General features: G+C 40.1%; 11 protein-coding genes and 3 long non-coding RNA genes across 30 annotated transcripts; 8 read left to right on the top strand and 6 right to left on the bottom strand.

The window, feature by feature from the left end:
* The first annotated feature begins 3,353 nt into the window (after positions 1-3,353).
* On the top strand, positions 3,354-8,997 carry LOC137184739 (dual specificity protein phosphatase 7-like). Its single transcript, XM_067592703.1, has 3 exons — positions 3,354-4,094; positions 4,782-5,210; positions 7,381-8,997. The coding sequence occupies exons 1-3, from the start codon at positions 3,725-3,727 to the stop codon at positions 7,689-7,691; spliced, it is 1,110 nt and encodes a 369-aa protein (XP_067448804.1). The 5' UTR covers positions 3,354-3,724; the 3' UTR covers positions 7,692-8,997.
* Positions 8,998-17,212: 8,215 nt separating this feature from the next.
* On the bottom strand, positions 17,213-21,233 carry tnnc1a (troponin C type 1a (slow)). Its single transcript, XM_067592702.1, has 6 exons — positions 21,079-21,233; positions 19,667-19,697; positions 19,336-19,482; positions 18,761-18,875; positions 18,102-18,238; positions 17,213-17,862 (listed from the first exon to the last, which is right to left on the bottom strand). The coding sequence occupies exons 1-6, from the start codon at positions 21,100-21,102 to the stop codon at positions 17,831-17,833; spliced, it is 486 nt and encodes a 161-aa protein (XP_067448803.1). The 5' UTR covers positions 21,103-21,233; the 3' UTR covers positions 17,213-17,830.
* Positions 21,234-31,159: 9,926 nt separating this feature from the next.
* On the top strand, positions 31,160-31,755 carry LOC137185361 (uncharacterized). The gene is made up of 2 exons (XR_010928841.1): positions 31,160-31,430; positions 31,516-31,755. It is a non-coding gene; the product is annotated as an uncharacterized lncRNA (long non-coding RNA).
* Positions 31,756-42,072: 10,317 nt separating this feature from the next.
* slc6a1a (solute carrier family 6 member 1a) lies at positions 42,073-51,557 on the top strand. Its single transcript, XM_067592701.1, has 15 exons — positions 42,073-42,397; positions 43,440-43,824; positions 44,068-44,199; positions 44,405-44,505; positions 44,687-44,796; positions 44,956-45,088; positions 45,779-45,913; positions 46,013-46,116; positions 46,773-46,897; positions 47,088-47,200; positions 47,857-47,988; positions 48,257-48,359; positions 48,665-48,765; positions 48,929-49,096; positions 49,252-51,557. The coding sequence occupies exons 2-15, from the start codon at positions 43,593-43,595 to the stop codon at positions 49,711-49,713; spliced, it is 2,151 nt and encodes a 716-aa protein (XP_067448802.1). The 5' UTR covers positions 42,073-42,397; positions 43,440-43,592; the 3' UTR covers positions 49,714-51,557.
* Positions 51,558-64,954: 13,397 nt separating this feature from the next.
* On the bottom strand, positions 64,955-72,427 carry vgll4a (vestigial-like family member 4a). Its single transcript, XM_067592700.1, has 6 exons — positions 72,171-72,427; positions 71,491-71,659; positions 69,584-69,746; positions 68,454-68,679; positions 67,795-67,909; positions 64,955-67,489 (listed from the first exon to the last, which is right to left on the bottom strand). The coding sequence occupies exons 2-6, from the start codon at positions 71,570-71,572 to the stop codon at positions 67,290-67,292; spliced, it is 786 nt and encodes a 261-aa protein (XP_067448801.1). The 5' UTR covers positions 71,573-71,659; positions 72,171-72,427; the 3' UTR covers positions 64,955-67,289.
* A 535-nt stretch (positions 72,428-72,962) lies between these two features.
* syn2a (synapsin IIa) lies at positions 72,963-89,005 on the top strand. Of its 3 annotated transcripts, none has more exons than XM_067592698.1 (12): positions 72,963-74,111; positions 76,920-77,268; positions 83,215-83,272; positions 83,388-83,479; positions 83,641-83,797; positions 83,949-84,038; positions 84,208-84,270; positions 84,485-84,627; positions 84,713-84,787; positions 85,005-85,107; positions 85,366-85,512; positions 85,718-87,953. In XM_067592698.1, the coding sequence occupies exons 2-12, from the start codon at positions 76,928-76,930 to the stop codon at positions 85,850-85,852; spliced, it is 1,404 nt and encodes a 467-aa protein (XP_067448799.1). In that variant the 5' UTR covers positions 72,963-74,111; positions 76,920-76,927; the 3' UTR covers positions 85,853-87,953. The 3 variants fall into 3 exon arrangements, with proteins under 3 accessions (XP_067448799.1, XP_067448800.1, XP_067448798.1); XM_067592699.1 differs by lacking the exon at positions 72,963-74,111 and adding an exon at positions 88,860-89,005 and having other exon boundaries at positions 76,584-77,268; positions 85,718-85,784; XM_067592697.1 differs by lacking the exon at positions 72,963-74,111 and having other exon boundaries at positions 76,585-77,268.
* A 4,451-nt stretch (positions 89,006-93,456) lies between these two features.
* On the bottom strand, positions 93,457-108,435 carry raf1a (Raf-1 proto-oncogene, serine/threonine kinase a). Of its 3 annotated transcripts, XM_067592688.1 has the most exons (19): positions 108,302-108,435; positions 105,637-105,741; positions 102,461-102,687; positions 102,137-102,249; positions 101,895-101,997; positions 101,649-101,806; positions 101,053-101,142; positions 99,040-99,193; positions 98,460-98,579; positions 98,271-98,295; positions 97,471-97,586; positions 97,182-97,299; positions 96,939-97,023; positions 96,586-96,762; positions 96,455-96,501; positions 96,198-96,316; positions 95,950-96,081; positions 94,836-94,970; positions 93,457-94,733 (listed from the first exon to the last, which is right to left on the bottom strand). In XM_067592688.1, exons 3-19 carry the CDS (start codon positions 102,659-102,661, stop codon positions 94,593-94,595), a joined length of 2,034 nt encoding a protein of 677 aa, XP_067448789.1. In that variant the 5' UTR covers positions 102,662-102,687; positions 105,637-105,741; positions 108,302-108,435; the 3' UTR covers positions 93,457-94,592. The 3 variants fall into 3 exon arrangements, with proteins under 3 accessions (XP_067448789.1, XP_067448788.1, XP_067448790.1); XM_067592687.1 differs by lacking the exons at positions 105,637-105,741; positions 108,302-108,435 and adding an exon at positions 104,432-104,921; XM_067592689.1 differs by lacking the exons at positions 98,460-98,579; positions 105,637-105,741; positions 108,302-108,435 and adding an exon at positions 104,432-104,920.
* Positions 107,857-112,210, top strand: cnbpa (CCHC-type zinc finger, nucleic acid binding protein a). Of its 2 annotated transcripts, none has more exons than XM_067592695.1 (5): positions 107,857-107,971; positions 110,173-110,287; positions 110,551-110,616; positions 110,822-111,020; positions 111,196-112,210. In XM_067592695.1, exons 2-5 carry the CDS (start codon positions 110,176-110,178, stop codon positions 111,311-111,313), a joined length of 495 nt encoding a protein of 164 aa, XP_067448796.1. In that variant the 5' UTR covers positions 107,857-107,971; positions 110,173-110,175; the 3' UTR covers positions 111,314-112,210. The 2 variants fall into 2 exon arrangements, with proteins under 2 accessions (XP_067448796.1, XP_067448795.1); XM_067592694.1 differs by having other exon boundaries at positions 110,173-110,293.
* Positions 112,211-112,361: 151 nt separating this feature from the next.
* On the top strand, positions 112,362-117,542 carry LOC137184730 (haloacid dehalogenase-like hydrolase domain-containing 5). Of its 2 annotated transcripts, XM_067592692.1 has the most exons (9): positions 113,232-113,370; positions 113,661-113,730; positions 114,259-114,462; positions 114,603-114,715; positions 114,826-114,919; positions 115,029-115,062; positions 115,201-115,375; positions 115,505-115,693; positions 116,284-117,542. In XM_067592692.1, the coding sequence occupies exons 3-9, from the start codon at positions 114,316-114,318 to the stop codon at positions 116,678-116,680; spliced, it is 1,149 nt and encodes a 382-aa protein (XP_067448793.1). In that variant the 5' UTR covers positions 113,232-113,370; positions 113,661-113,730; positions 114,259-114,315; the 3' UTR covers positions 116,681-117,542. The 2 variants fall into 2 exon arrangements, with proteins under 2 accessions (XP_067448792.1, XP_067448793.1); XM_067592691.1 differs by lacking the exon at positions 113,661-113,730 and having other exon boundaries at positions 112,362-113,370.
* gp9 (glycoprotein IX platelet) lies at positions 117,321-119,262 on the bottom strand. The gene is made up of 2 exons (XM_067592693.1): positions 119,109-119,262; positions 117,321-118,762 (listed from the first exon to the last, which is right to left on the bottom strand). The coding sequence occupies exon 2, from the start codon at positions 118,759-118,761 to the stop codon at positions 118,039-118,041; it is 723 nt and encodes a 240-aa protein (XP_067448794.1). The 5' UTR covers position 118,762; positions 119,109-119,262; the 3' UTR covers positions 117,321-118,038.
* A 181-nt stretch (positions 119,263-119,443) lies between these two features.
* On the top strand, positions 119,444-120,615 carry LOC137184733 (uncharacterized). Of its 2 annotated transcripts, XR_010928711.1 has the most exons (3): positions 119,452-119,693; positions 119,829-119,901; positions 120,393-120,615. It is a non-coding gene; the product is annotated as an uncharacterized lncRNA (long non-coding RNA). The 2 variants fall into 2 exon arrangements; XR_010928710.1 differs by lacking the exon at positions 119,829-119,901 and having other exon boundaries at positions 119,444-119,693.
* LOC137184728 (IQ motif and SEC7 domain-containing protein 1-like) lies at positions 120,185-214,032 on the bottom strand. 10 transcript variants are annotated; one of them, XM_067592676.1, is made up of 16 exons: positions 213,378-214,030; positions 196,229-196,258; positions 189,928-190,035; positions 135,732-136,011; positions 134,121-135,400; positions 133,218-133,379; positions 132,621-132,743; positions 132,017-132,183; positions 131,116-131,255; positions 129,979-130,008; positions 128,141-128,266; positions 127,951-128,050; positions 127,542-127,703; positions 126,820-126,996; positions 125,114-125,163; positions 120,185-123,828 (listed from the first exon to the last, which is right to left on the bottom strand). In XM_067592676.1, exons 1-16 carry the CDS (start codon positions 213,638-213,640, stop codon positions 123,292-123,294), a joined length of 3,735 nt encoding a protein of 1,244 aa, XP_067448777.1. In that variant the 5' UTR covers positions 213,641-214,030; the 3' UTR covers positions 120,185-123,291. The 10 variants fall into 10 exon arrangements, with proteins under 10 accessions (XP_067448777.1, XP_067448778.1, XP_067448781.1 ...); XM_067592677.1 differs by lacking the exon at positions 196,229-196,258; XM_067592686.1 differs by lacking the exon at positions 125,114-125,163 and having other exon boundaries at positions 123,680-123,828; positions 213,378-214,032.
* LOC137184734 (uncharacterized) lies at positions 131,168-133,211 on the top strand. The gene is made up of 3 exons (XR_010928712.1): positions 131,168-131,295; positions 132,607-132,746; positions 133,040-133,211. It is a non-coding gene; the product is annotated as an uncharacterized lncRNA (long non-coding RNA).
* Positions 214,033-218,739: 4,707 nt separating the features above from the next.
* On the bottom strand, positions 218,740-246,272 carry nup210 (nucleoporin 210). The gene is made up of 40 exons (XM_067592675.1): positions 245,640-246,272; positions 245,185-245,324; positions 243,786-243,917; positions 243,063-243,159; positions 242,637-242,787; positions 242,012-242,144; positions 241,598-241,756; positions 241,289-241,357; positions 241,084-241,190; positions 240,528-240,668; positions 240,260-240,397; positions 239,853-240,008; positions 237,460-237,658; positions 236,916-237,061; positions 235,643-235,861; positions 235,267-235,440; positions 234,716-234,908; positions 234,299-234,405; positions 233,718-233,822; positions 233,103-233,204; positions 231,396-231,524; positions 231,009-231,136; positions 230,788-230,923; positions 230,617-230,679; positions 229,952-230,131; positions 229,773-229,853; positions 229,494-229,625; positions 229,054-229,212; positions 228,565-228,656; positions 228,197-228,371; positions 227,385-227,560; positions 225,528-225,748; positions 225,050-225,186; positions 224,105-224,219; positions 223,770-223,916; positions 222,393-222,643; positions 222,049-222,253; positions 221,042-221,161; positions 220,639-220,713; positions 218,740-220,022 (listed from the first exon to the last, which is right to left on the bottom strand). Exons 1-40 carry the CDS (start codon positions 245,801-245,803, stop codon positions 219,919-219,921), a joined length of 5,658 nt encoding a protein of 1,885 aa, XP_067448776.1. The 5' UTR covers positions 245,804-246,272; the 3' UTR covers positions 218,740-219,918.
* Positions 246,273-246,496: the final 224 nt, after the last annotated feature.

Here is a 246,496-nt window from a genome sequence, read left to right as displayed (position 1 = left end):
CTGAAAAAAAGGATTTCCTCTCATGTGACAGAAACGATTTGAACTGAATATAACTGAACTGGAAGCTATTATAAGTCTATATACCCACTTATAACAATTTATAGATGTATGTGCATATTATGTGTTGCGCAATACCAGATTTAATCTGAATAAGCCATCAGAACATTTCATACTAGAACAATCTTCAAGTATGAAGTAGATGAGATAACAGATGGGATGAAATATCACACATTCACTCCAACAGTAAGCACACAGTATCTCAAATCTCTCATATAGTGAAACCATGCCTTCATACGGTTTTATCCTCATACTGTACGTGTATCATGACACGCAGGATATTTGCTGCATTACATTACATGATACATTTATATGTGAGCTATTAATATTACCATTACAGGCAGTGCTCCTGCCAGGAAGATTATCTCTCAAATCTGCTGTAGAATATTATATTACTTCCTTCTGTAGACTGATCCCTCAAAAGTCACTTACAAGGTGATTGAGAAGCTTACGGCTTAAGGTCTCTGGTGGTGTAGGATGTCATTTAGTCTTGCTACTATAATACAAAAAGTAAGTAGGGGTGATTAATAGAAGTAATTCTATCATAAACAATGTGACAGGCATTTTATGTAAACGCCACAATAAATTCTACTGCAATGATTTTTCATTGAGAAACTCTGATGTTGCAAAAAGGCAGTGATGTATAAAGTAGTGCCGTTCATGTATAATCAGCTTAAAGGGCAGATTTGTGGTCATCTAGTCATTCATTCATGAAATGCACCTCATGGCCGTTCTCGGTTTCACCACACGGAGGCATGCTGGGTCTCCTGTTTGCAGCTGTGAGGCTGTGACGTCAGGCGCTTCCTCCCTCCTCCCTTTGCAGATGACTCATAGCTGGTGCAGCAACTCTCATGATGAACCACTAGATGGTATCAATAGAGAACAGGATATTGTGTTTCCTATCTAGATAAGGTGGTAGATCATAAAATGCAGCAAATACATCTCCATGTTCCTCACAGCATGTGTAGCAGACATGCAAAATCAGATGTTAGAGAGTATTTTAATTTCATTTTCAGATTAACCTGCCATTGATGTAAATCAGTATGGCGCTAATGCACTCTGGTTATTTTCTATAGCTTTTTCATGCAAATAGTGTTCAGATCCTTATTAAATGTATAAAGCCCCTTTACTCCCACATGCATAGAAACATCAATGGGAAGGAAGCTCTCCTCCCATCTGTCTCATCTCTGAATGCTTCCCACTGTACATCTGCACATGACAGGAGTGTGTTTGTGTGCCCGCCGGGTATGCGTGAAAGCCCTCAAAGCAGCACTTGACACGCAAAACCTGGGATTCTGTACACCAAAGACGTTTCATCTCTTTCCTCTGAGAGAACAAGCACAAGCTCACGTTTGGAGTACATTATGTAACCAGTGTAAGTGGAGCAGTCAGGTGACCACCACTATCATGCAAGTCAAGCCCGCTAACATCAATCATTGATTTTTTTTTTCTTCGTATTTTAATATAATGATCTAGTCACATGCTGTGTTGATTTAGGTCATGTGGATTTCAGATTTTGAGGCGTATTAGTTATACAGAGGGTCATACACGACAGCTCCATGTCATTCTTAGATTTGATTAATAAACAAGGTCATCCTTCCCCCTTAACTAACTGCCTCATGCGCAGTGAATCTAGAAAGTCCACAAAATGCCATAAAAGTGCTGCTGATAGGAGAGACTTCTTTGCGCATTGTCTGACCTCATTGTCATACATTATTTCCCTCATCTATCACTGTCTGTTGTAGATGCAGGCTGTTCACTTCCTTATTGAATGAAGTCTGAGGGCAGGTCCAACACCTCTATACTTCCTGGAGGACAGTTCAACTGGAACAGCAATCATGTGGGTATGAGGGGCCACAGATGGTGTGTGTGTGTGTGTTTGTGTGTGTGTGTGTGTGTGTGTGTGTATGTGTGTGTGTGTGGTGGTTGGCTGTTGGAGGCAGGTGTTGAAATGGTGGTGTAGTGTAGTGCGGCAGTGTTATGGTGCCTGTTGTTGTGTGTCGGATCAGCGCATGGTCGGAGGCATTTGTGTGCAGGTTTAGCTCTATGCCTCATTCTGTGTTAATCCCGATGCTCTGCACATCTGTGTCTCCCCCACTCACGTGTGCAGACAGATGAGCTGCATGGCTGGATTCCCACTGCACGCATCTAGCTCTCTCTCTCTCTCTCTCTCTCTCTCTTATTCCTTCTCATTCACCATTCCCTCGTATTAATATACACATCAGTAGTGAACTATGGGAAACGTTGTGGTTGCTTTCTAAGACAAGCACAGCAACATGCTTGTGAATTTCATATTGCGGTCACCATGTAATATAGCAGGGAAGGGAGAAAAAAAAAGGGCTTCCTTGATACACTTCACTTCAGAAATAAAATGAAAATTGAGGAAGGGAGCACTTTCAGGGGTGTGTCCAATCTGATAATAGAAGTTATCAACATACTTTTTAAGTGAAATTTTCTGCCGATCTCCTGCAGCACCAATTCAAAATACAGACTAAATGAAGGACAGTGGAGATTGACCCCTCCTGGGATAAAACGTATGGCTTCAGCCCATTTGTTAGTCTTTGTGTTCTAAATTGAGGGTGATTTCACTGTAAATACCGCATTGCACTTGTCATACTGTGTAATAGGACAATAAAATAAGAGTTGTTGTAATATAACTACTATGGTTATATGAGGGTACATACAACATTTGGTGACATCTAAAATATATAAAAGGATTTGTGTAGTTCTCTATCCAAAGGGTACTGAAAAATCCAATAGGTCGGGGAATTTGGTTATGAATGAGAAACAATAAGACAATCTAAACTCACTTGTCACTTTACATCTAAGAGTTTACACCCTCAAAAGTTGTAAGTCGTCATGCAAGCTGCAACTGTGTAAATATTATGCAAGATTATTATTAGAATAACTCACACACACACACACACACACACACACACACACACACACACACGATATCCTGATGCTCTAGGAAATGATAAAAGTAACATAAGGTCACAACAAGGTCATGGGGTAACCCAGAACAGACCCAAATTAGTCCTTAGGTGAAATGTGGTTATCACATTACAGTGATTTTTAGTGATAACAATTCCCTTTATGTCACTATAAACTTGATATAACATCCCAAACACTTGATAACAAATGTGATGATAATTTTATAGTGATTGACAAAATAGTGATTGACAAAATGATTCCACCAGGACCCATTGATAGCAAACTTTGTGATATTTCTGCTATGACTTTAAATCATAAGCAATAAACTCCTCCCTCTTGAGTTGCTCTACTGTCAACTAAAAAAAAAAAACCTCCCATGCATCGGAATGGTAAAACGAGAATGTGCATGGAGGACCCTGGCACGATGTGGAGTAGCTCAAGTTGATGAAGAGATTATTGGCTATAAAACATTCACATTTAAACTTGTACCTCGTAAATCAAAGTGCAGATAGGTCTCCATTAACGCCTGGGGCAGGTCAGACTCACTGACTGATGGAAATAGAGAAGAGGAAAAAGGGGGAAATCTCTTCGCTCAAGCAGAAGCGCCATGCACTGGCGGGGTAACATTTAAACGCCTCTTTTTCTCGGGTAAAAAAAAAATGTAGTTTATCGTCGTGCGGTGGACCATGTAGAAAGTGTTTGCGGTTGCATGTAGTATGATATTGAGTCCGATATGTCTAATGTGACGCCGAGCAAAAGCGTGGAATGGCTGCAACTCCAGTTAGAGTCCGGAGGCACTTCTCTGCTCCTGCTGGACTGCCGTTCACATGAGCTTTATGAATCATCCCATATAGAGACCGCCATAAACCTTGCCATACCAGGATTGATGCTCCGGAGGTTCAAAAAGGGCAACATACCTATCCGGACTATCATCCCCAACCATGAGGATAAAGAGAAGTTCATAAGACGGTGCAAGACGGACACGGTCGTCCTGTACGATGAGTGCACAGTGGACTGGCAGGACAGCGGAGCTCCAGCGTCCGTTTTGGGTCTGCTTCTTCAGAAACTCTGGGAAGACGGCTGTAAAGCGTATTACCTGGAAGGTAAAGAAGTTGTCTATCGAACTAACCCAAATAAGCAATGAAATTAAACTGTAATATAACACATACATTAGTTAGTTAAGTTATAGTGTGGCTGCGATAACGTTAAGTTAGCTAGAAAAACGTCAAACAGGACGTTACAACGTTACAATTAGCTTAAATGTTATCAACGGCAAATATTAAGCTAGTATTGTCACAAGCAAGCATCCTTATAAACTGTATTCAAGGCTTTTCGGAAAAGACGTTGTCAAATACAGTTGTGGAGCAGAAGTTTTTTTCTTTTTCTTTTTGGTTTTAACTTTCAAATGCAGACTTTTTTTTATTTTAAGACTCAGCCTGTAACGTTTTCCTGATTATACGTTATGTTTTTGCGAGTACTTCTGCGCCAGCGTTCATCCAGTGTTGTGGGTTTGTAGGCTGTTCAAAAGTTTGTGTGTCACTGAGATTCTCAATTAAAATTCCAAAATGGCTGCGCCATGTTTTGCTGGAGCAGGCATGCATTTCATGAATGGTCTTTTTGGGGGGAACTTGATCTACTTCTTTACAGCCATGCTACAACATCTAAAAGCCTTTTTGGTGTGTGTGTGTCATTTAAAATGAGATTTAAATGTATAGTTTATATGAGATGTCCAAGAATTATTGAAACATATAGATGATACATTGTTATTTTGTGTTTTGGCTCTTGTCCAGGTGGATTTGTAAAGTTCCACACAGAGTACCCAGAACACTGTGAGACGCTTCTCGACAGCTCCTGTCCGAGCTCCTCTCCTCCACTGTCTGTTCTCGGTTTTGGAAATCTTCGGATCAGCTCCGATTGTTCCGACGGGGAGTCCGATCGAGAGCCGAGCAGTGCCACGGAGTCCGAGGAGAGCCCCATCCCCAGCAATCAGCCTGCCTTCCCTGTCCAGATCTTGCCCTACCTTTACCTGGGCTGCGCCAAAGACTCCACTAACCTAGACGTGCTGGGCCAGTACAACATCAAGTACATCCTGAATGTCACGCCCAATCTACCCAACATGTTTGAACACGACGGTCACTTCAGGTACAAACAGATCCCCATTTCGGACCACTGGAGTCAGAACCTGTCCCAGTTCTTCCCAGAGGCCATATCATTTATAGGTGAGTTGGTCAATAACTGGCCTCATTAAACGTAAAACACGCAGGTACACTCACATTTTCCAGAAAAAGAAATTTGTTCTGAATGTGCTGTCTGATTTACCACAAGGAGTGCCCTGTAAGCCGGTGTGGGCAGGGCATCTTCTGGTTTATTACAGTACACAAAGTGTTACAGTTTTCTCAGTCGCTTTGGCACATTCATCAAATGAAAATCCTGATTCGCAACACACTATGTGCAAATCCACCGTTCATTTTCTCACAACATATATGCATTTCTTGTTGCTTGGCATTGACTTTGCCTCGGTGACCAAAGTGGATGACACTGCTTTTCTAATGGTTTGTATTAATCTCAATCACATTTATTAACAAACTCATTGTGTAAATCCTCACATGCAAGATATTGCATCCAACCATCATAACATTTTCAGTAATCCAGCATTGACAACAGGCGAATCTACAGATTCAGCTAGTAACATGTACATCCTCAATTCTGAGTGCAACTTATCACATGTTGTCAAATGTAGTTTATAGGGGCAACTCCTCAACTATCATTTGGCAAACACGTTTACACCACAGGGGTGAAACTGAGTTCTTACATAGTTACTGAATATGGACCAGGCAGACGTCAGAGAGGGACTTGAGGCTCGTACAGAAGGGAAGGCTGTATGTGTTGGTTCGGTCAGAGGAGAAGAGAGACAACACGCTGCCTTAGTGCCACAACAAAGACATGTATAGAAAGATTGCATTGTGCCACTTCTATGTTTGTTTTACTGCTAGGACAAATATCGCATAAAAAAAAACTCTGTGAACAGATGAGATTGTTTGGATAGCAAATGATGTGTTGAGGGAGGATTTACATTTCTATTTCTAAATGCTTCCTCATTTACATTCATTTGTTTTATCAAGAAGTTAGTCTTTACTGAACTTTAATTTTTTTCATTCTTGTACATGTAAGGTACTTCCTGTGAATAAGGGCGAAGTAAGGTGAACATTGGCAGTGAGAATCTTGTGAAAAGCCAGTCGAAACTGGCGTTTATGTGAAATGAGTGTGTTCAGTTGGCTGTACAGGATATTTGACTTTATTATTGGGTTGCTGTATCGTCATCTGTCATAGTCGCATAGTTCGTTCTGACATTTGGTAGTGTTGTGGTCATTTTGGTGGCAGCGTTGCACTCGTTCGTGTGAAGTTATTTCCTTTCTAAAGACAGGTTCACTAGTTTGAGGGAGCCACAACCCTTCGCAGCACAAATGAAGTGTTGTGCTGCAAAGGGTTGTCATTCATCATTTCATGATGTGATTGTTTTTAAGAACTGCAGAATTCAGAAAAAGAACTTTCAGAAAAAGAACTGAAGCAACTGAGAAAAAAAAATGTCTTCATTGTTTGCTAATTATGTTTAATAATAATGTAACATCCAGTGTTTCTGGAACATTTATTAACAATAATGATTTGGTAATTTCTTTGTTAGCATGACAGAGAAGGGTGGGTTGAATGAGAAGAGGTTGTCTATTATTTTCACAAGCAATCAGTGGTTTACACTTCGAGACGCGATAAACGTTTCCCCCCCCAACCACTTGTGAAGGCTGCTGTCCGCTGTTTTACTATGATATCATTGAATTTCTTAGATACAGAGTAACACCACTTTAATGTTGAAAATGAACATATCTTTTGTTTTTTGGGGTGCTAAAAACAAACATCATGTTTCAATTTCACTTTTGATCTTCTGTCTCTCACCGCGACTGCACCTGAAACCACAGCTTCTGACTTGTTTGTTTGGTGGCTGCATGGCTGTGTGTCATGATCTAGTTTCCAAAGGGTTTTAGAGGTAGAATGAGGAAGGAAATGTTGTTTCCACTCTCTGGGGTTGTGTTTGATTGCAGGTTCACAAGTAAGGAGCACACAAGTGTTTTTTAGTTGACAGTTGTTTGCTAATGGCTGTGGCTAACAGGATCTTAGGTAAACTAATTTTCCGAATCAAATGAATTGTCAAAACAAGAACTGAGCCTCTCAGTCAACCGCAGAGCCTCATAGTGCCGTCATTGTGCCGTCAACAGGGTTACTTTTGTCAACTAAGAGCCACAATCACATTAGTGAATGAAAGTATTTAGAAGAAACTGAAAAGTGCAACAGTAACTAAACATGTCTGCTGACCAAAGTTTTCCTTTCCTCTCACAGACGAGGCTCGGTCTAAGCAGTGCGGCATCCTGGTCCACTGTCTGGCAGGCATCAGTCGCTCAGTCACCGTCACTGTGGCTTACCTGATGCAAAGACTCAACCTCTCTCTCAACGATGCGTATGACTTTGTCAAGAGGAAGAAGTCCAACATTTCCCCAAACTTCAACTTCATGGGTCAGCTCCTGGACTTTGAGAGGACGCTGGGGCTGCACAGCCCCTGTGATAACCGTTCCACCAATGAGGAGCAGCTCTTCTTCACCACGCCGACCAATCACAACGTCTTCCAGCTGGACACACTGGAGTCAACATGAGGATCAAACATGTGGACAGCTTTTTATCTTGTTTCCTGTGGTGTCTGAGGTTTTTCTGAGCCTCCAGTGTCCAATGCCTTAATATCTAACACAAGGATGACCTTTGCTATCCACCGCACATGGCATTAATGAATGGTCATGTACAGCCATAATAGCAGGACATTTCATAACTTTTCTATTAAATCTTGGATTGTTCTTTGACTGTTATTTGTTATTCACCAGCTGTAAAGTGGATGTTTATGTATTTCTTTGTATCAGTTGTAATTATTGCCTTGATGGTCTAAAAGGAGTCTTTGGCCAATCAGAATGTTTTCTGGGGACCAATCCAAGATGTTTCGATGGTACTCTAGCTGAGGGAAATAAGCTACTACAGTAATCCGGCCTTGAATTATTGTCCAGTTTTTTTCTTCTGATGATGCAGTTCTCTTTCAGCAGAATGGAGTGACCACAGAAAGCAATTTTTTCTCATGCTTTTAGTCAGAATATCTACTCCAATGTCCGGTAAACACCACAATGTTAGAAAGTTATTCTTAAAATACAAGATCAAGCGGCCACTTCCTGCAAAATATCAAAGTTAAAACATATAAATCTTCAGAAACGCTCCTGTACATTCTATTGCTTATAACTGCATTATTTGCATGTGATTATGTTCTACCGGGGACCTTGTTTTGTAACGTTTAGGTCATACTGCCTGTTGTTATTGAGGCCTTGACCATACCGTAACATGATATTGAACATTATGTCAGTTACCAGGTCAAGGTATAGTGTAAATCACTGGCTTTTGCCACAGTTGAAAGGAACAAATATGTAAGTAATCAGTGTATAAAGGAATGGATGTTCACCTTTTTTTTTTTCTTTTTTTTTTATTCTGACAGTCTTCAGTCTGCAGCTACTCCTTCCGTGGCACAATAATGTTAAGGGAAACATGATGTGTAATTAGCTGTTCTCTATTGCCAGTCTCGTCTCAGAACAAAATGAGTGAGTTTGATGTATGAGAGGGAATGAAAGGAAATGAGTTTGACTAATGTGTTCTTACCTCACAGAGAGACATTTTCAGGGATTTTTTGTACAAGGCATCTGTATCTCGTCATGGCCTCTTAAAGTGCATCCAAGGGCTGTTTCGTTTTGGTATGTTTGTAAAGATGTACATAAAAATATGGTTTCTATGGGGGACATTTTCTCAAAAATCATGAAGGATGCGAAAGTGACCCTATCTTGACCCTTATATATAGTATATGTAAAACTAAATGTCTAAGACATTCTGTACAAGTTTATACAACAAATATATTGTATATTTTTACTTGAACATCTTTGTTTTGTCTTTGTCGAGGTTTGACTTTGGAGTTACTCGCTGAAAGTCGATAGCACACTTTCATAAAACAAAACAAAAGTGGTTCTGTGGTTTAGTCAGGACTAAACAGTGCTCTGAAAAGTCAGAGAAGTTGCTCTGTGCTCTCCAGCCCCAAGGCTCTTGGTGTGGTCTGTTTTCTGTCCACTCTGATGCCTGGCTTCCTGTCTCCCACAGGCTTTCTGACACAAAGACAAGTGACAGGGCCAGATCTGTCAATACCACAGTGCAGTCACACCCACTAACAGTCACTCAAACCGTGCTCAAAGGAAGAGGAAGATGACACAGCATGTGCTCCACCGCAGATACGAACTAGTCGTGTGAGACTTCCGACAGGCCTTTGCTCTACAACTTGGGGGAGTAGTTAAATTTAATAACTGCGTTGCGTAATAGCAATTTTGAGTTAGCCTCAGTTTGACTTTTTTTTTTTGGTTGTTGTTTATTATCATATTTACTTTTATTGGCAAAAGACATGAATGTACTGTTTAGAAAAGAGGAAATGAGAGTTCCCTAATATCTTCACATTCATGCTGCTGTTTACAGAGGGAAACACACATCATTTGCCTGCTGTACCTTCACTATTTTGCTGATACAAAAGTTAATACCAAATGTATCACAGTATCAGTTAATAAGTCTCCAGAATACAGTCAATCTATAAAAGAGTAAATTTCACAAATCCAGGCAGAACATGATTCAGGTGTTCATGTGGTATCGCTAGTGGCTGAAATCTGTTGTGCTTACTTTGCCCTCTCAAAGTATGAATATTTCTAAATTTGTTTGTAATGTTCCTGGAAGAAATATGTGTTCTCCCTCTCAATGTTTTCTCAGTTTAATGTTTCGTTCCAGCTCCCTGAATCCCCAATAGGTTTGGGGTTTTTTTTTCCTACCTTGTCTGGGAGATTTATTCATATGTTCTTCGCCAGATGACAGAAAGATGATGCAGTAAATTCCCTTCCCTGAAGAAATGATTTCATGAGCTGAAGCCAAGCTATCTCAGTCAGGGGCGGGGGATAGGGGTGGGAAGGGGGTTGGAGGGGTGGAGGGGGGGGGGGGGGGGGGGGGGTAGATGGGAGAAATGTTCTGTAGTCGATCTGTGAAGCAGTTCATGCTCCAATGACTGTCACTCCGTGGGATTTAATGACTTAAATACTGCACTAAAACTGTTGTAGTTCTAGCTTCGGGGCTGAGATGACTGAGACCACTGTAGCGGGCTCAAACTAAAACCTTCAACTTTCACGGCAGCATTACAGTACATGAAGAGACTTGCCTAGCAACACCACGCGGTTTGTGATAATAAAAGCTGTTGAGTGATGGGTTTTCCAGCAAGACTGAACCTGGCTAGCCACATACCTGCAGGGCAAACCTATGATTAGGTCTGAAAAGACACCCACGATAAGGCAGAGGCAATGGGTAGCTGCAGTGCATTACAGATACAGTAGGAGTACAGTGCTTGGGGATAATGGGAAGTGAGAGACATAATTTAGAGATGTATAATCTGTAACTGGCACTGGATATCTACATTATATCAGCAGTACTGTACTAGAGCAGTGAGTAATGATTTATATATATATATATATATATATATATATATATATATACACCTTGAAATACCAGTTGTATGGCTATTGCATTACAGAGTCTCCAGACACTAACCTTCAGATATATAACGTGGCTGTTCATGTGTCGTTCATGCAGTTCATGTTCAGTACTTTTTGGCACCAACTGTTCCTGTGCTGAGTGTGTCTCACCTGAGAGTTAAGTGTAGCCTTTTGCATCCTGTAATTATAAATCATTTTGTGTGCTGCTGCCTGCTTCAAAGACAAGGTGTGGGGTCTTAGCAGCTCCTGTTTTCCCCACCGTTACTAAGTTACTCAAGAAAATCAGTTGGAAACTCACGCCTGCTCATGTAAATAGAAATTACAGAGCTTACTGTGAGCTGTGATGAAGAACACCTTTGATGAAGGAAAGTATAGTTTCCAAAAAAAAATTTTATGCTGTCACAGTATGTTTTGTGGGGTATTTTTGTCCCCTTGTGATCACTCATGAAGGGAAGCAGAGGCTAAGGCAGAGCTTACTCAGCAGTAGTTGCAGGGGAAGCAGATGTGCATGAGACTGACAGGATTTTTAGCTTGGGGTGGGGCATGTGTCTGTTTGCAAGCATGTTTATAGTGTGTGTGTGTGTGATGTAGAAGTAAGCTGAGCAGAAGCCAGTCAGAGCTGGTTCACACCTGCTGTGGTTATAAGAACATACTTAGCATACTGCATGACTGACAACAATTTCACAGCTGCTTCTGCCTCTGATGCACAATAACTGGAATTTATTCCGCTCACTCTCGCTGAATATAAGTGGACACAGTGTCATTTTTAGATAGAGAACTAGTCTTAGTACAATGACTTAGTGTTTCACATTACCATAAATAATAATAGTTTGAACGTTACCATTATCCTATTACAGATAAATGTATGGTCATCCTGCTGTAAAAGCCAATCTCATCTGAAAGACTGCCATCTTTACCGTGGGGATTTCTACTCTCAGCAGTCTCGCTCTGTTTGTGTACAGCAGATGTTCAGGGCCGAGGAGAATAATCCTAATCTCAGTATTTGGCCGAAGGCGGTCTCTGACATGTCACTGAAGAGGGGATGACATCATGGATGCTGTGCTGTCCTCTGCTGTTTTTATTTTCGAGAGAGGCCACCTTATATTTTCAGCGTTCAGACAGATGATTGGAATACACTCTATGCTTGTTACCAGTGATGATGACTAACGTGTAAATTTTAAAATTCTCCTACAGTAAGTCAGTATCATTTAACGGTTGCGTTGAAAGATGGAAATACCCTTTAGCCATGGTTTTACGGAGCTATGTATAACTGCATTGGAATGGTATGTATTATCATGCCAGTGATTTCATCTCCCGTTGTTGAGGATTACCATTTGATTCTCAGAATGTTTGAATCACATCGAAGCCATTTGCAGCTCTTCCTACTACCCCATATTTGTAATGGAATAAGCATAGATCCAAAGTTAGACAGGCTCTCACAGACACATTTAGAAGCTGCTCAAGGCTCAACTGTGGGGTTTGTCACCATACTCTAAAATTTAACAACATTACCACAACTCGTTATGACAAAATACTTCACATCATATCCTTTGGCAATCTTATTTGCAATGCTGTCACTAGTAAATATTCAGATGCTGACATGACATCCATCAAGTCATGCTAAAGACTCTCCAGGAACCTGCTACGGATATATAAATCTTTTCAAAACAGTCCTCACAACCCTCCTAACTCTTGTGAAACACATCTTCTCCGAGAGACATGTATGTTCTCTGAGGAGAAAGAGAAGTGTCAGTTTTGGCTAATAGAATACTGGGTCATGTGTAAAGCACAGCCACATGGAATAGTGGCAGAGTGAGCCTGCCATCTGTTAATACCAGAAGTCTCTCTTTCTGTGGCCAATTTCACCATCCGGTGATGTACAGTAGCCCGAGCTCACCAAGCACAAGAACAAAGTGATATTTGTTTGCAGTTTAATCTGTGGCAAAATGAACGAAAGGGAACATTCCTCGTGTCTCGCTAGACCCAACACAATGTAAAGGTCATCCGTCTATCATGTGTTCTTGTTCAGGAACTACAGTACAGAGGAGGCCGTGCTGGGAACTGTCTTGCCGTCTGGTATGCCATTCACACAAGGCCATATGTTGCTTACAGTACAGAATTGCTGAGTGAGCCAAAGAGCATGTCTGTGCCTCGGGATGTGGAATTCTACAACACTAGTGACCAAAATAATGATGTCATAGCACCGAGGACAGGAATCTCCAAGTGTCTGTACAGTCTATGATGATGATGATGACCTCTATAGGCCAACTGGACAAAGTTTCTAAAAGTATTAAGATTTCTCTTATTTCTCCAGATAAATATTTTATAGATTAGTAAAACTGACAAAATACATTTACTCAAGTATTGTATTTAACGCTGCTCTAATCAGTATTTTTATAATAACAATGGAACAAAGGGCGGCATGGTCGCTGTGACAAACCCACAGAAAATAAGCACTTGATTCTGCTGTTCCTCTCAGCTCTATGCAACTTTACAACATCTTTTACCCCATCGTTTTGGTTTTCCGTCTCGCAACTTTACTGTTTTGGTTCACTCTCACTGCTCTCATAGCATTGTTTTTGGATGCAGCAGGCAGCTGTTTTTAGTTAAAAAGCTCAGATAAATCCTCTATCTGCTACCTGCCCATGACCAAACAGCAGATGGACAAGGTTAGTGACTTAGCCGGTGAACATAGTGGAGCATTTAGCAGCAAAAAGAGGCTGATATTTCACTTAGGAGATGGTGGAGACCAAAAACAGAGCTAATAGGAGAGTGAATACTGGACTTACATTCATTATGTGGCCAGAAACACAGCTCCAAATGAATGATAAGGTTGCTCCGTATGTGCAGGATGTGTAAATGGGCATTTTTTTGCTAACAAGTTCACCATGTCAACTGAAAAGGCGATAACATGTTGATTATTGCAGGCTTAACTACAAATTTGAGGTACTTTTACTTTTCTATTTCATTCTACTTCTCCCTCACTACTAGGCAAATTCCATATTTGATAGCTTTAGTTGCAAGTTACTTTAAAAATTAATAATATACATACAAAACATGGGATCAGCTTATGAAGTGTGCTAATAGTTATAGATTTAACTACACAGCGATTTCTAAAATAGCGGCAGTTGCACCTTGACCAGCTGCAACATTAAAACGCTGTAATCAGTAATATAATCCAATATTATAATACGTAATAATATAACACTGACAGGGGCCATTATGTCTGCTTAAGGAGTATTTTTAATACTTTAGGGCTTATGTATATTGACATTTGTAGTAGTCCTTCTTTACCTAAGTAAATTATCTGAATAGCCCATTTCATCCACCATTTAAGACACAAGATTCCTTTTTGAAAGTGGTAAAAATAGATAAACCCTCCAGTGGTGCATTAAAACAAAACAATCGCCATCATTCATTTGAATCAATGAATAGTTATTGTGGAATTTGAGAATTCAGTGTCTTTTAGTCTTGCTGTTCTATGGGCCATTATGGCCAGGCAGTCTAGAAACAGTACTTCAGTGTTCTCAGCACCAGAAGTGGGATGGAGCATCATGATACAATATTCTGTCTGTTCAAGTTTGATTTGCAGTCCTTCCACTCTCTCTTTGTCTAAAGCGTTCCACTTCCTCAATCTGTATTTATGGCAACAAAAACAACCTACCATGTTCTCTCCAAAAGCAGTCAATTTCTTAGGTTTCTGTTTATAATAATAAATAGAAACTTATAAAAACTTATAATAATCCCATGGTTCCCATTTTGTCTTTAGAGAGGGGAATATTGCTCAAAAATGGCAGCATAAAATCATTATTTTACCCTTAGGTGCCAGACTATTAATAGCACAACAAAACATCAAAAACAAGAAATCAATATCACATGACCTAAAAAAGAACCGACAATGAATCTAGAGAAATTGGGACAAGATATTCATATATTTTAATGCCACTGTGAATGGTGAATGAGAGATTTCCTGAGATTAGGCTGTGATATTCTGCATTGGACAACTTCCAAGACCATGTGATGTAGAGAAGCAAGAAAAACAGGAATCCTCTAAACCCAAAAGCCTGCTGGCTTCAAACGAGGTCTGCATGTGTGGGCGGCAGAAAGATGGTATGAGTAGTTAACGCCTTCCAAACTCTAAACCGTGTCCGGGGTATTCCTCACTCTTCCGGGGATTTGGTGACTCTTTTATACCTCTATAAATCATACTGAGCTGGGAAAAGGTTATGAAAACATCACCCTGTTGGCGTAGCTTAGTAACACAGTTTTAGGACAATTTCATGGTGGATGATGACTCTTATGTGATCTGATGGTTTGAATGCATGATTTATAAATCAGTAAAACAGTGGAACAGTGTGTGTGTCTGTGTCTGTGTGTATGTGCACACTATATACAGCCCCATGCCCGCCTGACTCACTCTTAGCCAATGGAATAACCGGTTTTCCTCAGCACACACACACACACTGGTAGAATAAAGCTGAATGAAATCAGTTATGTAACAATGATAGCTCACTGTTACCTATACAAATTCCCTCTCTCTCAGTCATTTTGAAAGGTCAGTGTGGCAGGGGCATAAGTGCAACACATAATAAGGAAACAGGTATTAGGGTGGCTTATGTGTCCCTGAAAACCACATTACCATAGGTGGCTTATAACCGCAGTGTGTGTTAATAACAGCAGGCATGAGTCATCAGGCCTGTCTTGCGTAACTGCGTCACTTCTCCACCCAACTTGCTGCTTGTGCGCCACACCCCAGATTCATTCACATACTGCTCTGCTGCTGCCCAGCCTCCCATTGATGGGTGGGAGAGCACTACTCATCCCATTCCATGCTGCACACGGCAGCTTACAGCTTACTTGAGCAGCAGAGCAGTCTAATGTTATCACTTGATTTGAATGCACTTTTCTGCTCAGTGCAGCCGGACCGGAGATAACTGTAGATGCAGTTGATGAAGTGTGTTATATTCGTGTCAGACTATTGAGACTGGACTGGCAGAGCAGCTGTGCTGAGCACTGCTGATTGGGGTTTTAAATCCCATATGTATGTAACACATGCAGGCCATGAGGACTGAAGGGAGCTAACAGGACCCTCAGGGAGGCAGAGAGGGATGGAGGGAGGTGGTGTCGTCAGTCAGGCCACTGACGTCACCTGCGCACACAAAATACAGCTGATCCCACAAGATAAAATGAAACTATAGAAAAGATCACTTTCACAATTTAGTAATGAAGGGTTCTTTCTAAAAATGCAATGTATTCTCTTTAGAAATAGATTAAATTAACTTCTTCCGATCAGTCAGCATGAAAATATAAATAGGATTTTATTCTTTTTGAAATATTATAATGAACTAATACTACTATTTGAAATGGTCAATTTATTGTATTAGAACTTAAAATATACTCTGGGTGATGACTGTCTTTTCAAACTGATTGGATATATCTGTGTGTTTTTATAGACTGGCAAGTTAATAGTAATTATCTGTCTTTGAGGAGAGTATGACTGTGCCATCAAATCTCCTCATCTTCTAGTTCCTGTAACTGAGCCAAACACAGATAAGATTGTGTTTCCCTGCTGACATCAAGTGGCCACAGTGCTTACTGCATTACTCCTCTGTTACTAAAACTGAGAGCTTTTCACCTGGGAATGATGTTTAAAACCACTAACAATAGATAAATAAATAAATAAATAAATCACAATGTAATGAAGATATTTTTATATTATTTTGGCAAGTATTGTATGTGAATATGGCTCTAGACTGTAAAACCAATAAGCAGAGAAATAATAAATACTCTTTGTATGTTATTATTCTAAAAAAAAAAACAAGCTTGAAATGAATCTTTCTACTACTGATGACCCGGATTTTCTCAATTTACTGTCACAGATGTCAGATATAAAGCTGTATTAACAATAGAACTGTTATCTCTTTGTAGTGGAACAACTTTTTTATTATGGCAAAGGCATCTGATTGTCAACTGGTGTCGGTCAATCCAGATCCCCTAACATGGGCACTAACATGATTAGACATAAATAGCTCCTGTCTCAATAGACTGTGTAACTAGATACTTACACGGCAGCACGCGAATAGTTCACATGCCACACGCAAGAGCCACTATACAATACAAATTAACACAGATAAATCCAAAGTTAGGGTCAAAAGCTCAGATTTACACAAATGCAGCTTCTTTTGATACGACAACAGTAATATTTCAGGCCTTCGTTTGCTTGTTTATTTGCTGCGTGAACAGTGGTCAGGCCAGAGGGGCAAGCATGTGATCAGCCTGTAAAATCTGAAGACCAGCAAGGCAAATCAAGAATGTGATAGTAAAATACGGGTTGTTTTTCTTCTCAGTAACAACTGCTGACTTAGTCTAGTTACCCAAAGCATTGACATGACTCACACAGGCACACAGTTTCTCCATATAATAATAGACAAACTAGTGAGACAACAAAAGTACTAACCCAGAATAGAAAAACAGCTAAGCCAAACAGGGATTTTTTTTTGTCAAGAATCCCAACTCTATCCTTTAAGTGTTTTTTTTTTAATTAGATTATTCAAACAAAATGAAAAACAGATGACTGCTTTGACAAATGCATCTTGTTTATTACATGAGCGCACATTCCACACAGACTTTTCATGTAGAAATATGCAGGTGTTCCAGGGATATGAGGGGGTAATAAGAAGTCCTGAGGGTATCTTAAACAGAAATGCAGAAATGTATACAATGTGCACATCATAACATGCAATATACAGACTTGATCCAGTACATAGCTTTAAAAGTATGATAAGTCTACCAGAGCTTTGGTGTAAAACTGTTGACTCATTGATATGTTCTGCTTTGTGCACACATACATTTTCTGCCCGGCTAAACGATATAAGCCTCTCAGTAGAAAGATTTGTAAACTGGCTCTGGAAGATTGATAATTGATATGTCAAGCAGCCAAACTGGTATTCTACAGAAAATATAAGCAATTTGGATACATTTACACAAATTCAGTATACATGGGCACCAAAATAGTTACAAACTGTATTTACAACGATGCAAGACATGGTAGGAAAATACAGAAACATTCAGATAGAGTATTCAACTAAATCTTGCAAAGTCGTTCCAGTGCCATCCAAAGTCAGCTTCCAAGAGTTCCACAGATGACCATGTAGTCACAGAGAAATACAAAAATAATCTTCTCTTGTTCACGATTACTCCACTCCCTTCATGAACTCCAAGAACTCTGTAAAGTTAACAAAGGCCAAGTTAACAAATAACTGCTGAGCCCCAAAAACACAAACTGCTATGAAACTGTAAGATGAGAGAGAACTGTAAAATTTGTCAAGCAAATCTCTCATTTGGTGAGTATTTCTGAGCTTTACATGAATGATAGATTAAAGAAGATGACTGCTACGGCATTTGCTCTACATAACCATTTCGACACGTTTCTTCTATCACTGTAGCACACTTCAAACTCCTCACCATCGTAGTCAATTTTGCCATCGTTGTTCTTGTCCCCATCTTTCATCAGCTCCTCGATGTCGTCCTCAGTAATTGCTTCTCCTGTAGATTCAAGCATCATTTTCAGCTCGTCCAGGTCAATGTAACCATCTGAGTTCCTGCACAATCAAATGGAGGAAAATATATTAATGCACACACAACAAAGTTAAGCTTTGCAGATGGCGGCGGAGGAGGTGGTGTTTGTGTGTGTGTAACATGTGACTGATCCTGTGTTTGAGACCCATCACTTTGAGAGAAAAGAAAAAAAAGTATGGTAAGTTTATTCTTTGATGCTCAGGCGAGGTGTCTGGCTTACATGCAGTGGGTGTTTGAATATTCTGTGCTGTCAAAAAGGATTATGGCACAAGCTACATGCTGTACTCCGCAGAGCTTTTTGGCATTTTGTCAGTACATATAATTGCACGTGGGGAGCTCACTTTGATGGAATCACACTATGAAGAGCAATTTGATTACTAGTCTGTGGTGATTTTCAGATAGTTGCATGCTCTGGCTGCAGATATTATGTCATTATGTTTACAGTATATTTATTGTAAGATTGTGCTTTCACTGTATTAATTCTTCTTGTTCAATGAGATGTAAAAAAGGACAAACTGGCAACAGGGTTTAAACATACAACTCACTTGTCAAACATGCGAAACAGCTCTGCCAGTTCTTCCTCTGTTTTCCCTTTGCTGTCGTCCTTCATGCACCTCACCATCATGACCAGGAACTCGTCAAAGTCCACCGTGCCACTCCCTGTGCACATATAATACACTTCATCTTTACCCTCCACACTGGATAGGATTTTTTTTCCCTATTGAATCTTAATTTCAAGACAACAGCATTAAAAAAATGTACTTATTTTTATTTTTTTTAACAAATATACCTGTGATGGGCCTTAAATGTCTCCTTATGTAGATTCAGTTAGTTGGAGATAAAAATGCACATCATCTCACAACATGACAAATACAGTAACCATATCCTTCACTGAGGCTTTATCAAAACAATTCAAGATGCTATTTTTTATGTTGCACCATCACAGCACATGAAAAAAATCAAGATGACTCGCGCATCATCTGATACACATTTCCCTTTAATTCAGCTTGACACGTCTTGTTGTATTGGAGATCCCTGATGATCATTTGACATTAAGTTGAGGGGTTTTGAACCCAACAACAAACAAATCATTTAGTTTTCTTTTCGTGTTGTGATTTACCATCTTCATCCACCTCGTCAATCATCTCCTGCAGCTCCTCTGGTGTGGGGTTCTGGCCAAGCATCCTCATCACTTTTCCCAGCTCCTTGGTGCTGATGCAGCCGTCCTCGGCATCTTGTACGAAGATGTCAAAGGCGGCCTTGAACTCTGCAACACCACAGCAGTACACGGAGAAACAAATCTACATCAGGATCACTTTTCCTTGCAACATCAGACGAATTATACAGTTGATATTATAATTCATTTGTATATAAAAAAAACTTTGATGACTTTTTGATGTAAATATACTGTTTAAAAAAAAATTACTAATGATGTTGAACAATTTACGCACCATTTTTCTGTTCGTCTGTCAGCTGCTCAACCTGCAAGAAGTAAAACGTTTAGTGAGTGCTTTGTTTACCTGATACAGTATGATATCATAGTGTTACTACTAAGTTATTATAAATCTAATCACAACTACCAAAGCTCAAAAAAGTTATGCTACATAATATTTACTCAAGAAGTGTTTCACCTATGGAAACGAGTTAAGAGATCTTGAATTATAAAGTGTGAAATCAGTCTCTGGATTAGATTATCTCTATCTGTTTTGATAACTTTTCGGTCAAGAGAGGTAATATTTTGGTCCCACACACTGGGCCATCCCTGACAAAACACAGAACCTATATATCATATGTGAGAGCCAGTAAGAGGAGGAGTTAAAAATAAACAGACAGGAGGATCAGGAACCACAGATAAAGGACACAATACACAGTGCTTTAAATTAGCATAGCTGTGGATCTGGCCCAACAATAGAACAGTAATCCTGGAAAAGCTACCACGAATGAGAGAGGGAGACAGCTGCTTATGTAAGAGTTATTGTCTGTCGTCTACTATAAATTAAACACACACACATGCAGACACACTCGTATGCACAGCCCTCTGGGGATGATATACGAAAAAAAACACATCTAAACAAACACATGTAATGTACATTCCTGTGTGTTTTTACTGTCTCAGCTGCACTGCTCACTTGGGATGTGAGTGGACAGGACAGCCGGCTGACCATCCGGGCGGAGGTGGACAGACAGCTACACGGCTCTCAGGCTCATAGATAATGCTGGAATTCAGCCGTGGGGGGTTTTATCTAAACCTGAAGCCTTTCTCTGGCACCAGAGAACCATGAGTGCAGAAGCATCTGAGCAACTGGCCAAAATTAGCCATGTGAAGTGGGACTGTTCCATTTGAAGTCGTGAATGAAGCAGCGGAGTGCGGACCAGGGACCTGTCCTGTCAGTGACCTCCTGAGTGGCTCCTATCAGCTCTGATAGGGCCGAAGTAGGAAAACATCTAGAGACATATATGGTGTCAAGGCTCTTTTGACATTAGCTGTTGATGGAGGTGATGTGCTGCGTAAGACGCATCAACAGGGATTTGTCAACCATTCAAGTAATGTCAGATGTCAGATCTAATGGGGGGCTATTTTCATATAACAAATGAATACACAAGTGCCAGCACAGGTTCCATATAACACCTACTTAAATAGATCAGAATAAAATGACATTCTTGCATCGTAAATCATTGATCATATGTCACAAACTAATAATAAATGTTAAGGATTATGGCTTGTGATCCTAAACAACATCACTCTCATACCAGGTTTAGTGCACACACAGATTTTTTGGTGAGCATCCAACAAACCAAATCACTTCCATCCAGAGAAAACCAAGACCACTCTTTCAGCTGTATGAGTTTTGAGAAGACGTACCGCTGCCTTGTAGATGTCGTTCATGTTGGAGGCTCGTCTGCTGCCTGTCCTGACGGCGTCCTGACACAGAGGAAGGGGGTACTGTCCAGCTCAGGGCAGGACACTGGCCTCATGCTGGGAAGGTTTTATAGCCAGAGCCTGGCGCTGTCTGGTCCCTCCCCGGGCTGACCAGCCTCCCCTCTGTTTGTGCCTCAGCGTGTGGCTATGAACGTGTGTTTGTGTATGTGTGTCATTTGGCCAATCTGTCACAATCACCAGGCTCAGATAAAAATGCAGCAGCTCTTAGGGGGCATACTTTGGAAAGGAATGAGGAGAGGGGGGGCAGGCATGGTGAAGCCTAATCTTCAGGGAGGGGGCTATAGAGACACTCAACATTCCTCTGGACCTGGACCAGAGAGCAAAGGGCTCGAGAGAGGCTGTGTGTGTGTGTGCATGTGTGTGTGTGTGCGCGCGTGTGTGTGTGAGTCTGTAGTGTGGGGGTGGCATGGGAGGTAAGAGGGTAGAGGCCAGGATGCCAGGACAAGCAGACCACAGCCAGCAGACCATGAATGGTGGAGAGAGAAAGAGAGTCAAGGGAAGGTGTGACAGGTGGTGTTAGGGTGGTTCAAAAGGATAAATAGGTATGACTTTTATGACACGGCAGACATTTGACTTTTGCCAAAGCACATATGCACGTAACAATATTAATGATGGTTCCATTCCAATTAAGGGTCCTAGTAAGCCATGTCAATGACAAACATGCATGATAGCAGGACCCTTGACCTGGAACACCTAAATGTAATTCAGCCATTGTTAATATTATTAGTTGCACCTTTGGATGTACTGCTGTGACGTGTCAAAATGTCTGCTGTGAAAATAGTCTATTAGCTAATGCAGATCACAGTTTGCTTAACTGTTTTGCCTTTTCTGCAGCTGGCAACCAGTAGGGGTTTTCACCTTGTTATCTGTAAAGGAAAAGAGAGAAATTAGGGAAGGGTTGATTCACCCAAATTACAAAAAAATCATATTTTCTCACTCTCTTTCACATGTTTTGGGTTTTGTGCCTCCACAGCAACACAACGAAAGAGAATGAGATTTAATTTCTGGTTCTTCCAGTGCTCTGGATAATCCATAGACATCACCATGAACAGCTTCCACTGGAACTACTTTTTCAGAAGAAATAGTCCCTATAAACACTGTTGACGCTGAAGTCTGTGGATTATCCAGAGTAACGGGGACACTATACCTGGAGAGACATATTTATGTTGAATTTTTGAACGTAAATGAAGAGAGCACCAGAAACAGAACTCTATTCAACTCGATTGTATTGGAGGGAAGGAAGCAATCTCAGAAACAGCTTCATCAAAACCAGAGCAAATAAAACCAAAACTACCCACAGGGCTGGTAAAGTTAAGCGATATAATATGATTATTGGTCATTTGAGTGAACCCTCAACCCCAACCCCAACCCTTTAAAAGGAAACTATTATTGTCTATTAAACACATAGTATACCTGCATTTGCAAACAAGAGAGCCTGTAACACAGCTCAGGCAGTTCCCTCTTTACATGATTGATGAGGATTTTGATTCTTAGCCTTCATGTCAACCACAGATCTACTCAGCAGAGGGTGCTGTTCACTATATATCGACTAAATTAAATTGTTGTAAGACTGCCTCCGGATATCCAATTCATCAACAGTGGGGTAGGTGAGAAATCTGGGTCAAACAAACCAAACACTTGCAGACACATTTAAATTGAATTGTACACAGCGCAAGACTTCGCTGCATTTTTTTCATGTTCTTCTGAAACAAGGCCATCTCAATCACTTGACTGTGCGATTTCACACACGTGCTCACACAAATAGCTCACATACACACACACACACACACACACACGCACACACACACAGAGCATGCTGTGGCAGGCATTCTAAGTGACGAGTGATCATGCTGGTTTATAATGGGATGCTAATGGGGACTGGCACAGCTTACAAGCATCATACAGCCACTCAGAGTGAGGGAGAGGGAGCTCACACTGAACAACATACATGTCTACCTAGTCTTACACAGATACAGGAATTCAGGACAGAAATGAATCGTCATCAATGGCACCGACTCCATCAGCTGAAACCCAAAGCATACTGATGAGTCTACATGGTCAGCCAGACAGATTCATTTGGAGAGCTGAGCAGTGCAGTCTGGTGGATGCCAGGAGTGACGAGCAGCTCTGCAGGGGGCACTAGATTCTAATGTAAAGCTTTCCTGAGCGTGCACACACACACATGGACGCCCACTTTCACACACGCTGTAGTACCAAAGACTGGCACACACATCAAAGAAAGCATATGGAGTGCTGTTTCATTGGAGCTCTCCACCAATTTCCTTTTACAGAGGAAGGCTGACGAAAGAGCCAGCCATCTCTTCCACACAGCGCAATCAGACAGCGCATCTCAAATCCACAATTCACTGCGCACCGCTTTTTGAGGGGTTGCCATAGAAACTCTGCTGGGTAGTAGCGGGCAGAAAATGAGAGGAGATGAGTGGGGCTATTTCCCCCTCCACCTCCCTTTCTGCCTCTCTGCCACCACATTTTGTCCTCAGAGTGACTGTATTATTTTCTATTCTTTGCCTCCTATATGCATACATGCACACATCAAAATTACATGCACACGTAGGGGTCAGAATTAGGGTTAACAATGGTTGTTCGTGCACCAGAGCCATCCATGCAAATTAACCAAATCCACAAGTCCAAATGATTACATTTCGTGTCTCAGGTTGAATACCGGTATACACTGCCTTCAATTCTTTTCTACTTCTATCTAACCAGGTGATGTGAAATGTTTTGAAGTTGCACGAGCATGCGCATAATGCTCATGAATCCTACATAACATGATAATAGTTATCTGACTGACTTCTTATTTGAAAAGACTGAATTTCAATCATCAAGCAAACCTTTTGCTGCAGAAAAATATGGATTCCAAATGTGCCTTAGGCGTAACATCTCATGCTGGCAGTACTTAATCAGCTGGACTACATTTGGGAATATCTACTTCTATACACAGCATACATCACGTCAATTTAAATACTTGTGTGATATAATGATTGGGTTGACTTGCAGCTGAGCTTGAAGCATAGGTCTAACGCGTTCTCCTCCTCCCCTCTGTGTCCTCACCTCCTTGATTGCCGAAGGGAGGAGGGGAGCTGAGGCTGTCAGCTTCTCTTTCTTTCCCTCTATTCTTTTCCTCCTTTCCTCTCTCAATCCATTCCTCTCTCACTCTGCCTCCTTTCATTGATGACCAACCTGTCAGCAGCTCCTGTTGTGGCAGGCTGTGAATGCTCTGCATGTGACTGAATGATACACAGTGTTTTGTTTTTTTTCCACTATGAAAGCATCTCTGCCTGTCCAGTGAGCCCTTTAGTGAATAAGCTCAGTCTCTCATCAGTGACAATGTCAAACCCAAATTGAGGGATTTGTCTTTAGTGATACTTTGCTTCACTGCGTTCAGTGGGTTCTTTCTGAAACTCTTTGCGCTGAGGCACTTGGTGTTACGCGGTGTTCCTTACATCGGAGCTCTAATGAGCCAGTGGCAACATTAGCTCCAGCGCCGATAGAGCCACTCACTATCTCTCTGCTAGGGGGGAACGTTTTCCAGTCCACTGGACCACCAAGTCGCCTACCACCCTTTCTACTCAAACCCGTTCCCCCCCCCCTCCTCAACTCAATAATAGTGTATGAGACACCCAGAAAAGATTTCCTCTCAGATATATGGAAGATAAAGTTCCCTTCCAGCAAGAGAGAAAATGTGTTTCTTCTATGTGGCAGCAAAATGAACAGTCAAGATTCATCATCAAACTGTATGTTGACAAAAATAAATAGTGAGTTTTCTGATTTGGCTTCAATAGTGGAGACTGATCCACTTACTGCTAAATATTCATAAAGATGTATCTGCAATGGATTTTGAATATTTGTTAATAAACTAATATTAAATGATATTGGTACATACGTCAGAGGTCACATTTTCTGTGCCAAAACATGTAAACTATACATGTATGGTTCTCTGCATGTATCTATTCATGTCATCATATTCATCATCATCATATTCATAAATACGTAATGAAGGAACTGGAAGAGAGTTAAGTCCATGTTCTGTTCGGGTTCCTGGAGACCCCTGACCTTCTTTAACAGCTCAAAAAACATACTTAACATTGCTTTTTCATCTTGATACTTCATGACTTTTCTGAATTCTATGAGAATCGTTTCTAAACACGCTATTTGACTGATTACATGTTTCAGAAGTCTTCCACAGAAAATTACACATTACTTCTGTTTGTGGTCTCAGAGACCTCAGAAGTAAAACATGGTTAAATAAAATGTGTTCAATATCTGTGTCTATTAGTTTTGACAGTACTGTTTATGCAGTACTACCCCTCCCAAATCCCAAATAGGTCTGTTTGGATTTCTTTTATTGGAGTTTAAAAACAGCTTGAGACCTCTCTGGAGTCTAATTGACCCCAAACATAACATGTCGTCATCTAGTTGGATAAAATTCTGCAAAATTGTAGAAGCTGAGAAACCTGAACTGTCAACTTTAAGGCCAGCCAGTTGTGTCAACTCAGTTTAATCAAACTTCTACATTAGTTTTTATCAAGCTTAAAATTACTAGTGCTGTCAAATTACATATTTTTGGTTAGATATTATTAAACTTAAGTTTATGTTAGTCGACAATTGTATGTTATTTTCTAAACTTAGCTTTCATAAGTAATGCAGTTTTACATTTGATTTTTCCATGAACTCCGCAGTATTATCACCTCAAGTGTTGTAACACTGCCAACAACTGCAATATTGGTTAGTGAAAATGCACAGATAATGGATACTTATCTTCATCATGGTTTGCATTGTTTAAATTTTGATCGGAGAGAAAACTCATGTGAGACATATGTATAAAGAGACTCATAACAAACCACCATCATAGATTTCCTCAAATTAGTAACACCAAGGCTTTTTTTGTAGAATTTTAACCCAGATACAATGCATGTATGTATGTGTTTAAGCTCACAATGTTTCTGAACAGATTTGATGAGTTCAATTAGGGATCAGGTGGACATTTAGTCAACACAAGCATTGTATAAGTTCTGACATTCTTTCCAAACTAAAACACAGAACATTTGACTTTGCAATGAATCACAGCTAAACAGCTATCAAGACTCATTCTCTTTTATTGAAGCAGGAGACTGGCTCAGTTTGTTGCTGCAACTGATATTATTTTTTTAAATGCTGATAATTCATGTTTCTAAGTTTTAACGACTTGTAATGCCAAAGAATACAAGTTGGTGTTTTTATAGTGATACATTGCTAAATATAACAAAATGAGCATATATTTGTTAATGCATACCCCATACAATATATAAAACATAAAATATTTCCTTATTTGGTGTAATAACACTGTTTTTATGGTAATTTCTACATTTTCCCACCTTTATCAAATGTGCAAGCCCAGTTCCCAAAGGGAGGAGTTGCTACATCAATAGGCTACTTTTATACATATTGAGTTTTAGTAAGGTAAGAAAAATATATATTGGAATTTTTTTAACATATTGCAATTATTATTTTTGCATATATAGCAGTAAGGAGGTAAAGCCAATGTCAAAAAAATGCAAGGCAGGCAAGTACTACTGAACACAACATATAATTTTAAGCCCTTATACATGTAACCTATATGAGAGGACTTGCCTGTGTTGGTGAAAATGCTCCCTGCGTGCACACACACCCATTTTGGATTTGTCAGTGTCTCCTCTTCCCCTCAAATAGCAGCGCTCTGAAATGGAATCCAAGAGCCCTCAGGGTTTCTGACTATGTTTCAGACATTCCTAAGTAAAATGAACAGCAGTATAACTTAAACATTATTCAATTTAAAAGTTGGTTCTGATAAGAGTGTTTTGAGAGGAAGGGGGGTCACAGTTTTCACTGTTCTAACTGATATCAACCCGCTTTAAGATTGTCAGCTGCTTTTGAGAGCTAAATGAGAGTTGAAGTACCAAATCTCTGCACTCAGATTCTGGAGAATGGTGATGAAAAACCTTGGCTTTCATCTAACTGTGATATAATACTGTACATATTGTAGGAGCACTGATATTGTAAATGGTTTACAGATAAATACATTAAAAAATATGAGTATCCTCATCAAAATGTGTGGACATATTTATTCGAATATGAAGGCCCCTATTGGAAAATGTATGACTGTAGACAAATTAACTGGTCATTTGCTTTGTCAAAAGCATAAAATTCTGCAGAAATCCATGAAATTGCTCTGATCTATCTTTTAAGAAATGTAGGTAGCCCAAAAAAGTGTAATGCATTCCAATGTTAACAAAATTTGTCATGGGTTTTCGAGGCGTGGATGGCAAGTCTGTTGACATTCTGTACAGAAATTCATGGTTTGCTGCTGCCGTACATCATATCACTGACTTTGGCAATGCCCTCACTTTGTCTTTAGCGCCACCATGGGGTTGCCTTTTTTGTGTGTATGTGTATAAAATGTCTCGACAACCCCTGAATAGATTGCCATGAAATTTGGTACAGACATCCATGTCTTCCACAGGATGAATCCTCATGACCTTTGTGACCTCTGACTTTTCCCTGTTGCGCCACCACGACATTGACATTTGTAGTCTTGAGTGAAAAGTCTAAACAACTATTGGTTCAATCACCATGAAATTTTGTACAGACATTCATGTCTCCCACAGCATGAATTGCAATAACTTTGGTGATCCCTCAACTTTTCATGTAGCGCCACCATGAGGTCAATTTTAGAATTTGTTCAATAGGTTTATGACCAAGTACTTGCCAGCTAGCGGCTGTAGACTCTTGTTCTCATAAGCTATAGTAGGTAACACTCTCCTAATGTATTACTGTCCTGGTGTTTGCCATTGGCCATTACTGATCTGTGCTCTGTGTGTTGTGTCCAAGAGAAAATGTCTCAAAATGGCTCTGTAACTGAGCCCAGAACAGACTGTAAGCATTAAAGCTCCACCCGGCCCATTCTATGTCACAATATGCCAATGTAGTCTGAGTCATGAAATGTCCAATCCCCATCAAATTATTCATTTTATTTGGGTTTTAGCTATTTGGTCCCCACAAAACTGCCAACTAGTTCACCCTGGGTAACAACTAGAGGCATGTCAGACTGTAGGATCTGCTGCTCCAACAGAGATGTACTGTAGAGTAACTATAAGAATTCACTCTGTTGGAAGTCTCAATGTTTTATTGTCTTACAGCATTGAATCAAAGATTAAATGTGACTTTTTTTACACTGATCAACATGCATCTAGGTGGAAGTATGTGTTTGGGAGATGCACCTTTGGCAGCAATAATTTTATCATGTTGTGCATTGCTTATTTGAGGGGAATCTCAAAAAATCAAACTGCTAAAGTAAAAAGGACCCCCCTGATTGCGACTTTGGAAGATTCCAGCTTTGTCCTCTGTGAGATGTGAATCCAGAAGTACAGTTTTATTTGTTATACAATTCACATGGAACTGTCTGGGGATGAATGCCCTCCAGAGGCTCATTCATAAGATAAATTGGCCTGAAATTCATTGGTCCTGCAGACAGTCTATGTCTCCCTTCGTATGTCTCACTCTCTCTCTTTTTCCTGCTTTCAAGTGCACACACACACACACACACACACGAACTGTCACAAACTCACACAAACAGACACGCACGTCCCCTCATGCCCTTGTGCTCTTCCGTGTTATTCAGGGTTGTAGTGAGCACAGGCTAAAAGAGGAGGGAAAAAAAAACACCTTTGCATTTGTCTGTGTTGCTGAGGTCCAGCCTTGGGCCTACTAGGCTTCAGTGAAGTGTGCTGTGATTTGACAAGGCCAGTGACGAGAGGCACTGTAAATATCCGGCTGTCATGTGACTCACTTCATGGCCTCAAGGAACCAACGAAAGGTCAATGTTTCCTGATGCCATTGCCAACAACTAAATTAAGTGACTTCATCTCTTACTCATGCATCTGTACCATTTTAGGAGATGGATACATTGGAGGTGTTGCATCACTTTGCTCATGCATTTCAAAGATCATTCACATTTCTACCGGAACACACAACAAGCATCCATGCATACACACAAAACATACATTGGGTTCATTAAACAAGCTCATCTACACAACTATATGTATACCACACACACCGTCAGGCATGTAGCACCCACTCACAACCTCCGGGTTTGTCTTCATGCATGTCATGTCTAACAGTGACAGCAGTGTATTAACACGTCTGCACAGCTTCTCTCGTAACAAATTGTGATCCATGGTCTTTATTCAAACGCAGTGCAAAAGGTTAAATAGCATCATTAACCTCAGTCACTAGTTATATACAAGAAAGAAACTCCACTTGAAATCAAAAAAGCAGAATATCTACTGTGAATGTGTGTCTCTGTCCTAAAATGGATTTGGATTTTGCATTTATCTGGCATACTTTATTTTGTCCACTTCTTGGTGCCAATACATTTATACCAATGTGCATAGGCACCAAGTATTTTGTGCTCTAATTCAGACAACACAACTAAAAACAAATAATTGCATCAGGAAAAAAGAACTAACATTCCTGTTAAATGAAATAAGTTGCCAGTACATGTACATGAAATAAACAGAACCTAAAAGAACAGTCAAATATAAGGTAATCTGTTGGAAGGAAAAGCAACGCTGGGAAAGGGAGTTATAACCAGTGGGTATTTTAAAGCAAAGAGAAAATAGATGCTGACAAATGTCCAAAAATCCTGAAACTCTGTAATGCCCCCAATGGAAAAGCCCCCAGTGGAATATCTGTCCATGTGCTAAAACACTCATCTCACTGATTAATTGGGGAACTTTAAATCTATTTTCCAGTTCGTCACTGGTCTGTTCCCACTGAGAATCCAATGCTCCTTAAATAAAATGTGGTTTACTTTGTACAGTTTACTGTGCCATGGGGAGACATGAGAGATCATAGAGGAAATAAGTTATTTAGAAGAAGCATCCAAAGCTGAAAAGCAAGGCTGGCAGTCATGGGTTTCCCCGTGTAGAGGCTGCGGTGGGATAAATCTAACAAGTTTGTGTTCAAAGCTTAAACCACTCTGTTATGTCAAACTGACAAATAAGAATCGCCAATGTCTCTGACGTACAGTAATGCATCTCATAACCAAAGGAACACACATAAGTGGGATAGCCCTTCAGTATATTGTCACTAATTTATTTTACTTTAGGCAATCTGTTTGTTGCAAACACATTGTAGTTTCTGAACAAGTTTTTCAAACTAGATAGTCAGCTGTCTCTTACATGCAAATCATTGCTGCTACAGTGTTGCATCTCTTTAAGATGACTTGCAATGTAACAATGATTTTTGATCCTGAAGAATCCAAATAAAAAAGAAATACATATGGAGCCAGAGTGTGCAACACTTTTTTCCTGCTTTTGCATTGTAACAATAATAGCTTTCTCTTTAGGGTATTTTTTTTCTTTTCTAATTATTTATTTTCTAGTTTGATTTCTTTGTCCATTAATGGACAGATGCAAATCCAAGCATCCAAGACAGTTTTTGTAAGCATATATGAAGATCCAGTCAAACCAATTATTCTCTGCAAAAGATAGTCAAAGACCGTGTCACTGCAAAAAGAAAAAAAAAGAAAAAAACAATAATGTGCTCATGTGCATTAGCTTGTTCTTGTTCTTTTATCTGAGTTGTTTTGTTAAGGTTTTACTGCATCAGTTTCAAAATGAACAAGACACGAACTTCATGCCAACAATTCACTGTACCCCATTTGGGAAAATATATGACAGTATATTTGAATGTTGCAAGGGTAATAAGTAAACATGACTCTCCATTTTACTTATAATGCTAGCAGCCTTATGGTCATGGATTCATTACAAAATGGTCCTACCGGGTACAGCCAGAGGGACCCAAGTCAACCAGAACCTCATTTGTGAAGTGAGTGTTATTACCATTTCTTGGCGGAAAGTCAAAGAGCTCAGTCAAAAGTAGTTATTTTGCTCTTGATCTCAATCCATGTCCTTTAATATTGAGTATCAGCACAAACTGAGAAAGATCTTATATCTGTTTTGACTATGTTTTGCATAGACTGTTAGGAGGTCAGTTATACTTCCCCCTTCCGTGTGTTTCCCATTGTTTCCCCTCCCTAGTGTTTCATGTTTGTCTCCAGTCTGTCTCTCTCTGTGTTTGTGTGTTGGTGTATGCTAGGCGTGGCCACCTGGTTTCCCTCTCCCATTCAACCTGAGCACCTGCAGCTGATCTACTAATCAACTTTACAAGCCACAGCAGTATAAAGCCCCAGTTCATCTCTCCAGATTCTGCCAAATTGTTCAGTCACCAATGCGGTACAGACACTACAGCCAAGTTCCTGTTTGTTTATTTCTCTGACCTCTTGAACCCTACTAATTCTGTTCTCTGCCTGTGCCTCAGGTTCACCACGCCAGCTTCCAGTACACCTGCCATGTCAGCCTCGTCCTCGCCTGCTGTATGCCTGTTTGGATAGTGGATTTCCTGTCCGCTCTGCCCTGCCTTGAGCCCCTCTGCCTGCCTCAGTCCTTCGCCCTGCACCGCTGCCTGCTTCGCTCTCCCATATCCAAACCCAAAGAAAACTCAGCTAAGCAATCAGATCTATCTACCGCTCAAGCTACATTAAACTGCCCTTTAACCATTCCTGTGTCTCCTGGTCTAACATAGTCATAACATAGAACTAGTTAGGCCTAGTAGTAAAGCAAATATTTAAGCAATTTAAACATGTGTGACAGCTAAGTAGCAGAGTAGCTCCACTTAAAGAAAATAAAACCTGCATCAGAGGTATCCTTCGAGGGTTTCCTATATTTTGTATTGTCACTTATAGTATTTGTGGAGAGAAAGTTCAAGTGCAGTTTTTAACCAACAGAATTATAATATACGACAAGCACTTGGAGTTATGGTTAACTTGCAAAATGTTACTGAAAAAGAGCAAATCTATGCTTGTACTTGATATTTTTCACTCAATATTTGTATTTTTTAGTGTCTGAAATGTTTGATAATGCATGATGATTTTCTTGCATAGTTTTAATACACAGGACTCTTTAGTCACTACTGTATTAGGTGTCATTAAACAATGAAACAAGCAGAAAGTATCCAGATGGACCTCGTGGCAGATGGCACAGGGAAAGCTGGGAAGAAAAATTATAATGTTGATGAATACTACAGACTCCAGTACCCATTCATTTGTCCAAAATCTAAAATCTAAAAAAGGGATGTGTAAAACAACTACAACATCTGTACAAGCATAATATATTATGCCTCTACACTGGGGGCATGACATGGGTTTGGTTTGCGTGAACCTCATCCTACCTAACATTTTTCAAACCTGAATAAATAAAATAAAAATGCACATATATTATGTGTTTTCTCTGTCTGGGGAAAGCTTGTCCTTCCATTGAGTTGGGTAAAAAACAGTAGAAATGTTAATTTACCCAAAACCTGTGTTTGAAAATGTTTTAGTTGGCCAAACACATCTGTACAGGTGCTCCTTTCTCCACTGAGACAGAATCAACACAACATCTGTCTCAACAACAGATGAGTTGGTCCTAACACACCCTCATAAATGTAAAATAGTGTTGATTGTTGCACTGCTAGATGTGAATTTGTAAGAACAAACGACTTATGAATAATTTATTAAGGACATAATTTATTTATTTCATAGTTCACTGTTTGCTGATGTGTTACACAAATGACAATTTATTCTGGGGAGGTGACAAATAAACAAACAAAATATTACTTTACAAATATCTTTTTCTTTTTATATTAAACCTATGACTAATTTCTCACGGTGAGCTGAACTGAGATGATGTAGACTAGATCAAGGAAAAAAACTGTCTGACTGTAGGCTCTGTTTGGAAACATCAAGCCGTAATGCTAAGGACAAATATACTGTAAATGACATTTTGATTTATCTCAGAGCTAAAACTTCCAAAGATGTGCTGCAGCCTCTCCAATGTGAGGATTTCTTGCTTTTGTCTGTTTCATATCAATATCAGTTGAATCCCTTCAATCCCTTCCCTTTTTTTGAATGTTGATCAGACAAAATGAACAGTTTGGGCTGTAGGAACTTGTAATAACTTTGGCATTTGTTATTGTTTTTGACATATTATAGACTAGGTGATGAATTGATTGATCAAATATGCACCCCTCACTAGTAATCTTGAAAAACTGTAACCATTTAAGCGCAGAGGAGCATCTAATTAAGCATCATGCAATGTTAAGCGGTGCCATCAAGGTCAGCTTTGGGACAAAAACTCACCCAGGCAGGTAATCCATGACTTGGGCATGCTTTTGGCATTTTATGAAAAGATGTAAGATGACAGCAAGAAGCAAAACAAATGTGCATATGTGATTAGGTTGCAGATATGCACTGGTTTTATTCGAGCAAACTTAAACCAGGACTATCTCAAGATGTGTGTAGCACAGCATTCATTTTCGCTTGCCTACATGTAGGTTGTGTTTACCAGTTGGTCATCTTCTCTCCAGATGAATCCATCTTATCTCAGGCTATCAGTGTTAGCGCTGACCAAGCTGATGGCGCTAGATATTATATCCATCTTTTTCCTGTAATGAGCAATTACTGAAGCTCCTCTCCAAGATGTTGAGAGGGTTGAAGAAGTGGTTTGGGATGGATTAAAGCTGACGTCAACGGCAAATGCAAATGTGCTTCCCGAGCTTTATGTTAAAGCTCTGAATTGGGAGCTTAGCTGGGGGAATTTTGTCCACATGCTCCAACCCATTCTTGTCAGTGCTGGAAGGATTGCGTGGTCTCACTGATGGGTTGGACGACCAGCTCCCTCAGCTTTGAAGCTGATAAACCTTTTAAAACCATGACAAATATTCTCCTGCAATTTTGCCAGAGGAAAGGCAAAGAAATGAAATAGGTAGCAGGCGCAGGAATATGAAAATTTGCTCCATCCACCTCAAAGTCACCGCCATACTGCCAAGTTTTTCTTTTAAAAGGCTGAAGTGCTTACTCCTTCACAGCTTTGAGCTCATACCACAATGATTGTGTCTCCCAGAGCTGTCTTTCAGATTTTAAAACACATTAACGTGCAACCTAATACTCTTGCATCAATATGGCAGCCAATAATAACCAATAGTGTCACAGCATGGAGACGTGGTGAGTAATGGAGAAGCAATCAGCGAGCTTTTTTCTGCACAACCTCCATGTCAGTGGCGGACATGGCTGCGTGGCACAAGTTAGGCAGCAAGGGTGAGACATCCAGTCAGTTTCCATAGTGATGTGGTTGAATGGAGGGGATTAGCAGGGGCAGTGTGGTGAGAAAGGATTGCAGGCTTCTGTCAAAGCTTGCATTTAAAGAGCTCCATGTCGCCGTTCCCTCCTATTTGGTGATGCTGATGATGGACCCCTCGTCACCCTTCATTCCCTACACTTTTCCTGACACAGACATGTTTTACGTGTACTGAAATGGCTTCCTCTTTTCCACTGGAAATTTCTCAGGTGTAAAATACTTGATGAGCCAGTTACAGTAACATATGATCTGCTGCTCAATGCATAAAAAAACCTTCAGAATTAAAGGATAGGTTCACAGTTTTTTAAGTCTATCTTAAAACAATAGTCATGTGCAAATATAAACATTGAAAGGGGTTTTGTTTGCAGTGATAATTACTCTTTAAATGAGTCATCACTGAAAGCACCTCAGTTTTTTTCAAGCCTATATGATGCTTCAGTCATATAAAATAGTCAAATCAAGTGGATATCTTCTGAAGTTATTGTCCTTTTAGTACAAAATTCCCTCATTGTGTTTCCCTGTTGAGCTGTAGTGGAAAGATAATAAATAATAAGAAAATTTGTACTAAAAAGACAAGGGCGGTAACCAATGATTATTTTAATTATCGATTAATCTGTCTATTAATCGATTAGTCGTATAAATTTTCAGTTTCTAAAAGCCCAAGATGACCTCTTCATATGTCTTTTCCTCTCAGTCCAAAACCCAAAAATATTCAGTTGAGAGTGATACTCACAAATAAGCAGCTGAAACCAGTGAATATTTGGCATTTTTGCAAGAAAAAAAATGACCTAAATGATTATCAAACCAGAAGATATTCACATTTAAGAAGATGTAACCAGAGAATTTTAGCATTTTATCAAAAAAAAAGAAAAGAATCAAAACTAATAATTAATTAACAAATTAGTTGGTGATTCATTTTCTGTCAATCCACTCATCAATTAATTGACTAATTGTTGCAGATCTAAAAAGACAGTAACATTGGAAGATATCCAATTAATTTGACTAATTTGTACAGCTGAAGACTCATTATATATATATATATATATATATATATATATATACATTTAACTACATTTTTGCACAGAGGATGTCTCTGATCATGTACATTGAAAGTGCATGAGGATGAGATCTTCTAATGGCCAGTATTAACGGGAGGAATGATTACAGCAAGCAAAACCTGTTTCAATGACAGACTTGAAAAATTGTGAGCCTATTCTTTAACTTGTCTTTTGATTATTATTATTAGAACCAAGCCAGATGTAGGCTGTAGTAGAACTTTTGACCTCCATCACTTCAACAAGCATCGGAAGTTAAACACCAGACTGTTCTGTTCACAGACTGTAATCCTAAGAGTCTAATTCTTATCACTATTGCTCACCAAATGTTAAGTTAGTTTTGTGTGTAATCTCGGTCACAAAGCCTTTTCCTCCTCAAATGACACTTCATGAAAAATAAATACGGTAATCAACTTTCTCCCCCAAATTATCAGGAATCTGATTATTGTGGATTTGTCATTCATTTGTAATCAAATTGCTTTAATCCTATTGTTTGTATTTTCATCTATTACTCTGCAGCCCTGGCTGTAATTAGGACATGGGCATGTAATTATGCCTTACCAAAAAAAAAAAAAAAGAATCATGGGAGCTGAACTGCAAGTCATAGGAAGAGCATTGTAACAATAAGCCTAAAACAATTAAATGCTGGAGTATAATTTCGTTTTTTACATGAGAATGTTCCTTTGATATGCTGAGATTTAATTATTAGTCACATTGCTGAACGCTTTTATTGACATACATTGCAGTAGAGAGTCAAAAAATATTCTCAAATATACATGTAAACCCCAGAAGGAAGATGTATAAAACCATTCAAAAATTGAGGCTTTTAATACACTTTTTTCAATTTTTCAGATTTGAAAGAAGCTTGTTATTATGCCTTCAGACATACAATAACCATCTGCCGCCATCACTGAAAGTACTTCAGCATTTTTTAAAACATAATTTCTAATTTATTGCTGAGCAGACAAAAAGGGTTGCAGTATTAGTGCTCAGGTTCAGTGCCAATGCTGAGTCTGACCCTGAGTGAAAATGGGCTTCGTTTAGAGACATTTGAAGGTTTCCAACATATTAAATGAAGGTACATGTGCAATTTATCAAACAATAGGAAACTGCCATCCGCACGTCTACACCAAAAACAGTCGATTCACAGTTATTTGCTTATTTTGAAACAAAACTAAACATATACTGATACCAGAGTGTGTATTGTTACTTGTCTCACCCCATTTATTTTGGGGAGGGGGCTTGTCAGGTGGATATTTCCTTACATACACACAAATAAAATAAAAGACTGGCCTGTTAAATGAAAACAGAAGGATAAAAATGAAGAAATATGGAGAATGTGAACAAGTCTGACACCGTAAATTCTGTAAAATCTGAAGCAACACGACATGAACAAATACTTTCATGATAAGAGTGAGCTCTTTGTCAATTCTTCTTTGAATGCAAGACATCGCACGTTTTTGCTCACTGTGCAGAACACGTATCTCCAACTAGATCTGTGATACAATTTCTGTTTTTTATGTTTTTAACTTGTGAGCAATAAGTTATTATGAAATTATTGCAAGAAATATTATACAGGTACATTTTTTTTAGTGTGCTTGTATCTGTGCATTAGACCATTCTAATAACTATGATTATGTAATAGGTGTGTCATAACCCCATTATCTACTCCAGCGTCTCTGTACATACATATACATTATAGAGTATGTAAAATAGGTTATACCTTTAGCTTTGATACCTTTTTTTTTTTTTTTCATTTGAAGGTTGACTAATTTTACAGGGTTGTAGTCAGGAAGAAATCCCAATAATATCTGCTGTGAACTACATGACTAACCAAAATGAAATATTAAATAAAAGGTCAGTATCAGCCCTGATCAGTAACGTTTCAACATTATTTCTGTATTTGCATAAAAAGACGTGCAAGATTCAAGATTCAAGAGGTTTTATTTGTGTGCAACATTTGTGTGTGTGTTGCTTTAACACACATAATATATCTAGATAGACTATTAGTGCTCAAGAATGTTTAAACGGCATTTATTGCAACAGCCCCTTTAATTGTATTAAATTGTTCAGCTCATTACGAGGATCAGTCTTAACAGATTATCTCTGTAAATGCGAGTTTGTCAGCAGTAGAACCAGTGTGTCTAATTTGCCACATGACCTTTTTGTATTGATAATATTGTTTATAACAGTCATTTAAGCTGTTGTTGCTAGAATGCAACCAGATACATGGCTCTAGGATAATTCATTTCAAAGGCCCCTTTAATCTCTGACATGCATTTGTAGGTTGGCGTATATTTCTGTGTAGCCTAGATGTGCTTTTTAACCCTCAGAAGCCTAATCTGCACCATTAATGGACTTTTTGTAGAAGTTAATTAACCATTTTCAATGATAGCAGCACAGCAATCCCAGTAGAGAGCCATATAAGGAGGGAGAGACGGAGACCGATTATGCTGTTGCCTAGCAACACATGTACAAAATTTGAAGCGATTTAGTGCCCCCATACTGGTTATCATGGAGGTCATATGTTTACTAAATCCACACCGTGTGCTGGCTGTCACACAGGGCTGTCAACACATCAACGCAAGTACCTGTCCGCATCCTGCTCGCTGCACATTAACGTACTGATGCCAAACATGTCAAACCTGCAACCAGGCTGAATGTCTCTTAAATCATAACTGTCTAATTCCTTGGATTTGTGGAAACGGAATTTCTTTTGAATGAGTGGCAAATACTACATGAGAATCCCAAAAGCTCATCTTTTTCAGCTGTGGGATTTAACTTCTTTGCAATAGTTGATCCCTTCAGGAAGGTAAAATGAGAGTTTTGAAAAAAAAAAAAAAAAGAAAAAAAAACCCAAGGAGAGAAACAGAGCATGCTCCACAAATTTGGCAGAAGATTCACTCAATATTCCTGAAATATCATTGGCCAGCCCACCTCTCTGGTACCTACATCCCACAATACTTCACTGTGCATGTAAATAATATCTGGCAAATGCTGTTTGATATTTTAAAAAAAACAAAACTGTCCTCTCAGCTTGTTTTTCTTGCTTAGAAATTGTGTGTGTGTGTGTGTGAGAGAGAGAGAGAGAGAGAGAGTGAAAGAGAAAGGAGGCATACAAAGAGAGAAAGAAAGAGAGATGCGTAGGGGAGGAAGAAAGAGAGAGAGGCAAGACAGAGCTGCTGAGGCACTCACTTCACAGCAATTTAGGTCATGCTAAACAAATGCTATACTAAAGAAGCACAGACAAATAAGAGCACGTAGCCTTGAAGTGATTTCAGTGTCTGTGGAGGTTATACACAGTGGAGATCACAATGCAGTGACTCAAAATGAAAGCTGTCTACATACAGTGATGTCTCGGGTGTCTCTGTGCAGCACGTGCAGGTGTGAGGTAAATTTGATCAATCATTCCTGGGAGGACAGACCAAATTATATTTACGTCTTATAGAGAAATATTGAGTGAGCGCTTATTCGGTTATGCATTACTTCCCCGGCCAGATATGTGTATTCCAATCCCTCTATCAACAAGACACAAGTGGTGACAAGTGGTACACCGCAGCGGTATTGTACTCTACATTCTCTCAGTGCTTACAAGTCAGTGAAAATGTACAGCAGCAATCACGGTCAGAGGCTGATGAAAACAAAGAGCGGACAGCAACAGAAAAGAAAAGAAGCTGCACATCCAGGCTCTTTGTAGGATTACTTAATAAGACATATTCATCTTTTAAATACCCTGTTGAAGACTGCTTAACTGTCAAAACAAGGGTTTTGTAAATATTTTGTGTTGATTTTTTTTGTGTATTCACACTGTATTTTGCAGCTTTTGTTTTTATGTTGCACCTTTTCGGTAACAGATTTATTCTGTAATGGAGGATTCAACCAATATTTCCTTCTGTAATCGTATATGTATATGATCATATATATCATACATAATGTACGTAATGTTGCTCTCCAAATAGGTGAACCAAATCAATGTCAAAGAGTCATTTTCCTCATTATCTACCAAGTGAATTTACCTTAACCGTACATCTTATCAGCTGTATGCACAAATGATGACATTTTTGTTGAGATACTACCTGTGAAATCTTCATTCTCACTGTAGGTTGTCAGCGGATTTACCTGCATTTTTACAATTAAAAAAATAAATAAAATGGGATGTATACACAAATTTTTAGCAGGAGAAAAACAAGCCTGCGACAATATGAATAAAATATGTGAATTGCTTATGATTAGCATACTAATGACTAATCATCATGCTAATCAGTTCATTTGTGGCCTCAAATTGCGAGACTGGTGTTGAGAAATATGAGTCCATGAAAATGCATCTGAAAACTGAGGAATGCTCAGAGAATTGCTCAGAGATTACCAAGCAGTTAAAACAATCATTTCAAGGATAGTTCATTAAAAAGCAGACATCAAGGGAGAAAATGGAGGGCAGATTCATCCTCAGGAGGCTATTTCAACACTGCTTGAGCCATATAAAGTGTTGGGTTTTTTTTAACATTAAATTTGTGATATCCTCAAGTTTTTAAAATATTCCTTGAGCCCATATTTAAACTCAATTCAAACACATTTAATGTATTTATTTAATATTTCCTCTTTGATTTAAGATTTTGTCTTTTTATTCTGATTCTTCTGATTTTTATTAATTGAACCAAAGAACAAGGTGAGTAATTTCATCTTAAAATTTTCATCATGTTTTGGTAATAATACAATATAGGAAGAAATATTTGCTTTGATGCTGGTTTTCAAGTGTATATAGTCACATTTTTAATACAATAATCATAATTGTGTCCATGAAAGGCTAAAAATTGATAAGAAACTAGTAGGGAAACTGTCTATGTTAAGCGAATGGCAACTTAGTGGCATCCTTCTACCACATTAAGATGATTTTACAGCCAATGGGCCAGTAAAGAGGGGCAAACCCAAGCCTCAATCTCAGTCACATTCTCTAAAAGCCATTAAAAGACAGGACAAGTAACCCCAGCCTAATGGAGCACGTACAGCATTCACAAGGAGCCAAATACAAGCATCCGATTGAAATTAAGAGACTGAGGGCTGCTGGTGAAAAGGGCAGTGAGCTGAATCAAACCAAAGCTGCAGGGTTAGGAGGTCAACCGGCTGAGCGTACATGTCACCAGCTCATTGGACATGCCTGTGTGCTCCATCAGCAGGTGTATAAATATGTGTCATGTTTCACACCCCATATCCGCAGGGACGGCATCCCAGATGGGCTTTTAAATGCTGCATTTCATGTGGTATCATTTAGTAGGTTAGTTCACCCCTCATTGGTTTTGCCATCTGGTGCCCTCTCAGCCTGTGATGGGAACACACTGAAGTCTAAATGCTCCTGATCTCATTGCTAGAGCATTTCCAGCAGTTTACACCACAGTCAGGATGCACTCACTCCACCTCAACTTAGTGACATTTAAAAAAAAAAAGTGCACCTACATGTTCTGATTTTTCAGCAGGAGACTAAATGATGCCAGGCAACACGTGTGGAGTTTGCAAACAAAACTACAAGTATGGAGACAAACTACAAAGCCTTCAAATGTGGTGAAGTAAGACGTTAAAGTGCAGATAAGTAGAAGCCAACATTACATCACTGTTCACGTAAGAAAAACAGCTGATCTAAAGGGAAAAACGTGCGCTTAAATATTCAAGTAAATCAAACAAGTGGGCCTAAATACCGGCTGCGAATCACTTACCGCTGCACTTACAATTGACGAACTGCTCCTTAAAGAAGTGTTTCGCTCTTGTCTTTCACTTTCCGGATGGTTTTTCTTTAGAAAAAAAGAAGAAAAAACAAAAAAAAAATCCGCGACTGGATCCACTCTTCGCTGATTTGCTGCACATGTGAACAGATTTTTTTTCCCCCGCTTTGTGTTTTTTTTTCTTCCAATCTTTAAACATTTTTCCTTTTCTTTCTTTCATTTTTCTTGTTTTTAAATTGTGAATAAGCTTATTCCACGAGTTTACTCTTCTCATATCATCCCCTCATTTGTGGAAGACGTCGGGCTTTGGACGATTACAGGCAGAGTTAGACAAGCAGCCAATGTTCCCTCCCTTTATTGACGGGCTCCCTTTATCACAATTTGCCAGATTTGCAGACAGCCGCTGACTGGCCTCACCTTCCAAATACACGCGTTTGGACCTGATAATGATGCTTACATTACCCTCCATATGGTTTCATTTTGCACTTCGACAATACATTATGGAGGGGAGGATGGGGTGCTCTTTTTGTGGGGAGGTCGAGGGGGGGTCCTATTTTGTAGTGTTGGGCGCAGAGACAATGACATTTTTTTAAGCAGTTGACTCTTTAAAGTGTGTGAAATAAAGATTCAGAAAGCCCCAAAATTGACCAATATTTATCACTTTGAAATGGGATAATTTATCATTTTCATTCAGTTTCCATAGATTGCAAAACTTGCTTGCCTAGCTATGGGAGGTGATGGCACAAAAACGTGAATACCTCGTTATTGATTTTTATTAAAACGAGGTAAAAGAGTAAAACAAATTGAAATGTTAAAAAAACAAACATGCTGCAAGTGCGATGTCAGTGTAGCCTATAGATGAGGATGGGGATGAAGAGGAGGAGGAGGGGTGGGGGGGCGACTTTGAGATGACATTGAGGCTGTGTAGATGGGAGTTGAGTCTCTGGTTGTTGATGTTAGACAGTCGCACAAGGCGAAGCGGCTGCTGCCCGTGTTGATTCAGCCTCCTCCTCCTCCTCCTCTTCCTCCTCCTCTTCCTCCTCCTGGTCTTCAGCACTGCTCCCCGCTGGACAGCTCCTGCTTGGACACCTCTAACGCTGCATGGTCCCTTTAAGTCTTTTAATGGAAGTAAAATCTATTTATGTTCCAAGAAATATTGGGAGTTTACAACTTCGCCCACAGGAGGAATCTACGGATACCTCGTTTCGAGATTTGTGGCAGGCAGCGTATCCTCGGCGGCACAGATCACAGATTCATTGTGAGTAAACTGGCTGCTGAATTCCTGCGTCTGTCTGTGCGTGTGTGCGTGTTTGAACCCTCATACAAACGAGACTCCTTAATGTATGATTCATTCTTTCATTTTTGTCTTTGCAGCGATGGTGACTGTGATTAAATTGTGAATGATACTATCAATATGTTGCTGGGGTCAATGTAATGACTGCATGATGAGCTCTGCACCTACACGCTATAGTCAATTAAATGCAGAATTGATTACTGGTGTCTAGTCTATTGGATGATGCAAATGTGGCATTCTCATGTGTTTAATAAAGCGTTTGGTTCTCAGTTAATCGGTTAGAATGGGGTGGCTATTTGTGCAGCCTGATGCGTAAAGCTTTTACGCATTGGACATCCCTTTGTCTCCACTGTGCGTTTTGTGTTCCAGTTTGTTTGAGACCTCTCTGTATCCCTGCTGTTCAATTTCCCTGCTGTGGATAACTGTTAGGAGAATCTGCAGGTGGTAATTGGTGGACTCCACTTCATTACACTTAATTCTCATAGGCTATTTGGTATTGCTACGGTGCGTTTTGCGCTTGAAGTGTACGTTTTGGATCCTGTCGTTTGTCTTAAAGTTTTCCTTTTTTCGTTGATGTTAGTAATGTCATTTATTTATTTATTTATTTATTTGGTTTATTTAATTGCAGACTTTGTTTAGCCTATCATGTGTGTAATGATCTGGCTTTGGCTGCTGTTAATTTACGCGCAATCTGTCGTCTGTGTTTTACTTATGGGAGCAAGTCCAGCATGACTTTGCCATCGATGGTTTTTGGTGTTTGTTGATTCTGATATGAATGAAAATTTTGTCAGGGAACCAAATGTTCATGAGATGCTTTAGTCTGCGTTTTTGAATGCACATTCCAGAGTAAACAGTATATATTTGAATTTAATTGATATTGTTTTATTGTACCTGCCGGGGAGTAAATGGATGTAGTGCTAAATGTTCATATTTGCTTCCTAAGTAACCACATTTTCAGCGCCTCCTGGAAAAAAAAAACGACCAATTACTCTATTCACGATTCCAGGTTAACGGCGACTGACGAGCCGTGCGCGCACAGGCTGCATCTCCAGACATTTGGTCCAAAGGTTAGGTCTGAAAAACCGCGAAGCTGCTGTCTACGTGGACCGGTGCTGAAGCCTCCCGTCCGACTGCCAGGACCTCTGCCAAATCCAGAGAGATGGCGACGAACGGCACCAAAACGGATGGACAAGTCACAGAACTAAACGAGGTGGCCACTAATAATGACAAACCCAAGTCACTGGACGTGAAACCCGAAAAGCAGAAAAAGGAGTTGCCTGATAGAGAAACATGGGCGGGAAAATTTGATTTCCTCCTGTCGTGTGTGGGTTATGCAATTGGACTGGGAAACGTATGGAGATTTCCCTATCTCTGTGGAAAAAACGGTGGAGGTAAACATGATTTTTTTTTCACTGCTAATTTAAGCAAACTGCACGGCCCATTCAGCTCCAAGACGCACATAGTCGAGCTTATCTAATTGACCGTGTAGATGACATGAAAAGAATATCACCTACATTTGCAACCCTAATTAATTGACGTTGTGCTGTGGTGTTTTAAGTAATGCATCAGTGCAGTTTTAGCCTGAGATTGGTCATTTTTTTCATGAATAACTTGATCTACTTTCGTCCATCCAGGAGCCTTCTTGATTCCCTATTTTTTGACTCTCATATTTGCTGGGGTCCCCTTGTTTCTACTGGAATGCTCCCTTGGTCAATACACCTCAATTGGAGGGCTTGGTGTGTGGAAACTGGCTCCTATGTTTAAAGGTATATTTCACTTAAACCAAACATTTCTGGAAATTTGTTTCTTAATACCATATAAGAAATAATCTTTATTTTGCAATAATCCATGCTGAAAAATATTTATAGTATTTGGTGTTTTTGTAGAAATAATTATGACTATGGGGATTTATGGAGGCCACACATCCAGTGATAGTTTTACTACAATGCCTTATTCGTTTCTGTATGATAGGTGTGGGCCTTGCAGCAGCTGTCCTGTCCTTCTGGCTTAACATTTACTACATTGTAATCATTGCCTGGGCTATTTACTACCTGTACAACTCCTTCTCCTCTGTAAGTATAATCATACAGTGTACATACAGTGTACTACTTCGTAAAAAGCTGAAACCAGCATAGGGTCAAGGTTGTTATATCATCAGGAATTGTAGAGTGTGATACCTGTAAGAAATGACAAATCCCTAAATATGTCAAAGAGGAGAACAAAAAAAAACCCACTATAATTTCTGTTTTTCAGGATCTTCCATGGAGCTCATGTAACAATCCATGGAACACAGAGAAATGTTATACAAACTACTCCATTACAGATACCACCAATCTCACCAGTGCAGTAGTGGAGTTTTGGGAGTAAGATATTGACTTGCTTTCTTTTGCTTTCACAACAGCAGAGCTTTAAAGTATCCTGCATGCATCCCCGAGATACATAAAAGACAGCCACCTCTGCTGCATGGTTATTTCTGTGTGTGTGTGTGTAATAGTCTTATTGTTGCTCGCTCTGACTTATAGGCGCAACGTGCATGAAATGACCGATGGCTTGGAAAAACCAGGCCAGATTCGAGTGCCACTGGCAATAACGCTGGCCATCGCTTGGGTCCTTGTGTACTTCTGTATCTGGAAAGGGGTTGGCTGGACAGGGAAGGTAAGATGTTTGCCAGATTTGGGTATCCAAGACCTCTTATGCTATACTGATCCCCAAATAGAGGCAGTATGTGACAGCAATGCAATATTAATCAGTCTAATATCACCTCATCAATCATTTAGATTGCAGTCAGCATTGTCCAGATTGATTTTTAAAACAAGGGAAGAAGGCATCAAACACTCATGTTCACTAATCCAGCTCCGCCTCATGGTGGCTCCTCTAATTCCAATTCTCCTGACACAGTGTCTATACTGAGTGTGGATTCATGATAGGAGGAGCAACAGCCATACGCTACAATCTGGTTTTGTCCTCTCTCTTCACTTGAAGCAGTTTCCCTCCCTTGTGGTGCCACATTTCGAAAGTCTATTGCATCACGTGACCATGGCGAATAAAATTTGTTTTGGTCACAAAGTACCCCATCCCCCTGCACATTTTGCTCACAAATTGCTTACACAGTTTCGTAAACGCACAGAGACAGAGGGAGCTGATTCAAAGTGAAGCTGCAGTGGTTTCTTTGCTGGATATTTGGTCTCTTCATCTGTTTTGTTTTTGTTTTTGTTTTTTTGTCTGAATCAGACTGAGGAAAATGTCTTTCTGAAAAATCAGAAATTTACAAATTCTGTCTGCATCATAAATTTTGTGTAAGATGCAGTGATGTCGCCCTGCTAATAACCGTCTCACATTTTATAGGTTGTTTACTTCTCGGCTACATATCCCTACTTCATGCTGTTTATTCTCTTCATCCGTGGGGTGACTCTACCTGGAGCTAAAGAGGGAATTCTCTTCTATATCACCCCTGACTTTGAAAAACTCAAAGAATCTGGGGTAATGACATATTATTACGTGATTCATAACTATGCACTGCATGCATGAGTGAGCAAAGCTCAGCCCTCACACAGCTAAATGTGTGTGTTTTTTTGTCAGGTATGGCTAGATGCAGCAACCCAGATCTTTTTTTCCTACGGATTGGGATTGGGGTCACTTATAGCTCTGGGCAGCTATAACCCTTTCAATAACAATGTTTACAGGTAAGACTGGTGATGTTTCATGAATAGAAGATCATCTATGAGACAGAGAATTCTGCTGAATTTAATATAACAGTGCAAATTGTAATAACAGCTGAAGATGACATTAATTAAATTGCTGCTATCTTATTATATTATACGCCCCCTATTAAAGACCCATATTCAAGGGTACTGCTTAAGAGCCCTTAATGGGTCCTATTAATGTGAGTTACTGGCATGAATATAATAAAAATCTAAGGGAAAGACTCTTCCTTGCTCTGGGTGTGCGTGCAAATAACTGTGATTGCAAAGCCTGAGTGTTTTCTCCAGCAGCCCCATGGTTCTGGGTCACATAAACAATCAGTTACATAAAAATAGTTGCATTCATTTTGTGTGCTTGTTTCAAATGGATCTATGTCCCGACCTCTATATCTATGAGGATTCTTATTATTTATTATTAAATTAAATCTCTTTACATCTGTCTTAAAGAATAAAAAATAGGTTTTTGTCAAACGTGTATGAGCAAAAGGAGTAAATTGCAGCAATGTATGATCTCAGCTGTTCTTTCAGATCTCAGTCTCACGTGCAGACTATTTTCAGGAAGCTCAATACAGAAAAATAATAATACAAGTCAACTTAAATCTTTGACAACAGGCCTATTCTATATTTCCTCTCTCCAGAGACTCTATTATTGTGTGCTGCATCAACTCATGTACCAGCATGTTTGCTGGCTTTGTAATCTTCTCTATTGTTGGCTTCATGGCACATGTGACAAAGAAAGACATTGCCGACGTAGCAGCTTCAGGTAACTACGGATTGCATATATGCCTTCTTCTGTAAATGTTCTGTCACTGCAAACAAAAAAGGTGCACTGTCATTGATGCTGACTGCTAAACACAGCTTTTGTCATTACATTTACATTATAATATGTGTCTGCAGTTATATGAGAGTGCTATAAGTAACCCTGATGAAATTTTTTCCTGTTTACTCTCCAGGTCCTGGCTTAGCTTTTCTGGCCTACCCAGAGGCTGTAACCCAGTTGCCTGTGTCTCCTCTCTGGGCCATTCTGTTCTTCTCCATGCTGCTCATGCTGGGGATAGACAGCCAGGTAAGGGGCTTGGAGATGATCTGCTCATGGGCTGACCTAAATATTTAAATGCAGGTACATATCATGCAGCTCACCCCTGCTCTCTGCATGATAAGCATGCAATTTGCTTCTTGTGGACAGATATAGCTGAGCTTTGACATCAGCTGTCAAGTCTTTTTAATGCAACTTTATCACCTCCATGTGCCTGCAGGTTCCGCTGTCTGTGTGTATCTTTTTTTTGTGTATGATATTTGGGTTCGAATAAGGCCACAGAAACTAGAAAAATATATATACAGGCAGCCATACACCGGCTATGACCACCAGCACTTTAAAGTAAATGACATAAATCATAACCATATTCTAAATGTCATAGCAACAGCGCTTTTGCATATCAGGGCTATTACCAAAATGGCCCCCAAGAAGTGGTCATTCAAAAGATTATGTTAGTGTTTTTGTCTCATGGTTTGGTGCACACTACAATTCTTTGTCATCAGTCAGCGTAAGCCCAAAAATGAAGCTTCGGAAAACGATATATTTTGCCAGTTATTCACAGTGGTCTATGTTAGAATAGAAAATATATATTAAAAAATATGTATGTAGAAATAAGCAGCAAGGTGCAAATATTGCACACAGTCACATTTGATGCTTAATATTGTTTCTATGATTCTGTTCTTCAGTTCTGCACTGTTGAAGGCTTCATCACTGCTCTGGTGGATGAATTTCCCAGAGCTCTTAGGGGTAGACGAGAGCTCTTCATCGCAGTTGTCTGTCTGGTGTCCTATGTGATCGGACTTTCAAACATCACACAGGTACAACAGGGCAGCTCTCCCATGTTGCCGACTACTCACTATCAATGGCACCATATTAAACAATACTTCAGCATGAAAATCGATACGAGAATTGAAAGATGTAAGATGTGATTAAGTCTATGAATCTAAGTAGTGGACAAAAGCCAATTTAGAATAGTAGATTTTCTGACTTGTTCTCTTAATGGCAATTAATACATTACCATGTTATGTTATGCTGTATCTGCACATAGAGTCTTTCTGTAACACTGATCCATTTTTCTGTAACCAGGGTGGAATCTATGTGTTCAAACTGTTTGACTACTACTCTGCCAGTGGAATGTGTCTGCTGTTCTTGGTCTTCTTTGAATGCATCTCCATATCCTGGTGCTACGGTGTGTATCATCAATATTTCATCAAATATAGCAAAAAAAAGGAACAAATTATCAATATATTATCTTTCCAATTAAATTAAGTTGTTGAAATATGGCACATATGAAAAGTCGGGGGAAATATGAAGGTTAGAAAACGTCATACCTATCCAGAGATGTTCGCGCAGCCTCAAACGCTGTTCAGCCTCAAGGTCATGAGCACTCGTGTGTTCCACCTCGCCATCCTCATCATCATGCATGGCAGACCAGCAGCAAATTGAAATAAATTGGATATGAATATTTTGATCATAGATTCATTTGTCTCGCAGGTGTGAACAAGTTCTACGACAACATCCAGGAGATGATTGGCTACAAGCCTTGTATATGGTGGAAGCTGTGCTGGGTCGTGTTCACCCCTCTCATCGTCGGTGTGAGTAGTCTGAACTAATACAACAGTACATGTAAAGTCATGACATGAAAAATGAAACAATAAATAAAGTCAATATTATCTGCCTGCAGCCATGTCAGGCTGAGACAGTGGTGCCTGTAGTCAGTGGTGTCAGGATGTATAAAGCGTCTCATGTCTCCCACAGGGGGTGTTCTTGTTCAGTGCCATACAAATGGTTCCTCTCACAATGGGAGACTACGTGTTCCCTGGCTGGGGTCAGGGAGTAGGCTGGCTCATGGCGCTGTCCTCCATGGTTCTCATACCAGGATACATGGTCTATATGTATCTCGGACTCAAGGGAACTTACAAAGAGGTAAGAAGTGAGCTGTCCGTTGGGTTTGTTGGGTGATGGGAACAGGTTTTGCTACCTTGTGTTGCCAGATTTTTTGGGATCCGGTTGTTTGCTTTTCTACCCATAAACTAATGCTTTCTGTTATGTAAGTAATTTGCGTTGTTCTTCTCTCCCAGCGACTTCGGATAATGCTTCAGCCTCCTGCAGTTGTCAGGCGACCTCAGGAGAATGGACCTGAGCAGCAGGCGGAGACCAACGCCGCTAATCTCTCCAGCCCTGCCAATCCAGCCAATCCCGCCAGCCCTGCCAACCCAGCTCCCGCAAACCCCGCCAGCCCAACCAGTCCAGCTCCTGTCAACTCAACCAGCCCTGTGAGCCCCACTAACCCGGCTCCTCCACCAGCTAATCCAGGCACCGCTGCTAGCCCGGTGAACCCAGCCACTAGTCCCACAATCTCTACCACCATCACCACCACCATCACCACCACCACCACCGCAGCAAGTCCGGCTAATCCCACCACCACAACAGTTAGCCCAACCAGCCCACCGCCCAACCCAGCTAGCCCAACGGAGCCTGTTAACCCCCCAAACCCAACAAGTCCAATCTCTAACCTGACCAATGCGGAGGCCAACGTGTAGACAACAAAGAAACCCTCATGGAGCATGTAGACAAAAGAGAACATTACAAAGGACTTCCAAGATTTTAATTGATTCACCTACCTCCAGGGGCAATATGTGATCAAAACAGATTTTCGAACCATTGTTTAATTTTTCTGCATTTGTAAAACCAAGCCAATGATGTCTTATTGTTGGTTTGCATTCTGAAAACAATATCAAAGACTGTTAGTGTTCACAAATACAACCATAAATCTGAATAAAAAATGTAAACATACTGTGTAATACTGTGAGAAAAGAAAAAAACATAGAGATATAGATTAGAGATTTGTTGAATATCTTCATGAATCAAGTAAATACCGTGTGAATATAGTAGATGAAGTAGTGAACAAAATTGACATCATTGAAGAGTGCGAGGGATGGCGTCAATTTTATTGTGGATGTTTACTAAACCTCACGCAGTTGTCTCTTTTCCAAACGTTGCACTCTGTGAGGTAAACTACAAGCCACAAGGCGAACAGAGGGAGCTCTGAGTAAGCACAATGCCAATAAGAAGTTCATGTTTAGGAGTAATCTGGAGAAATCCAGTATTTGTTGCAAAAGATTTTGTGTGTGAGAGAGACTGTTATTTTTCCTTCCTTTTTTTTCAGTAAAAAAAAAATAAGAGAAAACTTTTATGTGATCGAAACATTTTTAGAATTATTTTTAGGATGTTTTATACTATATGTGTTGTGATGGAGGACCAAAATCAATAGGCAGACAAAAGCAAAAACTATGCCAGTTAGTGGTTGGCAAAGCACCGGGTACAAAGAAGTACAAAAAAAAAAAAAAAAAAAAAAAAAAAAAGCACAGGGTTAGAAAAGTGATTTCCAAACAATGACTATCCCTTAATGCTGACAGTCAATCCTGTTTACGTTTTGCATGCTTTCCTCAGGAACATCAGTGGAAAATTTCTGAAATGTCTCCTGACAAACGAAAAAAAAAAAGAAGAAGAAGAAGAAGAACAGAGAAGGCCTTAAGCCAATACACCAATTTCAGCTAAGCCATAGTCTGTTTACATGACTGGGCAGAACTACAAAATACCACTTTGTATGCTAGCACAAAAACCTGGACCAACTCTGTGTTTGAGTACAGTCATTATTTTTTCTTTATGTGTAATGATCAATCATAGTTTGATCAATATGTATTCAGCAATACATATGTAGATGTATAAGTGCAGGCCAGTAAGCAAGTGGTCTGTTTCTCTTTTTGTTTATGTTGTCTTTGCTTTACTGGTGAAAAGCACAAAGCTTTAATTTCCCCAGACTTTTGCCATGGCGTGTTAGGACAATGTTAGTTTGCTTCTATGGCAGCTACTGTGAAAGGCATCTGGTTGAACAGAACATGTTTACTATGAAAAGCAAAACAACTGAGCGAAAATGTGAAATGGCTACAGTTCATGTCCTGTGAATTTTGTATAAAGTTACTCTACCACAGTTTTCTCTGGAACTTTGTTGTAAAACTGTACCGTGTAAAACATGTAACTGTGAATGTCTGTAATACATTGGAAGTTATTGTCTAAATGTTGAAAAAATGGAGTTGCTGTTTTCTGCAATAATATTTTGATCACAGAAGCTAAAGCACATATCTTACAGAAATATACGAAATGATGATGACGATGAAGATACTGACGATTATATTAAAAATAGAAACTATGTCTAGTAAAACAATATTGTTTTGTATATTTTTAACTGTCTCACTGCCTAATGTAAAACATAATATAAACATGATATGTATCTAAATGGTGTCACATGATAAAGCACGATTGTTATGTTATACAAACAGAAAAAGACTGAAAAAATAAAGAATTATAGAAAATATAAATACAATACATGCCTGGCATATGTCCCTTATAGCATGTGTGTTTAAAGTAGCGGTCCCATGCTTTTCAACGCTGTTATCAGGGAATTAGGTCAATCCAACTATCCTATCAAAAGATGCACGCTGCGCTGAACCCTCCTGCAGTAATTGGCTATTGTTCCTTTTCTTGTAAATAAACCCTGTTGTTATCCATAGAGTATTTCTACTATCACATTTGAGAAAATGTGAAACCAATAAGATTACAAGCAGGGATTAAGTTAAAAAAAAATGTGTTGTATATCTGGGTTCATTTTTTGTTTATTTTGAATGAGGCCAGGTGGGACCTTTAAAATGAAACAAAACCATTCTTTAGAGGTTTTGAGTGAAGATGACATCCAGCTTAACTCTACCAAGGGGGTAAAAAAAAAGGAACTAAACACCAAATGACAAAAAAAATAGAAACATCAAAAGAGAATGAGAGAAAAATGTCTGAAGCCTTTCTTGGTGGTTTATTGAGTGTCAGAAACACAAGCTGATAGAGAGGCCTCGGCGAGCAAGAAAAACATCACCACAAAACAGCTCCTGCCCCAGGGCCTGGCGTGCCCACCCGCCCCATCTCCCCAGCCTCTTATGGCTCTGTGTGTATTTATGTGTTTTTATATGTGTGTGTGTGTGTGTGTCTGTGTGTGTGTGTGCCTGCGTCTTCTCCCCCACCTCCTGCAGTTGCTGCTTCCATTAGCTTCCAGTGTGATAAAAGAGACGGCACCAGCTGACACCACCACAATGACTCGCCATGGATAAAAGAATGAGATGTCCCTTCTAGTAGCTCGTGGCAAACTGTGTGTGTGTATGTGTTTGTGTGTGTGTGTGTGTTTGAGAGAGAGAGAGAGAGACATGGGAGGAGGAGGAGGAGGAGGAGAAGAGGTTAGGAACAGAAAGCTATGTGTTTGAGTTGACTGGGGTTTGAATAATGCCCCTAATGGCAGCTCATATAAACTAGCCCCTGATGGATGACTTTACTAGCCGCCGTTATTCCCAGTTGTGTAATTTAGCATCATTACCTATGAAAACCAGTCACCACTGAGACAACCCAAACTGATGTGTACGCAAGAGCCATAGATCATCGTTTTCGGCAAGGGGAGGACAGGAGGAGGAAGCTCTTGATTAGTTGGGAGCAATCTAGCAGAACACAATTAGTCTTAGGTTAAGGCCAGCAATTTTCAGCAGCATCAAGAGTGATGGATTTAACTTATTTTATTTTATTACCAATATTTTAACAGCAAAAAAAAAATCTATGTTTGTTTTTATGGGCTTTGGTGGGGTGAAAAATATTTGTTTTGTTTTTCTTCCAGAGAAGATATACAAATACTTGACCTATTTCTGAACTTCTGTCTTGTTTTCCCCTCCTTGCTCTCTCCAACTCTCCGACAGCCAATACTTGCTGACATCCCAGTGTTATGCTGAATTCTGTGACCCATGAACTGTGTGACCTGATTAGGAATTTCAGCCATATCGCCACTGCAAATGCTTTTATCATGCTCACATAGTGTGTTTTGTCACTAAAATTGTCCTCTGTTATATTCATATAGAGTTAACATTTTGATAACTGTTAAACAAAAATTGTGACCTGATAATGTTCAGGTTGGATCACATATTTGTGATGTGAAAGCAGAAACTGAATGGTGGCAAGTGGGCACTGGGTCACAGATCTTGGTGTAACTCCCATGTCCTACAGTATGATGACCTTAATGACAGCAGTCATGATGGTGCCCAAGTTGGTGCTGATGTCCTAAATAGCTTGGATGTTATAATTTTGTCAGCTACTGTACATCTCTCTGTCTTTTTTTTGTTTTTACTGGCTTAATGAGGAAAAGAGGGAACAGTTCCAAAGTTTAGGGGGTGCTATTTTCATTTTTAGTCTCAGAATGAGGATCATATGAAGCCCGATGACTCTTTAACTGTGATTAAAGGGTGTATAAATAAACTGACACTGTACGTTAGGTGTGTGTATGAATTAGTGCTGTACAAACTGACTCATTAATTGATATAGATAGCATTCATTACAGTGATACTATTTTTTTCGTGCAGTTTCTGGGCTGCTCGGCTCCATTTTGTGGCCAGATCTGAGCAAAGGGACATTGTTTGGTGTTTAGCATTTCTTGGCACTCTCTGCTGCGAGCCTATTTTTAAAGTTAAAAAGTGCTCGCAGTGTGGCCGCAAGAGAGGACACTGAAGAAGCAAACTGGTGATCCATGATGCTTTTATGAAAGGATGACAGAACGCTACAGCTTATAAACTCACACAGGCTGCAATGATTAATCCTCATAGCCCACTTAGAGCAAGAGAAACTAATTCTGCTGTGAAGATGAAAAGACTGATAATTATGTTTATACTTTCTCTGTTTTTAACCCCAATGCCAAAGGATTTTTTAAATCATAATGCCCTATTGGGTTTATGTTGTTGTGGGTCAACGAACCTGCATATTTTTGATGTGGATTTTGTGTTATCATTTGTGACATTTTTCCTCTGATGCATTTGGTTTGCCCCAGACTTCTGTCTGAGGTACACTCACCCGAGAATTCAAAGCAAATACATTAATGAATAACTAATCTTTGCAGATGCATGAATCTACATATCAATGTAATCAGAGGATGTTGTGTGCATGGCTATTTCCAGCAGAGGGGCTGAGAGGATGTCAAGCATGCAAAGCCTCTCTGCATATATGCTAATTGGGCTCCATTTTTCAATCTGAATATGAACCTTGCTGAAATGAACTTGTTTACCCGCTCACTTTTAAGGGACCAAAGTGTATTTTTGCACATGCACGCAAACTGCACCGCTGCTTACATGTCAAGCATACATTTATGCAGTGTGGGTGTGCGTGTGAGATTTGAGATTAATGGGCGCACACTGAGACGTGAGATTGTGGATTCCCCCTGATTTTACTGTTTGATACTGTGCTCTCGTGACACAGCAAATATTGCGGTTATTTCAGGCAGCGAAGCTCGGAGGTGATCGTAGCATATGATTTCTGTACAGATACAAATATCAGATTCTGAAGCCTATAGCAAAGAGTTTACCCTGTCACAAATCATAAGGGCTTTTCACACTTGCTGTAAGAATATCTATGGGTTTGAATTAATAAATCCCTCTCTTATGGAAATTATACAGACCCTTCAAGAAAAAAGGGCTTCAATTTACATTACATTGCCCTTCCCCCAGTCTGCCTCTTTGGCAGCTCATAAACCTACAATACCATATGATACCTGCACCTGTCTGTTTCGTCTGGTGTCTAATGTAAATGTGTCTACTGTTTGCATTTCTCTTCTGTATTTCTTTACAGCTATGTATTTGTAAAGTAACATAGATGTAGTATTTCTGTGAGCATTTTCAATCAAGGCATATTATGAAGAGGCAACTGTAATTAAAGAGAATTTCTGTAAATGAGCGCAAATTTAAAGTCACAATAAAGAAGAGAGTTTTAGCTAATCGGGAGACTGTCCCCTGCTACCTTCAGTTTGCTCTAGTGCTTCTTGTCTTTTGTCACAGCTTATAACATCTCCCCAATGTGCCAGAGGCTTATGGGGGAGTCATTGTAGATTACAGCCTGGGTCAAACACCGAATGCAAATCAGGCCGAGGAACAGGCGAAGTGAAAAAAAAGAATCACGGCGCAGGAAAGAGACAGCAATCATTTTCTTATTCTTTAAATCTGTCAAAATCAAAATCAAAACCTGAATCACTGTATTCAAATATTGAACAACTATTTCCAGAGACATCTAATTTACAGGATTGAATAGCTCATGCCAAACGTCTGCCAAGGGGAGAAATTCCACATGGTGAGCAAGACATGTTACTCTGCCTGGATGTCACGCACAGTGGGTGCTCTGGATGATCTTGTGCCCTGATGTGAAGCCAGTGGGAAGGAGGGCTAGCTCTCCAGTGAAGCTCCTCTAATAGCTTCCTCCTGGATTCCCTGCCCAAAGGGTTTCAGGGCCTGTGTTCTACCCTGGACCTCTTTATGCTGGAGTTTAGGCTGTGGGACTTTGATAATAGCTGACAAATGAAAAACTCTGCCGACATCAAATGGAGTTATTTGTTTCCCTGCTCTTACACAGAAATGACAACAGGAACAGGAACAGAAACCTACTCTGTGTTCAACTGAATTTAATTATTCTGCAGCTTTCTCTTGGAACTGAATCCAAACTAACTAGCAATGCTGCTGCTACCATCAAGTACCTGTCTAAGTATGTGCATACATATACATGTGTATGCATGTTTGACTTTATGTGAGCAAGTGTGCATGGATTTACTGTATATATATATGAATGTGTACAAATACTCCAATTTAGTGTAAAGACAGGACCAGGCAGCTGCTCCAGGCACAGCTTTAGTAAAGACCTGAATATTAAATAAGTTCTGTCAGATCACGCCAGCACACACTTAACGCTTCCCTCCTCAAGATGTTGGCTGAGTCTCCTCAGTTTATTACAGATGGGAACTGAGAGCGAGGCGGAAGGTGAGGAGCAGGTGATTAAGGAAGTTCATGACCTTAAACTATTGCCATTTTATTTTGAATTTAAAAATTGGTAATCGATTTCGTCAGTGATTTTTCAAAATTCTGACACATGAAAAATGATTTGTATGTAGTAGGTTAGCATCATAGTTTCATGTGTTTGTGCATGCAAACGAACGTTGGTTTGATTATTTTTGGCACATTTTTATATGCAAATGTGACCAAGTGACCTCCACACGTGTTTTGCATGTATTACCCCTACTGTTGCATGACATTTTCACTCATAGTTATGCCCTTGACTGCACATTATGACTGCGCAGAATAAGACACAGATATTTAAACCGACCCACATGCATAAATAGTCCCCTCCCTCAAATACGAATCGAAAACTGAGACAAACACACGAGACACGTACAGTGCTGTGCTCTGGGAGACATTTTGAAGGCCCATTAAGATGCAGTTTACTCTTTCTGACACATTGAAAACACTCGGGCAACTTTTATAGAAGCGCTGTCATATGCAAACAAGCTCATTCATTCCCTGTCTGCCTCACTCTCTTCCTTAAACAACATACACACGCACACACACACACAAAGGCACACACGATGATTAAGAGGTCTGAGGGCCTTGAGGGCGCGCTTGGACTTGGGGCTGCAGTGAATCATAGCTAAGATGTGGTGCATGCTTTCTATTCTGATTTGTCAGAGAGGTTTGGGAACTGTGTTCACTGATGAGTGAGCTGGACCAGGCATGGCCACAGCAGTCTTTCCAGTCTGTCCTTCCTCCCCCTCAGGCACCTCAGCTCCGCTCTGTGCCTCCCCTGAGCTAAACAGTGACAGGTAAGACACACCGAGAGAGAGACGGCAGGGGCCAACGAGGTCATGACAGAGCCAAACAGTGGAGCACCACAGATTGCATTCACCTCACTAAGACATGAGACATGACAAAACTTCTGTTCTGAGACATAACAGTTGTAGACGGAAAAATAATGATAAATAAATGTGTTCCTATAATTCCAGATTTACCTTACATCGTATTTTCTTATTCAGTGCTTATTTTATGCATGGACTATTTGAAATATATCACATCATCTCCTATTTTTAAAGCACTCACAGAAGTTACTTCTGCATCAAATATTTTAAGAAGCAATGGAATACTTATGAGAAATAAATGACCATGTATTAATGTCCTAATGTAAATTATTTTCTACATCTAGTTAAACTCCCCCCTACACAATCACATAATGACAAGAGCCTCAATAATGAGCAAATTCCCAGTTCATAATAAATGTTCAATGTTAGTCAATATGAGAAATGCAGGTTCAAACTGAGAAGTCAAAACCACATTCCCTCCATCCTCAATCCAAAGTTCAACTCACATTTTGGCCAAGAGTTGACACGACTTTCATTATATGTGCAAGAAAACAACATTGAGATGTATTCAGTATAACTTTTATACTTTCATACTTCATACCAAGTGATGGTATGCCGCTCCTCTGCATTGTTTTCCCCAATTATGATAAAAATTGCTCAACAGACGTACAAGCTTCCAGTGTACATGTGTGCATATTTACTACAGTTTAACATTTTTTAACTTATCAACAAACATTAATCAGTTAAGTCCTGGGTGGAGATGATCCAACAAACACAGTGTGGCCAGTTTCAGCCAATTCAATATGGCTCCCATTTTGCCAAAAACCTCTGTTGTGCAAAGTTAAACTTCATCAAATGTGAAAGGATGCACCTTTACTTCATAGACACACAATTCCTCTATGTACCCATATGCAGAGGTCTGAAAATCCCTCTACTGCCACTTTCAGGTCAAGGTTAGAGATGTTTTTTGGATAAAAACCAAAAAACTTCCACAGTGCAAGATGAGTCAACATATACAGTGTAATCATGTCAAACACACCCTTTTTCCTTCTACAAACCTGATCACTTAACAGTAAGGAAGTGTCTTTGAGAGGCCTAAATAATAGTTATCCCAGAGTATCATTTAACTCTTTGGCTGCAACTTGATAACGTTGATTTAGATCATGCTGGCTCAATCAAATTTTGGCCTACAAACTTTGGTTATATAAGAGATATTTCCGATGTGACAGTGTTCCAGTTCCCAAAAAAAAAAAAATCACGACAATTGGTTAAAAAACAAACAAAATGTGGTCATGATTCACATTTGTGTCAGTCCCATTTATCCAATTTATCCAACCAAGCACCAAAGCACACATATCAGAGTTGGAGTACAACAATTTTAGGTGCAGCAACTTACAATGTATTGGTAAAAACTTTTTCTATGATGACATCATCTTGTATGTTTAAACATTAGTTGTTGCACCTTATTAAAGCTTTATATTGTGTGCTGCAGACTCCCTCTGGCTTATGTCTGTCAAATCACTGGTTCTCATCTGTAAGTCAGCAGATGCTTGTAGATTTCTGTACTCCTTCACACATATCATTTGTTGTGTGATATTCAGATAGGACTCAATGTCACAGACTCAAATGACAGTAAGTGAAAAAAAACATGCACTCTGAATTGAGAGAGCAAACATTATTTACAATAATTCACTTACTCCTGAGTCAAAATGACAGACAATTGAATAAGCTTTTTATAGTAGTGAGTGTCTTTTTAATATTCTTGCAGTTCTGTCAGCTGATGTTTACTTACTATATTACACAGAATTTTCTGCGTAATAGTTGGAAATGAAGACACAAATAGAAAAATTGTATCTCCAATTATTACAAGTTCTCATTACACATTGCAATGCAATGTGCTACCTGTGTGGTACACTTTGCTTGGAGCCAAGAATTGCAACCTGTGTTTAATTTAAATTGAATTAGATTTGTTTTTTAATACTTGAATCACATTGAAGTGAAAAAGTATTGAAATTATTACCTATTAGGAGTAATAGTGTACATTTAATGCCAGAAACATCTAACCATGTAACAGTAAAAATACATTTAATTCCATAAATAAAAGGTGAGTTTTAGAGAAATCCTTGCCAGTGTCCTATGATATATTAAAATACTTTGAGATAACCTTCGAGTTAATTAATGGCTGCCATTTTTATTTTATTTAAGATCACATTCTTATAAATACTGGCTGAATTCAAGTTGATTTTCTATAAATACAATTCCAGATGTGAGTTTTGAACCATCAAGTGGGTCTGAGAATATGAGTGGAGGCAAAGCGCTGTGCGGGAGTGAAGTTCCTGCAGTCTGTCAAACACATCCTCTGGCAGGGCCTAATGTGGCGTGTGACACGTCACACCCTATCACTCTGCCTTACAGATGACCAGCCGCTTACGTATGCCGCGTGCACCACTGGATCCCAAACCAGACACTGTCAGGTGTGATAACAGTTTGAGCGCCAAACCCACTCTGAAACCTTGCCCTCTCCCATTCCCCCACAATTCATTTGATTCTGCAGCCGCACAGGCTCACAGTTCTGCTATGCACTACTGCAAGCATGTGCTGTGTCCTAAAGATGCTTTTATTCCTGTTTCACCTGCACATTCCCCCCAGGCTGAGGGCCAGAGATAACCCCACCGATCTGCTCCCTCAGACCAGCGAACCACTCTCCATCACTGGGGGGGTTTAACAGAGATTAGGACTGCTGCTGATTCCAGCTCTCTGGAGGGAATCAAATACTTCTACATCTGCTGATGTTCACTATGGGAATACTTTGATAGTTAGAGACAAAAGTGAATGCTACATGCACCCAAATATAACTTGTTATTGTACACCACTGTATAACAGTTGAACAAGTTTTTCCCTCCTTCAGAGGATTTATTCTCCCAAAATTGCACACTAAAGCCTCATATCTTTTTTTTCTCTATTCTTTATTTTGTCATTTGTGCCCTTTGGTCCCAAAATGTGCTGCCAAATGTTCCCCCAGCACACACTCATTATTTCAATCCTCACAAGGCTGTGGACAGGCCCAGCCTCTCTGACAGCGTTTGATGCTCTCGTGCTCTTCCTCTCTCTTTGTCACTATTTCTTCCACTTGATGGAGACCTTTGTTTTTGCGTGAATAAAAAGATTTTGGTCTTTTATTTTTTGTCGTTTTCTCTCTAATTTTATCGAGGCTACCTGGCTTCGTGCGAGCATGCGTGGTCGAATATTTAGGTTATTTTGTACTGGTGACAATTAGTATGTTCGTTCACGTACACGGAAGAGAATTCAAGATGTTGAGTGGAAACCCTTCCAGAAAAATTTTTTCATCATAATTGCATCAGTTTTTCAAGGATATTTTTTTTCCAAACATAAGAGAGGCAGGGCCTTAAAGATAAAATGTCAAAATTACAACGAATTAAATATTTTTTGTAGCTTTTCTGTGAGGGGATTTGATTTTCTTACATTAAAATCAATCTCTGCCCAACACCTGCTTGATTTTTTCCTGACTGGGTTAAAGTTGGCTTCCCTGCATATGTGTGTAATGACAAGTAAATGAATGAGAGCATGTCAAAAAGTGAGGTGTAAGATCTCTACGCCTGAAGCATCTTTATCAAGTCTTGCCTATCTGGTCTAACCTTTTTTTTTTAACAGTGAATCTCTGATCATTTCCCATTTGCTCTGTTTGGTTTTCAACATGAAGGGGAATGCCGAAGCAGATAATAATGCAGTCTACTGTATAGTCTCTGGGTACTGAAGTCTGATAAAACAATGTGATAGTGGAAGAGAAGAAAATCGGCAAGGAGCAATTTTTCTGTGCTAGATTGTTCTCTTTGATCTGGAGTGCAGTGAAAGGAGGGCATTATGTAACGTCTTCAGCACACATGGCCGACTGTGTGACTGCCAAACACACGGGGGGAGTGGTAGTGGTGGTGGGGTGCTGTGGCAAAGTGGGAGGTGGGGGTTGGGGGGGGGGGGGGGGGCAGACAGACAAGAGGAAAGAGATAGGGCCATGGAAGACAGTAGTAGATGGACGTGAGAGAAAAAAAAAAAAATTGCTGTTCATATTGGTGTTGGGTCACTTTCCTTATTAAGGCTGCTCAGTCAAGCAGCAGTAATGTGGGCCCTAACAAGCCTCATAATGAGACATGAGAATGCCCCTTAGTTATGATTCAAACATTTATCTGCTGTTCAGTGCCCAAAACCCACTGTCTCAATACGAATCCTTTTCCGCCTGTTGTTACAGAGAGTAAATTTGAATTATACGAGGTCCTTATCTTGTACGAAAAATACATCTCTAACTAACAAGAAATATTAGCCCATCATTTATACGTCCTAATTGGAAGCAAGCCATTATCTTGAAGGAACAACAAAAACGGTAGTATAGTCATGCTATTGTGCAGCAGATGGCCCTTTAAATCAATCATTTACAAATCAATCAATAATATATAACAGTATGAAATTTAAGCCAACTGTATCAGTGGTAAATCACTGGCTGTGTCAAGCACCATACGGCCATACGGCAGGCCAAAAAACAAAAACAGGTCAATGATGTAGCTGAGACAGCATGCAATATAGTGTGATGTAAAGGAGAAAGGTATTAATAGAATCCTGCCAAATCAATGTAACATGCAAGCCACACATGTGGGCCTTATCCAGAAGGAGTTGTCTTAACTGATGGAAGGAGGAAGTGAGGAAAAGGCAAAGAGCGATTGGTAGAGTGTGTTGGTGGTGGTGTGCAGCTGGAAACTGATGTTGAGATGGCCTGACAGGGTCTGTTTCTGTTCATTGGAAGACTGTTATCCAGAGTGACCGTGTTGTCTTCCCTTCCCTCCACAAAGGTTATGCCATTGCCAGCAGTCCACATGACACAATGAATGAGCCACAATTGCTTGAGCCAGAGACGCTCATCAGGTCAGTCTTAAAGTACCCACAGCCCTGCGCTCAATCACTGCATCAGAGAGTCATTTGTGGGTAAATCAGCGTTGGATCTCTATATTTCCCCGCTTGTTTGCGACCTATAGTGAGGCTGTGGCTGCATTTTAAAAAATGACGTGCTTGGTAATCGGGTGTGTTGGGCTGTCAGCTCAGGGTGCATGATCTTGCCAGCATGACTCAAGTCTGCCCGTGAGCTGCTTCCTGTGCCTGTGCATCTACTCCAGTTGCCTGTATGATCTATTTTAGATTATTTTGCCCAAGGATGTGTGTGCATCCTCACAGCAGAGAGCCACAGAAAGAGGAAGAAGAAGAAGAAGAAGAAGAGGAGGGGGAATAGATAATGTTCAAATAATCTACAGGCAATCATGCAAATTCCCCAGACGTTGTGCACTCGGGGATGCTGTGGATAGAGGTGCAGCCTTGCATTCTATTCAGGCACAACAAATTTGGAATTATGCAAAGGAAAGAATGAGATCTCTATCAGCCAATTGTGTAGGCTAACATGTAGCCATCATGTGTGACACTGCAAGGGCTACTTTTTTTCCAATTTAGCCTGTAGTAAAATCATGCATTTATCCAATTGGATTAATTATAACTCCATACCGTGTCCAGAGTGCACTGTGTTAAACCCTTTTCATTGGTTTATCCCTTTTACGTAACCGTCAAGAGGAGAATGGAGAAGACAGTGTTCAACATATGTGTGTCTTGACCGTGTCTGAAAGCAGCAGTCCATCCTGTTACAGCAATAACAGGAGGAAGCGACTGAAAGACCAGTCCTCCATCGCAAGCACAGATGTCATGCTCCTTGTGGCCTTCACACACTGAAGGGGCCAAGCCGAGTTCGGCATGACCCTGATGTGTCATCTTGATTTAGACACTATTTTCATATCGGCCACCAATGCGGCCTGAGATCTACGTGCGTGTATGTGCCTGTCCGTGTGTGTATCTGCGATTGGTTTCGCGCAAGCAGGAAAATGTGGATCCCTTCTCCATAATCCCACAAGAGCAGGCTTCCTTGGAAGGCATGGTGCAGCAGAAGCAGGGGCATTGTGGTTGGTGAATGGCTGGGTCTAATCTCGTGGAGGCAGTGGTCTGTTGGAGGGGCTTTTGAGCAGATTTGAGCCTGAGGGGTGAGAGTAACAACAACCAAAAAGAATGAAAGAAAAAGATCTTTCTCTTCTAGTTTAAAGATTTGCCTTATGAATGGTGCTCTGCAAATTCAAATTAGCCAAACTGAAGTGGAGGTATACTCATTTACATTTTCATTCAGTCTATTTATAGCTTAAAATTTAACTATGGATATGCTAATCCTATGCCATGTTTCCAATACATGCATATACAATGAAAATTTTTAAAAAAAAGATGATCATTCAAACCAGGAGCCGGGGATCTAGAGCTGTGTGGGGTAATATCTACAATGTATTCTGCTCTCAGCATGAAAGCAACGTCTTGTCACCAATAGAAGATTTTTACATGCAAAGTACACATTACTAAGAGACACAATGAAGAAAAGCTGCATCCATATCAATCTTCCCTGAATGATGAAGCTCATGTCTTTGTTTGATCTCCAGGGAGAATTTGGGGGTGCCTGTAGAGTGGTTTAACACCGCCATCTGCTGGTCAGGAAAGAGAAGTCAGCTAATCTACAATCCAGCTACAGCCTTGTCTCACAAGAATTATCTGTCATATTACCCCATTTCCATTATAACATTATAATGTGGAAGTTAAAATGCTTTCCCTATGAGGTCAATGCTTAAGTCTGAATCAAGCAACAGTGAGTCATCAATCACAATCTCTCCTTTTCTCACTTTAAAAGTAATGGATTTTCCCAGCAGCAATTATCCAGTCTTTAGTTACCATGACGCCAAATCAACCAAACAGCATCTATGGCCCACTGAGTCCAAAGAGGCTTCAACTGTACTGTCTGGGGGAAGACGCCAGCTGCTTGTTGAGAACACGATGACTTGGCCATACAAACTGTCACACACACAGTTGCTAAGTAGAAATGGAAAGGTATTAAATATACCTTGTCAACAAACTTTGAGTTTTTCACTGGAAAAACTGAATAGGTGTTTGAATCACAAGAACCACAGAATAACAAAAACTTAAGGACAGAGACACTAGGAAAAGAGAGTGTGACTCACCATTTTGTATAAAAAGCAATGGTTCCTACAGTATGAAATCTGTTTTTTTGTTTTCTAGCATCCTCTCCTGTTTGTTTTCCACTGACAACTGAGAGAAGTGAGTTTCAACTGCTGTCTTGATTTTTAATGCTGTAGGCTCTACAGACCCCCAGGATGATCAATCAAGACAGAAAGGTCAACGCAGTGAAGCAAAACAAGATCCATCCTCATACTGCACACTTTTTACTGCCTTCTTTCAAGCCTACAGATGAAGGTATTTGATGCTCTAAGACTAGACTGTGGGTGGAGGAACAAACACAGATCCACATAATGTTCAAAGATGAGCAGAAATGACATTCATAAACAAAGATTGAGGAATGTACTCATACATATAACCACGGACTTAGCTTATATGGTCTACTATAATAGGACATTTGTCCTCTGCTTGTACCTCTAAAACAAAATTGGTCTGGCTAACACTGATGACTCACTTCTCTTTTTTTGCAGTGGCAGCATTTGTCCAATGAAAACAGAATGAGCCTGATTACTTGGTTCAAAAAGGTGCTCTAATCAGTGTAACCACGTCCTTATTATTGACTTGAGTGTCTGCAACATGGAGAGGTCTATACAGTGTTTTACAATTTATCAATACAATACTATTACACAATTTGAGATATAAGCATAAACCTGACCTACATATTTCATAGATTACCAGTTTTACTTGAAGGTGAGTTCACCTTTTGCTACTAAGTGCATGATAGAAATGCTGTCAGCAACAAAACAATGTTTTTGCCTGAAACTGAGTGAATCCTGTTAAAAATACTCCATACACTGCACCCAATTGGTCATAGTTTGGGTCACCGTCTGCAAAGCAATGTGAGAAAAATGGGGGAAATTGAGACCCTTTGTTCCAGCAAGTTTAAAACAAGAGTCTGTAACAAAAACAACCAACATATATCATTTGCAGTTATGACAGCAGTATGTCACAATTTATTTTTTTAAAAGGGATGACAAAAAATAGCCTATGCAAAGGTAGGCATTTGTATCTTTATTTGGAAGAAATTAAGTACAAAACAGTGGTGCTTTCTTCCAGAGAAATAAGGACATAAGTATACAAATGTTTCTTTTTTTTCCTCTATGTGGTTGACACATGGAGCAGGTACTTTCTGCAAACAGTCTTCGAGATAAAGGTAGCCTAAATATAGCAATTAAATAACAATGGACTAATACCCCAAACATATTACTGAAAAATCTACTTGTGTCAAACAAGTAGATCCCATGATAATCCCTAAATCCCACTATAGTACACACAGAAAGCTAAACAAACTCTTTAAACTGTTAGCACAGAGGTCTTTCTGACACTGCACCAAGAAAGTCTTTGATCAAGACTGTTGTGTTCCTGCACTTATTCATCATCTGACAACTGTGGGAAAATAATCAACTTTTAGAAAGATGAAATGCATGGTTAGAAGATAATGAACCTCCATGCTACATATGAGTACGCTACTCTTAATAGAAACAAAACATCTATGATCATTCCGCGCGGCGCAATGATAGTCTTATATGAGTAAAATAAAATATAAAGACAGAATAGTGTATGTAACAATTTTAAAACTGTAGAATATTAATACAAATGTATATGTTTTCACAGACAATTGACATTTTAAAAAAATCTGAATTTACAATACCATATCTTAATCAGTGTTGACAAATAGGTTATGCTACTATAAGTAGAGAATTTCAGAAGGGTGAGAAATTAATTTTAACAAAACTCAACTGCATAAAATACTTTTGTGACTCACTTAAACTTTTTTCTCCATAATAAGGAAGATTTTTGCAGCTCACACCATGACCCCACTTGGATTTAAAAAGGACTCACAAAACATTGTTGTAACAGTATTTGCTAAACACAACTGAAGCGATAACTGATAACTGTCAGGCAGTCATGGTGGATGTTGATGCCTACTTGTGAATTAAGGACACCCATATTGCATTTGCATTAAATCCTTAGTTTTAAACAAAATCAACTGCTTTGTCAATGAATCAATGGAGACGTCCTTTGCCGTTCTCATAAGAAAGAAACAAATCAAAGTTAGAATTCTGCTGTCCCTACGTTTTACCAAAAGTCAACATGAAACTAACGTGTTCAGAATAAATAAAGGCATTGCTAATAGACTGTGCTACAGAAGGTGAGATTTAGCTGTATTCAGTCATGTATAGGCTATAGCATCCAGCTCCATAGAATAACTAAGCAATGTAGCCTATTAAACTGCATTCAGACAACCTTGCCAGAGGCTGTGATTTGTAGATGGATGCTAAGTTATACACCTACATATAGTAATGAAAACCAGATACAAAAAATATATTGAGTACAACTGTACCAGCAGTGAGTATTTCTAAAATGTTACAGATAAAAAATAAATTCTGAGTAAATATATAGTATAGAATAAGGTTTGTAATAGAATCCAGCTATTTGAAACATGCTTCCTAGTTAGAGAGATATCTACTATGATTGATATTAGTTTACTAAGTAATCAGCCACAGTGAGCATATAGAAGGGAAACTAAAATTATTTAGTTAACAGTGGATACGTCCAGTTCAGGATTACAAAGAATACAGATTAGTTTAGTGTCTTCAGAAAGCAGAGGAGGACCAGAGCCTTAATTGCATTATCGCAATCTCAAAACAAAAGTCGCATTTTTTTAAACACGACTTCCAACTGAAACAGGTAACCTGCTACCTAAATGGTCAGAAACGCAATAGTGCAAATGAGACCTGGCATTCCTTTTCAAGTAATATAAGATTCAAAAGCAGTGTGATTTTAGAATGAAAACAATATAAAGGTTAGCACTTAGTGAGAAAACCACATCTATGGCTTGTATGCTGATGGAAAAGGCAGGCGATTTCTTTGGCTATCAAGGCAGGTGAAAGGCAGGTAAAGCAGAACATGAGCTCCTAAACAACTGACCACTGTGTGAATCTCATTATCAATGCAACATAAAATCTATGATTGTACAGTTTCCACAGCCAACACTGTCAACCCAACTATGCAATATTTCTTTTCTCTTCAGTAGAGAGACTTTGCCAATTTTTAGAGTCCAAATCTGAGCTGAGTATTGTGATAAAAAGGTTGACCTCGAGGTCCACAAGTGAACAGGCTAGGTGAGCACCATATTTTCTTACATTGTTCTTGGCTAAGGGAAGTTGATGCTTGGCAAAAAAAAAGATAGTGGACAATCTCCACTCTCATATGTGAACACTAAGGAAGTGATTATAATGTTTACTCCCCTCAGCTTCATGGATCTGCCTCTGGGGTTTGATGACCCCCACCCTTGGCCTTGATTTGGAGCCAGGCATCTCCCAGTGCCTTGGCAAAATGGTCATCCACTGAACCAGTGATGGACACTGAGTTGGACACAGACTCCGCTTCTTTGTAGTTTTTTCCAAGGCTGCGACGGAAGTGCTCCTCAATCACAGGATCACAAACTGTGTTAGCTAAGATAACATTGTGTGGGGAATAGGAAAGAAAAAATGGGCTATTATACAAACATGTAAAATCTGAAACGATCATAGCTACGATTACTTATTCCCTTTCTTGCAGAGTTAGATCAGAAGATAAATGTTTGCTCATGTCACAGATATTCATCTGGTCTTAGAAACATGTTGATAATTCTCAAAATATATACTGCATTCTCTTTCATCTGAATAGTTTCGTTAACAAAACAATACTGCAGAGAGAGAGTCAAATCTATATATAGTATTACACAATGTGTGTTGTAATGGCATTTTAACAAGCTTACCATTGGTCTTCCTCTCATCAGTAGGTGGGCTGGGAGAGCAGCCGTTCATGTGGCAGTGAGATAGGTTACAATTGCGGTTGCTTGCAGGGGCACATGTAATAACTGAGGGGCGATTCTATAGGTGGAAAAAAAATACAGCATACAGTGAGCAAACAGGAATAATAATGTAGGGGTTGGTATAAACACCCCTCATGAATCTGTGCCATTAAATTTGAGCTGGCTATCATGTGGGGCAAATTTTCTCAAATTGTTGTGGTCTTATTCTGACCACCTTGACACTCTGTAAAGCTGCAATTTTAAAAGTCCCCTTGCGATAGAGAACAGGTTATATTTTCACTCAATGTAATCTGTTACACAATGCCTTCTGCTTTGTTGTTTGCAATAAAACAAGGTCAACCAGAACCTACATTGTGCACTGCAGCAATTTTATCAACTAGAGCTTACAGACAATCCTATAAATTGTATAATTAGAATCATCCATTATCATAACAACTGCTGCAGCCTCAATTTTTTATCCAATTTATTTATCCAAATGATTAAAGATAAAAACCCTGGGTTCTGTTATTTTATCACATAGTGCATTATCATCAATATCCCTTTTAGGGTCTAGTTCTTGTATTCTGGTCACTGTGAACATCAGATGTACCCTCGTAACGTACCTGCTGCCGCTCTACAGGCCCGCCCATGACAGACCTCTCTCTGCCCCCAACTCCAATGTCCAGGCTGCTTTTGGTCAGAGCCAGAGGCTGATCTACAGCATAGCCAGAGATGGAAGCATACAGATGGTTCCCATGGAGACCGTTTGAGGAGGACGTAATGTGCTCCACAGGACTGTGACTAAGGCTCCAGTGCTCATTACGGTTGTCTCCAGCAGAGGGACGGGCCCTTGATAAAGAGAGTACAAATTTAACATATGCCACAAACAGTTTCACCTTCCTTCATGGACAATTTAAATCTAATTTGATGTCAGAAGCCTGTGCACAGGGTGGATAAATGAGGGTGCAGAGCCTTTCACTTGCATTTCTTCTTGCACCCTCCTGATATGGAAAGATATATCGGCTGTCACGTCTTCTCTCATTTCTTATGACTGCCAAGGTACCTGCATTCTGATACCCTCCATTCAGCAGAGGTAAATAAAAAAGAATAAACTGCTCCTCTACATGTGTAATATACACTGTAATGTTTAGGGAAGAGGTTTTCGCTGAGACGTTTAAGGGGGAGTGCAGTGGGAGGTGCGTGAGGTGAAATGGACAAGGTCAGAGTCTGAAAATAACAGAAAGTTATTGGAGTTTGATAGTTTTTCTTCTGAAAATTGCATTGAATACCTATGTTTGGGTTTGGAGAAATGAGAAACAAGATTCCATAGAAGAACAAAATATATAATATCAAATATAATATTTGTAAGATTACCTATCATAAGAATTTCCAATAGTTGAACATGATAAACAAACTAACTTTGAGATATCATTTTCAAGCTCCTATATGCAGCAAGATATCAAGGCACAAACGTGAGTTCTAGTGTATCCTTTACTACAGTAATACCAACTAAATTGTTTGTCTTAACCACTGTGGCGAAAGGGGTGTCTCTGATGAATACATAAACACATAATGAAGCATTCAGATGATATGGTATTATCATTATGGTATGATAATAACAAAAGCATCCAGAGAACTGCATGTAACTGTATATTTCTTGCCACATGGATCAAAGATGAATAAATCTAGTACACAAGAAACAAAGTTTGTTTGACCAAAAATGTCAAGACTGTTGCAGGACAATACTACTTACAGCTGTGTGGCAAACAATCTGCTCATTTTGGTCATGTGGTCTTCATCACAGTTCATTCTGTCTTCCATTTGTTCTTCGCCATACTTCCGTTTGCTTGGGCAGTGCGGAGGAGGCCCCGTTATGTTGGACATAGCAGTGGGCAGGGAGGGCATCCTGGACTCATCTGTGGGAAAGGAATCAGCAGTACAAAGAATTTACTTGGGTTAAATCTCAGAACAAGTACGTAACTCTACACTGAAAATAAACTACTATGGTTTAATATGTCTTCATTTAGTTGCATCGTCATGTCCTCGGAAAACTTAGCAATATGACTTTTTTGAGGCCAGTTTGTGTTGTCCTTAAAACCATAACTCCCACTAACAGGTCATTCAGTGCTTTGTGGAAAGTCTCTCTACAATGTTATATTGAACTATTATCGGTGCAGTTTTAGTAAAAAAATGTGTTGCCTATACAGAGTAAAGCAGAAAACTGTTCAATTAAGTACATTTTACTTGGTCCTAAAAAACACATAAAATGTCATCACTTCAACATTTTATCCTATTAGACATTTGTGTGAAACTTGGTCATAATAAGCGTACTAATTGTTGAGTTATGGCCAAAAACGTGTTTTGTGAGGTCACAGTGACCTTGACCTTTGACCACCAAATTCTAATCAGTTCATCCTTGAGTCCAAGTGCACGTTTGTGCCAAATTTGAAGAATTTCCTTGTAGGTGTTCCTGAGATATGGCATTCACAAGAACAGGACGGACAGCCAGGGCAGTCGCTGGTACGGAGGCATGAAAACTGTTTGTACATATACAACTACATACTGTGTCATTGTCAAGATATTTCCCCACCACAACTTTTTACTTCATGATTAAGATTGATTTGGATACATGCCCTCTTCATATGTATAAATAGTCCTAAAGGGCAGGTTCACAATTCTTAAGACAACAGTCAGGTGCCCATATGAACACAGAAAGAGGTTTTCCTCAATTAATCATTCCTCCTGTTTATACTGGCTATTAAAAGATCCCCTTTAAACGTTCTTTCATTGTAAGTGATGGGGCCCAAAATCCACAGTGTTCACACAGTCATTTTGTGCAAAAATGCCTTTAAAAGTTTATCAGAAGCTTATATGAGGCTTCAGCAGTCTGAGTTAGTCATATCAAATGGATATCTCTCACACTTAGTCTTTATAGATTCCCTCCTCTACTTGATTTGACTAATATGGAGGGCTGAAGCTTCATATAAGCTTCAGATTATGGCTTGAAAAACCTATTTCAATGTTCTTTTTGGCACATGACTGTTGTCTTAAGACTTGAGAAACCAAGTCTTGAGTTTAACCCTGTTGCATCAAATAAGGCAAGACTGGTAGTGTTTACTGTTATTACTCTGGACCATATACAAATCTTTTAAGTGGGTACATGTTTAGAACCATGTCATGGTGAAATGGTCATATATCCGGTGTTGTGATTAATACCGTTTTCCCTGTCAATATGAGTTTCTCTTTACCTTGAACCTGAATCTGACCCGACTCTAAATCCAAACCAGTTATTTCCGCTAGCGTTACTGTAACCGTAAAATTATTAGCTTTAGAGTTAACATCGAGAAACATCAAGTACGTATGAAAACGTAGCCAACGTAAGATATATGACCATATATTGAACTAGAAGTTATATCTATTCCCCAATAAGTGAAAAACTAACCGGTGTCAACTGTGCCAACTTAACACTGACGTAAAGCGGAGTGCTTGGTTACAGCCATGGTGCAACACAGTTGTTAACTTAGTAAAAATTAATCTCAGTCGCACACTAAAATAAATTAGTTTGTTAAACTAACCCGCAACGTGTTAGTTTAACGTTACACAAAGTTACAAAAAACAGACTAAGGACACATTTCATCAAGCAAACAATGACAAACCAACCTTCGTAGTGCAGTCTCCCGATGTTATTGTTCATCTTGTCCAGGAACTGAGAGTTCAACAGGTCCATTCTAGTGAATAGCATTTACACGAACAGGCTAGTTGCTAACATCGATGTTAGCAAGTGATACCAACGAAGAGAACAACCAAGCCTCTATCCTGTAGGCGAGATCTGTAAAAAAACCAAATGTTAATCGGACATGTAAATTTGGCTAAAACATGATGTAATTTAGTGGAAATGGACAGTGTTCTCTTGACGTTAGCGGGGTAACGTTACCGTAATGTATCCTGACGTTGACGTTAACAATACGGATGCTAGCAGTGCCTGTAGCTAACAGCTAGCTACACCGTTTGACTAGCTTTACCCAGCTAACTCAAATTAACTACTTACGCCATTTACGCTTCACAAGAAAAGATTGTCAAGACTGTGGTAGCGTTAATCTGTTAATGGTTATTACTACAATAAACTGTTTTACAAATATTGTTGAAGTAGTTAGCTAATTAGTCACTATCTTATTTGCGGAGCTAGCACACTCGCTAGCTAACTTTAGCTACTTTGTCTTTGACACAAACTAACGTTAGCCATTAACAGCTAAGTTAGTCGCCAACTTTGTATCGTTCAGGTTCCTGATTCAACAAGCAAAACTGAATAAACCCCGAACCAAACCTCAGTGGCAACTTACGTTCAGTTGGTTTATGTCCTACAAAAAAATCAAAAGTTACATTAACAGTCAGTCACTTCATCGACAGAATTTTCTAGCTTTACAGCCACAACAACAACATGGCTAGCCCAGCTTGCCGTCGCTGCCTTCACACACCGTCCCACCGCAGCAGTCTTCAGACAAAAGAGTGGTGTGCGGCCCTAGTGGAGGCGAGGCGAACAGGGGCGAAGTTCCCGTGTGTGGATCTTTGCTGGCCTGTCCACATCCAGAAAAATAGTACTTTTAGTATGGTAAAAATGCTGTGAACCACTGTGAAATATAAGCCTGCCACTTTATTTAGCCACACAGCACTGGAGAGGTTGAAACACAAAACTGTAAAATATTTACCATGAAAAGTCTGACACCAACTCTATCTGCCGGACAAAACACATCTTTTTACTTTAAAATGATGTGAAGAAACAAATACACAATTTCTCTGAGCAGCTTTAAATTTTAATTTTTATTTATTGAAAGCTATTGAAAATATACAGGATATAAATCCTACACACCAGACTCTACAACTCAAAACAAATAAAACAATACCACAATGTCCTTATTTAAAATAACAATAATTCCACAAATAATCACAAATCAATCAGTTTCCTCTTAAATCATAACTATTATTCCACAGATGGATTACAGTAGATTAAAGGACAGGTTCACAACTTTTCAAGTCTGTTTTAAAACAGTAGGCTGGTGCCCAAATGAACATTGAAATAGTTTTTTTTTTTTTTTGCCACAATCATTCCTCCTGTTTATACTGGCCATTAGCAGATCCCTTCATAATGCACTTACAATGTAATTGATGGGGACCAAAATCCACAGGCTTCCCTCCATACAAAAATGTATTTAAAAGTTTATCTGAAGTTAATATTAAGCTTCAGCTGTCCAGATTAGTCAAATCAAGTAGATATCTTTTAATGTTACAGTCTTTTTGGCGCCAAAGTCCCTCTTTTTGTTACTATACTTCCACCACAGCTCAACAGGGAAACACTGCCAGAGGAAACACAAAGAGGGAATTTTATGCCAAAAAGACTGAATGTGGCAGATATCCACTTGATATGACTAACTTAGACTGCTGAATCAGAATCAGAAATATCTTTACTGGCCAAGTATGTTACCATACAAGGAATTTAACTCCAGTTTAGTGGCTCACAATGTACATTCACAAAAATAACAACACAACAATCTTCAGATATATACACAAGGAATGACATTATTCAGGTGAAACCATGTCTGTGAACGTTAAACAGGATGCAAATAGTGCAAAGAAGTGAAGTGTGCAAAGAGTGCTGAGATAAATATTAAATGGTAAAAAAAAGTTACTTTCTATACATGTACATGTAGGTGGTTATGTACAATACATACAGCCCATTTAAATATCCTCATATAAGCTTCAGATAAACTTCTAAGTGCATTTTTACAAAAAATGAATGTGTGGACACTGGATTTTGGCCCCCATCACTTACATTGAAAGCACATTTGAAGGGGATCTTTTAATAGCCAGTATGAACAGGAGGAATGATTACAGCAAGCAAAACCTCTTTCACTGTTCATATGGGCACCTGATTGTTGTTTTAAGACAGACTTGAAAAACTGTGAACCTGTCCTTTAAATTATACAAATAAGTTTGCTTTGTCAATCAACAATCCGTAACGATGTTCATGATGTTTTTGCATATTTGACCATCTCTGTTGTAATTTTAAGCGCATTAATCACTCTATGCCACTCATAGATAGGCAGGATAACATGTAATTCTCCCTTGTATGCACAATTATGTATGTATTTGCATGTGCAGGGAAATACCATAATGCAAGCAGCTTATCAGCATCCTAACTGCAGCATAGGGACCATCATCACTGCAGCTGTGCTGTTGGATCATCTGAACTACAGACATCTGACAGGAAAGGCTGGAGAGTGGAGGTTAGTCTCGTTCACTACACCACTACTACCAGCTGGTGGCACCCCAAGAGCCATGCATAACATATTAATGCATGTTGCAGCCTTTCTAAAGCCTATATACAAGTATAATGTCAGACTATCCTCATCATTGTCTCCCGCAACCAATGTTCAAAAAGAAAATGTTTGTAATTTTTATGGATTCTCAGTCAGGAAGACTTGCACCCCATCTTCACCCTACACTGCACTACATATGATGTAAAGGTTATCTCTGCAAGGGTCAATTTTAAGTCCATTTTTTACATTTTCATCAAATGTCACAATGTCTCTTTTCATTGCTACGCAGACGACACACAGATATACCCCTGAGACCCGGTGACCCAAAAAGCCTAGATAGCCTAAATTTGGGAATACTATTTGATTCAGATTTACGTTTTGAACCACAGATCAAAAAAGTTGTCCAGTCCCACTTCCTTCAAATAAGAACAACCTACAGAATTAAACCAATGCTCTCACAAAAGTCATTCACATACTTATTTTCTCTAAACTTGACTACTGTTACTCCGTCCTTTCTGGCATAAACCAAAAGTCACTCATTCTCCTCCAACTAGTTCAGAATGAAGCGGCCAGGCTTCTTACTTTTTTAATAGACAACATCACGTCACCCCGATCCTGGCGTTTCTCCATTGTCTCCCTGTTCAATTTAGAATTGATTTTAAGATTTAACTGATCACTTTTAAAGCACGTCTGGGATCCTCAGGCGGGGCCCTTCTGGCCGTTACAAACTCGAGGCTTAAATCTAAAGGTGACTGTGCTTTTGCCATTGGCACCCCTCAGCTTTGGACGACCTTTCTGAGGAGATAAGGCTCATAAAATCAGTGACTTATTTTAAATCACTTCTTAAAACCCATTTTTATAGATTTGCTCTCATGTGATGTCGTCTTTTTATTGCTTTTATTCTTTTTATTTGTATTTATTCATATTTACACTTTTTAATTTGTTATTATCTTTTATCTTTTTTACCATCTTTATCTTTCACTGTCCTTCTTTCTGCGTCTTTTGTCTTCTTGTTTTAACTTTATCTTAACTTTACCTTAATTTTGTCTTGCTTTTGTTTGGCCTTACTGTTTGGCTTTCTGTTGTTGTATTGCCTTCTGAGTGTCCTGCTTTTGCTTTGTCTGTCAAAGCACATTGTAAACTCTGTTTTTAAAAGGTGCTATATAAATAAAATTATTATTATTATTATTATAAAGATACAGATATAAAACATACAATATATCTGTCCTCAGATCCTCAATTGGGATAAGATAAAACACAACAAAAACCCCTTTCACTGGAAAAAATACAATAGTTGCACAAAAGATGTTGTATATTCAGAGTAGACAGAGATACTGATGGTGAGATTACAATAGAGAGAAACAGAATGACAATATTAAGTGCAAACATAAAAACTATAATTACAGATGGAGTGTATTAATGCCATGGATTCACAAAACTCCACTATTCCTGTGAAGCTCACCTTTGACAAAAAGTAGTCAAGCACTTGAGCAGATTTCAATAGCATGATGAAACTTGTTTGCTTACTAAGTAATATTAAGTGTATGATTGTTTGGAAGAAAAAATATTATGCCGACAAATAAGAATTGTTTGTGTATAACAGATTTGAACTGTGTAGTCCCTTGATTAGATTTATACTGCAGTAATTGTGACCACTGAGTATTGCAAGTTATTGATTTATTGATCTGTTCCCTGGCCCTTTTCAAAATATCCATCTGTCACCTGTCTTGGCAACATGATGCTCTGCGACATATCAGACTATGTTCATCCTCCTTTATTCCTTGTATATAGACCAATTAAAACAGCCTATTAATTTATTATTAGGAGTAGCAGTGCCAAAAGTAATATTGTTTCCTTTATCATATAAACGTTTTTTTCCAAAATTAGTAATGAAGCTATTACTAAGAGCTAGCTAAGATATTTGCTTTTCAGCATAATTTATGTTAATTAACAACTATTCAGTGTAATAAAATATTGTTTGTGTTCGATCATAAGCATTTGATTTTGTGTACATTACTGAGTGTGTAAATGCAAATGTAATTGCATGTAATGATAAACAAGGAGAATGCTGTCTGGTGAAGTCTAATAAAACAGTGAGGTAAAGCATGTTCTGTAAGAAATTTTAATAAGTAAATTCAGTAGATATATAGGGATTGATAAATCAATTAAGAGAGAGGGTTTACTGCATTTGTGTCTCAAGGGACTTGCTGCTGACGCTTTTCCTCTTGTTCAACATTGCCCACTAGTCCTAACAGCCATTTTAGATTTCATGGCTGCATTTTGCATGCACAGAAAATGTTGTGCAAGGACAGAGGGCAGAGAAAACATGAGGGACAGAGGGAGAAGGAGCAAGGCAATTATGATGCAGCACTCAGTATACCCTCTCGCACTCACGCTGGAAACCCCTCTATTTTCCAATGCTGTAGTTCAAAAAAGCATGACGCCTGTGAGGCAGTAGAAAATGGGGGAGGGGTAGGGAAGGCAGGCACACCAGTGAGTGTGAGTAGAGAGAGGAGAGGACGAGAGGAGGAGGAAGGAGAGGCAGAGCCAGAGCATCACTTGCAATGTTCGAGAAAAGCAAAGCGTGAGGGGATTGGCTGAGGGAGGGTGTAGCGTCACCACCAGTGAGGGGGAGCTCTGAGGATGCTCCGTTGAGCTGGGAGGGAATACATTTACTGGGAGTTTGCATTGAGAGCTCAGCCATTATCAGAACAGGGACTCTTCTGCAGAATTGTTTTCCACACCGAGTGCTTGTTGATTCTTCTGCTCTCTCAGCTGCAGCCATGAATTATTTGCGTCGGCGTCTCTCGGACAGCACGTTCATCTCCAACCTGCCCAATGGCTACATGACAGACCTCCAGAGGCCTGACCCTGCTCAGCCTCCTCCACCTGCCTCCACCACCCCGGCCAAGTCTCCTACAGCAGGGCCTACACCTCCAGCCACTTCCCCGGCTCCAGAGAGGAAACCCCAGCAATCTCAGTCCACCGGAGCCGGTTTCTTTAGCTCCATCACCAACGTTGTTAAGCAGACAGCTGCCTCAGCTGGGCTAGTGGAGCAGACCCAAGTCACGACACCTAAGAAGTTCAAGATCCTCTTGGTTATCGATGAACCACAACAGGAGTGGTAAGGCAATATATTGCTCTACTCAACAACATATTACATTATAAATAATTTACAGTCTATGTATTGTTTTTGCACCATCTTTACTGCTGAATCTCTCCTCGTGATTCTTTTGAATGTAGTAGTTAGGAAAGGGTTAAAGAACCACTGAGACAACATCTGTATCAAGCACCCTGCAGATGTGAATGGGCACTGCTGCTGTGCGTAGCATGCCATTGTTACAATAACACATTGGGGTAAATACGCACCATTGATTCACAGCAGTAATGACATTATACCAAGATGGAGGATTTTTAGTGTCCTCAATTGTGTCTGTGCTGTAATACACATTTTTCTGTAATATTTTGTTTTGTCATATATATTAAAGCAATAGAAAGTAGATTTCATCACAACTGCCTGTATAAAATGAGGTGAATAATCCAAAATCATTGATAGTATTACCCTGTAATGTGGCATTTTACTATTCTTAAAAATGGATGTTCCACATGTGCAGAATAGGGGTATTGCACATCTTTTCTCTGGAAGTAGTCTAAATACTGCAGTGCTTTCCCCCTATCAATGGGGTTTCCCTCTGCTCACTGATGGCAGATCACATGACATGCTCAGCACTAATGTCGGGAACTAACTGCAGCATGGTGCATAGGGTTCCATTAGCTGATCATACAGTATTGGTGTACAGTATATAGACAGGTACAGAAATCTAGTAGAAAATTTTAAAGATATTATCCACATGGCTATATTTCTCAGCCTGCCAGGAGAAAGGACCATTGTGTCATTAGTGTCAAGAGTGAGCTTACGTTAAGACATCTAAGCCATTACACTTACAGCCAGTGTCCTGGGGGATCTTAATCAGAGGTAGCTTAAAACAAGCATCTTTGTCAGTCTAGTGTGGTAAGGAATTAAAGTGCTCAAAAACAGTATGCACATGGATTTAGAGTAAACTTAGAGGATACTGATATATTGTTGAATAGTAAAGAATATCATATTTCTATCTCCTCATGATCAACATTTGTTTACACAGCTGGTAATTTTTCCACAGCTGTGTTTGCTAGAACTCTGCAGCTGCATAGTAAAATGGGTGCCCCACATATTTGAAGAACACATGTATTTCTATTGCCTGCTATTGTGCAGTTTATGAACATTATCACCTTGAGATAGAAACCAGAGAACTGAAACTCTGTGATGCCTTACTAATGTACAGCATAAGGTGACTGCTTTCACACTGGATGGTAAGCTGACTTTGTGAACTCTCTGGGCTTCGCTCTGAATTAAATCTTTTCCTTTGAACATTGGACAGCACCACAATATTTGTTCTGATTCTAAATAAATGAAATTAACAAATTATTTTCTGAAGATGGCAAAAAGCATTCACATTTTGGATGCATCTATGCAGGGTGTCATGTTGAAGACATATGTGTTACATTACTGTTAATATGATTGTCGCTCATAACAAGAGACCATAGCAACATGATTATAACTTCTTAGGAAATTACCCTCAGAGCACATTAAATCACAGAAATATTAGGATATCGGCCTGTCTAATTTGGGTGGCCTGGCGATGCCCTCTTATCCTGTCTACGTGTGCAGGACTGGCCATTTATATAATTGAAACCCAGATCAATATTAATAAGATCAGACCCTCGTCAGCAGGAAGGATGCCAGCCTTATGCATTCACTTGTTCCACATTTGTTAAAAGCGGAAGGCAAGTCACTTGTTGAGGAATAAGTATTACCGTCTGATGTGCCAATGCCAATGCTCTGCAGTTCTGGCAAAGGAACATATTGTAATTCATTAAACTAAAACCATGTCATTCATCAAAGGTCATTTCTTATTGAGTACAGGGAGTAGGTTAGGCTGGGAGTGAGATAATGTTTCACACTCCATTATCCTTAGTGTCGTCATTTAACTAGATCTGATACAAAGTAGTTCCTCCGTATTTGATAAAAAACATCAAGTGATTTTTGACATTATTTCTGTTGCCTAATGCAATATATTCAATATAACACTAGCTCGTTGTTTATGAGCTCTGCAGATTATGGTTGTTCTGAGTGGTTTCTTAACTCATACAGTATATCTTTTACACTTGGGAGATCAGCTTCTGTACTTCATTAAAAAGGCTTCCTCTCTCAGAGTGCTGCATCTATTTTTCATGGCAGCTCGGTGTCACTGAGTGGGGAGTTGTTCATGTTTGTTCACTAGGTTTGGTTTCTGTTGATTTCTTTTATGAGACCCTTCAGACCTTCAGTGGCTGTAAGTTACTACGGCAGTCCATCAGTCTTGGTTAACTCTGTTGTGTAGGTCTCCCTCATTCACACTCAGTGCTCTGTTGCTTGTAGATATTTATGTAGTGCTAAAGTTAGAAATGTTTGGGCTATTAAATATAGCAAAAGGAAACAAATATCACATTAAGAACGATTTGGGGGGCATATTCAGCAAAGTACTCACTTTGTATTCAGTTCTCATAGTGGCAAGTTGTAAAGCATAAAAAATATAGCTGTTGGCAAACTATAATAAGATGAAATATCTCTTTATTTTAATGCAGGCTTTTCTGAGTACCTAATGTTCTCTGCATGTTGGCACACCTTGAGTCTGAGAGCTTTATGTGATGAATCTCATTGTGTGACGGGCTGTTACAAGACTTTTTCTGCCCGCTGCCGCAAATGAAATCCAGAGCGATGAGACTGGGTGGCCTCAAGACAAAATGAAATCAAGAAAGAGTCCTCCAGACTGATTACATATGGCAGACAGGTCAGCCATCAGTATCTATTTATCAAATCAAAAAGGTCAAATCATAGATGATCTATATATACTATGTATGTTATATTTTTGCATTTTCCACCTTTACAGTTCCTGAGGGATTTTGTGTAAAAGTACTGTATTCTTTTAACATTATGACACAACCGAGGTGCATATTACCATGCTGTCTATACACTTTATTATGATATTATTTGCACGAGAGGAAATCCTGAGTAATCTTTAACTAATTTGCACAACTCTGCATATTTTATCAAATGAATCACAATAAATTCTAGATGTTGTAGAAAAAAATATGTTGACCATTACTCATGTTCTTTAAAAAGATGAAAGTTATTTTACTTAGTCAAATTATGTTTGCAAATGGACGCCTATCTAACCAAAAATTATGATTATCTTTGTGTCTGAAATGTTTTAAATGTTTTAATTATACATCTTGTTTGTACAGTAACATACAAGTAGGTTCTTAGAGCTTGGCATATTGTCCTACAATTTTAGAACTAGACATACTAGACATACTGAGACATACTTGTGTAACAGGTTATGTTGAATGGTTTACTGTGTGAGATAAAAAATGATAAAATCATGATGATTGCCACGGTAACAGCACATTCTGTCATGCAGCCAGTGTTTTTACTTGCTAAATAAAGCTGCCAGTCATCCATAGATGTTTGTTTTGTTCCAGGAATGCTGTGCTGTAAATCGCTCTTATAACAAGAGGAGCAGATGGGACTGTCTCACTTATCAGACTAATGGCAGAAATTTACTGCTTTCTTGTGCTCTCTATATTGTCGCTCAGTTTAAAGGAGAGAGGCTAAGATTCTTTTAACTTAGTCACACAAGGTTCAAAATGGTATAGGGGACCGTTTTAGGTGGAATTAGGAGAGAAATGGTTTATACTGGGAGCTTAACCTTTTTGAAACATTACCCACATGTGAGAGTGAATGTTAAATAGGCTATCTGATGAGACATTAAAATTCAGTAAGGCCTCCTGCTTACCAAGCTTCCGTGTGAATCATCAGAATGAAAAAATTATTTTGCAGCAATAAGTAATTTGGCAACACTTTGACATATTAGCCTGCAACCATTAATCAATTCGCTTAAATGACATTGTCCATACTGTCTTATACTTGAAAATCACAAAAGAGGAACTATTTTGTTTTTTTATTGACTTATTTGGTTTCTCATCTCATCTTTAATTCAAGTCAAATGAACTCATTGATTCTTACAAATAAATTATCCAAGTAAACATCTGCTATCATGCTGTGAATGCATTGAGCAACGCCTTTGGCATTCTAGGTTGAAGGCCAGTGTCTCAGTCAAGAGAAATAGCAGTATGTAAGTATGGCTTATATACTGTATAACAATTATGTCCTTGGTTTTTGGGTGAAAGCTTCTATGAGGAGAACAGGTATAAAAGGGCCAAGATTTCAAGCGAGCACCTGGTTGCTGTGAGGTGACTGCCAAATACTATTGAATATTAATGCAATGTGTTAAAAGATCATGTTGAACATACTATAAGATGATGTGCATAATTGGCTTCTGTGCTCAGTATGCTGAGCTGGGCTGGGCTCTGCAGTGTGATAAATCAAATACATAACGCTATGATCCGCACAGCCATTCCCCACAAAGATTAAACTTTGAATGGCTAAATGAAATCAGTGGCTTGTCTTTTTCATGCCTCATCTCTGTGTTTGTTGCTAGGGGTCGTGTTTTGGAAACAGTGTCCCATCTATGTATGGGAAAAGAGCATTCATCACAGTGCAGAGCAGACTTTTCATTTTCTCTGATATAGGAGCAGTGATTCATATTTTAATGCTTGTTTTCCTCCAACAGCCAAATAGATCCCCCACGCTGTAATTAGATTGGGAATGAATTATTCAGCTCTACCTCCGTGCTAAACAGACAGGCAGCGCAGGGTACGTGACAGCAAGGTGATACAAACTAAGAGGAAGTGGGAACTACAAAACATGTCGGTTAAAACATGGACGTTCTACAAATCTTATTTGGGTAGAGATTTCATAATGTTTTGCACTGCACCAGTTTACGACTATTGCACCGCAATAGATGGCTGTTAGTTCAAGTGTGGACTTGATACCGTGGAAACGGAAACCTCCTCCTTGGCAACATGAGAAAATAGAGGGGAAGTGTTCATTACTGGTCATTAACTGTGGATCACCCCTGCTAATTTCTGTTGACAAAGTTTATGTTGTCAGGCTCAGTCCCTGCACATCAGTATAGGAAAAAAACAGAGCAATCAAACCCACTGTTAACATTGACAGTCACCGTGTAGCTTCAGCAGTTTTCATCTCTGTTGGGTGTCAGTATATAGACAGCGATCCATCTTAATCTTAAATCCATTGGGAAAAGGCTCCCTCTTCAACAGTGATCCAAGACTTGCAGGTATCTTTTTTTTCAAGCCAGAAAATCCAGAGATATTCTCTGTTTTAAAAAGTGCTGAATCACAAGTCATGAAAGGTGCAGCCATTTTATTAATTTGCAAATTCACTGTGTTTAGTAGGCGTTACCTCACTGCATCATACTTTAATAACCCACTGGGTGGCACTACTATTGACCAGGCAGTGCTAGGAAATGCCTAATTGCATCTGCAAGGACGTGGTGGATGGTTTTGTCTTTAAGAATTATTCATTGTTGTAATGTTTAGTCACTGTCCTCTCTACCAGATGCCAGAAAGACTGTGAATCAGCAGGTGGAAGAGCATGAAAGCGAGTGTTAGTCGTCTCTGTGGTTTTGTACCTTCACAAATTCATGTTGTAGGTTGTTGTAATGTGATTTATTTTAGTATTTGTTTATTTGTTGATTTATTTAACAGGGGCAGTGCACATTAATAAACATTAGTGTAAATGTGCCAGAGTTAGCCAAGAGGGTATTTTTCATTTGTAGTCCCTGGACAGATGTTGCAGAGTCATCCAAAAACAGAATATGAGATTGACATTACAAAATTATTGAGATCATTTATAAGCATTTAGAACGAATAATAAAATGAAGAAAAAAGAATATATTATTGTTAATAAAAAAACATTATTCAGGACAGGATCATTATTGAGTGCTAAGTCTTTACTTGGATTGGAAGCCAATTGGAAATCTTTATCGTATGAATCACTGTAATTCTGTTATTCATTGTGCTATAAAAGGAAAAGCTAATAAATCCTCTGTGTTTCTGTTCTACCCAGGGCAAAGTTATTCCGGGGAAAGAAAGTACATGGGGATTATGACATCAAAGTGGAGCAGGTACAGTATGTTTCATCAAGCCACTGAAATCCATTTTAAGTACTTCTGTAAAACAGAGTAGAGAAGTTTAAGTACTCTGTCCTTATATGTGCCACTCTAATCCTCAACTCCTCAGGCTGAATTCAGTGAGATCAACGTCATGGCTCATGCCAACGGGACCTGCAACATTAACATGCAGGTTTACAGGAATGGTACCAAGGTTGTCAGGTGAGGCACACAAACACACAAAAGAAGACAGATTTATCCTCCAGGATCACAAATTACTGTACTAGTTAGATATGTATACACCTACTTACTACCATTTACCACAGTTGTTTATTTCTGTGGTCAGATTTCTGTCACATCACTGCTATAATTTTATTTTCCAGGTCATTCAAGCCAGACTTCGTCCTCATTCGTCAACATGCCTTCAGTATGACCCAGAATGAAGATTTTCGCAACCTGATCATTGGTCTGCAGTATGGAGGCGTCCCAAGCATCAACTCCCTTGAGTCCATCTACAACCTGTGTGACAAGCCGTGGGCGGTATGTCCTCAGCAGCCAGGACAACCTTTACTGCAGAGCTGAGCAGCAGGGAGACTGATATTAATAATGACCTATTCTCGGTCTACATCGCACCGTAATTTGCTCCTGTTTATGAATTACATCTGAATTATTTGCTTTTCTGTGTGTCTAGTTTGCCCAACTTATCAACACCCACAGGAAGCTGGGTGCTGAGAAGTTCCCTCTGATTGAGCAGACTTTTTATCCAAACTACAAGGAGATGGTGAGAACGCTGTCATCACCCACTTTTCACTACATCCAAGTTTAACACCCGAAGACAATTTCAGGATTTGTTTTTTTTTTATATTAACATTTCCTACAGGTTTGTGATTTTGAAATAAAAGTAGATTATAATGTAAGGCAATACCTCAAATTATACTTTCTTACTTTAGGTAAGCATGCCGTCATTCCCTGTTGTTGTGAAGATTGGACATGCCCACTCCGGTATTGGAAAGGTATGTTGCAGTAATGTGAAAGAACTAGCACTATTACGTTTTTCTATATTTCTGGCTTTTTTGGGGAACGTTCAGCATGATAAATATATAAACTGTTGAAGAAGCATTTGTCTGCATCATGTTGTTGCCTACAAAAATCAGTGAGCTCCTGAACACCACTTAAATCCTATGTATTTTGCTCACATCTGTCTCATGAGTCTGTTTCTGTGTACAGGTGAAGGTGGACAATCACAGTAAGTTCCAGGACATAGCCAGCGTCGTGGCTCTCACCCAGACGTACACCACCACAGAGCCTCTCATCGACTCCAAGTACGACATCAGAATCCAGAAGATTGGCACTGACTACAAAGCCTACATGTACGTATAACTGCACTGTTGTTTCTTAACTTTAAAAGGGAAAGAGACACAAACCTGAACTTGTTTTAATGTTTACACACCTCAGGAGAACATCTATATCTGGTAACTGGAAGACCAACACAGGCTCGGCTATGCTTGAACAGGTGGCCATGACTGACCGGTGAGTGTTGAATAAGAATCCTGTTTTATTTTGACATAGCAACTTATCACAATTTGAAAGAACATGGTTAATTAATACTGTTTTATGTAGATTATTAGCAAGATTCTATGGATGTGTTAAACTTTCACATATGGCACAGTAACATCTCCTGTTGAAGTGGAAATGAGTGATAATCAGGCCGTGGTATCTCATTATGTCTTTTGTTGGTTCTGTTTAGGTACAAGCTGTGGGTTGACACCTGCTCAGAGATTTTCGGGGGTCTGGATATTTGTGCAGTCAAAGCCATCCATGGGAAAGATGGCAGAGATTATATCACAGAGGTAGGAGTTAACAGAATATGATTATGTTATATATATATTATATATAAAGTCACATCTGAGGATTGAAAGGGCATAACTTTAAAAGATTAAACCATTGAATTGTATGAATACATCAGAATATGGATGTAACCTTTTTCCTTCGGGTTAATTCTTTCAATATATCAGCCAAAATGAATGTGGCACACTGACAAATGTTACATTAAGACAGTGGTGTCGACATCATCTCTCTCTGCTGAAACCATCTTCCATCTGGTGCAGGTGACGGGCTCATCCATGCCACTGGTAGGGGAGCACCAGGCCGAGGACAGGCAGCTCATTGCTGACATGGTGCTAGCCAAAATGAACCAGTCAGCGGAGAAGGAGGCAAATGCTCCCCAGAGACCCACCACCATACAGCCATCCCAGGTACAGTAGCATACACTGTCACAGAGTAGAAACAGGAGGCTGCATCTTGTCTTATTTTGGTATAATGATAATCTTTCATATGTTATGGGGAATTATCAGTGATCTATATTATAGGATTAGTGTAATCTAGCTATTTTTGATCTCACTACAATAAAACTATCTCCGTCATTGCTGGGTGAGTGAGTTGTTTCTTCATTTTTTTTAGGGAACTGGCCAGAAGGGAGAGATTGTCGGTGAACCCACTAAGAACGGTGCTGGGCGCCCACCTCAAGGTTGTCTGCAGTACATTCTCGACTGTAATGGCGTTGCAGTGAGTCCGAAACCAGTCCAGGCTAACTGAGTCACCCAGGAGAATTGGGACAGTCAGTCTCAGAGTCTTGATTGAACACCTTAGCTGAACACAAGCGCAGACGTGTGTGTGTGGATGCCGATAGCAAGAATCCGATCTTGGTGACATTAGCTCGGCACAGCTGAGTGCTGGCCTGGACTGTGTTTTTAACTCTATGCAGTGTCAAAATGTACTGTCTACTTGTTGACCTGTTGATTTGTGTGCTTGTATAGGTCACCTATGTTTCAGTAGCTGTGGTTTTTCTTTGGGGCTGTTGTTGATGATGTAAAAAGCAGATTGTGCCTACACTGAGTTCAGTGCTGCTCTGTGCTACCTGTTCGACCCAGCTATCAATCTTTTTATTTGCCCCCTACCCCTTACTGTTTTCTATTTTGCTGTGTATCTTTAGATATTGTTCAAACTGTGGATTATCGTGCAGTTTGAAGTTTGTGTATATCTCAATATGTATACAGTACGTGAGTGTGTATGGCTGTAGTGGTGATTATTTTTCATACTAATACTAATAGATATTTATTTTTGTTTTGCATGATTGATACAAAGGCAGGTGCAAGTCAGTTATTAACGTCTGATCAAGTGGGATGTTCATGTAACATCGCTGTTTTACCCAAGCTGTGTTTCCTGTGATTCATGCATTGTGAATGTGTCATGACAAGTGCATATAAGTTCTACAGGATACATGTATTCATTACCAAACATGCATTAACACGGTGAGCACGACAGTGTACACTCCTGTATACACATACAACAGAGACATACAGTATGTTGCCTTTCTTAAAGTTCATTTTTTTCATCTATGATAATGTCACTATGTCACAAGAGAAGAGATTATTTAAAGAGATTAATATGAATAGATAGACACATAATAAATATTAAAATTAGTCTAAGATTCTAGATTTTATTAAGTAGGATGTTGTGCAGGCGTCTGCATGCACAACTTAAATATATTTGTATAATTTTAAACCAAAGAGTAAATTATTTACTTTCAATCACAGTCTTTGCACTCCAGTAACCCACAATGTAAATATCAGCTAGGGGGACTGCAGTTTGCCACATGGAGTGTGTAATGTCATCAGAGAACAGCGCTCCAAGACAATACTTATGTTGTGTTGTAAATCACATGCCAGTGAATCGATGCCGTATTCAAACTGTTGTTGTCTTCTTGCGTTCAGTTGTGTGGAAGCAGACATTACAGCTGATAATGGAAGGTGTATAATGTATGATCTGCCATGAAATGTCAGATATAAAGTCCCCCCCTGTGGCCCTCGTGCTGGATATCGGCAATCATGATGGTGTTGCCATGACAACAATGCTGTGCTCTGTGGTTTAGTGTGGACTTGTGTGCCTGTGTTACTGCCATTCAAAGATTTAATAACTTAAGACACTCCTCCTGTGAGTTCATGGAAAGTGCAATACAAATCTTTTGTTTTTAACTAAATAATGTATTTATTTATTTAGAAATCAGATCTTCCATCATATTTATTCAAAAAGCTATAGTCATCTACATATTGAATTATTTTAAAAAAACATTTTTACACAAATGTCACAATCACTTATCCACTGGCTTATGTGGAGGCCATTTCATATATCTGATACGCTAAATGGTGAAACAGCTAAATAGCAACCAAATCAACTGTAAAAAGACAAGTGTACCGTTTTCCAACAACCTGTTTGTTACTATAGTATAAAATATGTTCAGCAAGCTCTGTGTGCAGTTCTTTTCTGAGTTGTATGAAGTGCCATTGTATCTGTGAGCGTATCCTTGTAAAAGCCATGCCTGGGGCTTTATGGATGTGTTGTACTGTTTACTAGGAAATATGCCATGACGTTGATTTCCAAGGGAAGAACATGCAGAGGTACCCCGGTCTGTAATAGCTGCATGGGTAGGCCTTTGGTTCACTGATCATGATTGAATATTTGATTAATTATTACTGGACGTGTTTGTTAAGGGCCATGGTAACTTGCAACAAATATGTACTCATGAAACTGGTGTTGGACTGTTTAAATCAAGAACCGAATACAATATAATGTGGAAACATTTCCATTATGGATATTTCCCCTCTGTCACTGGCAATAAAGCTTCCTTTGCAATATATATTTGGTCTGTGTCCTCATATGTGTTATGTTGTCAGAAATATTGTTTCTTAAGGAAAGACTTGATACACAACAATATTACAGGCTTTATCAATTACACAAAGATGTGAACATTTCAACAGTTACACTGCTGGGCATACACAGTGCACTGATTCCAATGCATGAAGAGACAACTGTATTGTGATGGTGTATCCCCTCTGCTTTTTTTTGTGTCTTTATTTTGTGGCTTCTGTCTTCCTAACATGTTAATGTGCGATTACTGTATTTGTGTCTGATAACTTAATGAATAAACCCGTGATCTGTTAGACTACATATGAACATAGTAACACCACATTTGAAACTTTTATTAATTATTCTGTCTTCTTAGCGAAGATGGCTGAATGTCATAAATATCTCTTGTGCTGAAATTAGGGGGGCCCAGTGGAACCCCATGGATTGCTTTCACAAAGGCCTGCTCCAAAGTTGACCCTTAAATCTCCTACAAAGGATGAAAACCCAAGGCCCTTCCCCGCAGCGCAGCGTTCCCAGACTCAGTCTGTGAACCAAGATATGGTCCCGCCAGGACCTCTGCCACCCAGACAGTGTAACTCAAATACTTCAGTCCACTTTGAGTACCAGGGTCAGTCTCAGACCCAGCAGGAGATAGCATCCCAGCCTCTTAGAGAAAACCCACATCACCGTATGCAGACATCTGTGGATCATGAGCAACAGCAGTCTCTGCTGGAAGAGCGAGCCACTGGGGAAAAACCACAGGCACATCCACAGTTTAAGTAAGAATGAATAGCTCATCAATGCTCTAATAGGGACCATAGCTATAACTATTCAAGCAGCGTATATATTCAAGTCGCTTGTGCATTCATCTTGACTCGAACTGTACATACAAAGTCATGATTCTCTTGTCTTTCAGTAAATCCCAGTCCCTGATCAGTGCCTTTGGTCTGAAAGACACGTCCTTTTTCCGCGCTGCCAGTGAAGATACGGAAAATGCTGAGACCATTCGCAACTTGAGGAAGTCCTTTGCAAGTCTGTTCTCTAAATAAAGATTTACATTTATTTTCAATTGCATGTTAACTTACCTATACAGTGACTATCATATATTGTATATTAGATATAACTGCCAATGAAATGAAATGAAGCAAGCTTTAAATGCCCTGAAAAGTTTTTTTCTCAATCATGTTCTTATCACTGTGAGTGATGGAGTGATGAACTCACGATTTTCTGCCAAAGTTAGAACAGTTTTGGTTATTTTCCATTAGATATTTCTGTATTTTCCTTTTTTCACTGGTTTGAAGTTGGTAAGCAATTTGAATCAGAATCTGATGACAGATGGACAGTTGCTTGGTCAATCAAATATGTTCAAACCACACCCACATTGTTATGATGAAGCATATTAGCTGAGTTTAAGTGTAAAACCCTTAATAAGTAATACCTAAAGGTGCCTCTAATTGTTGCCTATGTAGTCATTAATATTCAATGTATAGGGAAGTTAACAGAGGCATACTTAAGTTTTGAAGCTTCAAAGTTTTCGGGGCTTTAAGGTGAATGTCACACTCCATGTATAAAGATGAGTATTTTTGACTTGTGATTGTATTGCTTCATTAGAAATATATTTTATAGTTGTTTGTTATCTGATGTCCATGTAAAATTATCCACAACATAATCAGCAATTATCAGTACCTTCAAAACAGGTAATTATGCATTGCTGCTGTTTGCTAAATCGTGGTTATAGTGATATTATTAATAAATACGGTGTGCTAAATTGTGGTTGTCATGGTCCATTTCTGATTACGTTAACATCAGATTAGTGGTAGTGACTTACTGGATCTAGGTTAAAGGGTTTTTTGGTCCTCCCTTTGAACCAAACAGCTGCAGTATAAAACTGCTATAAGCAGGTGAGTTGTGAAGGCAAACAGATTCTCTTTTGTTTCAAAATCCAAGTTATGAAGTGAGACCAAGCAAATGATGTGCTGGCTCATAAAGTGCAGGAAATTAAATTTGATTATGTTTTCATATAAATATTGACAATAAGAACGAGACACTTTATATTACATTTTGTAATTCCTGACACAGAATAGACATTGAGACAAGTCTACTTTATTGGGCACATTCATTACCAAACAAAGTTTATTAATCATTCAGGTCTGATGTTTATTATTCTCTTGTTTACGTTTCTGCCAAATTGAACAATATCTTAGAAAATTAGGTAAGGTACTTGGAGACTCCATTATGACATTGTTTGTTCAGTTTTATTGCTTTTTATTTCCTGCCTCTGCAGTTTTTCTGTATCAGGCAACTAGTTACAGCCTTGCAGAGTCCCACTAGATTTTAATTTCTTCTCCTCTGAGGCTTTCTGTAGCAACCAAACACTTCTTTCTACACACAAGCTACCTTCTCTGAGAGAAGAAAAGACTAATCCTTTCACATACACCAAACTGTAGACATCTGCACAGTTCCCATTATTTCTTGATGGGCTGAAGGAAGTATGATAGGTGAGAGAAAATGTTTGCAGGAGGCAAAAATATTCCCTCTTTCCAATTTGACGTGTATACTCTATTCAAATATAGTCAACCATCGTGCATATAATCACAAAATCCAGGAAGATGCTCAAAATTCTTCTGATAACCTCAATATGTCTAGTTTGCTTTTTTTACTGACATCATGTGTTGGTGTGCTCATCCTCTTTTTATTCATGACATGAAAGGCTGGTTAGAGCTTTGAAAACTGCCGACAGCTCTCAGCTCTGGTGCAGTTTCTGCATACAGATGAATTATGGCTAATTGGTGGCTGCAGAGGCCCTAGTGTGTCATAATGGAGCATAGGCTTGCTGATAAGTCGAATCAATAAACTCTTAAAAAAAAGGTCATCATTCATACTGCATATTCATATTGCTTGCCTCAACAAATATCAGCAAACACACACAGATTCGCCAGGCTTCCAGATGGCACTGATGTTTTTTCCTTCTTAACAAGCAGACTGAGATGGCCTGGTGATAGTAAAAGCCACTGAAGAACTCAGAGGAAAGACAGTGTAGGCCCTGGAGCTCCAGCGGAGGAGCTTCTGTCTAGACTCCTCCCAGCTGTCTGCCAAGCTGCTGCACAACATGAACAACTCCTGCCCTGTGGGGGCACGCTGCACTGACCATCTGCTGAACAACATAATGAGAGAGATTTTAAAGGTGACCTGTAGTAAACATGTAGATCTTTGAATATTATGATTATTATTTAGAATATAAGGTAACATAATATATCCTGATTTCTTTTTTATAAATAATTTTAACGCTCACTGCTTCAACTGCCATCTGGTGGTACAGCTGAGGCACAAGAGGCCTACATACAGCATCAGTGTTATTATGTTTACATTATCAGCCACCTGAGCTGCATGAGTGTGTCTTCACTTTATCACAGAATTTATACAACTACTGTGTCTGTGAATGATGTTGGGAGTTTCCCCTGTGTGTATGTGTAGTCACCTGGAAGTGGCTTGGTGTCCTCCTGATCAGATTCTTCATATATGTTATCAATCCGTCTGTATCTCTGTAATTTTGTTATCTGGTTCATACTGGGAGAGGGGTCCCTCCTCTGTTGTTCTTCCTAAGATTTCTTCCATTTTTTTTCCTCATGTGAATCAAGGATCTTAAGATAGAAGATGTTGTATTGCTGTAAAGATTGTAAAGCCCCCTGAAATTTTGTGATATTGTGCTATACAAATAGAATTGACTTGACTTGTCACTGAAATGATAATCACAACACATGTGCTTTGTAAGCAATACATTTTTGACATGCACAAGTGTAGGTCTGGCTTATTAGAAACAATACGGGCTCATTTTTACTGCCAGGTAGAGTTGGAGGCCATGACAGAGAGAGGCAAGCGGCTGTCTTGGCAAACACTATTCAATTGATCGATACAGATGTTCTTACAGATGTGTTCAGCCAATCTGGATGTTTTGTTTGTCACATCAAACTCAGTATTGAAGCCCCCCTCCACTCAAAAATGAGTTTTGCTTATTGTTAATTCACTTGGATGTTTGAGCTTCACGGTACAGAATGATGTACGTATGTGCAGAGTTTGACACTAGAAGGCTGTTTTCACATTCATCTGCTTAAGGAGGAAAGTTTCTCTGTGCTCATTAAAAATCTTTAAGGCGAGCATGATCTGTGACATCACAATTCGTTTGGAGCCAATCATAGTCCAATGTGTAACTTAGACAGATGTGATGTGAAAACGTGAAGCCTCTAGTGCACAAACACTGAGAGTGGGATTTGAATGAAGCAGGAGACATCTTGTGGTAAACAGTTAAATTTCTAAAGTGAAAAATATGTGCATATTAATCGATTTTGGAAGTTTTAATGAAGGAGAAGGAGATGATGTCATTTTAAGGATTTTAGTGAGGTCATCTTTTTGTGGAAAACCCATATCAGAAACAAATTATTATTCCAAGCAGAGTATTTTTATATGTCTTAAAACCTGTCTGGGGATTTTTAAAGGAAAATGTCTCCTTCTCAATGATTCGGCATTGTCTGGAGGGATTTGTGTGTTCCACTCACACTCAAACTCTCTCAGTTCTTGAGTCTTGAGTCCTCAGTAATTATGGTAGCGCAAGAACAACATTATTTTTAGTGTTAAGATTCACTATTATACAGGAATGTGAAACAGGGTGATACACATCATGGAGAAACACCCACTAGATGGAGCTATTGCCAGCCAGGGATGTAGGACATTTGGACTTTGTCGGTTTCATTTTGGCCAGTCTGTGTGGCTTGTCAGAATGCAGAAATAGAACAGATAAACACATACATAGCAAAACGACTAGCGGTCAGTCGCTGGCTTTGGTCTAATTGTGCTGCACCACTTTTGATGACATCAGGCCTATTTTACCCTGCCTGAGATGGGGCTTTTAGAAACATGTGATTCAAATGAGATAAAGACCTCAAAAAGTTCCTTGCCCTGGGCTCAATTCAAAGGGCCATAAAACATAAAAAATAAACACTTATTCCCATATTTAGATCATAGCAAACATTCCCATATTTACAATAAATTTGCACTTGGGACTGAACTAAATCAAGTGGTCCTGCCCAGCAGGAACTACACGTTGAATGTTTACACTAAAACAAAATATAACTGTCCTCTCTCTTTCCACCACGTCCCTCCCTTGCTGAATGATTGTTGTTCCACTGAGCTTGCCAGTGACTATACAGTGCACAGTGGCATCAGCCAATAGTGGAATCCCCTGGTGGCGTGTCTGGACTGGATCCTCTGTGAGGTTACACCACGTTGCCACTGCTACAGCAAACATTACACCCTGCCACAAAGTCTTGCACATGTGTGGGATTTTACTGTTAGTGAACAAGAAGACAGGTAGAATAATCTGATGTCAACTTCCCACCTCACCTGCTTCCATTCCTGCTTTTAAAATGAAGTACAAGTGATCTACATTATCAACACGACATATGTTGACTAGTGAATGTACTTCCTTAACACAAAGAAAGATGACCAATACAGTCTACTTTGGCAAAGAAATTTAACTTAATTTTATTAAAATATTGAATAGACAACTTTCTCACCAAGTTTACAATAAAACGTTTAACCTCCAGAAAGAGACATGATAAACAAATACAAATTAGTTTCCAAATCATTTTAAATATTTAAGACAACCGAACCGCCAAATGTCCAGCTCATGATAACCAACCCATGGTAAGGACTGATAAGAATGTGTGGGTGTCAGATCAGTTTACTCAGATCAGTTTACTCAGAGCTACGAAGCTGCTGTGTAGACTGTTGAAACATAACCATTGCTTTTGCTAAAATGTGCAAATTCAAAGAGTTCCATCATCACTCATGCGTGCTGTCTGACAGGCTATAATTCCTCCAACATGACCCAAAAAATAAAGACAATTTAAAGAAGTCAAAAGACAACAACAACAACAACAAAAAAAAAAGACAATTTCCCATATCTACTCCATTATCATTTAAGACAATGCAAAAATCAACTACTACTGTGCAACTAAATGGACTACATCCAACTGCTTTGTTTGTGATAACAAGAGGAGGTGAAGTTGTGCGGGATCATAGTCCAGGCTTTGTTTCCTCTTAAGGCAGGTAAGCTTTAAAAAGGTCCTCTTCATCAGAAACCAGGGCGGCTAGATAGAAGGGTGTGTGCTTCACATCACAGAGCCCAAGTTAAGAGAGACACATCTGTCTTTCTCTTGAGCTTCCTTCAATGTCCATTTATTGTTGTCTTAGGTAGGTGTGCGTGCATATATTTACAAATTTTTACCAAATGCATTGCCACCGTGGAGCCTCTGCATACTTCTTAATACGTGCAGTGACAAGCAAGGCACCACCTCAATAGGTATCTTATGCCACCCTCTTCATGTGTACATCCTACTGCAATCCATCATCACTCCATCCCCTTCCATAGTTAATCTCAGATGCACTTTTCTCTGCACTTCCCCCTCTCCTCTTTTCCTTACGTAATATATTGATTAGCATGGGTTTAAGTATGTTTGCATGTGCAACTGTAGGTCTATATTGGTTTTTGTATGTGGAGAATTTGGGCTAACTGAGCATTTGGACTATTTTGGATATTTCAAAGAGGAGGGGTGGTGTAAGGAGAGGAGGAGGGGTAGTGCTGTCTGAGCCTCTAAAAAACAGGCAGTCTGGTGGAGGTCAGAGTACAGGCATTGATATCCTCGGTGTGCGAGGCTCTGTGCAGGGACGGTTCTGAGGCACTGCGGTTAATCTTAGGGAGGGCATGCTGGAGAAGCTCGATGGAGGACAAGATCTAAAACAAAAGAAAGCGTAAAAGAGAAGAGAAATTAAATTTTGTTTAACAAAACACTCTTCGTTCAGCTTGAAGTCTACAATTACCAAAAGAGTAGTTCACCTGCGGGAAGAGCGGCCTCTCGTCCTTGGACTTCTTGATGCAATCAGCGACCAACCTTTTCATGGCTTTGGGGCAGTTCTTGTAGAGCTTACTGAGGTCAGGGGACAGATAGCCCCTTCCAACCATAAAGATAATCTGAGAGGGGGAAGTCACAGAAAGCAGATGAGACATTAATCACTGAAAATATTCAGGAGTTGAAGTACTGATCCAAGTTAGTGCGACAGTAGGAGACACCTGATCAATTCTAAATCAGCAGTCCACCTCAGAGATACTGTTTAAATATGGCCAGTGAGTCTAAGGTGACAGGCATTCAAAACACTGGAGCTATTGTGAAGGCATGATGCTGCAGAGATAAAGGATGATAGGAGTACTCTATGTACTTGCCAGGTCAGCTGAGTACAAAGTCATTCTACAGTATCAAGGAGAATAGGGGTACAACAGGGCATATGGGCACACTTTGTTCACTACTCTAATTTGAATACAGACACGGTAAACTAAACTGAACAAGGAGCCAGACACGATTCCAGGCCAGGTCTTGTGGCCTGTGAGGGGACATAAAACCACAGACACACACCCATGCACCCCTTTTTTTTCACAAACATCCAGGGTTGTGTTACTGATTCTAAAATTAGGCCAATGGCTCCAGGACGCCCGCCTCTGTTCCATGGTGGGCCTTAGGCCAGCACCACAACCCCCTTCAGACAGCCAGCCAGTGTCTTTCCACCACCTTCTGGCCTGAGCTCGCAGCCTGACACTGGGACCCAGATGAGGACCAGAGCTTAGACACGACTAATAATTGATTAGTAGTTTGGTCTTAAAAATAGAAGAAAATGGTGAAAAATGTAAATCACCATTTCGCAAAGCCAAAGATGCAAACTAATGTCCAGTCAGTTTACTATCAAAGAAGACTAAAGAAACCTGAAAATATTCACATTTAAGAAGCTTGAACCAGATAATTTTAGCACTTTTTTCTTTAAAAAAAAAAAGTTGATGATTAATTTTCTGTTGATTGATTAATAGTTGCAGCTCTTGCTGTAACACTGAACTGTTGTCACCTAACATATGGCATGTGTTGTCACTTAACATATGGCATCTGTTAATGATGTGATTTTACCTGATCTCTGTTTGCTATCTGGGAGTACGGGAGCTCTCCCGTCATGAGCTCAAAGAGAACAATTCCATAGGAATAGACATCAGATTGGAAGCTGTAAGGATTGTTATCCTGCATCCGAATAACCTCAGGTGCCTTTAGACAAACATACAGAAGAAAAACAACAACAAAAAAAATTTACGATTAATGTGTGTCTCACTGCAGTTGTCTTATTTCTGTACTGAAACTGAAATTTAAGCAGTGTTACTGACCATCCAGAGAATGGATCCAGAAGGCTGCTCCACCTGATGCGAGCCACTCCACCGGGCCTTCACCGTAGCAAGACCGAAGTCTCCAATTTTCACTGTTAGCCCTTCATGCAAGAAGATGTCTACGCTGCTGTCAAGGAATCACAGCTAAAGACCTTGAGGAAGCACAGATTCTGAGCCACTATGACGATTATAGAGCATCGAGTGCATTTATCTTACACACAAAGTACACACACTGTAACAGCTGATAGAAAGGATACTGTTGGACTTCATGTCACGATGAATGATGTTCTTTGCATGCAGATAGCTAAAAATGAGGAAGAAAAATATGATGACATTTGATTCTTTTTTAGTTTGATTTATCAGAAAAATGCCTTTCTTTAGGACTTACTCCATGCCCTGAGCGGTCTGCCTGGCGATGTCTATGAGCTGGATCATCTTTAAGTTTGTCTCCAGGACATGAATATGTTTGTAGAGGCTGCTGCCCTCACACCACTGGGTCACAATAGCCAGGTTGTCCTTCGTCATGTAACCCATGAACAACAGGATGTTGACATGTCGCGTTTTCCTGCGACCAGAGGCAGAGGGGAAGAGGAAATCACCAAAACAAAGATAAGATAAAAGTTAGCAATGAAGATGATTCACCATGAATTCAACAGTTTGCAACTGTCAGAACAGATGAAAACCCAGCTGTTAGACAGCTAAAACCAATTATGAGACGACACTGCATCCTGGATTTCTTACCTCAGGACAGCCACTTCATTTCTGAATGCCTGTAACTGCTCTGGTGTGGGGTCAGTCACCTTTAAAATCTTCACTGCTACATCACCTACAACAAAAAATACTGTACTCAGCTACACCCGATGCATGAAAGTCACAGTCAGCTCATATGAAGAGTTATACAAGGTGCTTACTGACAAGTGAAAAAGTGAAAGTGTTAGTAGTTACACCTGAAAGTGCCCTGCCCTGTCTGAAATGCATTCCTACCATGCCATTTCCCTTTGTATACAGTTCCAAAGGAGCCTGAACCGATGCAGGAGTGCAGATACACCTCACTGGCCTCGATCTCCCAGTAGTAACTCGAGTCCCGCTTGTCCCGAGGCCTCTGGATGAAAAGAAATCAAAAAAGGTGCAACAGATGTGAGACACACAAACTAAATATAAGCCAGTATTCTGTAAGGCAGATTGTACTAAGGTGTCTGGAAGTATTTAATGTTTTTACAACATACATGACAAGATAAATTAGATACAAGACACGACACAACATAGAACTTACTATTTTATTTTTCTCCTGAGTGTTGAAGGACGGGGCCCTCTCTCGCTGGGCAGGTGCAGGGGCTTTGGATTGGGACTGGGACCAGCCTGTGGGGCTCTGGTTAGGGGAACTCCCCGCTTTACGAACAGAAAGCGAGTGACAGAAGAAAGGGATTCAGTATGGAAGAGTGTCCATCAATTGTGAACTACTTTCAGGATGCCACTAAATGGGGTATAATAATTCTCTCTAGATATTCACACTGTCACACTGTAAAGAGGACTGTATGGTGAATATTGAACAATTTGGGACGATGATTTTGACTTTGTCCTAATTTCCCCCTTCAAGCTTCCCCTTACATGAGTCGCCCTATGAAAAAAGAGTTATGATGGACAATGATAAAATAAATCTCCAGCATGAACATCACATTTCATGTACACATTAACAGAAGTCGTCAGTAGAATGGAAAAATAGTATGAAGATTGATGACAACGGTCTGCAGAGCCTTTTATCATGTTTAATGGCCTAATTCATCTAGTTAAATCTTGCATTACCTCCCTCTACTACTTAGCTTTATTGTTATATCTATTGAATGTTATGAGTAGACCTCAATGTCAAATGCTGTGCTCAAAAATTTCCATTTTGGAAGTGGGGATGGCTAGGCAGTCAATTCAGAGAGAGAGGTTTGAAATTGAACATCTATCTGTTTTAAGTGAAGACACAATCAAAGGGGGAAATTTGCGGTAAGGGTGAAGAAAACAAGTGTGATGCAGCATAAAAAAGTACACAACAAGGCGCTAAAGAAATCAACAGCGAGCACTTACCCGAATCATGATCACGCATCGCATCCTAGAAAGACGAGAAAAGACAAAACTCTGTCAGCTTCTTCAAACTGCAAAACACAAGTTGTGCTTTCACTTATGGTTTGACTTCACTACTAAGATTTGAATGCAGATAGCCTGTTTGCAAGGCATGACATTCAGACTGCACACACATACACTCTGCTTTCTAACCTTATCTGGACTCTCGGATGAGGCCTCAACAAAAGACTGGGAGAAGTGCACAATACCTACTTTCCTCTTCAGCCAGAATCTATGGCACCAGGAGCTGGGGGAGGTATTCAGGCAGTCTAGCTACTCCCCAGCAGGGTACAATACAACAGGCCAGTGAGGACAGGGGGGGGAAAGGAACAAAGTAAAGGAAAGTGAGGAAGGAATGATGACAAGAGTGATGCCCAGGTTTCTACCTGGAGAGAATAGAAGGGAAATGTTCTAAAAAGCATGCAAAACTGATGAGCTGATTATGCAAGATTACTGGAGGTGAAAAAGCAGAAACTAGAACTGAACAAGGGGAAGTCAAGTGTCACATATTTTAAAACTGCTAAAATAAGATGCCATCAGGGGAATTACACAAAACAGGCTGAACCCTGTCCAGGTGAGAGGTAGATAAGAGGTAGAAAAGAGCAAGGCGAAGATAGTTGGAATGCCTGAGATGCACGTAGGAGGGCAAGATCACTCTCAGGCAGGAGATATTTTAGGAGTAGCCGCCTGATTCTATAGGAGTACCCAGGAGGCCCATATGGTGTGTAGTTACCTCAATCATGCTGCTGTCTACAGGCAGGGTAGTGCTAACCATGTGGACGTTGGGCGTGGAGGTGGAGCGCTGCCTCTGGGAGAGACCGCCGCCTGTGGGTGGGTAGGGCGTGGTGTAGTTGAAGGCATGAGGGGTGGAATACCGGTGGGCCGAGCTGTGAGGGCGAACAAGGATCAAATAGTGAGACTGAGCAGCTATTGTTTGTGTCCTATGTCGCTGCTGCAAAATGACACGTGCCACTGACATTTAACATGATGCTGAAATCTGTAACTTCTTTAAAACTGGACTGCAGTGGGTGTGGTAGTAGTTGGTGCAGGGGCATTCTGGTTTCATTTCTGTCATTTCCTTTCACTGTCCCCATTAAAACATCATCTGTTTATATTCATCAACAGATTGTTGCCACACAAACAGAACCAATGAGGAGCATACTTCATGGTTTAAAAGAGAAACAACAAACAAAAAATATACAGAGTTAAACTGAGAAATAGCATTGTGAGGAAGTAGTAATTGGTAAATTTTATTGTGGCTTTCCCCTTATCCCATTTTTGGCTAACTTGACACTGTGGAGGTATTTAGCCTGTGATGTTTGCCAAGATCAGTATTGGCTCAGTTAAAGAGTACAAAGCTCACCAGCCAAATACGTTAATCTCCAAACAATGCAGATGTCGGCCTAACTTGAGTTGTTCACTTTTAGAAGCACAAACTTGAATTCAAACAAGTCAAAATATCCCAAAAACATGTAAAAAAAACAAGCACAATGCCTGATGATGTCCATAGAATGGATTTCAGTCATGAATTTAGTCAAAAGTCTTGGTAAACCTCTTGTTAGGACTGGGTGATATGGACAAAATCAAATATCATGATATTTTTGACCAAATATCTCAATATCAACACGCAACAGTATTGTGGGAATGAATGTGGGGTGCTTTAACAAAATATTTACACAATGAGATTGTTGATAAATAATCATGAGTAATGTGGATATAATGACTAAGTGGGTAAAGGCAAGAACAGTCTGGTAAGTTCAGAAAATTACATCACTTTATTGTAATGCAGCATTTAAAACCAAGACAACACTTATGCCATATCACAATATTACCATATCCAGTCTCATATCACGATATCAATATATTATCGATATATCGCCCAGCCCCACCTCTTGTTACAGGATGATTAAGTGTGCTGTAGCTGCTGGTGAAAATGGGGACAGTGGAATCCCAGCTGAATGATGTATATACACAGGGATCACATTACATTATAACACACATGATTATGGGAGTTGAGAACAATCCCCCCGTTTGGCAACACAAAACTACGTTTCTAAACAGTATTTGAGATAGCTCTGCATGGAACAACTTGATACTTTGTGAGTGCTAATTTGGCAGCTCAGTGAATGTTTTTTTTTTAAACTATTTTAAGTGCTCCTGAAACAACAGGCTCTTTTGACACCTCTCGTTACATCAGCCCCTTGGATACGTAAGCCCCCATAAAGCTGGGGACGTCATTAAACGCAGGATTTAATTCAATTAAGATTAAGGTTCTTTACAAATTAGAACAGAAATACAACTGTGTTGTAGGTTAGCGTGACAAATAACAGAAAACGATAGCAGTCATGGCTAAGTAGCACTCTTATCGTTAGCTCCCTCTACAATCACCAACCATAGACGTAGTCCTACAATTGATGCATGGAGAGGCATGATAGTGGGCGACACCATCGAATACTCAAAAAGGCATCACTCTGGACAAATACCTCAGCTTAAAATGACAAAATATGGGCATTAACAAATCCGAACATCAATGACTCCAGGTCATTTCTCCGCCCTAGCAGAACTACAGTATGTGTCTGTACTTTCTGGTATGTGTGTGTTATGTTTTTGAAAAGTACTCACATGTGTACAAGTCTTACATGAGTGTGTCTTGAGGACAACTCTCTAATGTATATATCTATCTTATGTTAATAAAAGGAAGAGAAGGGTTTGTCACGGACAGATCAAGCATAAAAATTTACCTCACCTTGGAAACCGGGTTAGTGATTCTCTCATTCGCCGAGATGTCAGTGGGGGCAGTGATGGGGCACCGCTCTCACCGGGTGTTGGACACAACCTGAAGACAGAGAGACAGAGAGAAAGAGAGAGAGTGTGGGTGCTTAATCACGCAACAGCTGGCTGCTAAAGACTACAATGGTTGTCAGGTCAAAGGGCTTATCTCTTCAATGTCAATGATATAGATCTTTGAATGCTTACTGTCAGTCCTACAGCCTGCATGCAAAATAACACTAATAACCCTCTATTCTCAGTTCAAGTATGCAAAGCCATGTATACGAGCTGAGACCTAATCAGGAGTAGTATCAGCAGAACCTGCTTTCCCTATTTCACCCTAACACAAAGAATGTGATGCACAAATAATCTTACAAAGACTTGATTAGATGAAACTTTAATTAAACTATTCCCTTTCATGCAGGTAATGGATGTAGGATGGCAATTATTCAGTTATTGTCTGTTTCTCAAATTATGTATATATATTAAAAAAAAAAAAAAAAAAAACATTATAGACTGTTATCAAAAGGTCATTTTTTGGTTACGCTGCCATTTTATGGTGAAGACACTTACAGGAGTTGTCTGATGTTGCTCCAGTCCACACACATTGTGGGCACTTTGGTGCTACAATGCTCATGGAATTTGTAGCCACACGTTTGGCAACGGAAACCATTCAAAAGAAACTTCTGGCAAATATCACAGAATGCTAGCTTCAGATATGTCTTCCGGACCTGTAAATGACAGAGAAATGTACGTTTATTTCTGTAGCAGTAACACTTATTTGAGTGTGAGGTTAGTGTAAATGCTTCAGGTACTCACAAAATTATGCGTAGTCAAGGGAACATGATCTAAAACCTCCACCAGCAGCTCTTCGCCAATCAGTGAGGTGGAGTCAGTATTCCAATCCATCCGGAATTTTTTACTGTTACAGAAATGGATGAAAGCCTTTAAATGAAGGGATATGAAGGCAGGCAAAATAACTGCAGCAGGTAAGAATGATATATATGCGACCTCTGATCTTATTTCCCTGGTTTTAAAACCCACGACGGTCCTGAGCTCACCTCCTCTGTCCTGGATGCAGCCTGAAGACAGCGCAGCACTGAGGCTGCAGACCTCTCACCTTCAAGGCTTTAATCAGGCAACTGTGCAGAGTCATACCTGGTCGAACGTTTACCTGAAGGACAAAAAAAAGGGACAAAAAAAACTTATTAGAGTATTAAGTCCTCACTTGTTTGCAAGGATGTAAGCAGCTCCATAAGCCTTTAGCTAACTGTGTACCACTGTAGTATTTCTGAAGCCTTAGTCGAAGTCTGGAAATCCAAGGTTGTGAACTCTCAGAGGCACCAGTATGCCATCTTTTTGCCTGCAGTGGAAAATCAACTCACCACAGTGCGTTGCTGGTTTGGGAGGTAGACGCGGATAGTGCTGCTAGTCTTGGAGTCGGGCATCTTGCTGTCATCTGAGGAGCGACGCTGGCAGGGAAAGCCCTGGACCATGGTCGGTGAAAGGCACGGGCCCTCGAACGCAGAGTCCTTCATTCCGAAGCCGTTGCTCAGGGTCTTCCACGCTCCCTGAAGGTGCTCCATTAGTAAAGCCAAGTGCTCTCAATGGTCTGGAAAAAAGAAAAAACAACAAAAAAACCCAAGCACCAGTATTAGTACTCCAAATGCTTGAAAGCTCACATCACCAGTTGACCTCTCGGTTAATATTATATTAGTTCTCTTTCTTCTTGATGAGGATGGCGGTGCTGTGCAGACTCACTGTCAAAGTCTATCAGACTAACATGCAAAATGAAAAATGTTTTTCATTATGAAAAAAGTAATTAAATCCATTCGTCCATCAGTCTTTTTGAGGGTATGTATATAACTTTTTAAACTCTATCTTTGGAGTATCAAACGCTCATCCCAGTCATTTTGAAAAATGATTTTAAAAAGCAAGTTGTTGTTGTTTTTTTACTGACAAAGCAGCTGCAGTTGTCTTGAATACATGTCAGTTACAATAGATTCCAACGGTGACAAGTTTTTACTGCCGGTGGGGGGGAAAAAAAGTAGCACAAAACAAAGATAGATTTGGGTTGCGGCATCGAGAACTCGTTTGATGTAATCTCTAAATTTAATCTAACCAAGTGCAACCCCCTCATATGATGGTAGGGGTTACATCAAAGTGGTGAGGCTTTCAGAAGTGTGACAGGAAACCTCAAGAGTAAATGTATGTTCTGAACTGTTTAGTGGCCCGAAGTGATTATTAAACTCTGGCTTCAACCCTACAATAAATCAAACTATAATAGTCATTTATAGAGTTATTTTTGGCACAAAAGGTGGATTTTCCATTTGACAGAGCAGCAGAAGCAAATAATAAAGTGATACTAAACTTAATAACACCTACGAAAAAAACAATTGTCATTTGTCAACTAGACCTGCCAATCACAAACAAATATGCTCCCTCTTCTGCTTTGTTTTCAGTACAAATGACAGGGCTATATATACAGACAGACAGAAGTCTCACTGATTCTCTGTCTTTATTTTCGCTGTGTATACTTTCACCCTGCAAAAAACTACTGATTGTCTCTGCTGTGTCTCCTGCAAAAGGCCTGATTACACTGAAGAGATGATTTACTGCAGTTCGTGTCACAGCAAGACATAACTCACCACCTGTACTACTTCACTACAGAAAAAAAAAAAAAAGCAGGAACTTGGGGAGGACTGTGGATCTTACAGTCTTCCAACCATGCTGCAGGAATTGTGTTCAAAACAAGTTCTGTGATCCATCCAGAGAAGGGTATCAACAGAAAGAATGTAAAGTCCAGAATAATTAGACTTTACTCCCATACTGCTTAGATTTGTCCCACATAACAGGTCAGTCTACATAACACAGCCACATTTACAAACTCACGGCGAGTTTTGCATCCACATGAAGAGAGTTTCAATAACTTGACTTAAGTCTTAGCATTATTTGGGAGTTAGGTTGAACTGACTTTTTTGAACGCCTTCAACAGAGCTCCAGTTAAATTCAACTTCTTGCTAAAAAAGACGAATAAAGACAAGGCAACTAGTGAAATGCGTGCACTGCTTGCACAAATATCAGAAGCTAGTTGCTACGTGTGTTTTTATAAGGCCTGGTAGTTCGAGTTATTACTGTGAAATTGCCTGTAAGTTAGGCCCTCAGAGGCGAACTATAACGTTGACTAAACTTCCCTGCACAGCTCTATTCAACCCCCATTCAAATTTCACTTGTTCAAACGATGCATTTCTTGTTCATGTGCCTCACGGAGAAGCGGTTGAACATTTTTTAGTTAACATTTCAAACATAATTCCCAGAGTAGCAATGCTAGGAGCCTATAGCCTGTATATGCTTACCAAGAGAAGTTAGAAAAGTTGTGCTCCGCCATAACTTCAGGAAAAAGTGGCGTCGGTGACATCATCATATTTGCAACGCATTCAAAGAAAAGGAGGAAAAAGTCGAAGTTGGTTAAGACTCTCAAATTGTATCAACTTATCTTGCATCCGGTAAATGTAGCAATAATGTAAGACGTGAAGGTCACAGGCGGGTCTTTTTGGCGAGCCACCTAAAATACGAGAGGAAAAGTTTAATCTCCCAGTCGTGGTAAAAGCGAGGAAAAAAAATCCGTCGGACCCTCAAAGTGATACGACGAGAGATATTCTCCAAGTCCCGGGAAGCAAATTCAGATTCCCATAAGTTGCTTGTTAATGCTTCGCTTTCCAATCAATATTTACGTTGTACATGAGAAGGTGAAAAGGTTTGAGTTGGTGCCGTGCGTCCGTCTGACGCCAGTGATTGAAACAGGACCTTGCAGTCATAACAAGAGTTGCAAGCATCAGTCACACTGCGCAACTACAGCACTAATTTAAGCCCTCCCACTCCGGTAATACTGTTTTTTGACTCTTAAAAAAATCTACCACTAGATTTTTAAAAGGTTAGCTTCTCAATATATGACCATTTTTCTCATATATACCACATTTAAAGGCCTATATGCGTGCCGCCTTTGAGAGCGCAGTCCAAGGAGCTCGTACAGCCAAGGGTTAACTCTTCACGAAGGCTAATATGTGTATGAAATATTAATATAGTTGATAATAAGTTAATGCACATTCGTTAAAATATTCGTTGCGATAGTATCTTTTGAAAAGCAAAAAAAAATCGGCCCACTACCGGTTTGGAGTGAAGGAGTAGGCTTATCCATTATTAACTCCAAGTGCACCATCATCTGGAGACTTGGGGACAGTGCAATACTTTGGAAATCATTTTGGAGCCTTCCTGATATGCATGACAGTCATTTTACATATCTCTGGTCAAAAAAGACAATGAGGAGTCAGCTTGTATGTCATGTAGGCGACAGTCAGAAAAAGTTCCAGCTAGAGTTAAGGGTCAAGATTTCTTTAATTGACAGAAGAGCATCATTTTTGTAGTTAACAGTGGATTTGAATTGTTTTCAAACATTAAAACAGGCTTAATAAGAACACAGCTTCAGCTGAAAACAAAGCTTATTCTCTGCCAAACCGGTCCTGAAACAGTACCATTGTGAAATGATATCTTCCACACTCACCATGTGTTCACCATCTCTGTATCATCCCGGACTGGGTCCCCTGAGGTAGGCACCCTAATCACAGATGGCTCATAGGTCCTATCAGCAAGCTGGAGTTGACACCATCTGAGAATAAAACAGCCTCATGAACATCCCAGTCAATAAGTCTCGACGGGTTCTGCACACACATAAAGCAGCAGCAGACAGTATGTCTCAATTACAAACCCATGTTATATTCCTGATTGTGCAGCCAATTTTACTTTCATTCTACCCAGCTAACTTTACAATATAGTCTACATTTCTGAAAATGGTATTTCATCGCAGGCATTCAACCTGACAAATAAAAGAAATACCAAATACTGTTTTCTGTGAGGATGAGGGCAGGGCTTTGTCATTGTGGAGTGTTTTAAGGTACTCCACCCTACATCCAAACAGCAGCACTGTATTTCTGTCAGCATGGGATATTATGATGTACATCTCTTAATCTATACAAAATTATGCACCGCAGATTGTTATATTTTTTTCCTGGTATGTATTAAAGGTTGTGAGCTGCAGAATGAAGACCACAGGAAACAGCAATCGCCGTCTCAGAGCGTTACAGTCAAATCCACCTTAAGACGGGGACGAATGCATCTTTCCCACTTATTGATCTGACTGAGCACTCAGATCAGTTAGCTGAGAAGCTTGCAGCGCCCGTCGTTCATTGGATTGCTGTCTCTATCAGTCCTCTTGTCTTTAAAATATGATGCAATCAGGACGCGTTAAACAAGCAGGGCCTCAGGCTGGGAAACACATACATATCATTGCTTGATTGTTTTGATTATTGTATGTTTTTAGGCTTATTGACACTCTCATTGCAGTTCCAGTTTTCAGTGATTTTCAGAATTTGGTTTAAAGTTTACAGAAATGTTTTTGTTTAAGGTTTTAGTGTTATTTTAACATAAGCATTCAGACAAACTGGTAAGCCTATATATTACAACTTTGTGGGTATTGAAGAGGTGCAAAATGGTTTTGAAATGACGCTAGTGTTTTAAATATACGTTTTGTTTTATTTATTATTCATTGCATCAGAAAATGACTCTGCAACTATGTTGATGATTGAATAATCTTTCAGTGATTTTTCAAGCAAAAATGCCAAAGATTGGATGGTTTTAGCTTCTCAAATTTGAAGACTTGCAGTTTTTCCTTGTCATACATGACAGTTAATTGAAGATCTTACAATTTTAGACTTTAGACTGACAAAGCAAGCAAATTAGAAGGCATCACTGTGGCTTCTGAGAAATGTGCCATTTTTTCACTGTTTTTTAACATTTCATAGCCTAATCAAGAAAATAATCACCAGATTAACTGACAATGGAAATAATTGTTAGTCATCAGAAAACTCTTCTCATCATTATCGGTAATTTTGACCTAATAATTGAAAACAATTCTTGAAAATTGTGATGTTGCTGGGTCACCCAGGAGTTGAAGATTCACTTCACTTTTTTAACTCAGATTTATAAATGATCATATGCCTTAAACAGTAATAGTGGTAGCATTTATGGATACAAACATCTCTATACAGGTTATTGGACTGATTCTATAAACAAAGCTGCAACGCCTGCTTCTGAGACTTGTCTTAGGTACTGGCATTGATTTAATTGAAAGAAATCTGCAGATGTGTCTGAGAAGTTGACTCAAAGGGTTACTGAAGAGATAAAAGAGGTCACTGTACAACACAATACGATATTTGCCTACAGAAACCTACTTTATACCTTTAAATGCAGATTTATCTTAACAACAAGCAACTTATGGGAATCTTTATCTCAATTTTCCAAATGCTTTGAATAACTAGAGGCAGGCCAACAGAAAAAGAGATCACATGAAAATATTTTAAAAAATAGAAATGGAAATAAATAGTTTCCTGTTAAAATGTGAAAAAAAGTCTGGATTTTAGTTATCTTTTCTTATATTTATCTTTTTTTTTTCCTTAATTTTTTGGAAACTACCATGTGAATTAATTCACTAAGAAGTAGCCTACCGGTAGTAGAGGTAGTAAACTGACATTATTACGGCTTTAAATATTCCCTAATGTTTATCATTTCAATAAGTTTTTTAATGTTAAAAGCGACGTGGGTAAAATAAGGTCACTCGATTTAGGGAGAAAACAGGACCGTTCTGTGTCCATGATTGGTTGATTCGCAGAGGCGGTGTCCAGACATCCTCGTGTTTGATTGGTTGTGAACAGACTATGTAGCCAATGACAGTGCAGGTTTTTTACTGGAGACTGTGAATGACAATTCAGGAACTCCTGCTCACACCGCATGTAGCGCAAAGAAGGAGGCGTAAACACTGACATAGCTAGATAGCCAGCAAGGTAAGCAATAAAACACAATTCTAATCAATTTAAGCATTAGATGTTGAATGTCTGTAAACTTTGACGCGATGATGTGTAAGAATTGATAATATTGAAAAATTGCACGTTTGTTCGGTTTCTTTTGTTAAAACGCGCTGGTTTTGGTTTGGGCTCACTAACGGAGCGTCGGGACCTCAGTCCGGCCTGCTAATGTTAGCCCGTCACAACGACTTTGGTGTGTGCGTCCCGCGCGGGAAATGTTGTTTTTATGGTATATTCACCCGAATACCCGCTAGAAATCACATATAATTAACGTTTATCGTTATTAGTGTCGGCTCGACAGGTTCTTACTGGTGAAAGAAGCTCAATCGTCGACTGAACCGTGCTTCTTGGTCGTGATCGTGAGGTGGTGTGCTAGCAGTGTCTCGCGAGTACGCAAGAAAAATCAACGTGACTAGGCCAGCGCTAGCGTAGCTGCAACCTTTTGGCATTTGATTCTGTTTTTTTTTTTTTTTTTTTTGCAAGCGCAAAAATAACTCTAAATCAATTTTTCTGGTTGAATTACTTAAGGGGGAAGCCTCCGAAGATGTTTTTATAAATTAGTCGAGTTATCTGAATCATCTTGGTCAGACCCGGGCTTTGCTATTTCAGCAGATGTAGAGTTAACGTTACACGCTGCGATGTGACTGCCCTCTGGAGCTAACGCTAGCTTCAAGTTAGCATACAAACCACGACATGCTTTCATGGCCATTTCTGTGGCAGTCAGCGGCGTGTGTTGCCATGTTGCCTGACGTGAACTCAGAGAGGATTTCAACACTCGGCTCTCTGTTGATAATAACTCCGGTGGAAATGAGCACACACGTGGCGACTGGAGTATTTCAGTAACAACCAAGGGAAACACTATTATATAAGCTACAAGTTGAGGCCCGACGGGCATTTAGGTGACCATCACAAAAACTGGAAGCAACAAGTTAGCCTTTGCAGTCTTTTTCTATAAAGATAATTTCAATCCAGCTGCCTCGTTTTCTTCTCGTTCGCCGTCTTTTAGGTACTTACTGTGAGGGGTTTCAATTACTAATTAACTCACATTTTCCCTGACTTGATGTCTTTAGCATCGTCAGCAAACAGAAGTTTGGCCAATGGCGATCACAACATGAATTCATTGAGGAAATCGTGTAAGTTAGTTTAGTAGTTAGTTGTAGATTGGCCAATTATCATAGATTCCGTATCTAAAAAAAAAAATTACCCCTTTTGTTTGATCGTAGATTAGATCCCCTCCCCAGGTAGTATTACACTAGATTAACTTTTGCGGTACTGTTATTTGACTCAGAAATGAAGAATTGTGTTAATCATTGTAATCTTTCTCAAATTGTACCCAAAATAAATCTGACATCATAGAGTTTGTCCTGATTTTTGACAACCCTGCACAAGAATGGATAATTGATTATGGTTATTTAATCATGTAATTTGTGGTGATATGCTACTTTTTTACACCTTGTGTACACTGGTTGCAGAGCAAAAACATTTTTGCAACTGGTGTAAACTGCTGCATCGGGGGGCTTTCACACCAAATATGACAAATAGCGTAATATGTGCTTGGTAGGTCACAAGCTTAAAAGCACATTATGTCAGTTAGTGTGCTTGTAAGTAGTCTGAACAGATTTGGCCATTAGTGACAAATAATATGCTGCGTTAATGCTTTTAGGTTTTAAATCATACAAAGCAGCTTAATTATTTGACCAGAGGCTGCTTTCTAAGCTTAAGTTGAACCAGAATGTAGCATATAAAAATTATTTTTAAAAAAACAATATAAGCTGGCATCCACATCTTCTTGGTAATTATTTGTAACATGCATGATCATAATGAACAGTTACAGAAATGAGTTCCACAAAATTGGCAAAAAATAAACCTTTTGCAGTCAAATTATATTCCACTTTCTATTCTCCAGAATGACCATGCATGTGCTTCATAGAGGTTGCCATATTAGAGAGTCGAAGCTGATTTTAGTCAGCAGGAGACCTAGAGGAAAATCAAGGTGGTGCACGCCAAGAATATATCTGCATTCCCCACTGAAAAGAGTTGCCTTCTTCTGTGTGTTCGGTGTGAAAGCTCGGTCAGATGGACAGCTGAAATGCTTTTTTTATGAGAGCATAGGCTGATTTTACTTTAAACAGAATACTGTGTACTGATATGTTGTGTTCTTTTTGTTTTGTTTTGTTTAGGTAATGGAGATGAGCAGCAACAGCGAGTGCTTTGGATGTGGCCGCTCGGGGCATTGGATCAAGCATTGCCCCAATGCTGGCGGTGCACGTGGACGCGGCAGGGGTCGGGGACGAGGCAAGGGTACTATCTACTATTCAGGCCACACCCAGTATAGAACAATTATCACAAAATACTTGGGTTACATATCATAATTATTACTTTTTTTTTTCACTGCACTTTGCATATGTTCTTCACTTCTTGTACCTGTGTTTTGGGTTACAGTCCTGCACAGCACTCCTGATGAAACACATTGTTCAATTAATTAAAATAAACACTTGCATTACAATCTTGTATTCGTATTTTCATCCTTGCGTACTTATCTGTCTGTGTCATTACAGAGCTGTTCTGCTATCGGTGCGGAGACCAAGGACACATGGCCAGGGACTGTGACCAAACTGAGGATGGTGTGCATTGCAGTTCTATTTCTTCTATTTGAGCACTAGTTAGTTGGTGTGAAGTGGTATTTGCTTACAACAGGATTGCAGAAGTAATTATGACATTATTTCAGCGATACACAGTTCACTACAGTATAGTTACCAAAAGATTTGTTTGTTAATAATTGAACCATCTTTTGAAATTAACAATAGGTTGGGTTTTTTTTCTGTTCAGCGTGCTACAACTGCCACAGGAGTGGCCACATTTCCCGGGACTGCAAGGAGCCCAAAAAGGAGAGGGAGCAGCTTTGCTACACCTGCGGCAAGGCTGGTCACATGGCCCGCGACTGTGATCATGCCAATGAGCAGAAGTGTTACTCCTGCGGAGGGTTTGGCCACATCCAGAAACTTTGTGATAAGGTGAAATGTTACAGGTGAGTGTTAACTTATGTTTTTTTGGGGGGGGGGGGCTCCAACGCCACTGTAGTTCTCAAATTTCTGATATGTGTAGTTATTTAAAATCTTCTTCCACTGTTTAGAGCTTTAAATTAGGCTGAACTTTTATTGTCTTAATGAAGAAACTCACTCCATGTTTTTGTTTTCCTCCAGGTGTGGTGAGATTGGTCACGTTGCTGTGCATTGCAGTAAAGCCAGCGAGACTAACTGCTACAACTGCGGAAAGGCAGGCCACCTGGCAAAAGAGTGCACCATTGAAGCCACCGCATAATCAGTGCCCTCTGTTGCCCCTCCTTTTTTCAGATTGATGGTTGGTTGTATTATTTTCTCTGAATCCTCTTCACTGGCCAAAGGTTGGCTAACAGAGGCTAGTCCCAGGCCAGTGAGCCTCTCGACATGTAATACAATGAAAGGGGTGAAAAAATATCTTTCTGCATTCAATACAAAAATGTTTTAGTTTGGTAGCGGTGTTATGTATAATGCTTTGTTAAAGAACCCCCCTTTCCAAGCCACTGGTGATCAGAGATGGAATAAATGGGACTAAACATATGGGAATCTATAGGACCTCTGAGCTTGTGGAAGTGAGTCTCAGTAAAATGAGAAAAGAAGGGAGTAAATGGAAACCGAACTTCCATGTATGGTTATTTTGGTTTGTTTTAGTGGGATATGAGTTGGCCAAGAGAGTATGACATGGAAACAGTTCATAACATGATGCATTTCAGCCCTACAAGCAGCTAAGTGGGCGATAACAAACCACATGTTATATTGCTAAGATATAAAATTTTTTGGAGGTATTAAAAGAAACAAGTTCTTTTATAGAAATCTGTTTACAATTTAAATATCACTCGGTAGCCCAAGGTAGACATTTCTTTTAAAATGGCTTTGGATTTTTTTTTTTTTTTTTTTTTTTTTTTTTTTTTTTTTTTACCTTGGCAAAAATTTAACATCAAGAACAGTCGTCAGAACAGCAGAATTAGGAGTTATTTGGGAATGAAAAATGTTTTCACAGAAATCAAAATGTTATTTTTGTACAATATCACTTAGACTACTGTATAAATACCATTTGCTTGTACTCAGTTTTTAAGTCGGAAGGAAAGTGCAACTGAAGTCCTAGAAAATAGAAATGTAATTTTAAACTATCAATAAAGCTGGAGGAGCACGGGGAGGATATTGTTGTCTGATTTCTGTGTGATATGTATGTACCAATGTTTGAATGCTTGTTTTTAGGATGTCTTTGCAGATGTTTTTTATACTTAATGTGTCCATCTTTTAAAAAAAATAAGTTTAACACATAATTTGAGTCTTCAAAGAAGCCTAAATGCAAGATACTCTACGAGATAAACATTTATTATGTTCAGCTGGTTAGTAGTTTACAAAGTAGACCTTACTTTCCTTGTACCACAAACATTTTTGTCCTGCCTGCCCTTTGTTGCAGTGCCTTGGCAAAGTATCTGCAGCATTACAGCCCTACGATTCAATCCACATTTGTACATCCATTATCTTTGTGCAACCACACTTTTCTATGCAGGTTTTTCTAAAGAAGAGGGGCTTTCATTTTGCACAGCATGTTGGATAAAACTGGAAAGGGGATACTGCTGTCTCTAATCAAAAGGGTCAGATATCCCTGTCAAATTCCTTCTGGGTTCCCTGCAGCAAATTTAGCCACCCTTGAGCGCATGTAGGACATGCGGGGCTGACTGCAGCATGTGTCATCACTGAAGCACAGCGGTGTTGTGATCCGAAAGGGAGAGTAAAATGGAGAATTTAGCCCGACTGCTCGCTAATGTGCATCACTACAAATGAATTACACACCATGAAATATATATATATTCATATAAGCTGCGTTGAACAGAAAGAGTGTAGATGAGCGTTATGATCAGTGAGTCGTGTGTGTTGCTGGGAGCGCTGTGCTGTGATCCGTAGCGGTGTTTGTGCGTGCAAGACATGTTAAGCTCCACCTCGGTGTCTAAAATGGCAGCGGGGGTTGCGGTGCAGATGCAGCAGCTCCGTAACTCCTTCCGGCAGCGATGCAGCAAGAGACCCTCCTACTTCTCACATGTCGTCACCGGGTCTCGCCCAGTCAAATTATTATGGAGAAAAAAAAAAAAGACAAGCCGAGCGAGCAGCCAGCGCGGCCGGAGTGAGCCGGCTCATGCTTTCATGCTGGGTCGTTTTTTTATCTCTTTAACCCGGTGATAAATAAAGGAGATGAGGGGACTCCTGCCGCTTTACCGGGGCCTGCACACCCTGAGCAACCGTCAAGCCAGACGCAAAGCTGGGATTGTCGGTTCTCGGTGCGGGTTTTGCGGAACTGAGTCTAATAGCAAGGTACGGTTGTGGAGCGGGTTTCTGCGCCTCGGCTCAGTCAAACAATGCGTTGTTGACAAGGCGAGACTTTATAGTTGCTTTAGATTTTTTTTGTTACTATGTAGCAGATCGACGTTGCATACAATGTTGCATGCAACTTTGTCAGATGTGGATGCGCTGGCTGGCTGGCAGGGATGAAACAACAGGGCATCTGACATCAGAGACAACAGATGTAGCTTGCTTGTTTTTTTCCCCTCATGAGAAAAACAATCGCTGATACACTGTGTTCTCAGTTTGTTTGTTTTTTTCAGCCCCAGTTGCAGAAAAACACTGAGAAAAAAAAGCCACAGGAAGACCTTTTACATATCTACTCTGATTGCTGTAAGATTGTTTGTAATATGCTAAATGTAACCAAATACCCCTGTTTACTGCTGTGTCACTCTATGGATCCTCTGTAAAACCCTAATCTGTTGCTTTCTCTGGCAAAAATAATAAAGGGTCCATGTAATGTTATACTGTAGAGTCAACCCTGTCACTGATATGTCATTAGACATACACTATTATGTGTTGAAACAATAATGACATTTTATATACTATGAGATAAGCCATTTCACATGAAAATTGATCCTTTGAGATTTGTAATTTCCCTTTAAAAGTGAACTGGTGATTGTGTGCACACATTCTTGTGTCGGCTTATCTTTCACAATCAGCCATATTAAAGCCCATTAGGTATTTGACATTAGTAATTCACCTTTTCACACCACTTTTGATCATTTTGACAAGGCATGTTGCATCGTCAATCATCTTTTATCTACATTGTGTTACATATTTTTCTACACGTAGTCTACCATTTGATTTCTTGCTTGGCTTTTTGGTGGATAACCCTTTTTCCGGCCCTCTCTCTTACAGCCACAGCCAAGCTTTGGACTGTTATTCGACATTGATGGCGTGCTTGTACGGGGAAGGATGCCAATCCCTGCAGCAAAAAAGGCGTTTGAGAAGTTGGTCGACTCTCAGGGACAGTTTGTGGTGCCAGTTGTTTTTGTCACAAATGCAGGGAACTGCCTCCGACAAAAAAAAGCAGACCAGCTCTCTCACATCCTGGGTGTACCTGTGAGTTTTCACACTGTAGAAACATGTAGACCAAATATAACTTAATCAGACACGAAACATGCACTTCTTTTTTTTGTGTTAATGTGGTGTCCCTTAACACCTCTACTATTAACCTCTCCTAACTCTTCATCTATTTCTAGATCACACAAGATCAAGTCATCATGTCCCATAGTCCACTGAGGATGTTTAAGAAGTTTCATGACAAGTGTGTGCTGGTCTCAGGACAGGGACCAGTCCTGGAAATTGCTAAAAAGTATCCTGGAATCTTGCTTTTCTTATGTTTTTTTTCCCCATGTTTGTGATCCATTTAAATCAATTATATTATGTAATACTCTTCACTGCTCTTTTACACTCTGTCTTTAGTGTCGGCTTTAAGAATGTTGTCAGTATTGATATGCTGAGGGAATCATTCCCATTGCTGGACATGGTGGATCACAACAGGAGACCCAAACTGCCGGTGAGATATTGAAGTCTTAGGTAGAAATCAAAGATTTTGATTCAAGAAATACCAAACTTATTAAGTCATATACAAAAACACATGTGTAGTTTCCCTTTTTTCATTCCAGTCCAATCCTGTTGCCAACCTTCCAAAGGTTGAAGGTAAGTACATGTACCTCCTATTTCATCTCAAAGGTATTTCAGATGTCAGTCTCATAGTTCATCAATGACTTTGTTATATATTTGAAAGTACTGATTTCTCAGAGATGACATGTTTTCCCCATGAAATTCCACACATAGTTGTGATTCTGTTCGGGGAGCCAATTCGATGGGAGACCAACCTGCAGCTGATTATTGATATCTTGTTGACCAACGGTAACCTCAGTAGTGTTCACCTAACCCAAAAGATGCCTCACCTCCCCCTGCTGGCCTGCAACATGGACCTCATGTGGATGGCTGAGGCGCATTCCCCACGGTAACCTTTGAAATTCAGTGCTGTCACTGAACATTTTCAAAAAGAACAGTTTTATTTATTAAGAGAAAAGAGGAGTCTCCAAAGCTACCAGTATATCTCTTTGTCTAACAGTATCTCTTTTTGCCTCAGGTTTGGCCATGGGACGTTTCTTGTGTGCTTGGAGAACATCTACAAGAAGATAACTGGTAAAGACCTGAAGTATGAGGCTCTGATAGGAAAACCCAGCGAGCTGACCTACCATTTTGCGGAGTATCTCATCAGAAGCCAAGCCATGCAGTGGCAGTGGAAACTTCCCATCACTTCCCTTTATGCTATAGGGTAAGCCAAAGCATCCAACAATATTGCAAATATAGTTAACAACATATGGAATATATTAAGAAAGTGATGAGACTTGATGATCTGATGACCATGATCAGAATTCACTTTTGACGCCGTCTGATGGCAATGCAAATGCAAGTAATGAAGAAAGGCACAGAGCAGGAACAAGTACTGCAGACAAAAATTTTAACCTCACCCCAGTTTTATTTGCATAAAGCTGTTGAAAATGTGTTCTCTCACATTTTTAACCTAGTTTAACATAAATGTAGCAAACTGAAAGGCTGAGACGTCACTCAGTAATCTAATAAAAAACATATGAAAAAGCAGAACTAACAACTGCCAGCAGGAACATATTAACATATTATGCCTTATTTTCAGAACTTGTATGTTTCACTTAACCTTTTCATCACAATTGTTGCTGTTGTACTAATACAGCTGTGCTGTGTTTGTGTGCCAGCACTTTGTAATTGTTTCAATTGCTTACTCATTGTCAGAATTGCAAAGAGCAGCAGGAAATAAACACATTCTTGCACATATCAATATCTAGGCTCACTTTGTGCACACTAATAGCTTCCCATCTGCGTTCCTAGGGATAACCTTATGACTGATATCTATGGCGCCAATCTATACAACCGCTACCTGGAGGAGAGAGTTGCTAGAAAGAATCCCAAAGCCGTTGCCAAGATGGTGGCCACCACAGGGTCAACCGCTGCAGTGCCCCAGGAGGAGGAGATCGACAACCTGCGGGAGAGCGAGCTAGCGCTGCCCTCTGCTACCTCCTGCAAGTCTGTCCTAGTCTGCACAGGGGTCTACAACCCCAAAGCAGAGGTGCCATCTAATGCAAGCCACTGCATCAAAGAGACTGTGTTTCACGGTCACCGGGACTTCATATTTGACCCCGCACTGGTGGAGCCGGGCCACATTGTGCAGGATGTGGCAGAAGCTGTCGACTTGATCTTTGAACAGGAAAAGTTTGTACCTCAGTAGAGTTTTGAACCAACAGGTCTGTGTGATTATGGAGGCCCCAATAGAGTAGGAGCCTAATACTGTGGACGTTGTTAAAACACCTGACAGGGCATTGACAAAATATGAGTCTTCTTCTAAACTTTCAAAAATTGAGACAGATTTTAGAGAAATTTAACTATCATGTAACTGTTACTCTCAACGATCTTTTATATTGTTTTTGTGATAGTTTACCTGTTTTTCATTAAGGAAAAGTGTAATAACGGCCTTATTTGACCCTGCTAAATATTTTTTTAGATGATAGTAACGTTTTAGATTATTAAAAATTCTGAAATCATCCTATATTTATTATAAGAATTTACCAGTGTTTTTATGAAACATATTCAAATAACGTTTTAACCCTTATTCTCGAGATGACTTTTTATCATTGCATTTTTAGTCATTTGTTTACCCATTTATCCTGGAAAATCTATGCATGAATATGAGAGTTATACTTGTACTGTAAAAACAATCGTTGGATGTGCAATATTGTCCTCTAATAGTACTGTCTGTCTGCATTTTGTCTTGTTGTGAGACCCCTGACCAGTATTTGCACAGATCAGATACTTTCATCTTTGTTAAATGTTTCTGTATCGTCCTGCCATGACCTGTTGATAATGATAGAGAATTTCTTTTTTTTTTTTGTGCTTTAAAATTTTAATTCTAGAAGCAAAAGATAACTTGACATTTATTTAGATACAATGCAAATCAAAAGCTTTTACCGCCCTACATTTGACCATATGTAGTAGTTTACTCGTTGTAAATATCTTAACTAAAGAAAATATAAGGAATCATTACAAAAGTTTTGTGAACTGTTGTGTGTTTTATTTAAATGATCCATATTTTATCAGTAGTAGCCAAGTTATTGATCACCGTAATCAGTCAGTGCACCATCTCTGTGTTTTTAAACATAAATCCTCTCATGAAAGCCGTAATTAAGAGTCCTGTTCGTCTAATAGACCGATTGAAGGACTGATGAGTATCTAGGTGTTTCCAATAAAATAACCCAACAAATTTCACAATACTTATTGAGAATTCACTAAAACTGCTAAAATAGAGGATGTTATGAGACAATTTTCAATTGGATTATTTATCATACCTTTATCTGGTGCATTTCATGCTTTAATAAACAAGATTTTTCATAAATTAAATTAGGTTGCATTGGAAGAAAAAAAAAGTGCAGTTACCTTGCTGGCCTCTGGCAGTTTAGCATGAAAAACAACTTTATCACACAAAACAAACAAACAAAAAAAAAAAATCCATTGTGCTGGCTTGTTACTGCCCTCACCTCTGTTTGCCACATGTAGTGTTTTTGTGAAATCTGTAGTAGTCAAAGTGTTCCCTCAGGTAGCCTTTATCTTTATATTGTGCTTCTTGTGCAACACATCCAGTACTTGTGGCAGTAAATCCATGTTCACAAGCGGCGTTTCATCAGAGTCCTCACTGAATTCTGACAGGTCAATTGGCAGCCTCCTCCTGTGTTTGGGCTTCAAAGAGCGCAAAGAGTCGACCTCTATTCCTGAATGTTTCTCATCTATGAATAGAATGAAGGTGGTGTTTTTGGCTAGTCTCAGGCTCCACAGAAGCAGAGCAATGAGGCAGCATAACATCACTCCCATCACCGTGTTAAAAGCTCTACCAGTGCAGCTTGTCGGGGCACAGGAAGAGAAATAGTCATCGCTGAGTTCAGTGATGGCTTTCTGAGCCACAGAGCTTGGACTAGCGCAGATGGGCTCCTGAGAAACAATAGCCCTGTTCTTCAGCAACCACCTCCTCAGGTATTGGATCCTGCAGTCACAGTGGAAGGGGTTGCCAGATAGGGAGACCTTTTTAAGACCAACCAGTTTGTCAAACAGGCCTGAAGACACCGAAGTGAGCCGATTGTCCTGCACATGGAACTCCGTGGTGTCTGAGGGCAGGTGAGGCAGCTCCATGAGGTTGAGAGAGCTGCAGTTGACATGCAGACCAGAATGCAGGACAGCTGAACATAAGCAGGGCTGACCAAAAGTGTGTGCACTTGATGCAACCAAGAGTAGGAAGACAGCTAATCCTGAACTGGAGAGCATCCTGCAGGATCAGGAAGAGGTTATTTCCTATTTGCACTGTAAGTTACAGTTTGCAAAATATTGAGAAAGCATTTTTATGAAACAGTGAGGATGCTTAAGGAGATGCTCACAGTGCAGCAATCTGAGTATTCTTAAATAAGATATTGTACATAAAGCTGTGTATTAAGACAAGATTAACATCCCCAGAATCTTTTGTTAATGCAAAAAGTGAATGCATCTAAGAGGTGAAGAAAATTATATATTGCTCTGCAGCCTTAAGCTGTATTTCAGAAGTATTCAGATATGGCCAAATGACAAAGTGAAAGTCAAATCCCCATTAATAAAAAAAAAAAAAAAAGAATACAAACCTTTTAGAATTACACCAACTTGGAAGTTACTTCTTGTGTTGCAAGTCATCCTTAAAATCTTATATTCACTTATCTAATCCAGTGTTACATTTGAGCTAACAGAGTATTTCAAAAGTTCTCCTGAACTCGAGGCGTCTCTGTTTTGTAACTAACGTGTTATTCAACTCTTCACCCAATACAAAACGTCAGTGTGAGGAACGCACCAATGACACTGCACGGTTACGTTGCATTCGACATGAAGGAAATCCGTCTGCTTTAAGGAGATAAGAGTTTATCTGTTTAAAACAGTGTTGGAGGCCATCTGAAGCTCTCTCACACTGTGCTTATTACTGACATCCACAGTGCTGAAGGCACAGAGGACACTTAGCAGCAAAATACAGCTGGTACAGTTTTGTGTGGATTTGAATGTACCTGAAATACTTTGAAAGCCAAATACTGGATGAGCTTGAGGCCAAAAAGGAAATGTTTCTTAATGGAAATTTTAAGCTGCAAAGCAGAATGGACACACATTGTGCCTGAATACCAGAGTGATCCAAAAAAAAAAAGAATTTCACACTTCCAGGACTTCTGTTCAAAAGCTGAGAGGTAAGTGTTTGAACAATCATTTTCACTGACTGATCCTTGGAGTCAATGTGTAGCAGGTACACTTTTCACCCATAGGTGGTGTCATGGCACAGATTTTCCTTTTCATTTTATGTCACTCTAATGAATGCCCTCTAGTGGAAATGCTGCAACACCAGTGGAAAGTATTGTTGTAGCCTGGAAGTGGAAGATATGAGAGTCTTGAGATAAGGTAATAATAAGAAACGCATTACACAGAACAGGAAATAAAAACTGTTTGATTTTTCTCAGACGCATGCTGACAGCTGACTCAATGTTCCATGAGATAAAGTGGTAAACTGAATGGTAAAAAAAACTTTATACACTGGAGAGCAAAAACAACACATGCATACCATAAGTCATATATTTGTTTATTTTGCGTTCTCAACATTGTCACAGTTGAAGTTTTACAATAACTGGGGTCTTACTGACTCACTACTCACTGTACAAACAGAATGCACATATAAATGAGGCCATTCTTGTCTTTTCCTTTTTTTTTTTTTTTTTTTTTTTTTTTTTTTAATGTGTCTCACGCCAGACTGAACAGCTTGCAGCAGGATGTGTGTGTGTGTGTATGTGTGTGTGCAGTATGAGTGTGTTTGTTGGGGTTGCATGTATGAAAAGAGAGCTGGATGTAAATGACGGCGAACTTTCTTAACAGTCTGTTTTTCGATTTTTCAACAGCAAATGTCAGTTCCCGACAGCTGGAGGCAGAGACAATCGATATGTTCATATATCACCCCTCACGTTCATCTATGAGGTGATGTTTATACATCCTGATCTTAACTGCAGATATCAGAATAAAGTACTGATCATATACACATTATGTACAGCTCCCTTAACCCCACCGTCTTGGTCCCTTTACAGTTTTCATAAAGATAAACTCTCCTTCCAAGCAGTTCATCTGTTTACACATCAAAATCCCATATTTACATGATAAAAGCCCTCAGCAACGGAAGTGCAATGTTTTTTTTATGTTTGTAATGTACACATGATGAAATGCATGCCGAGCTTCATTAACTACCAGCCTAACATGAAACAGCAAGAACACGTCAACATCGGGAAAATTCCAGATTAATCAAAAAAACCAAAGTCAAAATTTATAGGCTGATTTTTTTTTTTCCCTATCAGCTCACAGTGAATAGGAGACATGATGCATCAGATCCATGCAGTGCATTGTTGGAGTACTTTCTCACAAAGAATGACTGTAGACATTTGAAGCACTACAACACACACCGAAATAAACAGACTCCTCGGTTTTACATCATCCCAAGATTTCAGAATTATATAGCAAAAATATGAAATCAATGGAACGACACATTCAACTGATCATTAATGTCCCATATGTGATATGTCTGTCATCTGAACTTTCTTATTAATTCACATGAGGAGAAATGTGTGAGAATAAGCCTGACTTATGGCAATGGTTTTCTTTGTGAATGTTAAAATACATTTACAACCTGAATATTGGGACAAACAGTTTACTGTCACTAATTTACACACTATAATAGACTCTTATTTGTAGAATGTAGAAAGTTATTCTTTACATATACCCATTTCCTTTGTTCAGTTTTGCATTTCTGCTGTATATTATAACTGCATTTCCTGAAAAAAATGAAAGTGTACTTTCATATGTGCTTATCCAGCAAAATATTTCTGTTCAGCCCAAAGAGAAGCATATTCCTTTATTAAAATATATACACACAATCCTCTTTCCACTGTGAACTGTGTAAGTAAGTATTTATATATTCTTAAATGAAAAAAAAGTTGTTCTTTTTTTCTTTTTCACCTGAATCTCGTCCTGGACAACATGATAACAGACTTCCACTCTCAGTGCAAGTCTGCATTTCTGAACATGATTGCACTTAAACTTGCTATGGTAACACTGATTTTTGTTATACAATGTGCAGAGGATAGCCTCACATCAATAACATCACATGCAAAAATCACTTACTAGACATTCCACTGAACTCCGAGCCCGTGCCTCTCATAAGACCACGAGGACAGCCACACATTAATTTACCGAGAAAAAGACTCTTGACAGGGGTCAAAAACAAAAAAAAAATATAAATAAATAAATGACGCAACATGAAAACGCACAAATCGGAGGGACACCTTGCTTGTTCCTAATGTACAAAATCAGTACAAAGATATTGCACACATGATAGAAAAAAGATGGTAAAAGAAATACTTCACTATGTAAGAACTGATTTTATTCATTCACCAAACCTCATTGGTGAATAAAAAAATATACTAAACAAGGCAAAAGAAAATTTTATAAAGTGTTTTTGATTTTATGAGTCAAGAGAGCAGCTGTTGCATATGTAAAAGGCAGACAGACTTGTACAACGCGTTCTGTTGGTCCATCTGTAGCGTAAGCTGAGCCTCCAAGTGTATCTAAATGTCTTTTCACTGCTAATCTTCATTACTTTTTACAGTTTAAGCAGCCACAGTATGAGTAATAAACTGAGATTAAAACATCCGATCAATTTATCAACCGTGAGAGACGATAGGAGACGTCTGCTCTGAGGCTTCAGCTGGGACTGCACAGTGTTTTCGGGCCCATATGCAACAGCTGCAATCCAGAGGCTCCTTCTGATCCATTTGAAAGGCAAAAGTTCCAGAATAGATTATAGGCCGGACTGAATGGGAGTTCACTCCTTCCAGATCTACATCCTGTTACCACAGAGTCAGTATAATACTGATAAAATTCATTTTTGCTGATAATAATAATTGTAAGTATAATCTTACAAATTAGTTTACGCACAATATACTGTACATGAAGTCTTGACTAAATAGATTATGCATTAATAATTGGCACATTTATTTATGAGAGCTAGGAGACAACACATATAGCTGTCATCTACAGTAAATACAGCACTAGAACTACTATGACTGAGACGGTCGACTCAGTTGTTTACCTGTCCGTTGATTTAAGTTAGTGTGAAATGATTATATCTAGGTTGGTCACTACATATGAGCTCTACGGGAGGCAACAACAAATAGCATTCATATGATGGCAGGATCTGCAAACCAAAGAAAGAAGTGTTGAAAGTCGACTTCCGAAAGGCTGTGCACAAGAAATGATGCCATCATTGTGACAGAGAAAACAGTCAGCCACGTTCTCGTCTCAGGTTGTCTTTCCTCCTGATTCTGTGAAGGTTAAGACAGGCTATTGAGGGAATGGAGCAGTGGGGAGCGGCTTGGTGAGAAAAGACCTTTTCTCTTCTGCCGTCACGGCCAGGCGATGTGTGCGTGGAAAACAAAGAGCATCTTCCTGTACAGAACCCCCCCGCCCCCTCCCTTCCCTCCCATGAAACCCTGATGGGGCCGAGCCCATAATCAGGCAAACTAGTAAAGGCCCCTAGTGGAAGATTTGAGTCCGATTTCCATCCTGCATATTAGTTGGACCTGGAGGTGAAAAAGGTGACTGCATGTGATTGGTTTCCATCACAGCAGCAGTAAAACACAGTGGACAGGCCATAGAGTTATGCTGTCAGTCCCTTTGGTGTAAGCAATTGTCCCTCCTTCATTAAGTTCCCTCCTCGTCTCTCCTCTCGCCCTCCTCTCTGCGGTAGGAGCATCACACTACGGTGCTGATGCCACTGTGTTTAGGTTTGGGTCCGCCAGGTGCCGAACCCGCTTGCTGACTGTGGTGGTGAGGGGCATGCTGGGAGTGTGAGGCGTGATGGGAATGCTGGCTGTAATGGCTGTGCTGTGAATGGGCGTGTTGGTGTGCATGTGAGGAGTAGGCCGGGTGCTGGTGGTACTGCGTGTGGGGAGGGGGGTGGTAGTGGTGGTGGTGGTGGTAAGGCGGCGGGTTCTGTGGGACTTGGCAGTACTGGGAATGGTGACCGTGGTGTTGGGTCTGAACTGTGTGTTCTACCTGTGCTGTGTGGTGCAGGTTGGTAGGGTGGGGCTTGTGGGATATGAGAGTGGGGTGACCGGGTGGAGGAAAAGGGGGGTGGCTCTGGGATGACGGTTTGCCTCGCTTGCTGCCAAAGAGGGACCCAAGGATGGAAGTCGATGCTGAGTTAGGGATGGAGGGATGGCTGCGGGGTGCGCCTTCGCGTGGTGTGGTGGCTCTCCGGCGTGTGTGAGGACTGCTAATGGTGGACCCCTGTAGGAGGGAAAGAAGTAACAGCATGTCCGTCAGACAAGCTACTAAACTAAAGCTACAAGGCACCACCAGGATGAATTCACTTATTTCAGATAAACAAGTAGCAAAATGTTATAAGGCATGCAAATGAGAAACTAAAAATGTTTTCATGATATGCAGCAGCAACACTAGGAATATTTCAGCTTGAGCAAACACTTCATGATGAAGGGCGCCTTTATTAAAAGCACCTCTGAGCTAACTGGTTTGAAATAGCAAATCTGTAACAAAACTAATGACATAAAATACCATACGGAGAATAAATGACATTAACAAGGGTAAAAAAGTCAACATTTCATCTTCATTGCAGTCAGTGTGCCAAAACCCACTAAAAGTCACACATGCAACTTGTTAAAATCAATGGAGGCATAGTTTCCACATGCAGAGGATGTGACAGGCAAACTCGTCATCCACAGATTAGCATTCAACTAGAGGTCAGAGGGCAGAAGGAACTGAGCTCTTGTGTGCAGACTTCACAACAGGCCTGGACACTTTCCCTCTTTTTTGGGTCAAACGTTGAATTCTCATTAAAAAAAAAAAAAAGCTTTTCCTTTGCCACATGCTTCATCTAAGACTGGAGAAAGACCATATGACATCATTGAAAGCAGAATGAAATTTTCAGGATCCCAGACTTCAAACCAACACATGAAATCATGGACACATGGAATGAGTGAAAGATGAATGAATGAAATCCACATCTTTATAAGTCTGTGTGAAGCCCATTAGTAGACCTCGGACTATGACTCCCTGAACCTTACAGCATTTAAGAGAAGTTGTGAATAAGAGAAAAAGAAAGACCCGGACAGGGAGAGGGGCTACAGGAGATGTACAGTTTCCTAGAGTCTTACAGAGCTACCACCCTGCCACAGAGAAGGAGAACCAAATGAAAAACCGCTTGGATGTGATTGGATGAAAGACAGAGACAGGCGACAAAGGGAGGGATCAGAGGAGGGATTAGTAAAGTCATGCTTGTTTGAAGATAAAAGTGTATATTGGTCATATAACATGACCAAAACAGGAGATCTCTGGCTTCCAAAAAGGGGGCAGGATCAGAGGCAGGCAACCCATGCATGCACACTAACTGAGGCAAGCAGGTCATAAGGCATCCCAGGAAGGAAAATAAATGATCCAAACAAATGGACTGAGTCTATGAAGCAAAGAAGGTGTAAGACCAAAAATAAATGGTGTGTTTTCACAGTGCACATCATCACATAGAGAGTAGCTTGGATACCAGCTGCTTCCAACTTACTTCCATATTGCTGTCTAGTGATCCTGCACTGCTGCGACGCCCCCGCTTGCCTGCCCGAGACATGCAATACCACAGATTAGAGATCGACAGCACTCCTGGATCAACTACAGACGTTTAGGCCGCCCACCAGTCCCGTAGGGGGCATTGCAGTGGATTGTGACTGTGAGTAAGGTCCAAATATTGACGGGGTGGGGATACGGCGTTCAGGTCTGGAAGGGTGGTGGGTGACAGGTGGTACTGTGGCTATCTTTATAGTGAAGTCACGTCTTCACTCAGGTTGAAAACTAAAGCTGCGTGGATGTGTAAGCCATTAAAGTTTTTAAAACGCACTTCTAACTGGAGGCTTAGTCATATAAGACTTTAAAAATTTTGAATACATTTCCATATATCTCAACGACTATGGACTCTATGAGTGTCATGTTTAATATCCACTGTAATGTTTTACCAAAAGATTGCAGGCTACTTTAAACACATACAGGATTGACGCCCAAACGATTTTTTTTTTCCACCAGATTTTTGTCTTGATAGAATATGACAACTCGTTCTTAATGTTTTCACAAGATGCAGATTTTCATAAGGGTCAAAATTGGCAAAAAGCCAGTCTCAGTGACAGTCACAAAAGGAGGAGACACATCAAAAGCAATACAGTGGCTGTTGCACATGGGATGTACAGGCATATACAGGTCTGAGGGCGAACAGAGCACTTTTGCCGTTGTTAGGCACACTCAGCCAATGATACATGACCGATAATCACACATAAACAGGAAAATACCTGATGTGTATGGAAATAACACAGTAAATACACATGAAATGGAGTATGGCAGGAAAGGAAAAAAGAAAACACTTAACAAAAATGACCCCACTAACATGCCACATCCTGCATTGAAAAACACAGGAGACAGGAGGGTGGACAGACTCCTATGGACTTCTTCACTGTCTGACCTATCATTTCCCGTTGAAGTAGTGATCATAAGAACAAAGCGTATCGTATTACCAACAGTGAGACAGACCCCTGACTGGATTTCATTTTGTTATCAAGTTAATCACCTGATAACTTCACATAGCTCTTATCTGTAATGAATGGAATGTATTCTTGCTTCAAAAGACACAGCGGCTGTGTTAAACACTGATATTCATGGATGTGAAATGACTGTTAACACCAGGGCTGAAACTAAATCTTGATCTCATTGCTGCGTAAGAATGGTACGCATCAGCACTGATTTGTTTGGTTCACAAATATACGTGAGAGGAAATGGCACATGATATTTTGAATAAAACTTAAGATTATCATGACATGTTTTTGGATAAACGAACTTAGGAATGCAAAAGTGCTAAGTAAAAAAAAAAAAAGGTGACGATAAACATGAATGGAAATGTTCATAAACTCATCCAAATGATCAGGGGTAAGAACTGCCCATCAATTTCATTCATCACTGAGAGGACAGATCTAGAAAAATCAATGAACCGCTTCTCAAATAGGTCTATATTCAGTCTTTGTATTCTGATTAAAAAAACAAACTGTCCAATCATGAGTGAGAGAGGTAGTGGATTTAAAGGGAAGAGCTCTAAAATCAATGTATGGTGCTGTGAAACAACATTTTGCTATTTTCATCCCCTTGACGTCATCACAGAGACGTGGATGACGGAAGGAGAACGCGTTTCCATGAAAGAACCGGCTGGTAAAGGCAAAGACGTTTTGGCTGTACCTGCTTCAGAGAGGTCTCGCAGGGAGCTGCTGAGGGCGCTCCTCTTAAGGCCCTCTCCCATGGCGTAGGTGTCATCCAGACTGGCGCGGTTCATGTTCCCGTTGCCAGCTTCCTTCTTCAGACCAGAGCTCTGCGACATGCTGGGCCTCACCACCCCCTTCTGCTTCTCCAGCTCAGCTGTGGAGAGGATCCAAGGAAAAGCTGAGGTAAGTGGCAGTGGTTTGAGTACGTACTTCTCACTCTGGCCAAGGAATGACTCTTAAAACTTCTCTGTAATATATTCCTTCACCTTTTACTGCCTGAAACTCATCAACTTTTACTCAAAAGGAGGACTGTGGTTTTTGCCCCCCTTCACTTACATTGCAAGTGCATTAGGAGGAGATCTTCTAATGGTCAGTATGAACAGGAGGAACGATTACAGCGAGCAAAACCTGTTTTAACGTTCATATGGGCACTTGACTATTGTTTTAAGACAGACTTGAAAAACTGTGAACGTAGCCTTTAATCTACATAATTTCCAACACACAACAGAAACAGTTTGTTGAGAAAAATCTGTCTGGTCTCCCCTCTGGTAGCCATCCTGTGAACTCTGTAAACATTCTCGCTCGTAAACTGCAGTTGTGTAATGAGGACCATGCCCTGTTTCTACTTTACATAGCCTGAGGTAGACAGAGAGAGGGGGGGTGAGGGGGTGTGGGAGGAAAAAAAAAAAGTCAGCTCACACTCTATTCTGTATTTCTCCATTTCCTGGACCTCAGCAATGGACTCTCGCAGGTCATCTGTGAACTTCTTGCGGTCCTGGGGGTTGGGCGCGTTAAAGTTGATGAGGACTTTGATGTCCGCACCTGGTATCGCTGATGTAAGTCTGATTCCATTTGGGTAATCTGTGCCAATAGCAAACAGAGAGGGAGAGACATTTACACATGGGCCATTGATCAAAACCAAGTTAAAACACATCTGTCTGAAGTTTGGAGAGTATAAACAATGTCACAGTCCATTGGGTTGACTTCCCATTTCTGCTAGATGTGTTACTGTGCTAAATCAAATCCTGCGGAGGCTGATGTAAACATTGTCAGTGAATACGCTACAGAGATATAGACCCAATATAAGGAGATGCTCCGTGCCACTTACACTGATTTTCAAAGAGCATGACTTGCATCCCATATAGAGAGAAGGACTGTCTGAAGCTGTATGTCACTGAGTTCTTCTTTTTCTGGAAAATCTTGGTTACCTGAAATCATACAGAGTGTTTAATATAAGGGTTGGTTAAAAAAAAAATAAGGATTTGAGACTAAACATTTTGAGAGGAGAGGACTTTTACCACTAAGAGGTCATTGAACAGGAAGATCTCCCGCTGATGAAGGCCTAACTTCTGGAGCTTGTTTGGATCTGGCACTTCAAACAGACGGCAGTAACACACCAACCGGCGATGGGGCAGTGACAGCACCTACAAGGAAGAAGAAAACAGTACAGATACCAACACTTCAAAGGTCATTATGGTGTTCAAAGGGTAATAAGGAACAGAAGTCACTCACGGCAGAATTTAAAGAAGGTGAAGCCAAAGGACGACTGATTTACTTCTCCTATGTGTTTTGCATTCTTCACAGCATTCACAGTGATGTATGGGGAGATGTGCTGACATTTTGGAAAAATTGTCAATGTAGCCAAAGCCTGATTCTGTGCCCACCTCCACTGTTGTCCAAAAACTAATAAAAACACAGCGGTGAGCCACACTGTTTACTGAGTGACATGTCCCCTCATTAAAAAGAATACAGCCACTGTTTTATTTTAGTGGATCCCACATACATCATCCTGCTGTTGTGAATACTCGCTAATGCACCAAATCCACAACTGAAAATAGTCCCAAACAAATGCACACAAAAACAAAACTACAGTGCTCAGCTGTTTTAAGAAATAATTTGGCGTTTTGTTGAGTAGCAAGTGCTGCCATCAAGACAACTGCTGATTTAATTCAATCATATATTTAAATCGATTTAGTTCAATTCTATATGTAAAATGTATCTGAAAGATAGACTGCTACAGTCAAGTTTTTTTTTAATTGTAATGCAGCAAGAAGGTTGGGTTGGACTATGTGGCTGAATGCATTTTATGTTTTGTTTTCATTTTTATTTAATTTTCATTTGTTGTCCTGCATTTTTTTCTCTCTTTCTTTTCGTCTTTCTTTTCCTCTGCAATTATTTGTCAATCAGATGTATTAATATGCTTGTCCTGTTCTGTGAGAACAGTGTAAAGCTAATCTAAAAATCAATGATATGGCTTGGTGCTGAAGGACTAATGCCCTTGCTCTTTTCACAGGCTTTGTTGACAAAAACAAAAATAGAGAATATCGCCAGCTTAGTCCTTTAAACATGTCATCTATTATCTTTTACTGTTCATAACCTCCACACATGAATCCTGAAATTAAGGACATGTTTATTCAAAAATTAGATCAAGACTTGAACATAGGGCTGAAGCTACTTTCTGGATAATGTGTTACTGCATATAATTTAATTTGTAAGCAATAACACACAACCAGGTGTCCTGATACCAAAATAATGGATGAGATGGAGCCAATGAATAATGTAACGTGAAGCTCATGTTTTGGAGTCTTCAGTCATCATTTTAACACGTTAGGTTTGTTTCACCAGTGAAAGTTAACTGGTAGTGTTGTTGCTATGGTTACCTTCATTTTTATGTAGGTTGCCTTACATAAACATGAAGGTACCTTACCTTAGCCTTAATAAGGCTTACTCAGTGCTTACTCAGTCTCCCTTAAAAATGTTTATACTAATAATCTTAATAAAAATAGGAGATCTGCAGTCACTGAGAAGCATCTGCTTGGCATGCACCCAGCTGTGATGTACACCCTGCTGAGCGCAGAATCTGTAAACACTGCATCTTAATGACACCCAAATATTTATGTCTGTCTTGATTCTGTCTCCAGAGCACAACAATGACTGCTCATCTCTCAGTGACAGATGTGATGCTTGCATCAGGGGGCAAAACTAGTCGCCTCTTTACGTAATATGACCCTCAAACTACCTGTATGATATGTATTAACTGCAATGCCCAGGGACAGACACAGGAAGCTGTGCGCTCGCAGTGGAATGATGAAGGATATGCAGTATAGTATGATTTATGGATATTCAGCCTACTTACACATCCCAGGCCGTGATGGAGTGATCCGATCTATAAAGAGAGAACAAATAAAGTGTTAATGCAGCTGTTAGGATTTGTGTCTGATAACATGAGCATGTCATTTCTCTTAATTACTAATGAGCTCATATAAGTATTGTCCCTGCAGACTGTGCATCTATAGCTTATTAAAGTAGAAGATGCATGCACTTCATGGATTCTGTATATAGGGTGGCGGCCTTTTTCAGCTGCCCGGCTCAAGGGAGTCAGTAATGATGTTGGAATAAAAACAGATCCTCCCCTAGAAGCCCACTCTGAGCAGCACTAGTAGACCTGATTATAATGGAGAGGAATTCCAATGTGGTTTTTATATTAAAGTGTTTTATCGAGTGTCCTCCTGGGTTTTTCATTTTGCAGCCAAATGGTGACGAGGGATCACTTTTCAATACATTCAGTTGTTACTGGCAGAGCAGAGGAGATTCCATCCCACTGGAAACTAAGTGAAACAAAGTCCTCCACGCAATACAATCCTCTCCCCGCGGCTGCATAAGTTAATCACACTTTTAACCTTCACACATGAAAGAGACATCCTCGCCTGCAGAATAATGTAGCAATGCTGCTCCTGAGGGGCTGGAGCACAGTCAGAGCAAAATTCGATAATGGCTCTGTTTCAGTATTAAAACACGGAATTAAACTGACTAATGTATGATGAATCAACTGATTAATGCAATCTAATTATGCAGGTCAGTTAAACACGGGTGGCACTTCAGTATTTAAGCATTTCAACAACTTCTCCCTCTGAAACTAGGTGCTAAGGTGGCAGCATGTGCCCATTTTTCATCAGACTGCAGCACAGGGCGACATCTCTCAAGGGCTTCAGGTGCGTTAAAACTGCCAGCGTGAAGGTCTAAGCCCATGTTTGAGTCCTTATTCACAGAACAATACCAAAAGCTACAAAAGACTTGTTCTCTCTATGACTTAAATGCTGCAATTCTTTGGTCAGAAAATCAGGAGAAAGGTGGAATTGTTATTTATAAAAAGTGATTCTGAATGAATAATCAACATTGTGTGCATCTTACAGGCTAAAGATGCCTCAGAGACTGATGTAGTGTCTTGAAAATGATCATTATTATTTAGTGAACTTAGATAAACATTACTCACCGGTTTCTTTCCCACAATGAGCTTCTCAACCTTCTGCACTTGTGAGACATGGTCTTCATTGGTCTTGAGCTCCCGCTTACGGATCCTCTCATAGATGCCAACTAGAGTCTCCCTGGGTATGTCCTCGCCGTCGTCCACACCTGGCAAACAAGGAAGAGCCGAGTTACTATGCAACATATGGTAAAAGTTCGGGGTTTTCTTAAAACTTGCCTGCTCTGTCAGAATGGAGAAGCTAAAAGGAGTGACTAAGCAAATTGAGTAGCTCAAAGGAAGAGGAAAAGTGGCTCAGAAATAGAAATGCAAATTGAAAAAGGAGTTGCCCTTTTAAATGCCTGATTAACCCCTATATTCTTAATTCAATTTTCAAATTCAGTTATTTCTCTTTTAAAACTGCATTTTCAAATTGATCTTGAAATTCCATCATTTATTTAGGAATTCATTAATGTATTTTGTTGTTGTTTTTGTAAATCCCTCTTTAATTTGAACTATTCATTGATGGATTAATATTTCATTTGTAAATTATTTTTATAATTCCTCTTTTTATTTCTCATTAAAATATCAAACAATGTATTACTTTGTAATTTAGTGTATTTATTTATGGATTCATGAATAAATTTGTTAATTATTAATTACTGTTATTGTACAATTAGATATCGGTTAATGAAATGATTTATTACTATTTCTGGGGCACTTGTAGACCTCCATGTGTTAGCACATAAGAAGTGGAAAAATGGGAAATTATTTTATTTGAGATTAGGAGAGGAGAGAGTGCAAAATACTGTAAAATATGTCCTGGGATGTGTTTTGCATGTACTGTAGTACATTTTAAAATATCAGCAAATATATTATGTTCACAAATAGTGTATTCTTACACAGTCATATAAGTTGTAGGTTTTGTTACCTCTTAAATTCTTAATGAAGTCCTCCAACTTCATCTTCCTCTCGGGTTTGACGTTGGGGCTGTACATGTCAGTGTTGAGGAGGATGATGGCAAAGGCCAGGATGAAGATGGTATCAGGGTTCCTAAACTGCCGCACCACCGTGGGGTTACAGATGCAGTAGCGCTGGCTAGAGACAGGACGGAAACGTCAACCATCTCAACTTACAACCAAACTCAATTTACACAATGAGGAAATGTACTCAACATTGTATAGAGAAAGCAGAAGTAGAACAGGTTCCTTTATGTGCCAATAATTATCTAGACACCACAGCTGTGAGGAACACCAGCAGCGATGACTTTTCAAAAATCACAACGTTTACACAATATGCTTCTAGTATTATGAACACATAATACATTACAAAATATTACTATAAGCTGTGTTATTGTGGCACTTTGCAAATCATCTGTTTTCCTCACAGATACTTGGTCACCATACTTTCTCCACCAACAGAAACTATATCTTATATGTGTGTAAATATGAACAGAGCATCAATGTCTTTTCTCTGTGTAATCATCTGTCTGTCCTCGATTTGCTTAAATGCTTCGTTCAGGTGTGTGATCTTACCTGAAAGCTTCGATGAGTCGCTCCACCTTCTGGGCCTCACCCTGGACACGGATATGGTTCTGAAATTTCCTGAGGGCCTCGTCTAGCTCCATGCCCTGGAAGTCCATTTCATCTACCACACAGCTGGTACACGTACACACACACACACACACACACACGGAGGAAGAAGTAGAAAAAGAAAAAGACAATGAAACAAGAGGAACACACTCCATACAATTATAATACCAGTTTTCCTGCTCGCCACCATATTTTTGATATCTTACAGGGTTTGGCTTAGATTCTATCATGGAGGACACTTCAGTGTTTGTAAAAGAGAATATTACAAGGGATATCTTGTCATATTTTCTGCCACCAGTCATTCTTCTTGCCTCCAGGATCTTCTAATTCTCTGTCTTTTTTCCTTATCAAATTCTCTACAGAAATGGCCCCAATGTTTCTTTTACAAATAACTCTTTGGGATGAACATGGACAATTTATAGTGATACTGGACATCAGTATATTTGCATTCGTGTGAGACATTTTGATCTTTTCTCTGCTCACTTCTATTAATAATATTTAACTTTAGAGAAGAGGCCGGGGTGTGGGAATCATACTTACTCCAAGACATCTCTGTTGAACTGTTTCTGTCGGTTTCCAAGGAATTCTCCAATCATCTGCCTACTCAGCCCCTTCCTCTGCAGCAGGAAGTGAGCTACACCAACCGGGGTGTCAGGGATGAACCCCCTCTCGGTCAAGTACTGGATCCCCTTCTCTGGCTTCCTGAAAAATCCAACATGGACAGGGATGGTTTAATTTCTGGTAAAATGCATGTAAGCTTTACAACTGGAGAGAAGCATCTGTTACTGTTTTTGAATTCTAAGAAAATAATACATATAGGCAACTTCTTGACATAAAGTAGAACAGTGATATTTTTCATAATGATCTATTAAATGTTGGTTGAGTCCTCATATTAAATTCAAGATTAGCATCTGGGTATGATCAAAACTGTGCGTCATAAAAACCAAGAGCAAACAGATGTACAATGAAAGAGTAAAATAAACAGTTAGTGTTGGTGATAGTTGATCTCCCGTTGATACCGCAAGTCCCAACACAGACACAAACACACCATCCTCAAGTCTCGTCATGCTGTCATCTACAATTTGTATTAAAGTATTGCTAAAGTGTATTTGATGGTCTGACCCACTTGAAATGCCAGTTTAAGAAAGACGTTTCTCTGACAAGAATTGAACAAATGCGGCACAATTCCAACTATATCAATCTTTATATTACAAAGAATCACAAACAAATGTTGCTACACTGAAGTGATACACTCCAGGCATGCAAATATCTTTCAAAATACAGTTGAATTTCATACAATTACAACTGATTACAGTTTATAGTGCAACACTCAGTGAGTGAATGATTTTCCAAGAGGTTTTTCTAACATCTTGTCCACTCACTGGTACGTTAATCACTGCAAACCCTGGTCAAGCACCTGCTCCATCAGAGCTGAGTACCTACTTGTTGAAAAGATTCAGGCCGATGCGGTAGTGTCTCTTGCGGATAACATCATTACTGAAGATGGGCGAGTCCCAGCTGTTGCGAGTCTCTTTGTGGTAAGTCTGCTTGCTGAGGGTTTGTTCTCGTAGGCTGTCTCTCGACGAGGACTCGGAGCTGCAGTTGATGGTGTCGTTTGAGTTGGATGTGCTGTTGATGCTGTCGTTGTCCCCATCAGAGAAGTCAGATTCTGACTTACTCTGCCGGTTGGCTGAGCCATTGATGGCTAGGTGGCTTTCCAGCTGTCGGTGGCGGTGGCGCAGAGGTGCGTCATCGTCACGGGAGGAAGCTCGTGGCGGGGGTCCATGGGAAATGTGTTTTGGACTCGCCTGGGATGACGTTACGATGTGGCTGTGCGGCTCGTACACAGGCGGCCGTTTGACAGAGCTACGTTCAGACCGATCACTGAGCTCTGCAGAGCTGTCACTAGGAGGTTCTATGGTCAACAAAGGAAGATGGTCCATTCTAAGACGCTGCTCTTGGCACTCCAGAGAAGGAGTGCTGCGACAGCTCGTGTCTGTGTCACGACCCTCATCTTTAGGGTCAATAGGCCAGTACTCCTGGGACGAGTTAACTGAACGCAACCGCAAGTCTGATTCTGTGCTGGAGGGCTGGTCCCCTGACCTTGACAGAGCGATAGAGGGGGACATGTCCTCCTCGTCTATGAACAGAGTTACATCACTATAGGATGCCATCGTTTCATCATGGATGCGTCCAGCTGCCCTGCGGTGGGACTTCACCTGATAGGGCACTTCCCTCTCCACCTCAGGGCAGCCCATGGCCTCTGGGTCAGGACCCTCATCCCCCTGAAGGCTGCGACAGTTCAGTGCATCATCTATTGACTCAGCCAGAGATTTGACCTGCCTGGAAAAGGCGTCCTCCAGTTCTGTGATGGCATCTGTCAGGTCACCCTGTGGGGCTGGGTGAGATGCCATATTGGCCTGCTGATGGACCTCTATATCTCCACGTTCAGACTGCATCATGGACAGCGGAGTGCCATCTTCCGTCATGGACACCTGCCTCCCTTCAAAATAGGAGCTGTGCACTTTCTCAGGGCCCTCAAACGAGAGCTGCATCCTCATGTTGGAAAGAACAATGCGTCTGGACATACGGTTCTCAGACATAGAGCTTCTGAGACGTTCAAAGTTCTTGTTCATCTGATACTGGCGGAAGGCTGTCTGGATGGTGCGGGCCGCATGCCGAGTTATGAATCGTCCACCATATTTGCGCTCCAGCATCTCCACCTAGAGAAAAGACGGAGCAAATAAACTGTGAAATTGTGCCACCCATTGGAATATTTAATTGCTTTTCTTAGCTGTAGATGGTCTGTGAAGCCACTGATAATTTGTTTCCCCCAGTGGTAGGTAGCTCTGTGAGAATCAAACAATAGCTTTTGATGCTTTATCTGCTTCAAGAATAATCTCACACAGCTGGGTGTCTGATGAACAACCCATATAATCATAACTTCTTTTTGAGAAATGCATATGACACTCTCAATCTCTCTAGTGACATGAGAACATGAGAAACTGTGGCCAACTCCAAAGCAAACTATTCAGCAAGGCTACTTTAGGATACCTGTTTGTCCTGGAGGTCAGCAGAGAGCTCATAGCTCTCAGAGAGTGAACGAGAGCGCTTGATGGCCTCCTCTTCCGCCTGCTTACGGAGGATGGACTGTGAGTGCTGGAGCTTGGGCCGACGGGGCCTCTGAGGCCCAGGCTGAACCCCGTGGCTGTAAAGTGGGCTGTCAAATCGGTCAGGGCTGATGGCCGAACCGTGAGTCACCGGACCCTGGCCATAACTTGCTCCACCATCCAGGGAAGGGCCACTCTCATTGGGCCGTCCATCCCCTTCCACACTGCAATGACAGAGCAAAGGGATGGTTAGAGAAGTTGTTTCCTTGCTAGGAAAGTTAAGCAATGACTCAATTCTTGAGTCATAATGTGATTGAGCTATTATCAGGCTAATCGCAGCTGTCTTCCTGATCCTCCTTATGAAATGTCAAAGCAAAAAAGTAGATTAACTTCAGGGAATTATGGCCTAAGTTCTTATCCAATAAAGTCTTAAAATCAGTAGTCTAGTCTCTGTTATGGAATATATAAACATGTGGCATTACAGTAGGGACTGCAGTGTGCGCATAATTGAGTGTAGCCATTTCTGGAACGTGCTGATTCTACAACTTTATGCTATACACTAAAACCCACATTTCAATCAACTGTTAGCTGCCTACAATACTGGTGCATAGCTCTGTAATAATAATTACATTTAGAAATATGACAGCTGCTACAGAGTTTGCTGTGCTACATTCAGAAAACAAATATGCCACGTAAAAAAGCTCTTGAAATTAAACACATCCAGTCAGCCATTGTCCTCATGGGATTACTTCTTACACAAATAATGAGAAAAAAAAACAAGAGGTTACTCACTCACTCTTACATTCTCCCGAATTACAAGAGGACTTCTTATTGCGAAAAGACCTTCTATTTTCTATAAATTGCCAACTCTTCCTCCATATCTTGTCCACCATTCTTTCAGTCAAGTGAGGTCCAGAGTACACAGGTTCCTCCAGGAAACTAAAGTTTATGCCACCTTAAGGGCCAATCAGTGACCAATGGGAGTTGCATCATGTTTGCCGGAGCGACAACACACTGTTCCAATAAATGTTACAAAGTCCAGTTTAGAGTAGACAAATGAGCAAATACAGCTTCAGCAGTCCCGTAGAAATAGCTGAGATGTGGGTGTTTGCGGTGCTTTCCTTCTAAATAACTGACATTACACTAACTAACATTTCTTCTCCTCCATGGTACAGTGTGTTCACTGTTCGCTGGCAGCCTAATGTGTTTGAACTGTGACTTCGACACACCCATACAGTGTACACAATCCACTTCCTTCATTAGACAGCCTGAAATCAGCAACAACAGCCTGTCAGCAGCAGCCAATGCTGAGTGAAAAAGTGGAACTGAAAACTGTCAAAAGTTCAAATTACAGAGGTGTTGAACCCTTGAAAACCCTTTTTATGACTATATTAGTCAAGTTTTACTCTTCTCTCAGTTACCTACAAGGCATACTTGTCGTTTTTAAAATTTTAGTCTAATTCAAAACCTACAACCTGTCCCTAACCATCATATCATTTGCCTGTCTGCTTATTCTTGTCTAACAGAGAAAGTGCAATGTTGCAAAAAAATGTATTCTAAATTGTAATATGAAGTAAATACAAATCAAAATGCTTCAATGATGAAAAGCGACTCATACAATTGAGCCACTTTGCATCTGTGCAGGGGATTTAGATGCTTCAGTTTTCTTGACTAATAGAAATACCGTTGAGCACAATTTATTTTCCAAACTAAAAATACTGCGGTTGTATGCTTGCGTCAACCAGTCAAGTTGCGGTTTACATCCATGTCTGTCCAGACTCGTATAATATTTGTGGTGAAGAGTTTGAAGGAATTTAATAAAAGGTATTAACTGTATTTTCCTTGTATGTGTTCACATGCTTGGCCAACAAATCTGATTCTGATAGAACTCAAAGTTGTAGCCATGACAGTAAACGATGCTTCAGATATAGATGTTGCTGCAAAGAAGCTACAAATTCTAAAACGTGGATGCTTCACATACATCTTCAACCCGGCAGCACAGAAGATCTATATAATCACCACAGTTTCAAGGTGGGCACCCAAGATTAGTGTTGCCAACTCAGTATCCGACCAAATGTGAAATATAGTCTGTTCCTGAGTTAATGCGTTGAATAACAGCCAGAAAAGTGTTTTTGCAGAACATTATGATGTCACATTGAAGCTGACCTTTGACCTTTTGGATATAAAATGTCATCACTTCATCATTTTATCCTATTAGACATTTGTGTGAAACTCTGTCATAATTAGCGTATTAATTCTTGGGTTATGGCCAAAAACGTGTTTCGTGAGGTCATAGTGACCTTGACCTTTGACCACCAAATTCTAATCAGTTCATCCTTGAGTCCAAGTGGACGTTTGTGCTGGATGTAATGAAATTCCCTCCCGGCGTTCCTGAGATATCGCTTTTACGAGAATGGGACAACCCAAAAACATAATGCCTCCAGCCACAGCTGTCATTGGCACAGAGGCATAAAAACAAAACCGCAAAAAATGCAGTTTTGTTTTTCAACCAAACACTTGAGTGTGAAATATTTAAGCATGTTAGCTGAATGCAGCTGCAAAACTATAACAAATTATTGTTAGGATCAGCAGCATCCACAAAATGTTTAGTCTGATTTCAACAGATGATGATTGGATGTGTTTGGATGCAAATGGAAATATTATCATGTCCTCAAGTAGCACAGGTGTTCCTTCCACTAAATGCTGCAGCGGAATGAATTCTTGCTCATCACATTAAGTGGCCTCCTTCTGTCAGAGTGGAGACGACCCATTCAGGGTCAGCCAAGGCTACTGTGACATGACACATGAGAACTTCATGGTAAGTGAATGTTAACAGGCTCCCTCGAGGCAGCAGGTACATACAATGTTGAAGTGTAGACCAGCACATAACAACACAGCCAAGAGAGAAGGCTTTTATACTGCTGGACCAAAACAAAACCAAGCACAACACAGTGAAAATCGTACTTCATTGCATAATCGCCACTGGGATGAATCTCCCCAACCATCTGTCATCACAAACCGTGACGCCGCCATCCCTGGAGTTAAGAGTCACACCTTGCGAGCTGTCACAGTACCAGAATACAGCCGGTGGCAATTTCTGCTTTCATGATTTCTTCATTAGAAGATTGATTACTGACCTAGATAGAGTGATGATGAAAGGAAATGTTTGTGTACAGAAGTGTATAGAAATTAAAATGAAAGAACCTGAGAGGAGTAGGCATTTAAAAAAAAAAACCATCTTATTACATGCTTAACTGAAAATGTGTAGTTTCCACACATAAATCTAAAAAGCTGTTTATGATCAATATGACATTTTGTTATTTGTACTCTATTATAGAGATACTGTAACCAAATAGATTATGTGTTCAGTGGGTATAAACATTTTTATGTTACGTTGTATTGTTTTCTGCTGCTCTATTTTGCTGCTGGAGTAATTGCCTTTCTATTGTTTGCGTAATTATTTGCAAGAAAATAATTTTGAATTTTGTCCTTCCCTTAGGAGAACTGGTGCCAGCATTTTTTTCATCCATTTTGTTCTGCACCCAGACTGTGTGTGACTGTGCGTGCAAAGACGAAAGAGAGCAGGAATAAAGTGCTGCAGTACTTTTTTTTTGCTCTGAGGTCATCCAACACTCCATGAGGTCAGTCGCTCATGATGGTGGGAAAAGAGGAGACAGAAATGGAGGAGAGAGCAGCGTTTCAAGAGCTGATGTTTTAGTCTGTAATGGATGTTGAAGGGGGGAAAAAATAGAGGGATTGAACTGGCAGCAGAGCAAGAAGTCGCATGATGTTATTCCAGAGAAGATGACTCCACATGATTCAGACAGAACTCTGAAAGTCATGGTATGATTTAGCCTATATCAACATGTTATGTCCATAATATATGAGGATTATGGAGAGGTGAAGGATGACACAGTGATGATTGTCCCCAGACCACTTCCAGGTAGTGACTGTACTTCCCTTGAAATATGAACTCAGTATATTGGCAATGACTAACCAATGGCGTGTGTCCCTCCGTCTGGCTCTTTATCCACCAGGAGCCCCCGTTAGTTCTGATGTAGGCATGGATAAGCATGTCAGCTCAGCTGGCAGTGATTTTCAGCCATGGGATCGAGGGATTTGGGGGGTGGGATGGGGGGGTGGGTCCGACCATCTCTTTTTCCTCCCTCCTTCCCTCTCAACACATCCTGAACAAACAGGCCCAGGCCCCTGCTCAGGCCTCAACCCGTTCCATCAGTCGGACCTGAGGGAGAAACATTCCTCCATCCCGGAAAAGAGGAGTCACATCTACAGGAGTTCTGGGAATAGAAGAAGGCTAATGAAGTGCAGGCCAGGGCTACGGAGGAAGAGAGAGCCGCAGCGTGGACCTAACGTACCTCCCAAACGAAGTCAAAGACGGAGAAGTCTACAAACTGTGCTTGAGTCTTGTCTTTTTGTACTTTTCAGTATAATAACATACTTGAATTCTCTATTTGCCTGTGAACTCTCAAAGCCATCGCAATAAGTAGTATGCTAAATATTTACACAAACACAAAAATCTTTCAATATGCATTGCATTTAAATGCAATAGAGTAGGCTGATCAGTATTCACTGGCTGCAATATTTGGATTTCTGAAACACGCATGTAAACAGGAAATCCATTTGTCTGTTTGAAGTTAAAAGGGACATAACATACTGTTTGTGATTTTCTGTCATTTATATACTTACAATGGTGGGTATCTATGTTAAACATAGTCAGACATCCAAAACATGTGGTGAACGCATGTGAAAAGGCTCCCTGAAAGTCAAAAGCCCAGGTTTCAGCCCGCTCTGAACACTTGGTTCGCAATGTACTCTACTTCCTCCTCATGACGACATCAGATCATTCGTGCATGCCCACAAACAGCCGTCTGTTCTGTAGTCTTTGTTGCTAAGGTTAAGGTTCCACAGGCTGTTTGCGTTGTCCGCTCGCATATTTCAGATTGGATTCGAGCTCGAACATGTATAAATGTATCTGAGAAGTTCATATTTTGAGTAAAGAACAGGAAAAAGAAGCAAAATCCGACTACTATTGTTTGTTTAAGTAGCCCCCAGAGCTGGTGGAAGTTAAGGAGCTAAAACAGCCTGTTTCAGGCAGAGGCTGAACTGAGGGGCTACATAAAGAGCCAGTACATAAAGTGGACAATTAAGAAGTTTTTTGAACTGTAAATCATGTAAAGATATTCCAGTAGAGCCCCAAAATAAAAGTATAGACCTGGAAATGTGCTGGTTATATCCTCTTTAAAGGATTGGGAATAACATAGTTGATGCAGCTACATTTGCTGAAGAAAACCACATTTTTTTGGCCATGTACATTGATAACTGGGTTTGTTGAAGTGTGAGCATGAGCATAAGAAAGACCCAGAGTAGGTTACGTTACCTTATGGATGTCAGAAATTAATGTTGCTGGAGAAACACATAACACCATCTCATAACTGCAATATACATTTGAAATACCAACATGGCTGCTGTAGTCTGGTCTGCTAGAAGAAGTTGTATGTTTGTATATGATAGTGTACAAAAGGCTGCTGTTGGCATCGTATCCTTTTATGGAGGGGGAACAAGGGGAAATCTCAATCCTGACCTAACTGTATGAGGGTGCTTAACATAAAATGATTGCAACACATATAAATGCCTTCACGTGACTACTCACAGTAATCTACTTTTTGTATGTGTATATAAACATAGCCAGTGAACTAACCCTTTCTAATCAAACAGTACTTCAATGTGACTGTTCTCACCCCACACGCACTGACAACATGTGCTCCAAACACAACAAAAGCAGATGTTTTCTTCCTCCTCATAGTGACTCAGAGAGCTCGTAAATACAGGCGCATGCAGCAGCCTTCACAACACAGATGTGAGGGAATAGATTTCTCAGGTGAAAGGGTCGGAGACCACACAATAACATGTTAACAGTGAAGCACTCAAAGGTAAACCTGCCACTAAACACTCGGGTATATCAGTCATTTCAGCACCAACAACCATACTAATGGATGATTTTGTAACAGCTATAAAAAGACAGCGAGGAGCAGGTTGGGAATTTACTGTTTGACATAGTTGCCAACTGGAAAGCTGTACTGGCCAGCGGACTGACAGTATCCCTGTGAGAGTTTGCAGCAGACAGTTTATACTCGACTGGAGCCTCATAAGGCTCACGGTTGATAACTCCTGTAACTTGTATACGTTCAGTTTGAGAGCTGTAGGACTGGGGTGTCACTACAAATCACAAACTGTCATTTGGATCTAATCTTACCTGAAATCAACAGTCTTGAATGTACTTGAATGTATCCGCATGTGCAGTTGTCTGCTGAATGGCTTCCATATGGATATAAAAAAATCCAAACCTTCCGTGTTTAAATAGAAAAGTAACGTGTGAGCAAAAAAAAGGTATGAAACTGTTTAAGTTTGCCTTGAGAAGTGTAATCAGCAGCCGTAAGGTTTTGATGAATAAATGAAAGATGTCAAATTTTTACTACATAAAACCTTCTGATTGCTTTGCTTTTTAATAGTGTTCATAAGTTGATTCATAATCAAACTGCACAGAACTTCAGATTTTTCAAGATGACTTGAAAGAAAAGCTTTATTAACACAGCTTAGATGCAGCAGATTGCAACACACTTCACTGCAAGAGTGATGAGTGGTTTGATGTTTCGTTGATGCCATCAACATACTTGAAGTAATCAAGAATCAATACTATTCCCTCGTTAACTGCCAGGCCACATACTGTCTGAGTCAAGCTGCCCCTCCTCCTCCCTCCTGTCAAGACTCATACAACAACAACAACAACAACAACAACAAAAACAACAGAGGCACTGTCATAATCTATTAGTAATGAATAATTAAACTATCCTCCACACTGCACTCAGCACCTGCCCTTGAAGATCCAGCTATTAAAAAGCGGCCGGTAAGCGGGTGGGCCACGACACACCGCAGGAATGCCCTTCAACCAAGCAGGGGGGGACAATCCAACTCACAGATGGAGTCTGTACAGTGAGACTAAACACACCATGATAGCTCACGCATAAAATGACTCACAGAGGGGAGATGATCTGTTTTTCCATCGTGAGGTAATCGAAATTGAAACGGCAGACCCCACTTCAAAATTCATGATCTTTGTGGCATAGCATGAAGCACCACATGACATCCTGTCATCTTCCAGCGTGTATTAGGGGGAAAACAAAAAAAAAAAGAAGCGGTTTAATTCGGCGTGTGATCCAAGCCCTTTTTCACAAACACACATACAGACTGTCTCTCTTGCTGTTTATCAAACAAAGCCTTATGAGCTCTAGCAGCCTGGTTTAACCTCATCCAATGACAAAACACACACATGCACGCACACACACATACACGCAAGCACACACACACACACACACGGACTAGAACAAACACACTCACATTTTACACTCTCCTATTACTCCTTACCAGCCATTCAGCTCCAGCTCCAGCAGCGATTGGGTCTTCTCTGAATTACACTGCAAACACCACATGCTGGCCAGCACTCACAAGATGATGTACTCCAAACATTAGCAGTCCCCCTCACCAGTCCCCATTACTGCCTAAAAGGTTTCACTAACAGAGAGGCACATCTCAAAACTGCCATCTGCTATAGCTCTCTACTCCTTGCAGACAGTCCCATTTCTTTGCCTTGTGAGAGCAGCTCCCTATGGATGGTAGGCGGACATGGTCAGTGCAAAGTGGCAGTCTGTAATCTCTGACAGACAAATGGAGCTCTTTCTTTTTCTCTTTCTTCCTCTCTGTCCTCCGTACGCCGGGCTGGTAGGAGTGTAAGGGGGGCGGAGGCTTGGAGACAGGGGAGTGTGGGTTTTCTGCCAGGCCCTGAGCAGTATGGAAGGGGGCGGGGTGCAGGGAAGGGGGGTGTGAGAGCATGGTGGCTCTGTAGCTGGGTAGAAATAGAGAGAAGGGGACGAAATACCACTTGCACAACATTAATCTTGCAAGGAGAAGGACGCACGAATGACCCCGGAGCAGGAGATGTAGAAAAGAAAGTCACGTTTTTCGGGCGTGTTATCAGAGAATGCGAAAACATGAAAAGGAGAGCTACAGACTAGTGAGGATTGGAAATGAGAGATAAAACAAGTAGCTAAAAGCGCAGGGAGGAGGGTGGGAGAGAGTGACAGTTTGATCCAGTTAGGTGTATAAAGGTATTGTAGATAAACAGGAATGGAACTGAATAGAGAAATAGGTGAGGGGACAAAGCGTGAGGAGACGCTGGCTTGAAGAAAGAGATAATGTTGAAGGTTTGGGAGTGTTTGAATGTCAGAGGTACCTTTTGTTAGCCTTTTTTTGCACAGAAGGAAAAGAACTAAGTGGGGAGAGATGGCAAATACAAGAGAGCACCTCTATTAATAGAGCCTTTCAGGGCTGAGAAGTGACTGTTAAGATGTGAACTAAGAAAAGAACCAGAGAGGATTTAGTGTCTTTCAGCTGCAAAAAATAAAACATCAAAAAAAAAAAAAAAAAAAAAATCACAGTGGAGTAGCAGTTGTCCACCTCTAGCCCTTCTATTTTCCACCTCCCTCAAATCAGCGTTGTTTAATTTCATTCTGCCACCCATATTGCACCATACATCAAAGCAAACCTCACCAGAATTTCCATCCAGCAGACCCCCTAACTGACGGTGCCTCGTCTCTGGACTTCAGCGTTGTTAAGACGGGCCAGAGACTAATCACTCCTCTGAGAGAAGGGGGTTGGGGTAAACTGCCCCCAAGTCAAAGGTATTTTCTATCTAATGACAACAGGCACAGGAAACAGAGGAGAATAGCTCCCACATGGAGCAAGTTTACAGGGACACCAATCATCTGCACACACACACACACACACACACACACACACTTGTCTCTGAAGGGAGATGTGGATGTCCTCTAATTACAAGCCTTAAATGATCACCTTCTCCTGACTGTTTTCATCTGAAACTTCAAACATCAGATGCATAACGAGAGACAGAGCAAACAAAACAGTTAGTAGAAGGAAAAGTATGCAAATCTTAACGTGTCAGGCAGCACGGCACTCGCAAAGTGTGACTCAGGCAGAATGATGTGCAAAAAGGCAGACAGAGACTAACTGGCCGACCGGTCTATTTCAGTTTGAGACCTTGGCCTTGCACGCTGGCGACTACAGCTGCTAATGCCTTGTGGAGCTGCAGACTCAACTTACAGATCTCACCTATCACGCAATCTCTCCGCTCTTACTGAAATGTGAATTGGGAACAAAACCCCTTTAAGATGTCCCCATAATAAAACTGGCACCCTAGTTATTCAATCATTTTGTTACAGAAGCACAGACAGGGGCAGGCATGCGGGCTTTGAAATGTGTGCATGGTATTAGATATTAGCCGCAGTGCAGGATTTGTTTTCCTGGTGGACCACATGGAGTGGCTAATTAGAGGTTATTTGTTTGGGAATGAGATATGAAGTAATATCACGGTCTCATTTTGAAGGCAGGCATGTGATGCTTATAAACCCCAAGCCTGTCATAATTGTTTCATCATGACGCTCAAGGGCAGTATTAGCTTAAGTATCACGGAGAGTTCTGCTAAAATTATCCAATTAGATGAATTCAAGGTAAAGCTGAGCTGTAAAAGTTTGTACAAACTTCAATACACTTGGTAAGCGTGTGTTATTTTCGCTCTCTTTCTGCCTGCCTCCGCATCTTTCTCTTTCTCTTCTAGTATTACGATCCAGTCTAGTCATCCCGTCTGGTGAAGGCCCACTCCATCTCCCGAGTCCTGCCTGCTCCAGAATGATGTCATTGAGAATTCCAAGCAGAGGCCCACTCTCTGCTCATAAAACGCCATTTCTTCAACTCAATACATATGGTCTCTCTGCGTTTCAGCTCCTACTCTATCATCCCCCCCCCCCCTCCTCCCCAGTTTCAATGCCCTCACTTCTTTTCCTCTTCCTTCTAGTTTTAGAGTAAGAAAAGTTAAGATACATTACACTTGGGGAAAGGCCAAAGAGGCATCCGAGGGTCAGCTTCACACAAATGCCTTTATCAGGTGGATTCCCACAGATGTAGTACCTGAATATTATCAGGAGAACAAAAAAAACTTTCCCATTTCAAAGAGAGTGAAAAAAGACAGAGTAGAGGAAAAGACAGCAAAAGGAAACGACAGAGGAAAGTGATAGCTTCCTGGAAACTTGGTCACAAGATTTTGGCGCTGTGTGCTGTGTCTACATGACATCATGCACGGTTACTCATTATCTGCTTTTGCTGGATGCTGAGCGACTGAGACCTGTGCTAAGAAACGGAAAATAAAAAAGAAAACTCAGCCCTGGCCTGGTCTGGAAGCAATTAGAACGGGCTGATGTCATAGTTTGATACAACAGCATACTAAATGAGATGTAGTGGCCCCGGATAGTTTTGTGAACACAGAGGACTTTGTATAGGAGGGAAAAAAGAAACACATTTTTCCTGTAAATTCTCAGGAACAAAGAATTTCAGCACATAAGAAGGATCTGGCAGCCGATATATAAATAGAGTTGAAATGAGAGTAATTAAAGGATATGCTGCCTCTGCTCATCACATCCTGGCAGCAAAGCTGGAGCAGATGTGTTGCCTGTGGGATCCTATGGGATTGATCAAAGATCATCAGTGGCAAGTGATGTCTGAGAGGCTTTTCTCTTTTCTCCTGTTCATACATCATGAAGGAATTCCAATCCAGATAGAAACAATCTGTCTGTCCAGACACATGGAAAATTAAGGCTCAACTAGAGGAGATTATGTCTGAGATTAGTTTTGTTGCATGAAAACATTATTCAAAACAACTAAATGCTTTTAACACAAAGCGCAAGCAGCTCAGATATGATCTTTTCCCACAACTAGGGCTAAGTCTCAAACCTGAATACTGTTTTGGTGCAGATGTATCAAAAATGTCAATTACTGAAAGTTGGCAGTGAATGTCTGGTCCAAATCGCAGGCTGATTAACTTATTCTCTAAATCAGATATCTACTGATTTAAAGTGAGACTGTGACTTTTGAAAGAAGAAATAACAAAATCGTCATTAAATGAAACATTTAAAGTTTCATTTGAAAAAAGTTGAATCCATAAGAAATAAGACACGCCCTTGCTTCATTCAAAAGCTGCGGCCTTATGTGATATGCTAGTTTATGGTGGCTAACGCTTGCAAACTATAGGAAGATATTGTTGACTCAGCTCACTGACTGAATGACTCTTCTCTAATTGTGCTACAGTTGCATTTGTTTTAAGCAGGTCACAAACATTTCAAGGGTTCAAGGGTCAAAAAAAAAAGTACCATACCTGAGCAGGGACCTTTATTATTCACTGTATCATTTTTAATGCTGCTCAAATGTCTTTGCATTTTGCCTCAGCATTGAATTGGGACATCTTTGTTGTCTCCTGCTTGTGGTCCCATTTCATTCAGTCAGATCACCCAATGATAAGGCCCTTAATGCAGAAAACTCAAGAGAAAAAGCAAAAGTTACATAGAGCAGCTTTAAATCATAAATTGCCAGTTTTAGACTGTATTTTTATTGAGGCAAAGTTTTTACATGGCTGCTTGTGTTTAAAGAACATGAAAAACAAGACATATTTAACCATGAGTAACACGTTTCCTCAAAAGTATTTTTCTTGTGCGTGTACTGCAGGTATCGTATTGGAAGTATCATCAAAACATTTCAGCCCTACCAACAACAAGTGGGTAGTTCACACACAGCTAGGAGGATCCAGGTTTGCTCCTTGGCCTTTTCTGGGTGGAGTTTTTGCTCGTTCTCTCAGAGTTTGTGTGGGTTTGCTCTGGTTTCCTCTCACATTCCAAACACATATGCAAGTCAGGTGCGGAGGAGACTCTAAGCTGCCCAAAGATATGTTTGTGGGCACCTAGTGACCTGTCCTGGGCATTTCTTTACCATCATCAAAATGACTGAGTGGGCTGAGAAAACGCATGAATAAAAGGACACCCTTATGATGGAAACCAAGCAAACCTTTACTTTACAACTCAACCACATGTTTGTATACTCCTCTCTGTGTATGCAGTTCAGTAAAAATATTACATTTTAAGGAACTGTAAATACAGAACTTCAAAGCTGTACTTCTCCTGATTGCATGCATATGCAATCTGTCTCTCCCTCCATAAAAGGCACATAGAGGTCATGTATTGTGTACTGTTGCCATTATTAGAAACAGGCCCTGTTTGTCCATTTACAATATTTTCCTTTCTGTTCACTCCATTACCAGATACCATATTTCTCTGAAGCTCTTCACAACGCCCCGCCCCAGCCCAGAAACACACTAGAGCACACAATTCTCTCTTGCTAAAAATAGACCCATGTGAGGTGACACACTCTGGTAAACACTATGAGAGGGAGACGAACAATGCTGTGAAGAACAAGAGGAGGAATACGCATTAACACGATAGAACGGCCTGAATGTCCTGCTGATTTCGTCTCATTATCTGTTCCTTTGTGTCAGATCGATACGTAGCGCTTTTCAATGACTCTGTGAAATTTTGAGGTCAGTTGGAAAACAGTGTCTCCAGCGGTTAGTGCTCAGAGAAAGTCCTGACTGTAAATGTGACAAAGGCCACAGCGGGTATAAATACCCATGGTGGTCATGATGGTCACAGGAGCGTGACACTGCAGCCAGACCGACATAACAGACCTGACAGAGTCATTCCATGATGGGACCAGTCCGCAGCGGGCTCTCAAGAGTGACAGTGCCACCCACTGGTTAGAAATGATACCACATACACTCTTGAAGACTAGGCCCTGGGGGCAGACATGTGGCAGTGATGTCATTCAGGACGACTGAGGTCAGACGTGTTTTTCACAGTGGCAGGCAGGGAGGGTGGCTGGGTTATTCAGAGGAACTGGGATGTAAAAAGACCAGCCTTTTCTGGTTGAGAGATGTTGGTGGGGGCATGTGTGGGGGTTGGTGCAATAATCTATTTGAGGCAGTGACAGCTTCACACCTGTCTCAAGTCTCACAGAGAGGGTCCTGTGGTTTATAAATGCTATGTGGCACAGAAATGATCTTCAGCATGTCTTGCATCACTCTTCTTTATTCTTAATTGTATAGATTAAAAATAGAGCAGAAAAAAGTTTTTTGTATGTCATATATACTGTAAGTTTTTTTCCGACAAATCTTCCTTTTGTTTTCCTTTAATGCGAAACATATACAACACTATAAGAATGCAAATAATTATGCACAGTAAGCAATTGGACATTAATTTGTTCACACTCGCTGAAAACAAAGTAAATATACACATTTTAGAATAAAAAAGTACTAGATAACATTCAGATGTCTCCATTTTGAAGCTCCATAACCTTCCTATAGCTAAAAGACACCATCTGCTTCCCTTCCTAACAGCACCATGGTGGCAAATCAATCATCGGACAACTTCTGATTTAAATAACATCAGCCGAACACTTTTAAAATCACATCTGTCTTTACTCTCCTGACTCCAGAACTGATTTCCAGATGTCATCCATCAGCATAATCCCAGAGAATTAAAAAAAACATAAACATATCTATCCTTTGGTATAAACCAGACATGTTCTTTAAGTAGATATCTGTGTTTGGTTGCATGTGCACGTGTTCATGCGCCTGGCAATGCAATCAATTTGGAGCCGTGAGCTAAATGACATCACTGAGCTGGGTAAATTGACTGGAAGGCTTACAATGATAATAATTGCTGTTTCAATCAAGGTCCTTTCATTGCCGACTGCATCAGTGATCAGATAAGTAGCTGATGATCTTGAAGAAGTTGTGTTGCTCAATCATTCAAATCACTCACAAAGATTTAGTCAAGCACGAAATGGTGTTATGGTTTAGTGGTATAAATAAGTTTCTTGTTGACAGACATGTTAATTACATGGCAGGTTGTAAATTGTATGCTCTTAAATCAGTGATTCAACATGAAGTACGGATGCATACTTGTCTCTACAATACTTTGCTATATAATATGTTGACACAGATCAGGAATTAAGCTTAACTTGAAACAGATAAAGGGAGGAATCATAGATCAAAACCCCTGAATTCCTATAATACCGCAATGACTTACATTCCACCACTACTCACCTCTCCACACACAGCTGCTTAATCACTTTAACAGAGTTTGCCACGATTTGCTTTCCTTCAGCCCTGGACTCCACAGTCAGGACTCTAGTTACTGTTACTGTGCTGTGCTGTGCTCTGCCGTCTTTCTCTAGCAAAGCCAACCATGCCTCCGTGGCATCCGAAGCCCACGGCAGAAACACTAAAGCTATTGAGCCCCAAGGAGCTCGGCCGTCTACACTGGCACAAGTCATTGTTTGTGTTGGCACTGCCTATAAAGGCAGCCTTTCTCATGTCTGCTCCATCACGCCTTTCTAGTCTTTGATCAGGGAAAACACAACCACTGAACAACAGGGACAACCCTGCAGGACTTGAGATGTGTCAATATGTCAAAATCTGGCAAATCTTATTTGTTGTTTTCTTGTTGGGACCCGCAAACCGCGGTCGTAATACTTTGCACGTCACTGTGTGATTTCAGCATCGTAAAAAAAAAAAGTTTTCTTCCAGTTTCTGCTCCTCTTGGAAGTGAAAGCACAAAATGTATTTCATTTTAATGGCCCTCATTAGGCTGACAGTGATAGAATCATTCAGGAAACATAATGTTATTTTAGGAGAGAGTGCCCAATACTGACTGAAGGACTGAATACAGATGTGGTTAAGTGAAGGCAGCTATAAGTTCAGTCATGATCGGCTGCGCAAAAACTGTTATGTGACAATATCACCAGAAATTTCAAAATGTATATACAAGTCAACTGAAGATCCCTTACTCCCATAATTCTGTTGTGATTCAAGTCATTTAATTAACTTAAACACAGCAGTTATATATTTTTAAAAAATCAAACTACACAGGTTGAGAAATTAGAAATATTTCTTATAGGGCTGAAAAGGAAATCTAAATGGATTTGCTACAATATGTTGATCAAGTAAGAACTATTTTCAAATAAGAATTATTTTTTTAGTCTGTTTAAAAGACAATATGTTTGGCCAGCAATGAAAGTCAATAACCGGGGGAAACTGCTGTGTCAGGATCCCATTTGTTAAAGGAAATCCTGACTGTTGTGTTTTTTCTTTTTTTTTTCAAAAACTTTGCACATATAAGCAAAACACGACCTCTACTCCAGATCAAATCATCAAAGAACCGACATGAGAAAACTCAAGATCACTTTACATGTGATGAGATTTCCCCCCCAGCTGCAATGAAAACTTGATCAGTTGTATTTAAATATTAATTGAAAGCCACAGTCGAATGCACCTTCACAATGAAAGTGGAATTGAAAAAGAAATTATTCATGATTCTCTTGATTATGTCTTCATAGACATGGATGTCAGTTTTGGGAGGTTGACAATGAGCTGAAAGCATTGTTTGGAAATTTGAAAATTAGTCAGTAAATCATTTTTCTAGACAACCGGTAAGCAAACAATCACAGAACAAAAGCACAGAGATAAAGCACTCGTCCTCAATCCGCATTCTTTTTGCTCGGGAATGTGAAAGGAAGCTGAGAGGAAACCTTTTGTGCAGGTCACGAGAGTGCTGAGAAATGGATTCAAGTTGACATATTCCAGGAGAACAAGATAATCCTGAGTGTGCAAGTTCCATTCATACCACATTTCCACAAGACCTGGTGGGTGCAAGTCAGCAGATCTTATATTTCAACATACGCCCCATTCAGGCAGGCGAGGTAGGACATGAGGCCTGGCTTTACAGAACGATAGAGACATTCTGAGAATAACAAGCAGACTCAAATTCTTGATAACAACCCCTTGAGGGGCGGGGGGGTTATGCAGCACCATGTTTATTGTTTCATTTCTCTCAGCCTTCAATAACCTCCACTTGAGACAAGAAAAGAGGGTTACACAGGGGCATATGGATTAATTCACCATTTCTGTGACAAACTACCTGACAGCAACTGATATTGTTTGGCTTCCATTTAATTCACAAGCTAGCAAAGCTTATTGGACGTTTTCTAGCATGCATTGGAACTCAATAACAACACAGGTCCTTCAGGGGTGAGCTAGAGAAGAGCCAGCCATCCGTATCATACATCAACATTAACACAAAGCTTGCAACACACTAGCCCTGCTCAGAGGAGTCTCAGAATAATAATAAAAACAAGACAAATTCATGTCATTACAGAGAAATGGATTTCAAATGTAGAGTAAGTCTCTGTGCTACCTTGGCTGTATCCTTGGTGGTTTTATGTACGCTCCATAAAGCTTACTGCTTTATTGACTAAATGCGCAGCCGGGTCTCTGCTGGCTGCAGGGCCCATCGATCTGTAGCCCCTCAATTACTTATTAGAGACCCCCCGTGCCAGCTCTCTCAGCCTGCAGGATAACAAACTAGCACTTCGGGGAGTTGGGTCATTGTGTCAAAAATTGTAATCATGCCAGGATATGTCAGTTTTAACAAAATCATTGAGATGTCAGTGTGAGCAACACACAAATCAAAACTGAGCAGACAATGGAGGCATGTAATATCGATACTTTTTGTTTTTTTACTAAAGCATGACTTATTCTCGGGTTTCCATGATGCACAATTCCAAAAATAAATGCGCTTGGACAAGGACGTGGAAACAGCAGAGGGCAGGGAGGATGTTTCTCTACCTCCCATTTTTCTGGGATCCTACAAATTGCCTGAGAAGTCGAGGGAGCAGCTACAGTAGGAGACTGATGTGTTGGTTTGGGGCTCTTTTGATTCAATGAAGCTCAGCCTAATTCTGTCATTTTAATCAACTGAACTTCCTAACAGCCTCAGGTGTCAGTCAAAAGCAGGAGGTTGTATCAGTAGAGAGTAGTACTCACACCCGCATGATAATCTATGACTGACACAAAGATCAACATGAGCCATTTGAGAATGTTTTCTCTTTTGGTGGAGTCTGTTTCCTCAAGCTGCTTCAACAGTACAGTTACAGTTTTAATTCTGGGAGTTCACTTGGCTTTCTTCTTTCATTTTGCACTTTTGATATATTGGCTTGGCAGAACTTTGGTAACTTGGTGGAAAAAGCAATATTCCATTTATGGGAAAGAGCTGTCTGACACGTAACATCTGGTCTACCTCTGAGCTGCTGACCTTATTCCCACAATCTGCAGTATTGAATTTATATGAGCTCAGGTACGAATTGTATAGGGGAGCCTCTCAATAAACAACTACGACCTGCAAGGGGAGGATCATAGGACCAATGGCGACAGTCTAAGGCGCTACAGTTAAACTAGCTTGTCTAGTTGTACTGTAACATAAGACAAATAATGAAGAAGAAACACAACTAGAAAATAAGCAAAACTCTCTACAGCCAAGAGGAAAACATGGTTAAGTTTCATAATCAACGCACTGTGTTTCTTTATTATTTCACCTCTCTTAAGTGTGGCTTTGGTGTGATTGGAACAACGTGAAACATTCACAAATGTTAAAACAATGCGAAACTAACTAAATACTAGTAGCATCTATAGCATCTAACCTCCCTTCAAAATGAATTCATTATGAATATTCAGTAGTTGAGTTGGTAGTAAAACAAGCTAGTAGATTAGCTGGCTAGCAGAAGTGCTAGCTCGGCTATCCTCGTCGGTCACGTGATCCTCTCCTTGCAGGTCGTAGTTATCCGTCAAGTCTCCCAATAAGGTAAGGTAATAAAGTCCATATTATACAAAGTCACACATAAACATTGGGAAGCAAAATAGGTGTTAGACATCATTTAGAAATATATGTGTTTTTAATATATTTGGCCTGCATTAGCTAGCAGCTAGCTAGCCTGGGTAGTAGGGTTGCATTCCAGTTGGTAAAACCTGAATTTGTTAAAGGAATAGTTTGCCATTTTTGGACATAGAATTTGCTTTCTTGCCAAGAGATGCCACTCTGATGTCTGTAAGCTAAATATGACGCAAGAGCCAGTAGGAAGTTAGCCTAGCTTAGCATAAAGACTGGAGTGAACTAGCCAGTCTGGCTCTGTCCAAAGGTTAAAAAAAAATCTACCTACCAACACTTTTAAAGATGGCTCTAGCTTAAGTGATATTGACCTTCTCATTTAATTCTCAGCAAGAAAGAAAGTTTATTCCCAAAAAGTCAAACTATTCCTTTAATCTCAAAGTGTAATCTCTATAACAAATTTGGAATCTTTGACCTGTTCCTTGTTTTTGTTGTTCTTAGATATTAAGTTGCTTATGACCTTTTTTTTTCAATTGTTAAAAGCTAAACTGACATATTGGATTTGATAAGCTTATTCAATATCGGATCCAGATTGATAAAATGCTATTGGAAATGCTAGTTTTGTTAAAACTAAAATATTATTGTTGGCTATTAGCGAACTACCTGCAAACCTCACTGTAAAAAACACTGTAAACAAGACATTGTTCAGACTTGTGATATATTAAAGGGACATAGTTAAGTCACTATGTCAGCTTCTCAGACACTTTCCCATCCCATCTGTTCAGCAAGTCTACAGTGTAAATAGGGTCAATTGCCTCACTTAAACCTTTAACCAGGAAACTGAGTAGAATACTGCATAAATGTTGCAGTGACAGCTGGGAGGAGCAGTTTCAGAGGGAGGGACATGGCAAATCAGCAAACAGGATGACATCCTTTTCCCTTGTATAATCTGTTTATGTGTTTGGAGTTGAGCGCAAAGAGCTCAGTCTTTGCTGCTTTGAGTTACACGGGAAGGCCAGTGTGAGCGTGACAGGTTCACTTTATAATCCGCTGGACCTCCTGTTCAAGCGCATAAACATCTGTTCAGCATAAGGTTGAAGATGCTTTTGGGAGATGCTTGCTTCTCCGCATCACGTTCAAGCAGCTTTGAGACCTTATTTTAACTTTTTACTTTCCCATGTGGATACAATACAGAATAATGGGAAGCATTTCCTGAAAAGCCAGTTCACCATTTTTGCCCTAACACTGCATTTAATGATGAAACGCTAAGGAATTCTGTGTAATAAAAAGCAATTGAGATTCATAGCTGCTGCGCTGTGCCTAATGATTCCAGAAGGGAATTCTGCCTTTTATTTGCCGTAACACAAAACGTAACTCAGCAACATCCTGCACCAGGACAACAAGATAACACTACATGTGACCTGACAGAGTGTAAACACAGGACAGAGAAAGAGGAGATGGGAGGAGCGGGGGGGGGCTGATAGAAATGGAAGATGGATCTGAGAAGAAGGGGCCAATTGCACATGATGTAAAGACAGAATGCAAAGGGGAGGTAAAAAGAAGCAGTGTGCATACATTCAGTACAGTGCAGCTCTGTATTCTCTCACGTACAGACTGATGACTGATGAGAGAAAAGCCGTCTCACGCTCTGTGCATCTAATAGGCTCTAATGATGGCCTTGCTAAGCCATCCATTCTGTTAACAGGTCTATAATGAGAGCAGGTCCGAGTGGACTGAGCACACGAGCTCTTCGCGGACAATTGGCGCAAACAGATCTGCAGTCCCGCTATAGGTTTCTTTGAAAAGATGTAAACAGGATGCTTCACAGGAGCAGGAATGTCAGAGTAGTTAGGATTGGAAATAGAGAGTTGGCCAGTTCAGAGACATAACATAAATCACAGAGGGATAGAGGGCAAAACTTGTTGGAATTCTGTAGTAGATGGCAAAATACACACGTTTGCTTAAATATACAGTGCTACTTGACTTACTAAAGATGTATTTTGACTCTAACTAAGAGGCAAAATAAACACAAACAACTCTTCCTCTCTGCTCTCCCTCCCTCCTGGCACTATGCATCAGCGTGAGTGTGACATCAGACTACAGAGCAGCAGCGTTGGCACCCCAATGTACGAGCATCAACGGCTCTGTTACACACTTTCCATACAAATACACTCACATTCATCCACTTTTTATTCTATGCATCTCTCATGCAGGGCTGCAATTAATGATTATTTACATTACTAATTAATCTGTTGGTTAGTTTTTAGATTAATCTATTAATGGTTTTACTCTATAAAATATCAGAAAGGTAACGTCTTCACATAGAGATTTAACAATTAGTCAATTGACAGGAAATTAATCCGCAACAATTTTGATAATGATTAATAATCTTTTTAGTCATTTTTTAAGCAAAAATGCCAAAAATTTGCCGTTTTCAACTTCAACGTCACCTTTGACTCACTATTTTCTGACATTTCATAGACCAATGAAAATAATCGCTAGCTGCAGCCCTATCACATACCATCTTTTGTTTGGCCAATTGTCCAAAATCTGACAGTATTCATTTTACAATGATATAAAAGAGAGAAGAGCTAGAAATTCTCACATTCAAGAAGCTGTGATCAGAGAATGTTTGGCATTTTTGCTTGACAAAATCATAAACTATTAATTGATGATCGTAATTGTTAATTAATTTTCTGTCTAGTGATTTCATGACACACACTTACGGTGTCGAACAATGTAAACAGCTGTCTCTGCTACAGTACTTACATGAACCTGCACTTTCACAGCTAGAGAGATCACGCACACACACACACACACACAAACACACCTTCAGGACAGAGCCCACCTACCTCCACACATCTGTCTCCAGGTTGGCCCATAGTATGCAACCTGATCCGGTCACTGATGACAAATTGCTACAGCTCTTTACGGAAAGGTAAGGTGACCGTGGTTACTGGAAAGATACACCGGCTCCGTCAGGCGCAGAGGACTGGGAACCACCATCTGACTGATTTACTCTCCACTAATCAGCACATTCTCCTAAACGTCAATGAAAAGAGGAGGCTCCCCTCATACGGAGCGCCCTCCCCCTGCCTCACTCAGCTGTGTCACTCACAGCCTCACTCTTTCTTTGAATCCCTCTTTCTTTCATTTGTTTATCTCTCTTTCCTCCATCAGCTGTCCTCTCATTTTCGACCCCCCCAACATGCCTCTACCCTATAGTCCGTGGCCATTTATTCAGCTGCCGTGTTGATTTCTGTGGTTCAGTGGGGACGCGTCTGGACTCCGGAGCCTGTGTGTTGCAGCTCTGCAAGGTCACCAATTGTTTTTTTTTCCCCTCCCTCTTCAGGACACATGGCGTTGCCGAAGGGGAAATCTGAGCTCTCAACCAGAACACATCCTCAGACAGCCAGAGCACTATCAAAAATGTAGCGAGATAACAGGTTATCTAACAACCTCTATATCTGAAGAAAGACAAGAATATTATCCACATATAGTTACTTTGTTAGAACTAAATTTGTCAGCGGACAATCAGAAACAGGATTCCTTAAAAACAGGTGAAAAATCCTTATCAGTGACTCTATCCTACTCACTTAGGGAAGGAAACAAGAGTCAGAGTATAAGATGTGATTGTGGCAGCTGACACTGTATCTGTAAGTAAGTAACACTGTGTAAAATCTTATCCTGCAAACTTCCACCTCTTTGTGTTTCCTCTGCTTTTGTATCCTGCTCTGACCAGTTCTGTCCAGTTGACCATTCCTAAACAAAAATGTCACTTGTCAGAAAAAAGACCAAAACTGTGAGTCAGAAACTTCTCTGTTTCTGTTTGTATTATGCAAGTATGATAACTGTGTGAGCTGTCTGTAGTCAACTCAGTCTGTGAGACTATGAAAATCAGAGATTTATCAGTCGTTCTACCAAAAAAAAAGTATGATTTTTTGCTCCCAGGTAAATCATTATTATATCAGAACAGTTGAGTAAACCTTGGCAGTAAATCTCTATAGCAGCTATCTGGGAGGAAAGCCAAAGAAACAGGCTACAAGGCTCTAGCAGCCTCTGTGGGACTCCAGACAAGGCAAGATCCCCCATCTGCCTTAATTTGTCTTCTCTCCACTCGCTGATGACTCACAGTGGAATTTAGGACTGCTCTTTTATTTGACTTAAGATATCTCACATTGTTTAATTTCTTAGCTCTCTGCCCTTGACTTGCTCACAGTGGAGTGCCTGAATCAGTTGATTGAGTGGCCATTAACCAGCAGACTTTGACAGGTAACTTTCCCTGTTTCTTTATGAAGAATGCAGCCAAAGCCATGGACTATCCACACAGTGGGAGGGAGATTAACATAAGACCTCAAACTAGTCATAGGGGATTTTCTCAGACCTTGAGGCTGTTCTCTGTCCTGAAGTCTCTCTACCAACAGATGGTGCTAGTGTACAGTCAACACGCTGCACTGAGACTGATGTTGGGTTTGGGGATACATGGCTGATCAAAAGACTCCTACTCTAGGGGGTCCAGAAAACAAGTTGATGTAAAGTAAAGCACTGGTGGGTGAGTTATTGTTTTAAAATGTGCAGGGAGAAAGGAGTTAGAGAGAAACTTTATTCTGTATCCCCAAGGAGCTCATTTAAGCTGTGGGGTCTGTATGAGGAGACAGGTTTGATCTCTTCGTCTCATTTGTCAGTAATGACTCTTCAAATCCAGCTTTGACTGGCCCTCATTTTGATAAGAACTGTCTCCAGTCTGGGTAAAAAGCCCTGACACCTAGAGCAAACTGCAAACACAGCCATCTACATGTAATTATCAGTACCAATAATTCAACTCCTGTGCAATATTGATCCATTTTCTGTGGTCAGGTTGATTGCAGTCTAAAGAAATAAAAAAAAAATCAATACAGACAAACAATATCTGTGCAGCATGAATGAACCTCTGTGAATGATATCATTGAGAAGAGGGAAAAAAGGGTCATGTGACTAAGGTAACCTGAGTGATACAGGAAAGAGATGCATCTCTAGGGATGGTGCACCAAAGATTGAAAGCAGGATTTATCACAATTGCATGCACGTGCACAGATCTTCGAGGCCAGTTGTCAAGGCAACAGCTAAGGCTGTACAGAAAAAAAAACAAAAAAAACAAAATGCACTGGCCGTACCGTTAGAAGATATAGATGTTTGTGTACATAGAAAAATACAAGCCTGCATTTACTCACAGCCCGAAGCAATTAGTCCAATCAGGATAAACATTTAACTTTAATGACTGTTTACCAGCCACAGTCTCAGCCTCCCTGACAGCATGCTTATTTCACTCTCGTTCAGGGACATGTGCTAATTTCACAATGTCATGGGCCAACACAATGCATGCAATAAAAATCTAGTTCAAAGTCTAATATTTAGTGATTGAGGGTTTTAAATTCTTTTTTTTTAATCAGCCTTAAAAAATAAAACTACAGAGTATACAGACACAGTATGACCCTCCTCCCAGTTGTGTTACAAATGATCTATGAGCTGATGATACTAACATTGAGGATCTGTTCAACAATGATCCTCTAATGTTTAGTCTTCTGCCAAGAGCAGTATTTTATCCATTCATTCGCCTATTCATTGCAGACTGAAACAGAGCTGAAAAGCCCCCAAAGGGACTACTCTGTTTTATAGAATAAATGCGCTGTCATGCCATTATCAACTCCCCCTGTCCCCTGACCCTACCCCACCTCGCTCATTTCTGACATAAATCAAAACACACTCTGGATAATGAGAGCCTGCTTTGTCACAGAACAGGAGTTGATGGATTTATAGCAATTACCTACATGAGCTCTGCGGGCTCAGCTTGTTCACAGCTGAGCATCAGCTCTCTGTATCACCAGTGATGCAGGTATAAAAGACAGGGTACACACACTAATTCCCATTCATGAAGAAGCACTGAGCAAGATTAGCCATAAAGATCTGGAGACCATGCATGCCAGCCTCTGGATTCTGCAGCAGAACGCTAAATTGGGAACTAATTATGCAATAGTGAGCTGTTCTCTTTTAGTCTGTGTCTGCATGCGCATACACATTTGCATGTGAATCAATCAATAAACTGCACACAAACTGAAACGGTGTACGTGCAAGAGAGTGCACGTGGAATAAGGAGCACAAGGTGCAGAGTGTGTATATAAGAGCTGCAGTGCAGCAGCATGAGCTCATCACTCTTCTCTTCTTCCCCTCCTCCTCCAGTAACCCCCCCATCCCACCCCTCCTCTCGCTCGCCATTACATAAGTTAATGCAGCACACACCCTCATTATTCTCCAGGCAGGCGCTGTGAAGAGATGCAAAGGAATATGTCATCAAAAGTAGAATAACAGCAAAAAAAAAAAAAAAAAGCCACAGAAAGACACAGCGCATGTGTTTCCCTCTGAGCTTTCACAGCCTCCCCACTGATCACAAAGAGAAGAGCAGAGGCAACACATATTTTGGCCCCTTGCTTTAATCATAGTGTACATATAATATGTACAAAAATGAAGACTGGGAGACTGGGAGAAGAGAAACATGACAATTTCTCCTAACGTATGCATGTTTATTTGTGCTGTATGCATTTTCCTCATCAGACACCTCAGTAAATATCCTGATCATGAAAAGTGCTCTCTCTAGAAGGTGGCATTCTTGTGCATTAGAGTAAACAAACTGGCTTCTTCAGATGATTAGCATTTCAAAAGCTGTACAGCTTAACATGAGCAGTGTAGATACTGCAGCACAGGCAATGCTTGCAAATATATTCTCCCATAATGTTGCAACCCTGCAGCAATACGACGTGATCAGACAGTGAGACTGTAGTTTATTCATAAGAATTTCCCTCATGGACATTAGCCTATTTATTACTGTCATGATCAGATGTCCTTTCAGCAAAACAAGGGAGGCAAACTATTATAGAGAGAACTATTATTCTTAAATGTAATATAAGGGTAATATAAAGAGGAGGAAAAAAAACTATCTTCCCACACAATGCTGATGTCCCTCTGGGAGAGACACAAGTGTAAATTATTCAGAGGTTTGGACACTGACTGCAACTTAAGCATAGATCAGAAAAAGCCTGTGTGCATATAAAGTGCTTTAGATGTCAGATAAACCAAAGCACAAAGACGCATCAAGCTCTTTTTCTGGTCATGGCTACTAAATAAAAAAATAAAACAAGCTTAATGATGCATCCCCACTGTGGAAGCCTGCCCATGGAAATAGCCAGAGGATACAGATTCTTGCAGTGTAAACCTATTTTCCGCTAGATAAGCATTTGGACATGCATGAAAAATAAAATTTACAAACAGGTGAGCGGAAATATGCTGAATCAACTATGAGCACCTACATTTGGACTTGGCACCACTTTGAGTGATTATGGTCCAATTCAACTGATGAATACTATAATTACAAGAGGAACAATATTATGAATTTGGATCTACTCAGAACCAATGTCACAAGCAGGAAAAACATTCAATTTTACTTTTAAGAGCTAACTGCAACTTGAGAACCACCATAACAACCTCTTCGCATCTCCATCATCATGGCATTTCTGACCAGAATACGGCTTCCATCCTAGACACGTCTAAGCTTTTCCACCCTGGAGAGTATTTTTTCACTCACCACAGCACAGTGGAACTGCAAGCTCGCTTTGGCAGGTTCCTACTTTTCCATTACAAGCAGTTCCTCTCAACCCCCCCCCAAAAAAAGACCTCACTTGTTATATAGCCAGCGTACCAAAGCAGGGGACCGACAAAGCAGTCAGTGCCTGCTCTCATTTGATCTACGTGCATGATGTTAAATCAGCTGCTCTCCAGCAGGAGTTCCTGTTCAGACCAACACCAATTTATGTTAATGTCCTGTTGGAGCCATTTACCTACCATGAAGCAGTGCAGTTCTGTCAGGAGGTGTTTAATATCCTAGTTCATTCACAAGAGACTCCACAGAGCTTCCTCCTGTACTCCGGCCCATGGAAATCCACTATGGGACAAGGATGCACCAGTGACAAGCTCCAGATCTACATGCATTAAATAAGTAATGCAGTCGTTGCGCTCTCTGACACAGAACAAGAGACAGATCAGATGTACCCTGGTTTCTACGGTGTCACTGCTACAGGATTCCTGTTTTAGAAACACATTGTATCACCTTGTTACTTTAATCCCTCAGACATTTAGTAAGTTAGCATGAATGCATTCAGGATGTCTACACCTTTCTTCATTGGCTCAAAAATATAGTTTTATTTGTTTCTCACACCATGTACCATGCAGGAAAATAGGAAGGGATGGGAATACAAAAGGATAGACAGCAAAGGGAGGCAAGAATTTAAGGAGTGGAGGAGCAAGAAGCAGCTTAATTTGGGAGGTTATTGACTAAAGTAAGGTAAATGACTAGATAATGGTATAAAAATGCCCAACCAATAAATTGTCTGGCCAATATTTTCCTGTGACATTAGCTTATAGCATACGAAAGTGACCCAAGAATTCCCAGAAGCCATCAATACAACAAGAGTTGGGTGTAGTTGTTGGATTTGCAGCTGGGTAGCGTACGCCTACAGCTTTGTGAAACTAAAACTGGGACTGAAAGAGAGAAGATTCACCACTGTAGAAGAAATCCAGGAAAAAACACAGAGGCTTCTGGACATGATGACAAAAGATGACTACAGGAAATGTTTCCATGAATGGGAGAAGTGCTGGAACAAGTGTATCGCATCTCAAGGGGAGTACTTTGAAGGGGGTTAGAAAGGTACTATTGAGAGGTTTATAAGGACAGACAGGACAGGAAGTTTCTTTTTCAACTGTAAAATGTCCCAATTAGTACATATATTATCACAACTCTTAAATAACCAGGTTTATGTTATGTGTTTTTGTTAAAATCAACTGATATTGTTATCAGGTTTTCAATCTCTCCAAAATCTATATTGCTATCCGCCCTAAAAATCCAGTATGGGTCAGACTCTAATGTTTGTGTAATATGTTCAGTAGTATGTATATACTGTATGTTTAGGTTGATGACCGACATAATGTCTGGGAGCCTTCCTCCAGTGTGATTTTATTCATTTATGTATGATCTGAAAAAGAATAATGGTGACAAAAGTCAAAAAGCAGTTAAGGGAGAGGCCTGTATGTTTGGACATTTGGAGTGACATAAGTAGAAAAGAACTTTTCCCTTCAGGCTCCATATCTATAATCAAGTGACAGGTTGAATGTCATAGAAAGGTACAAAGGAAGAGACAAAATGAATCATTCAATTCATCACATAATCTCGTCACTATGGACTTTGAATAATGTAAGGAGGAAAGAAAATCTTCTCTACATTATATAGAAGAATAGATATCTTTGTGCTGGTTTCTGTGTTCATTCAGAGAGAGATTTGAATACTGTATGTAAGAGGACATTCATGCTTTACACCTCTACGGTAAGACAAAGATAAGTGATAAAAAGGCTTAAGACAGATGAAAAAAGAATGACCAGATTATTCTTAAGTCTTTATTATCAAAGACATGTCCTTGATAGAGCAGACAGCCCTGAAAGACCTTGAAAATGTCTTTACTGTTCCCTGTCTGCCTTCTGCCTTTTCAACCAGTGATAATATATTTCCATGGTTCTGGAAAGGAAACCACCAAGCTTGAGCATATAGACAGGAATGTTATTTGATCAGTCAGACGTCAGAAATATCTGCACAGACTGCTGCGGTCAGTCGAAAAAACAACCACCACTTATACTGCAGGCCACTCTCATCCACACTGGTTTATGCCAGATGGTCTCCTACCTTATAGTTCGGCTAGAAATGCAGTACTTCCACATCGCATTCCACACGGCAGTGACATCACCGGAGGCATCGGACATGCCCGAAAAAAATGTGCATGGCACAAAGAGGAAGTTTCAAAAAAGTTTCAAAAACACAAAACTGCAGCAACTCCCCCTAAAGAAGCCAGAAGAAGTACAGTCTGTGCTCACTCCCTTCTCGACCACAAATTACACCCCACATCCTTCACTTTCCATAGAAAACCCACAGAGAAATTCATTCTTTCGCTGCTAAAGTTACTTTGTCTGTGCCTTTTAGAAGCTCTCCCTGCCCTAGTTTATGTTGGGCTCAGAGTTGCTGCCCAAGCAAGCAGCCTGATGACCAAGTAAGGTAAAGGCCCAGTACGTATAGCAGAAGAAAATCATCCCTCTTCTTAACAAAAGCTCTCCACCCACAACGAACCACACACCAGCCCTCTTTCCCCTCTCTGCAGACACCCCTTCCCTTTTTGTTCCTTTTTCTTCTGTCCAATGCAATCTTTGACTCATCAGCTGCTCCCAAGATGCTCCCCAGTGGTGATGGGCAGGGCCTGTGTTGTGTTTTTGATGTGTGCTTGTGTTTATGTGGATGTGACTTTAACAGCGCAAGATAGGAAAATAGAGTGATAGAGATAGACGGAGAGATAGAGAGAGCACGGGAGAGTTTTCAGTATTTGTGTGTATGGTAATACTTGGGCTTGTGTCCAACAATCACACTGCTCTCAATGGGAAGGCAACGCAGGAGGGAGGGTGAACCCCAGTTCAGCAGCTGGGAGAGGCTGTTTTGAGTTACTACACTAACCTTGCTTTAACAACAAGCTCTCAGTCCTAGGATACAATCTGACTATGTTACACTGAAGCTTGAGCAATGTAATGAGTTACGCCCAATGACCATGATATTCCAGTAACTCTGTGGAATTGGACACATAATGAGCTGTTCAGAGTGTGTGAGAAAAAAAACAAAACAATCATCCTAAATAATTCCAACAACCACTGAGTCAGACTGAGATCAGCTGTTAGCAGACGATTTAATGATTTAGTCAGAAGTCTGTGATTTGAAACACTAAAAATACTCAAGAAGAAGATAAAAACAGACTAAAAAAGGCGATTATAATACTAAAGTCATGTGTTACTGATGCTGCACCTACAGCTGGGGGGGATTCCCTAGAGCCTGCGTTCAGAGACGTTGCCAGCTAAATCGGTGATGCATTATTAATAAATCATGGACATACTGTATTCCTCACCTTCAGAATACTAACGCTTATGACAAACTGCGTATTTATATGTGTGTGAATGCATTAGCATATAGAGATGTAACAGACGGCATGAATTTCACAGATCCTGTATCGGTGTCTTCACACCGCGGCTCGTTTGTGATTCAGACATCAAACATCTGCATGGCGGGACGCGCATGAAGGAAACCTCTGCAAACATTAGCGGTTAGATCTATCTGATGTGCTGTAGCAGGAGGGAACTGGACCAAAATATTGTAGCTGAATATAACGGCAGATTCTTGTCTGACAACTGCAAAACTAAGGATCTAAACTGTGTTGTATAAGAGGAGGGTAACAATTCTGAGGAACTTCAGTCACTCTGAAGCTGAAATTGCAGCTTGAAATACATGTGAGATTATAGAGTATCAGACATTTGGTAGAGTGAGGAAAAAGTGAAACCACACAAATGTTTAAGCCCTTCATCATCATCATCACGGAAAAAACATTCCTGCTTTTCTTGACATTTCCAGGAAATAATGGTTGCTTTGCATAAACAGGCTCAACATGCATCTCAGTTTGAGGAGCTGGTGTGTCTTTCATGGAGTGTGGAGCATCAGATATCTGTCGTGATAGGCAATAAAAGACATGAGAGGTTTTTTATGGACTCAACACAGCAGCAGGGGGATGGGGCATGTAATTTACACAGTGTGAGAGAGGAGTGTGCACCTTTTTAACATACCTGGAAACTGTGAGACACAAACGTCTACATGTCTTCCTCTAATATGATGAATTCAAATCAAAGGAAACCACGATCCTCAAGATGTTATATATCTTGCACCCTCTGATTTACCGCTGTGATTTACTGTTTGAAGTGTCACCAAAAGGCATTAAATCTAATCTGACGACATGATTGGCATGTTGTGGTGAAAGCAGAACAAACCTCAAAACACATTATAGATCCATACAGTAAAATATAGATTTCTTTGCCAACCTTGATGCGAGCTGCAAAGCTACACTCAGTAATCAGTCATAGATTATGCAGTAGGTGAAAGGTGAACAGGGAGAGGTCCCAGTGGAAAAGAGACGAATAAATTCAGTCAGAGCCAGCTCATCTCCTTCTTTTCAGCAGTGCCAACGCTAAACAGACAACCGACACAAACAAGATCATTCAAAGTGCCAAGTTACTTAACCAAGTGCTTCTACAAAATAACAGACGTAACCTGGTTTGCGCTGGGAAATTGATCACGGTTCAGCCAGCTAGCACGCCCCTGAGTAATGTCTCTCTCAGTTCAGCCAGTATGTCAGCTTGTAGATTCCAGCACCACAACAGTTTCTCTATCAATCACTTGAAGTAATTCTAGAGTCTGTTTTAAAACATACTGATTTGCTTAATGTTGGAAGCACTTCAACAGAGGCACCAACATCAACAAGCTGACAGCGCTCTGTGATAATTATGAGTTGTTCAAAACACATAGCACAAAGAGTACAAAAATGATCTACGCCAAACATGACTGCAGCCATCTTTAAACATACCTCTTATAAAAGTTGTTGTGTGGGTGCAAACACAGCACATGCCAGTAATCCAGGCAAAAGGCTTTGAACTTCCACATCCTCAGCTCAGACAATCAACAGGGCAGAACAGCAGCAAGAACATTAAAAGGCGCCATGGCACCAGACGCACAGAACCCTGCTCATTTCTTCAGCCAGTGAATCCCTGGCATGGACGTTGGGTTACGTCTGTCCTCCTCTGGAGCTCAAGCCTCGTCACTGCCACTGGATGACAGCCGGAGTGGTTTTAACCCGCCCAGAACAACCACATCACTCCTGGACCTGTCTCGGTCATCACCAACCCAGAAAGCCAGGCCTATCAGGAACCCTCTAGGATTGATTTGGACCAAGTATTAATGCTTGGGATCCACCACCCAAAAGAAGCTCTATAGTGGCTGCTTCGGCTCTGTTTAGCTCTTATCCAGGTCAGTCAGTCTGTCCTCTGTGCCGGTCCCTCCACACAGTGCGTCAGCCCTGGATCCTCTGAGACATCATGGCTACAGACGAAGCTCTGCACCGCTCCAGCAGGCACAGGTACTGGAATGTATAGGAGCTCAGGTAAGAGGAGGTATCCTCTAAAAACTCACTCATCGCTTGTTTGAACAGGCACAGACTCAACAGGGATCATCAATGGCCTCCCTCTGCTTCTGTCTCCTCCTCTGCTGCAAGAACAAACTTTCTAATGAGTGTGGCTCCTTCTTAAGCCTAACATCATCCTTTTTCCTCTCTTTCCTCCTTCCTCCAGTGGAATTCTGAACCTTCTCTCCTCCTATCTCTGCCCCCTTCTCCCTCTTGCTCTCTCTGTCTCCCTCTCCCTCTTACAGCCACTGCCATCCACACAGGACCTCCCAGAAATGTGCCGATTCCGGTTGCTGGGCAACACTACCGTACTACTGAAGCTTCAAATGGAAGCTTAGCAGAGAAGCCCGCGATTGGTCGGCTTTTCATGCTGGGAGGGGCTGCTGCAATGTTGTATGACCACATGAGTTTATACACATGCTTTGTTCAAATAAATATGAGCTTCAAGCACTCTCATGTTTTGTTAGTGTCTAATAAAGGAAATACTGCATTGTTTGACTCATCAAGGTCATGAAAGCGTTACAGAAAACACAACAGCAACACGATTTATTGAGCAAATGCTCAGTTATAGCCAACAGAGTGATTCATGAAGTGAATTAAAAAGCAAGGCTGAGATGATGTATGAATGGTGCACTGGCAGAGGTATGCAGAAATATCTGTGTATAAAAGACCAGTTTGTTAAATTTGGATCAAAGAAGTGCATGTCTTAACACGAAGCATGTCAAAATGTGCTACTTAGAAGAGCCATAAGACTTAAGACATAAAATGTTGCTCTATTTTTCTTGCTAAAGGGGGGGGGGTTGCATTCGAACACAAGCACAGTGCTGTTCTTTCTCTGCCTGAGATGCAGTGCCACGCTGCAGTGCCACCCGGTCCTAGCAGTCATGGGAAAGGGGTGTGGAGGGGCCTCTCATAAATATTCAGCCACTGGCAGTGTCCAAACACGCAAACACTGAAAATACTGCATATTTACACAAACAAGCAGACTCGCATATGCAAGCACAAACACGCAAATAGACAAGCACGCACAAATATGTGTGTATATTACACATTAACACACTAATTGGGATAGTTAGATCTGTTGACAAGTGATCTCCACATGACTCTTTTCACACAGCTCCTGGCACAATATGGCCTTATTCTGTTTTTTCCAGCCAAGATATAGAAAGGCCAGAACGACACAAAGGCTATACTGAGAGCATGTGTGAACAGCAGGGAAACTAAGGAATTAATTAATCTAAACAACCATTCATCAGCCTTTTGTCACAATTCAGGCCTCCTGATTTACACACATCTCACAGAAAGTGACCACACACTGACAGCATCTTTTATCTGTGCTCTTCATCTCAATTTGCCTTGATGTAAAATGGCAGCGAGTGAGTTAACATTTTACATTCTCCCTACGTAACTAGTGTGATTATCTTTTTGTTTTTTGAATGTCAGTGAAGTTTCACATCATTTGTTGGAAAGTAAAGACGCATTTAGAGCAGATTAGCACATAACATTTAGAAAAAGAGGCCAACACAGGAGATAAAATCTACCAAGCACAATTAATGCCACAGTAAAAAGGTATAAGCGACTGCACTTAAAAATATTGTTTCCACTGTTTCCAAATGCATATTATTCCTGTTGCTCATCGTGATGATTTACTCATGTGGGTCATGCCAGATGGAGAACCCTTTTAGTTTCCTCTTTGTAATTCATGTGAAGTTGCTTTCAGTGGTAAGTGTGGGTGGAAACCCCACTGTTTCTGTGAACAGAACATGCTAGAGTCTGTCAAAGGCAAGGAAGAGCAATTATTGCAGTATTAACTGGCATGAAAGGCAGATGGCTTTGATTCAAACACACATGACAGGCTATTATTTGTTTTTTTGTAGGATAAAGAGCTGAGTAAGTGTGTCTATACACAAGCACAACAGGATATGATTTAGTGAGTTGATGGAGAGTTCAGCATGGCATGCATTGGCATGTCCGTTTTCATGGTGAGCTGGTATGCTTGCGCTAAAAGCTGCCTATTAAATGAAAGTTCTTTCCACTTATCACAATGCCTGCACGCAACCACCTACACCTTCGGTTTCACTGTGAGTTAACATGTTCAAGGTGTCAACATTTTTTGGGGATTTTGAAAGAGGTGTGGCAAAGAGGTGCAACGAATTATTCACCACCAATTATTTTATTTGAAAGACATTCTTACCTTTATTTCACCCATGAGTGGGAAGTAACAGAAAATACTGGAGAGAGGGAATAACGTGTTCCTTGATGGATTCAAACCTGGAATGTTGTGGTTACATGTTTTATGATAAGTGCCTCAACTGGGACTCTCCCAGCCACCATTACTCTCTTCCCCAACTTAGCGTATATACCCCAAAAAGCAATGTCAGCGCATTTCTGCAAAGGTCAGAGTCAAGGTCAAATGGGTCACACAAAGCCAACAAAACATGTGTTTGAAAGTCAGTATGTGTGTGTGAGAAGTACGGCAAGGCTTTAAAAATGACATATGACAAATCCTTCCTTCCTGTCTAAAATCCCAGTTGCATTACAAGTGAATCAAAATGAATCTACAATGTCTCTGAGATTCAAAAAGCTATAAAAGACGTATCTTCTCAGATATCCATCTCAGTAAATTACCTCATGCAAAAAGCTTTGTGACAAGATTTTATGGTCTCAATGTTGCTGCTGGTGAATAAGTGCACTGACATGGGCTTATATTGAGCATTACAGTGCAGGAACCCCACTTCTCCCTGGGATTGACCCTGTCAATCACTGATAAACTCCCCAAAGGATTTCACCATGACCTGCTCTGAGCTGGAGATACGCAGTCAATAAACACTTTAATAGAAAATGGACAGCTGCAGAAAATCATCTAGTCATCTGGTGTGTGAGAAGAGGGGAAACGGGGAGCTGAATGAAAAGAAGTGGACAGGGAGCCCTATTTAGGTTCGTAAAACACTCTGGAGAAACCATAAAGGAATGAGTACATTAAGCAGGGAAGATTATAAAGGACTGCAAGGGATCCAAAAGGTCTACCGACAAGAGATCTGTTTTGACAGTAACCTTAATTCAAACCCCTGAACCTTCGTCTGTCTTGCTAGGCCATTCCGCAAACTCATCCTTTTATAAGGGTGCCAAAGAAGAAATGTGGAGATAACATTATATATGATAATCGTCATAGATCATAGAAAACTGAGCTAAAAGTAAAAAAAAATCCAGATAAAGCCATTATTATAACTAGGATTTCATCAAGTATACAAGAAAACACAAGCTTGTACTGAAATCTGTGTGAAGGACAGCCAGTGTGAGAGGATGTCTTAGAAAAGTTCACCCCCTGGTGGCAGATTGGAGTAACTTCCATGCTTTCAGAGCTCAGGAGCCAATGAGCTGATGTGATCGGGGGAATGAGGAGCATGACAGGCATGTTGATTCACTCAGAGTAGTTCACCACAATGCATCATATTTATTTCTAATTTGTACCGCATCAGATAGGCATTCAGTAAGTGTGAGACCTTGGATTTCTGGTGAACAACTTCAACATCTCTACACAAAAACATGTATTTTTAGATCATTAAGACACAGTTTAGGATTAGTAAATGGAAACCGCTGTTTAAAACGGAACATCAGGATGATTTATGATGTCAGTTTACACTGTCAGACCTCAACTCTTTGCATATGTGTCTAACTGGTGTGCCACACAGTTCCACTTCCTCTTCTTTTTTATGCCGTTTGGGATAAAAACTAAAGTCCTGCAGTCAGCAGGGTGATGCCATTACAGGCGAAGAGGGAGGCGCAGAGGCTCAAGAGTATCTCACCAGCATGCTAGTTTATACTGCAGGGCAGATAATATCATTTAATATCATTTTACAGAGAAGCACTGGGGAGATAATCTTACATGAAAGTTACAGCGCAGTTTTGCATGAGCACAAGCTCTTGCATCACACACACTGTACAGTACAGCTGTTCAGCCGCCAGCCTGAAAGCAGCCATGTAGAAGATATGTGGAGGGAGAAAAAAAAAAGGACAGAATAGCAGAGAAGGAAAAGAAGGAGGGTGGAGGGGGTCAAAACCAGGAGGAGAGAAAGAAAGAGGCATGAAGGATGAGGAGAGGAGAGATCCATAATCACAACAGACTCACTCCTCCAGCTTTGGCTTTGCATTAAAGCAGAAAGCACAGGCGCAGACAAATAGCAAGGAGAAGAAAAAGAGGACAAAAGAGGGAGAGAAAATCTTCTGCGGCTGGCTGAAGGTAGATCCCATAGTCTTCTGTCTCTGCCAGCTATCTTGAAGGCCTTTTATATCCCGAGGCCAAGCAACAGAACGGATGGAGAGTGCTGTCTTCCCTGTCAAAGAGGGTACACTGAGACACAGGACCACCAGCACACAACAGCACAGTGCACATGTCCAACACAGCAGACTGTATTTGTCAAAACGTCACCACTCAAGACTACTATATAGGAGAAGAGATGATTTTTTTTTCTTCTTTAATAATCATATAAATGATACGGTTTGTTGAATAATGTGAGCTGGCTTATAACTGAGCTAGTGTTAACACATCACAATGATTCACCGTTTAAAATCCTTGATAGGATTAGCAGGTCTTGTATGAAGTAAGCAAATACAGCGCACACAGAAATTCCAGAGTCATGAAAGTGAAACACATGTACAGACAGAATACATAAGCCTGAGTCAGTCGGTATGCACTGCGGAGAAATGGCTTGAAGCGAGAAAGTTGCACCGTTTTGCCTATTATGAAACAGAAAACCCTAGAAATAAGAACTAACACACCAGATAACATGCTCAGTGATATCTTGGTATGCTTGTTATTATATAACATCACTGCTGATAAACATACCCTCATATCTGTTTTTAATTTTGCCAGAGGAACAAAATGTTCTGGAGATGCATCTTTTTCTGATGCACCCAACTCTCCTCTGTGCTGTCGCTTCTGACGCTGCTATTGGCAAAGGCAGGGGCTTATTATGGGCTGTTTTAAACCGCGGATGCATCAGCACTAGCTACTCCCCTGAGGAAACTTTAACTCGCTGAGATGTGCCCCTGAGAGCCCAACAGCTCCCGTTGGTTTGATAATCCTTACACATGGGCTGACACGGCTCCAGCTGCAAACTCAGCCACTGAAAACTCAGCGCCAGCCTGCAAATGTCCAGCTGCTGATGTTTTAGTGTGCAAATGACAGGCTTTGAGCTGACTGAGCACAGCCTGAGCCAAGTTTGTGCTATTTTGACAGAAGCCAAAATGCTACTGTAACACTGGTAGGACAAAAAAAAAAAAAAAAAAAAAGCTACAGCACATTGCTTGACTGATCTATGGTTGGAGCTATCTAACACCTGTGCTGTCAAAACACCTCAGTAAGGTGATTCTTCTTCTTTGATCCGTTCTACTCTGTTCATGATCTATTATTCTTTATTATTCTTTAATCTGCTCTATTCTAGTCTCTTCTGTCAGCACATCCTTATTGGTGCATAAGAGGAAATATCAGGGTGTTAATCTCCTGCTATCTGTCAAAGTCATTAAGAGGGGATCAAAGAGCTGATCAATAAATATCCTTGCTATAATGACTAAAGTCATAATCATGGAGCATTAATGGCTACAATCATGTCCACTTTACAGGAAGTCTGTAGTAATTTATGGCAGCTATCAGACAAGTGAAAAATCAAAGGCTTATTATGATGACAGGCCTGTGCATACATACAGCGTGTATCCCTGCTTTAACAAATGACTCACTCAGTTCTGTAGCATTATGCCCCCATCCAATGACGCTATATGAACTGACAGCGTGCTCTGTGCCAGCCCATGTGCTGGCAAAGCAACACATTGTATGCAGTTGTTCTCTTATGCAATAGCGGCATGCATCCTACATTTGGAGGCATATTCAGAGCTATGGTGGCAGTTGTCTTTGTGCACTCTCTCAGTCTGCAGACCTAGCACACTCTGCTGTCAAAGGCTCCGGCTCAAAGTAGAGGAATGTGCTGTCAGCTCTGGTGACGCACTCTCTTTTTCATCAGCACTGGCGTCACTTGAGCAGGGGCATTGCATTAAGACTCCCTCAGCCAATAATGGGGAGTAGGTATTCCGGCTTTATGGCATGAATGCCCTCTGAGAATGCGTGACATTATCTCAATGAAGGGTAAAGCCCATTGATGTTTATTAGCCACATTGTCCATTCAATGTTATATATTTAGTGTGTTGGGTAACGGAAAGCAATTGTTAATCCCAGAAAATAATCTACGCACAAATATCAAACCTCCTGAGTGGTGATGTCACGGAAGAGAGGGTTAACAAGCATTTGGTTTTGAAAATAGACATACACATCTCAACTCCATACATACCTTTCATAATCTGGAATTCCCATATTATTAGAAATAATACCTTTTTAAGGCATAAATCAGGTGAACAACTACTGAAAAACTGAGCAGGGCAGCAATAAAGGTGCAAAGTATTTACAGACCTATGACAAACACTAAACACACACGTCATAACCTCTCAGACAAAACCAACTCAATCATCATTACAGTGCGAATTTTTTGTACAGTTTCACAAAACATAATAAAATCTTGTTTTTCGCACCAAATGTCAATGTGATATTATAGTATTTCTCCCTGGCGTGTGCACCAGCTGTACATTCCTCCGCACCAGTTAACTGTATGACAACCAATTAACTAAATTCCTTGTCCTTGTGCTGAACACATGACGGCACTTTGACAAACCTGGTGTGAATAGATTTTATAAATGCCTCAGTTGCTCTTTCTTCAGCGTGCCTTGCATGCAGAGTTAGCTAGTGTGCTGGACTGAACAAAGCACACCTCACATCCTGTCGTATTTTACAATATTCAACCTAAGGCAACCTCTGCATCCCTTCAGGCCTGAGTAGTGAAGTGTAATGTGTTTAAAGGCCAAGGAAGCCTTCAACTAAGCTCAGGATATCCTGCTCTTAGCCTTCCAGTGTTGCAGGCACAATATTAGAATTCCAGAGGAATCGGGGCCTGCCAGCAATGATGAAATGACATTTACAACAGAACAGACTCATCCTGCTCCAGATACTCATTAAAGGAGTATTGGCCAGACACTGTGAGGCTCAGTCTGTTTGACAGAGAGTCAAGCCAACACATTAATGTCAATCTGAGGCACATCTCCTATGTCCCCTAACAGCAACAGCGGATTTTTCACAAAGTCATTGATTTGTACCGCACGTTCACCTTTCTGAGTTCTGCCCCTCGGCCCGGTCATGTGACTGTCTGTGGTTAAAGCTCTCCTTGGGCTAAAGCTGTAAGAAAACGAGGATCAGCTAAGCCTCTCAAGACCACAGACTCACACACACCATGTTCAATTGCTTATTATGCAACAGCAAAAATAGGAATGTTATCTTTAATCAAGCATGTAAAAAAACTATAATTGCTGGGACACTAAAGGAACTTGAGAATCTGAGGAATGTACTCGTGTATGGATGTGTGCTGTACACATGGAAACGAGGCAGAGATTTAATCCAGTCAATGGTAGGGGTAGATTGCCTGTGAAGGACCCAATGGAGACTTGTGAAGGTCTCATATTCATTAAAATGACTGATCCCTATGTATGGTATTAGATCATGACATGACAGGGTAATTCAGTTCAACGCTATGCACCAGCTGGTAAGTAGATGTGTGAAAGATGCATGTGTTCACATACATGTTTACCCTTACAGGGTTGCAAAGGAATCAAGGGTCCAAACTGATGCAGGCTAAATGCCACAAGAAGGAAAGCAAACTTAAATGTGGCTCTGCGGAGAAATAACATAGCAGAATGCTTATTCAGCTAAATTCTGTAGGTGTTGTGCACTAAGCGAGGGTGGATTGTGTGTACAGAGCATCATACAAAAAAATCAAAACCCTAACAAACTCCAAAAAACAACACAATTTAATTTTCTCCACCTTTCATCCCATCAGAACTGACATGATTCACTGAATGTAAGCTTTCCACTCTCAGCCAGTAGGACTCAACACCATCCCAAAAATAACAGCTCAGACCCAGCCGCATTTTACACACGCACGCACACACACACACACACACACACACACACACACACACATTGTACCAATCACACAGAAGAGCACACTCACACCCACAAATATACGGCAGGGAGCTGTGAGGAACTCATGTGCCCAGTCAGAGCTGTCACAGCATCATCCAGAAATGACTAATTTTTCCCAGCCACCCGAGGCTCTAAAACCGTCGCTCACATGACTCTGTTGTGATTTCAGTCATAATAGAAGGCTCGCTAATACAAAACACACTCCAGTTTCATCACTTTGTATCAAGACACATGGTTTTAATTAATCTCGTTGAAATCTTTTCATCCCATTCACACAAACATGTTCCACCTCGCCGCCCCTCCCCAGGAGGGAGATGTTGTTTACTAAGAGCACAGGAAGGGAACATGAGAGGACAGAGCAAGGTCTGGATGCCGTAAGTGACTCAGCATAGACACTGGAGAGGTAGACACCGAGTTTTCTACCGCCACCCACCCGATTGCTGTCTCCATGAATGAGTGCTACACCAGTACCGCCCAGGCAGGCGAGACCGTCTGCCCGTTCAACAGCATTCACACTAAACATGCTACTCACATGTCGTAGAGCCGGTAACCCATTGCAGAGCCTGGTCTGCTTGAGTGGGACCCGGGGTCTCGCGTTCGCCTGGGGTCCGTACTGCTCACCACAGCGCGCCACACGCTTGGTTTGTCCATCCTGTATGCTGGTCAATGGGACTCGACGGTGGGACGGCGTGCGCACACAGGCTCACTCACATTCACTCTCCCTCTCCCTCCCAGTCACAAACACAGGCTGCCAGAGAGCAGTGTGTGTGATGTAACAAGGAGCATCCAAGAGGCTGGCGGTGGGTAGGGGGGGGGGAGCTGATGATGGTGGTGGAGGAGGAGGAGGAGGAGGAGGGGTGTGTCATAGAGCCCAGAAGCTAAAGGAGCTGTATGTTAAGCACTGATGAGAAGCCTCTGTTTTACAGCATGGTGGATGGTGGGTATTTCTTTACTGGTACCAGTGCCGAGGGAGGCTGCCACTCCTAAATAAAAGCAAGAGGACAACCTGCGGGAGAGCTGCTGGGAGATTTTACCGCCTCTTATAAACACACAGACGCATCTGTGTGCACCTCTATCCACCCTCTTATCAGCTCTCAGTAGTACAGTCCTCAGCAAGGCCACACGATTGGCTCCTTGGTCTCCATAGAAACAGGAGGATGTGTCAGAGGTAGGGCTCATTATCATGCCTTTTCTCTCCCCTCCCTCCCATTTTGTTTTCACTCCCTCTCTCCTCTCTTTCTATCCCTCTCCTTCCCCATTTCTCTTCTTCTCACATATTCACCCCCTTCCACTCCCCCACCCCTCCTCTCCATCTTTCTCTCTTCTGGAATCAATGCACTTCTCTGTAGTGTCTTTCAAAACAGACGAGGCTTTCCAGTCTAATGAGGAATGGTGCAAACAGGTAAAGATGCTGCACAGCTCTGGTTAATTATATCTGCAGAAAAAAAACAAAAACAATACAGGACTAAAACAGAGATCGGATCATGGAAGCATATGAACATTCCAGAAACAATCAGCTGGGAAAACAGATTATTTGACGGAGGAGTTACAAACTGTGCCTCTACGGTTCTGGTCTTTATAATGCCAGACACACAAAGTTAGTGAAACTACTGTACGTGGCTTGCATAGATATTGCATCATGTACAAGTGATGCCAAATCCAGAAAGTAAGTGTGAAATATTAAGCAGAAATAAGGCAACATGATTGAAGATTCCATCTTAATTTAGGGAGAAATAGGTGCTGTGTTGGATATTGTGGAATATTCAGGTGCCTCTATTAGGAAATGGTGCTGTTGTTGAGACCTTCACCAGGTAACAGCATCCAAAGCAGGACGGTAGGCAGGCAGCAAAGTGTCTATGGAGACAAGCTCTCATCAGGACTTTATAAAGCCACACACACACACACACACACACACACAGAGTAGGCTAGGACAGAAACACTAGTCTAATGGCTTACGGTCTCCAGGGGAAGATGCATTTCATCCCGGGCAGACTCGATGGCACACAGCACTGTCGATGTATTGAGTGTTAACGCCAAGGTGACTAGTACTGTTAGACCTCTGTCTTTTTGTTAATGAACTTGTGTAGTAGCTAATTGCATATGTGCGTCATCTCATTGCAATTACATTGCTTATGTACCCTCTAATTATCAGGCACAAGTGCTTATCCCTCCAGCTCTGACATGCGCACGTCTTCACTGTGTCATTTGTGTGTTGAGCGCATGTGTGGCCATGTCGGTAGTGTGTTTTTGTACATCTGTGAATGCATCCTTGGTGTAATGTTTGACTCCAACACTGTCCAGTATATCCACAATCCCGTGCCAGATAACTAGCCAGACTGACTGTCATGAAATTTAAGTGTTCATGCTCGTCAGGAAACAGATCAATACTAATGTCTGTGGTGTAACCAGAGGACAAACCTCTTACATTTTGGACACTGCATGAGCTTTCCTTTTGTGCCACAATCAGGCCATGATATCCATTTTAAACACAAAATATCTCTGACAGATTGTTCATTCACAAGAAGATACACTAATGATTTTAAAGAGCCACAATTTCTTTTACAAACTTGAGGTTTTTAATCTCTACTAAAAAAGGCTCTGAGGCTAGCAGTAGAGCCGCAACTATTAGTTGATTAATTGATTAGTCAATCAACAGAAAATTAATCTGCAACTATTCTGATAATTGAATAATTGTTTAAATCTTTTTTTTAAGCAAATATGCCAAAAGGGCACATGCACAAACAGAGGAGCAGAGCAGCGAGCACGATGCTCTTTCAAATTGAAAAATAATCTTAAATTCATGGTTTCAGCAATACACTTTCTTGCAGAAAAGCTCAGGCTTTGATGCTCACACACGCACACACACACACACACATACGGAATAAAACTACAGGAACTGAGGTTAATATTTAAGATGCTATTATTTTCTGCTCTAGTGTGGCCCTGCACACACCAGGACATGTTGCTATGTGGCCTTTTTGATGTACAAATATTGCATGCATTGGCCTTCTTGTGCCAACCTCTCCGCTCTCCTCTGTCACCATATGGCCCCTTTTAATCCAGCTGGCCATGTGTGGTTCAAGTGGTGGGCTGTTGGGAGTGTAGCAGTAGGATTCTGTTCAGGAGTGTGTGCAGCACACGAAAATACACACAAAGCACAGATACACATACAGTATACTGTATGCACACATATAGAACACACATGTGGAAAGAAGGAGTGCAGGCTTTTAACTGTCATAGGAAACGCATACTGATGACTTCCAACCTAATTGCCTCACGTCTGTCCTCTGGAAAATGCAGCTAACTATGAAGCTCATAGAGTGAGCGTACATTCTCTAAATGCAAGAAAACCAGTTTGATGGCATGGCAGAGAAGCAGCAAAATGCCAACAGTCACTGGAGGAGGAGGAGGAGGAGGAGGAGGAGGAATGGGCATCTTCATTTGGGTCTTACATAGCTGAGAAAAACATAAAAAAAGAGCAGAGCTGGCGCTGGCTGAAATGTATTTGTTTTTACACTAGAGCCGACTAAAATCTAAAATCTGACAACAAGCTAGATAAGTGATTAATCATTTAATAACTTGTTAAGCAAAAGGGCTAAAAAATATACTGGTTCCAGTTTCCTAAATGTAAATATTAATTGGTTTTATTAGTTAGTAAATTGGGGGTTTTGGATTGTCAGTTGGACAGAACAAGACATATGAAGAGGTTGTCTTGGACTTGGGAAATTGTGATGGACATTTTTTAGTATTTTTTGATATTTTATAGACTGTAAATAAAAAAAAAATGAATCAGCAGATTGATCAGTAATGAAAATAATTGGTAGATGCAGGCCTATCATACATTTGCATTGTAAAAAAAAATTTAAAAGGCAAAATAAAATCTAAAACATTCAAGAACTGCTCAACTGGAATTGAAAATAACAGACTTCAGAATTTCCTGACATAGCTCATTTCTAGCTGAATTGGCTGTCAGTCTTAGATGATATAAAGACAGATACCAGAGATATACAACTGCTGGAGGTCACAAAACAGTAAGTTCTGTACACTTGGAACATCTCAAAACTGATGCAGCACTTTATTCCCATCAAAGTGCATTCTGTTTTTCCTCTTCTTAGGTCAGCTAGCTTCTTTGGATCTTATCAAGCTTTAACGAGAGAAAGTGCATGTTCAGAGCGCAGTGTTTTGTACGCGTCTGCACAATATGTAGGAACGACAGTGCTGGTGGAACTGTCTGTGCCGAACAGAAGGAAGCATTATTTTGTCCTCAGCTGAGCTGCACTGCAGGGGTCCCGTCTCTCTCTCTCTCATGAGGCTTCAGCCCACTTCAAACACATCAGAAGGGGAGAGAGAGAGAGAGAGAGAGAGAGAGAGAGAGAGACAAAGACAGAGACAAGAGGGAGAGAACACAGTCACCGCAGCACTAAGAGCTGCTGAACACAAGGTGGCAGTGCATCACCTCTTCTGCAGGAACAACGCCACCCTGATGAGATCAATAACATTACTGATGTTAAGGTTACAGTTAGGCACGGTGACAGAGATAGTGAGTTGTTTTTAAACCTGAACATGCACTAAATCCCAGGAACTAATCCCAAATTTGTATTGGTGATATGCTTTATCACAACAACTTCATAGTTATTGTAAAAAAAAGTCACAGCCCATGTTACCTACAGTTAGTTATTTCAGCTTTGTTATCTTCAGTTTTCAGTAACTTTCACTGATTAAAAATACACCTATAAACTTTTTGTTCCACAAAAACATTTTTCTAACCAATCCAATTAGTGTCAACAGCTGGAAAAACTGAACTCCCCTGAGACGGTGACCTCTCCACTCTGCTCTGGAGATGCGAGCTTTAGTTTCCGTGCTGTTTTTCCTTGCAGCCGCGCAGCACAGCCTCTCTGTAGCTCTCTGGCAGAGGGCACAGCGCGGCGCAAAGGCTCCTTCTGTCACTGACTTGGCCTCAAGCCTGAGAACATCACAGGCAAAAGACAGACACGCTTTTCATAGTAAGCCAAACAAAGAGCTGTCTCTCTGCCTCTAACTGCAGAAAGAGCCATTGCTTGACCCCTCGGGCCTCTGCTGAGGCTCTTCGATGCCATCGCAGAAGATTGGACTTCTTGATAAGCTGGTGTCAGTAATACTGATGTGAAGCTACAGCAGCCCTAGTAAGCCCCTAGCACGGGTTGAAATAGTGAATCGATCGACAGAAAATTAGTTTTGATTTTAGCAATTTTTTAAGCAAAAATTTAGCTGTTTTCAGGTTCTCAAATGGGATGATTTCATGCTTTTCTTCGTCATATATGATGGTAAACTGAATTTCTTTGGGTTTTGGACTGTTAGTCGGACAAAACAAGACATTTGAAGACGTCAACTTGGGCTTTGGGGAACTATAACCAATATTTTTCTCTATTTTCGGACATTTTATAGACACCTAATTTTTCTCCATTGCCTTATATCCGCTCATAAAAAAAAACTGGGTTTACACCAAACTATTTGTGGTCTACATCATATTGAGTAGTTCATCTTTATTCTTTTAATGGTTCATCCTGACTCATACAGCAGAGAGAGGCAGTGTATGTGAATCTTCGGTCAAAGTCGACTGAGAGGGCCGTTTGGTAATTATTTTGTCATTAATATTCAATATCACACATACAAAAAATAAAATGAAAAGCTAGTCCACCGCTCCTTGACCAGGTTGTGCTGCTATTACATGTCTCATTTCTGCTTATTACGGCCTCTTCTATTCTCACAATCTAATCCCTCTGTCATCCTGTAATCATCACTTTCTGCTCACTCACTTGAGATTTCACCCCACACACACAAGTAGATCATACATGCAGCAGCAGCAGCAGCAGCATCTTGTTAATATCTCATTGCACATACACAGACAAATCCCTTCTTGAGTAGTACAGTAGAGCTGAAAAAGCAGGCGAGAACGAGCGATCGTGCTCTCCAGTCTTATTTTCTGGGGAAAAGTGTGCTACTCCTTGCTCCCTCACCTCATCCAGTCTGAGCCCTCCCTCCGCTCGATCTGAGCAGCGATACAGAGCTATGGAATTGCAAATGCCTCCTATCAGACTGGGAGATAGATCTGAAGCGCTCTGAGGCCCTTTTGCCTGATATTACTGGGGCATAGAGCTGATGAAAGGATAAGCTATGCGAGAGAGTCGCACAGTATCACTAATCTCTCACTATATCTAATTTACCAGGGAAAGTGGCAACATGTAATAGAGTGAAAGCAAAGCATTGGCTTAGAAAAAAAAACGACGCCCCGACGTGTTTTCACTGGTATCGAGATGCATCGGTTGCGCTTTTATCATCTAAAGGCTTTCAAAATCACACTGATGTCACACATGATTTTGTCTTGAAATGTAACACCTGTGCACTGTCACCAGACATCTGGGTGTCTTTTCATTACCGCTGAAGGGATGAATTTACTACAGACACGTTGCACTTGTTCAACCTTGACTGAAAACACCAACTCCTGCCTTTCTGAAGGGGAGCACAAAAATGCACATTTTGTCATAATTAAGCTGCTTCTTCATGCATACTGAATGTAGATTGCAAGAGGAGGGCTTTTTTTTTCCATTTGCTGAAAAAAATAGAAATTAATATTTCACAAGTGTACTATGTCCTTATTCATGACCACATCATAGATAATGTCATAGCTAATTACTGAGAGGGTCTGCTGGCTTTTTTGTGATTCAGGGGTTTAAAGTTGCAGCTGCATATGTTTGTTGCAATGATAGCAGTGTGTCAAAGGACATTTTGGTTATTATGAATACCCAGTCAAGGCAATCTTCCACACTGACTCACAGCTCTGGCCTTTGAATAAGCACAGAATAGAAAATCATGTGAAGAAAACAAATAGTTGGGTGGTGTCATCAGAAGTTACCACACTAGCAAACCTTGAACTATGTCACATGATCTGAATTTAGTATTTAATGTATTTTTACCACATGGACACAATCATACTGAGAGAATATTCTTCCTTGGTTTATAATTATGTGATGTAATCTTGTTTGTAGGCTGCAACTAATGATTGTTGTTATCAATTTATGAGCATTTTTTTTCCGCTAAATCACTAATTCAGTCTGCAAATTTGTGGAAACTTAAAGCCTCCAGTGCACGTACACTGAGAATGGACTTTACAGTGAACAAGGAGACATCTTGTGTCCAGCAGTTAAACTTTTCACATTAAAAATATTTGCATTTTCATAGATTCATAGATTCATTTTTAATGAGGGAGAAGGAAGATTAATTTTAAGGATTTTAGCAAGATAATCGTACTTTTTTTGTGGAAAAAACATATCAGACTCAAATTATTATTCAAAACAGAGTATTTAGTATACATCTTAAAACATGTCTAGCGGGGATCTTTAAATAATGCAGAGACACAGCCAATGGTTCCACTACGTGCTGGCCAGCCTATATTGTTTTGTGTCATGATCCTTCAGAGCTGTTCACGTATGGCGTAGCTGCCTGAATGCAAAAACAATGAAAACAGACACACATGCAAATACACACATCCGTGCATTTCTTCCTCGGCCAAAAAGGATTAACGGCAAAACTGAGTGAAGCGAAAAGGCGCACAGCACAATGAGCCTCTACATTCTTCTCTGTTACTTAGACTCGAATGCGCTCCAGAATCAAAAGTGTGCGTTCCAGTGATCCGTCTTCATAGCGCAGCGTGGAGCCTGTAATTAACTCTTAGAGAATGTGATGACGAAACAGAAGCTGGGAACTTCAAAAGACAACCCGAGAGCTTTCCCAAGAGTTCAAACACATTATGGAAGTGGGCCCTCTGTTTCATAGGCCTATTAAATCATTGTGCAGTTGTGATTTCCCATTTGCTGAAATCAAAACTTTACAATACTAACAGCAGAGAATAAAAAGTGCCAATAAAGAAAGAATTCATACAACTGGCTGAATTTTATGGGAGGCGGAAGGTACTTTCATTGCTGCTTTTTTTAAATTGACACTAACTCTCCCATACAACAACTGCTCCTTCATTTACCGGGAACTGTTTGCTGCCACATACAATAAATGTTTACAATGCCGTTAAGCCCTTTTCCAAAATGAACTCAGATATTGTCAAGGCCTTACAGTAGGGAAAAACTGCAGTGGACTACGTGCAATAACAGACATGGCGCAGGGTTCATGAACCTCCGTATTGTAATATTTTGTATTTGTTGTTCATGTGTCATTTTTACATCGTATTCACCGCATGCGGATAGATCACAGCCTCATGAGCTGCCTTCCTGCCTCCAGCAGTCAGCAAATAACACACTGGCTGTTTGCAGACAGGCTTGGGGGTCTGTGATCCCAGGAAGACAGGCCATTTCCTGGAATCAATAGGCTGTGCTCTGCAGTGTTAATATTAGAGGGCCTGGAGATAATCACAGGTTCTGAAATAGTCATTCACCATAATGAATATCATAAAGCATCTGAATTATTTATACATGAAATGGAGCTCCTGGTTCAGATCTGTTCTAATGGTCGAACGCCAAATCAGAAGCCATAACACAAATAAACGCGGCAGAGCAATATTAGCAGCTTTACGACCTTTTGGCAATACCATGAGAGCTTTAAGAGAGGGATGTAAGGAAAGATTTACACTTTACGATGACCGCCAAGCCCTACCTTTACCTCTGTAAAGCCACTGCCTGTATCTATTAATCAAGTCAGATGTGTTTTCTTAATTGAGGAGAAAGAAAGAGAGAGACGCAGATAGACAAAAGTCAGAGAGGATGAAAGAATATAGAGCAGCAGATGTTTTTTGATTGAGTGAAAGAAGAAAGAGTATATCTGTAGAGAAAAAAAAAGGAATCAAAAGAGAAGCGTGAAGCGAGGAAAAAGGATAGGGAGTGCATCTTGGGTATTTAAAAGCATTCATTCAGCTATGAGCTGGGCTTGATGGGTGCAGAGAGGTTTTAAATCTGGACAGGACTGAACTAGAAGGCAGCTGCAGGCAATGAATACAACAGCTACTGCACAGGCAATAACCCCCCCTTCCCGCCCCCCCCCCCCCCTCCTCCGCCACAAGTCAAATCAGTTAAAACACGCTTTTTCGTCACATGGTTGATAATACTGAGGAACTGCCACAGATAGGGGAAGTTTTTTTTTTTTCCTCTATTGATGAGGTCATCTATATTCCTATGTCACATTTGGTCATATAATGCGCTGCTTTTGTTGCATTTCCTTTCAGGTTGCAGCCACATGCCTTTAGATAAATTCAGATTCTTTTTCCCCCCCCTCAGTCAACCGTATAGAGCAATTATCCAATGAGATGCAATCCTGTATCCCCATTGGCCTGGCTGAATGCTCCACTTTTACTTTCTTCACCTGACATAAACACACTTCCTCCTTTCACCCATCTCATTGATGCGGGGCACTCTATACACACACACACACACACACACACACACACACACACACACACACACACACACACACACACACACACACACACACACACACACACACACACACACACACACACACACACACACACACACACACACACACACACACACACACAAACGAAACAGCCATTAGACATTTTCAATATAGGTTTCCTTTCATATCAACACAGCTGTATGGGAGAAGATTCAAGTGGGAGAAATCATGGCAGGGATGACATGGGGAAAAATGGTGACTGAAACAGAACATAGGTAGGCTATACTTCACAGACATGAACTGAATGAATGAACTGTTATGTTGACATTGTGTCCAGTTGGCAGGACATTAAAACTCCTCGCTGTTGGACTAGACTCACTACTTCCGCAGCCTCAACAGGGAACTCTAAATCTCTGTGTTCTCGGGTCACGGCAAAGCCAGTCAAGGGCAAAGAAACGCAGTTAAATAAAGTGCAGGCAGCATATGAATTGACAAATATGATATTCAATATCTGTCAGTTGATATTGAGACAGCAGCAGTTGATGGAGATGCTGTGAAAAACTTGGAATCAGCCACTTCAAGCTGTGTTAAATACACTGCTGGTAGACATGGTATTTTCTTTAAAGCTGCAACAATTAGCCTAGTAATCAATTAGTCGATTGATAGAAAATTCATCACCAACTATTTTGATGAATCCATTTATTTAGTTTCTTCTTCTATGATAGTAAATTGAATATCTTCTGGTTGTGGACTTTTGGTCGGATAAAAAGACATTTGAGGACGTAACCTTGGGCTTTGGGAAATAGTGATCGATATTTTTCTAACATTTTAAAGACCAAGTGACTAATCGATCGATCAAGAAAAAAAAAATCGACACATTCATTGATAATGACAATTAAATAATTGTTGGGTGTGGTGTGTTATATGTCACACAGAGTCATCGATGCAAGTCTGCATAAGCGGCATGTGCCAAATAAAAATGTAGTGGAAACCAGGTCACCACCATATACGTACAAGTTTTTGCCTCTTTTTTATGATCAATTGGAAGGAATTATGCCCTTTCCAGATGTTGAAATAGTTTTAAAAATATTTCACTATATGTGACTGTTAATCTGACTTGGATTCTTTACTGTTCATTATCATAGACTACGCTCACTCTACTTCGGCAAGTCGGGACAGTGAAATTAAGTTTAATACAGTTTGTTATTCAGACCGAGTATTGCAGCTCAAGAGGCAATTTAACCATCCAATTTGTAGTTCATCTCTTAAAGTAATTCTCCTCTTCCCTCATTTTATTAATTAACTTTTCACTCTTGTAACGTTTATCTATTTTATGCTTTACATTTAATTTTGCAATGATTTCCCCCTCCCTGCTCTGACTGGGTCTAGTGACTATTGTCGTCTACAGGCACAGTTTCGGTCGGAAGCCGGTGATTGACTGTGCTTGAGAGCAGTGTGGGAAAGTCAAGAATGGAAAGACATTAAACACCTAGAGGAACATGTTTATTGATTTGATGCATGTTGTTCTGATAGAGGTCAGGTAATCGACCACCTCTGTCCAGGTTCAGAGATCGTATTGCACTCAAGGCGTGATCATAACTTCTACATCCCAGTAATTTAACCGGCTGATGATAACAGTGTGTACTCATGTGTGGCGCTCATAACCTCGGAGTCAGATTAACAGACACGTCACTGTCCAAGGTGCTGAATCCAACAGCCAATGGAAATACATCCCCACTTATCTGGACCAAGGTTAACATCACAGTTGGGGCGAAGGGTAAGATATATATTTTTGTAAAAACACATGAAACTTGGATTAATTGAAGCTGGAGGTGAAATAATTAGTCCATTAATACATTTGTTGAAGTAGAGAAAATTGTCAGCTACAATTTTGATAATTGACTTATTAAACAGTTATTTAATGTAGAAAAAATGGCAAAACAGCTTCTCAATGTGAAGACTGCTACTTTTCTCTGTTTTATGCTGCATTTCTTTATATTTTAAATTGAATATCTGGGTTTTGGACTATTGGTCAGACAAAAATAGGCATCTGAAGACGTCACATTGGGGTCTCATAACTTGGACATTTCGCTATTTATTATCAATAAAATGTCAGATTAATTGATAATAAAAATAATCATTAGTTGCAGCCCTGAATGAACCTTATTGTACTTTTGAAATCATGATAAAAAAAAAACAACTAAAACATAAACATGCAATGGAGTTGTCTGCCTAAAAAAAAGCCAGCTAGAGCAATACTTGACGAGAAAAAAAATCAACTTTCCTTTGATTTTAGTCATCTCACTGTCTGCAAATAATGTGTGAAGATTTTTCTCCACAACCATAAACTGTCCTCTATATTGCTCAAAACAACTTCTGCAATCATAAAACCTGGTGGGACAAACATTTGGATGAGCTGACTATCACACTCTGGTGATAGTAGTAAGTGAACACAATTAATTTGAATGGTTTGTAAGCTTATTCTTGTAATTTACCCTTCGCTCCTTCCGCTGATCATCTTAGCAGGCTCAGTAGAGGATTCATCATAACCAGTGGTCTAACAACTACATCATTACTTAACTTCATTGACTCAAATAAGTACGTTCAGGCATGGGAAATAAGCTGTCACATCTAGTGCCTGTGCAGCGCTATAGTTGAACAAATGCGTGTGATTGCTTTGTTACTGGGGCGGGAGGCAGAGGAGAGAGAGGTACAGAGTGATACGAGAGGAAGGCAAATAAGGAAAGGGAGGTAAAGAAAAAATACACAGCATAAGTAACAATACAAGTCAATCCCTTGGGTATGTTTTCGCTATTACATTCTAGCAGCCGCTCTGCTTGCTCTGAATGTGATCGGTCGTCCCCAGAGATCGGCCCAACTCTGGCATTAAGCATGTTGGGCAAGTCAGTCTCTGAACAACACAGCTTCAACACCAAAGTTGCCCCATTAATCCCCAATACCTTCTCTTTAAGTTAGTTTCCAAAGTCTGCAGAAATTACTGAAACTTGTAGAGAATAACAGCATATAAGAGATGTCTGAAAATAACAATAGATTAAAATAACTGAGCTGCGATAACTAAATGCAAGTCACATTTTTGCTAAGTCTCATATTTGAAGTTTTCTTTAAGATTTTCCAATATGCTGACACAAAACACTCCAAAACAAGTGGAGAGATTGAGCGTACTGCAGGACATGGAACAGCAGCTCACAAATGGCATAATAATTAATATTTCACTCACTCCCCTTTAATGCCACACAAACAGAAAATACCGTTACAAAGATCAATCACTCGCTGAGAGCCTCACACGGCTCCACTGCTTCAGTGGAGAATGCTTACCCAACATTTTTTACATTTCTTTTCTGCCACCATGTGAAAAATGTTCAGTGGTCTGCAGAACATACCACATACTGGAACCGCAACATCCTGGGTTCAAATCTGGCCCTGGACCTTTGTCTCTTCATGTCAAGTGATCTTCCTGTCTAGCTACAGGAAATAATGCCCAGAAAACAGGTAAGACATGACCAAAAAAAAGCTGTATAACAAATGTTTGCTTTCAGTTTGAGTCATTTCTCGTGAATGCGACTGCATTTGTGTGAGTCTGAGCCTGTGGGTGCTTTTCATTAGGCTAATTTATGCTTCCTTGTGTCCTCGTGTCCTCTCTCCTCTCGGAAATCATTCCCCCTCCGCCATTATGCAGGATCTTCCAATCCGTCAAATGCACCTCGAGGAGACGAGGAGACGAGGAGCGAGGAGGCTCTTGGAGGAGCTTAGAGCGAGGAACCGCAGATGTATCCTACCCGGAAGTTTTTTACCAGATGGCAACACCCCTTTGATCGAACATGTTTATTGATTGGTCAGCTGATCTGACGGGACAGTAAACATTCGGGCTGTTGTCGTAATACTGGATGGAAAACTACCCGTGGAACAAGAATGACGTCACCAACAGCAGCTTTTTATATTTATTCATAAAATAAAAATTACTGAATCATGAATCAATCACAAAACTCTTGTAAAACTCTTGTATTATTTTCTTCATCAGCCAAAAGGCTTCTTTTTTTCTTTTCCATTTCACATACGTCTCAGCTCCTTCAGGAAAATGTGATGCCGCACAGCTGCGTGTCTCCTATAAAATCATCCTGAGTCTGAAAAGGACGTCAGACTTTCACAAACTAAATATATTATTTAGACATATTCTGCAGGCTACAGCTATTTTTTTTATTGCTCCTTTACGTCAGTTCTGTTCTTTCAGTAATAACCGGATTCAAATTGTCTATTTGTGTCTTATTCTGTGACAGACAGACGCTGCTATAGATCTATAATCAAATGATAAAAATTGGAGCAGTTATCAGATGTTTTCCTTCCAGCTATCACTATGTAGAAATTATTCATTATTAAACTGTTGCTTAATAATTTCTACATATCGATAGTTAACTTCTACATATTTGACAGTTGAGGTGCTGTGCGTCATGAGTAGTTGCCGTCTACTCAAAATGGAGCTGAAGGGAGCAAGGACGTGCTGTTTGGTGAAAACAAATTCCTCCGCCCTCCCTCTCTTGCTTCTTTGCTAGGAGGAGCTGAGACGCGAGTAAGGGAAGCAAGGAGACACGTTAGCATAATGAAAGCACCCTGCATGTGAAACTGACCCTTAACAAATGTGTTGAGGGTGTGCATTTAGTGTTTGCTTGCATTCATTGTCATCCACACAGTAAAACAGACCAGAAACATTGTATAAGCAAGAGCGAGACGAGGACTAAATTGTCACTAGTGCCGCAGAAAATTCACCAAATAAAGAGAAAGATCAACAGAAAAGAAACCATCTGAAATAAATCAGCAGTGTCAAAACATTAGGTATTTGACGGGGGCATGCTCCCTTACAGTGTCATCATTGGGTAATTAGGGGTTGATTATAGCAGTGTGTCTGCGTGAGATGGGTGAGCCTAAACAGAAGCAAACAATGCTGCAGAGCTGAAGAGGAAAACAATCAACCTCTGATCAGAGTCATCATCTTGTTTACAGTCACGATCCATTTAACCTATTAGCTTTCGGCTGTGCTTGAAAATTACTCACTAAGCAACAATCACACGGGGCAAATAGAAAGAACACAAATGAGTGAGTTATTAATCAGCAAGAAAATTGCATTCCCTCATTTCTGCAAATGTTACCAAAGTCTAAAAACAACCCACAGATGTTCTTACTCATCAGAAACTTCTTAACACTGTGCTTTAAAAATAGAACGTGTTCCCACTACTGCACTGGGATTTATTTTTGGGCTGCACATGAGCCAAAAGTGGGCTATGGATTAGGCGCACATTGCTATTTGATGATGAAGCACGAGGCACTGGGAGGTGTCTTTGAAACTCTCTCCAGCTTTTTGAAGCCCCTTAAGTCTGTCCCACTGATGCGACTGCCTGCGCTCATCTCTCCTCGCACGTTGAGAGGCTCTTTAAAACTCAGAGCTCAGCCCAGACTAATGGCTGAGCAGCAATGAAGGCTCATATACGCAGGCATCATATTTCATTAGGGCTAAGGCTAATTAGCTCCTCCTACAGTGCATCTGGCCACTGGAGTTCACTGTACACATCAGGAAAAAACAACATTGCAGCACTGAAACTGCTGTGTCATAAAAAGCTGATGACTGGAGAACGGCTGTGAAGACTCAAACATTAGGACACAGCAAAGTCTGCAGCTGTCAAGCTGTCATGAACGATACATCTGCCACAGTAAGGTTAAGTACCAGTGCGTGAATAGGAGTTGTGATGACTTTCAGACATTAACAAGGCAAGAGTAAGTGCTGTAGTGCTCACGGGACAAACTAATCATTAAGCGTGTAGTCATAAAAATAACATCTTACTGTACCCAAAGGAAGCTGACTTCCACTTGCGGCAGGGGACGACTTTTCTGCAGCCTGCAGACACCAACCTCCCAGGATTCTCGGTGACTTCGACAGGTAGTGAGGCATGTCTCCTACAGAAGGACAAACATGTAAGGACAGATGTAACAGAAACTTCACAATGTGAGATGACTGTTCTTCATTAAAACTATCCATTTTCCCTCAGAGGTTTCCCACTGCAGGGTTTGTGACTTTGGTGCTTTTTTTGTTACCTCTGTGTCCTTTGTTTTTCACAGGGGGAGGCCGACTATTTAATGCAATACTGTATCATATGTCTGTTTTATCATTAAGGTAGCAAACCAGCTAATATGAGATTCTGTATTGTAACTTCCTCTTTGTGGCGGTCTTTAAAAGGAAAATTACATCAAAGGGTCCTAAACATGATTGGTTTCAAACCACTAACCACACAGTATTACCAAAGTACACATCACAACACACAATGTTACTGATGTGACATGAAAGCAAAGCTGAGTTAAGCTTGTGAAGTACTAAAGTATACCACTTAAAAGACCAGATCAGTATTTTTGCTCGTTTTGGCCCATTGACAGCAACACTTAACATGACAGACTTTTGAACAAACACCATCTTTTTATTTGTTCGGTTTTTTTACTTTCTGAATGTGAATTAGGCAGCTGCTGGTTGTCATACATTTTAGTAGCTTGACTTGCAAACTTGCAAAGAAAGTTGCTTGTGATGCATACCAGTAATGTATTGTATTACAGTAAATATCACACTTAAATCACTTACATGGTGGTTAGGTTAATGTTGCATGGCCTGCAGATGAAACCGCACAATTATTTAAAAAGCTGGGTGTGTTTATGTTACATCAGAAACAATCACCTCTACTGAGAAGTTAACTAGACAAATCTTCAATGCTTTTCCAAGTTTTAAATTTAAAATTTCATCCCATTTTCTCATGTGATTTTTTAAAATTTTAACTCTTGTATTTAATGACCACAGCTGCATCAATTATACAAATCATTTTAGTCATTTTAAAGTCCCCCTTCACTCTAAAATATTTTACTTATTATTACAGTACCAGTCAAAAGTTTGGACTCACTTTCTCATTCAAGAGAAATGGGAAGGTGTTTCCAAACTTTTGACTGGTACTGTACTTCAATTGGATGTTTGACCTTCACTGTGCAGAATGATGCAAGTGCAGAGTTTGACACTAGAGGGCTGTTTCCACATTCATCTGCTGTAATAATGGGAGATCTTTATAATCCGTGCCTCTCTGTTTCCCCCAACTCTCTATGGAGAATTTCTGGGAAATAAAAGCTACACACCCTGCCAAGGCTTTGTAGAATACCTCCAGTCACTCACTATACTGCAGTTCTCTGGCCTTCATATGTGTCAGACCAAACATGTTCATTAAAAAAAAAACAATCACTATCTCAAACAATATGAAGTTTCAATTAGCCTTTCAGTTGTTAGACACTTCAGATAAAACAACTACCATCCACCACAATACATGAGCTCACCAGGTAAACACAGGTAAACAGTTATAAATAACATGAGCACAAATAGACTCAAAAACTATTCAGTGATAGATAAGAGCCTACTCCTCAGCTATTGTTGTGTGCCGGTCTGGGTTTATGAATGACTGCGGCACAAAAGTGCATCAGGGAGTGAGAGAACGTCTTATCATCAGACATTCACTGAAGAACAATCCAATAAAAGCAGGTCATTGAGGCCGTTGAGCGCCTGCCTGCCTGCCTATCTCATCCAGGTTCTAATCACATCTAAATGAAGCCATCCATTCTTATTACAGAACAGCAGACCAATTAAACACTGCCATGTTGTTATTCCTCTCTCATTAGCCACGGATTGTGTATGAGTAATCCCCTATCACTGATAGGGCCTGTCTCTCTCTCTCTCTCTCTCTATCCCTCTCTCTCTCTCTCTCTCTCCACACACGCGCAAACACACACTCAAACTTCTATCAAACCAGTCCAAAGCAATCCTTCGGGTGCAGGGCTTATTTATTTATAGCGCCAGTGCCAAGTTCAGTGGCTTTTCCATTATTAATGATAATGAAACCTACCAAGCCATGTAACACACAAAATTTTAAAACAACCAGGCTCACTCATGTCATGGTGTGGCACATTAACAGGGTGAGAGATGTAAGTGTGACTGTAAGATGTTAAGTGTGACTGTAAGTCTGCTGTGTGTTGTCAGCAAAGTGCTGTGTTGGCAGTTCTACTGATTTCAAAAACAGCTTTGAGCTCCAATACAAAAGAGAACTCGGAGCCAAGATAAACCATGTGACTGATAGAGGAATTCACAGTAATGGTCGCAGCAATTTGAAACTGGCTGCTGCTTCACTTTAAAAAAGATGCTACTGAATATTTACACTGAGATGCTTGCACTATATCCACATATGTCTGGGGGAAAGTATTACAGGCAGTAGCACACAGCAAGTTTTAACAAGTTGAGAGGCTAACTGCTCCGTTGTCTATAGGGAGGAGTGTAGTGGAACTAGCTACATAACAGTGCTGGAGAAGGATCAAAATTCATTCATGTATATGGGACACGCTGCTCTTGCGTCTGGTAATTGGTAGTATATTTTGAATGCAGATGAGCCTGTTTTCTATAGTATGTTGTGATTAAGGCTTTGTTGTGGAACCACTTTGCTCTAATTTCCTTTATCAACTGGTCTTGTGGTGGTGGGTGCATTTGAAACTATGAAGTGTTATAGCCAATGAAAGTGCTTTCCACATATCTAACTGATTAGCTGAGTTTAGCCAAACGAAGCCCCACAGTGTAATATAAATAATAATGAGTTTAGCAAATTGAAAAGCGAGTGGTGAACAAAACTATTGAATTCAAATATTTATATTTTTTTTTTTACCTTTTAAAGCTGTAGCATCACATTTATTTGTGAATTTAGCTATTTACTCTATTTGTTAAACTATATTGTCATATTGATTTTAGAATCCCCCATTTAAGTAGGTACTAATTGATACATTATATATAATAGATATATTATTATTAACCCCTGATAAAATACACTGTTTAAGATTCAATGACTGGTTCAAAATCTGTTTTGTTTGGGATCCTTTACAAAAAGGGGGCGACTAAAGTTGTCAGCAGTTCCACAAAAGAGAAAGAGAAAGAGATTTTGTTTCTAAACTTCCCAGATGCTTTCATTTCAATAACTGTTCAAGGTTCAAAGGAGTAAGATTATCAAATGTTTCCCAAAAAAGATGACAAGTTTCTGTGGCAGAACTTTTTTTTACCCCATTAATCATCTTACAACTCCTCAGATTTATCTTGTGATCCTTTGGAGGGGGCCCAGCCCCGAGGCTGAGAATCACTGGACTAAACCACTATTAAATTTTAATACATTAATTTTAAGCCACAATAGCAGCATGAATCTGGTTAGTTGGATGGCTTGCCATGAATTTATGTACAGATATTCATGGTCCCCAGATGAATCCCCTGATTGTTAATCTTGCACAGCCAGCAGGTGAAAGTTTTCACTTATCCAGTCAAGTATCTCATCATCTACTTGGTGGAGAGGAACAACATTATGTACAGACATTTGTGGCTCCCATAGGATGTGTTCTAGTGACTTTGGTGATCCTCTGACTTTTCCTCCAGCACCACAATGAGGCTGACATTTGTGATTTTTTTTAGTGAAATGTCTCAACAACTGTTGGACGGATTACCATGAAATTTGTGACCCCTTAAATTCATGTCTAACACCATCATGAAGTCAGCATTTTAATGTGTACAGTACTTTGGTTTATATCCAAATACCTGTAAAACTAATGACATTCTCTCAGCCATACTCTCTGTTTCATGCTAATTAGAAAATGTTAGCATGATTATTGATGTTATAGCTGCAAGCATGCTTACACTGTCATTGTTAGCTTGTTAGCATGTTGATGTTAGCATCTAATACAAAGCACTGCAGTGCCTAAGTAGAGAGCTGCTAGCATGGCTGTAGACTGAGTCTTGTCTTGTCTTTGAATGTAATTATTGACCTGATTTATCTGTGAAGTATTTCACTAACACTCAGTGTTGTCCAATTACATAATGCATTTTTTAACTAGCTGCTTTAAAAATTGGTTTACTGATGGATTAATTTATTCACTTCTTTTTATTATTCTTTATTTACACCTTTATTCATGTATTTTATTATTTCTCTTTTTAAAATAGTTTCACAATCACTGTACATCCATTCAAATTTACATGTCCATCTTGCTAACGTGAAGCAGGTGTGCCAAATGTTGAGCACTTTAACATCACTATCACCACTGCAGGGAAATGAGCTGCTCTTGAGGCTTCCCTCTGATCTGCAGGATCAGTGCCATCATGTCTATTGCTCACAGCGGAGCAGAAGTCAGCAATCAATTTAACTCAGAAATGTCACGGATTTTGCATTTTGTCTGCAGCTGCCAACAGGTCACATAGTCCAAAACGTGCTAGTAAAAATGTGCAGATGAAGGCTGAAGCTCAGCTTATACAGTAGCACTATAACAGTCTTGGCACACCGGTTTTATATTAATGAGGGGACAATTCGAGGAACTGTGGCCAAATTCACAACCAAGAAATGCATGAGGATGGCGGCTGCCATTTGGGAGGTTTCCAACCACATCAAAGCATCAATTTGGCGAGATGGGATTGTTTGCCTCTGAAGCCTTGTCCTCATTTCTATTGCTATGCTTTTAAGATCCCACCATCAGCAGCTGCAGCACTCGCTAGAGCTGAACTTCATGGAAAAAATAAATAACAATAACCAGAGGACCCTCTCTTGATATTAGTATATACACATCACATATGTGTTATGGTATGGAAAACCATTACCCCAGTAATGTTCATTAAACAGGCCTGGGGGAGAATCACGAGTATTCCAGAAATGTAATAAAAAAATTATTAACTCTGATGATTAATCATTCTAGTGTTAGGATAATGATAAAAGACAATAAACAACAAATATTAATATACTGTATTGCACTATACACTGGGCCACAATATGAAGCCCAAAAGGGTCAAATTTCAAAGGTGTAAAAAGTGGAAACCAACACTTTCTCTGTCTTTGACAATGTTTAAATACTTTCTGTGATGCTACAGAGTCTACAGAGGTGTGTGAGCTTAAAAAAAACATTACAGAGTGTGAAACACTTCATGGCTTACTTACATTACATTACTGAACACCAAATTGTTATTTCAGAAAATCTCTCTATTGTCCACAAGCACTATCACCCAAAGTTTTGTAATTAAAACACTCTAAAACATCAAATAAAACTCATTATAGCATTTTGATATTTTGAGTGAAATTAATACCTAAAACACTATTATACAATGCATTTTAAGTTGCGATATAACCTATTTTCTATGCTGATGTTTTTGTCCTCTGGCACACTAACGTTGGTGAGGATGCTACTGAGTGGCAGACAAACTTCACATACAAATCTCACAAACACATGCACACACACTTGCATGCACACACATTTAGTGAGATGGTACAAAAACAAAGACTGGCATACATCTCCAGGCTATGTCCCCTCTGGATTTGCTTCAAATTCGTAATGGGACATTTAGAGCAGAAGAAAAGCGGCCTGGGGAGCGCATACAGTGAGTAGAGTACCTAAGGAAAGAACAGACATGGCCTGGAAAATTTTCACTTATGCATGGGCTCCACTACGCTCTATTCAACTTGTCTAGACACTGTTGGGTGCTTAATACACAGTGCTACAGAGGCAGAGGAAGAGTTTGGATCCCACAGCGAGGCACCTGTAAATAGAGATGCTACAGATAAGGAGTGTGTGTCTACCAGAGAGAGAAGCCCATCTACTCTCAACATGTAAGCCATATTTCTTTGCTGTATTCACGGCAATGATAGATTCACGATAGTTTTAAATCAGGCCAAATCTTAACACTCCACAAATCTCCAACCACTTAAGTTCGCTCACACAGCGACCAAGCTAACAATAGTGGAATGTGACCTTGGACCGCCTTGATATAAACTCCAATCATCTCCTGCACACTGTAATATCCACAAACACCAATAGCAGGCACCACATCAGGCCTGCCACAACCCTTCAGACAGAGAAAAACCACTCACTCTGGCTATCACCATAATCCTTGGCTACTCAGCTTCATTCTCTCAAATCAAAAAGACTTACATAACACCGTGTCTTCACCAAAGTCTTTTTCTCCCACAAAAGGCACAGGATTTATATTCAAATATTCAGGCAGATGTAGCCACAGATACACACATGACAGAGTAGCTTATTAGAGCAGTTGGATATACTGTACCTGACCATTCTGGCAGTGTCACATTCAGACCTGGAAGACAGAAAAACACTGGTTCAATGATTTTGTTGTGCATTTGGAAACAAGGGTGCTGCAGTATGTCAGTAATGCAGCTAAATACATGCACAGTATCATAAAACGCCTCACCGACCACCATCACTTGAATCAGCAACTGCACTACAGCAGCCAACTTTAGCTGTTTGGCACTGAGGGGTGCTACACTCTAAAACAGATCAATCTTCACACTTTAAAGTCGAGCTACAACTTACTGTGGATGTGGCATATACAAAATTGTACATTCACACTCCACTGGGTGTGTCAAAAATGTCTTCTCTGCCAAGTGTCTATTATAAATACAGCATTTGTTCTTGCTGATACAAAAAGCCTTTTTTTGGGTTTGGTGTTGATTAAACTCTGTGGTCTTTTGAAGTTTCTATCATTTTTCCCTCTTATGTGAGAAACCATAGTGGACAAAACATGAAAAACATCTCTCAAATGTTACTATTGAATGGGCCTTTTTCACAGAAGAGATCTCTCAGTAGGAAAAGCAAAGGTGAAATAAAATTACTAATAGCTGAATTCCATTTAGCTGCTTCAGTTTTAGGGTCCTGGTATTGAGGTTTGAAGTGGGAGGAGGTATTTTGGGTGCCCTTAGTTCCTAAAGTCCCATTCATTTTCACCATTAGCAATTTTAATGATGTAATTTATAGTTGGAGCACTTCAAAGGCTTGATGGACATGTAATTCTCCCGGGTGAATCAACAGTACAAAACATGAACAACTGTGTTAGAAAATACCTGGTTCTTTGATAAAAAGTCGAATGTATGAGTCTGTGTACGTGAAAACATTAATGGGTAAAACTCTACTGCAACTCCTGAGGTGCATTTTTGGTATGAAACATTCAATCACCAACTAAGCTAAATATTACACTATTTTTTAATTCATTTTCAGATTCAGGGTCAATTGTGGATGTGTGCATCGACTGACTAGCTTCTTCTCCATAGCAACAGTGGTCAAGGCTCATAAGTATTGATAGAGTTGTCAAACTGATGGACAAAACATCCTTTCTCAGAGAAGTAGCTGAAATCATTAAAACTAATGGTCATAACATAAACCTATAGGTTTGTTACATTGCCTTTGATGACACCTGAGTCTAGTGTTTATATGTTAGGTAATATTGAGGATATCATTAAAAGAAAATTTGAAACAGGAAATCAGAATAGGGAAAAACCTTCTTCAGCTCCTCCTAACTTTATTGTGCCTGCTGGCTCACTGTCCCACTGTCTCACTGGGACACTTGGATATTAACAGAGCCATTGCTAGTGTTATTAGTAACATCTGTGCTTTTCCTACTAAGTCAAAATGTCTGCTGTGAAAAAGCCGTATTACATTGCGTAAGTGTAATAAAGTATTGATTTAATAGTGCTGAAATATTTCAAGCGTAAAGCTCACTTAACATGGATATATAAAGATATTTTGGGGACAAACTTTACAATAAACATCTTTAAACTGAAGAGATCAGGTATCCAGGAAACATCAAACCATCAGCCTAATGTATCTTTGGCCCCATATGTGTGACCATGTATTTCCTGTTATACACGGCACTCTCTATTTCTGTCATGAAATTTCATGGGCACTTTTTGAAACAGACACCAGTAAATGGCATCCCAATGGAAAGCAAAGTAGTCCTCACACCACAGAAATAAAATGTAGCCTGTTCTGTGAACCGCAGCGCTAAGGGGCAATAAAGCAACTGCATGGCTGCATCTGGGCAAATTTATGAGTCCCCTTGTTGCCTCTTTTCACTTTCCACATGGAGAAAACAATGATGTAATCACAGTGAAAAGACAGTACAGTGACTGACCATACCATTAGGTACTATAGCTGCAAAGGTTCTACTTTGAAGGGGTGTACTGTTCAGCTTTTAGTTGAGTTGGCTTGAGGAAGTAATGATCCTCTTTATTGCATCATGCTGCAGCCAATTCTCTGTTGGCTGAGTGATCCCCCCCACCCCACCCTCATTCTTAGTTACATTACTTATCTGTCTTCTTTTCTGTTGGCTTTGTAAACTTCTTCTTACCCCAGATTTTTTTTTTACATTACCTAAAGATCTGCTTCAGCAAATATCAGCAAAGATATCCTTTAATTATTCCACAAAGCACAGAACAAAGGGTGGTGTTTTCATTAGAACAAGCCCCATTGTGACTGTGGAATTAGGTTGAGGTGAAAACTAGAGCTGGGTCAATATAATGCAGTGGTAGGATGAGATTCATTGACACACATGCTGCAGTCCAGATCCAATGCCAATTACTGAAGCTATCGATTGCTGTGTATACAATGCATCACTGAAAAAGATGACCATACCAAAACCATTTTTCACAAATCTTTTGCTGAATGTTATGTCCGTTTTTTAAGCTGATTCTCACCCAGCGATGCAGTTCTGACATCCTCAGAATAAAAACCACAGTAAGGCAGACGTGGTCAGAACCCTGGACAGCTCCTCTGTCCTGCAGAAATACCACTGCAAACTACTACTACTACTACCAATAATTATACTAATGATAATCTACGAATTATGAGTCAGGAAAAGATTCTTTTTAGTGCATTCTTCAGACTGTCACACTTGTGCAGAAGACAGATGGACAGACTGCTACATCTTACGCAGTGTGAGACACCATCAGTCATTTGTATTCAAGTGGAACTTCATCACTTTATGGCCTCCATTACTGAACCACTGGCTTGCTAAGGCTGTGGGTGACAACAGATACTTTTACTCTTATCTATCTCCTTTTCATGAAATCTGTAATACGTGCATTGCTACAATTTGCATGATTTGCTTTTTTGGGGGAAATGAAATCGATATACCTCCTTCTGAACCGTTATTAACATTTTACAAAGCAGTTGTACATATTTGATTTGAAGTAAATGGTAACACTTTTGGTAAAACTGACAAAGACAAAGTCAAACAGCTCTTTCAGAATGTATTATCGTATCAGACAGATAGCCTGTAGTATTAATTAAATCCACTTGCAGCCTAGACAAAGCTCATTTGTCAAGTCATAAAATGAATGAATTCCACATTTTACTGCCTTATCTAAGCAGAATCCATCATCCTTATGTTGATGGATACGTGCATGGAAGTTAGAATGCAAGTTGAACTATTTTTCTTCTGCACTGCGCAGAAACACTGGCGATTGAGGTTCATTCAGTTGCATTCCAAAAGCCTTTTAAATAATGCATGAAATGCAAAATCCCATTGGAGGTATCATTCCACAGGAAGACCTCCACAAGCTGTGCAATTGGTTTCTCCCACGGTGGCCCACAGAGAAGCCAAATCTCCGGTGGCAGAATCAAGACTTCAACCCAGCTACTTCCTTGAACAAAATCTGTCTCCACTGTCATGCTACTGTCTCCAACCTGTTCTGTACCTCAGTTTACATGTATGTATATGTGTGTACGTCCCATGTATGTGTGTTTGTCTGTACTCTTTTTTTTTTCCTGTGGCTCGGATACAGACTCTGTTGCAGTAAGGACAGCCTGTTTCCTGTTGTGCGGGAGGAAACGGACAGAGGGCACACCCCAGTGCAAAAAAAAATGCTGACTCAGAGTTTATCAATCTGCCTTTCTGCAAGAGTAAGTGCAACTGGACACGACTGCCATAATGCACAAGTCTGCTCATTTAATCATAGCTCCCTGCCTTGCTTCAAATGAACTAGAACACCATCTACTGTACAGCTGCAAAGATTCACACAACATCTCGCTGTTCATGCAGCCTATTTTTTTTCCGGTCTAATATTTTCTGTACTTTCAAATACAGTACCACGTATCATAACGGTTTGGACACTTTCCCCTAGAGCTGTTATACTTTCCTCGCTTCTTTCAGGAAAGACCTGCTTCAATGTAATTATAAACCCATTATTTGTTTTTCCCTGTAAAATATTGAGTAGGGTTAAGCCTTGAAGAAATGGCTTCTAGCACTTCATCACATTACCTCTCTTATTGTGGCAATAAGAAAAAAAAACAGAGTGCTGAGGCAATAAAGGAAATACACATGTGGCTATTTCCTTTCCTGAATTCAAATGAAAATCAGAGGTAATTACAGGTTGTCCAAGGTGTGTGACTGATGACACACTTTCCAAGTAAGAAGATTTTCATAGTGTGTTTGCACATGAGATTACAGTATATTGCTCGCATGCACAACTTTGTCATGTTACATGTTGCTCTTATTATAATTTAAACTTCCTTGCTCCTAAGATTTTTTTTTACCATCTTTCAACTAGAAAATCAGGACATGCAGCCCTAACTTCATCTTTAACTACACTTGAGGAAGCAAACAGTGGGAATTCCAATATGAACTTTACTGAGTCCTTAACTGAACTGCTTAGCCCGGAGTTATTTCCAAAGTTACCTCAAACAGTTATTGGCTTTACTGAATACACTTCGTCATTCGGCGGGAACCGTGACAGCCATGAAACACTTCAAGCTTTAGCAAACAAACTCCTTCAAGGTGTGATGAAAAAAAAATAAATCACATCCGAAAACAATATTGAATTTACAAAACGTTCTTTCAAAAGCAGAAAAGCACTTCTTGCAATTTTGTGGCTTTTGCCTCCATTCACAACGTCATCAAATGATCAATGACTTGAACCAGTGGTTGGCTATAACAGCTCACTCACTCTGACAGGTTCCTCTGAGGAACACTGTGAAGCTCTACGTTTTCGTAGAGTATTTCATATTTATTGTCGGTATTATATAAGATCAATTTTTTCTCTAAAAGAACACTGCAGTCAGGATAAAGTATGCTGCATTTCAACGTTTGAAGCTGATTTAGCTCTTGCTTTTCTGATGAGGCGCATGCATGTGTGCCTTTACTTTATGTCTGTTTCCCTTGGTTGAATGTTCCTTCTCAGTCCAGTGCATAAATGAAGGACATTCATCATGAGTTAGGCTCCTTTGTGCGCTACATACTTCTGGCATCCATATTACAGAGACCTAAATGATCTGTATTAATCAGCAACTAATTACAGGCAGAAATGTGTCTGGCTAAGCAGATCTAATGAGTCAGTCCAGTCCTCTGTACTGGTTTGCTTCTCATGGTGCTGTCAAATTATGTATCTCTAAGGAGTTACTGGTGCGTGGCTGTCTGCCCCTCCATAAGGGGAGGGTGGCAGACACACACTTGCACACTAAAAACTGCTCAAAACAGTCCACTTGCCTCAGTCATCCTCTTTGATTATTCATCATCTACTCCTCTGACATCGCCCAAAAGTCAATACATTATTTTGACAAATGCCAAGGGGCATGAAATGCACCAGCAGAGGAACTGGACCTTTAAGAAATGATATACTGTCACATGAGCAGAGCCTTTATTGATGAGCCTTTAGAGGAAATTTCATCTGTCTTAGCCGCTTTCAGCTTAGGCATGCAAGTAGGCCTGTCATGATAACTACTTTTGTTGGACGATATATTGCCCCAGAAATAATTGCGATAAATTATTATTGTCATTTTAACATGGTAACACTGATTCAAATACCATACTTACCTATTTAAGAGGTGCCAGGACCCCTAGTTTCACCTTATTCACTTACACCATACCTGCAGCCTACATATATATCCCACACACCCCCAGCATATGTTCATTAGTGGGAGTGAAGAGTTTTGGGGTTTCTAGAAATGTCAGGAGCCATTTTTATTTGTCGAGGTGCGTGTGATGCTCACACAGGAAGGGATTTTATGAGGTAAATGGTTAATATAGCCTACATTTCTGTTTGTCTTAAAAAAGAAAACAAATACGACCACCACATTAGTATTGTTCAGGTTGTACATTTTATGTCCTGTTATGCTCTGTTATGTCAGTAGGTGATAGTATTAGCTGTGATTCCTCTGTTGACTGCAGTTTGAGGGTTCAGGTGCCGTTCCAACTCATAAACTACTGTTGAAAAAGGACGACACGAGGCATTCACTCACTATCATTGACAACTTTTTCCAGGTTCTTGGAGATGTGGTCTCTTAAAATCACCATGAAACAACTTAGTAATGTTCCCTCAGAGTGTTCTGTTGTCATAGCTTGCTAAATGATATTCAAAACAAGCGGTAAATCACTTGTTTCCTGTACCCTAAGATGCCGTCTATGTACTGGGTTTTTCCTTTCCAGTGATTAGAGAAAAGTGGATTTATCAAAATGCTGAAACGTTCCAGAAACAACCTGCTGAAACAGGTAGACAGATTATTTGCCTCAAGTAGATAGACAATAAGCTGTGCTGTTTAGTCTGGTGACATTCCTCTGTAAACAAACACGCATGTAAACACAATGTGCAATATCCAGGTCAGCAAAAATGATCAAGGTTATGTCCATATATCGTATAAAAGTCAATACCGTAATTATCGTGACAGTCCTCTATATGCAAGGTGAATTCTAAAATCTGAAGTTGCAACCTGGACTGAAATCTGCAAACATTATTTTGTTATCTTGGATGGGAATACATGAAACTCCTACTGGGTCTCAGTATTTCAAATGTAAATACGATCTCAATCTTTTTGGGATCTGGCTTTTATATCTCAGATCCTTAACTTATTTGTTTGTGCTGAAAAGTCAGACTGGACCTTTTTTCCAGCTTTGACTCCAGCAAGCACCTGACCTAACATAGAGAGCTGGATTCAAGGTAATCTCACTTTCACTCTGGCTGCATTCCTGAACATATTGCTTGGATTCAGATCAGCTCTCAGGATCTCTTGTAAAGTCCATGGTTACACAGAACACATACAGCAGTGCACACCAGCAGCCAGAGTGGAAAAACAGATTATAGCTCAACACCTATGAGTGGAAGAAAGCAATGCGAGCTGTTGAACCAGCAAGACATTCTCGGCCTATTGAAGGTAGACATGCAAGCTATGTTAGAAACCGCACAAACCAGACACAAGAATCAGAATTAGAGCTACAGAGGTGATGTTGTGCGCCGCTATTGTTTATATGACTCCAAACTACTTCCCACAGTTAGTCAGCATCTCAGAAATTTCAGCCCAAATATTGGTTGTCAAAGGCCCATGATGCCTAAGAAGATGTGTGAGCAGTAGCTCCTCATCTGTGTTTGGCTGTTGACTCAGCCTCCACCTCGTCAGCGGTACACACACACACACAAACACACACACAAAAACACACACACACACACTGCACTCCCACTTGGCAGAAAACTAGTGGCAGCCTTTCAAACTGCTCTCCACAGGTACTATGCTACAAATTGTCTTCGATTTCGCTGCTGCATCAGCTGGTTTTGACAGCTGCGAGGCAGATAATTGGTTCAGCTGTGAAGAAATAAAGAATGAACGGGCGACTGTACTTTGGCCTCGTGGCCCCTCCAAGTGCTCGGCTTTAGTGTTGATCACAGATTGTAATGATAAAAGAGATTCTAAGAAGCTAGCTTGAAGTAAAAGGGGGGCAAACGTAAACACAATTTACCCCCTGCACAAGTGTGTATCACCTTTACAGAATACAGTGTAATACTCACAAACTGACAGAACAGAAAAACTGAGAATGTTTTAGACAGTGTTATATTTGCCTTTGTGAGGAAGTTACCTTTGCTGTTTTATGTGTCCATGCCCCACTTATGGTTTGCTTTTTCCAAGAACAAACCATCTACTGTATGTAAACTAGGGCTGGGCAATATATCTATATTAGATCGATATCATGATATGAGAGTAGATATTGTCTTACATTTTGGATATCCTGATATGGCGTAAGTGTTGTCTTTTCCTGCTCTTAAAGGCTGCATTACAGTAAAGTGATATCATTTTCTGAACTTCCAAGACTGTTCTAGCTGTTCTATGATTTGCACTTAGTCATTATATCCACATTACTCATGATTATTTATCAAAAATCTCATTGTGTAAATATTTTGTGAAAGCACCAATAGTCATCCCTACAATATTGTTGCAATATCAATATCGAGGTATTTGGTCAAAATATATAACACTTAGCCCAAATGTAAACAACGAAGAATTGATAACATTGATTGACAGCATAACAGCAATATCACAAGGAACACATCTTCTACATTACAATCAAATTAAAGGAACAGTTCTGACATTTTGGGAATCATAGTTAGATGAGAAGATTAATACCACTCTCGTGTCTGTACAGTAAATATGAAGCTACAGCTAGCCACTGGTTAGCTTAGCTTAGTAACTGGAAACAGGAGGAAAACATCTAGCTCTGTCCAAAGCAAGAGGCAGCTGCCACTTCTTGAGGCTAAAGTCAACACAGAAGTACCTGAAAGTGCAATGTCACTGACGTTGCTGAATATAGCTCCTATATTTATTGTACAGATATGAGAGTGCAAGGAAGTGAATAGACATGTTTCCCCAAATGTCGAACTATCCACATTGATAAGAATCGAACCTTGATCCAACATCAGTGTACACCCCAACGTTAGCATCATTAAGGGGGCTTGCATTGGGGATTTGCATTTAAAGTCTAATGTTATTGCAAATCAGTTCAGCTATATTAGTTGACACTTAAATGAAAACCATAGAATCAACTGAACTGCAATGCAATGGCTTAACACTGATCACAGACTGCGGCTTTAGTTAAAGCCATACATGTCCATCAACACACCTCAGTTACAGGAGGATGTTGTTCATCCCTGAAGCCAGACCTGTCAACTCTTCTTTTTTCCCCAGGTTTCTGAAAAATGATGTTACTCAGAGGGGTGCTCACAGAGATCTATCCACCAGACCATTTTACTTTCAGTGATCATCATCACCTTCCTTTTTTTGAACTCGTTAACCCAATCCTTTTTGTTCTGACATTACAGCAGGGCAGGCAGTAAAGGCCTCTGGTGATTAGATCTCTGAAGCCAAGAGAGGAAACCTTTTTCATCACGTAGAAATTATGGTCAGGTGGGGTCCCAGAAAATCTCCCCTATTTTCAAAGTCCAATGGGCTCTGCACAAGGCTCTGCTTTTGAAAAATTTCCTATCAAGCCACATTATCCTCCAAGTATTATCAAATGTCACAGGAATTAATAGCAGAACTTTTTCTTAATCTCTTGCTTTTTAAAAGACACTAACAATGAGCCAGCTGTCCGTACTCGAGTTTGGTGATTTAAATGTGATTAAGTTGCCTGTGTTGCACAAATCCCCCCACCCCCCACCCTTGGTGTGGCCTTTACCAGTAACACCTTTTGATAGAGGTAACGCTGGTCATTAAAACTATCATTATCCTTTTTGAAGGGACAACCAACTACATCAAAGGACACAAACCAACCTTAACTCTGTATTAATAGTCCTGATTGGAGGAACCAGAGGTCAGCAGAGCGAGGCTTTCTTCCAGCAAGATTGTGACCACATTGTGATGTGAAAAGGGACAGTTCATTACAGCTGGAGGCAGCCTGCAGCTGATTTTGAGTGCAAGTTGCAAATGCTCTTTGGCCATTGCTTGAGATTTATAGGTGGATCTGAATGCAAATCATCCCTACATAGACATTAATCTAGCAGGGGTATTTCATTAGAGGGGGGTTTGCTGGAAAGAGGGAGTTCTTGTGCTCGTAAATTTGGTTTGGCACACTGATTGTTCAGCAGATCGCCGAGTAAATGAGTGGATGCCGCCAGCCACAAGAAACAGCTTTCTCCATCATACTATCATTTCCTGCCGAGGGGTCCCAAAACACATGCTAAAGCTGTTACGCTGGCTTGGGGTGAACTATTTATGAACTTGCCAATCTCGAATCCACAGTCTCCATCCAATGGACTTAGTAGGGGCAGCTGAGGTTTTCTTAGGCAGCAAATTACAGTACAGAAGCCAACTTACAGTCACTGCAACCAATACAGAAGGCAATATAAAACCACAGCAACTGTACAGAGATAATTCAGTATAGAATAAAATCGACAATGTAAAAGGACCTTTATTAAATACTTCAATATATATCGATTAACTCTTCTGACTATTAACTCCTCTGGCTTGATTCCAGACTCATCTGGGATGTACTGTGTTCAGACAAGATTGATGTTGTAATGTTTTATGAAATATACTAAAATACCTGAGCATAATACAGCACGTATCTATCCACAAAGATAAACTATTTCAATGAAATGATTACCATGGGTTTTTTTTATTTATGTTTAATAATTTCTTTGAATAAATTAATTCATTGTTCATAATCTACTTCATCATTATTCATTTCTTCATTCAACCAATAAGGCTGAACAGCTGATTTGTACACTACTCAAGTTTCTGAGTATTTATAAACTATAAAGCTTAAATATTCCCTTCAGATATGTTTATGTCATATAAAAATACTCCACATATGTTTGGAAATAAATGTTTGTGATAATAATTTGTGCCTAAAGACAAAAAAAAAAATTACAAAATAAATTAGAAAAAAAATGACATGTACTCCTCCCCCACTGACAAAACACAAAGTCCATTTTCACTGTATGCAAACTGGAGGTTTCAAGTTTCCATGTCATACTTATGCAAATTGCATATTGGACTATTATTGTCTAACTAGGTGTGATGTCACACAATTATGCTTGTAAGTAGGGCTGCGACTAATGATTATATTCATTATCAATTAAACTGTTGATTATTTTCTAAATTAACTGTCAGAAAATGGTGAATCACTGCCCAAGTGATCACCAAAGCCCAAGATGCCAAAGCCCAAATCTTTTGTTTTGTCTCAAATAACAGTCCACAAACCAAAGATGTTCAGTTTAGTATCAAAGAAACCAGAAAATATAAACATTTAATGAGCTTGAACCAGAGAATTTTGGCCTCTTTTTACTTTAAAAATGACTCAAAAGGATTAATCAGAAAAACTAGTTGCCAATAATTTTCTGTCAATAAAGTCAGTGTTTAACTCAGGCAAACAAACTTTCCCCCTTTAGCAGATGATTGTGAAAACAGCCTTCTAGTGCCAAACTCTGCACATCATCATTTTGCACAGTGAAGGTCAAACATCCAAGTGAAGTAACAATATGCCAAACTTATTTTTGAGAACAGGGGGACTCAAAAAATTAAATCCAACATTACATTCATACCAACCAACATTCATATTTTTGTCAAGTTTTGAAAACTAAGCCCCGAAAACAGCTAAAAACAGGCATAAATAACAATAAATTGCAATATCAGATCACTGTCTAGAATACAACTAAAAACAATTTTCCATTAATAAGAAAGCTGTTTGCATAATCCTGCTGCTGCTTTACCTTGTCAAACACATTCAACTGCACGTCTTGAGTGTCAAAGCCATTACTGAACAGTTCAGTAGCAGCTAAATATGTGCAATAAATGTAAAACACTCTACAAAATATATAGATATTGCCTTCTGAAAATCTTATTGTAACCAAGCCTTGTTTTGGCACAAATCCGGGCCCACGTCTGGCGCAGAATCAACAACTCAAGAGCTTTGCTGCTCATTCATCAAAATTGAAACATTTGTATTAGCTCCATTAGAGCATTAACAGGGAGAGAGTTGGAGTTAGTGATGATTTGTCATGTTATTCATTAATATTTGATCAGTCAAGATTACTTATGCTCCTTTACTCACTGGGTTTCATACTGAATTCAAACAACTGCCTGAAAATAAATAAATAAATAAATAAACCTCCACCACCACTGCCACGCAGTACTTATTTAAGACATAACACTGCTCTGAATATGCAATACAGAAATGAATATCCTGTCTTACATGATGCAAAATGTAGTGAATTACCAAACCAAGAGTTTTCAGTCTGGAAATTTAACTTTAAATACACTTTTAATGTTTAACTGAAAGCTTAAAACAAGGCAGAAAATGACAAATCAGCTCTTTGCCATCTGCGGATGAAGACATTATCTGTCCAACGATCATGTCAGCGTCCCAAATGTTGTTCGCAGTCAGTTGGCTATCCGGGCCTGGAACAAAGTTTGAATGCTAAATGTGGGCTGGCAGATGCATCCAGCAGCACCCAGATAAGAAATGAAAGTACTTTCAGACACTATGCCGCTCTAAACCCCAGAGGAAAGGATCAGATCACGGTGGATCTACTCTGATTAAACCACCATCCTCCACTGCATCATGCAAGAAAAACATTTAACACGACCACCGTTCTAGTTTTATTCTGAGACTCATTTGTGACGTTTTTTTTCATGGCTACACAGACCAGACACTTTTGGGTCAAAGTCTGTTCAAACGATTAAGTCATTTATCACCAATGTGTGCTGCAAAAATGTGCAACCCTATCTTGTATTACCTGTCATTTAATTCCAAAGTGAGCACAAGGGATACAAGTAACTGTAGAAGGCTGTTAAAAACAACCATTAGGAGAGAAAACTGCATAGGGTCAGCATAAATACTGTCGGACTAAAGGGCTGACAAGGCAGGCAACTTAGGAGCCATGAACAGAAGAAACCTGATATGTGTGTGATTGCTAATTCTCGCCTGCGTACTACATCAACCTGTTAACTTGAAGTCAGGAAACTGTGAAACAGGAGTGGATTTTTTAGCTTTACATTTACAGAAACTGGTCCACTAACTCACTGCAACCACCTTCCCCTCTGCGGATTCTGCTTAACCAGCTCCTGGGGGTTACAATCACCTAGGTGGGTCAAGTTTATGGATCCACATCAGGGTCAGTGCACACCAAGAGGACTTTCAGTACCTGTGCAGCAGTCGTACACCCTGAGAACCTGACCGACAACGTTAGCCAGGAGCCTGTCCTGCAGAGTTCACAGAGAAATCTGTTGACTTGGCACCACAGGTTCCACTATCAGTGGTGCATCACATTTCTTGCTCTGTGCACTTTGCTTCTAAAAGAGGGTAGAGGGAAAAATAGTGCAAACAACACACAGGGAAAAGCCTTCCATTTGCAGACAACCCAAGTTAGCAGCAAACAATCTAATGTATCATTCAGCAGGCGAAATTCTTCATCTGTCACTTATTTTATATATTATTTTGGAACAGAAAAAGAAAAGACTGTTTTATACTGTGAGTTTTTTTTCATCCTTCCTTCCTTCCTTTCTTTCGATCATTATACTGATGACATCCAGTACCAACTGAGGACTGACAGCATACATGGTGTATTCAAAATAACAATCTAATACAAATAGACTATACGGCTCCTGCATGGACAAACTCAGGAACTGAAAAGAAAAGGGAAGCAAACTAAAAGATGTCTGTATTTGGTAAAATACAATGTGACTATAAATGCACTACATATTACATGACAACCTGCATACACTGGTATAAAGACAATGGATTTAAACTAAGGGGTAAAATACTACAAAAGCAGGAAAATAATTTAAGTAAGGTCACTTGGAATGAGAATATATATATATAATACACACACACACACACACACACATTGGGCTTACTGGGTCCTCTTCTCACAACCACCTCACCAAACTTGTTTTTTCTCCTTATAAAAAACACCCAGCATGAGCTCAGCAATTACCATTCTTGCCTCACAGCAAGATGGTCCTGGGTTCAAACCTGAGTGGGTCCTTTCAGCACGGAGCTACCATAACATTGCTAATTTCCCTTCTAGGATCAATAGAGCAAATCAGATCCATACACTTAGCATAGAGATATGGAAAGGCACTACGTGTCTCTTCAGTCTTGTTTGGATACCTACAGAGGTGGTGATGCAATCTTGAAAAAGGAGGAGGATTACAGGGAGGCTCTACCAAACAATTGCAAGCTCTGCCTTCCTGGAAGGCAGAGCTTGCTTCCTGGAATAGCTACGATAGTAGACGGGACACTCCTGAAAATGAAAACACAAAAACTCATGGTCTTAAGGTTAGAGCTGTTATGATTAGTCAATTAGTTTCCAGCTATTAAATTAATCACCAACTATTTTGATAATCAATTAATTGTTTTGAGTCATTTTTTAAGAGAAAAAAAGGCTAAAATTCTCTGGCTCCACCTTACTTAATGTGAATATTTTCTTCTATAATCTTCTTCTAATATCTTTGGGGTTGTGTACTGTTGGTCAGGGCAAAAGTAGACATTTGAGAATGCCATCTTGAGCTTTTTGACATTTTCTGCCATTTTATGGCCCAAACAACTAATTGATTGATTGTGAAAATAATCAACACATCAGTCGATAATGAAAATAGTCATTAGTTGCAGCTCTACTTTGGGGAATATGTAGACTTCTAAGGACACAAGTTTTTTGGGATACACTAAATATGAAGCTACAAGCAGACAGTTAGCTTAGCATAAAGACTTCTGTTACACATTGGTTTTGGTACATATTAAACAAACAAGATTAACATGTTAATAAAAGAGCTTCAGAGGTAGTATGCAGATTTTGTTACCTTTAGATGGAGCTCGGCTAGTTTTTCCCCCCTATTTCCAGTCTTTATGCTAAAGCTAACTGTCTCCCAGCTGCAGCTTCATATTTAGGGTACAGACATGAGAGTGGTATTGATCTTCTCTTCTAATTCTTGGCAAGAAAGTGAATAAGCGTATATACCTAAATGTCAAACTATCTGAGGTCTGACTTTACCCTTTCACAGGTAAAATAGGGCTCAGGATTATTTGCTAAACCTGTCTACTTGTGTTTTGTGGATAGCAGAATATCCCAAATCACGGTCTTCAGGACCCAGATTGCTTTCCCCCATCCCATCAGCCAGTTGATGACAGTTACTTTGAGTAACCGCATTCACCTTCTTCCTTACAGTAGTAGGTGTATGTCAGTTCCTGATTACATAGCTAGAATGACAACCACCATGGTTAGCGGGACAGGCTTGACAGCTCAAACAGAGCTGTGTCTACATTCTTGGCATACTGTTAAAAAAAAAAAAACCTCAAGATTGTCATGTCACTGGAAGCCGGATATCCTTGTCTCCATTAATGTGAATGATCTTAAACAGGATAGGGAGGCAAAGATGATGCCTGAAGTTTGTCTGTTTAAACAGCATTAGAATCTGCTGTTTGCAGATGATGTTGATATGACATGTGATCTCTAATTTGTATTGTGTGTTTTGCAGCAAGAGGTCAAGGTGAGCGTTAAAAATGTGAAGCCATGGTTGTCTAACAGACAACAAAAGACATCCTTTTTCAGGTAAGGACTGAGTGTCTTCTCACAAATATATATGAAGGGTATATTGAGGGGAAGAGGGAACATGCCACAAAGAAAAGGTCTCATCTATGTGTCAATATTTGTTCTGACCCTCAGTACAGTCACAAACTCTGGTAGCGGCCAAAAAAAAATGCAGGTACAAGCAGGAAAAAATGAGAAAAAGAAAAAAATTGAGAGGTGATTTTAGGTGACTGAGGTCATTAAAACTGGCAAAATCTTCACCATCATCTGCATTACGAATTTGCTTTTTGATTAATAATCCATCCATCCAATGGTTGTTGGGATATTTCAGTCTGGACCAAAGTGGTGGACTAACTGACATCCTTAGAGTCATGCCATGATGCCGCTAGCATGGCAAAAAATCATAAATGTCAATCGCAAGTCACCAGAGCCCAAGATTATGTCTTCAAATTGCTTTTAGCCTAAGACCTCCCTTTGGAAGTATGCAGAGAGAGGCAGATTAGGAGATGACTCCCAGCCTGGGAATTTCTAGGAATCCCACAGAAAAACCAAAAACGTGGGCTCCTCTGGTTGTCCGTTGCCATTGTGTCCCTGACCTTGATAAGTGGCAAAAAATGGATGGTTAGACAGTTTAATTCCCCAGTACACATTTTTTAAATCCCATTTTCTCTATGCTAAAATGACCTTTGCAGATCTTAGAATCCGTCTTTCTAAAGACCACTGCATTGTTTTAATTGTCCATTGATGTATCCTCCATAAACTACACTTTACATTATTAACAGCTGTCATATTTCATCAGGTCCACTGGGGCACTCACAGGCTCCTCAGTAACCTCTGTGCCAGTCTACCAGAGCTGGAGTGAAACAGTGTCCAGACACTGTGACGGTACAGAATGAGAGATGGTGACAGACTGATTTTCCAGAGAAGTCAGACAGAATACTCCACAGCGCCACAGTGAAATTTATGTAGGGTATGTGCAAAAGGTCAGTGTTAAAGTATGTCCCAATCTCATGAGTCTGGTTTTATAAGCCAGCAAAGACATACTGTCCGTGAGTCATCATTATTGATTTGCTGCCACTGATCTTCATGACACTAACACGCCCCCGGAGACAAAGGTCAACCACGACCACATGATCCAGCAGACTGTCAAAAGCGGAGTTAAATGTCTGCATGCTGAGGCATTTTGGAGACATAGCCAACAGAGTGTGAACTTCAACAAAGAGCGGGTGCAGGGAGGGTAATCCTGACAGCGTGTCTGACTATCAAGGTCTTTACCAGCACTCCTGATATAATGCTCCACTACAGTACGTCTGCACTACATGCTCTGCTCTGCCTGAAGCTTAAACCACTGCTTCCAGAAAGGGCCAGCCCTAAAACATAATTGCATAATGGATCTATCCCGAGTATGCTCCTTTTTCCCAGGGGTTACAGCTATTACATTCCATATATCATGGATTAATGTGCCTGTCCATGCACATGAAATCCACTTTCAAGACCACTGAGGGCTATATAGGATACATCCACAATTTAGACTTCAGTCTGCTGAAGTTACAGAACCTGACAAATATCAAACTACTACAAACAAAGATGACAAAGCAGAATCGTCAGATGCTCTATTTAACCTGTTTTTGTTTGTTTGGGGTTTTTTTTGTTAAACTGAGCACTTAAAGAGGTGTATTTTGCATGGACATTTTTATCAGTGTATCTTACACAGCATATCTCAATCTGAACTTGATTTGCTTTATTTTTTCACACTGACATGCACACACTGAAAAGAAAAATGAAGATGAAACACAAATGGACTGAAAATGAAGCAGTTGGACAAACTATTTGTCCCTCACATTATTATGGTGCTATGGACCAATTCTCTCCCTGCATATTTCCACACATATGGTCAAAAAATCTCCCCTTTCCATGAATGAGCGACCCATTTTCCATCAGCAAGCATCACTCAAAGGAAAATAAGCATCTGAATCAAAGTAGTCTGCGGATCACTGTGTGGCAGTGTTGGATATGACTATCTGGGCTCTGATTTAGCAATTATTACTTGAATCAAGTACAATTTTCAACTTTGATCAATACATATGAAGGAAATATGTTAATCAAACAACATCAGAGGATGTTATATCTTACTTTTCCTGTGTGCTATGCTCCTTTATGGCTCCCAGAGTGACCAGGCTGTTGCTGCCTGCCTGCAGCAGCCTGCAGGTTGCCAGGTGCCGCTGGTACTGCTCCTTCAGACAGGCGTTCTCCGTGCACAAGTCGGACACTTGCTGCTCCAGCTCCTCTATCCTTCCCCTCTGCCTCTCCAGCAACTCCTGCTGGGTCTCGATGATCTTGTTCAGCTCCTTCAAATATTCCGCAGCCCTGGTAGGGTTCTCGGTCGGGCTTTCCATGTCGTTCCGACTGCCTCTTTATTATCAGCCCTGTGGTTCCCTGTTGTAACGCAGGAGCCGGGGAGCTGCTCCTATATGGTCCAAGCTGGGTTTAAGTGCAACAATTCAGTAGGTTGCGCCTTTTACGCCTCGCCATTGTTTTAAATCGGAATGGGTGTTAATACTGAATCAGATATATTCCCGGCACACGCGTTTTTTTTTTTTCTCCCCCAAGTCCCACAGCAACAAAACTAGAAGCTTCTAATCAAAGCTGCAATGTCAGCAGGCATCAAAATACAAACAAGACAAATTTGACAGACTACATTGTGAGGATCGTGGTTGCTGTTCCCGCTGTTGGCAGCAACGTATGACATTTTCTGTGAGGTACCTTTCGCTCCATGCTGTTCCCGTGACTTTTCGTAAACAGACGCTGGCTGTCAAGTAGGCGGGGTTTTCAAGTTTTATGAATCTGCAGGTCGCATTGAGCGCAATATAATGGCCATGCAGCTGCATTTAAAGGGGGAGATGAATTCTGAGTTAAGCCAGTTCCCCCCACATTTATCCATTTCGATGTAGGTGTCAGAATATTTCATTTTCAATGCACATAAACTTGCATCCTCATTTGTCACACTATCGCAAACAGAACACTTTTGATAACAACTTTGTTTCACCGTATCTGTGTTTAATGCTGTGGCACAGATTGGTGCTGCGTCTTGCCTGCAGAGGTGTTCGGCCTGGGCTGTCTGTGTATTGCCATCTCAACAGCAGGCTGTGCCCCCCCCCCCCCCCCCCCCTCTCCTCTAGTGAAATGATCATTACAGATCACTGACAGCTTGTGCCAGTGTTTGAATCTAAAATAACCGTTCAGCACATCTGTATGTGTGGCGAGGGACTGCAGATTTGCACAGGCAGTGTCCCAGAGGGTCTATGAGAGCAAACTGCAGCACTGCTCTGTGATTATAAACAAGCTGATGAAGGGTGACCATTTCATTCCCACCTGCCATGCCCTGAGAATAAGGCTGCAATGTCTTGCCTTAAAACTTAGATGACTGAAGGATTTAAAAAAATGAACTAGAAAATGGAAAGTTTTAAAGCAAGTTAACCCATGTAGGAGAAAGACATACCTGTTTGCCATTTTAAAACATCCCTTGCATGATGTGGTATTGTATGACATCTGTATAGGAACTGAGAGGAGAAACAGTGTGATGGCAGTTTGCATTATTTTGCTCTCCTCCCTTGTGTCTTGTGATCTCTCCCCCATTGCTGGCTTTGTTATCCAAGCTACATACACACTCACACCTTAGAGTAGTTGTCAAAAACTCGCAACTGCTCAACCATTTTTAATCCACCTCTCTCGTAAGACTCCTTTTCCTTTTGATCAATTTTTCACAGCTCGGTTGAGAATCAGCATTCCTTGATGCAGTTGCAGTGCAAATAGAGAGGATGAACATTTTGTCCATGAAACTGAGGGCTTATACCTCCACAGAAAGCCACCTTAAAGTGAGGAAAGTCTGCAGTTGGATGACTTGAAATAACTTGTTTAAAGGTGGAGGCAGATACCAGAGCTGCAGCAAACCAGAGACAGTATAGGAAGCAGTTTCAGGACATGGAGTACAGATGGAGTGCATTAGGTTTTTCTCTGTGGCTCTCTAATCCACATGGCAGGAGGCCAAGGAAGGGTTGCAATTGCCTTGACATGCCACCCAGAAAGATATACAGCACAGTACAAAGCCATTATCAGCCAATAGACACAGGGTGGTGTTGCATGTCAACACTGCCAAATATGACAATTTCTTAGTTCTGCGGAATTTCTTTTCTAGTGGTACATACCACCCAGATGAATATCTCTGTTGTGTGCTTCTCACACCACAAAACTGTCCCATTGTACAAGCAGTGTTGGAGGGAAAAGAGGCCATCCTTCAACTGGAATGCCCACATTCAAATCCATGTGTCACAGCAACTTCTAGTGCGGTTAAAATGTCTTTCAGCAAGACTTGAATCCCCTCTAGCGCTGCTGTTACACCATATTTGGTGACCCATCAGATTCTGTGACCTTCCCTGATATTATTACCCTAAGGCCTAAACCTAACCAACACTGCAGGTCACAGAATCTGATAGGTCACCAAGTACGGTGTATCACTGCCACTAGTGTTCCTTAACTGACCTTGTGTTTGAAAGAAAAGACAAACAAAAGGGGATTTAAAAAAAAGGTATGCTGCAAAAATTCAGCTTAAAAATATGAGTGAAAGGACTGTCTTCAAGTCAACACATACAAATAGTTCCTCTAACACCACCAAACATTATCTTGGCTAAAAATTGTATGTTGTTGTAACCCCTCATCTTCATTTGGTAGATTTAGATCTGTTAATTTATTGAACTGCTTGGGGTAGCTGTTCGAAATCGCAAATCTAATCAGATTCAATTTGACATCTGATTAAAAAACTTAATTTAATGAGTTGATTGAATTCCCAGCAGTACACTCATTCAACTAATCATTTCAAGTCAAATCTCAGAAGAACTCTTGAATTTTTCCTCTTGAAATTAATAAAACTTATATATTTAAGTTAATGACAAAATATCGGTTGATTCCACTACATTCCTGTATGTTTTATAGGAGCTCTTGGGGAGTTTTGGAAGCACTGGAAATTGTGACTTGTGGATGAGGAATGCCAACGACCACAGGATATCAACCACTTCAAAACATACTGTTTGTCGTTATTATGCTCTTGGGCTCTCTTTTTTCTTCCTTTGGCCACATGCCGGTGCCAGGGCTGGTGCCAGCCAGAGAGATTTACTTTGTGAAATCACTCATATATTTGAACTGAGGCAAAGCCACTCGGAAGCGCTCTTCAGTTCAGCCCTGCAAAACATTCGCCAGCTGTGATGGAAGAAGAAGAGGCCCAATCATTTAACCAGTAGAGTGGAAAACTTTTTCTTTTTTTCTTTTTTTTTTTATGAGAATGCCAAGTAGTCTCTGCCCTATCCAACAACCACCCGTCTCAGATAGATGTGCATTTGTGTGATGGATCTGAACTGGCAAACAAGAGGGAATATTGTAAGCAAAAAAGTAATTTACTCAGTTTTCTGATATTCATATAATACATAATTAAAGTCATAAATATCAAATCCAAATAGCTTAGGGTAGAATATAAAGAGAGCAAGAGTATAAAGAGAGGTTTATTAGGTTTGCATTGATATTAGTGTCATTTTTGTTTTATTTGAATACAGCAAAGAGAACTTCAGCATCTCTCTCTTCATACTTTTCCTGAGGAAACAAACTTATATAATGAAGGAAAACCCCAGAGTCTACTGTATTTGAATCAATCATAGCTATAATACAATTACCAAAACATACAAATTACTAAAGCTTCCATCGGGGCTCAAAACACAAACATCTGACCTCCTTCACAAAGTGATCACTTCAATGGCAAACCTGGATGATCCAGTGGAAGCAGCCTTTCCATTCGTGTCAGGTCTCATTCAATGCCCTCCTCATTGATCCCCTCCACTGACAGCACAGTAAGCCATCTGGAACAGCGGCGGTTTCCCTTCACCCAGGAAGCGGCGCGATGGCTCGACAGTCTGACAGGTGGGGTTTATGCAACCCATGTGCCTTAATGGAAAGAATAAATTGAGTGTCATTTTAGCTTAACACGGATGACTGCCTTAATGAGCTATAGATATACTGTACGGTCACGTTTAAAACCCACATGCCACTATCATTTGATGGGAGTAATTTAAAAAACAGTCATTCCCACTTTTGAATTTCATCTCATTTTAACTGAAGCAGACAGTAAATCAAAACTAGTGTGCTGCTGATTCTGCTGCTGTCTCCTAAAAGCAGCTTCTGAAGTGGATAGCCAATCAGCCGGTGTGTTTGCTTACACATCACACCACTTAACATCTTTTTTCTCTGCCTACGCCAGCCAACATTTTAAGAATACCTTTTGAGCCCCTGTTGTGGCCCTACAAGAGCCACACAGCTGGTCTTCTTGAGTTCCTTCATTAACACCTCGCAGGCATGACTTGAAGCTCTGTCTGCTTTTCACCTCCACTGAGAAATAAGGAGCATGTGGGAATTAATGATAATTTTCACATGCAGCAGTGGGTTTTATTTGTCAACATCTTTTCCACAGACCCTAGAATTACTAAAAATGAAAACACGACATCCATATTTGTTAGTGGTAAAACATTCTGTAGAGCGCATTCTAGTCTGCTCACCGTACTTAAGATTGTGTAGCAGTTGCTGACATGCAGGCGGTTGCGGAGGGCATACAAATGAGCTAGGTGACTTGGACCCTCCACAACAGTCCAGAGCAGTGTCACAGACAGATGGGAGATATTTGATCAGTGGTCTCAGACCTTTACACATCCTCAGGGAGCGGGAGAGAAAGACACCCTCCCTTAATCCCCTCTGCCTGTGTGTACTGGCTCAGGGATAGATGGGAATTCAGACAGAACCACCTGTTCCTATGAATAGAAATTATATATTTACACACTGCTCTTCCCTTACATTATTATAGTTCTATTTTGCAGGCAGTAATCAACGTGTTTGCTAGGATAATCCTGCTCAATTTGTGTCTTATTAACTAAGAAGTTTACTTTTTGTACTTAAACACAGTAAAACAGAGAAAAGGTGAAAAATGTAGAACTAGTGCAGATAAAACGGTGAATTAAACTGTAAAAGCATTTGACCTTAAACATTAACAATACTGAATGGAATAACACAGATTAAATGTCAACTAAATGTAGCAAGCCGGGAAACAATATGTATGAAGGACTAGATAAATGAAGGCAGCACCGATGCAGAAAATTAATTCATAGGGATGTTAAGAGCAGAAAATTGCAGGTTGAGAGGGTGTGAGTGACAGATTCAGTGTTGCAACTGAGCATTTAGTTCAGTCTGGATTTACATCTGTACTTTTATTCAGAGAAGAAAAGATGCTCTATGACTTCATCTGTCAAGAACGTCTGTTAAACTGACAGCGTGTGGGAAGCTGCTTATTTGTCTGTTGAATGTTATTTTGTTAATTTATCTTAATATTTCAGCTCAAGACAGATTTATAAATGTTTTTGATGAACATGTACATGCGGTATTATTTACTTGACAAGACGGATGCTTAACTTAGAAAGTAAAAACTTTAATTTGCAAAGGCAGGAGCGTATTCACACAGGCAAACAAATGTATTTCTCTGTTATGTGCTGAAAGCTGTTCAGATATGATTGTAAGGCATGACTATGAAACTTTAACACAAAAAACAGCAAAAAGAGCACAGACCATTTGATCGTCACACATATTCCTCTTACAGAGGTTTACTAACTAACATAAATACAATTCCTTGTCAACAATTTTTTTTCAATTACAAAAATATCCCATTTAAATCAACGTCGTACTTTTATGTTTCAGCATTTCAATCAGTGCTACAGTAATCTCGTCCCGGAGATGTGGGCAGGTAAAAACAAACTGAAAAAAAATGACATTTTTCAGAAATGAGACCAGGTCAATGAAGCAACACTGGATAAAAAAAATGAGTGACATTCACATTCCTTAACTGTTTCACATTGATGAATTAGGCAGGAGCTGCATGTACTTTGGCTCAAAAACACAGTAATGATGACTACTCAGGAAGTTTACTTCCCGCGTAAATGCCCAAGAAAAGAAAAAGACCAACCTTTTTCCCGGTTAGGATTCTGCACATTTGAAGGGTTCATAACCTATGAGGACGGTTTCATTGAACAAAATTTTCACAAAATGCTACAACATAAAGAGAATTTTCAACATTTTCAAGTTAAAGTTTGCTTTCTGTCATACAAGAATGTATTTCATCCTGAGTTACTAAATTTCACGTGACAAAAAATATGATAAGTAGCAAACAAGTAAAAGTCAAACAAACACATAAAGAAGCCTTAGTGAAGCATAAACTAGTGGATTTGGTTTTTCTGCACTCTTCAAAACACTTCAAAGATGTCAGTTAATAACAGAGTGGTCTCGTATAAAACTATTTCACTCACAAACCACAAACACACATACAGTATATACCATATATAAACTTGTTTCCACACAAAAACGTACACACAAAGAAAATAGCCCTGTTATAATCTTGCAGCTCTTAACTGATCTGCTATTCTGAAAATTAAGTTTCTTTTAAGCATTTGTTCCAACACTTGAAGACAGTGAAACTGAGATTTTGCAGTCATATCCCAAAGCATTCATCCTGAGGGAGAGAGGCACATTCAATATGCGTTAATGGCCTGTGGTGTTCCACTTTTGAAGAATAGAGACCAGACAGAGGGCTTCATCAGGACTTGTAGTCTGGAGAATAAAGACGCAACCTGGGGCTGCTGTTTGGGTCCCTCCTGGGTATCGTGTGGTTGAAGGAGTTCGATACTGGAGAGTCTAAACCTGAAACAGAGCCAAATGTAGCACTGAGTAAAAAACTATAAACAAGGAAAGAGTGGAGCAGTTCAGCTGCCAAAGTAGCAGTTAAAGTTGAACAAATATGCAAGAATTTAAACAGGGAATATCACTTGGTATAAAGGTTACCATTAGAAAGCCTAATTGGTATTGGTAAGATGTATAAATCTCTCTGAACCTACTGTAGCAGCCAGAGCACAGGCTATAAATTGTGACACAGAGCAGCTTCATTCAAAATAAATTGGAGAATTGGGGACTGATACAATGCTTTTTTTGCTCACCTGTACATCCAAATGAGCTTTAATTTATGATGGGAGAAGCAGCAGTTCTTCAAAAAATCTATTCTGACTGCCAGAAAATTGTCGTGGACATTGTCAGACACCTCCTCTATCTTTACTAATTAATTCTCAGTGGAGCTTTACAGCCTAATGGCGTCACCGATTTAGGGGTTGAACAAACTTTACTGATTAAAGACCAAAGTCAGATAGAGAACAAATATTAAAAAAAAAATGGACTGATGTTTAGTGGTATATGCCTTTAAATGTATGCTTTAATGTTTTCTTTATAGCTGTAGCAGCACAGTGTCACGGTGACTGTGTCCTACCTGAGATGGATGGTGTACCCTGGATTAAAGTAGGGTGATAAGTTTGCTGCTGTGGAGAGAACCTTGTGTGGAGGACTGCAAGAGGAGAAAAACATTAAAAACACATCGTCACAGTGTTTGAAGAGCTCAGTATCAAAAACAAGACAAACAAAGATTGGTATGACAGTGCTTGACTTTTCAAGGAATATTTATGTTTTGTTATGTTACCAAAGACGAGCTGACCTAGCAGCTATTACAATGTTGGAAAGTTGACAAAAAAAGAAAAAACAGCATTTGTTTTAGCTGCCTTTATCTCAATCAAAGTGAAAAACATTAGAAACTTAAACTAACGAAACTAAAACCTCATTTAACAAAGAAAGAAACGGACACAAATTAACTAAAAAATTAACGTGCGGTGACCCACCAATGATGATGACAGCGGTACCAGCCAGAAGAGCAAACAGGGTGAAGAACATCATCTGGTAGCAGTTTATGAAGCTGTGCAGGGAGTGCCCCCCCTCCATATTAACAACTGGAGGAACAGCTGTTGGGAGAGAGCAGCGGATGAGATAACAGCCTGTCAAAACCTCTTCAAAGTGCTGAAAACATACAACACTAACAGATATTAGCTACGGCACCGGGGGGATAACAACGCTTGTTACGACGGTAGTTAAATCTGAATGGAATGATGGTTATTGAAAATCTGACATGTATATGTGCTTATTTCATACAGATGACAGAATATTACTGAACAAGCTCAAGTTGTTAAACTAATCGCAGTGAAATAGCTACATTCAGGTTCCCTTTTTTATATTTCATGACTAACTTTTAGGGCTGCCACTTCCTTTTGGAAATTCATGAATTACTATTCAAATGTGGGGAGAATTTAAATATTTATCTGTAATCATCTGTTTGAATTTAAAATCCTCAGTGTATAAATGCAACAGGTTGTGCCCTGTACTCCAGCGGGGGTGTTGCTAAAATTCTGTCTGACCCATTGCATGCCCTGTTGCCCTCGGAAAATTAGGCAATTGTTGTTATATTTGCTAATGCAAAATACATAAAACTAGCCAGCGGTGCTGAACAGATAATCAAACCATCTGGGATGTAATCTATGAAAGCATTTTGGATTCACAGATGGAAAAATTATGAATAAAGTTAAGGCGGTTTTGCTCCAACTACCTTACAGTAACATTAGGCGCTGGGAATGAATGGAACAATGATAATTTGTACTTTAGGATCAGCCTACATGGGTTGTGTTCATTTTAATTAGAACAAATTACGTGCTAGTTGGAATTCGCAATGAAATTTTATGAGAAGGTGACAACCCTACTACCTTCCCTGTAACCTTACACATACAGTACACTTAGCAACCTGACCTTGCGGCTTGAGGCACGGTGACTTGTCATTTGCACTGAAAGGATAACCGACCTTGTATGGCAGCGTTGGGATCAGCCACATGAATCAAAGAGACCGGGATGGCGAGGCTCTGGCCGGAGGATGCGCTGCTTATGGAAATAGAAGCAGAGGCTGCTGCCTGAAGGTCCACAGCGTTGATGATGTACTTTGAGAAACTGGGGAAGCCGTGGCTTGCCTCCTTCTCTTGGATAGCAATGATAGGAGAGGTAGACACCACCTAGAGATATGGGAAAGTCTATTAAGTGAATCTCTTTGTTCTTACAAGGATGTTTATTGAAACATGGGTCATAATAGCAGTAAAATGTAACAATGACACATTTTATTACAGTTCAACCAGAAACAATGTTATTTCTTGCCTTCATGTCGGACAGGGCAGCAGACGGGCCGAAGACTGTGAGTTCAGCTGATGGGTGCAGGTTGGAGAGCAGCAGCTCAGTCTGGTCAGCGTAGAGGCCTGGCTCTATAGGCAGCGTGGTGCTGACCTGTTCCCCAGAGAAAACAGTGCCCTCCAGGCCTGCCTTCACCAGCAGGTTGGTCATGGACATGCTGAGTACACGACTCTGCTGGTCAGTCATTGGCTGCAAGGTCATGGAACATGTGTAGAGGCCTGTGGCAAGGATGGACAGAGGTAAAAGGGAAAGGGCAAGATAAATTATTGATGTGTGCATTTGGGACAAGAAAAAATGCCATCATGGCTTAATATTTCTGCTTTTCTGAGGATGACAACTTAAAAAATTCAATGTAGTGTCAAGCAATATATATTTCCACTCAGTTTTAATCTCTGAATTTGTGAGGAAAGGTCCTTTTCACTATCATATGCTCCCATTAAGACCTCAGTTGTATTCAGTTGAGTGGGTACAGCCTTGTGGATTCCCTCAGCGATAAGCAAACAACTGGGGTGAAGTCCCAAACCCCAAACACAATTAGACCAGTGCTTTCAAGCAACAGAGAGTCTCCTCAGCTCAATACATCACCCGGACAACTTTTATAGTCCCAGCTAAATACATTCCATGGGCAATGCAGGTATTGATTATGCCCTTGTAAGCAGTATTTTCCTGCCCTTCGTGCAGAGCATACGCATAAACACTGTGCCTAGGCTGGGTTTAAAAGTATGTAGTAGTTTTATGTTGGATAACTGAATGCTTCTAATATCTAGAAAAACGATGTGAATGTCCAAACAATCAAACTCAGTGGCGCTAATTGAATGTTCATTAACATTTAAAAGGCGCAAACCATGATCCAAACCACTGGAAACTTGCTACTGTATGACTCCCACATTAATTAACTTATATTAATCATCTACATCAGTGGCTCCAAACCTGGTGGTCACAGTGAAATTAAACAAATAAGTAAGAAAACATATTTCACTGGCATTAAATTATATGAACTTTTTCTCTAGTTTTTGCTTTTTTCCTTATGAAGTACTGGATACATAAGGCCTCTAAAATCCTTCAAAAGAACAATCTTTCACTCTTTGGTGGAACTGCTGACAACTCATGTCAGGTGACCTGTGACGAGGAGTCGCATGTAGACATTGCTTTGTTTTAACGGGTCACAATCTAAAAAGGTTGGGAAACAATGATCTAAATCAAGGTTACATTAGTACAGTTTGTAAACACAGGGGTGAATAAGATCTGACATACCTGAACATAATGAAACAATTAAATAATTTGTCAAAATGCACACAGTCTATATCTAACAGACTGATTTGTATGAATTCAAATCAGCCTTACCAATGTTGGCGTCAAAGCTGGTGTGTGTTTTGAAGACGTCATGAGCAGGGAAATCAACAGCTTCACTAGTGAAGCTGAGATGACAGCTGACAGACGTTTCGGGCTTTAACTGAGAAATAGCTTCAGTCTGGACGGGAGAGCAGGTTCCTGCAGGGTAAAGCACACCGTCAATAAGATAAAATCTTAATGCTTCATTACACACTTAAGTTATTAAATTAAAAAAAATATATTATTAATCCTGACATTACTTTATTTATGTGTCTTCAGTTTTTCATTAGGGCAGTTACAAAGAGGAACTAAACTAATGCTTAGCTAAAACTGAGTCAGCTCAGTACCAATGAGGTTGGTTCCTGCTTCTCTGGTAGTGAGATGGACTTTTGTTTCTTTGCCATTCCTGATTGGTGTAGCCTGCGCCATAGCTGCCGTTCTTGTTGCTGTTTCCACTACCACCTACAGAACCAAACAGGGAAAGGAAAACAGCCAATCAATCCCGAGAAGTTTCAGGAGTGTGCTTGGAATAGTCACATTATAATTTACATCCACAATTAATTGTTTGCATCAATCAAATCAGACTGTTAGGGAAAAAAAAACTAATTAAAACACAGTTGAGTGTTTCATATTACATTACTGCTACCTCTATCAATGTCTCCACTCACACTGATAAACAAAACACATATCTTCATTCAGTTCATTTCATTAAAATGCTTGTGAGCAGTGAGAGCACCTTTCTATTTAAGATAAAATACCCTGCACCAAATTTCATCAATTCTCACTCCACTAATAGGAAATAGTCATATAAAATTGCAGGTTACATTCAGCAGGATCATGACTGGATAGAATACGGTGACACTGAGAGATAGCCAATTAATCCTCTCCATACTCCATCATCATGTATGAGAATCTCAACAGCGGTCATGTCATGCACACGTGCACACGTTAGGCAGAAACAATGTGTTACTGAGAGGTGATGATAGATACACCTTTTATTCTCATTATGATATATTGCTGAAGGATTGATGCAGTGTGATGCACTGGTGGAGAAGATCAAAATCTCTGGAGAACAGAGAGGTGCTGACAGTGGATATAAAGAAACCAAAGCGGTGTTCCCTTTGCATAATTAGAGCACTCAATCTGTTTCTTGTAGCTCATTCATCACAGCCATGACTACCGGGAAAAAATATATATACCAGAGTACACTTCATGCTTCATCACTTAGTCAGTGAGTCTCTACTGTCTTAGCTGCAGCAGTCACTGCAGCTAAGATAGTAGAGGTAACATACCTCTCTATATGTTTTCAATATGCCGGGTATCTCGTAATACACAGTAGCGGTCCCGGAGTCTCTGGCTACAGCGGCGCCACTTTTAGGGTCAATCTGAAGCACATTATTAGCAGAGGAGCTCCAAGTACCCTGAACAGCTGCAGAAAAGGGGAGATAATGTTTGATTTTTAAAAATATGTACACTTTGCCAAACTAAAACTACTTCTAATGCACAAGGTAAAATATGTAGGGATCTCCTCAGCCAAGAGAAGAACTAAATGCCACTTAATCACAAGGAAGAAATAATTTAACTGCATAAATATTGTGGAAGGACACAAAAGCAGATAATACATAACTAGGCTGTCATCATTAAGGGCCAAATCTAAAGCCAACATTTTAATGCTTTTCTTTATCCTGTCTGTTCCAAATAGTGATTTTCTGATCATTTTTACACACAATAGAGTATGTCTGTTGCTTAAAGAGCACATAGAGCTCTCACCGTCTGGGCTTGTGAGCTGGGCAATGAAGCAGATCACATCGCCCACCACTAGTCTGTGGGTTTCAGGTGGGTGGATAGCATGCTCCACAGGTATTGGAACATAGTCTGCCACGCCTGTGTTTTCATTGTCTGACACCGCAAGAAGGGTGAGGCCTACGTTGACTGTCCTCACTGTCAAAGTGTTGTTACTAGGCCCAATCCCCACCTGCACAAGGTCATCTCTGCAGGACAGAACAAAGGTACACGTTACATTATGGAATTGTTATTATTCATTGCTAATAAACTAATCATAAAGTGGTATAGAGGTAACCAATATATTAACTATTGTGCTGGTTTATCTTTTTCTCTGGTCTCTTCTTTTAGAATTTACTTTTTTAATTTTGTACACTATAAAGAAAAAATAATCACTAAAGAAGCTAATGCCTATGACACACTGGATGTGTGAACCTCAGCAGTGCGTGTACATGAACTAACAGAAAATGACACTATGAATTATAATTACATTTTCCTAATATTCTATCAAAACAAGGATGTTTATTTTAAGCATACATGTATATTTTGGGAACACAAACAACATAAACATCAATACAAATATACTGTAAGAGAGAAAAATATAGTAAAGAACTTGGTAAACAGATAATTTGGCCAATACTTTTAAAAATATAGAAGAAACTAAGCCATTAAGAGAGTTTTGAAAGACAATGTCATATTCCTCAGTTCAGTGTTTTATTTCCTGATGCAACACTTTTGCAATCAATTGTATTTATTGTTTTCTTTCTGCCTCCATCTCAATAGCATCTGTTCTGAACAAATAGGGCTGAACTGCCGCCAGTTCAGATACCAGTAAAATCCAACCGCTTCCTTGGAGACTCAAAAGGATCTAATCACAGGACAGCCCTGTTAGTCCCAGTACTATCAGCCCGTTACCACTCTGATTTTGATACTTTCCCCCTAAAATTGTCTGTCAGCACCTGGAGTACAAGGTAATAAAATCAATTTACTGTGCAGACAGATGAGGGAGTCCCTTGTTGGGAGCGCAGCAATGCACCTCCATGCCTAACACTCCCATTAATTTAGCTCACTCACTCAGATGGAAACAACTCCGTCTGAAATGAGGTTGAGGGAAGAGCCCAGTAAATTAATGTTGCAAACTCTAAGCAGAGCCGGCCATTAAACCCTTCCATGACCTCAGCTACGCTTGTTGTACTGTACAAATATAAATGCACAGAGTCTGAACAAAGAGTCGAGTATTATTGGCATGTTTAGGAATTGTACGATGTATGACATCACTGGCCAAGCATAGAAAATACTGTGTTCAGGAGATATCTTGTGTGGATCTATATCATAAAATGTGAAATATATTCAAGTCAAGATCTAAAAATCAATACTGCGTTACCATGTTTACGCTGCAACAATGTAGAGAACAATGATGGAAAACCGCATGCCAACGGAAATATGTTTTCTGTTCAGCTGGTGAGAGAAAAGTAGTTTGTGACTTGAACTGACATGTTTGGAAGAATTTGAAATAGTGGGAGACATTAGGTCATGCAAGGCCGGATGAGTTTGCACAAATGGACCACTCAAAGAGAGACCTTGGTACACTCTCTCTCTCTCTCTCTGTATATATATATATAGCCCAGAGCAGCAGGATAATAGCTTTTCAACCTTGGGGTACTAAACAAACTGCGAAACATATCCTCCTCCCTCCTCTGGCTGTCTAGAAGTCATGTTTCACTCACTGAATCACACCGTTTATGAATGTATCAACTATGTTTGTGTAACTTTTTGTGCCACGCTGTACACTCGAAACATAATGAGGAGCCTTTAAGGACCCTTATACGTCGTGTGGTGCTTGACCTGTTAGTGGAAAAGGTGAGCTGGGAGTTGGAGGTGTGCAGGGCCTCTCCAGTGCTGGCATGAAAGTGGACGGTGAAGGTAAGCACTAAGCCCAGGGGGAAGGCTTTCAGGCTCTCTCTGGTGTGCGTATAGAGCACTGGACTGGTACTGAAGCGCACATAGGACATAGGCACCACCTGAAGAATGAAGAAAAGAACCAGTGTTGCACTCATTAACTGCAGGAATAATGTCAGCTGTCATTTCAAGGGTCAGTACCGCAGTTAACCATCACTGAGTGGCAATACAACGGCCTGCTGAGCATTAGCCAGTAGGAGATCAACAACAACAAATCAGGTAGCTCATGATTCAGAATGATGGGTATGGGACATGCCAAATATATTTATACAAAGAAAATGTAAGACCAACAGCAGAATATCCCTCATGTATTCTTGTTAGGGCTAAACACTGCTTTCATGTTTAACCATTACTTTGTTTTTTTTTAATAAAAACCAGAATAAAGTCATCTCTTTTCATTACACAAGCTGTGTGTGTTCTATACAAAACCCAATTGAAAAATAAAAAAATTGCCTAGATGTACAGTAGATGAGAAAGTCCTATATGTGGACAAGTTGCTTGAACTAACATTCTCCAAACATCTACTGTTCGGGAGTCATTGTTTTCTAACTCCATAAGGCATATTGTCATATTTTCTAATCAAAAACTACTAATAATTCAGTATTCAGTTAGGAATTTCACTGTAAATATCCAACGCATACTGCTTTTAAATCCCCAAAAATCTGTAACCCTTTTCATACAGTGGCTCTCAAACTGACCTTCACAGCAAGGATGAGAGTTTGATTGACACCAAAGGTCTCTTGTGAGGTGATCAGCAGAGAGGAGATGCCAGTGAGAGAGCCAGAGGAGATGAGGCCTTTATCATCAACTTGAGCGATAACAACCTGGTCAGGAACATCCAGCATCCGGTAGGAGAGTGCACCCACACCATCCCTATTACACACAGAAAAACACAATCACATCGAGGTGCTCTGAGTTATGTGCACGTTTCTGTTATTTTCCCCATTCTGGGACATTTGTGGGAAATATCTACATATTTTTCTCTGCACGTGCATTTAGAGAACAGCTTTATGGAGGCAAAAGACAAAAAAAAAAACCCTCCACCCTGCTGGCACTCGTAACTCACCTGTTAGTTTGGAGTTTCAGGGCTGAGTTCGGAGCCATCAGTATCTCCCCAGCCTCTACTTCGGGATTAAGCATGTGCAGCTTGTCATAGACCTTGATCAAAGCAAAATGTTGAAACTCCAATTATTAGAGGGCTTTAATCATTCTTTGATGTTTTGGCACTAGTGACATGTCATAGTTTAATGCAGTTTGAAGCTTGATGCATTCAGCTCTAACTAATCTGCAGTCTTATCACTTGACAAAGTTTACAGCTTCAGATATTCCGATGCTCAGCAACTTCGGTGCTCTGCTGCCTTTAACACCAGCTTTCTTTCTATTTTGAAGAGGCAGCAGCGGGACATGATCACGATAAGCAAAGTAGTCCATAAAAGTGGTCTTTACTAAATATCTCCATACATTTACAACACCTGATCACATTGGTACTTAGAACACACAGATGTTTACAACCATGCTTTTTTTGGGTGGCATATCCCCCAAAAGGGAGTTGTACCTGGATCTGAATCTCATCACTGAGCTCCTTCAGATTGTCCACTAGCTGTCCAGCCATGGGGTCGCTAACTCTGAGCACCACTTTGAGTCCTGTCCGCCCTCTCGTCCTTCCGGTCACCCTCATGCCGAAGTTGTGCTCTGACTGGAGCTCCACGTTAGCCTGAAGGAGACAGGCACCATTATGAGAATGGCAAAAATAGCAGCAGCAAATTAAATAAAAAGGCAACAGTGATGAGGAAGCAGGGACGAGGCAGAGGTTGACAGGAAAGTAGAGACATGGCAGATGCTGGTTTTTAATCATACTGTAATGCAGGGACAGCACATCTTGTCAATCTGATAAAAAGATCGAAGGGACAACAGGAGCCAAAAATAGGAATGGTTCAGTAGCAGAAACGGCATGTGATATCAAATCTAAGAGCAGAAGCCCTGAGTGCAGGATACCTCATTGTGTCTTGACTGAACATCCAGGATGTCTCTCTTGGTGGTGGACCAGTGGAAGGTGAGACCAGGTACGGCGTTGCCAAAGGAGAAGGGTGTTTGACTAATGGTGAGACCCATCACATATACAGGCATCTAGAAAAGGAAACAAGATGAATCAAGGAAATCAGTGAGAATAATGTCGTGCATAGTGACTAATGAACTTTTTTCTTCCAGTTAAGTGCAAGTGTAAACGGTAATGCTTAGATTTGGAGACATTATTTATGCTGTAAACAATCGTACCTGTGCTCCTGTCTTTATTCTTGTGATAGGTGCTCTGATTCGAATGCCCGTCAAACGCACAACCTCAACTTCTACTTGATCCTGAGGACACAAAAGAGTAAGTTTCTCATCTGTAAAAGCTAAGCCAGCCATACACTAGTTCACATCCTCTACACACACACACACATATATATATTTACCTGAGACACAACGACTAGCTTCCCAGTCTCAGCATCAACAGCTTGGACCAGTCCAGTCACAGTGACATTACCAATAGTAACACCCTTGACATGACCCATGCCGTTAACAAAGGCGATCTTCTCATTGGAAATGGAAAAAAGGATGTTGGACTGAGGCTGAGGGCCACCTTCAGATGTGATCTATAAAAGACAGCAGGAATGAAAAGGGAAGGAACAGGAAAAGATGAAAAAAACCCAAAAATATGAGTATCACTCTTACTTGAGTGATCTTGACAACAGACATTATAATCAATATTTTTTCAGGGTCTGACATTAATTTGCTGAAAGCTATTATCCTTTCTGTATTAAACTACTCAAGATTAGAAAAAAATGTAGATCCAACATAAATAATGTGTGGTGTCTGTATATTACAGAGTTTAATGTTCAGTAATTAGGAGGCTTCTTGGATAGCTGGTAAATGCTTTCTAATTAGAGCACGAGTTGAGCCAAATGAAAGGCGAGCTGGATGCTTAAACCGAGAGCAATTAGGCTAACGTCATCTTCCAGAAGAGTCCTGGCAGAGGGCTCTTTTGGAAGATAGAATAAGGACCAGATGAAGACTTCTGGCAAGATAAACTGAAGCCAGCTGTTTCTAGACAGAGTCTAAGCATCAATATTATACATACCTGCATCATTGCCCCAATTAACAGAGTCATTTTCCTTGGGATGAGTTTGAATGGTGGAAATACCTAGAATTTAAAAAATAAAAAAGTTACATTTTTGGCACAGCATGTGAAACATATGCAAGAGTCATAATTACATCTGACACGTTTAAAATTCACACACAAAAATTATACCTCGATTTGTTGAGGTGCAGACGCAATTTTTCTCCCATTTTTATCCATAACAACAGCTGACAGAGTGGTTTGACCAATAGAGGCACCTTTCACCACGAAAACTGCAGTATCCTCTTCTGTGGACTCCAATACATATCTGCAGAGGAGACATTTAGAAATTTCCATAAAACCTTACATGTTCTCACATATTTAACCCAAACAACAAGTTTCACATTACTTACTTTAGAGAGACTATTGCAGAAGCAGCGTTGAGTTTTAGATTCATGAAACGGAAATAGCTGGCTGGGAAAGGCTTCTTGTTATCATCCAAGACTCTGACATAAGCTTTTACAGATTTGCCAATCTCCACCTGTAATCCAGATGAATGACACACATAATTAGGGAAATACTCATTTTGGTTCACAGGCAGGGCCAACCTAATGACGGTAATTCAAGACAGGCTGAGTTTCATGAAAATTGGGAAGGAAAGAGCCAAAAGAGGACAACCATATTTAGTGCTTAGATGTCAGTGAGGCATTTAAAGAATGTGTGGTACTGATAATAAGGATCATCTAGTCAAGCAGTGCTTGGACCCTTGATGATGAGGGATTATGGGGCTTCAAACTGACCTTGTCAACCACTCTCACATAAACCTCCAGGATGTCAGAAACATGTACTGTGGCCTTGGCAGGTGCTGGAAATGCCAGACAAAGATCATGAACCATCACGTTCACCAGACCTGGGTGGACGGGAGTAACCTGGGCACACGAACACAACAAATCAAAGACATGTTTTCATTGGTGAAATCTCAGTTCTATGCATTTTTTAATCTTTCCTGCACATCATTCAACTAAGGAAAATAACTATAGGGTCATTCCGTGCCAACTCACCTAGAATTCAGAACTTTTCATAGTTCATGTCATGGATTTTCTCAAAAAAATTCATGTAAAAACTTCTATTAAATTCATAGGACCTTGCAAAATCCCGTAGCTCTACTCCAAATACTTTTTCAGTTCAAATTTGGCCCTCGGAGCAAAATTTTTTTTTTTGCAATTCTTAGTTTTCACTTTCTCACAACCGAATTTTGATTTTGTGTATTATTAATATAGTTCTATCCCATCTGGAAGTTATTTGGTCCTGCATAAAAAAAATGAGTGCCACAGATCTTGCTACATATAGCTTTTAAAGCTGAAAACCCCACCTTTAAAAGATATTGACTGTATATTTTCCCAAGAAGGACTATTTTTATTTTCCTTGAAACTTTTTTTTTTTAATGAGAAAGCGTTAATATTCATTGCAGATATATAAAAAATTTAAAGATGTTATAGTACTTCATCATTTAATAATTGTTTGAAAATAGCTAATTGTTTGTACTTTTCACTGGCTGTAATATTACATTCTGTGGTTTTATTTCATAGATGGATATTTGTACTATGTTGACTTCAAGGTTTTCTATCGCTGTGTGATACCTACTGAATCTGTTTTTCATTGGATTCAGGAAATTTGCAATTTAAAGCTTGTAATGGGTTGGTTTGTTGCATACAGGATGATGTCATCTTGTTCCATGTGTCTGGACAAAATATTAACTTTAGTTCCTTAGATCAATACACATATATTGTTTCACAGTTTCAAACCTTTCTGAACTGATTTCTGACATCATCAACTAGTATCATTAGAAAACAATAAAGCTAATCACACCTGAAACAGGTTTGGGTGGATTATTGCAAAATGGATTGGAAAATACCCATAAGTATACAAAAGAGTGCAATCATAATTAATTTCATCATTAAGCAGTTTGATGTGATCAAACTGAAACTTGTGACAGTTGGCTTCTTCTTCTAGGCTTTTCTAATAGAGCAGGTCTTCATGATCTCACTATCATATCAAACTATTTAATGATTATGTAGGAATTGTGCAGGCCCAAATAACTTCTAGATACTATAGAACTATATTAATACTACACAGAATCAAAATTTGGTTGCAAGAAAGTGAAAAACTAGTGATATTAATTTTTGAAAATTAAAAATTCTTTAGTAACAACTATTCACATGAATACATGTTGCAAATTATCCCTGGGGTTTCTTGGATGTTCAGTACAAAATTTCAACCCAGTTCAGTGAAAAATGAATTGGTGGGGCTTAGAATATGCATACAAAGAATCACAAAAATAGTTTTCCACATGTCTTGAAAATCCAAGACTTGAACTAGGAGGTGAGTTGGTATAGAATGACCCTATAAGGTTTCTTGGAAATTATACAGAATGTTGTTCAGTCATCAACGTTCTATATTCCTCTGAGCTAATCCCTCACAAACACAGTCCAGATGTTCCTTCTTACCTGAGCTGTTCCTTGGGCCTCCTGGAATACCACGTCTGCTATCCCTTTAACACTGGTATTGACGTAAAAGTGCCCTGAACCCTCTCGCAGGGCCAGATTCGCCTGCAAGACAAAATCCAATCAATGCTTTGTGACAGTGCTGAAAATGATTAAATGAACAAAATAATTCCATATTTGGGGGTTATTTAGAAACCGTTCCAGTTCACTGTCATGTTTTTCTGACAGCCAGATGGCCTTGCATGTAACATTAAAAGGGACCTCTGACCACACTCACACCCAAAATCCTCTTACACAGGTCACTAGCTGTTATTTAACCCCAACACCTGCTAAACACTGCTCCTATATCACACAGGATTAGGAGAGGGAGGCCCATGGAGGGAGGAGAGCAAGACATACATGTTTCCAGGGAATTTGGGGCAAAAACATTAACATTTAAATCAATTGTATCAATAAAGAAATGTTTTTTTTGTTTGTTTTGCAATGAAGACTAAATAATTCCCTTTATAATGAAATATAAAATTGAATTACACTTTCTGAGTAAAACAAGCCATGAAAAGACAGTTTGTATCAGTAATGCATATGTGAGACCACTGCACTGTTAAATGTATCTCTTACCCGCACATCTGGGTGGTTGTATATGGTTACTGTATCAGGAGAAACTTTCACATCTTCAACCAACAGGAGTTCCAGAGTAGCTGAGGCAGGAGTCAGAGTGTCATACTGTCCAGAGGAAGGAGAAGCGCAACGGTTACAAATGTAAATACAAGCTAGTATTTCCCCATAAGGAAGGCAAAAGCTAATCTATAGATTATAGATGAAAATAAAAGGTAATAAAAGCTAAAGCAGATCTGAAGGGCAACTTTATATAAAGATGTTCAAAAGTGTCTGTAAAGCTACCATAATAGGAAATGCATCATGACAGCTTTGGGGGATAGTCAGCAATTGTTATCAGTTTACATGTGTTTTGAATAGGTGGGTGTTAAGACACAGCCATTGAATATCAGTCAGTGTTAGAGTTGAGACTGAGAGGAGACTGATCGCTCAGGTATCATCATCATCATCATCATCATTACTGGCACAATTCGACAGTCAAATGAAAAACAGACTGTTTGATACAGCTGCTTCTGCTTTCTAAGAGGAAGTGAAACTTTTTTTAAAAAACATGTTGTATTGGTTGAGGCATTGTTTTCACTTACTGGACTTGGAACTTTGGCTGCTTCGAGATGTGAAAATTGGTAACCCCGAGCTATCACTTTAATGGCAGCAATCCCTGTCTGATGGTGCACAAGAACTTTCTGACGTCCTGCCACAGGAAAAAAAAAAAAAAAAGATTACACAAACAGCAATCAATACTTTTTGCCATCACTAATCTATAGAAATAGAAAGGAAAACACAACAGAAATGTATTCCCAGTAATAGTTGAATGGATAATTCTGTCCGCCTCCGCTGCCTAAGAATTATATCCTGCCAGATTTTTCTCTCCTGTTTTTTTCCTAATTACTTTCCAAATGTCTAAACAAAAGAGAAAAGCTAAGCCAACCACCCACTCTCTTAACAACAAAACAAAACACAAAGCATCAACAAAAGGTTTAAGGCAAGTTGCAATGTTGTACCGTGAAGTTTCATCTGTTTGTTGCCATCCTCTAACAGCAGAAGCTCCATGGGCACAGTGGATTCAATACTGGCCAGGGACGACTTGGTCGATTCCCACGATATGCTCAGAGAGCTGAAGTTGTCAAACTTCCTTCCTTGTTGATCAAAAGCAGCCAGGTCCAAAATGGGGTTACGGTAATTTGAAACAGGTACCTAAAAAAGAGTGTTTATGTGACGAATTCATTTTCCAAACATCATTAATCATTATCATCACTAAGATAAAACTAGTTTTTAATAATCTAACAGCAATTATAATTTGTTATTATTTTCAACAATCCTTTTGTTAGGCAGATGTTGCTTTCTTCAATGACAGGTGTCTTTTTTTGAACAAAGCTTGCTGTCTCCTTTTTGAAAGCATTTTACAAACACCAAAATTACATTCTTCAGTGCTTTCAGCCAAGGATAAAAGCTAGGTATTCAATACAGAACAAATATTTATGTTACAAAACAAAATATATGCAGTAAAACACAACAAGGAGCAGCTTGTTGACCCTGTGATATGAACACATACCACTTGCTTATTCTGCTGCAGAAGTGGACAGGTCAGGTCTAGCTGTGGGCTGGTGTACACTGGGACCAGGGTGAGGCGAGACGGAGGGGCACATACAAATTTCACCACTGCCGGCTCCACAGCAGGATAAGGATTAGTCACACTGGCCTTGTTCCCCACCATCACCTCCAGCACCTGAAGAATAAGATAATGACAACTCAGTAAAGAGCTGATGACAGATTTATATAGTTGTATTTCTCGTACTTTTCTAAACCATCACAATAATACACTTAGGATAGTCCTGTATACACAGTGGTGATGTGAATATGCATAGGCAGATTATTTAGTCTGAGGCATGAATTGTTAATAGAAAAAATATGATTTCAGTTGATCCTACCTGCTCTCCGAGAGCCCTGCATGTTGCTCTGACCCAGTGCTGGTTATAGTTGTGAGATGAAGGGCTGATCAGAGTGAGGCTCACACTGGCCTCATCCTCAGCACGCAAGTTGCAGAAGAACTTGGACGGCTCTAAAACCCAAGACCGTGGCCCGCCCTCGAACAACATGTCTTTAGATGATCCCAGAGTCACCACCGCCACAGATACAGGGTCCATCGCCTGTCGAAAACAGTATTTTACAATGAAATGTATGAGTTCATACAATTACAGCATAACACTTTTAGGAAGAAAGGCTTCCACTTTACAAAATGTCAACAGATTTTGGGGATTAAAATCTAATAACACAGAAAGTATGTCTGCAAAAAAAAGCAAAAGGGAAAGATACTTCAATTGAAAAATGAAACCAGGTGTTATTTTATATCAGCTTGGCAATTGTAGTGTTAAGAGGAAGTCAGATGCGGAAATGTTAAGCTGGAATACACAGTATCACACAGTAAAGAAATTGGGTCAATCTTTAGCTGCCAGGGCAACACAAGTGGAAAAACATCACAAAAATGTCAGCAATATTTTGAAGAATACTACTCATGATTAAAAAAAAAAAAACATCAAACAGCATGTCATAACCTGGATGTAATATTCAGGAAAACCACAACTTTCTGTGGTTCAGGAGTGATTCGATGTTTGATGATAGGAGATTTGGTCACCTCATCATAACACATGTCACACTGTTGAATTTTGTATTCTTTCACAACAGTTGAAGTCAATTTCATTCCTGTGCAGTAGTAGCGTTGAGGCGTAGAAAACAAATCAGCGTAGCAAGTGTATAATGCATAATTAAAATGCATAGAGCACAGAGGAAACCCAAGAGGGGGAAAATATAACACTAGCTGATCATCGCAGTTCTGCTTTGGTTGTAAGGAGAGACTGTGTGTATGAATGCGCAGGGGTGTGCATGAGTGGGTTTGTTTCCTTAGAAGACAAAAGCTAATTGGTGCTTTGAGATGAGTTGAAAGAATAATAGAAAATCACAACAAAGAATTCAGGTAAAGTTCAAGATTACTACACCCTGCAGATGACTTGTAGCATTCAAAAAGAAAATGTGTAAGGTATGATATCAAATAAACAACTGAAAATTACCCAAAAGGAAATTAGCAGTTGGACATTTAGTTTTGAGGCCTTGAGAAATATCCATTATGTGTAAAAGAGGGCAAGATGATATGACTCAAAGTTCATGATGAGTAAGATCCCGGAAGGATGAGACCTTTGGACTCACCGTCAGAGGAAGATAGGCAGCAATGGTGATCTTGGCACTGAGGTGAACGTTGCCGTGGGTGTAGCTGACAGAAAGCATAGTGTACCCAGGGGCCAGAGCCTTGGCTCTCACCCCACTGCAGTGTTCCTTGCCTGGAGCCAGTCTCCCTGAATGTGGAGGAAGCCAAAAGAGATGCAATTTGACAATGAACAAATAACCACAATTGTTCACACAGGCAAACTCATTTATCTTCCTATCTTAAACCACATTAAAGTACAGGGAGGTCTTATTATTTGTCCCAGCTCCCTCTGCTCTTCTAATTATTAATACAAGATTCCAAAATGAAAAACTTGTAGACCTTGCAAACAGAGCAACTTTCAAGGATATAAAAAGGTTGTAATGATGATCTGAAAGCCACAATTAAAAATGCTTCAGTGTTAAAGGGGACTGTGCCCATACAGGCCACTACAAGTGTATCCTATTGAATTTAGCCTTTATACTTCTAATATAAGCCTCAAACATTTATTGCAATCACAATCTAATTCTGCCTTGGACCTGGACTCACCGTCTAGTAGTTGGAAGACGCCATGGTTCTCCTCCTCAACCTGCAGGTCAAAGTGGGAGCAGTCACTTAACATGACACGCTCATCCTCCACCTCCTCCAGCAGGCCAAAAATCCTGAGTGGCAGATCGAGAACCGTGCCCACCTTGGCCTCTACCGCGCAAGGAGCAAAGTCCATCGCCACAGGTTCAACAACATATACCTGAGGGAAAAAACAATATCAAAGAGGTATCAAAAGTTAGTAAAATGAGTAGACTCAAGCTATAAGACTGCAACTTAGCTGTAATATATCATTACTTTTATGGCCATATAATGAAGTTAGATGGGTTAATTATACATCACAATTTTATGTTTTCATGATTGATAATAATGCAACTTTGGAAATTATCTGTCTTATTTTTAATTCTCCAGAATGACCTCCACAAGTCAATAAAATGCTTCCATTAAATATGACAACTAACAACCTTTATAAAAATTTAAGATGGAAGAAGCAGGATGAAACAAAAAAAATGCAGCAACAAGTAAAGTAAAAAAGAACGGACAGACCCAAAGAGCTGTTTATGCTCTCCCGAATCTGAACATTGAAATTGTTTCAGTTCCTAAAAGCAAATTAATATGTTTTGCTTTTAAATACTCTGGTGTAAAAACCCATGATGCTGAACTATTAAAGCACTTTGTGTAAAACGTGCATTAGGCATGAAGGCTTACTCTGAAGTAATAAATTAGTAGCTACTTTAGCAACAAAAAAAGATGAGGGGCACTTGGTGAAAGAGATTTGTTTTTTTTACCAGCACCTGAAAAATGTCTGTAACATTAAACATGCACAACTAAATTAGCAACAGTCAAAATTCAAAACTTTCAAGACTGCGTGGATGTGCTTTAATCAGATTTGATTGACAGTGGTCTGACAACATTAACAAACTACCCCATCGATTTCGTCACATTTTAATTTAAATACTGCTAAATCCTGATCAGTGCACAGGAATACATGACGTCACCATTTCCAACTGAGACCAACCAACAGCAAACCAGCGAAAAGAGCACTGATAAAGCAGCACAGACAGAAATCTCTCATGTGAAATAACCAAAACGTTTAATTTCAGCAGAAGTGTGTGTTCACCACCTTGTTACTCATAGTAAGAAGCTGATCAAGAGAAGTTGCTTTATAAACCTGATAAAATCATTACACAAAGTAATCAGGATGACCACTTGTGCCATAAATTCCATATTAATATTTAAAGGTTCAACATGTAGGAATCAGAAATTCCTTCTCATTAGTGACACCAGTGGCCGTTAAGTGAACTGCAGTCAGCATCCTGTTGCTCGCAGAGTGAGCAGCAGCAGCATTAGACTATTGCAAGTGATGTCTTTTTCCTCGCTTATACTTTTCATTATAACATAGAAAATCTCTGACATTGAGTTTTACACCATGTTTCTGCAAAGCATCTCTCACTCCCGGTCAGTCAGCCTCTCAACCCCTGCTGTATGTAGGCACACTCACACACAAACACACATACAGAGGCTTGCATTGTGCTGTGGCCACTGGCCAGTGAGAGCCAATCGGCATGGGCAGAGCAACACACTGTGGCTGGGGAGCAACACGCTGCGGTTTTGTTGTGAAATGTTTGCTTATTACCACCTTTTGACTATCAACAGAAAAAAACAGAAGGGGTAAGCTATGTTCTGCTGTCGCTCTGGAGCTTGTTTTCTGCTCCTTTGTTGAGGAAATAATGTCGTTTTAGCTGTGTGCAGGGTGCAAAATTAACTTTTTTGTCCACCGGCCAAATGGCAAGTGAATGTTCAAATTTTACCAGCCACTCAATAGATTACCATTGATTTTTTGGCTGGTGAGTGAAGCAAATCTATCGGCCACTTGCATATTTCAGCAGCATTTGGCTGGTGGCTGGTGCTAATTTTGTGCCCTGGCTGTGTGTGTGTGTGTGTGTGTGCTTGGGAGTGAGCAATCTGTCATTGCAGGGATGTTCAGTTGTGAAATGTGTAGTGGTTTACGGAGGCAGTTAGCTGTCTCATTAGCTGTAGAGCTAATATGTGCAGGGTGTTTCTACTTGGACAGCACTGTTTTTGTACTGGTAGTTGCAGGTCGTTTGTTGATGTTAGCAGGAGACAGGCAAGGCACTCGGAGCACACAAACACATCACATCCGTTGGATTTTCACAGAATATCTGGCCCGGGTCCTTCACATAGAAATCAGCCCACAGATATACCCAACTAACAAAGTTGAGGAAGTTCTCATTCTTTAAGTTCCATTACAACCAGTTCATTCATTGGCAATAAAAAACGATTAATAAATGTAAATTGTTTCATAATTCTTACATATGGAACCTTTAACAGGTGTTCTTTTTTTAACAATGTGTCAGTTTTCCATGTGAACTTACCTTCATCTGGCCAAAGTGTAGTGGGTTGCGTAGATCATGAGCATAAACTATGCTGACGCCAATGTCACTGACTGTTGTCATCACTCCTTTCACCGTCATTGTGGCTACAGCTGTATTGGAAGAAGACCAGCTGAAATTTCCGCTCCCTCCTGTCGCCTGTCACAAGCAACAGAGAACAGGAATCATAATGTGCTACAGAATTACACCTCTCATTTTTGATCTTATATCCAGACTCAGTGGTAAAATGACCTTAATTTAGAGTTTTGTGGCAATGTATGAATAAGAGTAATTGGTAAAACCACTGTCTCATACAAAGGGCGTCATATGCTCGACATTTGACACTCTATGACCGATTAAAAGCCATTCAACCACAAAGTTTCTCATGCATTCTAATCAAGAATAATTACCGTTATTGTGTACTGATAAGCTCCAACCTTGGGCTGCCATGGAAATGTGAGAATGCTAGGACTAAGAACTATAGGGTTATAGATTTCGACATCCTGTTCATTGTGGACTGGATTGGCGAGTGCATGGACCTTTCCATTCTGAAACAGAGCAGAGGCCACAGGAAATGATCAAGCTCTCTCTACTGATGTGGAACAAAGGGGCAAAAGGTTAATGCAATAATGATGATCCAGCTGAAATGCACAATTAAAGAGATGCAATTAAACTCACTTCGTCCACAACGGCTCTTAGGGTAGCATTAATGAGAGTTAGGCCTTCTTTGAGTGCTTTGACACGATGATATGATCCATTCAGAGAAGATTCCAGGATTTCAAAGTACTTCACAGGAAAACCAGTGCCAATACGGACATTCTGCCAAATCAGAATAAACAGCACAGACATTTCAACTACTGTCTACAGTATGTATCACCATACGTATAGATATATAAATAACATACAATAAGGTCATCTTTTAAGGTTACGTATCATGTGTATTTCGACTTGTCTATACTTTCAAAGTTTCAAGGGTGACCATTTTCTCACTAATGGTTTGAAATATTGGCTAATAAAACTAAAAGGATGGTGCAGGAAGGTTCAGCCTTCTCTAATGTCTCTCAGATGTGTTTCAGGCTGCATTGCATTAAAAATGACCAACATCTTTTTTATGATGAAATGTAAAATAACAGACTTAATTTTACAAAAATGCAATGGTTAGCTTCCACAATCATTGTCAAAATAGGAAAATGTAAGTTCTATAATGTTAGTCATTTTATTGAGGTGTACTTACATCAGAGAGGTAAATTTTGTTGCCGGATTTATCAAATACTTCAATGAGGATATCATACACTCTGCCTGTTTCGAGAACCCAACTGTCTCCTGGATGAATTTTAAAACCTAAACAAGAGAAAACAGATTAACTATATACCACTGACAGTACTGACATTATGAAATGTTTTTCATTATGCTTTTAGCGGTAAGAGCAAGAGACAGACCTAGGTAGCCTGGTTCAACCACATACAGAGTGCTGTTGGGCAGGCGAAACACTCCTTGCATTCGAAGGCCTAAATAGAAGCTGCTAAGGAAAATTAAATCAGGCACACTCATTAACAATTAGAGCTATAAATTTGATTGCTTCAGACTTGATGTATCTTGATGTAAACAACACCTTCATCGCTGCAGTTCAATAACACAAATTACCAGACTATATATAACAGTTGAAGTTGAAGTAATGGCAAAGTACACTGTATTAGACCATTATAAAAACCGCTTCAGACTCCAAGTGAGATTTTTCAGAAGGATACTCTTATGGTCCAGCACCACATTGATGTGTCCCAGTTGACCAGCTGTGACTGTGGAGATGCTTTGATCCAGACTGGCTACAGCAACGTCTGGGTTTCCATTAGGGCCAACCACACTGTTCTGGAGGTGCAGCTCATACTGATCACAAGGCATAGAGAGCTCTTGACAAACATAAGACAAACACAAATTAGCTTAAGAGCTGGCATGTCAGCACTACACAGAGCTTTGAAACTCAAAAGGAAATGGCACACACTCTGTTCTGAGTGACATCAAAGACTCAACCAAACAAATTTACTTATATTTTAGGGAGCTAACTAAACATGCTTGAACATTATGGGGCTATAGTACTACTGTGCTAGATAAAGCTTCAGAAACAGTAGCTATGGCCAAAATAAAATGACTAAACAGAGTCAGACCTGTGATCGTGCCCTGTCTTATCTTCAGGACTTTGTATCGGATGGAAGTTCCCGCCAGTAAGTAGACATCATGTGCCGGACTCAGCAGGATGTTCTCTAAAATCAGCAGTCTCACCTCAGCTGCACCCACATCCTGTGGCACAGATACCATAGTTACAGAGCAACATAGCAACATAGCTTCAGCTTCCTGCTTCACCAACCAGAGTGAAGTGGCTGCAGTGTGAGGCCACATATCAACCCAACAAATTTGAAAACTGCACACGGTTATAAATTATTACTGAAACTAACTCTTTTTTCGCTCTTTGTTGGAAAATAACTTGTTGGTAAATAAAAGGTTAGCCTGATGACAAGAAAGGTGGGCTACAAATTATTTAACAAGACAGAAATACAAATTAACTGTCACTACTATTATGCCATCGTTTGCTTTTTATAGAGGTCTACATCTCATAGCCATCACACAGGGCACAATTTAACCAGAGTTTATTGTACTCTTCTGATTTACTAGCTTTTAAAAACATAGCAGAAGAACCTTGAAGTTGTCTGTGACTAACAATAAAGTATATTTAAGCTTTATGCTAATGTGAAAAACCAAGAAATATATCTTAGGTACCGTTTAACATCTTACCTTATACAGTGACTCTTGTATTTTGGCCTTCAATTTAGCATGTCCTGTTTTCAGTCCTGAAACCAAAATAATATCGCCCTGTTTCCCAACACGCTCCATCTCAGATATGTATCCAGGGGGGGTGTATGTGGACTCAGAGAACTTCAGTACCCTTGAGGAGAGAAAAGGCACACAACTCAAAATAAAATGCTCCCTTGCATCTGATGTCAATTATGATCAATCAAGAGGAAGAGGAACCAAGAGGCAACATAAAAATATCATACAAATTTGGCAAAAAAAACAGGATCATTGCATCAGTGGTTTTATGATAAGATCAGCATATCAGCTTAAGTTGTGTAATTTTGTCCACATTTACTTTTGGTTTACTATCAGATAGCAGACAGCTCAGGGGAGTTTGAGCAGCAGTATTAACACAGGGAGGCCTACCGTAATGAATTGTAAGAATCAGAGAATCCATTCACATCTACATCTTTCACTAAGGTCCAGTCGAACACTAGACCTGCGAGGGTGCTGAAGGTGTTTCCTGCAACATAAAACAGGGCAAGAGTCAGACATGTTACTTCTTTAAACCACAAACCTGAAATCTAAGATCCTTGTGTTACAAGGCTTAGGTCACTATGCTTAAGCATATAATGGATGCTGAGCACAACTGTCTGAAAGCTCCTGACAATCGAATTAGCTAGAACAAAACCAATAGGCATTTCATTACAGGATAGTTGCTATCCTTGTGCAGTCTACCGCATCTGAGGAATCTAAAATGCACTTTTAGGCCAGAGCAAACAAAAACAAAATACCAGGCCCTGGAGCCATCATCAGAAAGAATCAGACTGTAGCTACAGCTCATTAAACTAAGTGTGTCTGCCCTAAATGGAACTAGTCTAACAGAACAAACACAGCCACCTCACAGTAGTAGCCTGAGGGGAAAGAAAACACTGCCTAGAGCCAGCTCAGTCTCTCTGAGAAATCTTTAGGGCAACAAATAAACAGTCTAACATGGACTCTTTGCAATAAGAAAAAAGTGTAGCGTATATAGAGTCACAAGTATTGGTGGACAATGTAAATTATTCTCAATATTAGGGGCTATTATCAGTAACACCAACAATTTACATTGAGAATCACATTATCGTTTGATAAGTCAGTGTATGACACCTTCAGAGTCCAGTGCATGAATTGTGAGTGCCAGTGGTGAGTCCTCAAGATGTAGCTCTCTGGTAGTGGACACAATCTGGATCTCACTGATGATGTCCACAATGGCATCACAGCGCAGAACCTGCCCTGTAACTGCAAATGGAAGAGGAGGGAAAAAAACCCATCACATACACCGCTCATACCGTACCGTAACCTGATTTTGGACATTCAAGGAGAAGCTCAGAAATGATTGGATTGGCTTTTAAAGGTAAAGTAACATTGAGGCACAAAATATAACATGTATGGAAATGACTATGCAGATTGAAAGCTATGAAGTCTCCCCTGCTCCTGCCAGAATTGCTCTAGTGTTATCAATCCAGTCAAATGATGTGGCTTTCCTGTGCTGCTAAGAGGGCTGTTGTATACGTGATAGATTATATTAGATTATGTTTTTGTAAACCCTAAACAGATTAAGCAAATGAGACCACATTCAAAGTCAGTGACTATGGCCTGAACAAAAATAGTCTTTCCCCATTTTTAGGTGGGTTTTCTTGTTTTGTTTTTTGAAAGTGACATTTGAGACATATATAGAAGGGCCAATGTGTCTGATTTTCTGATTACAAAGCAAATGCTTCTCATTCGTGACAATCTAACAGCACCATAGACAACAGATGACACAGGATTTCCTAATAACAAAGACGGAAGAATGTATTGCACAAGAGAATGAAAATTTGTATGTTTTTGTCCATTACATTTGCTACTCTGAAGTGAACAGAGCACATTTTACATACTGAACTAATTTCTATATCAACTGCATTTTGAACAGTGCACATTTCAGGGTTCCCATTCTTTTCAGATTATTTTCAAGATTTATATTGCCATACAGTTGGTATAACAGACTAATATCACACTGTATAATACTATACTCAATACAGTATACTGTATACCCTATATACACTACCATAAATCTCTGTGAAATCAGAACACTTAACAGGCTAGAGCAACGTGACAGGCCAGAAACAATGCAATGTACAGCATGGAAAATATGAACAAACGCTCTGGTACAGTTTCATAACTTTGAGTACTAACGCTCATCATCACACTGCAAAATTTGCCGTTTTGTACTATGATGATGCAAGATGCAGGATGGAAAATCAACTGAATGCTGTACAGAGGCTGATGTGAAAACCATATCTTATATCCATCAAATACTGCTGGGCTGCATGTGCAAGCCGAATTATTTACCTAATGTGCATGTGAAGCAGATTTATCTGAGTAATTAATACGATAAGTAAGTAATTCATGGAGCAACAAACTAAAGAAACTATGCATAGATTCACATCCTAACTCCAGCAAAAAAAAAAGAACAGCACTTGAATGAGACACTTTAAAAAAAAAAAAAAAAAAGCACTGTATTTACCAACATCTTCAGCCAGAATGATGCTGGTCAGTCTAGAGGGCTGGGTGGAGAGAGCCTGGAGAACAGCTTTGCTGGAGCAGCCTCTGCCACTCTCTTCATCCACAGCTTGGATGCTTGCTACCTCTGGTCTGGTGGAAGACCTGGAAGAATATGACCAGAATAAATAGGTCAAGTACAGAATTTAAGTAGTAGCTATACAGATCTTCACTACTGTAACAGCTTATTTTGACTTGTTAACACTGAAAGAAATATTTCATGTGGAATAACATTTTCATATATGGGAAAAGGTGAAAAGATCAATGTCTACTTCAAAGGGTTTAGCTGTTTTATGCCCTCCACAAATTGCCATGACCTGACTACAGTGCATACAGTCTAGTTGCTGCCATGTGGCCTCACATGCCCTATGAAATATGACACTACTTCACAAGACATGCATCCGCTTGAGGCAGACTCACCATCTGTAACAGCCTTCAGTAGCTTCCAAAGTGAAGTTAATCCTTGTACTCCTGGCGAGCGGCAGCAACACTTTAGGTATATTTAGTTTCGCGGAGCCGTTAACTTCAGTAACGGTTATTATTAATGATAGCAATAGCAACACTGATAAATTTAACGGAATCATTTCCGCTGAGAGATAGCGGGGATTTACTGACAGTTGAACTAACGGTCGAATGAATGAAAGCTAAGTTTCTGTCCTAGTTAAACTACTTCCGTCCCATTAAGTTATCTATTAGTGTAATAGTTTTGGAGTTGTAGTTCTCAGACGGGCTGTTAGCTGAGCTAACATCACTACTGAACCTGTTCCTCAACTCCAACACCCTGCCTTCCTCCTCAGTGCCAGTTTGAGTCAATGGCAGAGGCAGGCACCCCCATGGTGATAATAACAGTTACAATGTCCTCTGGTCCTCAGATTCTTCGTTTCCTTTATCCTCGAAAATACCGCGAAACATACAGCGAGTCTTAATTCAAATTTCACAGTTTAATATTGACACATACAGTTAACAAACGATAGCTTAAATTGCGCATGTTTTGTACAAATACCCGCCATTGGACTTCCAGTGTGCATGCCGGGAGTGAAGAAACGTCACAGACGAGAGTGCAACAGCGGCGATGACGCTGTTTCTTAAAGGTACAGTTTGATTTTAATTTCTGAATTGAACTGAACATTTTATCAAGCCCACACGGCAAGGCTGAACCACAGAGAGTGTGCTGAACTACCAACCGGGCAAAGGGGACAGCTTTTTTAACTAATTAGTCAAGAGATTCAAGAACTTTTATTATCACATGCACAGCAACACAGTAGGTAGCAACATTG

Source organism: Thunnus thynnus, chromosome 6 (assembly GCF_963924715.1).
Source record: "Thunnus thynnus chromosome 6, fThuThy2.1, whole genome shotgun sequence".
Taxonomy (NCBI): Eukaryota; Metazoa; Chordata; class Actinopteri; order Scombriformes; family Scombridae; genus Thunnus; species Thunnus thynnus.
The sequence above is the reverse complement of the archived record's forward strand: the minus strand, read 5'-3'. Positions and strand labels throughout refer to the sequence as shown.

Coding starts and splice junctions, on each gene's coding strand:
- nup210 (XM_067592675.1), bottom strand. CDS start 245,803: ATGATTCCGTTAAATTTATCAGTGTTGCTATTGCTATCATTAATAATA. Junction 229,626..229,772: donor GAATAAAGACAGGAGCACAG/GTACGATTGTTT, acceptor TTCCTTTTCTAG/ATGCCTGTATATGTGATGGG. Junction 228,657..229,053: donor GTGATGAGATTCAGATCCAG/GTACAACTCCCT, acceptor GCTTTGATCAAG/GTCTATGACAAGCTGCACAT.
- tnnc1a (XM_067592702.1), bottom strand. CDS start 21,102: ATGAACGACATCTACAAGGCAGCG. Junction 19,698..21,078: donor ACGACATCTACAAGGCAGCG/GTACGTCTTCTC, acceptor TACTTCTTGCAG/GTTGAGCAGCTGACAGACGA. Junction 19,483..19,666: donor GACAGACGAACAGAAAAATG/GTGCGTAAATTG, acceptor GTGGTGTTGCAG/AGTTCAAGGCCGCCTTTGAC.
- LOC137184728 (XM_067592676.1), bottom strand. CDS start 213,640: ATGGAAAGCCCGACCGAGAACCCTACCAGGGCTGCGGAATATTTGAAG. Junction 196,259..213,377: donor GAGCATAGCACACAGGAAAA/GTAAGATATAAC, acceptor TCTGTCTTCCAG/GTCTGAATGTGACACTGCCA. Junction 133,380..134,120: donor GGCCTGAATCTTTTCAACAA/GTAGGTACTCAG, acceptor TGGATTTTTCAG/GAAGCCAGAGAAGGGGATCC.
- cnbpa (XM_067592694.1), top strand. CDS start 110,176: ATGGAGATGAGCAGCAACAGCGAGTGCTTTGGATGTGGCCGCTCGGGG. Junction 110,294..110,550: donor GGGTCGGGGACGAGGCAAGG/GTACTATCTACT, acceptor GTGTCATTACAG/AGCTGTTCTGCTATCGGTGC. Junction 110,617..110,821: donor CTGTGACCAAACTGAGGATG/GTGTGCATTGCA, acceptor TTTTCTGTTCAG/CGTGCTACAACTGCCACAGG.
- syn2a (XM_067592698.1), top strand. CDS start 76,928: ATGAATTATTTGCGTCGGCGTCTCTCGGACAGCACGTTCATCTCCAAC. Junction 77,269..83,214: donor GATGAACCACAACAGGAGTG/GTAAGGCAATAT, acceptor TGTTCTACCCAG/GGCAAAGTTATTCCGGGGAA. Junction 84,628..84,712: donor ACTGACTACAAAGCCTACAT/GTACGTATAACT, acceptor TACACACCTCAG/GAGAACATCTATATCTGGTA.
- vgll4a (XM_067592700.1), bottom strand. CDS start 71,572: ATGCTATTCACTAGAATGGACCTGTTGAACTCTCAGTTCCTGGACAAG. Junction 69,747..71,490: donor CGGGAGACTGCACTACGAAG/GTTGGTTTGTCA, acceptor CCTTTCCCACAG/ATGAGTCCAGGATGCCCTCC. Junction 68,680..69,583: donor AGATTGTTTGCCACACAGCT/GTAAGTAGTATT, acceptor CTCTTTATCAAG/GGCCCGTCCCTCTGCTGGAG.
- LOC137184730 (XM_067592691.1), top strand. CDS start 113,251: ATGAGGGGACTCCTGCCGCTTTACCGGGGCCTGCACACCCTGAGCAAC. Junction 113,371..114,258: donor GAACTGAGTCTAATAGCAAG/GTACGGTTGTGG, acceptor TCTCTCTTACAG/CCACAGCCAAGCTTTGGACT. Junction 114,716..114,825: donor GTCCTGGAAATTGCTAAAAA/GTATCCTGGAAT, acceptor CTCTGTCTTTAG/TGTCGGCTTTAAGAATGTTG.
- raf1a (XM_067592688.1), bottom strand. CDS start 102,661: ATGGAGCACCTTCAGGGAGCGTGGAAGACCCTGAGCAACGGCTTCGGA. Junction 98,296..98,459: donor CATCCGAGAGTCCAGATAAG/GTTAGAAAGCAG, acceptor TCGTCTTTCTAG/GATGCGATGCGTGATCATGA. Junction 94,971..95,949: donor AGATAGCAAACAGAGATCAG/GTAAAATCACAT, acceptor TCCCCCTCTCAG/ATTATCTTTATGGTTGGAAG.
- LOC137184739 (XM_067592703.1), top strand. CDS start 3,725: ATGTCTAATGTGACGCCGAGCAAAAGCGTGGAATGGCTGCAACTCCAG. Junction 4,095..4,781: donor TAAAGCGTATTACCTGGAAG/GTAAAGAAGTTG, acceptor GCTCTTGTCCAG/GTGGATTTGTAAAGTTCCAC. Junction 5,211..7,380: donor AGAGGCCATATCATTTATAG/GTGAGTTGGTCA, acceptor TTCCTCTCACAG/ACGAGGCTCGGTCTAAGCAG.
- gp9 (XM_067592693.1), bottom strand. CDS start 118,761: ATGCTCTCCAGTTCAGGATTAGCTGTCTTCCTACTCTTGGTTGCATCA.
- slc6a1a (XM_067592701.1), top strand. CDS start 43,593: ATGGCGACGAACGGCACCAAAACGGATGGACAAGTCACAGAACTAAAC. Junction 44,200..44,404: donor ACTGGCTCCTATGTTTAAAG/GTATATTTCACT, acceptor TCTGTATGATAG/GTGTGGGCCTTGCAGCAGCT. Junction 44,506..44,686: donor TGTACAACTCCTTCTCCTCT/GTAAGTATAATC, acceptor TCTGTTTTTCAG/GATCTTCCATGGAGCTCATG.